The sequence below is a fragment of the Gopherus flavomarginatus genome, chromosome 1, assembly GCF_025201925.1.
Source record: "Gopherus flavomarginatus isolate rGopFla2 chromosome 1, rGopFla2.mat.asm, whole genome shotgun sequence".
NCBI classification, from domain to species: Eukaryota; Metazoa; Chordata; order Testudines; family Testudinidae; genus Gopherus; species Gopherus flavomarginatus.
The window spans coordinates 310777044-311065401 of NC_066617.1; the positions used below are offsets into that span (position 1 = coordinate 310777044).

Below are 288358 nucleotides of genomic sequence, written 5' to 3' on the forward strand. Positions count from 1 at the left end.
GATCTGTCCCAGAGAAACTTACATGAGCATTTAGGAAAAGTTTCTGCAAGTGGTTTAATATAGTTTTCCTCTCAAATCTTAAGCAATGAGTGATAATTATATAGTCTTGTTCAGAACAAATGCATCCTAAGTGGAAAGCTTTTTCCACTTTCAGTCTAAAACTGGAGTTTCATTTCTATGTGGGACTGGATGGCTCAGGATCCATGTCCTACTCATTTTTCTTTCTAGGCTGCAGGTTTGAACCTGGACTGGGATGGTAATAGTGTTACCATGTGATGAATGTGAAATATATTCAATGGCTCAAACAAAATGAGTTCTTTGTAGCAGTCCAGTTCCTAGCAGACAGGTGGTCAAATAACAAATTCTGCATTAGTTTGGCTGCAGGTGGCACACTTATTGGTGAGTCAGAAAAGAGGTCACTGAATGGGAGAGATTTAACTACCTTCCAGAGCCGAGTTAAGACTCAGTAGCATGCGGGAACATATGATTTCACTTCCTTTGCTTTTGTACCCAGAGGTGTTTCTTTACCCAGGTTGTCAATCTAAGATCTTTCACAAGAATTGACGTGTGTTTTATAGTAATTTTTTTAAGAGTCCCAATATGGATCAGGTCATAGGTAGACCCACCCTGGAGTAATGATTAGTCCATTGGTATTGCTCTGTTCATAGAGCTGCCCATTGGTATTGCATTGCTTTCAGAAATGCAGTGCGGTGACCTTTGTGTTGATGTCTGACTTACTGAATGCTATTTCTGAGAACTTTCTGTTCCTATTTTTTCACCTAGTCTTAAAGCAGGATTTCAACTCTCCGCAAAAACAAATGGTAGTTATGGTAAATCCACCACAGCCCATTGCAGCTAGATGTGTTCTTCTGATGCCTCATTCCTTATGCACTCAAATCTCTCCCTCCCACCAAAGTCAGCTGAGAGTTTTTGGTGAATGAGGGTTGTCCCTGTAGTTATGTATTGCAAAAGCTAACAATCATGTAGAGCATAGCATTAGACTGCTGCAAACTCTCAGGCCTTCAGCTAGCATGCAACTCCCAGCTCCATTACATGTCTTTGGTGTCCTGTGAACTTTCATGTTTATTTATTCTCTTACATGGCCTCTAACTAACAATAAAGATGATGATGCTTTTTGGACACATCAGTTGTGATGTCAATGTCTCAAGAAATAATAGTTCCCTCCATGACAAGATATCAAGTGGTTTCAAACATGCTCTGGCAGCAAGAAAGAAGGAACAGGGTCAAAGCGCAGGGGAAGGCACCAAAGGATCCCAATCAGGGCTCCAATGTACTGGGCAGTGATGGCCAAACAGCCCACATGCAGCCCCTGCCCCAGACCTCACAACAACAAGAACTCTAAGAAAAGTTACAAAAGAGTGATTTTTTAAAAAATGGAATCGAAAATAAGTCAATAAAACAAAATCAGAATGTTAGTTTTATTTTCTAAAAATAAGTATGTTAAACAGCTGAACATGGGAGATGCAGAGAAGATAAATAAATATGCTGGTGATAAATGACAGAGAGTACATCCAGTTGATTGCTAAGTAAGAACATTTTGTGATCTGGAATCTAACCTTGCATTCTTTACTCATGCTAACCAATCACTGACTGAAATGGCAGTTTTGCCTGAGTGAGAACCACTGAACTGGTTTCATTATCTGAAGAGACATCGTAATAATGTGGCGTAGATGTGTATCTTTGTCATTTTTAGAGCTTGGTCAGACTTTAGTCTTCAGTAATGTACTTGCTATAGCTATGTTTGTTCTTTCAGTAGTGAATCCATTAGACAAATGCCTCTTTTTTCCACAAACATTTTCAGGGCTGTTCTTCTGGGCTTTTACAATTGCACACAGCTTTTGCTGTAACCCTTTTAATTATTATTTGCTTTGTTGGCCCCATCCCCAGGGTGCCAGGCACTGTACAACCATGTAACAACCAACATGGTACCTGCCCTCATTGCACATCTCTTTGCACTGTGCAAACCAAAGGCCAGATTGGGCCACTGGATAAAGTACATGCATGGCTACCATTCCATTTGCAATGTGGACCTCAGTTTTGAGAGGGTGCCATTTTGGAAAAGGTTTTTTAGGGTTATTGCTGTATGAGGAAGGGAATTCCTAGTTCCTGCAAATGTCTTATCCACTATCCAGTCACCTCCATTGGTAGCCTCCACCCAATAGCTGTTACTGTTGAGAACTTTTTCTTAATGTCTAACCTGAACTTTTTTCCTTCCTTAGCTTCAGGCCATTGCTCCTTATCTACCATCTTCTGAGAATGGAATAATTCCCTTTCTTCATTTCTGTTATTACCTTGAAGGTATTTATAAACTGTGATCATGTTTTCTCCCAGCCCTCCCTTAGTCTTCTCTTTTCTAGACCATGCCCATTTAGTTCCCCCTCTCTCTCCCCATAGGTTATAAACCCGATCCTTGTGTCCTTTGTGTTGTGTTTGTATATACTTATGAAATGTTGAGGACTGGAAAGAAACACAATATTTCAGGTCTGCTACATGGTCTGGCCCTATTATCTCTCTAGTTTATACACGTGAAGCCTATTTATGTATCTGAGAGCAGCAATGGTTTCTGTTCCATTTGCTTGTTTTGCAGGGGTGTTACACTTGAACCTAATATTTTGCTTGCTCTCTTACTATCGCCCCTTGCTCTTGGGCAGACATCCTGTTTCCCAGATAGCTGTCGTCCAGTCTGTATCAGTGCTGCTTACTTCCTGTTCCTGGGTGTATGGCTTTCGTATTTGATTTCATCTCATTGCATGCAGCCCACTCTACAAAATGACTCTTATCCTTCTGTGTAACTGGCTCATCCTGCAAAGTTGAGATTGTCAACAGTTTGAGCACGGTTTAATTTACATCTTCCTTTAGATTACTAGTTAATGTATTAAATAATCTGGGTCCTAGTATGTGCCTGTGACACCACATATAGAGAACTCGCCATTTACAATATCTTTGCTCCTCAGATCATCAGTCAATTTCTAATCCTCAATTTGATATTTGTATCTTCTTGGTATTAGTCACTATAGTAGAATTAAAATATATTGGTATAAGAAAAATCTTATTAAGATGAAGGTCCAAGACACCCAAAAGCTGAGGTACTATTTTCAGCTCTGCCATTGATTCACTGTCTGAACTTGGGCAACTCATTTAACCTTACTGTGCCTATGTTCACTCATCTGTATAAAGGACATAATGCTCACCACTCTGAGGCAATGTGAGGTAACATTAATTAAGCATTGCAAAGTGCTTTGAGACCCTAGAATGAAAGTAGCTACGTGAGCATGAAGTCTTATTGTTCTCTGGTTTCCAAGGCCAGCTGAGATTCTAATGTCGTGATACAGGATCTGTACATCACTGGGGGATGTAAGTGAATTTACCTGAACTGCAGTTGTTTGGTAAATCCATCCATTTATTAACTAAGTCAGTGAAGAGGGCACAGAAAGGTAATTGTGTGGAGTTATCTATTTTAACAAACCCATGCTGGTGTAGAGATGTCTTTCTCCCAAATGTTTACATTGACTCTTATTTTGAATGTTCAGAGAGTTTGCCTAGCTAATTGTCAAGCTAATTGATCAGTGCATATTCTTCTTGTTACTTCCTACTCCCTTTGCCCTTTTAACATGCACCTCTCCTGACCTACAGCATTTACTGAAGAGACTGAGAGCTTGCAATATTTCCTTTGCAACTTCTTTTAGGATCTTCAGGGGCATTCTGTCCATGGTTATAGATACGATTTGCTCCATCCGGCACTCTAGCACCAACTCTTTGTTACTCTCTGCTCCTGGCATCTCCAGCAATTGTCTAATAATTTCCCTGAATCCTAAAGGATGTTGTCCCATTTTCATTATAATGAGTTGAAAACTGAGCACCCGTAGTTAGTTATTCCAGTCAAGATAAATGAAGCTTTCCAGCTAGGTTAGAGAGCTGACTTGTTTTCACTGGTCCTCCCCTCTCTCCTTTTGACCCCTCACTTTTCTGATTGTATTTCTAGATTCTTTATTCCTTGCGACCAATTCTCTTCCTCCCTAGAGCTAACACAATTTCATTTTGCTGGTTTGTTCCTTTTATGCTCCTCTGTGGCTAGCTTGGACTTACTGATCTCGCCCTCCTTTTCATTTCCTAGACATACTTCCTTCAGTTTCACGTCTTCCTGTGTCCAGCTCTTCAGCCCAGAGGGGGTTTGTACGTTTGTCTTTCCTCTACCCTGCTGCCTGTTCCGACTGCAACTCATTTTATTCTGCCAACTTCCTTATTTCTGCAAAGTTTGCAGCATGAACATGTAGTGGAAGGTTTCGGCCTTTTAGAGTTGGGGATTGAATCCAGCAAGGTGCTGAGGATCCTCAAATCCCTTTGAAGTCCCCTGACTAGCCACACAATTGCAAATGCCACCGTTGGTCTCCCAACACAAAGCAGTCGCACTGTCACAATGTCAGAGCACCGAGGACCTCCGAACCATTTTATTGCCCCTACTTCATGCCTGCTAAGCCATCCTTGTGTTTTTAATACTTGAGATGCTGCTGTGCAACCGATAGAACTTACTCTGCTTATTAATAATCCTTTGGATCTGTTAGTTACTAACAGGCCTCCTTTCTGGGCACTAATGTCCATGTTGAATATTGTCTCCTTTTAGTGCCTTCCTTTCTGTCTCCCCCCATTTCTCTTACTCAGCCATACGCTCACTGGCAGTTATTCTCTCAGCTCTGCTCTCCTCCCATTAAGTTATTAACTTCTCAGAGTCTAGACTCCTCACTTCCTTTCTCTCTCCCTCTTTGAACTTCCTCAGCAACTGCACTGTCTTCCTGTTCCTCGCTGCACTTTGGAGTCAGATGTTATTAAACAGATTCACTCACTGGTTTACAGGCAGAGCTGGATGCTCCGTGGAGTTTGGTTTTTATAGACCCTATTGCAAAAATAGTAGCTTTCTACAGTACAATAGGTCAGGCAAACTGGGCTCAACAGGTGACAGAAGCAGGTGATTTTCACTAGTTTTGCTGCTCCATAGCCTAATCGACTTGTGATTCCATTTAGTGTAATATTGCAAGAGGCTTAACTGGCTGGACTGCAGGGCAAATCCTGTTCGATTGAGGAATCCTGTTTATTTAAACAAGAAAAATAAACCTCAGAGAAGTGAATTATAAAAGCACGTACAGAACAAAATACGAAACAAACAAAATCATGTATTAAAAACATCTACAAAATCAAAACCACAAACCCAAAGAACCGCCAGAGGCTCCATGAAATCCTCTGTGGACTTTGCTATTGCTATTGATTTTCCACTGAAGGTGCTCAGATAACACAGTGATAAGCGGCAGTCAAAAGCTCTATGATAGACAGATAAGAGAGTTCCAGGGCCAGATCCTCAGCTGTTAGAATTTGGCATCACTTCCTTGACTTACTTACATCAGCAGAACATCTGTCCCCTGAAGTTGGCCATTATTTTAAGTATTACTGTTTAAAAAAAAAAAAAAATGGGTTTGGCCTTATGTCCAAAATGAAGGCCCGACTCTGCAAATGCTTGTAGAGGGAGTCCTTAACCATGCAGTGCGTCTGTAAACTGGCTGGAAATGTGCTTCCCAGGGTGGATAGATAGACATCTGCTAGTGCAGCTCAAGCTAGCACACTAAAAATAGCAGTGTGGCTACGGTGGCAGCTTGGGCTACTTGCCCAGCCCCTTGGGTACTTACATGGGTGGCTGGCCGGGGCCGCCTCCTGTGCTGCTGTGGCCACACTGCTATTTATAGCGTACTAGCTCAAGCAGAGCGAACACGTGTCTGGCTAGCCCTGCTGGGAAGCACCGTCCCAGCTACTACGTAGCCGTGCCCTCGTTGACTTTAGTGGAACTTCTCAAGTGTCTGCAGGACGAGGACAGAGACTCTGGCATAGATTACTGCAGCTCAGCAATCAAAGTGACGCTTCCTGATCTTATGCCTTTTACCTTCTTAAGTTTTCCAAACACGCATCTCAAAGCTCTAAAAGGGCAACAGATGAGGGAGCTCTATGAAAATACATTTCCAGGGCACGTGTCTTTCACGGGACATGCTCAGCATCTGCGTCAGCACAGCCTGACTTCTGCACTTGTGCTCACTGGTTCCAGCAGACGGATGCCGTTCCAGAGCTGGGGGATTAGGAGGCAGTGATGGTACAGATGAAGAGAACTTATGTCATGTTTATATAATTAAGAACTAAGGCTCGATCCTGCAGCCTTTCAACATATTTAACGTCCCATGAAATCAGCGGGAGTTTTGCTTGCATGAGGTCTGCAGAATCAAGTCCTTAGTCATTCATGTATTAACTGTACTAAAGAACAGGAAATACAGTTACTCAATGCTTGGGTCCTTTTCTCTATGGAGGTATAGTACCAGTTTGTGTCGTCAGTTTTGATACCAATAGAGATTTCTGTTTCAACCATGATGGCACAATCGGCCTCATAAGGATGGCCATACTGGGTCAGACCAAAGGTCCATCTAGCCCAGTATCCTGTCTTCCGACAGCGGCCAATGCCAGGTGCCTCATTTGCATTTGGCCAGTTCTGATGAACTGTCCCATTTTGAAGACTCTATCTTCTGATTTGAGATTTGCATCCCTAACGGCTAGTAAACAGTAGTCAGCACTGCGCTTGTTTGTGGACTGCAAACACAGGCCCCAGTCCTGTGAGTTTTTGTGGGCAGACACATGTACAGTGGGGCTCTGCATGGGTCCACTGGAACTGATCTGTTTGCAGGCTTCAGATGACAGTGCCCCATCCGGGAAAACCTTACTCCCCAAAATCATCCCATCAGCTTCCATGCAGCTCCTCACATGAGTGCATTTTTGCAGGATCGAGCCCACGGTACAGAATAATATAGGAGTTTGGATGGCCCAACCCTACAAATCAGCTTTAGCAATAATTAAAGTAGGCCAGATTTGTGAGAGGTTGTATTCCTGTTACTGGTCCACCTACTTATAAGGAGTTGTTTCATAAACAGCCCTGTAACAAGAAGTGATTGTTCCCAAGAAAGAGACCCACCAACTTGTTAAGTGTACGCAGCTGTGCCTGGCAGCGCTGCTGCACACACTCTAGTCGAAGGGGTCTAATCCCTCATCAGCGCCGGAGGATTTACGCATGGTACTCCCATTAGCATTCCTAGACGGTACCTGCATAATCCTTTTTGCATCAGTGTGGGGAGTAGGCCCCTACTCAAAAAAAAAAAAAAAAAAAAAAAAGTCCACTGATAGAAGCACTTGCTAGATAACATCTAATCATGCATGGGAGAACAGGAGCCATTCAGCTGTTTAAAGCAACAGTATCAGAGAACAGGATTGAATTTCAGGAAAGTTAACCAGCATTTGAACAGCCTCTCTTTTTGCCTTGTTTCAGCTGTCTTTCAGATCATTCAGAGTATAAGGATGGGCATGTGAGGAGCTGCGTAGATTTGACATTGCCTTTATCATCCAACATGGTGGACCAGATACAATTTTAGCCTGACATAAATGTGAAGAGCTCTTGTCTGAGAGTACCTGTGTGTTTCCTCTTGAATGGGGCGGACCAAATTACCTGTTGACCTGTCATATCGGTTGCGTATGTGTTTTAACTGCCACAGCAGAAAAGGACATTTTGCTTTTCTATTGACTTAATGAGTTAACCACATTGGTTAGCTGTCAGTGCTGTTCAGTTGATTTCTTTCTTCTTTTACCTAATGTATTTATGTGTGATCATGTCAGTGCCTGTTTTATCTACTCTGTACATTATAATTGTTTTATGCTGGAATTTTGTTTTTATTACAAATAAATATTCATGTTCAACTTGACTACATTTGTTCCATTTTTTCCAAACGTATGGCAGTATAGACAGCCTTCCCCACTTACCACACACGCTAGTGGCCAAACCTTGAGGTCCTTACTCAGGCAAATCCCTCACTAGATTTGATTTCCACCTGTGTGAGGGCAAATCAGGAGTCGCTAGAGTTACATTATTTGGCGTTGCAACTGTTTTACGCTGGTGTGAGATGAGAAATCGGGCCTACTGGAAGGTCTGCCTGAGTAAGAACTAATTAAAAACTCAGTTAGGACATTGGGAATAGTTATGTTATAGCCATTTAGGAATTATGTTTTCACAGCAGGATGGTGTCAGGATTTTCCTTTGATTACCAATCCTCTGAAAGCTGTTTGCAAAGAATAGCCTTCCCTTCCCAAAGCAACAGGAGTGACGCAAGAGGAGATTTAGAGGAAAAGGTTGGTGTCCTGAGGTTCTTTCACATCCCTTTATTTTGGAAAGTCCTTTCTGAACTTCCAAACATGTTTAATAAAGTGATGATTATTCTGTAGATGCTAAATGTCCATCTTAAAGAAACTTCTTCCTAGTGTTACACACCAGGACAGGGAAAGATTTTCCCAACCTGGTGGGGGAGAGAGAGGATTTGCATATGCACAAGTGGCAGTTAGGTGACTAACCACAACTGACTTAGACTGTTAACTACCATTTGTGCCTTTGAAAATCCCCCCCCCAAAAAAAACGCTAAATTGGGATTTCAAAGAGGCCTAAAGTAGGTAGCATCCAACTCCCTTAAACATCTTTGCAAATCTGAACCTCTAATTATGGTCTCAAAATGTAGTTTTTAAGAGAGGATATAGGAGAGAAAAGCCAAGACCCTTCTCAACTTTGATCAAGGGCCTGAACCATCACTGTGCTCCTCTTTTTATTCGTTTCAAAAACTGTTGGAGACTGAAAGTAAATTATCTTTGCCTGGATGGGTGGGAATAATATTAGAAGCATATTTCCTTTTGCTATCTCTCCCAGCCCCTCTTTATAATCCTACCCACAAAGGAGCAGCTACAGTCACTACCTGTACTCTAGGCATGCAGTCTCCAAGATGGCAATGCTGGTCTGTAATTATCTACTCTCAATTGCTATGGGCAGAATACATTTCTTTTCCCTTCCCCCCAGCTGAATATCGCTCCCAACCCCAACTAACATGAAGTGCTGTGGGGTCTCACCTGTTGTGTCAGTGCATAGAGTTATCCAGTAAGGGATGGATTTGCAAAGGCACAAAGGGGAGTTAGGCATCCAACTCCCACAGGAAGTCAATGAGTGCCTTTGAAAAATCTGTCCTTAGGCTATCAAAAACAACAACAACCCCAGTTATTTTAAAAGGTTAGGAACAATTGTCAGCTCCTAACTCCATTTTTAGGCACTCAGTAGAAGTGGCCTGATTTCCAAGGCTGCTGAGCACACCATGTTGTAATTACTTGTATAAACAGAATAGCACCTAGAGATCAGTGCCCCTTTGTGCATTTGCTGTACAAACATATAGGAAGAGAGAGTACCTGCCAAGAAAAGGTTACAATCTAAATAGGCAAGACAGATAATTAGTGGATGAAGAAACAGATACAGAAAAGTGAAGATGACTTGCTCAGGGTCACACAGCTGATTATTCCTGGTTCTGCCATTAATAATAGAATATAGCACCTAGCTCTTACATAACGTGTGTCATCTGTAGATTCCAAAGCACTTTACAAAGGAGGTCACAGTATCACTACCCTCATTTTACAGCTGGGAAAACTGAGGCACAGAGAGGCAAAGTGACTACCCCAAGGTCTCCCAGCAGGGCAGTGGTAGTGTCCAGACCCTCTCCATTCCATTCAACCCACATCCCAGTCCAGACCCTCTCCATTCAACCATACTATAGCTCCCATTGACTTCCACAAGATGTGTGGGTACTTAGCTCTTCTGAATGTTAAGCCACTTGTAGCCAGCTGCCTAAAAATGGATGATAAAAATCAAAATTTAGCACCCAGGTTTGAAAGTTTTGTCCTAGTTTTCTGCCTCACAAAGTTTTTCTTCAAGGCATTTTCAAATCAGTGTTTCCTGTCCTGACCAAAGAGCAAAAGACCCTCCCTCCTATCCACTCTCCCTCTCCACTGGTCCCATTCCTAAATAAATTGATTCCTCTATGTTTTATAAGATTAATTGGTCAAGAGTTGAATGACCTGCATGTATGTTTTTGCCCTATTTGCCCGAATGCAAACTTAACACACACAGTAAAGCTTTCAGCTGCATGAGAACATAAACAGAGCAACTATCATAGGCAGAGAACAATGTGTGCCTAGCAGCTTGCCCAATTTGGGTTCAGCGATGCTGCACAAAAGGCGGTGGGTGCCTTCACTAACCATGTAGAGGCAGCTAGAGCTATCAATTACTGGCACCAGGATGTTTACAAGGCCCACCCATCTACTTCCTGTTCCAGAATGTTCTGCGTCTGCAAGCAGCGCACCGCAGCTCACAACTCTCCAAATTTTCATCCTCTTTCTGATTCTGAACTATCCCCTTTTTATCTGATTTCACCTTGCTGTCCTTTCCCGCACATGGCACAGTGCTTTGACTTTACCTGAGCACTGCATGCCAGGTGGCCATGCTCAGTATCATGGAGTAGAATAAACAGAAGGCCTGTTCTGCTCCTAAGGCAAGGCTCATCTTTCCTCCTGGACAGAAAGGAGGATTTACTATTCCTAGTCCCAAGGAAGAACAGCTAAATCAGGAAAGATGGATTATCTGTGATGGCCACAGCATGTGGGCAGGAGAATGTTTCCACTCCAGCCTGTTCAGGGCTCGTAGGTTTCCGGCTCAGTACAGATACTAAATGAAAGGTTTCAGAAAGTACCAGGAAACTTGGAGGCAACTAAAAGATTAACGTCTACTGCCTGGTGCCTGATTCTGGTCTTGCAAGTCACTTGCCAAGACTCCATTTAACTTGCTCTCACAGTAGTTGTGATCTAGGAAAAGGGGCATGGCAAGACTCTGAGTAACTGTCAGTTAGGGATCAATAATCCAAAGAGACAGTGGCTCACTGATTACATTGTAATTTGAGTTTGCAGAGATCTCAGGGTATAGGACTCACCTCATACTGACCAAAGTGACAACAAGAGAAAGAAAATGGTGGCATAGTCTTAGGGCTTGTCTGTGCTGAGGGTGTTTGCACCAATATAGCTACACATCAGCACAAATTCATACTGCAATGGTTTAGCTCAGGCTGATTTCAAACCACATTAGTGCAAGCCCATGGTGCCGCACTTCTAGGCTGGAGCATTTGGTCAGTTTTAGTACTCATTCTATAAGCAGGTTCCAAGTGTCATGCAAGATCTAGTTGAAAGAGTAGGAATCTTTCCAGAAGACCATCTTGCTATTTGTAGCCTATCACCCATGTTATCGAAAGAAGAAACCCCGCAGACAGCATAGCATGGTAGATAAAAACAAAAAGTACTTGATGATGCCTACAAAATAAAAACACTTTGTGCCTCTCCAAGAAACCAAGTGTGAACTCAATAAGATCTGTTATTTTGCAGGTGGTGAAGTTCTCAGTCTCAGCTACCAAGATTGGCAAAGCTGCCACCAGACTGTTTCCATGCTTTCACAAGGCATTTTAAACTGGACCCACCAGCATCCATGTGCAACAGCATCCTTATGCAAAAGGCATTCCGCAGTGAGGTAACCTCATAATTCCTGTCTTCCCCGTTCTCCCTCTTCTGACACTTCCCAGCCTAACTCTTCACTTAGCTGCTGACTGCTTCCCATCTGTTAAGAATGATTGGACCCAGATGCAAGAAAGAGGTCACTTACTCTTTTCTCTAAGACTTTGGGGCAACCGATCCTTTTGCCCGTACAGGAATGGCTTTCCAGTCTGTATGTCATTGTGGACCATTGTCTGCTTAAGAGAGGATTTAGTCTATGGTGAACTTGTGCTTTTTATATATAACATGGAACATTTAGGAATTTGAAGAGGCAGCCAAGTTTATTCCAGATAAGTCATTTCAGCCAACGTAATAAATATTTTAATATACGCTAAGTCATTACTGACTGAGGATGTCAAAATGTTCAGTGATTTAGACCAGGATTTTTTAACAGGCTCAAAAGTGCATTTGTTTTAGGGTTGGTCAAAAGTTTTGCAAATGGAAAATTGGGGTTTCAATAATTTTTTTGAAAAGTGAAATGAACAATGTCTGCTTTCTGCAGAAAATTTCAAATATTTATTTAAAAAAAAATTTCATTTTGGCTATGCTGCCATATGCCTCATGGGAGTTGTAGTTCAGGTGCCTCATTCCCCCAATATCATTTGTACCTGAGAGGTGTCGCCAAAACTGTCTCTCTCTCGATGCACCATGGCCCAGGACTCCTAGGATGCACTGCCTCCCCTCACCAAGGTGGGAGACTACGGTGCATCATTGGAGATGTAGTCCAACGAGGGAGTCTGACCTATAGAGAAGAATGGGAGTATGAGGCACCTCAGGAGTATTTCCAAATCAAAATATTTGTGGTTTTTGGCTGAAATATTTCACTTTTTTAAATTTTCTGAAAAGTCAGAGTTTTCTGTAGAAACCTCCCCTCCAATCATGCCTCCCCCCCCCCAATACCATTTTCTGACCAAGTCTAAATTATTAGCTCATAAGTTAAATGAGTTTACAGGTATTGGTCTAGTTCTAGTCAACAGCTGAAGGTAACTTTAAACCACAATAGGGTTGTCAGATTTTGGTGAGGAAAAGTCCTTGATTGGGATAATACAGGGAAGGATTAAGGTGTGGCAAATTCGTGAGGGAAAGACTGCACAGAACAGCACCTCTCTGAATTGTATTGTTATTTATAGAAGGATAAATAGAGTATACACATCAGAGCAAAGGGACTCAGGGCAGTACAGCATAGAATCATAGGACTGGAAGGGACCATGTATCATGCATGTATCATGCTGTGCAATATCACTGATGAATATGGTACAGTACATGAAGTAGGGCCTATGCTACAAGCTAGGGGTATGATTCCTGCTCATGTCCCATAATAGCGCTAGCTCGATGAGAGCCAGCATGAGTATAACTAGCAGTGCAGCTACAGTGGCACTGGTAGTGGCAGTGGAGGTACAGCTGAGCCGTGTCGCCTTAAATCAGTGCGTACATATTTAGCACAGCTCAGCTCTCTCCCCACTGCCACTACGCCGCTCTACCATGGCTACACTGCTATTTATACTTGCGCTACCATAAGTACATGTGCACAAGCAGGAGAATCACACCCCTTGCTTATGTGTGGACAAAAGCCTAAGACAGAAAGTTATCTGAATGTTGCAGATCCCTTCATCAGTTAGCTAGTTGGGATCTCTAACAGTCCATGTCAAATGCTTCAGTCTTTCCTATTTAGGCACAGTTTCGTGCTACTAATAAATACAGCATACTGCATTTTGTAGTTTTAGCGAGGGCGCACACTGGGCCCCTCTGGTTTTGGCCCCTGTTGCCCTCTTCAATCAGTCAGGAATGCCTCAGCTTGATGCAATACCAGTGTTCTTTATTTATAGTTGTTTTCCAACCACCAGTTTCCACCTATATACGGATTTTGCAGCCAACTTTGCCAAGTGCAGGCCTGGCCAGCAACAGACTTGAAGGGTCCCTCCTCCCTCTGTGCCTGGCCTCTCTCTTCCCCTGACTTTCTCCCAGCCTTTATAGCACTGGCTAATGAGGCTGATAGGTGCTGACTCTTACCAGGCAGGCACAGGGCTATCCAACCAGCCCCAATCCATTCCCCTTGGTTGGGGCTGGAGTGGCAGGGGCTGATTAGGTGCTTCTCAGCACCCTGTCACACACCTCCCCCTTTAAGCAACCACTAGGTTTGGCCTCGCCTGGCCTGTTCTCCCTCTACCAGGGGGTTACTCCAGGGGAGTCCCTCACATCCTACTGGGTGATCTCCAGGGTGTTCTTGTGGGGTTCGTTCATCCCCCACCCACAGAACATACACTAGGGAGGGAGGGAAATGGCCCCTCAAGTCTGTTGCCACTCATAGAACTTCACACCAGTCACAGCTCGGGTTTGTTCTCTCAGCTGCTCTCCCTTTTTCCCTGGCAGGGGATCAGGGTTAGTCCTGGGGGTTCTGTTTTGGGGTACTCCCTGGATCCCTCTACCTCTACTCCTCGGGTCTCCTTACGTGGGGGTTCTGTTCTGAGGCTCTCCTTTGGCCTCTCCCGCTCTGCTCCTTTTCCTTCCCTATTCAAGCTCTGTTGTCTAGGGTTTTTTTCATTGTTTTTCCTAGAGACCTTGATCCTCCCCCTCACTGGTATCCACTAATGTAGGGGGTTCTCCTCCCTTCTTTGGGGTCTCCTCCCACTGCCTACTTTCCCGTTTGGGAGGGACCCATGTCTGTCCCCTGTACCAGTCGGTACAGTAACCCCTCCACTACTCCAACCCGTTTCCAGGTAAATCTGCCCCTTGCTCCCAGGGACCATGGGGCAGTGCTCCCAATCCCCAGGGGGTACTCTAGATTTATCCTCACCTCGGGAATAAGCTAGTGTGGCTTTACAGCCCCCTCTGGAGGAATGAGCGGACTGAGACGGTGTCCACCAGGCCCCTCTGGGGCTTCCTTCCCAGCCGCACTGGAATGGTGGCTAGTCCTCGCCCGTTCCCCCGCCCTCCAACATTAGGCCAGCTGCAAAACTCAGCTAGGCCACATTCCATCTCCGGGCAGTCCCCCCTTTTATGTCCTGGCCGCCCGCACTGCCAGCACACGAGCTGTCCAGGGTGACCGGGGGCTCCCGGGGAGGAAGAGGAGAGGTGTTTCTCAGGGTATTTCCCCCACCACACTCTAGGTCCTGGCAGGTCTGACCCTCCTTTTGGGGGAAGTCCACCTCCGTGTACTCCTCCGTTAACTTAATGGCGGCCTCCACAATGCTCAGCTGGTGTCGCCTGACCCAGACTTGCACGCCCTCTGAGAGGCCCTGTAAAAACTGCTCGAGCACCATCCGGTCCATAATTTCCCTCACCATTTAGATATCTATCCACAATTAACATGTGGCCCAATGTGTCAGCTTCTGGGTGAAGGCTTGGGGCCGCAAACCTGCCATCCAGCGACTGACTGAAACTTCTGGTGGTATTTCTCTGCTAACAGCCCTACGCGGTGTAGGACGGCTGCCTTCACCACCTCATAGTCCCTGGCCTGGTTGTTGCTCAGCGTCATATAGGCGGCTTGATCCTCGCCGTCCAGATAGAGAGCCAGTCATAGGGCTCACGTTGCCCTATCCCATCCGGCGCCCATGGCTACCCACTAAAAGGTACAAAGGAAGGTGTCTGGGTCATCGGCAGGGCCCATCTTACATAGGCCTAATGCCGTCGCATGGGTGCCCTCACCTCCTGGGGGACTTACCAGTCTTTGTAGGAGCTGCTGCTGCACATTGGCCTGCTCCTTTATAAAGTTCTGGAGAGTTTTCAGTTGCTCCACCTGCCAGGCGAGTAAGGCCTGTCTCTCTAGCTCGTGGGATTGATGGAAGGCTTGCAGCGCCTTCTGCATCTCCTCCTGCTGCTTTGCTAGTCACTGCAGGGTTCCTTCCATCTCCGGGCTGCCAAACTCTTGTGCTGGCTTCAGATCCCGGACAAGCTCCCATGTGTAGCAAGGGGGCACGCTGGGTCCCTCTGGTTTCAGCCACTGTTGCCCTCTGCAATCAGTCAGGAACGCCTCAGCTTGATGCAACACCAGTGTTCTTTATTTACAGTTGTTTTCCCGCCACCATTTTCCGCCTATGTACAGGTTTCACAGCCAACTTTGCCAAGTGCAGGTCTAGCCAGCAACAGACCCGAAGGCCCCCCCTATGCCTGCCCTCCTCCCAGCCTTTATAGCCCTGGCTAATGAGGCTGGGAGGTGCTGCCCATTACCTGGCAGACACGGCTATCCAACCAGCCTCAATCCGTTCCCCTTGGTTGGGGCTGGAGTAGCAGGGGCTGATTAGGTGCTTCTCACTCATGACCCTGCCACAATAGTTATTGTGGTATCAGTATTTGATACAGTTGCCTCATTGATAAATACCTATCTTATAGAGGCAGCGGGTGGCAGTGTCTGTAAAGCCCTTTAAGCTCATTGAACAAAAAACATCATGTAAGTGCAAAGTATTATACATGACAAATGGAGCTCTTGGTATCTCTTTCTAAGATACATTTTCATAAGATACTCATTCCTTTCCCTCCTCTAAAGACTGTTTTTTTCAAAAAGGATGATGTGAGACTTCACAATTATATAGCAGTTTCCCTCTTCAAAGGGCCTTACTAACTAACTAATTATTGTCGAGTGTTCATCCATCACAGAAAAAGCTCTTTGTTTTAGCATTGCTTGTATACATCTGCCCCTGCACCAATGTATGTTCTGTATTTCTATTTTCATGGTTTATGGAAACAGGAGGCTTCCAGGACAATGCTCCAGCATTTCAATGTTATCTGTTTGGTAATTTTTCTGACGGTAAAATGTGCTAGTTTGTTGAATAATTCCCCATCAACTCGGAACATTTAAAATCAAGCTGAACACACTAGAAAACATACGGTAAGGAACAGCCTTGTATTGGCAGGGAGAGGGACTGGATGTCCTAATGAATCATATTCATTTCCAACTTCTGTGTTTTCTTTAAAGGCTAATCTTTGCTACTGATTTTCTACAGACTCGTTTAGTTCTGCAAGGACTTAAAGCACACTTTAAAGGCTGTTCAATGATACAGTCACTATTGTGGTTAGTGTTTGTTTTGTTTTTGTAAAGGTTGCTGCTATTTTCAAGTCTGCTTGATCTAACCAATGGTTTGAGAGAACAAAATATGCAATGCTTCTTGACCCTTTACTGCAACACACAACCTGGAATTTAGAAAGCTCGTTTCCAGAAATTTTTCACAAGCTGGCTCTGCCCTCAGCTGCCGATGAGACTGTGAGAAAGTAGCAATGATTGTAAGGATACTCTTTCTTTAGTCACAGTATAATACCTGGTCTTACAACTTATTACTTTCCTAGTAAAAGGGCTTTTACAGTAATAGCTATATAATACAGAGCAGTAGCTGCCACACAATGGCTAGGTTGTAGACAGTATAATAAAAGCACTGCAGTGAGTCTTTTGTGGTGAAAGAGTAAATGCCACTGCCTCTAAAATGAAAGCAAAGTCTAATCTCATTGAGGTTATATTCAGTTACAGTACTGTGGGACACCAATCAGGACAGCTACAGCCCTTTACCTGTTTGCAAAGCTAAAGGCAAGTGATCATTTTTCTTTTTGTTACTTCAAAAATCGCGGTGGTCTTTCTTGGCCCTTACTGAACAGACTGAATTATTGACACAGACAGTCCGTACAAAGTGGAAAATCAAAATGATTCTTTAATGCGATTGCTTTTTTAAACATGAAGCTGGCTGTTTTTGTTATGACTTAACCTGCCACAGCACAGGAAGAACTTCCACGTCCCCCTTATGAACTTGGGACTAGATCCTGTATTTCTTTTTCATCCAGACTCCTCTTTACTTCAGTGCAGGATCAGGGCATCAAGGCAACAAAGGCAGTGCATGCTGCAGCAGGAGGATTCGTGTACACAACACAATCACTACGTTGGAGGAGGTGGGGTAGAGAGGGAGGTGGGCCTGTTACAACATAGCTCCCATATCACCAACCCCAAGGCTCTGAGAAACTCATGAGTAACACCTCAAAAACACTAAGATTTTGAAAAATAAACACACTTGGGGGTCTTTTTTATTTGCCTTCTGGTTTCTGACTCTTTAGGTTACATTCAGTTCAGGTTTTCAAGCTTCTTTCCACAACCCTGAGGGCTAGAAACTTACTCTTTTTTTCAATGAGAGCTCAGATTCTCATAAGACAACAGGATGCCAAGAGCTCAGGCTTTGAGAAAACCACCAGCTATCATGAGAGTTGCGATAAAATTACAAGAGCTGGCAATACTGCAGTTACAGCTCTAAGCACGGTCTCATCTTATGGTGTAGATTGGACATAACTGTACTTTAGAAGTGTCCTTGTAACACAGATGATGCTTGTGTACAGATATGAAACAACTATCGAGTGTCCCAACCTATAACTGACAGCAGAATGACAGGTTTCAGGGTAGCAATGCCAATTCAGCAGTCTCTCGTTGGAGTCTGTTTTTGAAGGGTTTTTTTGTTGTAATATTGTGACTTTTAGGTCTGTAATTGAGTGACCAGGGAGATTGAAGTGTTCTCCGGCCAGTTTTTGAATGTTATAATTCTTGATGTCTGATTTGTATCCATTTGTGGACTGCTGAATTGGAATTTATTTGCAAAATGGACACCATTAAATTAGGCTTGAATAAAGACTGGGAGTGGATGGGTCATTACACAAAGTAAAACTATTTCCCCATGTTTATTCCCCCCCACCCCCACTGTTCCTCATAACTTCTTGTCAACTGCTGCAAATGGACCATTTTGATTACCACTACAAAAAGTTTTTTCCTCTCCTGCTGGTAATAGCTCACCTTAACTGATCACTCTTGTTAGAGTATGTATGGTAACACCCATTGGTTCATGTTTTCTGTGTATATATGTATCTTCCTACTGTATTTTCCACTACATGCATCCAATGAAGTCGGTTGTAGCCCACAAAAGCTTATGCTCAAATAAATTTGTTAGTCTCTAAGGTGCCACAAGTGCTCCTGTTCTTTTTGACAGCAGAATGTTTTCAAAAGGTTACACTGCCTGGTATTTTAGAGCAAAAATGTAAATATGGGTGTGGTTTTTAAAAAAATCTAATCTAGTTTTGTTTTAAATGTAAACATGGTTTGTTTGAACTGAAACATCCCCATGGTATCTGCAATCCAGCTGTTCTGCATTGTGTTACCATAGGAGAATCAGAAAGTGAAATTTAATCAAAACAGAAATGAAACTGTCAAGATGGTTTGCAATGTCTAAACCAGGGGTTGGCAACCTTTCAGAAGTGGTATGCCGAGTCTTCAATTATTCACTCTAATTTAAGGTTTTGTGTTCCAATATTACATTTTAACGTTTTTAGAAGGTCTCTTTCTATAAATCTATATTATATAACTAAACTATTGTTGTATGTAAAGTAAATAAGGTTTTCAAAATGTTTAAGAAGCTTCATTTAAAATTAAATTCAAATGCAGAGCCCAGGCGGTGGCCAGGACCTGAGCAGTGTGAGTGCCACTGAAAATCAGCTCACATGCCGCCTTTGGCACACCTGCCATAGGTTGCCTACCTCTGGTCTAAATTAAATTAGATGCAAACAAACAATACAAATGGTGATAAGAATTTAGATTTTTTCAAAATTCTTTGAGTTTAAATAAATTGTAGGTGCTGTTAGGAACACAAGCAAGGACACTATATATTAATCTGCCCGTGTTCCTTTAAAATAAATATACCAGTATAAAGGTGCTTATATTGATATAAATTATCATATACTGATATAATCACCTTTATACTGCTAAAAGTGCATTGACATGAACTATATCAGTTCTTCAATTGATTTACTGAAAATAGAAAAAAAAAGTGTGCAAACCAACCCTTCAGAATGGTTTGGTTTTTACCAGTATTAATGTCCTTGGTAACATTTACAAAGGGATACAGGTTCAGAAAACAATGCTCTGGCTGCACCAGTGTCATGATTTATTATTTTATGTCTGGCACTTTACTATGCATGATGTATTCAAGTGGTGACACTTTCTGCTCAAGAACACCCCATATCATGTAGCAGCTGGAATTCTATCTGGTTTACGTATACCGATGAGCTGTTATATTTGAAGACTTTTTTCCCTCTTACGATGCTGAATCTGGGCAAGATTTTAATAAGTAGAGCCATCAGAAATCCACGTGTGGAATTTGCATCCTCTCTAAGTCCCTCGGTTCTCCTGCAGATCTTTAACATTCCTCCTCCTTACTATGTAGTTTAAACTTTTATTTAAAAAGAAAGCGCCTAAACTTTCTGGTTGTGAGGAATGGAATGGAAACAGATGCCTTGATACCTGAAGGCTTTTCTACACTGAAATTTTTATGTCAAGTTAACTGACAACCTAAGGTTTTATCATCACTGAAAACAAAAACACAAGATGTGTTTTAACATCAAGCTTGTTATCGGGAAGTAAAACAGATAGTTTGATGTACGTGGTCAAGGTCAGCACTGTACTCCCCCACATGGGATTGAGCTAGACTAGCTACATGGAGGAAAACTGACAGTTCCTGATCTCCACTAGGATTTTCCAGCGAGTTAGCAGAAAACATTTTATTTTTGGTAGAGAAGCCAAAGATAAACCCAAAACATCAGCATCCTGACACAAAATTAAAGAATTTGGATTTTTTTTAAGGGGTGGGGGGGGGGAAGGGGAGTATCCAGACCAGCCTTTAGAAACCTGTTAACCACCTGGAGATCAATGGCTAATCAGCTAACTCAAAATAAGACACTCTAGTGTAATCAAGCCCTTAAACACTAGCACTGCAGTTGTGAACTGCTCCCATCCATCTCAATAGGGTGTCAACACAGAAGCCTAATTATGGCAATTTAAACATTAACCTCTGAAGTGTCTCACTGGTGCACAGAGAGGCTTTAGTCAAGTTTAAGCCAATTCTTTTTTTTTAAATCAGAGGCAGCCAGCTAACCTGCTCATCTAGCAAAGAGCTGTTGCCACTCATTGTAAAGGGTATTCAACAGGATTAAAGGACAGGAGACCCCCGCCCACCCTCCTCAGTCCACTTCAGCCCTAGATCTCATACATAACTAACTTCTCAAGGTTACAGACAGAGGTCAGCCATCCAGGCTGGAATGGTTACTCCTCCTGGTAGCATTCACATGCTGTTCCTCATGAGGTTCTGCTGCAACACAGGAATGAGCTGGAGTGGATGCTGGAGGGGTTTGCTTAGAGCAAGCTACCTGTGTGGATGACCCCTTTTGTAAAGGGACCACTCTGTTGAACTAAAACAAAATGCTCTACTCCCAGAAAAGCTGGCTGGGAACTTGGCGCTTTATTCAACTGCATGATCTGCACCACAGACTGGAGGGAAAACTCACACTTACAGAACAGGAACGAACTTGGGGTGGAACATGGCTCCATCCCATAATACTCTGGATAAACCACTTAACCGTATCATGGCCGCTTTACTACAACCCCTTCAAGTCCTTTTCCCATGCCCAACTCAGCCTGCTTTCATGCTGGCCTATATGCCTAGAATCCCCTTCCTGGTCCCGTGGACCATGCCACCTCTTCTTCCTCCATGTCTGTTTTCCAATCCTACATCTTCCAGGAGAATTATAAACTACAATCTTTCACACAGCAAAAAAAAAAGCAACAAATACAATATATTGTAAACATTCGCCACTGCTTTGATACTCTCTCAACATTGCATTTGCCTCTCCAGAGACCATGTTACTGTATTGTCCTCTGCTGCATCCTTTCCTCCTCTTCGGCTTCCCTGTGTGGTCAGCTCCTACCTCATTTTCATCTTAATGAAGACTGTCAGCCCCTCAGCAGCTCTACATACAGACATTGGAAATACCAAAATTATTCCATGCCTTGTAAAGGCCATGCGCATCTCTGGCACTACGTAAGTAAATAATAGATATACTGGTGCAACAAGCCACATGCTAGCTAACACATACTAGGAATTGAACTAGAGAACCTCCAGAATGGAAAATTTAAGTCTATACAAAATTTAAGGCTCTACAGGTCGAGACTGTAACAGTCGCATATCCTTTGTGGATCAGGCAAAGAGGGGTGCATAACACACATTGAGCTGTGGGTTACACTAGCAACACTCTTTTCTCTCACATAGATCTCACAGAGTAAGAAGGACAGCTGCTGCTCCTTACCAAGATCCCTCCCAGGGACTGACTCTCGGGACTTAATCCCACCATCTCTCTAATTCAGTGTACAGTAGATGTGAGACTACTGGGGGAGACAGATGTGCTGCACCCCCAATATGTAGCTAACACCCAACATTAGAACTGTTCCTCAAGGGTAGATATGCATAGCAGCTAGGAGAGTGCTGCCTTTCTTTAGCAATTCTGAACATGGCTGCCTGGGAGCAGGAGACATCTGACTATGCCACAAACTGAACTAACTTTAAATATAGTCTCTTGCTTTCTTTTGCTTTTGTTTATAGACTCTGGTTTGTTTGGTTTTTTAAACCTCCCTTCCAGTAGCTTTCATTTGTGGTTGGGTGAGCTTCTATAGCCAGCTCTAAAAGAATGGTTCAGACTGAACTTTAAGTAAAGAACTTTCAGTCAGTTAAGAACGTTACACACAAGTCTTTGGTATGTCTTGGGTCTGGATGGTGCAAGGGACTGGTAATGGGAAGTCTTTTACTGCTACGTCATGAGTTTCTATGTGGTTTAGGGCGGTAGTTATTGTCCATTACCGTCTGATGCTGATCTGAAAAGAGTTGGGTGGCTTAGTCCAGATCCTAGGGTTGCTGCCACGTCACAAGACTGCCACAGTTGAGAATGTAATCCTTGCTGGCAGCCTGAGCAAGCAGACTAACACTTGCCTGAGCAGAAAAACGGGACAATCCCTCTCGTTTCCAGAAGTTGTTCCTGCAAGTGATGGTGGAGGCACATTGGTGGGACAGTGTGAGGAGCGCTTGTACAGCCACCACTGTACAATTTGGATAAACAGGCAACTCCAGTCTCTAGTGCCATCAGTGCAGCCTCTTCTCCTACCACTTAGGAGATTGCAAAAAGTTAACACAAATCTTTGTTGCTGCACCACCATTATATCACTGTGTCAATTTCTACATTCATTATCAATACACAGAAAGGTCAAATTACCTACTGCCAGTAAGAGTCAGGACCTGCCTTTTCTTCTGAAGTATGAGGATTCTGGATATGATGGCCCAATAGCCTGAGGCAGTACAGCAAACCACGTTCCTAGATAGCACTTTTTGTAGCTCGTCCATTTCTGCACAAGACAAAAGCCTTGATTTTACATTGGGATGTGTCCTAATTTCAGTGACTAGCAGCCAGCCACTGCCGCAACTGCACAAAGGCAAACCCAGAGCAAGGAAAGCTGTGACTTGCACTGGAAGACCTCACCAATGTTTCAAGCAGGAATAAGCTGCACTGATCCACTTTCATTTTCTGTACTAGAAGACTACATGGGTGCAGCTATACTGGATGCTGACCACCAAAGACTGTAATTGGGGCAAACTCTTGACGCAGAGGACAGAATTCTTGCAGGGACTGACTGCTTCATAAAAGTCTCGCCAAAGTTAGAAAATACATTGAGATCTTAAAGTTTGATAACACATCTGATCAAATTGCATCTGTCCTTTCTGATGGATGTTGAGTGGTTGAGCTGCAATCAGAGCACCATCAGAAAGGCAAACTTGTTTTTCCTGAGTGATAAAACTAACGGGAGGGAGAATAAACCTTATTTACTATGGGATCCACAGTGAATGTACTGAAGGTTAAATTTAAGAACAGCAGTTTGTGAAGACATCAAGGGTATGTCTGCATTGTAAAGCCAGGTATTAATGGGTTCATCTACACTGAAAAATCCTGAACCAAACCAAAACCTGGCAGAGTGTCTCAACAGCCTCAGGCTTGTGGGGCTCATCCTATGGCTCTAAAAAAAAATAGCAGAGTAGGCATTCCCACTTAGGCTGAAGCTCAGGGCCTGAGACCCACCCACCGTGCCAGGTTTCAGAGCCTGAGCAAGACAACAGAGATTTATAATGAGATGCTCAACACACAATAAACAAGAGAATGCAAATTGGCCTGCTTACTTATGCATTACCAGTCTAGGCTCAAGAACAGTTTTAAACAACTATTTAAAAAAAAGCCTATTTTGACCTATCTTCAGTGGCCAGCCCAAGTGTAGCATTGTCAAGATCGGTTTGGAAAAGCTGCAGTGTAACTAGGGCCATCCAGGTCGTCTCTCTCCCTATTCCCCACACAACTCAGAGAGGGCAGTAGGCCTGCACCACATGCCTTTCAATGCAATGCAACAGTTGGGAAATTTCTGCTTCACTGCAGCCAAGCGACTCTGTGTTGACTTTTGCTTTCCAGTAATTTCCCTTTTTCTAGGTATTTACATTGTAAGGAAATGTGCTTATTGGCATTGTTGTTTTTATCATCGTTGATTTTAACCTCCCCTCTGACAGCAATTAGACCCTACTCCAGCAGACACTGACCAGCAAATGATCCAAACGCTCTAGGGTGGGATTTTCAGAAGCATCCAGTGCTGACCTCACTCTGCACTTTTTGAAGTCAAGGCTAAAATGTCCCATTGATTTCTATGGGAGGAGGGTCGGGCTAATGCCGAATGCTTTCAAACTCCCTCCTTTAGCACAAACAGCAACTTGTCCTAGGCAAACAAGGGCACAATCCCCCAATGCACATCATGACTTTCCTTGTTTATGTCAGGGGTTTGCATCAGTGCAGCTATGCTCATTACTGGCTGCCAGGGACTTGAGTTGGACTAATTTTCAATACAGAGAAGGCCTTAGATTTACAAGTTGCTAAAAGTCCACTCTACCAGAATGTATTCAGAAAGAATGTGATAAAATATAGAATCCAAAAAAATTCTTTTTTTTGTTACCATTATTATTTGGAAGTCAACTAGCTGCTGCTAAAATGTAACCAGATTTTTTTAAAAATATTTAAAAGTACCAACTAGAAATTTGGAAAATGTTAAAAGTCAAATAATTTATCCTCACCATCCTCAGCTAGCTTTGCACACTCCTGTTTTCCCTTTATAAAGGAGAAAGGGTATTTGATTCCCTTTGTATACATCTGAATTTGTTCACTATGGGCATACATGATTTCTAAAGTGAACTTTCCTAGTAGCCATTTACAACTTCACTAGCCATTTTTCCCCGCTGAGGCATACAGGGTTGCCTTTCAGGCTATAGAATTAAGGAGAGGCACTCGTATACAAGATATTGCAATGCCTCCCACTGCTGTTTAGAAGATATGTTCCGGTACAGATTGTGTAATCTTTAAATACCATGTTAGGTAAGTATTACTTCTACCTAGGTATTTATCATGCACCCAGAATGGTGGCACATATGAACTTGTCCTTGTTTTAAAAGCATGTAGACATTTACAGGAAAAAAGGGGGCGGGCGGGAGAAGGGGAATATGATATGAAGCTACTTGTCTATATGGCTAATAATTTTTCTATCCATACCACCACACCTCATCACTCTGCAGATTTGCTTCATTTTAAACAGCAATTAAACTCCAGTGAGAAGGTAAAATGACAAACTAACGGCTTATCTGCATGATGCCAAAGCCTGGACTACTGGGATATGAACTAGAGGTGGTGCCCTCCAACTGACCAATGAAGATCCTGCTGGTGTGAACTAAAAAGGTACCAAGTTAGCATTGTAGCCCTGTTTCAAACAGGATGCTGTTAACGCAACCTGGCTACCTTTTAGTTTGCACCAGCAGGGTCTATACAGGACAGCTAAAGCACTCCACAGTCCACACCCCTGTGGACCTGACTGCAGCACTGTGTAGACAAGGATTTCATAACTAAAAGCTATACAGAGGATAGAAATTCTATTTCATTAAGGATTTTGAGATCTCAAAATCTGGCTTAGCTCAGAGGAGGAGCAAAAACTGAAAATTTCAGTTATCCGCACAGGACAATTTAAAAACAAAAACAAAAAACAAAGACCCCACCTGTTTTGAGTGGTTTGAAAATATTTATCTTGATTTTGACTTCTATTTTGTAGTACAGTATCTAATATAAACAAATTCAAAACAGTTGTTTCAAAAGAAAAAATTGGAATGTTTCATTACAAAAAATGTCAAAACAGGCCCTTTCTACATTGTTGAAACTGTTTTCTATTTTTCTTCCTAAATGAAATTCTGGTGAATTTCTCAGCGATTTCCAGTAGCAGTTTGATTTCGATGGAATATGGTTCTATCAAAGTTTCTCCAGCCAGTTCTAATACCTAATACGAGGATTCAAAAAGACAGACTGCAGTGTTGAAAAACAGCTCTTCACAGACAAGCAAGTCCAAACCTTCATTTGTTCTAATGTTCAACTGTACATTATGCCAAATAAATTCTGGAGTCCTCTCCTTAAACAAAAATCTTCAGTCTTCTTTTAGGCACTATGCTACTGGGCACAGTCTAAAATCCTAAACAGAAAATATGGTTTGGTTGTTTACTAACATAGGTAAAAGGTATAAATCTAATATTCACACATGGTCTCTATATACCCAAGTTTGCACAGAAGTGGGATATCTTTAAACAAGTCAAATATACGGAAATCATGTATTACAATTAGACATGTGTATAATGAACAACCTGACCTGGCTGTTCTGGAGAGCACTAAAATTGGGAGAAAAACAACGGGACACTATCAGATAAGTTTTTAAAAATCACTAAAATCAGCATTTATTTTATTAGAACCCTGAAAAATCAACTGAAAGTAGTTATTTCTAATTCTGAATTTTCTTCAATTTAGTCTTAACAAAAAAAAGCATCTAGTATCTTTAATTTGGCTGTATTTTTAAAACACACATTGTTCAAATGAGCCCACCTCCCTATAGAGGGTTTTGGGGTTTAAGTATACAGTCAATCAAAAATTGAGATCCCGGAATCAAACTACAAATCAAGGCCCTGACCCTGCAAAAGATTTCTTGATGACTTAGTTTACCATACTGTGATCAATCTCATGGAAGCCAATGGGATAACTCAGTGGGTAAAGTTGAACGCATACTAGAGTTTTTGCAGGATCAGGCCCTCAATGTGTAAGAATTCAATTACAAATCAACATTCTAGGACAGAACTGTCCTTTCTGTAACCAGACCGTCGTGTTCTACTTTCCCCTGCTGCACCTGCTTGCTTACTAAAATCTAAAGCACTGTAAGAAATGCCACTCCTGGTTTTATGGATTTGTGTGTCTCCTTTGCAACTACTGATATGAAGACCATAAAGTGTGTGTGTGTGTGTATATATTATGGTGTTTGTATCAGTAGTTACAAAAGAAACAAAAACACGATTCTGAAAGGAGAAAAGATTTCCACCAGTCTTTTAAGAGGAGTTGTATATTAGTTATTGGATCCAAATTTTTAGCGCATCTAACTTAAAGTAATGACCTTATGACATGAATTTAAAGAAAGACTTGACCACTTTATCTTTAATTCTTGGCTGAAAACTGTAAATACGTAGGACTTCCTTCCTTAGTTCATTATAGTCCTAACTAGTAAATTGCATTCTGATTATGGAGTAGCAAATTCGTCAGCATCTCCCAATTCCAGGCATCTTCATCTAGTACATGCATTTTGTAACTGATTTCCAAGTTTACATCATTTTATTAATCAACAGTAGTGCTGAACAGTGAGCAAGTAGATTTTTTGCCTGGGCTGATAATTTTTCATGACAATTTTACAAGGCTGAATTGATGCTGTGTTCCAAGTTTGCATCATCCCATTTCACAAATAGAAACCCGTTTACTTCCCACTCTGGTTATGAGGATGAGAAAGAGTGAGGAATTCTTGGACACTTACTTTCCAGCACATTTTAAATCACTCAAAGCTCTAGCTAGTACACACAGTTAAGAGTGATGAATTCAGGAAGCTACAGTAGCTACTTGATTTACCACATGGACTTGGATGGTTCTGAGCTGCTGCCTAGCAGGGGAATGCCTAGTTCCACATGAGGACGTGCAGTTTGTTGCTAAGGAACCATTGTTGTCTGAGGTTTACAGGTTCATTATTGTCCAAGGGACAGATGTCCATACTATTGCACTAATTACTATAGAGGGAGAAGGCACTCAGCACTTCCTAAGAGCTGGTCAGCAACTCACAGGATTGGACCAAAAGAGGGAGCAGTTGTCTGATACTCAGGCCCCCTCCTTTACACACTTCATTTTAGGATTCCCCCCCAGTATTTTCCTCACCTCTTTAAAGTCGGTTTATATGGCTACTATATTTTTAATTTTCACTTTTAAAAACCGGTATTATAAAAGTTTTTTAAAACCACAAACAGAATTTAGTACAGAAATCTTTGTCCAAAAACAACTTAATCAGGTTACATTGGAAGGCTGCACTGAAGTTTGTCAAAATTATTATGGTTAACCTTACAATATAGAAGTCATGATTTATCAATATCTTATGCTTTATTGAAGGTTGACAAGTGCAACAGTTAAATACATTGACGTGTTACAACTATTTAGATAACATGCACAAAAACATATGCATACTACTATACAGATCATTTGCAAAAATCCATACTGGGGAACTCATTTTGTTTTATTCTTGCGCTAGCAGGAATTGATAATTTTTGAAGTGTTTTTTCTTGTCTTAAACCAAACTACAATGAACAAAGATTTACTTCAAATATTCAGCAGCCAGGGAAATTCAGAAATTACACAAACAGCATAAATCTGCCAAATTCTGACCAGCTGCATAGGTGTATTCATATTTATGTAGCATTTAAAAAAAAACAAAACAAAAACACAAATATCGAAACTTCATCAGATCAGCCAATGAAACAACTAAATTTCAATCTGTACAATCTAAATAGTAGTTACAGGTTTCTATTTTACAAAGTAATTACACTAAATACACAAATATACATTAGGCAAATAACCTTCATTGTAATTATCCTACATCCCAACTCTGTCACCTACCTTCTCTCTCTAATACAGCTTTATGCACCTGTCCACGGCTTCAGAAAATAGCGCAAACATATTTGCGCTTAAGGTTTCAAGTGACAGTTTAGTGTTGAACACTGAATTTACCTTTCCCCCTTAGATCCTATGATTCAGTCTTTACTTTGGATCCCAACTGGATGTGGGGTATTGATCCATCACTTTTACTCCAGTCTATTTCTTCATTTTTTTCATGCCTGCATTAGTAACAGCAGTGGGTGGATGGATGGAAGATTTAAAACAAAAATCAAGCATGCAACTCCATTTCTTAGCCATTTCCAGAAGCTGTTCAAGTCCCCAGTGCGTTTGTGCTAATTCTCTGGAAAATGGGTTTTTTTTGTGTGTTTTTTTTTTAAATTCACCAACCTAAAAATAAGAACTCCTTTAGCCAAAAAGAAAGGACAGATGAGTGCTTAATACTGAAAAAAAAAAATGTCTTGTGATGGTGTGTGCAGTGTACAGAGTCTTTGAGTCTGAACTGCAGCGTGCAATGAAATGGATGAGGGGGTAGCTGTGGCAGATTTCCACTTGTCCTCTTTTCTCTGGGTAGTCCAGAGCATACTGGCCACGAAGGCCAGGACATCGGAGACTATGCTGAAGCTCCTGAGCCCTGTGATGCCGGCTGGGCAGGCTGTTGTGTTGTCCCTTGTGTCTGGGAAGAAGGTGGAGAACCAGTCTGCAGCTGTGCTTGGAACTGGGCGAGCTGCTCTGGGCTGGCCAGTGTTTTCAGCAGAGTGTTTTCCTGCTCCAGCTGGGAGTTCTTCTCAATCAGCTCTTTGATTTGCTCTTTGAGGACCTCCACTTCCTCCCTCACAGCATACATCAAATGGCTCTTCACCAGATCCTGAAACACAAAAGAGTGCACAAATCAGGCAAGCGATCCAACCTTAGGACAGGGATACAACTCTGCTCAGCCAGAGAAACAATAATCCAACCCAACTAAGGGAAGCAGCAGATGTGGATTCAGCTCTGAGACAGCAAAGCACAGGTAGAAGGGTACGAGAAATCTCCCCTCCATTGACTAACGTTTGTATAGCATTTTGGAGATTAACATGCAGAGCCAGAGCCTGCATCCCCTGTGCACCCAGAATACACCCGAGAAATGATGGAGGCCAGTCTCATTACAAACCTGACCAACAGCCTGGCCACTACTCTGTCTATTGGCTCCCCCTCCCCTGGCCAGCTCACCTATTAATTGTTCTGAATAGAAAAATACCATCGAATTGATTCAGGCTGGAAGGGGGAGGGAGGTTGTTTCTCTAGGAAGCCAGCCCGAGCCGCTCAATTCCCCGCCGGGTGCTGTCGTCTTCCTCTTCCAGCACCCCACGCCCGCCAGCGGGCGCTTCTTCACGGACGAGGGCTGGGATCAGTGGGGTTTCGCTGCCGATCCAGGCACCAGCCCCGCTCTCTCGCGGCCCGGCCGGCGCCGTGTGTTTGTAAAAGCAGAAACCTCCTCCCCTGCAACAGCCGCTGCCCGCCCCGCCTCCGCGGAGCTGGCTGCAGCCAGTTCTTACACGCCAGCTTGCCGCATTTCCCTCCCTCCCTCCAGTGTTTCGTGACCGAGAGTGACGTCAGAGAGACCCGCGCCGACCACCCCCTCGCGCCTCAGCCAATGAGCGGCCGAGTTATTTATAGCCGGGAGTTAAAGGTTCGGAGTTTGCCTAGCAACAGTAGGCAGAGAATCCCGTGAGAACAGCTACAGGCACCGCTCCAATAACAAAGAGCAGCCAAGGCGGAAATCAAAAAACAGGAAAAATTAGGCGCAGACACAGGGTTTGTGGGTGGTTGTGTGTGTTTTTGGAGGAGGATTTTTTTTCAGGCTTGTCCCCCATCGCCCAGAGTCCACGATTTCCACTGCACTTCAGGGCAGCAGCCCTAGTGTACAAGATCCCAGCTCCAAGGCACGTTACCGTCCATTGCCAGCAAGCATGGGAATTAAAGCAGTTTAGGATGCCCCTATTGGATCCATCAGCACACTGTGGCTGGTCCTATTTTCCAGGGATAATCCAGCTGGGATGGTTGGGGGATTTTGAAAAAAAAATTGGAGTGGAAATATTTAATCTCTCTCCTCCCCCCGTCAGGATCGATCATTTTTAATAAGGCAGAACCCTGAATACAATGCCGTCATAGTCATTTAAATCATCTATAGGGAAACGTATGCATTATTCCTCGCATTTGGCAGCCTTTGACCATCAGTGTATTTAAAACAAACCCAGCAGCTCCACTAAAAAAAACACGCCCATGCAGCGGTTAAATGTTACCCAGAGAACCTTGATATTGTGAACACTTCTAGTCACAACTCGCGCTTTAAACATTAATTGCATTTTTATCAAACAATCGGTACATACCATCGCTTGCTCGATTTTGTTGTCAATAGCTACCACACTTGCACCCGAGGAGCTGAAAAGAGGGGAAAAGACACATCAGCAGCTGAATTATTTACAAGACAAGAGAGCTGAATACTGATAACTAGCTTGCTGAGAAATATATCCCGCACTGACTTAATACTGCTGTTTATGTCATCGGGATGCTTCAATGCAGAGAAACCAACCTGTAAAGCCACCTCAAACCGACCGCTACAGCAGGATCAAAGATCTGGACATTTTCCCTAATAACCCACGAAGATGGAGCTTAATTACATAATGCGGTAAAAGCGATCCGTGTCCCAGAGATTCAATCTTTCACAAGATAAATGTAAAACACACCGCCCGTGCCACTGCAGCTTCCCAGGGCTGCCCAGTCTGATGGACAAAGGAATCAGCCCCCCAGCATTCACCTGCATTACTGCAAATATTCCAGCAAAGAAAACAAGCACATTTTATACCAGAGTTATTTACCTACTGTCGAGTCTCAAAGAAGAATTGTCGGTGCCCAGCAAGGATGACAAGAAAGAAATTGAAAAATGTCTTAGTTGATAAACTCCTAGATCCATTGCCACTGTTCTACAACATTGGGCATTCATGCAATTCCAGCCAGAAACACCCCCCCAAAGAAAAAAAACAACAATGCAGAGATTCTCTGTTGCGCTACATTAATCTTAGTTAAATCTCCGCCACGGGGGAATGGTAAGAGGCTGGCTAGATTGGTGGTTTTTCCCAGAATTATATCTGTTTGTGGCGGTATGATCCTCGAAGATGCTGATCCCAGGGCTGCGCAAAGAAATCTCCGAGCTCAGCTCTTCTATACTTAGCAGAAAACCTGAGGTTCTAGTCCTATGGTATAATATATGCAAGAGAGTCAGTGCCTATTGGCTGGCCGGTCATTCGGAACCTCCCACCGTCAGAACGGCTCCTTTGCATCACTTCAGTAGCAGTGAACCATCACCAAAATCCAGTTACCCTTAATCTGGAGACCCTTGGCCAGGAGACCCCTTCGCCCCCGTTAAAATACTACGATTTGCAAGGAACCGCATGAGCTTTTAGCAGATCTGATCAGTGCAATCTGCAGAGAGTCGGAGAATTTGGGTGGCAACAGCAGCGCAGAAACAAAATGATCCAGTGCCCAATTTAAACCCTTCCAACATGTAGGATGATTCGCTTACAACATGCACAGGCTGATTTTTGCCTGCAGAAAAACTACACATGCGAAGTTTAGCCTCGGTAGAAACAATCGGATATAGCTGATGTTGGAATTCAGTAACAATGTCACTAGACTTACATTTAGCTACTACAATGCCGCCACCTATTGGCGCAACACTATACCTTTAGACTAGCAAAGAGAGAACGTGCACGATGGAAAGTCTCACGAAATTTGGTCTGAGTTAAACCATAGGACCCAAGTTCCCTTCCTCATCAGATGCCTTAGAATTTGCTTGGAGAAACCACTTCCAATAATAGGATGCTTCATTTTTGCATCATCCCTTTGCATTTGACCATCACCACACAACATGAGCGGGTTTTTTAATCTAAAGGACTATTATAGGTGGTTCTTGAAAGAGCAAAATCTGTTTTTCATATGAAAAGACAAAAGGATTTTTATCATTGTGAGAAAGGTTAGAAGCAAGATACTGACAGGATGGTGTAGTTTAGGCATAAAATTCACACTCATGGTTCCTGGGCTACTGGGGGAGTTTTCACCTTTAAAATTACAATCCTTACACAATTTTAATGTGCTCATGTCTGCCTCCACAGTACTTCAGCACACGTTGGCATAGGAAAATAAAACTGTTATTCAATATATATATATATATATATATATATATATATATATATATATATATATATATATATATATATATATATATATATATATATATATATTATTGAATACATTTGTGAAAATATTTGCAGCAGGAAGCAAATTATAAATGAGCCTATAGATCACTGTTCTGGCAAATTTCTAATACTTGTCTACTCTTTATTCAAATTAAATGGCCTCTGTGCCCTTTTTATAGCCTTTAAACCATTCATTTTAAGATATTCAGCCACCAGACAATTCAGAAAATACACACACAGCATGAATCTGTAAAATTCTAGCAGATGCTTTTTCACATTCTTATAGTGTAACACTGAACATGTCTATCCACTCTTTTCCAGATGAGGCAATATAACAGCTACTTTTTAAACTATATTATACAGAAAATAATTGAGATAAATAATTTAAGAAAACTCCTTAACAGCATATTTCAAAATTAAGGTGTTATAGTTCTAATATTTTATTATAGAACAAAGTCACACATTCAGATCAAAATGATTTTAAAATGGTGTGCTCTCTCCACTTAGCTATTTAATGGGGACAAATTATGACTTAGAACAATACATAGCAAATATGTATGACTTAACTTTAAATAAAACTAAAAACACCCTTTACTACACATAATCTATAAAGTATCAACATTCGTGTTATTTAAACATACAAAACAGAAAAGCCAAAACTCTTTTCTCTTCTGTAGCGCAAGAATTTTAAATATATATTACAGTTGTCACTCTCACAAAAGCAGGAAAGCTAGAAGGGCAAGGAATAATAGTCTTAAATTTAACTTTAGCATTAGCATGTCATCATCATCCTTCTTAAAGAGATTATTTTAGCTTTCTTGGTCTACTGTTCTTTCATTCAGTAATACCAGCAAAGTGGCGCAAGTAAGCTAAATCCTACTTATGGGGGAGGTTACATTTAAGAATACTGAACTTTGCATAAATGTTTTTCCAACATCAAAGCACATGCATTTCCTTTAAGGCAGAATTCCCACTTACTTCCATGTTGCTTCAAAAACAGTCACATTTCCCATGCCTTTGCAATGTTTCCTCTATTTTAAATTATCTGCACCTGTTGACCATGTAATCCATTCCAATTTACTTAATATTAACACAAATATTAGAGTATATGTTTTGAGCTCCTTCTGTACTCCTGGACAGGCAAATGACATCAGTAACCATAAATTCCTTTTATGCTCTTCGGCTGTCCAAGAGGTTACACCTCTCATCAGCCACAGACCAAGCCAAAGTGATCTGTGTGTTTGTCACGTCTAAACTCAACTACTGCAACATGCTAAACCTCAGGTTGAAAGTGAAAGCTCAAGAGGGTACACCAGGCAGCCCCTCTTCTTACATAATGACTACGAGAATTCACCACCCTAACCCAGGGCTCTGTACTGGCTCCCAGTCCAATACTTGATCCTAAAACCGTGATCTTCATAGCCCTTAGTGGCTGTACCCCAAAACTCTCAGATCACCTCTCACTATGTGAAGTAAGCTTCAAGGACACTGGAGGTGATTGTGCTTAGGCTGAAATTTGCAAGTGCAGGGGATCTGAGTTTCTTGGCAGATTTTTTTTTTTCTTTGGGTGGTTACAATCTCTTCAGATTAGGTTTTCCTACAATAAGCCACCTCAAAATGGCAAGCAATAAAAACAAAAACACACATTTGTCATGTTCTCTCGGTGTGAGAAAGCAAGAGGCAGACTTTCAGACTGATTGTGCTATTTGTAATATTGGTTGTGCTCTGATTCAAGGGTCATGGGCACATTCTAATCAATCAGTGTTTCTGCGGAAAGATTAGTAATGATTCCCTAAAATTGTTTTTAGAGGTCTACAAGTCTAACTGAGTTAGTGCATAGTTACGTGCATCTGGCTTCCAACGTTTTGTCAGTAGCGTGGATGGGATAACACAAACAGAAGCATGCTGTCCTGTCTACTTTACAGAAAAAAAGCAAGTGTTAAAACACAGATGCACCTACATGTCAGACAACTGTGCTCTGACATGATCAGACATATAACATCTGCTCCACAGATTATATAGAAACATAGCAAAGTGTCAGGAAAGATCTCAGTCCTTAGAATTCGTGAATTTTCTATCTTTGTCAATTTCTACTGTCCCTGTTTATCAGGGAATTTCAGGAGAGAGTTATAATTCTCTTTACAGTCAGAACATAAGAACAGCCATACTGGGTCAGACCAAAGGTCTGCCTATCCCAGTATCCTGTCTTCTGCACTGGCCAGTGTCAGACACTTCAGAGGGAATGAACAGAACAGAACAATTATCAAGTGATCCATTCCCAATTGTCCAGTCCCAGCTTTGGCAGTTGAAGGTTTAGGGACACTAAGAACATGGGGTTGCATTCCTGACCATCTTGGCTAATAGCTATTGATGGCCTAGGCCTCCATGAACATATTCAATTATTTTTTGAAGCCAGTTAGATTTTTGGCATACACAACATCCCCTGGCAATGAGTTCCACAGGTTGACTGTGCACTGCATTAAATTTATTTTAAATCTGCTGCCTATTAATTTCATTAGGTGGCCCCTTGTTCTTGTGTTACGTGAAGAGGTAAATAACAGTTCTTCACTGATGATTTTATAGACCATTATCATAGCCCCCTTAATCTTCTGTTCCAGGTTTAGCATCCCAGTCTTTTTCATCTCTCCTCATGTTCCATGAAGCTGTTCCATAATGCTAATCATTTTGGTTGCCCTTCTCTGTATTTCTTCCAATTCTAATGTATCTTTTTTGCAATGGGGTGACCAGAACTGTATACGCAGTATTCAAGTGTGGGTGCACCATGAATTTATATAGTGGTATAATATTTTCTGTCTTATCTGTACCTTTCCTAATGGTTCCTAATATACAGTTAGCTTTTTTTACTACTGCTACACACTGAGCGGATGTTTTTACAGAACGATCCATGACGACTCCAAGATCTTTCTTGTGCAGTGACAGCTCATTTAGATTTCATCATTTTGTATGTACAGTTGGGATTATGTTTTCCAATATGCACTACTTTGCATCTGTCAACATTGAATTTCATTTGCTATTTTGTTGCCTAATCACTTAGTTTTGTGTGATCTCTTCCTAACTCTTCACAATCAGATTTTGATTCAACTAACTTAAGTAATTTTGTATCATCTGCGAACTTTGCCACCTCATTGTTTATACTTCGTTTTCCAGGTTATTTATGAATATGTTGAACAGTACTGGTCCCATACAGATCCTCAAGGGATCCCGCAACTTACCTCTCTCCATTTTGAAAACTATTTACACCTAGCCTGTGTTTCCTATCTTTCAACCAGTTATTGATCCATGCGGACTTTCCCTCTTATCCCATGACTGCGTACACTGCTTAACAGCCTTTGATGAGAGACACTGTCAAACGCTTTCTGAAAGTCCAATATACTATATCTACTGCATCACCCTTGTCCACATGCTTCTTGACGCTACTAAAGAATTCTAATTGATTGATGAAGCAAGACAAGTCAAAGGAGAGCAACAAAAATCCTCTCCCAAACTCATTTCTTCCTTTCCCTTTGATTGGTGATCCTACTTCACTATCCCTTTCTCTTCTCTCCCCCAATAATGTATTTTTATTATTTATAGTTTGCATTATGGTAGTACATAGAGTCCTCAAACATGAGGTCTACCCCCATTGTACCAGGCATTGTACATTATTAGGCAATGTACATTAGACATGGCCCTTCCCCACAAAAATTACAATGTCAGGCCCCCGATTCTAGAAATGCTTGTATAACATTAAAAATTTTACACCCACGAGTTCAATGGCACTACTCACACGTCTCATGTTATTCTTGTGTATAAGAATCTGTAGCATCTAGGGCTAATTTCTGTCCTATTTAAACCCAAAACCTGCAAAAAGATTCACACATGCAAAGGGTCCACCCACATAGAGCTCACTGCAAGACTATCCTCCTTCGGAAGCTAACATTTGTAAAGTACCACAGACATGGTATAAATAAAGCACTGAATAAATAAAGTAATACATAATGCTGAGATGTATTTAGTGGGTAAAGGATGCATCCAAGTACAATGCTAATCAAGTAGCTGATACGCATGCTCTGGTCTTTACATACAGAGATCAATTAACTACCTTAACAACTGCAAATTGCCAAACAATCTTTTCAGCTACGGAACAAACTACTTCTTGTAGGGATTCCATTTTTTTTTTGTCTCATTAAAAATTACCTCGTCTCAATAATATTTAGCCTTTAAAAACTTTTCGTCTTCAGCACATAATTAGATAAATATTTTGTATAGACTCATTTAGACCCTGTAACCTGTTTGAGGTTCAGTTTGTTTCTATGTGTTTGTTAAAGAACCTCACCCCCCATTTTTTCTACTTCCGTTGGAGTTTGATTTAATCTTTCAAGTACCTTGAGAATGCTCTCCTCTCTTTAGAAACAGATTTTAAATACAGAACAAATCTCCCAAAATTGAGATAAATCTTGTCTTTTCTACACTACAAAACACTAGAAAAACTGATCATTTTAAGGCCTTTGTTATAACATGACAGTCCCCTGCTATGGGTAACACAATTTTAACTATATTTCTCAACTGTAAAACGCTGAAATACATCAAAATGTGGTTCAGTCACAAAAACATTAAGAACCAACTGCGTTATAACCACTTTGGTGGCGCAATGGAAGAAAGACTGCAGTAATTGAGTCCTGAAAAACATCTGCTTTCATTAGAAGGGATTATAATGCGGATTATACAGAACTGAACTAGTGACTTAAGTAAAGTTACCTTAAAAATTCCTAAATTCAAACCCATATATATCCATGGAGAGGTGGGCACACACAAGGGGGGGAACTAGTGTAATGATTCTGACAGAAATCCACAACACACTAATTACCTAGGCTAAAATCTTGGCCCCACTGAAGCCAATAGTAAAACTGCCACTGATTTAAATGAGGACAGGGTTTCCAGCCAGTTTTAACCAGGTTCAGTTTGGTCAGTTTAAAGGGATGGTCTTTTGAACAGTTTCTCCTGACTTAACTGTGAATTTCATAGACTTTAAGGACAGAGGAGACCATTATAATCACCTAATCTGCCACAGGTCATAGACTTTCAACCAGCAATTCCCATATCTAGCCCAACAGCTTGTGGTTGGGCTAAAATATCTCTTTTAGAAAGCCATTCGATCTTGAGTCAAAGACTCCAAGCCACTGAAAATTTACCACATCACTTGGCAATCCATTCCAAAACATTAAATTGCATTTTATTTTGAGTTTGAACTTTGCTGACTTCAACTTCCAGCCAATGGATCTTGTTATGTCTGTCAGTTAAATTAAAGAGCCATTGAGTACCAGATATTTCTATAGTATTAGCTTTCTTAATTTTTTTTTTTTGCTAAAATCTTAAAGCTATTTAAACCTGTGGTTTGATTGCATGTGAATTTCCTTTTTTTGGTTTTTTCATGATTTTTAAAAGAAGTGTTTAAGAAGATTAGACTTTAACACCTCAAATGAAATGAAAAAGAACCAATGTGTCACTTACCATGTTTAATTTTGTTTTTACCATCAGCAAGGTACAGAAAAAATTAATGAACTACAAAGTGGAAAGAACATTCATTCCACCCTACATACAGCCTACTTGGCCAGCAGTAGTATAACACCAGTATCTGTAATTATAGTACATATACGATGATACACTTTGCACTCTGCCTAGAAGACAGAAGAATGCATTTAAAAGCAAGTTGATATAAAATCAAAGGACAAACACAAGAAAGTCAAACTGACTTCTCTGGGGATAGGATACTGGTCACAGCTCTTTCGTTTCTATAGGAAAATAGATAGCTAATTAAACCTCATTTGTTTTCACGAGGATGTCATCATATCACATCACTGATTTTAATGGTGATGCAATAAATCTTGATTAAAAAAAAGTCTCTTTCTCCAGTTCAGGAGTTTCAGCAAGGAGAGAGCGAGAGAGAGGTTACAACCTTCAAGAAACATCCAGACATCTTTAGAAGACCTCTGGGGTGGTAAGAACTAAAATATTCTGAGGTTATTGAAGAATCCTTCCAGAAACAACTAACTATGTCTGGCAACACAATGTGAATTATAGGAATAGAATCTGTTGGGCTTAATCTCTTGTATTAAGAGACCTAACTTTCATGGTTACTCTATACCTTGCAATTAGCATCCAGGACACTACCTACCTGAATCTAGGGCTGAGTAGGTATGAAGTACCACCTAGTTTGGGAACCAAACACTTTGTCTGTAAATCTGAAATACCTAAACTCAATACAAATGAAAGCTCTCCTTGGAGTGCTATAATTGCTTCTGTCCAACACTCATGGGGAGGAAAGGACCCACCCACTAAAGAGTTGTGCTTTTAAAATTTTAAATGAGGTAATCCTTTGTCAGGGACCCAATCTGTCCCTCCCTCTTCATGGGCCACAGTTAGGTTTATTCCCACCCTAACCCTACAGTAACTCTTATGCAACTGGCTCAAAAGGGAGGGGGGTATTAAAAGGACTGATCCAGGAGAGGGCATTTTGGTGTGTGGAAGGTTGAAAGAACATTACAAGAGCTCTTCTTCCTCTGACACTGGCCAGCTCTCTGGCACAGACCTCACTTTTATTCTTCCTTTTTGACCTCATACAAGAGATCATCCTTACCTTTGAATATGCTTGTCCACTCTGCAGTCAGTACATAGCCTTTCAGAGCTTCCAGGCTTTAGAAGACTGCATATATAATTTCATCTGATACATCCTTATGCGAATTTACTTGCCAGAAAACTAGAAAGTTACTCAAAGTTCACATTTGATTCCATGCTTTCATCTGTACTTCTAATGTGTACTGGTTTCCTTAAAGCCAAAAGGAAACACCTTAGAGGAGAAACCACTCATGCTGCATAATCCTGCTGTTCAGAAAATACATAATGTACATTTTGGAGAACTGCACTTCAACGTTAAATGAAAGGAAATTACCGGAGTATTTCTAGGTACACCTACCATGAAAAAAGAAACAAAACCAACGATCAGGTGGTCACTTGGCAGCAGTGAGATCACATGCATTTGAAAAGCACAAATTATCTTATATTAGAATGTAGCTCTCAACACTGGTCTGTTCTGACAGGCCATCTGGACCTTGTTGGTGATGTCACAGCCATTAGCCACACTACCTCCCGGCAGTGCATGGCTGGGACCTCATCACCCAGATAAAAACAAGAAATCCCTATGTATTTTGGCAAGAGAGGACAAGTTATCTGCTCCCCTCTCTCTTTCACCCCTCGTCCTCCATCCACCACCTATCCACTTTCTACTGGTCACCCCTTTCTTCTCTCCCTTTTCTTCCTGACTGTTTTTTCTTTTTATTGCTCCCCTTGAAGTTGCAAGGCTCCTAACCTATTTTAAATTCATTTCAAAGCACCCCGGCCTTTTGTCTAGCAGAGCAGCTGAACTAGGTTTCTAGCTGGACAGCAGTTTTCCTTTGATGGTCACTTCCCTCTTCAGCCTCACACTTTTAAAATTAAGCCTATACTTAAGAAATTACATTAGAAGCCAAGTCAAGGCTCCTAGGCATTAATTCAAAGCCTATTAAAGTCAATGGGAATCCTTCCACTGACTTACATAAACTTTGGAGATCAGGCCACTATTATAATTTCTTAGGGAACAGTAAAATTCTTTGAGATCCTGAGAAAGGGGAAGCAAAAATATGGAGGAACAAAGTAGGGTAAAGGGAAATTGCTATGACCCCTTGTCCTTAAGCCAACCACCTGCACACTAACATTTTGTTTTAAAATCACATTCAGCTAGGAAAAAATAATGGCTGTTCAAAATCACCCATTTTGTCAGAAATTAATGCTAAATATTAAATAGGCATTGGTCCATTACTACAAAAAATGGTAGAATTATCAATAACTACACTTGGCAGAATTAGATTTTGATGAATATTGATGTTTATTTTAAGAGATTTTCATCTATTTAAATTTTTACAACTTGCACAAAATTATGGGTATAAAGATTTTAATTTTTCATTGATTTACCTTTTTGGCTGCAGGAAATTATGGGGAGAGTCAGACAATTTTTTAATGACAGTAGATTTCAGATTAAAAAAGTTAAAGCTCTATAACCATTTAAACACCAATTGTCAACTTCACATATCAAAATTTACAAAGTAAATAACCTTATATCAAAATTCCCAAGCAGCATTTTCCTTACTTTGCCTATTTAAACTTCAATCAACACAGATTTTTAAAATATTTTTGTATGCGTGGTAAAATCTAAGTCTACCCACATTTACTGATTAAAATCTATTCCTTCCAAGCCTAAAAATAATGCAGAATGAACACTTCTGCCCTATAAATATTTGTTCTGTATTTGGGGAAAAAGCAGATATGCAGTCTCATCATATGGTAACACTTTCTCCATTAGTATCTCAAGAGAATGTTAAACAGCAGAGTCTAATATTAAGACATTTAAAAATCAACAGATCCAGATAATTTGCATCCATGCGTTTTAAAAGAGATGACTCAGGAATTGCTGCACTGTTAAAGTTATTTTAGAAAGTCTTGGAACAGTTCCAGAAGACTGGAAGAAAGCTAATGTGACAGTAGTTAAGATGGGTAAATGGGATGACCTGTGTAATTACAGGCCTAGCAGTCTGATACCAACCACTGGCAAGATAATGGAACATCTTACATGGGACTCATAGAATTAAAAGAGGGAAATATAACTAATACAAATCAACATGGGTTTATTTTTGTGATGAGATTATAAATTCGGTTGATCGAGGTAATAGCATTGATGTAACATACTTAGACTTCTGTAAAGTGTGACTTGATGCCACACAACATTTTGATCAAAAAATGAATAAAGAATATAAAAATTAACATGGCACACATTAAATAGATTAAAAGCTGGCTAAATGATAGGTGTCAAAATACAATTATAAACAGGGAACAGTCATTGAGCAGATGTGTTTCTATGGGATCCTCTGATAATAGTCCTTACCCTATGCTATTTAACATTTGTATCAATAATCTAGAAGAAAACAGAAAAGTCACCAATGAAAGATTTCATATCACACAAAAATAGGAGGAGTGGTAAATAATGAAGAGGATAGGTCACTGATTCAGAGTGACCTTAATTGCTTGGTAACTTGAGCGTAAGCAAACAGTGTGTGTTTTAATACAGATAAATGTAAATGTACACATCTAGGAACAAAGAATGTCAGCCATACTTGGAGGATGGGGGAAATCTATGCTAGAATGCAGGGACTGAAAAAGATATAGGAGTTGTGGTGGATAATCAGCTGAACATGAGCTCCCCCAGTGGCCAAAGGGGCTAACGCAATCCTTGGATGCATATATAGGGGAATTTTGAGTAGGAGTAGAGAGGCTATTTTGCCTCTGTATTTGGCATTAGTGCAACCACTGTTGGAATACTGTGTCCAGATCTAGTATCCACAATTTAAAAAATGTTAACTTTTTTTAGAGGGTTCAGAGAAGATCCATGAGAAGGATTAAAAGATTAGAAAATCTGTGAGCGTATCAAGGAGCTCTGTTTAGCTTAACAATGAGAAGGTTAAGAGGTGAATTCATTACAGTCTGTAAGTGCCTACACGGGGCACAAATATTTAATAATGGGCTCTTCACTCTAGCAGAGAAAGCTATAACATGCTCTAATGACTGGAAGCTGAAGCTAGACAAATTCAGACTGGAAATGAGGCGTACATTTTTAATGGTGAGAATAATTAATCACTAAAAAATTTACCAAGGGTCATGGCAGATTCTCTGTCACTCCATTTTTAAAATCAAGGCTGGATGTTTTTCTAAAAGATGTGCTCTGGGGATTATTTTGGGAAAGTTCTCTGGCCTATGTTACACAGGAGGTCAGACCAGATGATCACAATGGTCCCTTCTGCCCTTAGGCTACGTCCAGACTACCCGCCGTATCGGCGGGTTAAAATCGATTGCTCGGGGATTGATATATCGCGTCTAATCTAGACGCGATATATCGATCCCCGAGCGCGCTTATATCGATTCCGGAACTCCATCAACCCCAACGGAGTTCCGGAATCGACAGGGAGAGCCGCGAACATCAATCCCACGCGGTGTGGACGGGTGAGTAATCCGATCTTAGATATTTGACTTCAGCTACGTTATTCACGTAGCTGAAGTTGCGTATCTAAGATCGATTTCCCCCCCGTAGTGTGGACCAGCCCTTAGAATCTATAAGTATATGAATGCTCTTCAGCAATTTCAAACTATAAAATAGGAAGAAATAAAGAACAAAACATGTATTATAAATATCTGATTTGTTATTTTGTACATCATGATTATCTACCTTTAATTCAGCACAGGAATGAAGGAGTGGGGACAAAGTTGCATTTAAGCCTTTTGATACTCTGGGGGTGGGGAATGTCTGCCTACCTTCAATGTAAACTGTAAAAGCCTCAGGATACTCTAATTTATTCTTGGGTTCCCCATGCCTCTCTCTCTAGTCACAGCACAGCGGAGCTCCAGTTCAGCATCCTCCTTTGCATGTAACCTGGACACACCTCCTACAGGGAAAATTGTAAGGGACTGATGTAGTCATTTCACCAGCAGGGGAACACTGCAGGTATTGCCTGGGGGAAGTTTGTTGCCTTTAGGACCCTCCTTCACACCATCCAGTGGCATAAAGAGGCCTCTGGGCAAAACAGGCTTGGGCTCTCATTCTCCAAGGCTTTGAAACTCTGCTGGCTTTCAAACAGAACACAAATTCCGTAAGCTGGAACTAAGACACCATTTGAACACCACTGTCCTGGACAGAAGCCACCGACACCCAGCCATCCCTGACCTTCCGAGAACTACAGAAGATCTATCGTCTAATCTTTTAATACATGATTTGCCAAGTAAAGATTAAGACTTAGAATTTCATACTTATGCAACACCTGGTTAATCTCTTTAAAGTACTTGGCATTGGCTAAATTTGTGTTAACGTTGTCCATATTAATTATGGAGCAGTCCTCATCATTCCCTAGTATTATATTAGGTCTACTGCCTGAAGAATGGTGCACTAAATGTTTTGCATACCCTTACAAAAATCCTTAGTTCAAACTAGGACTTGAGTTGGGCTAGTCCATGCTGGGTCATTGACCCAGCACTTTTTTGGGGTGGTGTCATCCTATTCTCCAAAGTCAGTTTTTTTTTTTAAAAAAAAGCCTTCAGCCTTCCTGGTTATCAAACCCTCTTTCCCTTCCACTCCCCAGAAAAAAGTCTACACTAGCGAGCTTACCGTGGCAGTGCTGTATGGATGCAGTAGCCGCTCTATGTCAACAGGAAACAGCTCTCCCATCGACATAATTAAACCAGTCCCAATGAGCGGAGGTAGCTATATCAGTACCATTGTCTGCAATGGTGCTTCGGTTGGTGTAACTTATGTCACTCAGTGGGGCATTTTTTCACACCTGAGTGACATACATTTACTAACAAAAGTGCTAGTGCAGCCATAGCCTTAGTGATGCCCAGAAGCCTGAAAGTGCTCAAAGATGTGAGCTCTCTTATTCATCTTAAATAGGGAGTTAACTCAATGACAATTTTAAAATGCCAACACCATTAATCATTACAATGCTCTGAAAGCATGGAGGAGAGAGTGAACCACACAAGAAAGGTCTGTACACATCTACTCTGAATGGCACCTCAGTAGCAGGTGGCATAAGGGCACGTCTACGTGAATATTTAGCTTGCAGCAAGCTGGGGTGTGAATCTACTTCTCACCAGCCTGCTGTGCACTATGTGGACCCTGCTGATGCACAATAACCGTTCATTAGATTGCTTTGATCTAGGTCTCATTGAAACAGGCTAGAGTACCATCCCCTCCCCACTGATTTGACCAGTGGAGACAAATGGTCAGAGAAACATAGCCCAGAGGACATCTGAGCCCCACCCATGCAGAACTAATTTCACAGAGCCCACAGAGGCATCCAAGCCTCCCCCCAAAACCACTCAAGGCAACCGCTAGAGCTGGGAAGGCCTGCCTGGTCTGCTCTGGTCCTAGGTATAGAACACGTTAATTCTTCCTTGGCTCTACTGGCTACTGCTATTCCCTCTACTAGAGGCTCTCTGCAAATTCAGGGATACACTACTGCATCAGTCACATCATTCAAGTTTCCTGAGTAACCACAATGGCTAGAAGCAAGCCAGTTTTTAAATGAAAGCCAAACTTTTGATTTCATCACATGACTCTGGGAGCTGAGGTACAAGTCTATGCCTGAATCTGGCCTGTTCAAGGGTGTATCTCAATGGTCTGCAACCTCTGGCACGCGGCTCACCATGGTAAGCACCCTGGCAGGCTGGGCCAGTTTGTTTACCTGTGACATCGGTAGATTCAGGCGATCGCTGCTTCCACTGGCCGCGGTTCGCTGTCCCAGGCCAATAGGGGTGGTGGGAAGCCGTGGTCAGCACATCCCTCGCCCGCGTCACTTCCAGCCGCCTCCATTGGCCTGGGATGGCAAACCGTGGCCAGTGGGAGCCACGGTTGGCCAAACCTGCCGACGCGGCAAGTAAACAAATTGGCCCAGCCCGCCAGGGTGCTTACCGACCCCTGTCCTAGTATGACATGTCAATATATGCTGGAATGCTATTTACAATTCTGATGTCCACATTTTAAAAAGGTGTCATGCATCTGACGAAGTGGGTATTCACCCATGAAAGCTCATGCTCCAAAACGTCTATAAGGTGGCACAGGATTCTTTGCTGATTTTAAAAAGGATGTTGAAAAAAACTGGAGATGGTGCAGAAGAGCACAAAAATGATTTGACGACTGAAAAAAACCCTCAATTTGTTTATTTGTATCAAAAAGACTGAGAAGTGACTTGATTACAGTGTATAAGTACCTCCACAGGGAGAAAATACTTGATACTAAAGAGTTCTTTAACCTAGCAGAGAAAGGCATAACATGAACCAGTGGCTGGAAACTGAAGCCAGACAGATGAAAAGAAATAAGGTACAATTAAACAGAAACGAAAAAAAGAAATATGAAACTGATTAACCATTAGAATCAACTGCATAAGGAAGTATTAAATTCTCCATCTCTCGAGGCCTTTAAATCAAGACTGGATGCTTTTCTGGAAGATATGCTTTAATCAAACACAAAATTACTGGGCTCAGTACAGGAGGAACTGAGGGAAATTTAATGGCCTGTGTTATACAGTAACTCCTCACTTAACTTTGTAGTTATCTTCCTGAAAAATGCAACTTTAAGCAAAACTATGTTAAGCGAATCCAATTTCACCACAAGAATTAATGTAAACAGGGGTTAGGTTCTAGGGAAATTTTTTCACCAGACAAGAAACTATCTACACACACAGAGTACGTTTTAAAACCAACAATTTAATATCATTCACAGCTATGATGATTGTGAAGTTTGGTTGAGGTGGTGAAATTAGAGGGTGGAAGAGAGTGGGATAGTCTCAGGGAATGCCTTGCTGCTAAATCAGTGGTTCTCAAACTTTTGTACTGGTGACCCCTTTCACAAAGCAAGGCTCTGAGTGCGACCCCCTCCCATATAAACTAAAAATACTTTATATATTTAACACCATTATAAATGCTGGAGGCAAAGCAGGTTTTGGGGTGGAGGCTGACAGCTCGCAACCCCCCCATGTAACAACCTCGTGGCCCCTGAGGGGTTCCGACCACCAGTTTGAGAACCCTTGTGCTAAATGATGAACTAGCACTCGGCTCAGCCCTCAAGGGTTAACACGTTGTTAATGTAGCCTCTCACTCTACAAGGCAGCAGGAATGGAGGGGAGGGGAGATAGCATAGCAGACACAGACACACCTTGTGTGTGGGGGGGGGAGAAGAGGGATGCACACTGCCCCTTTAAGCAAGCTGACCCACTCTTAAGTACATTGTCTTTTTAAGTGGATCAGGAAGTTAAGACAGCAGCTGCTGCCCCAGGGTTTCTCTCTCTCTCTCCCCCTCCCTCCATGTCCCCACCCTGCTCTATATGGAGAAGGGGTAAGTGGGGTCTAGGAGCAGGGTGGACAGGGACACCCTGACATTAGACACCTCCCCCTCCCCACACAGCAAGCAAGAGGCTTGGGGAGCAGCTCCAAGGCAGAGGGCAGGAGCAGCACATGGCAGTGGGGGGAGGGATAGCTGCAATTGATAGCCTGCTGGGCAGCTGCTGCATAGGAAACTTAGGGGAGTGGGGAGCTGATAGGAGGCTGCTGGTCCATCCTGGTTCCAAGCCCCCACCAGCTAGCTGCAACATGCTGCTCTTCCTGCAAGCAGTGGACAAAGCAGGCAGCTGCCAAACGAGTTTAGAAGGGAGCATGTTCCCTAATTGATCAGCAACGTAACAATAACCAGGACTTTAAGTGAGGAGTTACTGTACAGGAGATCATCTTAGATTATCAAATGGTTCCTTCTGGCCTCAAACTATGAATGGAACAAAGGAGAAAGCCTGGAGGGAGGCTGCTATCACTACAAGCAGGATTAAATTTAATTTATTGTTGCAGACAGAAGTCTATAGGTATTTATTATTGAACAGCGGTAGAATTGTACACCTAACCTTAACTTGTGATTTCCACTGTTAATTTATTTCCCCCTTTTCTGAAATCAACACATGTAATTCAACTGTTTGGAGCAGCACTTCTCAACCTCAGCAGTTTGCTAACAAAGACACTTGGCTCAGATTTTATTGTGCATTTATCCAACTCCTTTTGTCAGCCCAAAGCATGTCCACCCAGGCATTGCAGCAGCCTCTGGGGACAGAGGGCAGCAGCCAAATGATGTACACAAGTTGCTGTATGACCATGAGTGAAGGGGAAAATTTATACGACAACATCGGAGCAAACCCCAGCTCATACAAAATGTGTCATGGGCATTTTAACATACACACACAGCCAACAGAGATCCTATTAAGGTTGGCTCTTAAAATTCTATGTAGTAAACTGCATAGAACTCAGCCTCTCTCAAAGAGAATGGTTTGAGCCAAATCTGCCTCAATTTCAACTAGTGGCTCCAAGAGACTAAATATTTCAAACCTGCTCCAGAAGCAAGAAACCCTTTTTGCCAGACCTTGGGATACTTTTAAGAATCTCAGGATTGGCTGGGCTGGAGGAATTTGGGGGATTAAGCAATTCACTGTGAAAATTAAATTTGCTGTGCATACACACACAGTGCATCATTCCCTCATGGCACATTTAATGAGCTTAGCAAAAAGCCTTCTACTCTTCATGCTCAACAGGCAATTTTTAAAACACTCATTCAATCAAATCAACACCAGGTTGTTTTTTTAGACTAAGGTAATGCGCTGTTCCTCAACAAATATTTCCAAGCTAAATTGCAACATTAAATCAGCCATGTCAGTAACAGGGCTGTTCAAAAACCATCACAAGAGACCAAATATGGAAAATTTTAGCCCAAAGAATGATTGTTGCACAAAGTTATAAGCATTTGAAAATGGGCATTATAATGGAAAGTGTTTTACAACCTCACCCTTTAATTACAGTGGTCACTGCCAGGAGTTCACAGTAATAAAAATACAGATCTCTTATAGTAAAAAGACCTAGCACATAGAAAAACAGGCTCTAAAATAAATTTTACACATGCAGATTAGCAATTACATACTACTTATATCTATACTGTGTGTGTTCAACAGTGTTGCAACAGTCATGTCTTCAGTGAAGAAACAACTGAGTAACAATGAGCCCTTCTAAGCTATACACGGTATTTCAGTAGTGTCTATCTCTTCCAGGTGGGAAATGACACGGTGGCAACAGCCAATAAAAACTAAGGAAGACAAAGGGTTCTGCTTATTTTGAAACTGGTGAGTAGCATGTCTATTATCCAATCCTAGTTTCCAGAAAAGCATCTAGAGTATAATTATCCAACACGCTTCTATGGGAAATGAAGTAATATGCATATTGTGGACTGCCCTGCCGTTTATTGCCTCAGATAGGAGCACGAGGAGAGCCAGGGTGCATGTGTGGACCAAGGCACACTGCTTTCAAATTTGCTGATTCCGGACACATGGTGTTTATGCATAACCCTCAGTGGAATACAATAGGGGACATCACTCAAAGCAGCAGCAAAATAATTAGTAAATAAAAAGAGGTAACCTGTTGAAACAAGGAACACAGTAAAGTACACACAAATCCTGTTTATACAACAGCTGCTGATGGGTGTTTTCATGAGCTGAGGTACTGTGTCTAACACAGCATTATGTAAGACTGAATATCGCTTATAACAAAGCTTCAAGTTGCAGGGCAGAAAGGTCAGAAAATCTTTTTTCTCCATGATTAACATGCTTGCTGCTCTTTTTCTGGGCTATGATTGATCCAAACATTGAGAAATATATTCCTAGTTTGGAAATATGCAGTAACCCAGGTTGCTGCAATACTCACATATATTGTTTATGAGCAGGGAAGCATCTGTAAACTGTTGTCACGAGCTACCTTTGAAATGAGTTATCAATAATGATTGCTAGCCTTGTTAAGTGCTAAGATACCAACCAGTTCAGTGTAATAGTGTATTTACCTTCAACATTTGAGAATACTTACAAGTCAAACATTTAAAAACAGTTGCTTGCTGAATGAATCTCAATATTAGATAACTAATTTTATAGCAGCTTCCCAATGTATAAATTAAGAGGGTTGTGTTTTTGTTTGTTTGAATACTCCACTCACACTATGGAGAAAAAGTTTTTCTCTAAAGACATTAAAGGCAGTGACATGAAAACACCTTCAAATGGAATGTGTTAAGTTACTATTTTAGTGTTCCTGAATACAATAAAAACAACGAAGTATATTATGTCAGATTTTCTGGGCAAGGCAAAACCAAGACAGCAAGTCAAACCTTTGAAATTTTCATAAGCAAAGAAGCTTTTATTATTTATCCTCTATTTACACTATAATCACACAGCAACTAATACCAAGACTAGGATTCTGAACAAAGGGTATGAAAGTTGCTTTCATATGTTTGGGGGGAAGGGAGGGCACCAGGGTAGGGTGAGAATCTACCCTCCAACTTCCTCCATCCAGAAAAACCTACATGTCATCACTGGGTCTGTTAAAAAAAACAACACCCATTATTGGTGTTGGGAAATATAAAATGTTATGTTATTACATTTTCCCCATAAAGGTAAAGGTATTTATTTGCACAAGGCAAATAGCAATTATGTAACATGAAGGAACCAAGGCTTTTCTACTTTCATAAACAATATTACATGTACCTTAATTCAAGCTCTGTAAAAAAATCCCTCTCATTCTTCAAGTTAATACTTGAAATTTTCTTTTTAAAATCAGGAATCTGATAAAAATCAAAACTTGTAAAGCAAATTAATCCCAAATATGTCATGCAGCTCTGCTCAGGTGGCCAAAGGAGAATAAACATTAAGCGATTTGCTGAATATGAAACCACAATTCAAGATCATTTCAATTTGTAACACAGAACAATATAAATAATATATTCAACTTTTCTTTGTAGGTGTTTGAAGAGAGTAGAAAACAGGCAGTATGTAACTCTGCAAAACTTCTGTTGAAAAAGTCATTTAAAAGGGTACAAAAACATTCTGTAATTAACTCTAAAATTTTAATCTTGTTAAACAGGATTATTCGGTTTTTAAAAAAGTTATGCATTTCAGCAGGGAGTCACCACATTATATACCTGCAATGAATTTATAAAGCACACAACTTTTTAAAAGAAAATAGTTTCTAAATACACGGTTTGCCAACAGTTTTTGATTAAATCAATTTTAAATTTCAAGATAGGTCTAGCTCTTTTCAAAGAGTGGAGATGTTGGTGAAAAAGTAAAATCACTCAGCATAGCAAAGCACTTATCTCTGAATCAGTATCAGGCTTCTCTTTTGAGAAACAGCTTTAATAAACAGACAAGCACCTTAAATTAAGAGTAGCAATATCATTTTTAAACAAACACTCACTCGAACAGTAAGTTTAAGAACTGCTTAAACAACCAAGAATCTTAAAGGAAAATAAAAGCTTTACAAATACCTCTTAAGATGCTGTTCCAACTCCAAGAACAATACTTTCATGGCTATTCCGTCACAGTTTTGTCCTTGGAGAAGTGTCACTTTCATTGACATGACTATTTAGATTATTTAGTATGACTACTGATTATTTCTCACAGAATGAAGCACTGAAGAAACACTTACATTCTTAGCATGAGTAAAATTAGTATTAGCATTCCACTGTTAAATTGTGAGCCCTGAACTCACTTTCAAGAATTAAAAAGCCTTGCTGTTAACGATTATTCCTTTGCTTCTATTCAAAGTTTACTGTGTTTAACAGTGGTTGGGTCATGATCAACAGAAACAAGACAGACAAATGATGACATCACAGAGCTTGAGATCACATGATGTGCTGTTACATAAAATCAAGCAAGATTAACATCTTGAGAAGTGAAATCCCAATAAACATAAACAGCCACAGGTGGTATATCTTCTTTTAACAGTGCACACTTCTCCAATTCTGAAAGTAAGTCACCCTGTGCTCTCCATTTTTTGGAGTACTGTATGCTAATTGTTACACGTTCTCATTATTCTGCTTAAAGAAAATCCACTATCTCATGTTGCTCTCTCACACTAAATTCTGGTAGTTAAATGACAGCAGTAATTAAGCACACAGACAAGTGCCAGCACTGGATTAGCTAGAAAACTTCAGTATGCAGAAAGTGCGTGGGGAAAACAGGGTCTATGTCATGGTGATGACTAGTGACTATAACCTGAAAGTAGGCTCTCTATGGTGTTCCTACTCTTATTAGAATAAAGTAAATCTCCATGATGACAGTGACACTCCCCCTACCAAACTGTTCATGTATATCAGCTCAACATGTTTTACTGATATACAGCAGAACCCTGTTTATCCAAGTTTCCATTATCCGGCTCTCCGTATCAACCGAACCACCAGCTGTCCACGGCTGACAGCGGTTGGGGCTTGGGCCATCAGGTGGAGTCTTTCCCCTCCCCCCATTTTAAAATAAAGGATAGAAAGCTCTTTGCCAATTCTCCTGATTATCTCAATGTTTGATTATTCAATCTGGCCCTGGTCCCAATTAGATTGACTAAACAGGGTTCTGCTGTAAATTTAAAGCACATTCAAAAAAATCAGCAAGAAGGGGAGGTTGTGTACATTGAGTAAATGACACTGATACTTTCAGTAAACTTTAGTTAATAGTCAATGTTATTTTTTCCCCTCACAAAACGTAAAAACTAAAGATTCTCTGTACAAATGCAAATTCTGCTTTTTTCTGTGGCAAACAGATTTCTAGGATCCCTGACCATCATCCTGCAATGGTTTGACACATCAGATACATTTTGTGATACTTTACATGGTCATGCATAATACCTCTAGAAAAAAGTTTACAGTACTACAGCTTGTTACAGAAAACAGAATGAATGTCACATGCAACTCATATTTATACTCTATGCATGAGCTAGAGAACCAGAAATTAGCTTGTTTGTCTGGGAAGTCCAGGACAAGAAACTAAACGTGGTGCAGGATAGCATACTCAGAGGGAAACGTAATAATCATTTGCAATTCCAGAATAGGTTCCACTGAAGGATTCAAAGCACTTAATGAATGATAAGGAATTAACCTTAACAATGCTTTCAAGTAATTATTATTCCTTTTTACAAATGAAATTGAGCCCAAATTCACACAGCAGATCAGTGACAAGCTTGAGAACAAAACGTAATTTTTGTGAATCAGAATATTGTGCTTTAACTACTAGACAATATAAGTTATGTATTTCCTTCACATGTTTTCCCTATATGGATATATTTGATTACGCCCACAAACAGGTAACTGCAAACAGGGCACAGCATATTTATTTGTATTACCGTTGGGTCTTCCAAGGCTGGCTGTATGGTTGCTCAGCGGAAAACAGAAGTCTGGCCCAGTTTGAAGGATCCACACCAGTTTAGAGAAACTGTTTGACAGCAAAACTAGCATAACAAAATTAATTGGGTTTGTTTGTTTTTTTGCAGGGGGCAGGTAATGGAATGGACATGAGCAACACAACTCGAACAGATGGACTCTGAGTTCACAGTCTAGCAGCATGCAGTACTGCTCTACCAAAGCTGCATCATCCCAGGCTTGCTGGATAAGCACATAATGGGATGTGATTGTGTGGACAGACAACCAGGTGGCCGTCCTACAGATATCCTGGATTGGCACTTTGCCTAGGAAAGCTGCCGAAGAGGCTTGCATCCTGGTTGAATTGGTGGCTACAATTGCCGGAGGTGGTATCTTTGCCTGATCATAGCAGCAGTGAATGCAGACAGTGATCCAAGAAGAAATTCTTTGAGCAGACACTGTCTGCCACCACAAACCACACCGTTGACTTGCGGAATGGCTTGATCCTTTCAATGTAGAAGACTAATGCCCTTCTGATGTCTAGGAAATGCAGCTGACCTTTCTTCTCCAACTTATGCAGCTTTGGAAAAAAGTTACATAAGTAAACGTCTTGGCCCATATAAAATGGTGAGACCACCTTGGGCAGGAAGGCTGGGTGTGGCCGCAGCTAGACCTTGTCCTTGTAAAAGACTGTATGGGGGATTCTGAGGTAAGCTGATATAGAGGGTAGTTCCGTAACTGCTTGCCCTTGGATGCCAGGGCCTTAGCCAGCTCTGTCACCTGGCTTGCATCCGTAGTGTCGGCCGTCCTACTTGACCTTTGGCTGCTCTGGCCACTTTGGGCACTGAAGGCCCTAAGAGGAGTCAGGGCCAGTTTTCCGGTGTCCCCGGAGTGAAAAATTCCGCTCCAGTGGCCCCGAAAAAACTCTCGTGGGGGCCCCTGGAGGGCCCGGGACCTAGGGCAAACTGGCCCACTTGCCCCCTCCTCTGGGCAGCCCTATACATGCATGTCTGTGTTTATTGTGTGTATCTTCTAGACCAGTGGTGGGCAACCTGCAGCCAACACGCAGCCTCATCAAGGCAGTCCACTGGCAGGCTGCGAGACACTTTGTTTACATTGACCACGCGCAGGCACAGCTGCCCGCAGCTCCCAGTGGCTGCGGTTCACCATTCCCAGCCAACTGGAATTGCATGAAGCGGCGCAGGCCGCAGGGACATGCTAGCTGTTGCTTCCCGCAGCTCCCATTGGCCGGGAAGCCACTGGGAGCTGCGGGTGGCCGTGCCTGTGGAAGGTCAATGGAAAGAAACTGTCTCACAGCCTGCCAGCAAATTACCCTGACAGGTCGCGTGCCACAGGTTGCCCACCACTGTTCTAGACTAATACATAGCCCTACTTCAATGGGCAACTTTGCATATACATAGACTAATGTATTATCGTAATACATATATCTCATACAATGTAGTGTATTTTTATAAGACAAGTTATTTTTATGTATTTTAATGATACAAAAAATCTGAAAAACTGAATACTACTTTTTGTAAAATGCGGGAATTTTTCAATAAAAATCGATTTAAACTGAAAACAAAGGGGCTTAATTTATCACTTAAATCAGCTTCTGTACTAGATAACTGGAGCATGTCTAATATAAGGTCGGTTTTTAAAATAGACTCCAGAGGCGATCCTAGCAATTACAAGCCAGTAAGCCTAACTTCAGTACTGGGCAAATTCGGTGTAACTACAGTAAAGAACACAATGATCAGACATGTAGATGAACACGATCTGTTGGGGAGAGTCAGCATAGCTTTTGTAAAGAGAAATCACATCTCACCAATCTGGAAAATGGGGCAAACAGTGAGGTGGCAAAGTTTGCAGACAATACAAAATTAGTCAAAATAGCTGAGTCCATAGCAGACTGAGAAAAGTTACAAAGGGATCTCACAAAATTGGGTGAGCAAGAAAATGGTAGATGAAATTCAGTGTTGATAAATGCAAAGTAAGGCATATTGGAAAACAATCCCAAGTATACATACAAAATGATGGGCGTCTAAATTAACTGTTACCACTCAAGAAATCTCTTGGGAGTCACTATGGGTAATTCCTTGAAAACATCCAGTCAGTGTGCAGTGGCAGTTAAAGCTAAGAGAACGTTAGGAAAGTGATTGATAAGACAGTAAATATCATGCCACTATATAAATCCATGGTACGTTTACAGTTTGAATACTGCATGCAGTTCTGGTTGCTCTGTGTCAAAAAATCTATTAGAACCGCAAAAGGTACAGAAAAGGGCAACAAAAATGATTAAGGGCATGGAACAGTTTCTGAATGAAGAGAAATTAAAAAGACTGGGACTGTTCAGCATGGAAAAGAGATAAGGGGAGGCCTATGATAGAGGTCTATAAAATCTTGACTGATGTGGAGAAAGAATACGGAGGTTTTATTTACCCCTTCACATAACACAAGAACCTGGGAGCACTCAATGAAATTAATAGGCAGCAAGTTTAAAACAAACAGAAGTACTTCTTCATACAACACACAGTCACCATGTGTAACTCATTGCCAGGAGATGTTGCAAAGTGAAACTGGGTTCAAAAACATTAGATAAGCTCCTGGAGGCTAGGTCCATCAATGACTATTGACTATTGACTATTAGTCAAGATGGTCAGGGATGCAACGCCATGCTCTGCATATCCCTAAGCCTTTGACTGCCAACTGTTGGCGCTGAGTGATAGGGGATGGATTACTTGATGGTATCTATCCCTTTGATCGGGCTGTGGCCATAGTCCATAAAATGTTGTCAAGTGAGCTTTTCTTACCTCTATCCCACCTTTACATTAGAGAGAGGAAATGTCTCTGCTACTTAATTTTGATTTTACATATTCCAGGCTGCAACAAGGATCCAAAGAGTGGGAGCAGGGACTAGGATTGTCTTTGCTACTCTACCCCTCTCCTCAGTGTTCTATCTGTTGTAATGGGAGTGAGGTGGAGGGGGCACTAGCTACTGGGCCAACCTATAGCTTTTCCAGAAGGTTGATAAGAAAATTCTTTGGGCAACACTTCACAAGCGTCCTACTTGCCTGGGTGAATGCATTTTACAAGCCTTGGATAAAACGTGCTTATTTAACATCTATGAAGTTGGCAGCCTTTTTACTGTGTCCCTTTAAAAGGTTTCCATCCCTTTGGATAAAGCACATAGCTTATAATTTAAACAGACTTATCAAGGTAGTGACGTAGGCATTGCTGGCACTGGTATCTTTGGCCTCCAGAGTTAACACTCCATGGAGATAAATGGGGTGGTCACACTCAGATCTACTGTCTCATTTTGTCTGACAGGCAGTATTTCACCGGCCCAAAAACAGCTCTCTTCACAGTCAGGAGGGCTAGAACTGGTATATAAATGAAAACTTAAATTTTGCAGGAGACACTAAAGGCTTTAGAGGGGTCCTAAATCTGTGCTAAAAACAAGCAACTTCTGATCTTGCTATTTCAATCCTTATAATTCTCGCTGCTGATGTTAACTAGATCCATGACAGTCAGCTTGGCAATGAACACTTAACAGACATGTTATAGGGAGATTTATTGCACGTATTCCACGGAATGCCCATTACACTACCTCCATACTGAACAGCACTGGGTACTCTGTTCAGGCTCAACGAATAGCCATACCTCTCCCATGAGGGCACGCGCGTGCACACACACACACACTATTACCTATCTCCCATCCCTACTTCCAATCACCTCTTACACATTTCACCAGCTAATGCTAAACTGGTCTTGAGCAATGCATTTTCTACATGATGTCAATGTGCGTTAATAATTCTGATTCATGACTTTCTAATTTCTGGAATTGTTCTGTGCTCCAGTGGAGGCTATTTTATTTACCCTATACGTCAACTTCATAAAAGTAAAGAGATTAGAAACTGAGAAGGGTTCATTAGTTACCATGTTGAGACTGACTTCAATTTAAATACCCTTAACTGATTAAGGGAGGGCTGCTCTGAGAATAGGACATGGGATTTTTCTTCTGAACATTCTCATAAGTTTCCCAATTCCAGTTGCAATGTGTGTTCAAGTAATTAGAATCATTGCTCAGTGCTGGGGTTCTCTACACTCAGTTATGTGAAGGTCAACAACTTACAAGTAATAGAAACCGAGAAGAAATCTTAAATCAGCCGGGTTGGTTAAGTGATGGAACATTTTTTACTGCTTTGAAAAACAGCCTCTAGCTACAACTGAAAATGCCTCAAGTATAAGGATCTTCTTTCTTCCCTTGTCAGATTAAAGAATTCATCACCAAGCTATGTTTTTCCCCTTTTGTCCCGAACCATTCTGGCTGTTATATAAAGTGACAGATTGCACACAGATGAATTACCACTGTGGGTACACTAGGATGTCAGATATAGGCAAGTTAGCCTTGAACAATACAAAAACAAGATTTAGTGCATGGTAGCGTCAGGGTACCTAATGTTTTTACATTTATTTTCCTCAGTGGATGTCACATCTTAAGACTAGATATGGTGATTCAAGATGTAACATCCACTGTACACAAACAAGAGTTTTGCTTTTTGCAAAAATTGGCATTTGACTAGGGAAGTTTACTGTTTGCATCAATCTCAGTAAAATTAACAGTTCAAGCATGAATTCCTGAGTGTGTTACACATCACTGAGTTAGCTGCAGTACCCATGTGCAGTAAACACTTTTAGATAGCAATCACTAGCAGGTTTCACTTCATGTACTACAGACCAATATGTCTGTTTGCGACATTCGGACATTACCATATTGAAAAGCATAAAGTGGAAGGCAAGCTAATTTTCATTCTAAAGAAATAAGATTAAAGCCTTTTAATAAAACATCAGTTTTCATGTAAAGCAACAAATTAATGATGAATGTAAAATTCTGTTGCAAATATCAGCACTTTCAGAAACAGAAAACTTTAAAACAAACCACGTGAGCCCTTTTGGTGGTTCTTAACTGTATAAAAACGATCCTTAATATTTAGCTTTAAACATCTTATTAACAAAACATATGATTTGGGACTGATATCCACCAATAAACCATAATCATTTAGAATCCCAAAAGCATGTTTTGCAATTATGCACTGACACAGGTGTCCAAACACTATTTCTTTAAAAAGTCTAGCAAGCTTAAATTATTGCTTATTCTCTCAGGAAATGCAATGCATTGAACATTTAATCCATGGTATGTCTCAACATTCTAGTATTCCTTGATATTTTAGTTTTAATTTTATTACGAAGTGAAATCTGAAAGATGGACTTTAACAGATTTTTTCAGAATTCTGATATTCAGATGCAGCTTCGTAAGACATTCATTTCAACTAAGCCGTGAAATGATCCATGCTCTGAGGATTGAACCAAGTAAATGAAGGGAGAAAGGAAGGAGGAAACAAAGACAGATAGAAAAACCAAGATGAATCCTGTCCATAACTGCTTTATAGATCATAACCAGGATACTGTAATTGAAACCAGCATAGAGATGCCAAAGCAGAGAGCATGTCTGAAATACCTGTTTCATTCTCAGTGCTAACACTTTTCTTTAAACCAACACATCAAAAAACAAAACAAAAAAACCCAACTCCACTTGAACTTTTGCTACCCCCCCCCCCATTTTCAATCAATATTCGAGTCTTCAGTTACAGAACAGATCTGTGTTTCAATCCAGCATTAGAACCAACAAAACAAAAAAGAGATATTACTTAGTCTCCCTTGTATCCCTTAGGCATACAACTCTGCTCCTTCTCTTCATTTCTCTACTCCTCATTTCCAAAAATGTGGATAGCCAAATCTAAAAGGTAAGAAAACTTTCAGCTAAATAAGCATTAAAAATTTACATACATCCTGTTTAATTTTAAATTTCTTTCTTGGCTGCTGCTGATTACAGGTGTTTGCAAAATGTGAAATGTGTCTTACTTACAAATCTTGTTGAAGCTTAAAAGTCAGTAATGCCAAACCATCCTGAACTTGGTCAGAAGTCTGGATGGCTCATTTAGAATGAACTGGATACTGTCCATTAACGTTGTGGCTAAACCACCAAATAATGAATTATAATAAACCTCGCCATTAAAAATACATGAATCAGTTTCTAGGTCAGATCCGAAACAGTCTCTACGACCTTACAATTTTGCAAAAAACACTTGTAACCAACTGTAATCAAGATAAAATTACCACATAAAGTAAATCCCACTGAGGTACCAAAGTTGAAGTTTTGTGGATGCTTTACATTCCATCAGTATAACTAGCAGAACCTGTACCACAACATTCATGAATGCAAGACAAGACAGACAGGAATCACTGAAATTACAAATAAAATCTATTCATCTGTTTGAGGTACAATAGCATGAAAAAAATTCACCCCCCTCCGATACTCTGCCTTCTCAAACCCTCCTGCCCCCCCCCCAAAAAATAAGGAAAATTTATAAACAGAAATTAAGATAAATTCTGAACCCTATCACCCATTAAAACATTCCTAAATTTAAAAAAACAAAACAAACAAACAACACTGTGGGACTATGTTTAAGATTCTAACAAACCAACCTTAACTCTGCTCACTTTCCACCTATAGGTAAGACCTTTATCCTAGCTGCCCTATCCTAAAAGAAAATTCTCTTCCTTAGTCATAGCACCTGTGAAATCTAGAGCAACGGAACTAATTAACCTGGATTAGCACAGCACAACAACAGAGTTAGGCATTTCCTCCTACAAGGAATTGTCAATTTATGTTTCATGAGGACAGCTGGATTTGAGCCAATTTGTGCATACATAGTTAGATCAGAAAGGAACAAAGATTATTTGTGTTTTTAATTTTTCCTCATCATATTCACAGCGAGATCTGAGTTGTGTTTAGGAGGTTATGACCAGTTGCCCCCAGTTTAGGGGGTTAGGACCAGAGTACGAGACGGACCCCTGTTACATGCTGACTAAAGTCAGCAGAGAGACACTAGGCTCCATTATGACAAGATTTAGAGTGGTCTCCCTTTCAGAGGGGCTAGCCACACCACACTTATACAAGCAGTAGTTACACTTCTTACTCAGGAAACTTCCTTTGACATTAGCCCTCAGCCCAAGCCTTGCAAGCATGAGTCAGCTGGCATGGGAGAGCCGCGGGTGTCTAAATGTAGTGTAGATATACTCAGAGTACAGGCATATTTAATTTCCCTCAATGGAGATGTTTATTTTTTTAAATATTCATGAAAATATGAATATATCCTTAAAATAAGATTTTAATTAAAATGATAATTTTTTAAAATTAAAAACAAAAACTTTGTTTCTTGTTTGACTTCCTCCTTTGCTCAGCAGCAAAATCAGGAGTGAGACCCATGAATGGAAGTAGGATTGTACTGATATCAAGGTGATCACCTAGCAAGGGTTAAAGATAAGTCAGTGGAGTTAAGCTGAACCTGCAAGGGATGTGGTCCAGGTTGTCCATGCTGATAGAACTAACACTCAGGAGCCATTCACCACAAGATATCTGCCCACTAGCAGGATCATGTGGGCTGGATGAAGCAGCTCTTTCAGTGAGTTTATTCCTTCCTCTAAGAGAAGTTCCAAAGAATAACATGATAGGAAACTGCTCATATTTCCCAAAGCTCCTCATAATTATAGGACCTTGCAGAACCATATATATCTATGACACTGCACAGGGTGGACAAAAATCAATGATTAAAAAAAAAAATCAGATATTTATTTAAATTTATTTTTTTGATAAAATGATTTTTGAGGAAAAACCTGAAGAGAGTTTTAAATCAAGATACATTATAGTTCGAAGAGATCATCACGGAATAGGGATTATAAATTCTATTTCTATAGTATGAGAATATATTCATGTAATGTTTAAGAAAAGTTTTGTAAATGAGTTCCAATAGTTAATTGATTAGGGACCCAATCTTATGGGATTCCATAGGCTTCTGTGTAGATTATTTAGGTCAATCTTTCTATCTACCCAATGGGACTCAGGGCTCAGTTCAGAAGATACCATCAGAAATACTTAGTTTTGCAGTTCTCAAACTGTGAATGTGTGTTTCCAGAGGCAACATGCTTGTTAACAGCAAAAATGTTTTTAAATAAATAAAATAAAGGTGAGAAATAATAAGCCTCAACTCTATTGCCCCTCTGCAAGTTTGTGTACACAGAGTCAATCCCTTACCTCTCACTAAAAGTGCAAAGTTTCAAAAAGTTCAATGAATAGAAAATTATTGGGGATGGAATAGATCTGGACAAGGAGAAAAAGCCTGGAGTTAAATGCGAAAAGTGAGGGACATTTATAATATTATAACAAAAACAAGCATATGTTTTCTGTTGAAGAAAAAAATCCAGACTACTTAATGTTGTTTAGTTAAATAAAACAATTTAAATGTGTGTGTCTGGTGATGTTCTCCTCCTAATGCAGCATGGCAAGAAAATCCTCCAAATATTAATGATTAACCTGTTGAATTCAAGATAGCTCACCTCCCAATGACTTCATAAATATCTGCTTCAATTACCTTTGGTAAATGAAATAACCGAACAATCATTCATTTTCTGATATAGCTGTAAAACTCATCTGAAAAATTTTCAAAATAAACCACTGTTTAAAAATGTATAGCGTGTACCTTCTAAAAATGAAGCCTCCACCTACCTTTGAGATGTGAAGAATATGTATTAAGGTTATAACAATCAAGAATGCACTTTTATGGAGAAAACCATGATTAAATTGGGTCTTCCTGACTAATGATTTAAATCAAATCTACCCTGCTGCTAAATCAGCTATTCCCTGTGCTATCAAAAAAGTTAACAGTGTTACCCTTCCTGTTCATGCTAAATGAAACCACTTTGGAAGATTTGTGAGGTTTAAGACTACAATGTCATCAGTATAGGAGGATATTCAGCTCTATGCCTCCTTTTTCCTTCAGATTTTACAGTTTCAATGTTCTTACCAGTATTTCACAGAGATAACCATCTGGAGGAAGATACACTGCCTGCAACTTCTGCTCACATTGTTACTCAGACCCAGAAGATCCAAAATTTGAATGCTATCTGTAACTGCAGTACCACAAATTCAGACAAGCAACCCTCCTTTTTCATCTCTTTAAAAAACAAGCTAACTAAATACAAATATATTCATTAATGCAACATTACCTTTGAATTTTTACATGCACAAAAACTCCTACAGCAATTGCAACGCTGTACTGGGTGTGTAATATAGCCCCATTTAATCAACGTTTGTCTATACTCCTCTAAGATTTCAATGCCATGCAAGTCAGTTTTTCAGGCCAAGCAGTATTTAGTTTATTTACCACACCCAGGAATTATAAAAGCAGCAAAGAATCCTGTGGCACCTTATAGACTAACAGACGTTTTGGAGCATGAGCTTTCGTGGGTGAATACCCACTTCCTCAGATGCATGTGGAGGAACATGCATCTGAGGAAGTGGGTATTCACCCACGAAAGCTCATGCTCCAAAACGTCTGTTAGTCTATAAGGTGCCACAGGATTCTTTGCTGCTTTTACAGATCCAGACTAACACGGCTACCCTCTGATACTTGACACCCAGGAATTAATTTTTCATAGCTGGGCTGTGTGTGGCGTGTTACATAAAGGCAAAAATGCCAACACTCCTCTCCCCTTAAAAAATTGTGGAATTTACAAGTTTTTGCCAATCATTACTCTGATCACTCTGCTTGTATGTTATATTTCTCCCACTCCCCTCGATCTTGTCCACTTAGTTTGTAAGTTCTGTAGGGACAGAACCATCTCATCTATATATTTGCATGACGTCTAGCACAATGGAGCCCCAGTCTGGCATTTTAGAGCTGATGCATAAACAAACAGATTTCAGGGCTCTGAGGACACTATTAATCAAATATACGGATTTGTTTAGACTCTTTTAGAACATGCAGCAAGGTTATACGTAATGGCTAGATAAGGAAATAGAAATAATGGGACATAGTCATGTCAATACTGATAAAATAAAGAATATGGATATCATAAAAGGATTTTAAGCATTCACAAATAGAGTCTGAGCCTTCTTCTACAATATGAATGTTCCACCACGAATGCTTCAGCCACATCAGCTGATGTGCCCTGATCATATAGATATATTACCCTTTCAAAGCTCTTTGCTGCGTTAAGTACAGATTCCGTTTGCTTACTTCAAGAACATTTAGCTGATCCAACACATTCTACATTTATAAAGGATTTTTCTATTTGTATTATACCCAGACATGAATTCCTAGGTCCTAATGAATACAGATTTTATTTTTATATCTCTCTACATCCATCTACATTGCATGTGGTTACACAAAATTTATTTCAGAAAGGGAGACATTCACAATCTTCAATTTTTCTGTTCGCTTGTGTAACAAAAGGGGAAGTATTATCTCCTGTACAGTCAAAGTATTCTCTGTGAAGGCCCTTGACTCTGATATTCACTTTCACTCTATCCAAAGGAGGAAAGCCACCTCTTTTTAACCAGGAATTCAGGCCTCAATCTCACAACCCTTCTTCATGAGGCCCGTTCTGTTGAAGTCAATGGAACTATGCGTGTAATTAAGGGCTACAGGATCAGGACTGGGTTGAGGGATTGCAGGCTGTTATTGTATTTTCTAGAAGTGATGTTGTTTATCTTGTGAGCAGCTGGTTATTAAGGGTGCTGAGCAGTTTTGTTGTATTTACTGGAAATCTTAGTATTACGTCAGAGCATGCACAGCAAATGCACCTGGCTACACTTTTACAAACTGAAAGAAGAGAGTGGAGATGGAGGAGAAAGAGGAAAGAAGGAAAAGAAATGTAAAAAGGGAAGAAAAGGCAGGAGACTAAAGTGGTGAGGGAGAGAAATGAGAGGGAAACAGAGGTGAGAGGGAAGCGGAAACAATGGGGAGAATGGTGGGAAGAAGGAGAGAGAGGCAAAGAACTGAGGGAGAAAAAAATGCACAAGGATAGGTGAAAACAGAGAAGGGTGGTAGGGAGAAAAATGAAAAGTGGAAAGCAAACTCCGCCAAAACATAAAAAAGGGGTGGGAAACAATAGAGAGGAGAGGGAGGAAGGGAGCTGGATATAAACCAGAGTAAGATACAGCTGCAATGCCTTCCGAAGTTAAAGTATCGCTCCCCTGCCTCTGCTGAAAACAGTGGGGAACTCCTCTCTTTTCCCCTGACTTAGGGGAGCACTGCTCCCCACTCTTCCTCAGCTGGTGCAGCAAGTGCTCCCCTTCCTGCTTTGATGTCCTTTACTCACTGACTGCCAGGATGTAGCATGACATGACATGGGAAAGAAAAGAGGGTTCATTACAAATACACCACAAATGGGAACTCCTTCCCATAAAGGCTGGAGACTACTTGCACAGGGACTGATCAGAGTGACATTAAGCAGCTCCAGAGGGAGCTTCATGCCTTCAGCTGTCCTGAGGCTGCAGTAGCAATGAAGATTTGCTTACGGAAAGGTCAGATGTTGCTGCTTGAAGGATGTCCCTTGTCAGGCAGAAACTACTGCTGCTTGGGAAGGAGAAAGGAGAAGGAAGAGAAACTATGTTCTCAGTATGAATGACCGGCAAAGCCCACAATCCCCCTTGGCCAGACATTTTAATTCAGTCAGGTGCAGTGACAGCACACTGGGATGAAGGGTTGTGTGCGTATAAGAACAAATCTGCACCCAAAGTCCCTTTTCTGAAAAGCAAACAGAATCAGTATTGAATGCTGAATATCAAATATATCCCAGTAGGTAAATTAATAACTCAGACCCTTTTATAGCACTAAAGAAACAGTTGTCTCAGAAACGAAACCAACAAGACCTTACCTACATTTAGACCTATTTTCTCGGAACTCTTTGCCACTAGTGCAGCTCCACCACTGTAGCAACAATGAGAGCACCAGAATTAATAGTCATGAGTGGCTGCTGTTGTTTTAGCCACCAGGTGACCTACCTGTTTGGAGCAGCACTGAACAACAAGGTGGTCACAAAGCTGCCTACACTGCCCCTTCCATTATTGCAACTGAATCAGTGGTAGCAATGGCGGGAAGTTTTAAGGAAATGGGTCTAATACAGAGAGCCTAAAAATACAGCAGTATTTTTAGTCCTCCTTAAAATACATATTGCTCGTTTTAGACTAAGCTAGTTTTGTTCACACGTCGGCTCTAGTCAATAGTGGAAACATTTAATAAGATGACTGCAGAACAACTCGCTGCAAAATGCATCACAATATATGAGGATTTCAGGTTCCAAATGCCTTTAGAAGTGTCTATACATTTTAAGGTTCAATGGTTTATGAATATCAATTTATCAAGTTATAAAGGTGTAAATTCTCTCTCAAGGTGCCTGAATATCAAGAGTATTACTTTCTCCTTCAGTGAACAGTTCAATATCCCACTGCACATCTGCCATGATCACTACTGGACAGGATCATCATGTATATATATATGCCAAAGATAAAAGCTGTTCAGCCCCTCAATATTTCAGTAGATTTGGTACTGATAGAAGCGGAACTTTCCATGATTTATTATGAAGACATAAACCCCAAGCTATAGTACAAATTAAATTATGATTATTTTTTTAGGAAGCAGTTGGCAGAGGTGTATCTTTTTTATGCTCATATCTATATCTTTCCGGTTTATTAAATATATGTGTAGTCTGTTGTACATTTGGCAATTTATCTAAATTAGAAGCATGTGAGAAACTGTCAATCTGTCCAGTCAGCACCATTAAATATTTTAATGTGGGTTTGTGGTAACATAGCTCATTGCTAATATGTCAAATTCAAAGTTTTATTTAAAGCAGGTACTGTAAAACGGTCTACTTTCATAATCTAATAGCATACCAGCAAAAAAATCAGAGTACTACTTTGGCCCTGTTTACTGTATTATATGAGCACCACTGAATTAGGGAAGTGCTACTATCCCATTTTACAGTGAATTGAGGCAAGGAGAGAGTAAGTGACCTGCCCAAGGTATCACAGGACATTTGTGGCAAAAGCCAGGACAGGTGACCAAAACATTGTCTAGTTTTCCTTTTACTGCCACCAATTAAGAAACACTAAGGTCAGGTCTACACTAAAAAGTCAAGTCAACTCAGCTATGTCATCCAGCCATGTCACTCCACACCCCAAAGTGACATAATTAAATCAACGTAATTGCCGGTGTATACAGCGGTAGGTCAACAGAAGAATTCTTGGGGAGGTGGATTAACTACAGTGACAGGGAACCCTCCTGTCACTGTAGTGAGGGTCTACGCTGAAGCACTGTAGCTGTGCTGCTGTAGCAGTTTAAGTGTAGACATAGCTTACGTTTTCATCGCTGATTCATTTTTATGAAGTGCCAAAACGCACACCATGAAAACTTAATTTTAAAAACACAAACAGCTCAGAATCAGTTGTTGTTCTCCACATTAAGACCTGAGCCTGAAGTTAGGCATTTCTCCTGTAAAAGATGTCACAAACATCTTAAGCAGTATAAAGCATTCAGGTTTTGTTTTTTGTTTTTTTTAAAAGGTGTTTGTGATACATAACTGTTACAGGTTCCTGCTGAAGATCAACCGACTTTTAAAAAGGTGATTTGAAAATTGGCTTGGCAAAAATCCATTAACTTTGGATTTATATACTGAATGCCCCCAAAGGCAAGTCCAAATAGCGACACTGAGTATACAGCTGATTTTAAAGGATTTTTCTCCTTTTATATATATTGCCATTAATATTGCTTTCTGTAATTATGAGTGTATCACATTTAATTCCAATATAATTAATGGGCAATACGGAGTCAATTTAACTTAATCCACAGCTCAGAGATTTAAAGGTAGTTTACAAATGTGCATGCTCCCCTCTCTCTCTCACCTCAAAAATTCCTTTCAGAATTATGTTCTGAATGCCCCATTCTGAGAGAAGCAATCTACGGGTTTGTAATTTTAAAACATCCTTTGGATACAGAAAAACAAAGGCCACATTGCCACGGATCAGTAGCTTTAAACTCCCTCTCCTGATACATTCTGCTGATGATCTAACATCTGCCACTGAACACCATGGATAACGTATCTTGCCATTAAGGGTTTAATTTTCAGGTCCTTCAGACTATTTACTTACCACTCTGTTGGAAAAATCTGTACAGATTTTAAATGTTTTCAAAAAAAGCATTTTTTCTAAACTTTTACAAAAAACAGTACACTTTTCTAAAAATGGCTGTTACTTCTAGATACAGAATCCACTTTTCAGAGTAGTTTCCAATATAAAGCCACCAGCAGAATGTATATTGCGACATTCCTCCAAAAGGAACTGGGCAACCTAGACTTCACAAACCTGAAAAAGCTAAAAACAAAGCCACATACATTCTAGATAATAAATCTGCTTGGCTCTCTTATTACGGTTATTTGGGGCATTCAATACAGAATTCCAAGCTGGGGAGTTCTTTTAATATGCATTTGCAGAGGGGAAGAGAGACAATTAAAGGGTCTGAAACTGCAAAAACTTAGGCTATGTCTACACTAGAGAGTTTACAGCTGCACTGATGCAGCTGCACTGCTGTAAGATCTCTTGTGTAGCCGCTCTACGCCAACCGCGGAGAGGTCTGCCGTCAATGTAATTAAATCACCCCCAACAAGCAGAGCCTGCCGACATAGCGCTGTGCGTCCTACCACTCATTCCAGAATAACTTGCCACTCAGGGGCATGTTTTTTTCCACACCCTTAGATACAGAAGTTTTGCCAACATAAATGGTAGTGTAGACATGGTCTCTCTGGTTATATTACTTACTACTGGATATAGTAGCATTGAAGCTAATGGGGCTATTCACAATAGTAAACACTATACTGGTAGTGTCTGTAGATGAGGCTCTAGTTTTACCAGTTTGTTTCACCTTACTAATACTAAAAGGTAATAGGAATTCCCTGCAGCTCCTCATACAAATTTATCCCTAAAATACATTTTCCATCAATTTTAAAGGTAATCTGCAAAGGATTTTGAGAGAGTTAGGCTTGTGCCTTTTCTTGGTTTATTTTATATGAAGAAGGCCTGATAGCTTTCCTCCACCAAAAGAAGTGTCCATCAACTTATCTTTTAATTTAAAAACAAAGGATTTAAGACTTGTCATTTTTTTTTCAATGTTGCTGAAGGATCTTTTGAAGATCTCAGAACATGGACATTATGAGTTCTCAACTTAGCTGAAGGGGCAAGACATAAAGTTGCTAACAAAACGTTCTTTGTCCAAAATGTTAATTCAGCATTCCAGTTTAATAGGTGCTAAACTCCAAAGTGTTGTTAAAAAGGTATCCTCTCTCAATTGGCCAGATCTACACTTCCAAATGTACAGTGTAAAATAGGTTGCAATTATGTTGGTTTGGGGGGTGTGAATTTTTTGTTGACAGTTACACTGGGGTAAAGGTGCCTTATGTTGGTGCAGTTTATTTCAGTTCTTGAACTGGAATAAACCATACTAGTATAAGATTTTTAGTATCTGTATAATTGCAGCCACACTTGGGGTTGGAGGGAAGGAAGTTGCTGACACTAACTCTACTGGTAGATACCAAAGCCCTAAGTCTTTGGGCTCCTTATTTGTGAAGACATAATTCACCATTTATTTAGGTACCATAAAGTCTTCCCGGGAATACAAGACCTAAATTTCTAATGTTTGGGAGGGGGAAGGGAGAGATAGAAACAGCCTCTGTCATTTTTCCGAGGTGAGGGTAGAGGAATTGGTAAGGAAGGGAACTTTTAGCCCATTTTTCTTTGCAGGTCACCTTTAATAGCCAATTGTGATAATGACATCAGCATCACATTATGACTGAATGTATCCAGTGTATTATCCATGACTGAACTATATTGTCTAATTAAAGCCTGTTTGTACACTCTCCAAGCAGAGATTACATTCAATAAATATTGGTAATTAAAGAAGTCTTTACCTGTGTCAAAAGTACATCATGATTGTTGAAGAACCACATTCCAAAAAGGATAAGCAGACACATGGATGAGAAAAAGGGAGAAAGGAGAAGAGAGGGGAAAAGTAAAAATAAATTATAAACTACAATATCAAAGATGCACAACAGCATATACAAATCTAACATTCAGTCCAATGACAAACTTAATTACACATTAATAGAAAATGGGTTGCACATTTTATATCTAGGTATAAAGAGATACAGTGACACTGATATACTAATACACAACTAACTGCTTTTTATGAACAAAATAAATCATGCATTTTTCATTAATTAAAATTTCAACATAAATACTCTATGATTAGCTAAGGATAACCCTCTAGGATATGCAAATACATTAATCAATTTAGAAAACATCTGCTGAGAATCTTATTTGAAAAAACATGTATGTTGAATACTAAATCAAAGCAAATGCTCCAACAAAATCCACTCATTCCAAACTAAACCAGTGCTACATCTGACTTGAGTATGGTGTTCCTGAGTTTTATTCATAATGGGGGCCACTTCTTAACAGAGAAAGTCTTAGGAAAACTACCTCTTGTCTGATCAGGTAATAGCCTTGTGATACATATTGATTAGATGGGAAAGTTTTTAGAAAGGAGAAAAGAACCAAACACTGCATATGATTTCCAGCCACTTGCCTTCTCCCTGTATATGATGTCCAGATATCCAGTCCTCTTGTTTTCCTGCTTCTCTGAACATTGCTGCTCTGTTCATGGCTGGCAGCACCAGTCTCACTAACAACACTATTTCCTCTACTCCTCTTATGTTGCAGTAGCCTCTAAGTAGAGGTTCTCCTAGTTTCCAGCTCCTTTCGGAGTATCCTAAGCTCTTCTTCACAATAAAGAACGTGAGCACTTGTCACAGTATTTGGATACAAGGAGGAGAGCCAGCCCTATGGAGTCAACCAGGTCTTCATGCACTACCAGTGAGCGTTATAGGGGCTATCAGTGGACCACATACCATACTGCTGGTTAATAGAGAATGCCGAGATAAAAACTGCATATTGATACTCAAGACAAACTGATCCTTGGAATTTCAAGCATATTTTAATTCACAAAATCATCTATACAAATTCCAGGCTCTCACACAAACCAAACTTAAAAACAAAAACTAATTGACCAAATTCAAAAGTTCTAATCCCCTGGCACCAATCCACCCCCTCACTCTGCCACAAAAAAAAAAAAACAGCCCAAAACTCTGAAACCTAAATCAACTTCCTATTCTTAACTCATCCACTTCCATTCAGATCCGTCCTTTGTAAAAAAGCTACAATTGGAATATATTGTCAAGTGGCTCTGAAACCTGTTCTAAAAGAAAAAGCTACATGAAGTAGGGAATTTTAACTGCTCTAGACAGAAGCCAAAAACATATTTATGTTTAACTTTTGGAGACGCATCTTGCATCTGGGTCCAGGAAATTGTGAACAAAGAAAAGATATTAAGAGGTTGAAGTTTCTTCATAAAGCTTGGTAGAACATCTCAGGGTTAAGATTAACTTTTTTATGGCATGCTGAAATTCAGTTAAACCTGGTCAAACATTCTCCTTCAAAGTGAGTGTGATAAGAAACATCTTTTAAAAAAATCAGAAGGATCAAAAAAGTACAAGAGTTTTGTTGAAAAATAATGGTTTTTCAATTAAACCTTGAAAAATGAGAAAAATTTCAGTGAAATAAACCATTTATTGAATTTTTTTAATGGGGGGAATGGGAGGGGAATCATTTCCTCACCAGCTCTAATTATTGTCTTCACTGTAGTCAGCAACCTTGCACATATAGATGCAAAGCAGCTATCAACATTCAGGATTGAGAAGTCAAGCCCACAAGAGTCACAAAATTCCAAAAGTTAAAATCTCTCCCACATTAAAACTGTTTCACGTTGCATAGCCTGTATATTTGTATCTTGCATACTATACAGACTACTATGACTTGCATTAGACAAAGCAGGAGAAGGTATACAAGTGCACCATACCTAGCCTCTGCTCAAATCTATTTGCCTCAGAGGACTATTACAGGACTTCTACAATTGTGTAATCTTCTCATTTTCTGATTTTTTTCCAGGAAAGTGTTCATAGAGAGAATTAAGGGAGAGCGTATAGAAACCCTCTCATGCCTGCACCCTCCAAAAAAGTGGAGAAGTGTATTTTGTCATAACTCTAGTCTTCCTTTTCTCAGCATATAAATACTTGTTCAGAGACAGAGAAAACGGTTATATGGCCCAAGCATTTCCCAACTCGTGAAAGATTTGGCTCACCACTTACTGATCCTAACACCATTTGCCAGTGTTTACTACTCCTTGACTCAGCCTTTCTGTTAAGAAGCCATACAAATGCCTTGTTATCTTCTGTGTTGTCTTGGGCTCTTAATAGGGGAAGGAAGGCCTTTTGCCTAAGCTGTGTCTAGAAAGAATCCTATGTAGGCCAACTACTTCCAAATGAAGAAGCTGGATTTGGGTACACCAATAAATTAAAGTGCTTCCAGAACCTTGGGAGCAACACACAAGTCTGCTAATAAGTTAAGTGTTAGGTGAAAGGCCCTTCAAATCCACTTTTTCACCCTGGAGGTAGACGCCTTCTTAGATTTAAGCAGGAAATCTACTGGTTCCCGAGAGTGAATACAGCATTGAGCATTTATCATTTTAGGTTCTACGCCAACAATTTCAGCCTTTAGAGACTGGATAAATTAGAGGGCCCGGCAGAGGAGACTGTGTCCAAGTTATGAAGGTCCTAACTTATAAGCAAACAGGTATGATCAAAATGGTGACATTTTCATCCTGGATTCTTCTGTTTATCATCAGTAAGTGTGGAAAAGGGAGATATTTATACTCTTTCTACTCCACTCATACTGCCTCTAGCCAACCATCTCCCTCTCACTTTGTTCAAAACCTTTTCCTTCTAACTGTATCACCTCCTCACTCTCTACCCAGCATCTGGTCAACTTCTTTAAATGCAAAATTGATGGGATCCACCCTTTACACTATCCTCCTGTTCCTTTTTCACAATGTCAAATCAGCTAGCTAATGACTAGCCTGTGTGACAGTTAGACTGATTTTAAAAATGTTTACCGTGATTCAGAACCATTACATTGCACATGCAACTTAGCTAGGTAACAGAGTGAGGTTATTACTGCTCCTCATTTCCAACCCACTTGTCTCTTATAGTTACTTACATTTTATTTCAAATTAGACTAGCTTCTTTGGGGAAGGGACTGTCTTTCCATATATTCATACAGACTAAGAACAACATGACCCTGATCATGATTGCGGCAGTTGGACACCACTGCAGAATAAAATAACTGTCCTCTTTTAAACCCCGTATTCTATTCTTAAGACTCTATCTGTCTGTCTACCTTAAAATCTCTATTTCTGAACTTGGCCTTCATCCCCTCACCCTCCAATCTACTTTCTCCCTCCCTCTTCTTCCCTTCCTGTCTCTTATCAATATCCCCTTGGGCTCCTTCCCCCCCCTGTATAAATGTGTTACTAGCATTACTTAACACTCCTCACCTGCTTCCCATACCATTAAAATCACACCTTTGTTGAAGCTGGATACAAGCTAAAACAAGTGGGTGGGCACAGAGACAGAAATAGGATTCAACAAAGGGCTGCTTACTGGAAGACAAGGTTGAAATGGGAAAAGTTACATTGCTGGTTCCTGTAATGTACACGTTCTGCAGACACAAGACCCTGGCAATTCAGAAGGTTAATCTGGCACCTTCCAGATTTTTTTTTTTTAAAAGGAGGACAAGTTAACAAAATTGTATGTGTTAGCCTAAGACATAGGCAATTATTAAAATATATTTTTAGCACTGAATTTTCACACATACTCAAGCACCCAGTTAGGCAACTAGATAAAATGCTCACCAGCTTACACTGATCTCAACAGGAGTTGCGGGATGCTCAGACCTTTAGACAATTTAACAAGTGGTTCGGTTTTCAAACAAGTGGGAATGGTTTTGAAAATCTGGTCCTCAACATACCCCTAGAGCCCTGACCAGTGTTATTCTATCTACTACCCAAGTTCCACAAACCCGGAAACCCTGGACGCCCCATCATCTTGGGCATTGGCACTCTCACTGAAGGACTGTCTGGATATATGGACTCTCTACTCAGACCCTATGCCACCAGCACTCCCAGCTATCTCCGTGACACCACTGATTTCCTGAGGAAACTACAATGCATTGGTCACCTCCCAGAAAACACCATCCTAGCCTCCATGGATGTAGAGGCACTCTACACAAACATCCCACACACAGATGGAATACAAGCTGTCAGGAACACTATCCCTGACGATGCCACAGCACAACTGGCTGCTGAGCTCTGTGCCTTTATACTTACACACAACTATTTCAAATTTGATGACAATATAAATCTCCAGATCAGTGGCACTGCTATGGGCACCCGCATGGTCCCACAATATGCCAATATATTTATGGCCGACCTGGAACAAGGCTTCCTCAGCTCTCGTCCACTCACGCCCCTTCTCTACCTATGCTACATTGATGACATCTTCATCATCTGGACCCATGGGAAGGAGACTCTGGAAAAATTCCACCACGATTTCAACAGCTTCCACCCCACCATCAACCTCAGCCTGGACCAATCTACACGGGAGGTCCACTTTCTTGACACCACGGTGCAAATAAGTGATGGTCACATTAACACCACCCTATATCGAAAACCTACCGACCGCTATGCCTACCTTCATGCCTCCAGCTTCCAACCCGGACACATCACACGATCCATTGTCTACAGCCAAGCACTGAGGTACAACCGCATCTGCTCTAACCCCTCAGACAGAGACCAACACCTACAAAATCTCCACCAAGCATTCTCAAAACTACAATACCCGCACGAGGAAATAAGGAAACAGATCAACAGAGCCAGACGTGGACCCAGAAGCCTCCTACTGCAAGACAAACCCAAGAAGAAACCAACAGGACTTCACTGGCCATCACATACAGCCCCCAGCTAAAAACCCTCCAACGCATCATCAAGGATCTACAACCCATCCTGGACAATGATCTCACACTTTCACAGGCCTTGGGTGGCAGGCCAGTCCTTGCCCACAGACAACCTGCCAACCTGAAACATTCTCACCAGTAACTGCACACCGCACCATAATAACTCTAGCTCAGGAACCAATCCATGCAACAAACCTCAATGCCAACTCTGCCCACATATCTACACCAGCGACACCATCACAGGACCTAACCAGATCAGCCACACCATCACTGGTTCATTCACCTGCACATCCACCAATGTAATATACGCCATCATATGCCAGCAATGCCCCTCTGCTATGTACATCAGCCAAACTGGACAGTCTCTATGGAAAAGGATAAATGGACACAAATCAGACATTAGGAATGGCAATATACAAAAACCTGTAGGAGAGCACTTCAACCTCCCTGGCCACACTATTGCAGACCTTAAGGTGGCCATCCTGCAGCAAAAAAACTTCAGAGCCAAACTTCAAAGAGAAACTGCTGAGCTTCAGTTCATCTGCAAATTTGACACCATCAGCTCAGGATTGAACAAAGACTGTGAATGGCTTGCCAACTACAGAACCAGTTTCTCCTCTCTTGGTTTTCACACCTCAACTGCTAGAACAGGGCCTCATCCTCCCTGATTGAACTGACCTCGTTATCTCTAGCTTGCTTGCTAGCATATATATACCTGCCTCTGGAAATTTCCACCACATGCATCTGAAGAAGTGGGTATTCACCCACGAAAGCTCATGCTCCAAAACGTCTGTTAGTCTATAAGGTGCCACAGGATTCTTTGCTGCTTTTACTGGTCCTAAAAGTAATTTATGTTTCACCATTTTTTGACTTTTAATATTCCATTCATCTTGGGCAAACTGGTTAGTGTCTAGACAGTTTCACTTTGGTTCTCACACAAAACTGTTGTGTTCACAGTGCAGCAGGGGAGTGTGTTTTAAAAAGCTTTTTATTGGAATTAAAAAGGTATTCCATAAAAACCACTCTTACTCTATTGTGTGTGTTTTCCAAGCAATTAGCTAATGAGTTGTAACATGTGTTTGTACCCAAACTGCCTTCACGCACCAGTTACATTCCTTTTTATAATACTTTTTATACTGTGTAACAGTTCAGTTGCCAAAAAAAATTCACATCTGTTTATAACACAAAACATTTATGCATGCAAATTATCCATATGTTGAAGAAATGAACACTTCTCTAAGGATCCAAAAATGAAAATTTTTGCAATTTTTATTCCTCCATTCCTGCATTAATTTGACTTTATAATAAGGTAAAACTGTCACTGATATCAGGGAAGCACACGCAGTAATAGGGAAGATAAACAGCAATGCAGTATTTTAAGACCAATTACTGTTAGGCTGTGTGGATATGCTTGAAAAAGTGAAGAGACTGAGGGGCAACACATTTTAAAAAGCTACCTTTAGAGCATAATGGAAAAAAGAAGTGACTCGGAAGCTGCCACAGGGTTGCATGTGAGGATTATGTAACACCCAGATAATCAGCCAATCAGATTCCCAGGCAGGCTGAACCCCTCTAAAGACCTACAATTCTGTTTCTAAAAAATGCTTTTTACTCTGGAATTGACTTTTAAGATTACACTGAGGGAGAAGCCTCTTTATTTAGATTAACTGAAGCCATGGCTCTCGTTGTGTATATTTCAGTGCACTATTGTTAATGGCATCACAAGGTTACCTCTGTTTGTATTATGGTGTGTCTCATTCACAGTTAAGTTCAGAATAGCATTACTCAGCTTTACTTCATAGTATTATTGCCTAAAGCAGACCTGCTCACAATACACACTGGTATGGACAGAATCATTCACCCACTCTTCCTCCAGACAGCATATTATTTTAGACGGTAGCTTCAATATGTTAATATTCCATTGCAACATCAATTAAGGCAACACTATACTCATTAGAAGTACAACTAGCCTCTCAGGAGCAGAAATGTATTAACTGTTTAGTTCTAATATACGTTAGTGGTACACTGGGATCAGCCACAGAGATACAAGCACTGATCGTCATGTCAACAGCTCCTTCCTTTCCTCTGCAGCTGACCGCTTCATTTCCATCCCAACCCATGCAGCTTCCTCCTGTTGGAAGCCAGGGGCTTCGAAGAGCTGTTACTGCTCATGTCTCTGAATTGTCTGCGTCAGATAGAGCCAAACTCATGGTGGCTCCCTGATCAGGTACTCTCCCCTCCCCCCGCCCGGCCCCCTTTCCCCATGGCTGCTCCTTGTGCTCCAGAATACAAGTTTCAGGCCCTCCCCAGCTCCCTATGGAAGTCTAGCACTAACAATTATGAAGAAAATCTTCCAACTGAGCTGAACGTAAACAGTGACATCTGCCTGAGTCTGCAGACATAGATCTTCAGTGAATGTTAAACACTCAGTCCTAGATCTGACAATTTAAATGTCACCACTGTTAGCTATTTCACCGCTGAGCAAAGGACACAAGCATATGGATCATCATGTTATGAAGAGCTGCACAATCTACTGTGAACGGTGCATCTCATAGTGTCACAAATGAGTGGCGCTTGGCAGAGTACCACCATTTATCCCTTTCCTCACACCCCCAATAGCTGATTACCATTATTCAGGGACCAATCTGAATATATGTCTACCCTTTAATCATGGTGTGGCTAAGAGATTAGTTATTCCAGTTATTCACAATAAGAAAGTTACAACTGTAGTCAGGGTTCCAAAGCAGTTCTAAGATTTTTCCTAATTAATGGACACAATCTTAGGGCTGAGATCCTGCTCCCGCTAAATGCCAGTGACTTGCAGAATCAGGCCCTTAAAGAATTTCTGACATCTCATGGTAAAATTATATATACACACATTTTTCTTATTTCTCATATTCTGTGAATTTCTCTTGCCTTGCATTTTTATTACTAAGGTCATTAGCATAGAAACTGTTTCTTTGGGAATCAGTGGCTACAGTTCATTTCCTCACCAGCAAGCATACATCTCTGTCACTGCATTTGCATGCTGCAGAGACCATGAGATCAAAATAATCAGAAACTGTAAGAGAGAAACCAGTTGCATCTGATAAATTGGCAAGATGTTCTTTTCACACATACATCATTCATACTCAAGGGTGAAAAAAGACAAATAAAAACTAATATGCATTAGTTGTTCGACAAGGCTTCTGCTTAGAGAAAACAAATACTCCAGAAGACATCAGTAACTCTAAGGACGCATTAAAAATAAATTTGGTTTATTAGATATTTAGAGATACACCAATTCCAAGGACAGAATAGACAATTGTGATTATCAAGTCTTACCTACTGTGTAACACGGGCCATAGAACTTCCCCAAAATAATTCCTAGAGTAGATCTTTAGTAAAACATCCTATCTTCATTTAAAAATTAATCAGTGATGGAGAATCATCCAAACACCCCATGGTAAAAATTGTTCCAATGGTTAATTACACTCACTGTTAAAATGTTATGCCTTATTTCCAATCTGCAATGGTAATACTTGCCTATAAATAAGACAAAGATTTAGTACCCCAAACATATCAGTGCCTGCAAAGGATTCAGTATTCAGTTATATCCATGCCATAATACAATCCTGCCCCCTTGTGGTGCACTGGCAAAAAATATCATGCTGTGATAGCTTCCTGTCTAAATATACTTATAGGAATTTCTCTTCTGTATATTTAGGACCGCATTCCTCATTCATATACTGGCCATTTTATTTCCATATCCAATAGTCCAAGATTGGACTCTCCAATATGTACAGTAGCTATAGACGCTACTGTTTAGAAAAAATCATCTTCCACTTCCAACCTTATTTACAATTTCATCTAGTTCAGTCAACTGTGAGAAGAACATTGTATTTACAATCTAGTATGCCCCTCGCCTGTGAGAACCCCCCAGACAATACCTTACATGTGTTACACTAAACTGTTCTTACCTTTATTGGGTTAAACCCAATTGCAAACATTACACTGGCCACTAGGTAGCACTACTTGATAAGTTTAAACAGAGACATACCATGGAAAACAACTGCATTATTACAATTCAGTTTAGGTTTGAGTCTTTAAAAACACTTAACCCTCAAAATCATCATTGTATTCTAACAATGTACAACTGGAACATCTCTCTAATCCCAAACTTCACACAGTCCCCTCTGCTCCTTCAAATACTTCTCTTTTTTCCCCTATTCTGTCTCACCATCACCTACTGTCTCAATTAATTTCTTCTACATTAAAAATAAAGAACCATATAAAAAAGTACCATCATATGCAAGCAAACAACATATAATTAAGGCAATCTCTTTCGCCTGCCTGATGTCATCTCTTCAACATACTGTTGTGTCTGATTATGAACTCCTTGAAAAATGTGTTGTACCTTCACTTTCAGGGGCCAATTCTGCCTGGCCCTTATGCAGGTACGCAGAAAAGGGAAGATCACAAAATAAACCTTCTCCCCTTCGCAAGTCCCACATAAGGACCATGCAGATTTGCGAAAATCATTTGGCCAGCCACTTGCACACTTGCAAATGCAGTTAGTAAAAAAATACATTCTTGCAATAAAACGTGTTGCCAGGTCCCCTTGAAACACAATTGATGGCACTCTGAAGGAAAAACTGCAACTCACTGGTCCTTTTGACATGTCTTACCAGCAAGGCAGTCTTGAGTGTCTACAAGGCCTCCAGCATTAAACCATGCATTTCCTTCCCCCTACTCTTCCCTCACCATATTTATTCCAAATTGCAGAGTAAACCAAACAAAAAACTCCCCAAAGTAGTATCTCCCCAACCAAAAACTCTAAGAACAAGGAGGATAAAAGTGGGTTGTACAGAGAAAGCACAAACCATCAGTAGTATCTCTTCAATAATCAGTTTGAGACAGGTGATGACTCCCAGTCAGGATGCAATAATGTTCCCATAAAATGGAGATGGAGATTATCTTTGGAGAATAGTTACCAATATATCCATGTATTAGCTCTGAAAAAAGCCTGGTTTTAAGCCTGAAGTGTCTTGTTCTCTCTCCCTGAATAAACAAAATATGAAACCTGTGTACGCACAGTACACATCTGATTAAATTCCCACCCTTGGGATAAGCAGAAGCAGCAATTACTGCTGTACTTGCCCAAAGTCTGCTTTGAAAATCTGCTTTTGTTTTTGAATGGAGGCAGATAGAGACAGTGATGTGTAACAGACTCAGAACACATGACTTTGTTCTGAATAGAACTCATCTCTCAAAGTCGTCATCAGATAAGACAAAGCATCAATTAACAGGATAAGTCAAACTCTAAACAACTAAATCAAGTTAAAAAAAAAAAAGCAAGGTACCAAAAGGCAATTGGAGTAATTTATTGGAATAAAAGGAAAGTGTCAACAATCAATGAGAAAAGAACCCACATGCAAGTTAGAAAGGTATCTCAGCACAATAAAAGTTTGCATTTTCCCTTCAAAATCATTCTCCTCTCCATCCGAAAGCCAATCTCACTTTTCTTACGTCCATGTACTGAGCAGGCTCTCACATTAATTGAATTACCAGTTTCCTACCAGTACATTTGAGATAAATAACCTACAATGGCTGATCAAGTTTACCTTTTCCAAGATTCAATCCCCAGGAGGCTATTAGCTCATTCTAAAGCAAACATGATCATACATATCCACGGATTTTGCAGTTTCCTCTAAGGGCTGGTCCACACTTCGAGGGGGAAATCGATCTTAGATACGCAACTTCAGCTACGTGAATAACGTAGCTGAAGTCGAATATCTAAGATCGGATTACTCACCCGTCCACACCACGCGGGATCGATGTTCGCGGCTCTCCCTGTCGATTCCGGAACTCCGTTGGAGTTGATGGAGTTCCGGAATCGATGTAAGCGCGCTCGGGGATCGATATATCGCGTCTAGATTAGACGCGATATATCGATCCCCGAGCAATCAATTTTAACCCGCCGATACGGCGGGTAGTCTGGACGTAGCCTAAGTGTTTACTGGTTGACTAGATCTTCCTATCTTTTTCTGTCAGGTCTCATAAGGCATCACAAATAGAAGTATGAACCTTTGACCTGTTAGTCTATTTAAAACAACAGGATCTCTCTCCCACTGAATTATCCCAATGAGTAATTAATAACTTATTTAAAGATAAATTGTAAGGGAGTCAGATGCTTTGGATTTGAATCCCAAAACAATGGCTGCTTGCATTACTAGGAATGCTTCAAAATAGAGAGACAGAATGATTCACTGGAGAGTATGGGTACAAAACTGATTGACAGTGCAGTGTGTCTAAAGAGCCAAATTTTGTTAAATGGAAGTTTAATACATTTATCAGTTTATAATTATAACTATCTCTATACAAGTCACTCACTTAGTATTTAAAAACCAGTTTTCATTATTTTTTTTGTTTTTAAAATTTCCAATATTTGTGAATAAATCACATTAGAAGTATGAAAATATAATTGCTTTCACTAATGTTTTAAAAAAAGTTTTAAATTTTCCTGTTGGTCAGTTTTTCTTCCCCTTCTCACATGGCAAACACTGACTGTTTCCCTTGCCCCACTCAGCGGGTCCCCGTCCTCCCCACTAAGCACCAGTCAACTTGGCAAAGAATTATTCCTTGCTTGCAAAAAGCACCAGTAATATAAAAGTGGTGCCAGCATACTTTTGTTAGTAAATGTGTGCTCCTTCTGAAAAGGCAGAACATATTGACAGGTCAAGCATCAATGGAAACTACTATTTCGCTCAGCCTAGCAGTATGAAAGCTTACAAGACAAGAACCAGTTATATCTCTACCCTGATACAACGCGACTCGATATAACACAAATTCAGATACAATACGGTAAAGCAGCACTCTGGAGGGGCAGGGCTGCACACTCTGGTGGATCAAAGCAAGTTTGATATAATGCAGTTTCACCTATAAAGCGGTAAGATTTTTTAGCTCCTGAGGACAGCGTTATATCAGAGTAGAGGTGTACACCACGAATAAGTGGTAAAAAGGAAGGCTACTCACCTCTAACTTAATTTCTCCAACTACATTGCCTCCGCAGGCTCCATATCCCTGGAAGACCACAACTCACAAATCCCCAAGGAGTGGGGACATAGCAGAAGCAATCTCAGAAGGAGAATTAGCACTTCAGAGATGCCAGCTGGAAAAACTATGAACTTAGTCCTGGAACGTGACATCTTGATGAAAACTGATATCATCTGTGACATTAGGGACTCAATGGGCAAGACAGTAAAACATTCTACAAATCTTATTTAATAATGGTTTAATCATCATAAAATGTAAAACTAGTGTTTGAATCTTTTGTCATTCCCATCTATAGATTTTTTTCTATTAGCATATTTAATACAGCACACATGCTAAGAGTTTCCTGATATGTATGGTTTTACAAATCAAAAGAAAGCTGTATTTGATTACTTCAGCAAGTGACCTTAACTTCCCTGGTTACTTTCACAAGAGTAGTCAAGTGCTTGTTTATTTCTAGTCATTTAAAAAATCCAAGGGAACTGGTCTGATAATGAACCTCGATTAGAGGATATGGAATTGTAAGCGCTCCTGAAGGGGAAGCAATATTAAAGCACAGATGTTTTTCTATCATTTTCAGGTCAATAAGGAAATAAAACAAGTCAATCAAGGTTTGAAAAACTGCCTGACTAGATTAGAAGCCTTTGAAATAATGTACAACCTGGCTAGCAAGCAGACCAATGCACAATCATCCACATCTCCAATGGAATGGTTTCATGGAGAGAGGAGGTAGATGAAGAGATTTATGTTCACAAAAAGCTAGATGTGATAAAGAACATATGACACAGATCAGCAGAAAGTCTACATGCCACAATTTTAAACCAGCTGGATAGGAATACACAGATAAATGATGTAATGTTTATTTGAAATCTGCAGTCCAGATTTATAAAGAAGGGGAAAAAAAAACTTTGTTTAGTGACTCATTGCAAACTATGGAACAGCTAGCATATCCTTATGCGTTAATATACTAATATGACTGTTTGGAATATAACCACGGTCGTTTGTTAGATCATCCTGGAATAAAAAACCATATTCATCTTCCACACATACATTATATAAACACTTCTATCAACATCAGGCATTAGCAATTGCATGGTACAGCCTTAAACTGCAATCTCTGTGTGACCAGTTTTGAAAAGTTTGTAGAGTCCCTTCCAACTTAAAATGATCCCAATAAAATAGCACTTGGATCTACTGATGGTTCATCAAAGTAAAACTTACACAGACAAAGCCAGAGCTATTTTATCATCAAATAGAATGTATTATAATTATCATTCAAAAGAACATACTCTAAACTACAACTATTACTACTATAGACAGGGATATCAGTTCATGGCAGTAACATCCAAACATTGTATTTCTCCAAATAAGAACTTTTTGAATTCGTTCAAAGTTTATAAAGCTTTCAGAAAGAAAATCAAACAAGAAACCTGTGAAGGAAAAAATATATCATTTATAATAAATTTCTCATCAATAGCCTGTCTGCAGTACAAAACTGACCACATAGATGGGGCTGTGTTTCATGGTTGTTCCAGCCAGTTACAACACAGTTCCATCTTGCAGTATAAATTGAACTAAATCTCATCCCCAAATCACTCTAAAGACAGCCTTCTCTGAATAATGTTCAAGGCTGTAGCATGATTTGAGGATACAACTACAACATAATTCGATCCCGTCTATACTATATGTTTAAACAATGGTTGGAGACAGCTGCATTTTCACTGGACCTGCTGTAACTGGATTTTAGAGTGTTGACAAGATATGAAAACATTTGCTCAAACTGGAAGAATCTCATCTACTTTACAGGGGAACTAAGTGATTCAGAATATTCTTTAAACATTCCTAGAACACTGCAAATACATTTTCAGTATTGTTCTCCTGATCCTTGAAGGCCAAACCTAGTCACCCTATAAACTATTTAAAAAAAATTAATGTTCTGTACTAAGTTTGTGTAACAGATGGCTTTAGATACGAACAAAAATATTGCTCAAATTCAAATTAGGACCAAAATGTTCCAAGCAAACATCTGCTTGTGTTTTTTCCTATAAAGAGAAAAACGTATATCTAGAGGTTCTCCATCTTGGTGTTCTGGAGTGGTCAACTGACCATTACATTTTTTATATAGTTTAGTGTCTCAAACTCAAGACTGTTTCTTTGAAATTACTAGATGACAATATTTCATTCAAAATGCTCAGTTTATGGCTACTTAAAAACAGTAACAAAATTAATTAGAGAGGGAAATATTTAAAGGAAAAATTAAGTTTAAAGAATGAATGAGTAAACAAATCAAACAGAAGAATTAACATCTAGAAAATATCCAGGGGGGGGAAAAGACGTGAACATCAGTGGAGGAAACATAATAGAATATTACACAATGTTTAAAAGAAGGGCATAAATTATTCAGTCTCAGATGGTCTGCAAATCAGCAATAATGTCCTGAAATTAAGGAAGGAAATGTTTACTGCAGGTTGCTAGGAAGTACTGATAATAGCAGGACCAACTGGGCAGAGAACACGAATATTAAGCTCAGCAGAGGAACCCCACTATTGAAATGCCAGAACAAGTTACTGGGAATGATTTAGACTGGATGACCCAAAGGGACTTTTCTAGCCTTATGATTTATGGGCCACACTAGCAGTTATTTATCACGAACCTGCTACAAAGTTTGTTAACTGCAATATACAGACCAAGAAAAGTTATTCTCCATAATCTTTTGTTAATATTGTTTTCCAGATTTTGAACCATCAAAATTTTGATTAGGTAGAGATTACATTTGAATGCAAAAAGTACCATATTTTTGCAGCCCTTACTCATAGATATTGTCAAAAAAGATCAAACCAAGGTCCATTTAGTCCACTGGTACCACGCCTCTGACAGTGGCCAAAGCAGATGTTTTGTAGGAAGATGCATGAACCCCGCACTGAGCAGAGGTGGGACAGTAAGTTAGTGACTGGGTTAAGCCCTGAAGAATGAAGTTTAATATCCCTGTCAACATTTTTGTGGTCATTAAGAGCAACTCTGGATATTTTTGATAGCAAAACAAATATCCAATCTCTTTTTGAATCTTATAAATTCTTGGCCTCAACAACTTCCTTTGGCAACAAGTTCCATAATGTAATAATCCCACACTGTGTGAAAATGTTTCCTCTTATCAGCTTTGAATTTGCCATTTTTTAAATTGTATTGAATAGTTCCTTGTTCTTATGCCACGAGACAGAAAGAACAGAAGTTCCTGACCTGCCTTTTAAGTTATGGAAACAAAAAAAAATAGCATTTTAATCTTTTTCCAATGCTGAAGAATTGTACTCAATACTGAACTCTGATACTTAGGGCCCGGTGCAATATATAAATTTTATATTCACATCTGATCTGTTATCTGCAAACATGGTCCATGGGTATAAAGTAGATATCCACAGATTTGCAGATATCTACTGGATAGCAGGATTGGGGCACATTAGAATGTTCATGATAAACAGATGCTTGCTAAAACTATGAACAACCCAAACATAAGCAGAGTCATCTGAAAATGGTAGCTATAAACTCAGACTCTAAACCAACACACACATTCTGCTCGCGGTCAAACAAAATTGTTCTCAACGTTTTTTTGTATCTGGGCCCCAAAAGCAAATATAGGCATCCCAAACAATTCTCACAGTCCTGGCTGCCACAGAGTCCTGGGAGATGGGGTTACATCCAAGAACCTTGGTTGTTCTGACACAAAAGAAACCAAGTGAAAGGAGCTAGTTGAGGGGTGCGGGCAAGGTGTCTGGACTTAAGGCTTCTGCACCACCAATAAAAATAAGACAACTCTTACTATTGTTGAAACTAGAAGAGACGACTCAGTCTTGGTGTGGCAAAGGAAGTTTCATATATTTATTCCTTTGAATCTTATAACATTTAAGAGAAGCTTTACTTGAATCCATTCTTCTCAGGTAATAGCTATTCAGAATCAGCTTTTCCCCCCCAAAGACTGATGAACTGTGTGTTGTGTGACCATGGCATGTCACGTCTCTGTACCTCTGTTTCCCTTCCTACTCTGTGTCTGTCTTGTCTATTTAGGATGTAAACTTCTGGACAGAGATTGACTTGATAAGCGTATGTACGATGGCCGCCACTTCCCGCAGCTCCCATTGGCCAGGAATAGTGAACCGTGGCCACTGGGAGCTGCAAGCAGTTGTGCAAATGTAAACAAACTGTCTGGCGGCCTGCTAGTGGATTACCCTGGCGGGTCGCATGTGGTTGTCCACCACTGCTCTAGGTGCTACCATGAAAAAAATACTAATGATGAGAATTCATGTCTTATCTATAAGAAGATCACTCTACAACCAAAACACAGGAAACAAACAGAATTGATTACTTAAGAAGGAACCACTTAAGCTTAATTTATCCATTTTGTTATTTGTTATTTGGGAACCTAATGCTAAAAAAGGTGCATGCTCACTTAGTCCACTTACAGAAGGTAAAGCCCAAATGTAATTTAAAAGTGTAAGCCTTCTCTATAGGACAAAAGTTCAGATTAATTAAATTTAAAACTTGATTTAGTTAAACTACTGCAAACGCCTAATACAGACATACTTAGATTGATTAAATCATTGCTTATATCAATTTAGCTAGCACTGAAAAGTTACAGATTTAACCTAAACTGAGATAAGATGATCAAGGTCTCAACTGGTTTAATTGTGTCCACATTAGTAATCTGCACTGGTTTAACAAGACCCATTTTCAAACTGATTTTGTCACACTGGTACATTTTCTAGTAGATAAGAACATAAAAAAGACTGGCCACACTGGGTCAGATCAATGGTCCATCTAGCCCAGTAGCCTATTTTCCAACAGGGTCCAATGCCCAGGTGCTTCAGAGGGAATGAACAGAATAGGCAATCCTCAAGTGATCCATCCCCTATCGCCCATTCTCAGTTTCTGGCAAACAGAGGCTAGGGATACCCAGGACCTATCCTCCATGAATTTATTTAGTTATTTTTTTGAATCTGATTATAGTCTTGGCCTTCACAACACCTCTGGCAACAGGTTCCACAGATTGATTGTGTGTTGTGTTAAGAAATACTTCCTTTGTTTGTTTTAAACCTGCTGCCTATTAATTTCATTGGGTGACCCCTAGTTCTTGTGTTATGAGGAGTAAGTTACACTTCCTTATTCATTTTCTCCACACCAGTCATGCTTTCACAGACCGTAATCATATCCCACTCTTGGTCATCTCTTTTTCCAAGCTGAAATGTCCCAGTTCTTTTAATCTCTCCTCATACGGATGCTGTTCCATACCCCATATCATTTCTGCTGCCCTTCTTGGTATCTTTTCCAATTCTAATATATCTTCTTTAAGATGGGGTGACCAGAACTGTATGCAGTATTCAAGGTGTGGGAGTACCGTGGATTTATACAGTGGGATTATATTTTCAGGCTTCTCATCAGGGATCCTGATTTTCCATGATAACCCTGCCTCCCAATAAAAATTTTTCCATAATGAAAATGAAATGCTGAATTTTAGTTTCCCTAGCCACCAAAAACATAGGTATCAGTTGAACACAATGTTTTATTGATGTACAGGAAAACTCTGTTTATTTGAGCCTCCACTGTCTGGCTCTCCACGTGAACCGAACCACTAGCTGCTGGAGCCCCGGCTGCCCACTGCTAACTGATGCCTGTGCCCCACCATTGTCATAGCCAGATAACGGAGGCTCGGATAAAACGCAGTTCCCACTGTACATAGATTTAAAGCACATTCAAAAAAATCAACCACAAGAGGGAGAGGTTGCGCATACTGAATAAGAGACACTGGTACTTTTAGTAAAATTTAGTTGTTAGTTAATATACATTTTTATTTTTTCACAAAATATAAACTAAAGAGTCACTGTAAAAACAAATTCTATGTTTTCCTGTGAAAAACATATTTCCAGGTTCCCTGCTTATTATCTGTCCCTTTCCTAATGGGTCCTAACATTGTTAGCTTTTTTGATTGCCAATGCACATTGAGTGGATGTTTTCAGAGAATTATCCGTGACTCCATGATCAGCTAATTTAGACCTCATCATTTTATACATATAGTTGGGATTACGTTGGCCACATGCATTACTTTGCATTTATCAACACTGAATTTCATCTGCCATTTTGTTGCCCAGTCACCCAGTTTTGTGAGATCCCTTTGTAACTCTGTCTTGGACTTAACTATCTGGAGTAATTTTGTATTGTCTGCAAATTTTACTGTTTACCTTTTTCCTGATTATTTATGAATATGCTGAACAGCTCTGGTCCCAGGGCTGTAGCACTCACAGAGAAAAACAGTGGTTGCTAGGCGCCCACTGGCAGATGTGCCGATCTGCTCCTTCCCCACCCCCAGTGCCTCCCACCCACTAGCGGACCCCACTGATCAGCTCCTTCTCCCCCACCTCCCACCCACTATGATCAGTCGTTCAATGACATGCAGGAGGTGCTAGGTGGGAATGGCAGGAATACTGGCAAGAAAAGGTGGGGAAGGGAGCAGAACGGGGGAAAGAAGAGGCAGGGTGAGGGTGGAGCAGGAGTGGGAAGAGGTGGGGGCTTGGGGCCTGGAGTGGAGGAATGGTCCAGCACCCCCAGGGAAATCACAAAATTGGTGCCTAAAAACTGACCATTTATTCCTAACCTTTGTTTTCTATCTTTTAATCAGTTATTGATCCATGACTCCCTACTTTGCTTAACAGCCTTTGGTGAAGCACCTGTATCCCCTGGATCACCCTTGTCGACATGCCCTCAAAGAATTCTAATAAATTAGCGAGGCATGATTTCCTTTTACAAAAGCCATGTTGACTCTTTCCCAACAAATCACGTTCATACATTTGTCTGATAATTCTGTTCTTTACTATAGTTTCAGTCAGTTTGACTGGTACTAAAGTCAGGCTTATAGGCCTGTAGCTGACCAAGACTGACTCTGGAGCGTTTTCTAAAAAGTGGTGTCATATTAGCTATCCTCAGTCATCTGGTGCAGAAGCTGATTTAAGTGAGGATACATACCACAGTTAGTAGCTCTCCAATTTTATATTTGAGTTCCTTCAGAACTCTTGGGTGAATCCCATTTAGCCCCAGTGACTTATTACTGTTGAATTTATCAGTCTGTTCCTAATCCTCCTCTATTTAGACCTCACCTGAGACAATTCCTCAGATTTGTCACCTAAAAAGAATGGCTCAGGTTTGGGAACCTCCTTCTCATCCTCCGCAGTGAAGATGGATGCAAAGAATTCATTTAGCTTCTGTGCCAATGGCCTTGTCCTCCTTGAGTGCTCCTTTAGCACTTTGACCATTCAATGGCCCCACTCATTGTTTGGCAGGCTTCCTGTTTCTGATGTACTTAAAAAAAATATTTGCTGTTAGTTCTTGAATCTTTTAATTGCTCTTCAAATTGTTTTCTGGCCTGCCTAATTTTACTTTTACACTTGATTTGCCAGAGTTTATGCTCCTTTCTATTTTCCTCAGTAGGATTTATCTGACAATTTTTAAAGGATGCCTTTTTATCTCTAATCACTTCTTTTACTTTGTTGTTTAGCCATGGTGGCACTATTTTGGTCCTCTTACTACGTTTTTTTAATTTGGGGTATACATTTAATTTGAGACTATTATGGTGGGGTTTTTTTGAAAGTTTCCATACAGTTTGTAGGCATTTCACTTTTGGGACTGTACCTTTTAATTTCTGTTTAACTAGCTCCCCCATTTTTGTGCAGTTCCCTTTTCTGACATTAAATGCTATTGTGGTGAGCTTCTTGGGTATCTCCCAACTCTCACACAAGGATGTTCAATTTAATTATCATCATCACTATTACTGAGTGGCTCAGCTTCTATTCACCTCTGGGACCAGATCCTGTGCTCCACTTAGGAGTAAATCAATAACTGCTTCTTCCTTTGTGGGTTCCAGGACTGGCTGCTCCAAGAAGCAGTTATTAATCGTGTCTAGAAAGTATGGTACAGATAAGTTGTCTTACAAACTCATGTGCATGAATTTTTAGGTTCTAAACTGCTCAAATACATTTGAAATATCTTTTTTACTCAGTGGCAGTGTAATTTATTTTCCAAGACTCTCACTAAGGAAGTGCATAAGTTCTCCTTGTTTCAAGCTCATCTGGAAACAACAAATTTCACAGCTCATTTTATAGTTCAACAATGACACTAGAGGGGCTGTATTTACAATGAAGTATTATTGTTTGACATTAAGATGGAAAGTATGAGGCTCTTACATCACCTCATCACAAAAATCACAGTCTGAAATCAAATGATTTCCTACAGCTTTACAGAGAAAATTTGCAGAGAGACATTAACAAGGAAAAATATTTCCATTTGAACACAAAATGAAAGCCATTATTTTCATACTATCTACTGTGAAAGAGTTAAACATTTAAAGTTTTTGAAGTCATGTTTGCTTCAATAAAGGGTCTGCTTTAAAAAACATGTCTGCACATAAAAGTTGAAGGAGTTGACCATTGATTCTTTCACTCATTTTTATCAAATTGAATCCCTAACTAGGAATTATTTATCACAGTTTATTGTTAGGGGTGTTCTGAACTAAAAGAGAGATCAGTATCTCTATTCACTGACTTGAAATATTGAAAGTATACTGTTTTAAAATCAGGTTTAAAAATTCTGTTCTTATTGAGATTCTGCCTCATACACAATTATTCAATTAACTAGTCTCAGATATACATTTTGTAATATTTATCAGTATTTTACCGTATAATGGAAAATGGATAAAAACATAATAATTAGGATTTTCTTTTAACAATTTTTAATTTTCTTATGAAGTTGAAAAGGCAAAACCACAAAACATACAGACAAGTAATGCTGCAATATAAAAATCACACAAAAATTAAGCTATCTATACCTGAAATTTAGAGGACAGCTCATTTTTTAAGATAATATCCCATATTTAAGGTATATCTCAGTTCATGTGACATAGGCTGCATTTCTGACTAGCCAATATAAATCAGAGATTATCATGAACACCTCTCACTGAAGACAATGGAAGGGCTCCATGGGGAGGTAGATCTGGCCCCATCCGAACAGGAAACATTTTTGCTTTAAGTCCTTAAGAACAAGGATTCAAGAAATACAGGTTAGGCTACCTATAATTAATTTTTGCAGTGTGTTAAAACAAAATTTGGTGAATACCAAATTCATCATTTGAAAATATTAACATCTTTGTCTCAAAATCAGTACAAAATAGGTGTTTGGATCTACTAATTTAGTTAAAATATTTCTAGGCAACAGAGAAAGGGAAAATTGTTGCTTTCGAAGATGTATATGTTAATAAGTAAAGGGGCAATTATTTTTGTGCAACTGTGAATACAACAGCAGCAAAGAGTCCTGTGGCACCTTACAGACTAACAGATGTATCCGACTAAGTGGGTATTCACCCACGAAAGCTCATGCTCCAATGTCTGTCAGTCTATAAGGTGCCACAGGGCTCATTGCTGCTTTTACAGATCCAGACTAACATAGCTACCCTTCTGATACTGTGAATACCAAGTATTTCAGAAGAATATTCTAATACCTGATGTTTTGTACTGAAAGTAAGTGATCAGTTAAGCATGTAAGAAACTCATTTCTAATTTTAAGAAGTTATATTTTCTCCATTTGTGCATTCCCTTGCATTATATAGCATGATTAAAATGCTGCCGTACTTTGCCTTTGAAAAATCATATCCTATACCTTCAAATCAACTAAGCCTTAAACCTACCATGGAGCCACTGTGTTCAGTATCAGAGGGGGGAGCTATGTTAGTCTGGATCTGTAAAAAGCAACAATGAGTCCTGTGGCACCTTGAAGACTAACAGATGTATTGAAGCATGAGCTTTCATGGGTGAATACCCACTTCATCAGAAGTGGGTATTCACCCACAAAGCTTTTACTCATTGTTGCCATTGTGTTCAGTTACTAGGAATAAGCATGTTACTTCATAAATCACTTGCCTGACAAGTCGGGGGGGGGGGGAGGAGGGGAAAGAGACGGGGGAGAAGAAAAGCACAATAATGTGAGACGGTACCACACATCCAAAAGCCAGTGAAGGCATGGAATAAATAGTCAGTATTTATACACGACCCTGTCAAGAGCACTAGCAACAAAAAAACAAAAAAGATCAAGATGTTAAAATTAATCGACCAGCTTGCTACTTCTTATATCAGACCTCCCTGGAACCCTCAAAGATCCAAATCATTTTCATAAAGACACAGGTTTACACTTCCTTTGATTGCACAGCTGTCTCATTTACAGTAGATGGTGTCCCACCAAGTTCAAGGCAAACATCCTGCAACTATCTTAAGAACTGGAAGAAAGAAAATTCTCAAACAGAAGTTTCACATCCCTCTCTTCATCATGTCTGAAATACAAGAAATGCAACTTAAGCAAGAACTCTTTTGCATCCTGTGTCTTAAGAGGCCTGTAACTCACTTGCTGTCTCTTCAGAAATATGATTTCCAACATATTCCTCTGTTGAAACTATTTTATGATCTGCTCTCTTGTTGTTAGCAAAACGAATGAGGAGTGCTTGTGGCACCTTAGAGACTAACGATTATTTGAGCATAAGCTTTCTTGGGCTAAAACCTACTTCATCAGATGCATCCAGTGGAAAACACAGTAGGAAAATCTATATACACGCAGAGGACATGAAAAAAATGGGTGTTGCCATACTAACGATAACTATTCTATAGCCCACCTTAACTGATTACTCTCATTATCAAGTTTTCACACGACATTCTTCTAGTCCAGGCAGCCTTCATTTTAGACTGTCTTGTAGCCCGTATGGTTTCATTACAGAGCTTAGCAGCACAGCTGCACCAATGCAGCTGCACTGTTTTAGCACTGCTAGTGAAAACACTCTAAGGGCTTGTCTACATTACCCTCAGGATCGATGCGCAGTGATCGATACAGCAGGGGTCAATTTACTGTGTCTAGTGAAGACGGGATAAATCCCCGCCAAGCTCTCTCTCGTCGACTCCGATACTCCACTAGAGTGAGAGGCGCAGGCTGAGTCGATGGAGGAGCGTCAGTCGACTCACTGCAGTGAGTAGATCTAAGTATGTCAACTTCAGATACACAACTTCAGCTATGTGAATAATGTAACTCAGAACACACACACACACACACACACACACATACACACACAGAGTGTAGACCAGACCTAAGACAATGAGAGAACTCTCTCCCATTGACTTAATTATACCAATGTAAGCTGTAATGTACTCACAGCCTAAAACAACCTTGCAACAACTTAGGCTCCAGAAACAGCCATATAGAAAGCAGCAATATAACTCCCTTACTTCTGGCAATTAGGTTCCCACCTTTTCTTGTCTGGGGCGGGGGTTTAGGGAATTCCCCTATTCAGCTTCCTTGAGAACACTCCTTTATGCCATCTGACCCACATGAAGTACCTCTATGGAGCAGTTTAAACATATAGAAACTGTTATGGAGAACTGTATTATTTTTTGTGAAATTCCATTGAAACTTTTAAGCTGGCAAATATTGTACGTTAACCGTGCTTTACAACTTCTACTTGCTAAAGCAGAGTAGCCGATAGGTCCCAATGATTGAAGACATTAAAAATCTGATTGTTTCTACCGGTCATTCAAGGTGAAAGAATCTCACGGGAGTAAGACTGGTGAAACTAGAACCTGAAAAGATATGCTAGATGTACTCTGAAACATTGCACTTTTGCACAATACTAAATGAATGCCACAATACACTGTCAAAAACATGCCACAGTGGGTGCCTGCCACATGAAACTTCTGATGCTAGTGAGCATGATAAACTGATTCTTTTGAATTTTACTGACCTTGTATTGAGGAAGTCACAAGTTCTGTTCAAAATAAAAGCTGAAAACTGTGGCAGTAAACGACTTCAGGATCTATACATGACACAACATCATTTCTTGAATTTAATTATTTTTGGATTATGCCACTATTGTAGAATACTTAAAGAAATCCACTTATCTGTATGTTAATCTTTTCTCCTGACGTTTAATTGGCATAATACAATTAAGAACCCAGGCCAGTATTTTCAAAAGTTACTAGTGATTTAGGACTTCTCAAATTTTTGGGTGCTCAGAGACACCTTAAAGGGGTCTGATTTTTTAAAGTGCTGGGGATCCACCCACCCACCCACCCACAGAAACTCATGCTCCTTTAATGTGTCAGGCTGAGTATCCAAAAACGGAGGCACACAACTTCACTAGTCAAAACTTGGTCCATTGGTAACTTGCCCATGGTTCTCCATCCTGGACTCTTCTTATAGTTCGTTACAGTGGAGAACCCCTACATATACAGGAGTCAACTGTAAGGAGCCTTTTTTTCTTTTGAAAGGTTAAGAGTATAAAGCAGCACTTGGAGTTACATTTACTTATGCAAAAGCTAGTTTATAAATTATCACTATTGTTAAATCCGACACTTGGCCTCGTCTAATTCCACTATGGGTTTTGGAACAGTTAACTGGAAACATGAGTAACAAAAAATGACCACTCACTTTGTTGACTCGCTCACATTACATTTGCTTCATAAAGCACTCATGACTTTTAATGAAATTGCTAAACTATTTATGGTGCAGTATCTGCACAGTACAGTATATCTAAGTCAGCAAAATACTTTTAGTTACATTCAATAAGCGAATTTACCACAGATACCAGAGAATGCTTTAGTACTAAAATTGGCTTCATATTCTTTAAAAGAACCCTTAATATATATCGGCAGAAAATTTAGCTCATTCACCAGTAGTGTTTTGAGTGAATGCAAAGTATGGGACCTCACCCACCCACCCACCCAGAGTTTCGATCACATAACTTTGAGGAATAAGAGGAAGGACCTCACTGTCCCCCTATATGTGCTCCACTGTAGGCATACCTGTGCCCGTGCCTCTAACTGAAGATTTTAGGTAGCAGTGTCCATTCAGTCTGGACATGCGCTCTCCTTCCCGGCTATCTAGCACTGCACTGGCAAATGCCCCTCAGTTCCTTCTCTACTGCTGAGTCCCTTATGGAGAACTCTGAAGTAGAGGGCAGGTTGTGGAGCACCCTTAAGGACACACATCATCTCAAAAACCCATCATTACTGCACAAGGTGAATAACTTCTTTGAACAGTGTCCCTGCGAGTGCTTCACTGCAGGTGACTTTACAGCAGTATCCCGCATAGAAGACTAGGGCTTCGGAGTGGAGTCTGCTACTATAGAGTACTGTGGAGCCAAAGATGCCATGGGAGTCCGAATCTCCAGTGATTGCATAATATTCTGCGAAAGCGTGGACAGATGCCCCAGCCACTGCTCTGAGATTTCCAAGATAGAGACATCTTTAAGGAAGGCAGAAATTGACCTCATGGAGAGGGTATGAATTCCTGAAAGAGACCAGGTTTCACCTTTGATATCAGTGACCCATTTGGATAGTCTTTGAAAGGCTATTGGGGAGCCTTTAATCTTTCTGCAAACTAAAGTAAGAGTTTAGAAGACTTCTTGAATGCCTTAATCCTGCCTAAGCAGAAGGTTAGTACTCCAACATCTAGCATATGCATAATCTCCTCCCTGTTGTCACAATGTGGTTTGGGAAAAAACAGGTAGATGGATCTGTTAATTCATATGGGAAGTGGAGGCAACTTTATGTAGAAAGTTGGTATGTGGCCTCAGAGTTACTTTGTCTTTAGAAAAGATTGTGTGTGGTAGGTGGCCAGTTAGAGCTGCTATTTCTCCTGTGCACCTAGCTAAAGTGATTGCAATTAGAAATGCTATCTTCATGGACAAATGTAAGAGAGCAAGTTGCCCTGGGCTAAAAGGAAGGTCAAGTCGGAGCTCTGAGAACTAGGTTATGATCCCAGGTTGGAGCAAGTGGTCTCACATGCGGGAAGAGATTCCCAATGCCCTTAAGGAATCCACACATCAGTGGATGAGTGAACACCAAGTATCCTTCTACATGATGGTGGAAAGCCATTATGGTTGCAAGATTAAGGGAACTGAGCGAGAGTTTTGACCTCTTGAGGTCTAAAATCGGAGGGAGAAGAGAAGGTTGGGTCTGGTTGCTTAGAATTACACCAAACTTGGAATTGTTTCCATTTTTGTAGTTAAGTACATTGAGTGATCAACTGTTGGCTGTGCAGCAACATGTCTGTCGCCTCACTGTTCGAGATCAAAGAGCTAGATAGCTTTGAAGCAGACCACGAGGGAGGGAGCATGCATGTGCAGGCTGAACGGATGCTGCTACCTAAAATTTCCATTTAGAGGCAAAGGGGCAGATACACCTACAGTGGAGTACCACAGGGACACTACTTGAAGTCGGCAAAGCTAAAAAAGCCAGTAGGGTGTCCCACAGCAGCGCTTTCACACCTAGAAAGTGGGAATAAACTCTCTTTTGCTGACTAGTGGCTGCAAGAGCCCCCAAGGTACAGAGCTGTGCATGCACTGAAAATGGAGTCACCCATGAAGCGGAAGAGGAATACGAACACACAATAGGGACTGAGGCAGTGTTCCCGATATGCTTGGAACCAAAAAGTTGATCTTTCCTCCATGTCCCCTCTGCATACCAGCTCCCCCAACTCTTGCCAGCAGTCTGGATAACTAGGGGGTGGCTTGCTTGTTTATCAATTTGAACCTGCAAAAGCAGAGTTGGCAAGTGGATTTGATAAAAGGAAGAACTTTAAAACAAAGCCCATTGATGTTTTCAAATTATATTAGTTCTTGTCCCAGCATCAGAGCCTTATCTGATAACTAATACCTCCACAATTATGCTCTTAACCCATAATCCCCCAGTTTTGTTTGCATTAAATGGTCTCATTCCCTTATGATGGAACAATTCACATTCTGGAGAGAAGTAAACTGGCCAGGCTTGCTGGATAAGGGAGCACAACTGGTCTGCCCCACTGAAAGTGAGACAACTGGTTGTGACAGGGAGCAAAACCTTAGCAGCTGAGCTATCAATGGTTTTGAACAGCAGCATCTGACAAAATGTACAAGTTGCATTCTCGTCATGCCAGTGATTAACTAAAACCCTGTCACTCACAGCCATGGAGAGGTCAAATGAGCAGGAAGAAAATTGCATAGCTTTTTATATGCAACACGTCTCTGGGCAACAGCATGATCACAGATGAATGATGTGAGCAGATATATGCTTGCTGAACAGCAGCAGGAGGAGAAGCTCACAGATCATTGTTAAGTATGTCAGGTCAAAACAGGAGTGGATAATTTTAGCATCTCCTAGCGATTGGTATGTTTAAACATATCATAGATGTATTGCATGTATGATCTGAATGTACAGTGGTATGTGGGCCAACACTTGGTACTCAGAATTTCTGTATGAGCTGAATGTTTACTCACTAGGAATTAACCCAAAAATTAGTTATGCAAGTCCTTCCAAAGGGTGTGGCAATAAAAACTATGGAAGCCCAAATCACACTATATTGATTTACACCAGGGATCGGCAACCTTTGGCCCATCAGGGAAATCCACTGGTGGGCCGGGACGGTTTGTTTACCTGCAGTGTCCGCAGATTCAGCTGATTGCAGCTCCCACTGGCCAGGGTTTGCCATTACAGGCCAATGGTGGATGCAGGAAGTGGCAGCCAGCATATCCTTCGGCCCATGCTGCTTCCCGCAGCCCCCATTGGCCTGAAATAGTGAACCACGGTCAATGGGAACTGCAATCAGCCGAACCTGCGGACACTGCAGGTAAAAAAACCATCCCGGCCCATCAGTGCACATCCCTGATGGGCCACGTGCCAAAGGTTGCCGATCCCTGGTTTATAAGATACATATCCAAAGTATGGATTTATTTCCTTATTTTCTTTGATATTTCCCCTTTAAGTTTCTGTCAACATTTTCCTTTTGATCTATACTTATTATGCAAGCTGACATCACTAGGATGGCCCAGAGCTTGACAAAGCCCACAAGGACACAAGTGCATCACAAAAATCAAGTGATGTTCTGAATGAAAACCACACAAAAAAGATGGAAACAATTTAAGTATGTCACATTGGAACATCAATTGGTTAGTGCTGCCCCTGTATATTTGCTCAAATTGGGAAACAGTGTTTCTGTACTGAAGAAAACAGAAGTTTCACCTAGTTTGCAAAGTTAATATTACGAATAATTCGGGGGGAGGGGGGAGTAAACCAGTAGGTACCCTAAGCGGGAAGGGGGTATCCAAAGACGGTATAAAGTGGTCATGGTTTTAAGAGATGAGGGTTAAACATTTAGGTTTGTATATCTTGTATTTAACAAGTATGTAATTAGTTTTATTTTGAATGGAAAGATGTGAGCATTATCTGGCCTGAGTACTTGCTTTAGTAAAGGGAAGAGGCCAGGGATGAAGCAGCAGCGTGTGTCCTGGTTTTCAAGTCTTAAAAAATAATGGTCACCTAACACTGAAATTAAGTGGAATAAAAAGTTCATGCTTAAAAACTGAAAGAACATTCAAACTATTACGCTTTCAGTGTCTTTTTAACTAAGAACCTGTAAAATCCCTAGAAATCCCAATCTTGATTGAAGCCTTATTAGACTAGGTACTGCACAGACACATGAAGATACAGCTCCTACTATTAAGTGCTTATGAGTAATGTTTGGTTTCTTCCTGGCGAAAATCAATAAAAATAAATAAATAAAAATTTACTTAGTACATTGCCCACTCATGCAGACTAGACTGCTGGATTTTAATATAAAAGACAACATAAGAAAAAAAGCAAGAGAATGCCAACACAGACACAAGAAAAGAAGACGGGACGCATAGCATTTATCTTTATCAGTCCAGGGGTACATGGACTGATCTGCTAGGATGCTTCTAGTGTTGACATGTAATGACATCAGAAGACTATCATGTCAAATTCATCTTTGGTTTAACGCCATTACAAAAAAAATTATGAATTTGGTTCAATTTCTCAAACCGTGTAACGTGCCATTATCTTAGATTCTGAGCTTTCAGGGTAGACAAGTCCTTGACAGAGAAAGCCAGCGAACTGCATGTAAAAGTTACCACTAGGAGAAGGGAGAAGAGACTAGTTTTTATTTCTTAAAATGTAAAACGGTTGTACAACTGTTTATGATGTATAGCTGAACATATACTGGCAGAATTCAAAGTTGGCCCTAAACTTACAAGTAAGTAACTCTTCAGGTAAAGATCACAACAGAAAAATAGGAGGAGGCCTGGAAATAGCAGAACTACATTAAGCTACACCTACGAAAATGGCAGTTCCTCTTGAAGATTTACTGGTAAAAAGCAACTGAACCTCTCACATTACACAGTCACATACATAAATTACAAGACAGGACCTTTAATACACTTACTAGTATACTATAGAACATAAGAATGGCCCTATTGGGTCAGAACAAAGGTCCATCTAGCCCAGTATCCTGTCTTCCGACAGTAAGAAGTGCTAGGCGTCCCAGAGGGAATGAACAGGTAATCATCAAATGATCCATGCCCTGTCGTTCATTCCCAGCTTCTGGGAAATTAATTAGTAATAAATTAGTATAAACTAAAAATTAGTAATAAAATTAAAATTTAATTAAGTATGCTTTGGGATGCATTAGTGTTGCTTTATATTGTCCGTTTCACTCACTCATTAATTGACAATATTAAATAATGGGTCTTGGGGAGCAGGGATAGCTCAGTGGTTTGAGCATTGGCCTGCTTAACTCAGGGTTGTGAGTTCAATCCTTAAGGGAGCCACTTACAGATCTGGGGCAAAATCAGTACTTGGTCCTGCTCGTGAAGGCATGGGGCTGGACTTAATGACCTTTCAGGGTCCCTTCCAGTTCTATGAGATAGGTATATCTCCATCAGCAGACATTAGCAAGGCCCTCCAAAATAGCACACCTAATTTCCATTGCAGTACAGCAAAATAAAATGCATTTCAATTTAGAAGACACCAACAGTTTGCTACCTTAAAAAAAAAAAAAAGCTTACATTAAAGCTGTACAGGGAGGATGTTAACATCATCAAGCATGAAACTCAAGTGTTTGGTACTAGTCAGAAGCTCTGTATAATTTCTGCATGAAAAACCAAAATATGTCTGACCCATGTCATGCTCACAATAGATAAATGATTCCTGGTACATGTATTTTTAATAAAGGTAAGTAGGGGAGGTATCTTTGAAAAAACTGTCCAAATTAAAAACTAAGTCACATGGCTTCTGCCCAGCTGCCCTGGCAACTTTTAACATTTTATTCTGAGAATTTCAAAGGAAGCATTAGAGTGTCATTAACATCAATTTTATTGATTTTTCTTAAAAGGAAGACAAAATTAATTACATAAAACCTTTATGGTATCGCTCATGAAATCACAAAGGACACAGCTAACAAATAAATCAGATATTTAAAGTTATCATCAAGTCATGTTAATATTCTCTCTTAACTAACCTGTGTGCAGGATTTTTGTCCAGGAAAATTAGAACTAGGGGTAAAAATGAAATAGCACTATGCAAAAGTGAAAATGATATAAGAGTGCTTAAGTGCAGGAAGAGAGAATTTCATCCCCACACTGACCTTCTCTTATCTTCCAATTTTAAGATGTAGTAGTATTGGCACCATTTACTGTAAGTTAGCTTATAAAGCAGTTTTCTCCCAGTCTATAGCAATCCAACAAGCTCAACAGCAAGGAACAATTAACCCCCAACTTGCAGAAATATAGAGCGGAATTTAACTTTGTATCAGTGCCACTAAAAATTAATATTATCTGGGTGAGATATTCCCAGATTAGTGGATACACACACTAGACACACAGCACAAGTTCATTTGCATGTAATAAACTTCTTTCTGGGTCTTCAATCTATAAATCTGGAATGATGGAAACTGAATAGCATCCCTCTACACCGAAGGGGAGCTGGGGGTGGGGGATGGGAAATGAAAGTTGAGAAGGCACTGGAACACACTAAAAAGTCATCAGTAAGGAAAAAACAGCTATTTAGGTTACTCTGGTTGGTAAACAAATGCGGTAGAGTCATAACAGCTTTCTACAAAATTTGTCTGAATAAATATACCCACATTCAGCCTTCCAAATTAATGGCTTAAGTGAAATAAAATAACTCTGACGTTCAGAGGCCCCTTGTTATCTGCAAGGCTGAAATACAAAGGCAGATCAAATTGGCAATAGTTTTAACCGGGGTTTTTGATAAACTCCTGGGAGCTGATGCATGCCTTAAAGGTAAGGCAGAATACTGAAGAAGAAGGTTCTCTAGAAGAGTCATCATTTGAGAGTGACAAGGAACAGTGTGTGGGACTAAGCATTCTGGCAATCCTGGAATCTTAAGTAACATTCTGGGCTGAGTGCTACAATTGCCATTATTATTGTTTCTGTCACTTTTTCTTCACATCAAAACTGCTGAGTCATTTCAAGTGCAGAAATGCTCTCACTCCTCAGTTCATTCACAGCTATTAAACAGACTCTTGTTTCATCACATGCATTTTAGTGTATGTAAAACCTGGTCATGTCATACTACTCCAACCTCCCTTCCTCTCCTATGTATCACCCATCTGTTGCAGCTTGCCACGGAGGCAATTTATTATTGATTGTCTATAAGGGCATATTAACTTCATTTGGACTACTCACAAAGTTAAACACACACAAAAGCTTTTGCATTATTGGGGCCTAAGACTGTAAGCTCTTTGGGACAGGAAACATTATATGAGTGCACAATGGGAACCCAGCTTGCCAGGGGTTTCTATCACTACCATAATACCAATATATAATAAATAGTCTCTATGATCAACAAGAGAGTTACCAAACTCTTTCATTTCAATTCATCAATTCACCGGGACAGCATAGCTAGTACTTATTAGTCCATCATAACCGTAGCCTTTTGTCCACAAAAACTCAAGTGCCAGAGAGATAACCAGAAGCAATCTTAGAAGGCTCTTCTGTAAGGACATACCCTCCTCTTACTGCCACACAAGACCAAGAGGTTTGATATATTCCTGTGCATGGGAAGACATGGACCCACAAAAGCAATGACAAGTTCCTTAAACTTCTGAATTTTTTCAGTAGATAATGGAGGGACCCCTTCATGGAAATCCTTCAGCACAGTCTCAGGAATCACCAAATAGAGGCACATCCACCCACAACTAGACAGGATCATTAAACTGATGCTTTATAAATAATTAGCTGACTTGGTATAGAATCAAAGAAGTCCTTCTGGCAACTGTGATCTCATGTTCGTAAACAGGAGATTTCAAGAAATCCTGTGCAGCATCTTAAATAAAAAGAACAACTTTTGGGGGGCTTCTACAAACCAAGCACATTACTGGCCCTTAAATAATCAGGTTGAAACAGACTGGAGATAAAGAACAGGGGTTTTTTTCATTTGCAGACCCCTAAAAAATTTGAAATGGAGGTGCAGTCCCCTTTGAATATCTTGAGAGTTTGCAGACCCCTGGGTTCTGGCAGAATTCAAAGGTAGAAAACCAATGACACAGAAAAAACTATCAGCAACGGAACAATTATATTGTGGGTTATAGTAGCAAGATCTCCTTTGCAGTTTCTTAGAGGACTGCTTCTGCTACCTTTAAATCATGATGAGCTATACTTCACTTCAAGTATCAGTAGGCCCAGACACTGACTAAGGATTACACAGCACGAGGGGGCAACTCGGCTCCTTTGTAAAGAAAACCATGCTTCTAAGGCATACGCTTTTTCTTTGATTATGTAGCACACACAAATACTAAGATTTCTACAAGTGAAAGCCCCTTGTAATTGCAAACAATTTTCTAAACCACACTTGCAAAATTATATTTGCTTGCTCATCCAGGGCGTATATTTTACTAATTACGTTTTTTAAAAATTAAGTTTTTCAGCAGTATCATGGTAACCATGGGCAACGAAAGCTGATTTGTTTATGTAGTCCAAATGTCTTTGCATATCATCTTAAATATACACTATAAGAATGCCATCATAACTTTCTCATTCTACAAATCAACCACCACCAAATGGGTGTCCAAGTGTATTAAAAATGAAAAAATTGTTACTTGATGCCCAGTTGGTGAGCCTGTGCACTGTAGTTAAACTTCACTGCCCTTTCAGAGCTAGGGCATCCAGGTGGAGTGCAATAAAACTAAAACAGGAAGAAGCTTTTTGCCATCTTTTCCCTCTAACAGCACTATCTAGGGGGAAAGGAAGCATACAGCAGTTCTAATAGGTAATGGCTCCTTGCAGTGGCAAGATCAAAAAAATTAAACATTAGTGCTGGAACATTAAAGACTGGTTAAGTGTTACAAAATATTTTGAAAGGTTGGGAACAGTGATTTTAAAGCACTAATACTGTTTAATAATCAGACACTGGTTTTGATGGAAACGAAGCCAGCAGCAAGGTCATTAGAACACGGATATTTGAGCTCTGGATAGTGGCTAAGCCTTGTAAATGACATCTTTCAAATAACATCTATTAAAAAAAATGGAGGCTCCAACATGGTCCTGCAGGGTACAGTAGTTTAAATTTAAGAAGTTACTGAAAGACAACTTTATAGCAAAACAATTTAAACCACACATTCTGAAAACCCACAGACGGAACAAAATTTGCAGTTGTAGAAAACAAAATATCCCCTTGCATTAATGTCCTTTCACTTAATGTTGTGGTTTTTTTTTTTTTTTGGTGTTTTTTTTTTAAAAGCCCATCCTCATACCCTGACCCTGCAAACACTTCAAAAGCGTAACCCCGTTCACAGACTTTGAGACTAGGCACATGAGGAAAGTTACATATGCACATAAAAGTGTTTTCAGGATCAGTGGCTGTTTTCAGCAATACAATTCAAGTGATGTGGATATCACTGATACCTAAGAATATCTGAGGTGATCCAAGACAACTGTGGTACGAAAATATCTGCTACAACTATATGCCTGTGTTAGAGTTGCATATGCAACTATATGCCTGCAGGTTTTATAGGGAAAAGTTTGGCCAGAGATGGGCAGGATACAAAGGTTATTATGGACCAGTACTTAATAGTCTACAAAACTCAGACCATAATGTATTTTATTTTAAATATAAAAAAGCATCTAGTACTTAAAAAACTAGACTCCTGGAAAGTGCCTATCATAGCTTAAATGTATTACTTCTCTCTCTCTCTCTCTCACACACACACACACACACACACACACACACACACACACACACACACACTCCTCCTCAACAAACACACATTTCACACACCAAGGACAAGAACAGCATTATGATGCAAAAACTAAAATAGTACGGCCAATATTTAAGTTCTATTGAAGTATACACAATACCACTATATCCACATTTGCATGCTCTCACTTGTTAAAATGCTGTCTTGGGCGGGCCTCTCTTTAAAGTATAAAGTCAAGCTACAATGTAATGCTAAAAATTCCAGCATTAGCTCCTCCTCCTGGGAATATTTTTCATTCACTGATAGTCTAGTACACATATACAATATTAATGACAGCTTCAACTTTGAAGTGTATGGTAAAACAGATACTTAGTAGACATTGGACAGTTATCTAAAAATCTTGCTGTTGCATTCATAAACCCACAAGCAGAAAACCAAGAACAAGAAACAAGGGTACCATGCAAAGACAAGAGATGAACAGAAACTATGCTACAAGAGAGAGCCTATTAGAAGTGAAAAATATCTTCACCTGTAGAAAAAGAAACAAAAATACTAACTTAAGTGTTGCTTTTATTATAACTTTTCCCAAAATTTGTTGTGATAGCCCTAGGTTTCTGATAAGTGGGAGCCTGGGGCTTATTTTTCAATGTAAACTATATATTTGTTTCCCTATCTGGTTGGTAGTACTTAAATCTGTTTACCTCCCTGGAGGTTTTTTTCCCCATATAGGCAAAGAAGCAGAGTTATAGGTTTTTTGGTTTTGTTTTTAAATATAAATTCCTTGTGTGACTGACCCTATGTCAGGTACTGGCATCAAGATTTGGTGGAACATATTCCATCTCTGATTGAGAACTAGGAATGACAAGTCAATGGGGGAGGAGGGCAATGAAAATACTTTGCCTTGTTATACTTTATAAACCTGGTTATTGTTATTTATAAATTTGTAATGCAGTAGCAGCTATGGCCCAAATCAGATATTAAGGTCCCCATTATGCCAGGCATCATAAAAAACCCACACACACAAAAGGGTTGTCAATCCTAAACTTGAAGATTGGCTCAGAATGGTTTTGTGCTCTGCATGTGTAGACCCATTCATAGCAAAAATAATGAACTGCATCTTGATGAGGAAGGTAATTGCTCTTCTAGCATTTTATTGTAAACAGCCTGGGATCATGAATTCTTGAAGGCCAGGGAAAAGTATACTAATTAGGTCATGGATTGTATTGGAACAGGTGAATTTTCCTGAGTCATTTAAGTTGAGAGACTTCAAGGGGACTTTGTAAGGGAAAGAGACATGCTTACCATCCAGGAATTTGAGAGGAGGCAAAGGAGCTTTGTAGACCTTTTAGTTCTCTTATATTTGGACATATCTAGAGCACAGGAGGGTCCTTAACAAATCAGCAAGAAAGCTGTACTGGCAGAAGGCTTGCGTTGAGGTGGTCTAGTCCAGACCATCCTATATCACATTTTTCAAGAGACAGGTTTCAAAGATCACGGGATCACTGCATGCCCACAAAAACAATTAGACTATTCACCGAGTAAGGTTCTACCCAGCATAAGCAGGAGCATCATAATCTGACCTGTAGATATTTGTGGCTTGGATTTCAAGTTTTTCCTTCATTTATATATTTTCTCTTTGTATAGCTACATACCCAAGCATGGGTATAGATGCATATGTGCATATAAAAAATATTGATAGTTTGCAAAGCAGCAGCATTCTTGGGTAATACTTTGGTATTTGTGTAATGAAGACAAAGAAAAAAGATCATTTATAAAGTGCAGTGGTTCACCCAGCGAAGCAGATACTGACAAACAATAGGAACATCGAGAGAGATACAAACAGGTGAGCAGTTCAGGATAACACAAGGTAGCATAACCACAATACCAGCCAGACACTGTTTTGTTTAAAGGTAAATGGAGATTCAAAAATCTGGCTCAGTTCAAAACTACCTGAATACACAATGGGAGACAGGAGGCATCTTAAAATGCAGCAAACTATAAGATCATGAGGAATGGGAAACTAGCTGACTCTCGCATCCTATCATCATCACTCTGCAATCAGAATCCACAATTTAAAAACAAAATATCAGAGATTGCCAGAGGTTGCTTTCCTGGTTATGGTCAGTAAGACATTTACTCTGATCTACATGGTAGCCTGCAGGTGGTGCTCTGCACTGCCATATAGGAAACTCTGGTTTCATTCCTGGCCTTAGTGACACCATTTCAGACATCTTAAGGCTCCCAAGTAATTTAGTTCTGGGCAGCAATTTGGGATTTGATACCAGGAAAACTTAATTCCTGATTTTCCCAGTTTTTCACTCCCTGAATAAATACAGTATTACTGTGTAGTTAGTTCCTTTAGCACTAGGGTAAAGGTTGCAGAAGTGCTTCTTAAATTACCCCTCAGCTAATTAGAGAGATGTTTTGGTTGGCACTAAAGTGACATGACTAGTGTATCACTATAAGAATGATAGGAGTGAACAGAGCAGACTGATTTCAATCAGTGACTTAAATCACCAATTTTAATCACAATTTAAATCAGCAAGCAGGGAGCGTTGATTTAAATCATGTTTTGTATTTGTACTTTACTTTTCTTTAGGAAAAGAATTAGGAGTCTCATGGGATGGTAACAATTAAAACATGTTGATTTCCAACTAAGCCTTTACATTAAGTTTGGCGCTTCTTTTTGCTAGCCAGGATGATCTACTATCACTCTATACTTTTTTTTAAGCATTTAGAGAGCTTAACTTATACTTATTCAGATTTTTAATTTTTAACTTTTTGTTGTTAGAATGAAGGGAATGATGCACCTATTTACTAGATTTTTTTTTTTTAACTTGCAATTTGCATCAAGCTTTATTTGGACGGAAATTTATACAATTAAAGCACAAAAAAAGCATTTTCAATTTTTTTCCAAATATTAACGCTACCTTAAATGTTCTCGATACATAAGAAAAAAAAGTGTTTAATAAAAATGTTAAAAATACTTCTCATTTAAAACTGATTATACAAATGAAGTATTATCTGTAGTCAGTCAATATTGATTGTTCCTGGTCACCATGTCCTTTTAGATTTTAGAAAAAGTAGATCTCATTCTGTTTTTGTTCATGGGAGAGTAAAAAGCAGGAAAGCTTGTTTTCCATCTCCCATTTTTTCTTCTTAATTTTGAATGAACTAGTCATTGAACTGAAATAGCTGAGTACCTGCTAAAGAGGCTACCTCTGTCAAAAGCTGGGCTAGCACTTCAACAAACTTGTTCCAAACGCTTAGTCAGTGACTTCCACTAGTTCAATGGTGTCATTTTATTTAAAACTTTGCAAACATGTACAGCTAAATAGTTTTTTTTATTTACCTTAAATTATTTTAATAGATTAGCCTTTAGGTCTTAATATAGGTTATCAATTGTAAATAGGTTTTTTTAAAAAAGAAATCTGTATTTAAAAAAATGCAATTTAAATATAGATATCTGATCTAATAAAATCTGATTTTAAACCATCCTGCTAGTGAACAGTCTCCAGAGTGAGAGAGAGCAAGGATGAACTCATTCTGCACAAAATTTAACAGAAATAATTAAAAATAAAAATCTTGGGATTTATGCAGGTGGAAATGAGGTATATCCTGGCAAAAGATCTCATTACTGCCAGTGCATAACTAAAAGGATGACAACACATGGAATTCTGCTCAACATATTATGTGGAGAAGGAAAATATTGCATTGACCTATACAATATAGCAGTGGACAAACCACAGTCACGGGTGTTTTGCAGCTACTTGATTAAGATTAACCTTACACAAAATTATACACATTGCTGTATTTGCCAAAATCTACAATGCAGTAGTCCATACTACCCTGAAAACAAACAGCTTTTTGGAATCCTAGGTACCTACTTTTGGGGAGGGATGGTTCACGAAAAACAAAGTTAACAATACACAATAAAAACAGCAATGTCTTCCCAATACTGTAGTAGGCCTTAACTTCATGAGATAATGTAGCCTCACAACAGCATGTAAATAAGTAATTTTTATTAACAAAATTCAAAAAACAACTTGACACATGGAATTGTTTATCTGTCCTTTGTTTATATATACACAAAGGAATCTTGTACCATTATTCCTTTCTGCTACAAAACCATATTTTCACAACTACCTAATTTTGAAAGACAACTTATTTTACAATCACAGAAATTAAATGTATGAATTTGAGTTGTACAAATCTGTAACATTCAATTACTGGTGTATCACCACAATGAACTATCTAATAAATGCAGTTTTTTTCTGCTTTAATTCAACTTTTTAATATCAAAACATTCAAGTCACAGGAATTTTGTTTTAATACCTGATTTACATTTTTTAAAACTTTGTAGTATTAACACACCATTCTGTAACCATTTTAACAATAGTAACTCACAAAAAGTTGAGTTACTGGATTTAAAATCTTTGTTAGTGGCTTATTTTTATAAACACTAACATGCCACACATAACATGAAGTCATTTTTCTCTCAAGACTAAAATTAGATTAACTGTGGGTTTCTGTATTATCTGATTGTGTCTTGTTTTCAGTTCTTGTACTTCTCCGGACCTCAAGCAAGTCCCTCTTTACCATCTTGAGGTTACTGAACATTCCATTTGTACACATCTCTGATCTTGGCTCCACTCAGTTTACTCCTTTGCATTTCAATCTAGATTTTGTCTCTTCATCATTGTGACCCTGGGACCTCTTGATGCCAACTGGCAGAGGGCACAGAGGAGGTGCATCGAGGTTTACATATGGTGCAAAGGGATCCCCCGGGTCCAATGCTACATAATAATGTGCCAAAGTGTAACATGTGAGGTCTCTACCAACAGCCATAAAACACTGGTCATCTTAACCATTGTGAGATGTCTGTACAGTTAATATTTAAGGAGTCATGTATCTACGCTGAAAATTAGGCCTACAAGTCAAAGCATGAGGGGGCATCTGAATATTTAGCATATCTGGCATGTAAATTCCTTGCAACACCACCTACAACAGTGCCATGCGAACACCTGTTCTCACTTTCAGGTGATGTAAATAAGTGGGCAGCATTCTCTCACATAAAATATAAATCAAGTGGTTTGTCTTAGCAATTCACTGAACAAGTAGGACTGGTGGACTTGTAGACTCTGAAGTTTTACATTGTTTTGTTTGAGTGCAGTTATGTAAAAAAATACTTCTCTGTTTGTAAGTTGCACTTTCACAATAATAAGATTGCACTACAGTACTTGTATGAGGTGAACTGAGAAATACTCTCGTCTTTTTTACAGTGCAAATATTTGCAATCAAAAATATAAAGTGTACGTTTTGCATTCTGTGTTGTAGTTGAAATCAATATATTTGAAAATGTAGAAAAACATCCAAAAATATTTATAATAAATTTGAAGTGGTATTCTATTATTGTTTAACAGTGTGATTAAGATGCCAATTAATCATTTTTTAAATCTAGTTTGTTTTCCATTAATCGCATGTATTACCTGCAATTAATTGATGGCCCTTCTATAAACAAATTTAAGTGGAGCAGTGATCTTGAAATGAAACTGGTAAGCTGTGTACTATTGCTTTGGGAGTAGCAGATCTCTGAACTCTGTGAGTGTCCAGCAGAACATGGGTTGGACACTCCAGAGAGATGTTTGGAGGGCTTGGTGGATGGAGTGCACCTGTTCCTTGCCTGCAGAGGGACAGCAAAGCCTGTATAGGCTGAGAGGGGAGCGCTTGTGTTACTCATGGCTGGTGGAGTCAAGAAGCTGACCTCTGGCAGGCACAGACAAAAAAGTTTCCTCCAGTAAAGGTAGGTGGCAGCGAGATGCCTCATAACCCTTACCACCTCCAGGAACGGTCACAATCATCCTTTGTAACCCAGTCAACACAGATACCCAAAATCCAGTATGTCTCCAGATTGTGTCCTGTTACTGTTCTCTAGTAGGTAGCACAGCCACTTCTTAAGATCATCCCTGTTCAGGAAAGTTCCTAAGCATGTCCTAGAACATGATTAAGTATTTAAACTCCACTGAAGTGCTTTCCTGAACAGGTATGCTTTCCTGAATTGACAGCCACGAGAACTCCAAAAAACAACTACATGTCTATTTTCTGAGGTTCATAATGTTTACATTACTTACCATTTATTTCCATATTATCGTCTTCATTAGTGTATGTTGTACATATCCATTAGAATATTACTGTAAATGTAGGAATGGTATAAGCCCTTAGTACAAAGAGCTAAGATTACCAGACACTACGCCTTGCATCCTATTTCTCACCCTCCCATTTCTGGCACAATTCTAGCAAATGTGTTTATTAATAATAAGTATTGTAAAGAACCACCCTAGAGTGGGTGGTGAATGAACCAATTTTTTCCAGATCCTTTTATGATTCCATGAGGAAAGTACCGGACTTTTCAAAATAAGCCATTTAAAACTATGCTCTTGAATTATGCTCCCCGCCACTATGCAGCAAATATTCAGAGCTTTTCCACACCAAGAATTGGCTATTTAATACATACACATTATATATTTCAGTTTATCAAGATTATCAAGATAAGGTATTACTGAAAATCAAGTAAGCAAAAGAGCCCTTCAAATAAATTTAAATGTCTCTTTGATGAAACATTAACAGTCAAAATCTTGGTAACTGACAGCATGACATTTATTTTGACAAACTATCTTGTAATTTTCAACTCTTAAAAACAAACGCTGATCAAAGCAGATACCACAGTTAACAAGGAACATTTGCTTACATTTTCTTATACCCAATTCCAACAATACAGAAGAATAAGTTACCTAAACTCAGTCTCTGGAAAGAATTCTCTGGATACTACTTTTTATTAGCTGATAATCACTTTGAATGAACATGGTAATCTTGTTTAGAATTTCAGGGTCTACACAGATTGGGTTCTCTTTTAAAACCTACACTGCCTTGTGGACTGAAGTGCATCAAGTTGCATTTTTTTACCTTTCAAATCATGTTCTGGGTTCTAAAATCAGAGATGACCAGATCATCAGCACATCTGTTTAACCATACGTTTTAACTCCATTTGTTCAAATATTATTCACATCAGTTCCACACATAGGTACGAGGTTTCTTCCTCGCCCTGGGCTGAGGGGGAGAGTGATCAGTTGTAGACAAAGTTACGGTTACAAAAATAAAGAATTCACACTGAAATGTAACCTACCTTAGCCATTTGCATGGTCTGGTGGGGCATGTCCTCTGGATTCTAAATATCCATTAATTTTCCCCCCAAGAAAGCTATCATTTATGAGATGCTATAAGAGCTTGCCTTATTGCTCTGCAACAAGCACCTTACTCACACTATTCCCAGAACTGTTCGCATGGCCTTGACATCCGTTTGCTTGGTGCACAGACGAACAAGAGATAGCAATATTGACTTCTACTACAGTAGAAAGAAGGAGAGTGATAGAAAGAAAGTGCAATATGAAACAGACAATTTAGAAGTATTTCCCCCCCAGATTCTAAAAAGAGGGGTAAATAACCATGAAGAGTTAAAGGGTCACTGCCTCTACCTTCAAGTCCAAAGTTTTAAAACATATTTAAAAATGTTTTCTTTTTGGTTAAATTTTTTAAAAATCCACTCTCCTAGCCAAAAAACTGAAGATTTCAGAACCATTCCACATATGCAAACATATCACACCTTTGAAGGGAACACTAGCGCAGCTTCCCTTCAAAGTGTGGTTGACCACACAACCACTCCCAGTTCTTCATAGTCCATTTGCAAGAAAAGCCATTGTGTGGCTTCATGTTTGTGTGTATCACTAATTTCATACCAAATTTACTCAGCTCACAATAAATGCAATTTTTCCCAAAACGACAGCCCTTCAATCTCACACTGGGCTCAAAGTCAAGCTGGGCTCTCTCACATCTCAGTGATAAAAGTTCTGCAGGTCAAATTATATTCTGAGTGCCACCTGTGGAAAGCTACTTTCCTAAGAATTATGCCTTCTATGAGTTACATGTGGGCATCCCTTTTGTTGTCAATAGAATTGCAGATATGTAATAGATGGTATTATTTGACCTTCAGCATATTACTTGCTATTAAGCATGAAAATGGAAGATCCCAACTTGATTTTCAGAAGTCAGAGTAAATTTGTATGGAAGACAGATATGCAACATCTATTTCACTGTAAACCGAGCAAACTTGAGATGGCATATGTGATAAGAAAGAATATGGAGCCCCAGAAGTGTTTTCCCCCCTAAGCAGTTACTTCTCATTGTAAGGAAGGGAGAGATCTCCAGCAGACACTTTCAAGAGATCTGGAGTAAACATCGATAATGTGTTTTCTCAATGCCAATGAAGAGGATGGATAGAAGGTATGGAGGAATAGATTAGGACTTCATGGTGTACTGGGACAGCTTTAGGGATCAGGTTATGACTTGCAGAAGAAGGGAGAGGGAGATGCCAACAGTCAGGATTTTCTTGATGGATTGAGAGACGGAAGTCTGAACAGGACAAGAGTCAGGATCACAAATTGCTAGAAGCAGGCATCTATAAGGAAGGTAGAGATCACAAAGGAGAAATAATTGGGATTGGGTGGTTCTAAGACTTAAGGAAGTTGAGCCAAAAAAAAAAAAAAAAAAAAAATCAAATCAGGGAAACAGAGGTGAGTCAAGTCCCAAGACATTCTGCTAGGGCTTGGGCTATAAGACACTAGCATCATAAGGTAGGATTTCTTGTTACAGTCCTGAAATTTTGGAGTTGGACAGAGTGATCACCCGCTCTGAACATGTGTGAAAATCTGAAATATAATATAAACATAAGGAAACAGATTGTTTTAATACTTTTATTAATATTTGATAATACATAATCAATAGACACCTTTCTAAAACACACCAGGAGACAAGCTGCAGGTTTCAGAGTACATTACACAATGCTGGTGCATACAGCAGAAGTATCAAAATACCAACAAAAAACTGTATTATTTTTTAAAAGTGTTAACAAAAAAATTTACTTTCATGAATGGAAATAAATTTTAAATATGGATAGTTTTAAGTTTCCAAGGGGTTGTAATAGAGCTAAGTAATTTTTAAAGCTTTTTTAAAACTTGACATTATGTCTTTAGAGACTACTATTAAAACAATTCTCAGTAGATGTGCAGAGTAATTTAGATTATCCTTCACCAAATAACTTTATTTAATACCTCAATTCAGAGAAGGATGCCTACTCAGGAAGGGCACTTAAGCATGTGCTTAACTTTAGATCAATGAGAAACAGTCACATACTTAGGTCCTCATTCAGCACTTACAACACCAGTGTTTAAGATCACATATGCTGCCCTTTTCTTGGATTTAAAGATGTTTAGTCCTGAAGTTCTAAAGTAACTTCTACAATTGGATTTTAAATCTCTGCATGCAAAAATGTCAAAATAAATGTACCTATAGTAAATAAGCTATTCAATATGCATAACAAAGCTGTCTTACTTTGAAAAGTTAAACATCTTCACTTTTGATTTACCACACTGAGTTTTATATGGCATCACCACACAATTGCGTTAGTGGATTAAAGAAATCAGTTTAAATAAATTTATTTTCAATCAGTTACTGCTGTCCCATATTTTAACAAACATTTTATCAATTTTCTAAAAAACACTAAATTATAAATTTGTGTATTTTACAGACTGACTACAGCAGAAATCAAGATGTAGGCAATAAGCAGTTTGATAGCTATTCTTGGCAAAGGAAAAGCCACATGAATGATTTTTTAATCTGAAAGGACCCAATTTAAGTAAATCCTCTGAATGTCTCACTACAAAAGTATGTATTAAAGCAGCACTATCTAAACAATTATTTTTAGACAATATACTTCAACTGAAATGCATTCCAACATAATAAAGAAATCACAACTGCCATGAAGCTGTAGCCTGGGGACTGTGTTAAGACTGTTAGGTAATTTAGGTATGCTGGTTAATTTAATGAAAGATCTAGGTATTAGTTAAACATGTTTCATGGTGAACTGATTTAAGAAACTAAGTGGAAGGTGGCACAAGCATCTGATTAGTTGATTCCAATTGCCAGAAGCAGATCATTAGGGAGGTGGGGCGGAGGAGATGCTGTTCCACTACTGGTAAAGGCTAATATTAATCCCCTATAGGAATTTCCAAAACTAGTTTTGGGGTCTGAAACTCAAAAAATAAACCTTGTTCTTCAGAATCGTTTGCCTATGACATTCAGTAATACGCTTTAAGTAATGCCAGACACTTACTTATTTCTCAGCTGATCTGGCACCACAATAAATTGAATTTGGTTATAGAAATTCTCTTATAAAGAGCTGCTACATACTGATTTTAATTATGTACAGAACAGGCTTTCCCCAAAAAAACTTAAGGGTGACAAGTTACACTGAATATATCTCCCGCCGCCTTTCTCTGAGCCCTCCAAAACACTTGAATTTAAGTTAACAATTTGCTTCAATTTGTAGAAATTTCAAACATGCAATACTGTATATCTTGGCATTTTGACAGTTTGGGCTCAACTCTTTTCTAAAAACCCAGAGAAGGAGTAACTGATTAAATAAATCCATTATTTTTCATAAATTTTCTTTACAGATATACTTTATAGTTACAGAAATTGAACCAGAAGTGCAAGGGGAGGTTGTGGTGGGGGCGTGGGAGTTGGTCATATAAAAGCAGCAGTGTTTGGAACACAAGAGAAGCAGGTTTCACAGATTCCTCTGAGGTCTCCTATGCAGAGGATGATGAGGCCCAACTTCACTTAATCTGAAATTTGAAGATCTGCTCACGGTAGTACAGCTGGAGACTTGCAAGCTTTATCGATGTATTTACGTGAACCCTGGAGCAGCAAGGTAAGAGGGGCCAGATCAAATAAACATTCCACATAACACTTCAATGAAGAACTACAGGGGACCAGAATGTCTCCTGAATGACCATTTATTTCCAAACAGCTATAGTCTGTCTGGGCTTCCACCCCAAAGACAGCTAATATTCTGTCTCAAAGGATTCAGAATGATCTGGAAGAAAAAAAAACCAAACGCCTCCTCTTCCATAACCCAATTTGTGTCAGGGAGTCTTACTTGTGAAAGCTCAAGATTCAAGAATAGAGTCTCATTGTCTGGAATCTTAGAAGGCCCTCCTCAAGGTCTTCCACTGAGGGCTCATGGCACTGAAAGGGCTGAAAGTTCATGCAGCAATTTTTGGGGAGTGAGGAGGGAGAGAAGAGCCACTGGATCCACCTGGGTAGTATTGAGTCCAACATAGTTCTATCTGAATTTTCTTGGTATGAAAGAAGGACTGGGGAAAAGGGGCCTGGACCTTTGAGGCTGCAAAAGCCTTCTTAGAATTCCATTGCTCGTTGGAGGTTTGATTTCTGTGGTTACAGCCAGGAGACACCCACAACAGCCTGTCTGCCTCAGTTACGACACAGATGGAGATGGGAGGTCTGGTAGTGGGCAGTCTGAGGGAGAAGCTGCTGCTGCAGCATGTGGCGTGAAGTGAGAAGGGAGAGCCTACAGTTAAGCTCCTACTAAAAAAACCTCACATTAAAATCATTCTCTGGGCCATTGGCATAGCTACAGTGAGGGGTCAGCAACATCTCCTTTGATCAGTGAACGTTCTTGCCCTGGCACCCTGCTTCATTGTACTCACACAGGCAAATCAAAGTATCAGGGGAATTGCAAAATCCAGTGATGCGCAAACTAGTAAATCAGATTTCCCTAGCTAAGAGAAAAGAGTGTCTGGGTCCGCCTACATGGTTTCCACAGTCATAGTATCTCAGCTCTTTTGTACAGAGAGGGGAGAGAGGAAGAGCAGTATGAGAGCCTACAGCACAAAGCAGTACTGATTTGGAGTTGGAGACAATGAGGTGCACATACAAACCCCTCAAGAGGAAACTTTCCACACTACAGCAAAGTGGGTGGGGAGAGAAATGCCTTCCTTATTTCTCACAAAAATCTGTTGAGCCAGAAGCTCTTCCTATCTCAGTCTAGAAAGGTGGGCAACAAAGAAGAAAGGGCAAAGGACCAGCCAAGTCAGTCCTCCACACTTGAGAAGGCAATACAAGCGGCTATCCCCAAGTGGGCTCTACCTACCTGCAACACTGATGGGGGGGGGGGTTCAAGAATTCAGTGTCTACCCAGGGAACAAGGGAGAAGCAAATCCTGGAAGCAGATCCTTCCCCAAAGGAAATCTCATTTTGACTCTGCAACTTGGGAGCTTCTGCCTGAAACTGACTCTCACTGATATTTCTTGGATTCTGTCTTCTTCCTTTCTTCAATCATCTTTCCTGTTGGTTTCTTCCCTTTTGCTTTGGGGGGGTCAGCTGGAAAAAGAATGAAGCAGAAGGCTAAGGCATGACTCCATAATTCCAGAACGAAGAGGTAAGACTGAAGGGGAAGGAGAAGTGTATTTGTTACCTTCTGAACAACAGCTGCTTTACAGGTTTTTCAATGCTCTGATTTGTCAAAAAATGTCTACAATCTTTTTAAATTGCCAGTAGGCTAAGACCAAGCACAGGAGGTTTTTGTCCAGAAAGTTTTTTTTTTTCCCCCATGCTTTTACAAATAGAGCTGGTCAGAAAAATGTTGACCTTGTCCAAATTTTGTAGAAAAACTGAACTTCCACAATTCTTCCTTCCATTTTCTGACAAGTTCTAATTATAATCACAGTATCTACTATTGCAATACAATGAACAGCTCTCCACAAGATTAGGCAAAAAGAAGCTGTGAGATGAAAAGGTGTTTATACTTACCTGGAAGTTTCCTTTAAATTGTCCCCCTTTTCTTAGCAGTACTAGTCCACAGCTCTAATAGTAAGGTCTTCCTCTCTACTTGCAGAATCAGACCTGTCAATCACTGGCAGCAGTGTAAAACTCACTTCCTCTCCTGAAAGCCCACCAGTTGGGAAGCTTCAACAGTTAATATGGTACTGTGTACTTGTAACTACACATCATGCCTACCGTAAAAACACAAGAACCTCTGCAATCCCTGTGTTATTGTTTTGCATTCCTAGACCAATTTTTCTTCCCTGGGGAGCTGGATCTGTGAAGCTTTACTACCTGAAGAAAGCAAGTGTTCAGGTAATTAATCTGCCTATTCTTTAGCACAGGAAGTTCCATAGATCATTAAGATTTTACCAGCACTGTGTAGCTGGAGTGATGGGGCATGGCAGCTGAAGAGGATGCAAATATATGCCTCATTATTTACTTGAGTCTGCTTTTGTTTACTGAGGTACACAAGTACCTGAAGTACATGAATGAGTAAGGTGGCTCTAAAGAAGTTGCTTTACTTGTAGATGAAGAAAGATCCTACACCTCTTTCATCAATTCACCTTCAACACTGAATACGACGAAGACTTTGTTTAACGTGAGAGCTTTTTCCCCCCGATAGCAAGGTAATCTTGTAGACAATTGAGGATGCACTGTTTTAGTCGAATTTCATGATCTCTGCCTGAATATTTGAATTTTACCACCACCATGTTGGTTCACTTCTTTCCAGAGATTAAAATGGTGGACATGAATTGGGCTGAGCATTCTCTCTTTTAAATTATGGTTTGCCTCTCAAAAGCCAGATGCAGCCTACTCAAGTCTGCTTGACCCCTTATGCATGACTAGTCCTTGTGGAAAAAAGGGTCTGTCCTGCTTTGGAGGAAAAGTAGCTGACCTAGCAAGATACTGATCAGGTCCAGGCAGCGGGGTCTTCTTAGCTAATATCTCATCATCTTTGCTTTCTCTAACAGTCTACATCATTCTGGATAGGAGCGGAAAAGGAGAAGAAAAATGGTAGTATATGCAGTGCTCTTTGGGATAGAACTTCTGTTGCTATTGTATTTGACAGCTGAATACTCAAATAAAAATAATACAAATCAAAGTAATAATTCATGTATTGCACGGTGAATAAAAGAGTCTCACTGGTCGTATCTGATGACTGAAAATACTTTGCTCCTCAAAGAGTTTTCATGTTGCTAGAAGATGTTGCTTGCACTTCCACCTTCCACAACAGTAGCGACATGTAATGTCTTGAGAATCACATGTAATGTCTTGAGAGTCCCTGGTGCTGGCTGACAGGTATTGGGAGTCCAAAGAGGCATCCAAAACACAAACAATAAAACTTCCACAGTATTGAACCCAGCCAAATTCTCTCAGTGCTAAGCAGGAGTGCACCCAAACATTAAATCAATCCACCCATTCAAGAATTTGCTACATAAAGCAAGCAGACATACGCGAAGGCCTGGCCCATCCCCTTGTAGTTTTCTCTGAGGCAGGAACCTACCTTCAGATCCCTGGAGTCTCTCAGGAAGGAGTGGTTAGCCTTTCAGTGCACATAAGAACTCCCTTGGAAAGGATAAAAAGCGCGCAAGTTTGCATAGGTTTCTCTTGAGGACTCAGGAACAGAAAGATGGGTTCCTGGTTTGTATGTTCTGGCTACCATACACTCTGATAGGACTTTTGAACACCTACTGTCACACTGGTTGGAGTCTGCTATATAGATGTGTTGCCAGGCTGGGGACAGCTAGATTCTTCAGCTTCTTTTTGGAAGCTTGTGGGATGGTGCTTTTTACTTAGCCTTTCCTTTTTCCTGCTTCCCCTTTTTCAGATTTGGAGGGACAGAGGGAAAAGATCTAGCTCTGATGCACCTGAATTCCTCTTAGGCGTGACACAGACATGGTTCCTTCTACCTTTGGGGTATGTGCTTATCCAGGGAAGTTTATGTTCTTGCCCCTATTTGAGTTATTTTCATGAGGGCCAGTGTAAGATGCAAGATACTGGAATGTGCTTAGGCCAGCAGGGTAGATCTTTACTATGAAAAGAATTTGCCGATTCCTTTGATGTGGAGGACTGTGTTGGGCTCTTCCTCGCTGGAGAGAGAACACCCTGGTTACAACCCCATCAGGGAAACACAGGCTGACTTGGTCTCTGGTAGATGGACATGACAGATTTAAAAAGTAGACTGATCGTCTATGGTGCCCTTTTCTGCCTTCTGTCTGGTCCACCGGCTGTACCGCCTGCCGGTCTTCTTCCTTACACATCCTTTTGTGGAGAGGCAAGAGGCAAAGCTGTTGCTCCACATGATTAACTACTTTTATTGTTGATGAGGGCTCTGGGAGTGCAGCAGCTCCCTCTGAGGCCTTGTTTGAGCTGGCCTCACTCTATTGCCCCCAACAGGAGAGGATCAACTGTCACTCAGTGCTTCTTGGGGTTAGGGAGACAGTGGCAACTGTTTATCTTTCATAGCTCTGCTCAGAACCCCACAAAGAAGGCCTACACAAGACTGTGCACAACCACTATGGAAGCCCTGTCTGGAAAACAGACAGAAATCCCCAGAGATGAATTTGGTAAGTAGAGAGGAGCATAAGCAGAAAAGCTTCCCGTTTCCTTTCTTTCTTTGTTTGCCATGATGACAGCAGCATTTGTCAGACTGCACACTGCTGCAGTACCTCAGCAAAGGTCTAATTCCAGAAACCCAGCTGCTAAACCAGATGTATTTTAGCTCTCTAGATCCACTGAATTCTTTTGCTTTGTTTAAAAATGTAACTGATCATCTGCAGCAGTGAAATATGAGCCACCTATCTGCAGCTACAGATGCTAAAGTAAAAGGGCAGGTTCCATAGGAGAAGAGATTTTTATCCTACTTCCAGTTATTGACAGGTCTGGTTCTACTTCCAAGACTGCAAGTAGGCTGAAAACCCACTACAGGATTTGTTGACCTGCCTATGCTAAAAAAAGCTGTTTTCAAAATCATGTACACAAATACCAAACCAACAGATTAAATCCTGGCAAACCAAATGTCTTCTTTTGGCACCAACATCAAACATACGTGAATTGTTAAAACAACAACAATGGGCATATCATAATGATTGCTTGGCACTGAGTTCTGTTGGCTATTGACCCTAATTATGGAAAAAACTGATTTTTTTTTTAAAAGTTGAGTGGCAAAATGGCTTTTGAACAATACAGTAGCTACATTAAGGGTCTGTTAGCATTTCCTTTACAAACCTACTTTGAGAGGTTTTATAATGCAGCTGAACAAAACATGCATAAGGCTGAAACTTGGCACAAAATGTCTCACAGAAGCAATTTTAATATATTTTAAAAGCAAATTATTTTTGTACATGTCTCAAATAGTTAAACCTAATGTGTGATCCTGACTCTCCCTCGGGATGGTCACAAGAATCAGTGAGGTTATCTTATTTTACATCTTCAGTAATGATCTTGGAGTTAAGGTAAACCAAATGTTAATGAAATAGAGAGAGATTAAATGGGGAGGTATTGCAAATAGCAGGAGAAAAGAAAAAGGATAAAGAGATCTAGAGAGGTAGAAAATATGAGCAGGAAATAAAATTAGATTCAAATCAGAAAATGTACAATCTAACGGTTTATCTACACTGGAATAATGGACACATGGAAAAAATACAGAAACTAAATAAGTGCACCTTAGCTAAGCAACAACTAAAAGGAACAACTAACATCTGAAGGGTGTAAACATCAAGCAAGGAGAGGAATTTAAGGTGATTGAAGGGGATATAATTAGGAGCAATAGAATGAAATTTAGTTTATTGAGGAAAATGTCCTGACAAGGAAATCTTCTAGATTATAGAATAGTCATCCACAGGAAGAGGTGAATGGCACATTTTCTTCAGACATTTAAATTACACTGAATGAAGTTCTAGAAATGTACTGTGAGAACAAGCACACATTGGCAACAGGCGAGACTAGATGAGACCCCAAGAAATGATTTCCCCCCCCTTTCTGATCACTGGACTAATCAGTAGTGTAAGTGTCCTGGCCTTAATAGATTTTGATGGCATAAAACATTGGTTTCTAGAATCAGTAATTCTTGAGATAACAGTCATTACAATGGAGGAAGAAAGAAGCAAAATGATAACCTGAACAGCTGATTTTAAGGTCAACTATCACACAGACTACCATGAAAAGAAACTAATGCTATATACCATCAGAATGCTCAGAATTGCAACTTTCCAGTTTGTAAAAAGCTTTGGTTTCTAACCATTTTGTTCTAGCAGGGTATTTGTGTCACCAGTTTGGGAGCTCTGCCACAAATGATGTGGACCATATCAGATTAGAATATACTTATTTGATTAAATTAGCACTGAATATAGCACATCCTGGGCCAGTGCAGTTTTCAATCCTTGGATGACCATCCTAATTTAAGAGTTTCACAGAGTTTCCATCATACCAATCAATTTTTGGGTCACATTTGCACAAATCTGAAGTATATTTCTCTTGCCTATTTTAAAGTCAAGAGAACATGCATGGGAGCAGTAAATGCATGCGAGTAATGAGGCTGAATCATGTATTATTGATTATAACAAATAATTAATGAAAGAATTATTATGCATAAATGTAGTCATTTGATAAAACTTATAATTTTGGCTTTTTTTAAAAAAAATACCACATCATTGATATAGTGGTCCAAAAATCTCGCTTTTAAAGTTCATTTTAATTTACAGGTAGCATATTTTAAAATCCTTAGTAGAAGGGGCTATCAAAGTTGGGTTTTTTTAATTGTTTCTTTTGTTTTGTTTCCTTTCCTTTCAAAGTTTATATGCCAAGTGTAGCTGACAGAAAACTTCAGCAGCCTAGTTAACAAAGCATTTTAAACCAGACTTTAATAGTCTGATCTCATTGGCACTAATAAGACCACTGTAAAATAAATAAATACATACATAAATTACCCTCTTTCGTTTTCAGGAAATTCTAAGCCTCAAGTGGTTCTGGGAAAATATTTGAATTGGTAAAAAAAATTTGTTTTTCAAACGAAGATATAGTGGCTTTTTTGTTTTGTTTTTAAAGGAGGTATACACATATATATCCTTAACATACTCCAATTATTGCGCAAAACTTGCAATTTCTTTATGTTAATAGGGGCTTTCATTTTACTTCTCAGAATTCAGTGCTTGATTCAGTTATACCTGCAATTAGCTTATGTGTTTTTTAAAAAAACATTCAAATATTTTGTACCTTGCTGATTTTCCACTCAATACTCTGAATCCTCACATTTCTCCTACCCTTCTCTAGTCTTTCAACCAATTTTCTGTTTATGTCAAGTTCCAAGTTTTTGTGCTATGAATGAGCAGTGTGAAGGGTAATCACTCCAATAAGGCAACCAGCATTTTTCAAATTGAATTTTGTAGATGACATTTTGCTACTCTATTTTCCTTTGGTATTTACGCCTGCTCTTCTCTATGATTCTCCTCTAATGTTGGTAATTTCTGGAGAACTCATATATAGCAAAAAGCGAAGAAAGTTTGTCTCCCTTAGATATAATCATCCTACTCTCAGTAAATATAGATCACTGCCATTAATGCTAGTGGAGAATTACACACTATGCACGAAAAAGAAAGAATCCTAAATAGACTACTTTTGTAGCATTCACCCAAAAATGTAAGTGCTATCCTATTTTGAAAAGAAACTCACTGACGGCATTGTGTGGCTCCATGTTTATTGTGTTCCATGTCAAATGTTCTCAACTTTCAGGGGAAAAGATTGTTTCCTATCAGCCTCACAATCTCAGCCTGGAATATGAGACTTAAGCTAGATTCTTTCCTTGTCTTTACCAGTAATAAAGGATGAAGCTGATTTGGGCGCTCAGTTATGCCAGTTGCCTAACTGGAACTTAATCTTATTGCTGAGGCACAAGCAGATTCTTGATGTTCTCATAGTTGTGTTGGTTCTGCAAACAGGAGTACAAAGTGGTAAAAGCTTATTTTAGTCTAATGTGTGCAGATATGATTGAATACATATGGGGAACAATTTAAAGCCCTGAGCTTGCAAATGAGCAGTGTGCCCATGCACTATGTACTACAGAATCAGGGCCCAAGATCTAGTAAGAAGGTTCAATTTTTAGTCATTTTTCAGAATAGAGCCACACTTTAAAAGTTGTTGATTTCACCCAGCTTATTACACATGTAAGATATTAACAGTACATAAAGTAAAGCTGATGACCTTCCCACAGAACTCAGTCGAAGCTATATTCAGTTGTACTGAATATTCTTGAAGTGGTTCTGCAATAATTTAGCCATTTAACATTCTCAGAATGTTCTTTGATTTAATTAAGCTTCCTTACTGGACTAAATCCCCAAATTTATGTATATTTTAATTATTTGTAGTATTAGAAATTAATATCCAAATATATTTTCCCCAAAATATGACTTAAAACAAGACGAAATATTTTGAGTGCCTCTTGTTTTAGTCTTTCCTTGTAAGGAAATTCTCACCAACTCAATTCAGGCAGAGTTTTCTATTTCTTTTAAATAAAACTACTTCTTACACTCACTTGCCCTCCATCTCTTCTCCATGCAAGCATCTTTCACCTACCTGCTTTGCTCAGTCAGACCTCCCAGCATTTGCACTAGACATAATTAACTTTGGTAATGCCTCTTCACAGGCATACCAGTGTGCAATGTTAGACTCAGTCATTCTGTATCTGTTGAAATATTAGCACTTGTTTTAGGTTACTTACAGAGAACAAAGTTAAGCCATATAAAATCAAACAAAACAGATACAAACACGCACATACAGTTATTTCTACCTTAGGCTCATTACTTTTGTAGAACTATAAAACATAGAAAAAACAACATTTGCACCAAAAACCAAACTTACCCCTCTTAATGATGTGGGTTTCAAAGTCTGATTAACCATATTTTAGATGGTTTTATGCATCTCACAGGACCCTCTCCTTCATTTAAGTCTTGATTGACAAAAATGAACATGGTCTAGGGCAGATAAAAAGAACTTCCCTCTTGAGAAAACAATGCTTCCCTCTAGCACCCAACCAAACATGCAACAGACTACTAGCCCTTTTGATCACAAAGACTATTCTATTTATCTGAACATTTTTCTGCATGATTACTGCATGCACAGATTCCTTTGAACTGAATTCTTGACAACTATGTTTGCCAAATACTTTCTTTGGAGCTTCATATTAATTTTCTGACCTATTTTATTTCAATTATTTTTCCTTAAGAATATAACTAAGTTACAGGCTGATCTTGCTTCAAAATATGAATTTACATTAATTTATTTAAAATCTTCTATCTGAAGATTCTGAAGGTAATCCCAGCTCCCCATATCAGATGTGAAGGGCTACTATTCAGTGAGACATTTAAAAGCTACTAAGACTAGAAAGGGTTCTTTGACTCCATGTTTTTCTTGCAGGGTAAAATTTTAAAATGAAAATTACAACCTGCACTGGGAGAGCTCTGCATTAAAAGTAAATGTTTTGAGACAAACTCTAGAAGATACACTTAAGATTTAGAAACTCCTTATTTAGGTGTATGTTACATGTAAATTATAGATCTACTTTATATTTTCTCCTCATAGTTTTAATAGTAATAGCTTCCTACCTACCACCAAATAAAGTGAAAGAAACTAGAACGAAGTGCAGAAAAATCCCAGCCTAAGATATTTGAGCTGTTCCCCTCTGTCTCATTTCTGTAGGTAGACTATTTTAATCAGTGAATGTATATTGAATTGTCCCTTCCAAAGTAAAAAAAAGAACCCATAATATAGGCTTTGGGCATGAAAGTGCTGTTAAAACAAAAAAAAGCAAGCAAATGCAGGTACATGTGACAACTCAGGTTCAGCTCGTTAAGCTAACTTATGGGAAATAGGTTTTGCTTCATTAAGTATCTGCAATGCAATCACCAGCACATGCCCAAGGTTATGTTTTGAGGCTGTAAAGTTAGGACAAGTTTTATGTGGTGAAAGATTTAAATTAGAATTATTATAATTTTTAACTTGAGCTACTCTAACAAGCTGTTTGCCCAGATAAAGTTTTTAATAATTCTTAATGATAATTAAACGGGATATCCCTTAAGCATTTAGCCAATTAAACTATATAGTTTGTCACTACTTTTTTGCTATACAAGAATTATATTAGCAATAACCATCTCATGTCAATTCCTGCAACCCAAGGGTATATATTTTCATGTACCTCTGAGCTTCCTTTAACGCTTTAAATCAGATGGTCAACATCGTAGTTCCCATAGTTCCAAAAAGTGACTTACTGTAAGACCAGCTGTTAGGATCAAGACTCCCTCAATGTTTTTTTCAAGTGGTCAGTTCAGCAGGGAAATACTTGGGGAAAAAAAAGCAATGACCTCTTATTTGTGCATTTCACATAAAATAATGCAGTACACACAATCCCCATGAGACAAGCATACAACTTGTTTATGTATGTGGTACCAAATAAAGCTATGGTCCTCCAATGGGATCTTGTTGGGCAAACTTACATTCCTTCGGAATTCAATTGAAATCAGTGAGACTCTGCACAGCTGCAAGCATCTGCCTGTGTTAATACAGCTGCAGAATCAGGGACTACTTTATTTAAAAAACCCACTACAATAGTTATGAGATGGTTGAAAAACAGAAACAAAGGGTGGATGATAAGCATTTGGAAAGTTCCATCCCATCTGACCTTTCTGGAAAAATCATCATAGCAATTAATTTTAGGGGCCAACTTCAATCAGTTCAAATACATTACAGAGAAGGTACAATGTAAACTCAGTAGCTTTCAGAAGTCTCAAGTATTCAGCTAACTGTAATCAGAAGTTTGCTCTTTTTAGTAATATGCCTTAATATCACGACACAGCATTATGATCTTTTAACAACTGCCATTAGACATTAAAATCTCTTAAATTTCTCCACTCTGTTCTGAAAGTGGTGTTAACTCTGTTTAATTTGCTGCTGCTTTGTTGTTTGTTTCCCCATAATTATATTTTAAAGAATAAACACTAATTGCTTGCCTTTCATTACCAACAGCAAGTATGTGTTTGCTCTCAAACCTTTGAACAGTCTGTTCCACAGTCTCGTAGGGTGAGGGGTGTGTTCCACATTGAATTAAAAGCAACTGCCATGAAGGATGCTTTCAGTCTCTAGGGAAAAGGGTGCCAGAAATTTCCTTGAAAAATGTTCGCTGCTGCCTCTGAAGAAGTCATTTCTCCATTCATCCAAGTCACATGTTAAGAGAGTTTAGCAAATTAGGAGAAAATGAGAAAGACGCAGTAGAAACATACTTATTAAATAATTTTATGTTTTAAAATATTTTCTGTTGTAAAAGTCTCTCAAACCCAAGGAAGTATAAAAATACAAAATGATCATATTGCTTACATACACACTTACATGTAAAAATATCTAGCAAATCAGTTATCAAGGGAGGTAAATGTTTAACCTCAACCACGTTTACAGTGGAAAGTTTTATTAAAGTGAAGTATTAAAAAAATAAATGTGTACATTTAAATTATCTGATTACTTTTGTTTTTTTTAAACATTGAGGCAAATTATCTTGCTCTCACGTTAAAAGTTTACGGAACACGTAGTGAACCTTGATACTAACTTCAATTGGGGAAAAAAAAAGGTTATAACTACCAGAGAGCATAATTCTTTAAAGAAAACAGATATTTTCTGTGTCTTACGTTTTTGGTATTTCAATTAGCATATACTTTATATAAGCATTCTCAAACTTTCCCCACAGTGGACAGAGTTGGTTTCATAGACCATCTTCTCCCTGTCATTCACAACCACACAGACCCCTATCCCTTCCCATTTGTAATCTCTTAAAACCCATGTAGCCACTGTAGCTGTTGCTTACTTTAAATCATCCTATAAGGAAAGCATTAACATATTTTAGCAGCTAGAAATGACAACAGCCAACTCTCCATAGGCCGTAGACCACAGTTTGAGAAACACTGCTCTACTATGCGTTAACCTGGAACTTGACTGGGGTTACATTCAAGTATTCAGGTATAGTAAATAAACATGACATGTTATGCTGCAACAAACATGTCAGTGCATGCATCCATTTTCTACAAGTCACAGTGCAAGAGGTTCCTTAGATAGAATCACACAGCAACTGCTAAGACAGCATGTTACGCCGATCCAGGCTTATAACAGTTCACACAACCTCAAACAGGCAGCTAACATTAAATACAAAAACACAAGTGAAAATATTTTGCAGCAGTATGAAGTTAACACCTTTATACATTTATGAACTCCTTGGAGTTTTTAGATTCTCTAACTAACAATTTAGTTAGTTTCATTTATTAAATGATAAAAAGTCCCATAGCCGAAACTGTATTTTTTTTTTTAAGGAAAGTTTTCCATAATTTCTAAGTTGTTAATCATTAAACTTTAATTATTAAACATTAGAAATAATGTTGTTCTTTAAGACTCTGTGGCACTGCCTCGAACTGGGTCCAAAGGTTTGCATTAATATGCTCCATCCTGGCAGAGCCCAATAACTAGGCAGAGCACCACTGACTGATGAGGTTCTGTGCAGGCTTAAGGTTCTGTCTATATGGAGCTTCTTGTATGATTAGGGCTCTACTTAGTTTTGAGGATTAGTCAAAATATTGGCATCAGTGTTGTGGCATTTGTGATTTAACTCAGGCCTCCCATGCACACATGATGGAAGGCGACACTCTTCCTTGCTGTTCAATGCAGTTAGTTCAAATACCCTCCTATTTGCCAACTATTTAAAAACTACTCTAGCCTCACACTGCAGTGCCTATGTCTGCAAACATTAATTTTAAGCAAAGACTTCTATGCTTGACAATTACTTCTGCCAATTTCTCATTTTTAATTATATGCAAAGAAGTCAAAAGAAAAAAAATTTTTTTACACAATATTTCATATTTTCTTCTTACTTTAGACCAAGGGTCAGCAACCTCTGGCACGCGGCTCGCCAGGGTAAGCACCCTGGCGGGCTGAGCCAGTTTATTTACCTGCCACGTCGGCAAGTTCGGCCGATCATGGCTCCCACTGGCCATGGTTTGCCGTCCCAGACCAGCCGCGTGCCAGAGGTTGCCAACCCCTGCTTTAGACTTCTGTTACATGAGTTTAGGAATGTAATCAGGGCTTTGGAGCGGAACCCAGAACTGGAGCACAGAGCAGCATGTTTTTGCCTGGAACTGGAGCAGAGCCAGAGCACAGCTCCAAAGTCCTGAATGTAATGACACAGTAGATCTAGGAACTTACCATTAGAATACAAATAGTAGGGATCCTACAATGAGTAATAGGGCCCTAAATCTGAAAATCAAGTTTCTCTCAGTGATAGAGGATCATACACTGCTACTAACTACCATTCTAAAGGATCACATACATACCCTATTGTAGGAGTTTAAAATGTATGTACACTTAAAGGGACTAGTCTAGTAAGATGTAACTAGTCAGAGCAGAGTCATCTTTGAAGGTTTTTTAAATTTTTAAAGCTATAACGAAAGCATTATATTCTGAACACGAGTAATAATTTGACTTGTGACACAGTTCAAAGAGTTTAATCAACTTACTAAAACTATAGCTTTTAAATCAATGCTTTTTTTAACGTCTTCAGTGATTCGCAAATGTAAAATATTTTAATCACCATTTCACAAACAGATAGGAATAAAGTGCTCAGAGGGAATTAAATCCTTCCGTGGGCGTTTTAGTTCAAATCTAATTATGAATTTTTCCTCACTCTTTCTCCTTCCTTGCTTTTTATTCCAAGTTGTAGCCTATAATTTCTTTGAGGCAAGAGAGGAATAGCACCCTAGAGTTCTCAAATGTCAATATTTTAGAATTTCTTTCCCCTTTAACCAGCAAAATTTTGCCTCTAAGTAGCTATGGTTGAGTATTTCAAAAGCAGCATCTGATTCTGAGTGTCTCTAATTTTGAGTGCCCACTGAGAGACATATTGAGCTTCATTTTCAGAGGCATCCTCTCACTTAAGTCACCCCAAATTAGGGAAAACTTTTCCAAGTCTGGACTAGATAAACTGGTGCCAGAACAAATATCATCCAAGGAAAGTCAAAAAAAAAAGATAGATAGAATTACTTTTAAAAATTATAACCAAACTGGAAGTTAAGAAAATGAAACACTACAGGCAAGGGCCATCACAAATTAGCAAGAGTCTGACTGGCTTCCTAAAAGGAATCTGTGCAAGAAAAGGTGTTGGTTCACAGCACTCTAAGTGAAAGGAGAAGAGACACTATAAAATACTGGAAGGGGGACGCAATCCTCTCTTGTATCGACGTACCTAGCACCAATCTAAGTTCAAAGGGTTCTTTGAAGTCAAAAGACATGTCAGCAAAATGTACATCTGCATCCAGTATTTAATGAAAGCCAGAGAGAAACTAACCTTAAAAAAAAAAAAAAGTCTTCTCCAAAGGGAGTTGAAATGGATTGTTTACATTGGCTGTCATATAAACAGGGATCCTTCTCCAAGAAGCCAGCAAAATTTTAACACTAATACTTCTAATACTAATTTTGCACTTTAAGCCCTCCCCAGTTCTTACACCAAATTGAAATAGCGACAACTGAAGGAGAGACCTTCTTGCCATTTTAAACAATGTTTTGTTGACACATTACTGCAGAGATCAAGTATGTTGGGCTGATCAATTAAATAGAGAGACTGAAATCCTCAGCTTCTGACGTAGGCTTCTGGTGTAATTGTCGTCCATGGTGGTACTGTCCATAGAATTTCTTTCATTAAAAGGATGATATGTCTTTACTAAATGAAAGAAGTGCGGACTAATGTGGTTTCTACTGATTCAGTCTCAGGGTGCCACTGTGATAGTGACAATGTAAGATGGCCCAAAGTACCAAGTCAACCAAAGAGAATATAGAATTACAGATAGCGGGGACCTTTTACTTTATTATTATTACTATTATTAAATAATAAACGTGAAAATTAGAGAAAGATACTGTCTGAAGCAACTTGCAGAGAAAAGTTCCACACTATTTATAAATTTAAGAGTTTAGGTCCAAAGTAGGATTTTAGAAGGGGGATACGTACTGCCAAATTTTATTGAGTTTTGCCTCTGTTACCTGCCAGAAGCTTTCAGATAAGCATTAACAGATAGGAGAAAAAAGGATTTGTAGTTGAGTGAAGATGGTGGAACATACCAACATTTTCTTGGCTGCAATCCACTCACTTTGGTCTGCTCCTCAGCTGAACAAAGCAAACAAAAAGTAACATGCTCTGAATTATTATGTATGTAAATGTTACCACCTCTGTAGTATTAACATATGTCCGAGTTATTCGCTTCACTACATCAACTCCTCCTGCTGCACTCTTCTGCTTCCTTACAAGGTGCAGTAATGGAGTTGAATGCTGTGTAGGCACACAACTAAACTAAGTTAACAGGTTCTTTATGCTATTCTACCTTTTTGAAGTTTTTATTTTCAGGCTACTGCTCTACTCAGACTCCTCCCTTCTACTCTAAAAAGAGAAAGCTGAAGAAAAAATTAAATGAAGTTGGATACAAAAATTAGATTTTATTCAATGATAAACCCACAGACATTAAACTAAAGGGAGCTGTAGCAATGACTGAGTGGGCCCTGAAGTAAGAGGAACCAGGAAGGAGAGGGTCTGTGGGCATATAGCGAGGATAACAGACTTCAGTTTTAATCATAAAAACACAAGACAAATATTCTAGTTGTGTTTTAGTTTTTACAAATAATCTTATTTGGGTAACTGAAATAGCTAAATCTAAAGCTATAAATGAGAAAAATTTAAATATATTACACAATTAAATACTGAACAATGGCATGAATGCATGTGATGCAGAAGCTTACATAAGTACCATATTTTGCCATATATAAAAACTATAAAAGAAGTCAAACACAGAATGGCAAAAGAGCAATGCTCAGACTGTGGACACAGGAAATAAGGCCATTCTTCCCCGCCATTCTTCCCCATCTCCCACCCTATTTAGACTCGGGCTTTCAGAGGAACAAGTGACTGTAAAAAGGGACTGAAAGAGAAGATATGTACAGTGACACAAAGAAGGGGAAAGTCAAGTATTACATGAGGAAGAGTAATGAGTTTTTAAAATGGAGGAGCTATTGCAAGTGAGGGTAACCTGTAATCAAATTCCTTGCACCTGATCTGGTGATATTCTTTGATGGCTCGATACTAGGGTGGCTGAGTAGACAAGAAAGTTCAAAGATGGACTTCAACTTTAGAAAGGAGAGAAATAAAAGTGAAATTCTGTAGCCTGGAGGTCAGTGATTTAGGATACTTAATATTTCCAACTGTTGTACTGAAATGGAGATGGCATATTTACCACTGTTTTACCAAAGCACCAGTTTATGAGGGCCTGTTTCGGTCTGAGATGTCCAATTTTGAGAGATGGCTTAATTTTAATTTTAAATATTTCTTTCATCTTTTAGTTATTAAGGGAAGCACAGGTTCTCTGCCATATAAATTTAATACCTTGTGTTAAAAATATATTAAGAATGGATAATTTTTTTAAAAAGTGTCCTGCATCTAACTTCCGTTTTCCTAAACTTAAAACAATCTGCAGCAACTTGGTCTTCCTAACAGTTACATTGAGGAAAAGCTAATGGACTGGTCCCAGTTCCTTTCAAACACCCCAGGTCTGAGTGGGCCCATGCTAACTTTACGGTTTGAAAATGTTACCTTCTCAGTAACTTTAATGAACTGTAAAATCTAAGCTTTTCATGGTTTACATTGAAGCAATATTGTTTTGAAGTGACAGAGATTTTATGCCACTAAGGTTTTTATAAAATTACAGTTTTAGCATCAGTTGCTGTTAAAACTGTAATTTTATAAAAACCTTAGTGGCATAAGTCTTCGTTGCTTCAAAACAATATTGCAAACACTTATGCACACAGGTAATCCACTGAAGCTAATGGGATTATTCTTGAGTCCAATTATGTACTAAAGTGTTTGCAGGATCAGGATCAATAATTTGTAAAATTAAAAACGTAGACCCTACTAGTAATAGCATTTAAAAAAGGGGTTTACAAATTTATTACTCTTTAAGCGCTATTCAAAGCAAAACCATGCAAATAAGAAGTCTTTATAAATTAAGAGAACTATGAGGAAAGTCCCAAAAACAAACCCTTCCATAATTAACATTGCTTTTCCATGTCTGCCAATAAAAAAAAAGTGGATTCAAAAAAGCAGACATACAGCTATTGAAAGAAGCAAGGAGTTGTTAAATGTTTTGATACACACAATTAGTGTGCAATTCTATTTGGAACACGAATTTCAAATTACAAAATCATAAAGTCATCACCTAGAAAAATTTATATTTTTCTAGATTTATACAGAATAACTATATACACAAAAACAGCAAAGAGTTCTGTGGCACCTTATAAACTAATAGACGTATTAGAGCACGAGCTTTCGTGGGTGAATACCCACTTCATCGGATACATGTGTGAGGGTGGTTTCTGAGGCTGTGGATGGCATTGCGTTCTGCACAACTTAGGTTATGAGGCAAGCGATGTTGTTTTTCCACATGCATCCGATGAAGTGGGTATTCACCCAGGAAAGCTCACGCTCCAATACGTCTGTTAGTCTATAAGGTGCCACAGAACTCTTTGCTGCTTTTACAGATACAGACTAACACGGCTACCCCTCTGATACTATATACACAAATGCTTAACACATGCTCAATAACATACAACCTAAAAGGCATTGTTCAAAACCTTTTTGCTATTGTGCCTCAGCTGTTTTTTATTATTACTTGTATTTAAGTAAGCTTTGTGCTGAAAAACCAATTATTTAAATTGATTTCATTAACCTTTATAGGACAAAGAAATGACTAATGCAAATACAGAAGAAATCTACTGCTTGTTTTGATCACTGAAATGTAATGTTTTACTGTGCAATAATTGAAAGGTTTGATAATATGAAAAAAAGAGCACACACAGGAAAAAGCAGTGTTATATAAGTGCCTTGAATTAGGTTCCAGAACCTTAGAATTTTAGTTAGGCAACAGTAATTACTGTAATAGATCAAGAGGGGCTTTTTTGGCCTTTGTTTTGAGAGTGTTTCCATTTCTCTCCACCTCTGCACTGCTGCGGCCCCCCACCCCCACCTGCTCCCCTCCAATTCAGGAAGTCCAAGTACTCTGCTTTACTGACTACACAACTCATTTAAAAAAAATAAATAAATGAAAGCAGCAGCAGCATCTGTTCACTTACCTGACTTCCCATAAATGAAGGCAAAACACCATCTTTCCCAAACCTTATTTCAGTATGCCCAGAGGATATGTTTACTGTGCATTAAGTTTATGTAAACACACTTAGTATTATAATTGTTGAGTACAACTTTAGGAAATGGCACGTCTGCAGTTATATGCACTTCCATCCAATAGTCTAGCAATATCCAATAGTTTTAGAAACTATGCATTTTGGAAGAAGTCCACTAACCCCAACCCCGCTCTATTGCTTATCTCAGGGACTCTACATGATTTAAGGGTAATGTAACTTGTTAGAATTATATACAGAACTCTTTTGATTACTTTCTCCTGTTGCCGTCGCACCGCCCTCACTTCTCTTACATGTTGCACACCTACCACCGTTCCCATCATGTACCCAACACAATATTGGAAGAGGAAAAAAAAAAAAAGTTATCAAAACCCATCTACCTAAAGCATACAAACTAACCAAACCAAAGACTATTTTAAATGCAGAAACTTGCAAGCCTTTTTATGACTGTCATTAATCCCAAGCCTTCAGTTATGCATACATGATCACTCCCAAAATGGAAACACCAGTGTCAGTTCTTTCACCTCAATTCAAAAGGCAACACTGAATTAACACTCGCCAACTTCCTCTGTTGACTTAAATTAGCAAATCTACTTGAAATCACTCACTTTAATTCTTCACATAGCAACACTAAAATTTTGTTTCCATAGGCTACTAACCAACACACCATGTTTCAAGCAAATATTTCTGATGAATTTTTATAAGCTGAGTTTTGGCAAAGGGCACCTGCAAAGGACATTGGATAATTTAACTCTATATTAAATTATTAGAGCACATCCAATTACTAGTCAATATACTATACAGGACTATTTGGTTTAACAAAGAAGACAGCTTCCATCTTTGTGCATAAGCCATTTTGAGACATGTATACCATTGTAATACTGAACTGCAGATCAAATGCACATCTTTTGCATGCAGAAAGATATTTTAAATATATTTCTTACACAAATTCATTAATACTGTACTACATTTATACAGTGCCATCTGAGTCTATTGTACATTACAAATGATAAAAAGACAAGGTTCCTCAGGAGCTTAGAATCTAACTTAGACAAACACAGTAAAGGAAGACAACAACAGAAAAGCAAGACAGTATGACTAGAAAGGAGGTCAGCAATAAAAGGTTAATTGGGACTGAAGAGTTTTGAGAACGCATTTGAAAAAAAAAAAGGAGACAGGTGAAATGGCACACAGAGTTGAGGAACATACAACTGAAAATACTTAGCTGTGTATATTAGCTTACAGGGAAAACGAAAGTTTTCAAGAGCTCAGAACAGTCTATTAAAAATAAGAGTAACATTCTAAACATTATCAGATGCCAACATTCTGAATAAAGATGTTTTATTTGCTATTTCCCACAGTCAAAGAAACACGATCATACTTCAACAAATTGTACAATAACTTTGTATACGGTTAGTAATTTCCCCCAGTTTCAAGCAGAAACCCACTCCTGACTAGTTTGCAATCCTGCTCATCTCTTGACACTCATCCTCTAATACTCTTACTTCCATTTTAGTGATCAAATGATCTTTCTAAAAAGTTCATAGTTCCATACAACACAAACACAGTGAACTTTAAGGCTAACAAGAATCACTGGTACATGCATTAGGAAGAAAACCTTGCTTGCTTATCAGACATATCTGACAATATCACTAGACATTAGCTAGCCTTTTCTTAAGTAGAATTTACTAAAATGATCTCCCTTCCCTGGTGGCTTGTTGCAGGTCTACATCATCTTGGAAAATGATGCGCCTATTCTTCACAATGTTCATTCTAAACCTCTCTCTAACCAGCTTCAGATGGTGATCTCATGTAAGCTGATTAGATTCTTATTTAAGTATTTATTTGGAGACATTGATATTTCCATATTAATTAGGCCTCTTATGGTATTCTTTTGAAGGCTAAAAAAATGAAGCTCTTGAAGTCTTTCAGCATAAATCTTCTAATCTTCTAGCAAGCCTTGGGGCCCTTCTCTGCACCTATTTAGGAATTTGAGAAAAGTATCCTGGTCCCTCTAAGAATTAGGACTTGCTACATTTCCACGTCATTAGCTATCCTATGATCCAACTATGGACATGCACAGTTATCAATAGTTAAAATACTGCTGTGCTCGCACACATAACACACATAAAATTTATTGCTTATTAAGGGCTTGTCTACAAATAAAGCACTACAGCAGTTTCAGTGTAGACACCACCTCTGCCAACAGGAGGGGTTCTCCCATCAACATAGGTAATCCACCTCCCAGAGAGGCAGTAGCTAAGTTGACAGAATTCTTCTGTGATTCTAGCATTGTCTACAAAGGGATTTAGGTTTGCTTAACAATACCATCAGAGGTTTGGATTGTTCACACCCCTGATCAACATAGTTAAACCAACCTAATTTTCTAGTGTAGCACAGCCTAAGGTTGTCCAACAGATCCCACTATAATACCCTGTTTTCAGTTGCTTAGGACTTTGCAAAACTAACCACTTAACAGCTGAAATTTTCTACAGTGTCTATCTCAGGCTGCACTTATTTTTAAAAAAACAGCCAAAGTGGTTCAGCTGTTTCAGAGAACGAAGCTAGGGGAAAATAGATTGGGTCTGAGTTGGGAGCGGGAATGGATTGGGACTAGCTGGGGATGAAGATTAGCACTGAGAACCAGGGGGGTGGAAGGAAGGAGGTAGCTGGAGAGGGAAGACAGATCTGTCAAGCAATTGGGGGAGAACTGACACTGGCTGGGCAAGAAGACTGGATTGAGAACCCTAAGGAGCGGAGACTCGAACTAACTAGGTGAAGACAATGAGACTGTGCCCAAGAGCCTGGAGTGGGAAGGAGACAGTACAAGGATAAGGACAGGTTGAAGGGGCCAGGACAGAAAGGCCACACTTTGGCAGGGGGTGAGAGAATAGACAGAACAGTCTGTGCCAACTCAACACACACACTTCCTCCAGAGCCTGGACTAGAACCATTCTTCAGCTGTTAGCTAGTGTCTGAAACCCACAGGCAAAGTGTCCCATTCCCCTCTATTGCTACTCCACATGGAGGAGGACAATCTACTACTATTATCAGTTACTCTATTAGCTCAAATGACAGATGACTGTGTGGTGGATCTAAAGGCTACAACCATTCTGATAACCCACGTGGGTGTCAATATAATGCCAAGTCATCACATCTATTTTTTCAGTTTGCTTTTTTAAAAAGGAAAATACACACAAAAAAGCTATATTAAAGGATTATTAAGGTTGTGAACATAATTAAAAAACTATATAAGAATGCATATGCACAAAAGGGCCAAATTAAGGTCACACTGGCAAACTTAATTCTGGCATTTTCCAATTCTGAAGTACTTGATTTTGAAACCCTAATAGTGTTTTTAATGTAGGGTTGTTTTGTTGTTGTTTTTTTAAGTGTCTCATTTATAAAGAACAGATTTTGCATTGCAGTGCCAACCCAAGGTCTAAATCAAGATTTGAGTCCACTATGCTAGGCACTGCACAAACAGATAGGATTTATGGTCTCTGCCTCAAAGAATTTAAAAATTAATTTGAAACAAAATGCAGGGAGTATCAAACAGTAGGGAGAGAGGAAAGGAAGGATGGTGGAGAGTAAAGGTAATAAGGTTACATATAAAAAGTTATCAACTGAAGAACAGGCACTGTACATAAGATCTCAGAAATAACCCCTCCCTCATTGTGTTTGAACTGGAATATTTTCACATACCCATAAAACTGGGTGGGGTAGAAAGACACCCCCCCCCCCCAAGGTTGTGTCCACAGACTCTCTCTGTCATGTTTCTAACAGCGGACTTTTCACTCTATCCGCATTGCTACATTTCTCATTCAAGATCTCCATCATCTCCAGTCTTTACAACCTCCTCCTCATGCGTCATTCTGAATTTGCTTCATTCCATTCACTGGCTCTTCATTTTCCATCACATCAGATTAAGGACTCTTGTCCTCATTTTTAACTACCTTCACAGCTGTTCCTCTCTTTAGTTACTTATTTTACGCATTGCCCACCACCCTGCCAATATATTTTTGCACCCTCTTCCTCACTGCTCCTCAAGTATCGAGCATCTTCCATGAACTAATCAATAAAGCCTGTAACCTCTCCTTCACAGAAAAGGGGGTGGAGGTATTTGATGCCTTGAAGATGTCAGCCCACTTATAATGAACAAGTTTGGGGCAGTCTCATATTTTAAAAAAGCCCACAGCAACTAAACATATACTGTACACTGGGGTTCTCAACCTCTCTCTTTGAGGCCCCTAAACATACTATAAAAACTCTATGTGTGCCACAATAACTGGTTTTCTACATATAAAAGCCAGGGACGGCATTAGGGGGTAGCAAGCAGGGCAACTACCTGGTAAAGCTACAATGCTCAGGCTTCAGGGTCCGGGGCTTCAGCCCCATGTGGTGGGGCTTTGGCTTTCTGCCCTGGGCCCCAGCGAGTCTAACGCAGGCCCTGCTTGGTTAGGGCCTCTCCTGGTTGAGAACCACTGCTGTACATGTTCTGATTGTATCCTTCTCCCCAATCCTTTGTACACTACTTGTCTTCTTAAACAGTCCACAGCAAGGATCTTTCTGTCAGTATGAAAAGCACCTGGCACACTGTAAACATGTCAAAATAAGAATTGTAAAAAAGTGACTATTTTATTTAATTTCCAATCCTGTTGTCCCAATTCCTCAGGTGCTAAAGATGTTCAAGGAACTTACAGTTTTCCTTGATCTCAGGGCTATCCACAAAAGCAGAAGGGCCACTTAGTTAACTCTACTAGTGTTGCCAATTTTAAATACAAATTAATTATTCAAGTATCAGGGATAAATTCAACAGCCAAATAAGAACTATTTTCTGCGCAGTAATAATAAAAATAACTAAATACGATTCTTTATGTTTTTAATGTAGTATTTTATATCATGATACTTATAACTCCTTCCATTCAAGTATTTCAAAATGCTTCACTAACATTAAGGGAAAGTTTTATACTCAACACATCTGTTAGATAAGGTTGTACTATCCCCATTTTTCAAACAAGCACAGATCACTTCCTGTATGAAATTCGAAGTGTCACCTAAAACTGTGGCAAAAACAGGAATAGATCCAAAATTTCTTGACAAGCAGTCCTGTGCATCAACTATACACCATCCAATTGGTTTTTGAGCAATTAGGAAGCTTTACGTCTTTCTTTTTTTTTCAAGTTTCTTTTACACCCAATTCTGTCATTTACTACAACGGTAGCATTGCATAACAATTTCCATGTTTGACATCTGTTGGAAAATGCATGTTGCTAAATAATCTGTTAAACATAGTAATATGAGTGCTTAGTCAGCTGTTTAGGATTATTTTAAAATTGATATTTTGCTAATCCATTTATACTTTAAGAATGACATCTACAGGACTTTCTGAACCTCAGATTAATGACCATTCTACCATTAATTTGTAATCACATTCAAAGTAATTTGGATTATACCAAAAATCAGACCAGTTAACTTCCTCCTCCAGTAGCCAAGCACAACCACTGAAATGAGCGTGGAATCTTTCAGCTTCTAAACCATGATTCCTAGAACAGCTGCTGAAAATCAAATACAATACCTGTATTTACAAAATAGCTCAAGGATAAAATTTTCAAAAGCGCCTAAAAAACTAAGGCACGCAAGTACAATTAAGCGATTTATCAGAGGGGTAGCCGTGTTAGTCTGGATCTGTAAAAGCAGCAAAGAATCCTGTGGCACCTTATAAACTAACAGACGTTTTGGAGCATGACCTTTCGTGGGTGAATACCCACTTCGTCAGATGCACGTAGTGGAAATTTCCAGGGGCAGGTATATATATGCAGGCAAGCTAGAGATAATGAGGTAGTTCAATCAGGGAGGATGAGGCCCTGTTCTAGCAGTTGAGGTGTGAAAACCAAGGGAGGAGAAACTGGTTTTGTAATTGGCAAGCCATTCACAGTCTTTGTTTAATCCTGAGCTGATGGTGTCAAATTTGCAGATGAACTGAAGCTCAGCAGTTTCTCTTTGAAGTCTGATCCTGAAGTTTTTTTGCTGCAGGATGGCCACCTTAAGGTCTGCTATAGTGTGGCCAGGGAAGTTGAAGTGTTCTCCTACAGATTTTTGCATATTGCCATTCCTAATATCTGATTTGTGTCAGTTTATCCTTTTCCGTAGCGACTGTCCAGTTTGGCCAATGTACATAGCAGAGGGGCATTGCTGGCATATGATGGCGTATGTTACATTGGTGGACGTGCAGGTCAATGAACTGGTGATGGTATGGCTGATCTGGTTAGGTCCTGTGATGGTGTCGCTGGTGTAGATATGTGGGCAGAGTTGGCATCAAGATTTGTTGCATGGATTGGTTCCTGAGCTAGAGTTCCTATGGTGCGGTGTGCAATTACTGCACACCGCACAATCCATCCCGGGCACATCACACGATCCATTGTCTACAGCCAAGCACTGAGGTACAACCGCATCTGCTCTAACCCCTCAGACAGAGGCCAACACCTACAAAATCTCCACCAAGCATTCTCAAAACTACAATACCTGCACGAGGAAATAAGGAAACAGATCAACAGAGCCAGACGTGTACCCAGAAGCCTCCTACTGCAGGACAAACCCAAGAAAGAAACCAATAGGACTCCACTGGCCATCACATACAGTCCCCAGCTAAAACCCCTCCAACGCATCATCAGGGATCTACAACCCATCCTGGACAATGATCCCACACTTTCACAGGCCTTGGGTGGCAGGCCAGTCCTCGCCCACAGGCAACCTGCCAACCTGAAACATATTCTCACCAGTAACTGCACACCGCACCATAGGAACTCTAGCTCAGGAACCAATCCATGCAACAAACCTCGATGCCAACTCTGCCCACATATCTACACCAGCGACACCATCACAGGACCTAACCAGATCAGCCATACCATCACTGGTTCATTCACCTGCACGTCCACCAATGTAATATACGCCATAATATGCCAGCAATGCCCCTCTGCTATGTACATTGGCCAAACTGGACAGTCGCTACGGAAAAGGATAAACGGACACAAATCAGATATTAGGAATGGCAATATGCAAAAATCTGTAGGAGAACACTTCAACCTCCCTGGCCACACTATAGCAGACCTTAAGGTGGCCATCCTGCAGCAAAAAAAACTTCAGGATCAGACTTCAAAGAGAAACTCTGAGCTTCAGTTCATCTGCAAATTTGACACCATCAGCTCAGGATTAAACAAAGACTGTGAATGGCTTGCCAATTACAAAACCAGTTTCTCCTCCCTTGGTTTTCACACCTCAACTGCTAGAACAGGGCCTCATCCTCCCTGATTGAACTACCTCATTATCTCTAGCTTGCTGGCATATCTGCCCCTGGAAATTTCCACTACATGCATCTGAGGAAGTGGGTATTCACCCACGAAAGCTCATGCTCCAAAATGTCTGTCAGTCTATAAGGTGCCACAGGATTCTTTGCTGATTAAGCGATGTAGGCACTTCATACTTGCCTTGACTGGAGACTTAACCTCAAGTTATAACTTATGTTGCTACTAACTTGAGTTCCACCTACACACAAAAACCCTTTACTCAAGTGTGGTGGTGCTTTTAATTCAACTTGGCTCCTGCATCAGGAGGTATAGGCTAAGCTCAAGTTGGCACTACTGATAGTTGGTAGCACAACCACTCTTCGCAGCTCAACTGTTACAAGCTTTTGTCTCATCTTTACTATTTAACTTTGGGATCCATTTCTTAGGATTTCTTACATCGGTCTCAGCAATTAAAGTAGTTACTGACCTCAAAAGTACTATGGGATACTTCCCTACTGTAAGGATAAGGCATTTTCCTGTAGCCATATTGTAAGGTCTAAGTAGGGTGACCAGATAGCAAGTGTGAAAAATCGGGATGGGGTGGGGGGTAATAAGAGCCTATATAGGAAAATGCCCCCAAAATCAGGACTGTCCCTATAAAGTCGGGACATCTGGTCACCGTAGGCCTAAGGCCTTTGTCTGCAGCCATAATAGGAGAGCAGCAGTCATTACCCAAGAAGCAGAAAGTCACATCCTCACATTCCAGCTAAATTACATTAAAACAAAGAATGTAATATCAGGCTGTTAAGGGGATCCTGTCCTAATAGCATCCACTGTCACTACATAAAGAACCAGATCTTAAGATGGTTAAAGAAAACTTAGTTTGATAGCATTCTGTGTGGCAAGAAATCACTTATCAGTAGTTGTGGTTGTGAAAGCCTCACTTTATTGTTTTAACTTTACAGTCCCCACTTCTCTATTGTTTGTCTGCATGATCTGTCTGGTTCTTTGATGGTTTCTGTCTGTTACATAATTAATTTTGCTAGGTGTAATTAAGGTGGTGAGATATGGTTGGTTAGAGAATTTTGTTATGTCAGGATTAGTTAGTAAAACTTTAATAAAATGATTAGGGTATAGGTAAGCAAGACTCCAATTTATATAGCGAAACTTGAGTCCAAAAGGAAGTTCTCTGGAAACCAACTCCAAGATTAGAGCTGCCAGACCTCAACACCTTGCCAATGGCACCGTGCGGACACTGGAATCCCCCAGATGACCTGATCCTGACTGGCTATCAAGCCAGGCGCAGGCGAGGGATGTGCTGGCCACGGCTTCCCACCACCTCCATTGGCCTGGGACGGTGAACCGCAGCCAGTGGGAGCCGCAATCGGCCGAACTTGCCGACACAGCAGGTAAACAAAACTGTCCCGGCCTGAGAGGGTGCTTACCCTGGCGAACCACATGCCAGAGGTTGCCGACCCCTGGTGTATCGTGTACATGGTGTTTTGGTGATTATTAATAAAGAGAGGTTAAGTAGGATATTACTGTGTAAGGCTCTTTCACTGGTGAAAGAAAGACTCCACAAAACCGCAGAGTTTAAGGAACTGAAAGGGTGGGTACCTAAATTAAGAGCGCTATACCTTGAGCCCCAGGAAAAGGGCAAAGGTGGGTGTTCCTAGAGTGTGAGTAACAGAATTTTTGCGGGTAACACTCCCCGAAAGACAAAACTGAGCGGTTATAATGCAAGACTAGAGGACTTGCAAAACTGAAACTTACATTGAGCACACAACTCCCTTCTCAGTTTAGACTAAGAGGGTTTCAATTACTAATTAAGGTAAACCAGTAGGTTTGAAATAGATTTGATAACAACATGGGGCCTACAGCAGTCAATCCTGGGGCCTACGTACAACTTTAATGAAGTCATTGTACTCATTTTTTTAAAATGATATTCAATATATCCAGTACCATTTCTGTTTCCTGCACTGAGTGAATTTTTATTTTTGTCTATGAGCAAGTTAACCATACTGTGATATACGACTGCATGTATAGACAGCACAATAAAAAAAGACTTTGAATGCCAAATTTAAAATTCAGAAAATAACAGCAAGACAGAAGATGCTACAGTACCACTCAGTGGATGCTTGTTTTTGAAACCACTTTTCTAACAAATTTGGTACTACATTTTTTCAAAAACTATGTGCCTTGTTGTTTTTATAGCAAATTTAGAAATCCTATATGTTTCTCTAAATGCTCAACTCTTACAGTATGGAGGTACACTGGGAAATATTACAAAAGGTGTATTTGCTTTTCCCCTTTTTTCCAGGTGCCTTCAATAATTTTTGTACCCCTATTTCAACGATAAAATAGAGTATTTAGTCTACTACACTAGTTTGCTTTCTCTTACTCCCAATTATTCACTTATTTTACTGTACTTTAATTGAATTCACAAAAACTTAATATTTATGGATAAAGTAGTATTTTAAACTGTTCACATTTTAAATCTGTTAGGGAGAATTTCCTTTCCAATATTTTATTTCAGCAAGAATCCTTGAGAATGTTTCACAGACAGAAGAGATTTTCTTTGTACCGAAGTATACAAAGCAATGCATACAAGCATTCCAGTGAAGAATATCTACTTAGCAGTATGCAAGAACTACCACTTATTTGGAAACAAAATTAAGATCTCTATCAAGGTACAAAATGATGATTAAGCAGAACATTCATTTGCAAGTGACAACCAGACAAAACATACACAGTATGTTTTATGCTGTAAACATGCTGCTGCCAAACACACCACAGGTGAAAGGACGGAGATACATACACCACGCTGACTAACTTTTGATGGTAAAAATCTTACCAAGACAAAGTCGTTTAAAAATTAACCAAGTTACTTAACTCTGAAGTACACTTTTTCAGGAATTCTTAAACATCTTTCTGGAGTTGCTAGGGTGATGCATACAACAGATGAGATGTTAAAGGCCATTAAAAACAAGAGACATGGATGTTCAGAGTCAAGTTCTTGACTTTCCCTGTTGTGACTAGCTATTGTAACACACACAAGCAAAAAAGACAGAGTGAATACACACACAAATCAGATTCAAAAGAGACCCAGTGACAAGGGAAACACTTTGAATGGCTAGGAGAGCAGTAAAAACAAAACAAGACTAGTTAGTTTCACTGTTTTTATTTAGAACCTTGAAAACAGCAAGGAAATGAAAGAACTATCGTAATTTAATAATGCTGCTGCTTAGGAAAATAGGAGCAGAGACAGGCAGTGGAGTTATTCACAGAGGCTACTGGAGAGGGTATAGTAAACAACACCTCATTCCTTCCTCTTGCAGCAGATACATCTCTAGAAGGGTGCAGTAGCAGAGATTCCTCCCCTCCCCACCCCTGCCAGCTAGAAGGAAGACAAACAATAGGAAGTGCCTTCTGCTTCCAGTGTAGATCTTCAAGTTTTAGACCACTACTAGAAAGACATTTAAATCGAAGATGAACACCTGAGTCCTGTTGTGGACCCTGCCAGGACACATATAAGCAACTAAAAAGACATGAGGTAAGGAAAAAGTAGAGAAGCCCAGACCCTTAAGGTGTTGGCCTTGCACTCTACTGATGGAACTTCCTCCCTTGTCTTTTGTATCTACTTATGGCTAATTGCCCTGAATAAATTTATGAAAACAGGAAACTAAATTAAATATTTGCATTTATAATGTAATTAACCCATATTTTTAGCCAAAGCATTGCAACTTCCTTCTTAAAAGCATTCTATGGTTTATGAATAACACAATTTAAAATTTTTTTCATAAAGTTGTTTTTCAGAAATCAGTTTAAAATATTTCTAAAAAAGGAAAAAAGCTTAGATTATACAGTTTACAGTATGCGTCTTTTACAGGCCACTTGGATGTTTTCCAGTGGCACTTCAATGTCAGAGCTTTAGTGTCTGAAGTGCTATTTTAAGCAATTGATGTGCTGACAACTACATTTTTCACGTACGAGAATGGCTTTCTGAGCAACAAAGGCTAAATGAATGAGAATGTTTCAGTTCAGCCATGCTGTTTATAGTAATAGCACTCCTAATTTTGACATTTTTGTAGTGATGCTTTACTATAATATTGTTTTGGCTACAACTTTTCTGTACCTTAAAAAATGCAACACAATCTTAACTTTATTATTACATAAAGTCAGTGACTTGGTCACCGAGTTACGGTTGGTATTTAATGGCCACATGACCAGTTTTGATCATTTGAGATTCTATAAACAACTGAATAGGAAAGAAAATTTTTGACTATTGATTTGCCTTTTCATCCCATAACATTAGTTTCCCTTCCTTTCCACCTACCTTGAGCCTGTGTACTCAACTAGGCAAAACTGAGATTTGATTTATGACTCCACTGTTTTTTTTATTTCTAGTTTGAAACATAAGAGTTATCATACCAGATCAGTGCACCATCCGGCCTCCAACTATAAATACCAGAAGCTTTAGAAAAAAGTGCAAAAAAATTGCTGAAAGTAGGTATGAGTAACCTGGCCCAGGGAAAGTTTCCTCTTAACCCTGAATAGTTAGAAGCTGGCTTATGCACTGAAGCATGAGATTTTCATCTCACCAAATCTCATCTAATTTTTATTTTATTTATCTATTTAGAGATCCCCACTAAAACAGCTCAGCCTTGTCCAAGAACAAGATTAGGAAAAAACAAACAGTCTTCCCCTAGGTTAAAAAATTCTTACAGCTGTTTCATTGAGAAGCTGTAGAATCACCATGCTTTAGAGCAGAGATTTAAAATTTGGCAGGAGGAGGAGGAGGGAGACCTCCCTGATGTTAGAGATGTGTCTTTTGCCATTTCCTGGAAAATCCAACACAAATCTGGCTGAATTATAGGCCACTGGAAAAAAATCTGTTTTCAAATACTCAAGAGGCTTGTTAAAGTTTGGCAGCTGTATTCTCCAACAATTCTGACTGCACTGAGCATACTTCATCCCCACACAGCTTTTACCATTTTATCAAAGCGCATGCTCCATCATGAGGCTGAGCAAGATTTCTTTCCAATAGTGCTGAGCTCAGGACCGAGAGCAGGGATACTGTGTCTCCTGTGCCCTCAATATCCCCCTACTGATGCCCATACAGCATGGAGGAAACAGACTGACTTGAATGCAGAAGGGCAGTGAGCAGAGGAGGTGGAAAACATCAAGGAGACAGGAACACAAGTGATGGAAGGAGGAGAAGAACAGGTGCAAGAGCCAAAGGGACAGAGGCACAACAATTTGTAACTACTGACTAGAACTTATACCCCTCCACAATCTGGAACTGAGTCCAGGATTCCCAAGTCTCAACACTCCACTGCTATCTAGCAAACAACTGTAAAACTCACTGGCAAGGTGTACTTGTTCCCTCCATGGAGGCTGTTCCACACAGAGAACAGTCTACTTCAGCTGCTACCAGTTATTCCATTAATTCAAGTGGTAAAGCTATGTGCTCCAACAGGAGCATGTGGGAGTCTACGTGGTTGCACGATAGATTTTTTCCCCAATGTTTTTATATAAGCGATTACACAAAAATAACTATATTAAAAAGTTACAAAGGCAAGCACTCAAAAATTAAGAAATGCCAGAATTACAGTTACCTGTGACCCATTTTTAAGATATTGTGTTTGAGACTGATGCTTGCTGACTTGAGCCTACAATTAACCTGCATTTTTCACCGCTATTCAGTTACATGGAAATTCATGTGATAACACATGTACAGTATCTTCAGTTCGCTGCAAAGTCATTAGCAGACAATGGAGCACTGGTATAGTGAAAGCCCATATTTAAACAATATTCGGACAGGTTTAAATCCGTCTTAAATGAATACAAAAAGGACAGGTTAAAAAAACATTAGTTGCTCAAGGAACAGATCTTTAGTGAAAAATAAAATAAAATTCAGCCACCCCTTATAGCTTCTACTTTCAACTCTCAATTGTAGCAGAGAAGTCCAGCTACTTCCTCCCAATCATGTAAGAAAGAAGCTTCACCTTGCTTCATTCTCCATCCACACAGGAAGTAGGGATGTAATGTTAATCAGTAACTGATAATATTTTCCTGAGAAATACTAAACTATTTTCTATGGTCATTAGTCAAGTTGAACATATTAAGAAAAGGGGAAAGGCTACTTTAGGGTGTTTGCCATTATAATTCAGAAAAACAAGTTTATACAAGAGTATGTAAAACACAGGGAAATTAACCACTATAACATCAGAAGAATTATAATTCTACTATAGCTATGCCAGTCAATTTTCCCATATAAACAAAAGCAAAGTACACAGATTTATACCAAAGTTAGTAATATTTCAAAGTTCCGCCCAGCAAGAAAATACTTAAATTAAGCACTGCTTTAGTCTCTCACTTCAAGACTGCTAAAAGGCACTCAAATACTTTTGCCATTGACAAGGGCCAAAACATCAGAATTTCTATTAACATAATAAAGAAATATCTAGTAAAACAGCTGAAATATTGCATTACAAATGTTTCATGAGCTTCCCAATCTCTGCAATTTTTTTTTTAATGTTTCACACAGTCATAAATTCTTAGTTTGTGCTAGGGCTTCAGACAACAATTCTCACCTCATGTATATAGAAATACGTTCTTAAGAAGAGAGACAGTCTGAAGTTCTAGCAAATCCTTGAAAGTGAAGTTCTAGCAAATCCTTTAAAGTAAAGTTCTGCTTTTACATTTGGCTATGAAAAATAATCTACCTAACATTCACAAAAGTTCTATAGTTAATAAAATATTTGTCCATGATAATATACTTTACGTTTCAACTGCCATCAGTTTTGCCTGTATGAACTATGTAGGACTGAAATCTTTAATCCAGCAGCTATTTACTTTTTTCATTTGAGTCACAAGTAGCATGTCAAGTTCCTATTATCAAGTATTTCTGCTCTTAATCAACTAATAATAATGTATTAGTTTCTTTCCATCTTTCATCAGAATATAAATATACAAACCACCCAAGAAACTGAAGAATTTTGGTGACAATCCAAAAGAGCAAAATTTGACTGGTTCATTCACTGAGCAAGTCTATTAAGATAGAATTATGGCATAGTTTATTTAAGGAACACTCAATATAAAGTCATACTGTAGATAAATGTATCTGCTAATGTCATCACTGATCATTTGAAATGAAATAATTTTTAAAATCCAATTTACTTGTTATTGTTTATGTTCTTACTTTTCTGCATTTCTCTCATATGGGAAATAAACTGATTTCCTGTTCAAGTTCTCAGCATTACAATGGTTGTATTTCAGACATTTCAGAGGAAGTGTTTAAAATTTTCATTTTAATTAAATTTATAGAAATATTTATTGGCCTTCGTTTTTATAAAAAAGTCCTTTTTACACAATTTTAATGTTATGTCCTATTTAAGTTACCATTTTCCTTTTGGGAGAAATCTCACTAAGATATGCAGTTTTTAAATCATCTACTCTTCCAATCTATGTTTCTTGGAGTTGTCTTGACTGTACAATGTATCATCTTTCACCAAGTTTTCCTCCAGGATTGACACTAGCATTTAAGTCGGCATTTATTCTTGAAGGTAGGAAGTAAAATAGTGCATTTTTCTTACATCACTACGGTATTTATTTTTCTGAAATGACTTTCTTTAAATAGACATCAGTACTGAACAAAAGTAAAAATGGAACATCAGTTTTTAAATAGTCCTAATGTTGCTCAAGTGTCCTCTGCTTACAAGGTGGTGTAAAAGAATCCTTGGTGCGTCAAGTGGCACAGTGGTTAGTGTCCCCAGCACCGCCACCCGCTCCCCCCATGGGTAGGATTTACAGTCCAGTCCCTCAATTAATCAGATGGGCATTCAGGTGGGCAGAAAGTCTGTGTCCCTATCATATTAGGAGCAGTTGGTAGGGGAGCATGGGCTCACCCATTCCACTGGGCTCTAACCCAGGACCCTGGGAAGGTCCATGTCTTGCCCCCAAAGGTGTCTTCCAAGTTACCCTCCCTGGGTCACATCCTACTGTCTACCTCTTTCCTCTGGCCTCCAGTCTGACATAAAGCAAAAGGAAAAAGAAAAGGCAAGTAAAACAGTCAGCCCTAAAGGAGCTCAACAGGCAAAACTTCTTCCCTTGAGAAGGCTTCTCCAGTGTCCTTATCAGGAGCTTTCCAGGCAAGGCCTGTCCTCCTCCTCCTTCTCAGACCTTCCCTTCCTGAGATGGGTTGCTCCCTTTTCAACTGCTTCTCCAGCTGGAGCATGCTCTGCAGGTCTGGAGGGGCCAGGCTACCTGGGACCAGTACTGCCCTATAGCCCCTTCAGACCCCATGTGGGGTCTGTACTTCCCACCAGAGGAGGAGAACCTTAAACTCTTTACAAGTGTGCTTAAAAGTTTAAGAACTCATAACAGAATGCGTGTAAACTAAAACAAATAAATTAGACTTTTAAATGGCATATTTGAAGACAGTTCATTCTTTCATTTATTTACTCAAATTCAAACTCGGTATTCTTTTTTCCCCTCTAGAAAAGTTAGTGACAAACACCTAGCAATGCTTCAAAGTTTTCTTGCTTCACTTCTGTAAAGGCAGGAATGCTCTGATATGGGGCAATCTGAAATTTCATTGAAGAACATGGAAAAAGGTATATTCTGCATCTCAGTTATTTTTTGGAAAAGATCTTATTCGCTCAGAAAATTAAGCAGATGAGATAAAGGAAACATCTGTTGGGTTCAGAAGTTGCTTTTTTTTTTTTTTTTTTTTTTTTTTAAAGTCACCATTCTGGCCATAACCATACTTTAACTATGTCATCATCACTTGCAGGAAAAATATAGAACACTGAAATCTTTTCATGTTATCTAAATAAAGGCAGACCTAAATATCTGAATTCTAAAATGCTTTCATTTTTAACATTTATAGGTAGGTTTTGCTTTTGTGGAATCTCGCTTTTTTTTTTTGTTGTTGTTACTGATGCTGTTGCTTTTTGTTTTCAAGTTTACAAAAAGTTTTCAGTTCACCTTTCATCTCAGCTGTTCCATTCTAGGTTCAGTCTGCTGCTTCTGCTATTCTGGAAAATGAATCAAGTTGTAATGCTCTGGATACAAGGTATACAGAGGTAAATGAACCTCTAGTATACTTGGAATATTTCATGTTCAAATCCACAAAACTGTGCAACTCAGCTGTGAGTGCCATATTGCACAACTACTGCAACATAAAATTGGAGAGCACATACAATACAAAATATTACATATTCATAAAAGGATGGTGTAAAGGTTGTTGTGCAGCCCTGACCTGAATTTTCTGACTGGTGTGTTTGAAATCTCATCTCTAAAACTCCACTAACACTGTTTTGCTTGGCGTTTTTTGGACAGTGCTCTATATTTTGTTCACATGACTAACAGGGCCTGAATTTTAAAATTTTAGGTTACATGGGGGGGGGGGCGGGGTGAGGGGAAGAGAATCAGGAACTTGTGATACATCCCTCCTAGAAATCTTGCAAATTTTCTTTCCTGGCCATGCAAACCAATAAGGCAATATTAATGCAAACAGAATAAGTTAGCTAATCAATCATTTAATGACAACAGGACTACATATGTGGTTAAAGTGCTTTGCTGGATCTGGGCCTAATGTTCTACAGTATTAAGTACACAGTTGGGCCAAAGAATACAAGCTATACACTATCTCCAGTTGCAATCAGAAGTCCATACCTGAACCAAAACGTTTACATATTTTCAAAAGGCATTAGCATTCTGATTCTCTCAAGTTATGTACAAATGTATGGTAGGCTTCTACCCCCTGCTCCCTATGAAGAGTTATTGAAAAAAGGACGCTACTGGCTTCCATGTTTGTACTTGAATGATTACAAATTTTTTTTTTTTTGGTCAAATCAAAAGGTAATATTGCTAGCCAAGAAGTCAAACCATGTTGTCTCCTGACCTATTCACTCCAATTACCTTCAAAATTCTGCCTTCCACCTGTACAATACCCACTGTTGCCTTAAATGAGGGTGCGCAGGTGATACCAAGGGCAGACTTTGTCCCAGAAATTGAGTAACAGTTCTGTGCAAAACAATAAAATTCACTACTTTTCCATAGCTTTGCTGATTCTGCACTACTAGGAGAAATAAATGTAGGGCAAGAATTTTAAGCCTGATATCTAAAGTTAAGCACCTACATAAGTTGCCTGATTTTCAGAGTTACCCAATATCTGGAGATCCACTGACTTCAATAGGAGCTGTAGGTTCTCAACACCTCAGAAAGTTAGGCCACATATATATACAGATTTAAATGTTTATTTTTGTAAATCTTGGTAAAAAACAATAAGTGAACACCATTAGTAACCTAATTGAACCGCTGTATAATTAACAGCCAATAAATGTATATTAAAATTGTGGAGGAGGAAAGGGAGCCAGAAGTCACTTCTGATCACCTGAAGAGGAATAAATTTAATTTAAAACATCTATTTTAATGGAGTGCTCTGATGATTTGGGATATAAACATTATGACTTCAATGGGATGGCTAGCTCAAAGATAAATAGTTGACAGTCATTGTACAATGGAAATACATAATTCTGGTCATTCTAACTATAATCACTCATGATTTTACAGTGCAAAATTATAAACATTTATAATTTCACTAAAACATGATACTAAAAAACAAATATTTTACTCATACATATGAAATGTGGTAAATGCTGTCCCATAACCTCTACATGTCAAAATCATGAGAGCTCTTGTTCAATAGGCTTTAGCATGCCATCAATTCACCAACTATTAATGATAAAATACCCATTCACCCATGTGTACTAGCTTTCTTCAAATGCACGTACCAGAATTTACCCCAAGAGGCAAGACATCATGCTATTGTGTTCTATTCCAGTGGCTCTCAAACTTCTTTTTTTTTTTAAACTGGTGACCCCTTTCACATAGCAAGCCTCTGAGTGCAACCCCCCTTATAAATTAAAACTACTTTTTAATATATTTAACACCATTATAAATGCTGGAGGCAAAGCGGGGTTTGGAGTGGAGGATGACAGTTCATGACCCTCCATGTAATAACCTCGCTACCCCCTGAGGGGTCCCAACCCCTAGTTTGAGAACCTCTGTTCTATTCAGTCTCTGCCCCATAAAATAAACCAGGTCCGAAAACTAATACTATATAATAACTGTTTGGCGCTTTACATAAAATGAGTTGATGGGAGTTAAATGTTCACACCCCAGCAGTAAGTTTCACAATTAAATATGTGCGTCAGTTTGCACTGGTAGGCCAAGGACCAAAAGAGTAAAATTCAGACAGCAGGATCAGAAAAAACAAGATCGGTCACTCAGTCTGACGTCATATATTTTGCAGAGTTTCTCACCACATGATTGACATTAATGTCTTTAGCCTTTAAAAAAAAAAATCCATAACAATGGTGCTTCAATCACATATCCTGGGAGTCTATTCTGTTCTCCAATTGCTCTTGAGAACTTTTCCCTGTCTTCCTTCACTTCAGGCTATTGTTTCTTGTCCTATCGTGTTTTGAGACTGTCAACAGTACTCTTACTTCATTTATATTAGTTGTTTCTGTGAAATAATTTATCGATTGATCATCATCCCTCACCTGCAGCCCCTCTCCTAGTATATGGCAAAGCATGAAGTTTATACTTCTGCTTAATTTTATACTGTCTCCGGTATTCTCACGTTAATTTGCGATTTGCTCTACCTCCAATCTTAAAGGCACATCAGCAATCTGAAATTCACTGGGAAAAAAAGTGTAAAATAGTTTCAAGTGTTACACATGCCGTAAAGTCTCCATACCAGTTTTTATGGGTTTACAATCATTTTCCTACTTTTCAAACTGGTTTCTCACACCCTGTTACTATGTGAAAGACAAACAGGTGAAAACACAGACTGACTAGTGAGGAAGCAGTGGGAAAGTGACTTACACAAAGTGCTCTCAAGAGCATGAACAAAACAAGTGAAGAAAATGATTGTTATTTGTCTGATCTTTACCATAAAGCAACATTTATGAACGAGAGGCAAATTTGAAACAAAATGTGTGATTTAAGTTATCTTTGTACCTATAGAAATCAGTAGAAATATAAATACAAAATCCAGATCTGTTGTATGTAAACTAAATACTAGGAGCTGTGCTCTTTACTGCACACACGGATTCCCACTGTGAACTTATTTGCATATGATGTTAACGCACTGCCTAGGAAAGTGTTATCTTGACTCATTTTGCAATACAAAGTCTACATACATGAAAATGTAAAGCAATTTTTTTATTAAGATTTTTTTTTATCTATTTGAAAGATTCCATGGGCATTAAAAATAAAATGAAGAAAGATTTCCATAGTTAAAACATCTGAAGATCAAAGATTGTTTGAAATTGACTTGATTCAATAATCAGTCTGTGTAAACTGAGACAAGAGCCACCTATAAATGAGATAGCCTTATGAAAAATTAATATATACCATGACTCAAGAAAAAAGAAACTACCTAAACACTAAAAGGGAATTTGCCTATATTTTAGAAAATGGAGCTATTAGGACAGATGACAAGTCTAGAGTTTGACATGTCAAAATGTGAGGTGTATCTGACAAGCTAAGAGAACAGAAGCCAGAGGAAACAGTGTATTAATATGGCAGCTGTAACAGTATTGCTTTTACCCTCTCTCTTCAATAACTGAAGTTTATAGATTAATTTTCCACAGGATATCCTGTCAGGGAGTTCATCTTTATGCTTCTTTTTATGGCTTCTCTGCTACATTTAGAAATACAGCAGTCTGACTTATATTGGGGAAATACCAGCTATTATGTCAAAGAGAAAATTCTCTCTTCTTAAAAGGATGTAGATTAACACAGCAGAGTATTTAACAGCCTATGTACTAATAATGGGCACAGGAAAGAGTGCAGTTACTGCTCTGAAGAGGTAATAGGGTCAACAATTTGAAGGCAAAAGGACATCGACACATGAATGTACACACAATTACAAAATGGCTTCATTGAAAGCTGTGATATAATTTACACAAGGTATTACATGGGTCAGACATTTCTTCAGATGCATGCTCACAATGGAATTTTACAACTTCACCAGTCCAATTATGCTGTCATTCAGCATTATTCAATTATATTTTTTCTTAGGCATTTTCCCTTGTCAGATTTGGAACCACTTGTGATGTGTACATATTAATCTTAAATCAGAAAATGTAGTGCCCACCTAGAGTCTAGAATCCCCTGCCTGGATTTTACTTGTTGGACATATTTCAAGGTGCCTATTTCTTTAGTATATAGAGTCCAGGTATGTGTAACAATATTATTCCCTAAAACAGGAGACGTCTAATCTAATACATACACCCTACAGCAAAAAAGAATCAAAACCAAGAATACCAACTAAAGGAGACTGGTGGCTGAGGAGATGAGAGAAAAGCCAAACCAAAGAGATATCACTTTTAGGAAACGACGCAAGGTACAGTCTATCAGAGTCTGAGTCCTGTAAGTGGAAAGGCATTACAGAGCCAAGAATCTGGTACTGAAAAGGTATTTTCAGTAGCTCCAGGATTCCATCCCCAGATGGAAAGCAAAAGCATTCCCACTAATGGTATATTCTGAAAAGGGATACATGGGGAGAGGTGATCTCTGAGACAGCCAGGTGCTAGAACATCTGTAAATAATCTATCTTTGACTAAGCAGAGGACTGGCAACCAGGGCAGTGCACAGTAATAGTATAGTCTCATCTATCTACAGGTCTTTAAAAAGCAAGTAGTCATATTCTACTCCAAGCAAAGCATCTGAGTGATGTTCAGTGGTAGCTACATGAGAGCACATTTCAGTAGTCCACTAGGAGATGATGAAGACAAATAATGGAGGGCACAGTCTGCGTAGGTGGGGAAAAGATGCACTCTATGGCCAGCCAAGAGCTGAAGGCGGCAGCATTTCCAGCTACTGCTACTACCTGGGATTCAAGAACTACAAACAAATCTATCAACTGTGGAAAAACAGCTGACTTCTACCCTCAAAATAAGTGTGCAGTCACATACCCCAGGCAATTTCTCAAAACGCTTTCCAATATCAACAAGCATGCTGCCATCTTAACTGCTTTGAGTACACCAGCTAGCATCAGTTCTGATTACTTCTTCCAACACTGAAAAAGCAAAGAGCAATGTTCAGGTTCTCCAAGGGAAAAACAAAACAAAAAATCCCATAAAGATGAGCATCATCAGCATAATGGTGACACTGTAGGCCCATAACATCTCAATACCTCCTCTATCAGCTTCACATACTTGTTGAAAAGAAAGTGGGCCACTAACAGAATATTGCGAGATCTTGTATGCAAGAGCCCTCATGAAAAATGAGCAACCTCCCTTTCTAACCCTCTGATCTCTTCGAAAGAATGACTAAAGCCACCTTTAGCATGTCAACATCTCATGATCAACAGTATCAAAGACTGCTGATATAACATTAACATTGTAAAAGCAGCAAAGAATCCTGTGGCACCTTACAGACTAACAGATGTTTTGGAGCATGAGCTTTCCTGGGTGAATACCCACTTCGTCAGATGACATGCATCTGATGAAGTGGGTGTTCACCCATGAAAGCTCATGCTCCAAAACGTCTGTTAGTCTGTAAGGTGCCACAGGATTCTTTGCTGCTTTTACAGATCCAGACTAACATGGCTACCCCTCTAATATTAACATTAATATCTAACCTTTCAGCATCCTGAGATCTACCATAATGGGGACAAATTTGTCCTCTGCTAGTTCTCAGCTCTTAAACAGCTGTATGAACCAAAGAATTTAAAAAAAAAAAACCTTCACCACCCTCACCTCTCATTGTGACTACAAGTGAGAAGGAAAATATGAATCTCTTTTTTTTTTCCATGTCCTTTTCTTCCCCCATTCATTTTCACGGCTATTTAATTCTGTCCTAAGTTACTCTCCTCTCACATTAATGGAATTTCTTCTTCTCAGGGCTTGTCTATCCTTACCGGGGAAATCGACGAGGGGCAAACAATGCATTGGTAGTCGATTTAGCGGGTCTAAGACCGCTAAAATCGACCGCAGTTCACTCTCCTGTTGACTCCTGTACTCGACCAGAAGCTGTCAACATCGCATAGCGTGCACTCCATGGTAAGTAGATCTAAGCTATGTCAATTTGTTACGCTATTCACATAACTCAAATTGCGTAGCTTAGATAGAATTTCCCCTGTAGCATAGACAAGGCCTCAGACTGTAAATTCTTTGGGAGAAGTACCATGTTTTCATATGCATTTTTACAGAACCCATTGTAATAGGGACCTAATCCCAACTGGGTTTACCAGATACAGCTATGACATTAGCATTAAACAATAATGGTTGAAAATGGCTGTTGCCAAGGCTGCTAAATTCTGTACAGGAGGCAGAAATCTTTGAAACTGACACAGTTACACTGCACACATTGCCAAAGAAACCAGCACACACATACACAAACACACAAATTAAGACACCCAATTCTCATCTTAAAAAAAAAAAAAACACACACCTCATGTTTCAAGTATCTAACAATGGTTCCTCTGAGACTGTACTACAGGCACATCAATTTCAAAGGCCTGTGCTCCCTGTGCAGAATTGAGCAACTCCAGCAATGTAACAGGGCTTTAAAATGGAAACTCCAGGAACGAAACATGCAAGTGCCTCATGTTGGGCTCAAGGAGGGGGAAGGGAAGAGCAGCAGCAGAGAACATTGAGAGGAAACATCCAGGGTCAGAGCAATCTGAACAATGTTTTAAAATAATCTCCTCTGTCGCTCACCACCACCCCAGAGCAGCCCCACTCCATCCCCATATTGACTGAAGTGGCTGGCCCAAACCTTCCATCCACAGCAGACCAAACCATGATGTAGTCAAGATTCAAACAGGAAGTTTGAAATGGAAAGGCCTCTTAAGCTTGTAAAATATACCTAAAAATAAATCTCAAATAGTTAATTGTATTTAAGAATTGCTCCCCACAATTTTGATAATTATTGTAAGTATGCCATCACACTCCAAAGCGTACTTTTCCAGTCAACTATACATGTTGTGTGTACATATAATATAATGAAGGGGGACACAGCCTTCTAGGTACTACTACACATAGACAGTGTACTCATGCAACATAGTTTCAGAGTGCAGTCAATACAATTCACTCCCTCTCTTAGAAGAGGAGCAATATAAGAAATTTAACACAGTAGCTGTATATGTCCTGATCTGAGAAACTGTTTTTCTAACAAAGCAGGTATCACAACTATATTTGCAACGTTACACTTAGTCATCTTATGAAATCACTGCAATGGTAATTGCAAACTCAAGTACATAAAAGTGATATGGTTTCTTTGCAAAGTTAGTGGCATGATCTTACCTCTCGTCCTCACCATCAACAAGATGGGTTGTCAATGGCAGTACTTTCAGTGGAAAAAGGGAAGCAGAGGATGTTATGTTGCTGCCACTCCCATCTGAAACAGCTGATGCTCCAACACCACTTTCACCACTGGCAGCTTGCGGTAAACCAACTAAGGAAGGTTCTGTAGGGCGCCTGCCATCTTCAATTTGGCTTACAATTGACTGAGTTAGTGATTGTGCAGAGAACTGAGTAGAGTTTAGCGGTATCTGTTGTGGCACATTTTGTGCCACTGGCATACTTAAACTAGTTGATATCAAAGGAGGCTGACTAACACTTTGAACCAAATTCCCATTTTGCACAGCTGAAGCTTGTGCTACGTTCTGTGATGGACCCAAACCTACAGGAGCAGAAGATATATCAGGAGGTACATTTGAACTAGCTTGACTTGGAGCAGGAACAGTACTAGTAGAAGGTATAGGGCTAACTGCAGGCAATGGTTGGCTGGTCATTCCTTGAACTACAGTTTCTACTTGTGCCTGGGGTTGTACAGGTAACAAAGCATTTTGTGAAGCAATTACCATTTGCGGAGGAAGGCCTGAAGCACCAGCTTGTAGTCCCTGCTGAATTATCCCAGTCTGAACAGGCTGCACCACTTGTGAAGATGGAGGAGCAACACTTTGCTGCATAACTGAAGGTGTGATTTGGTTTGCAACAGGTGGCTGCTGCACCACAGCAGGTACATTTCCTTGTTGTCCAATGTTAATAATTTGACCACTAGTACCTACAGGTGGCATTGCTGTCTGAGCATGTGCAACAGGCTGAGCTGGTGCCACAGCAGGATGTACTTGTACAGAAGGTTGGATGCTTGGTGTCTGAACAACAGGAATCGGTGTTCCTGCTCCTACTCCTGTAGAGCTGGATTGCACAGCAGGCACTGGAGGCTGAAGTATCTGCTGATGTTGTATGTAGTCTGGTATGGTCCCTGTCACAGAACTCTGATTCACTGGTTTAACTCGTGCAGGGGCCATCTGCATGGAAAGTGTCTGTTGTCCATACTGTAACTGCTGTTGTGGTACAACAGGCAAAGTTTGCACAGGACGTGAGGGTTGAGAATATGAGAGCTGCTGCTGAGCCACACTTGGAATAGCAGGTTGTTGGTGACCTAAAGATGATACACCTACTACATTAACTGGAGTTGGCTGAACACCAGCAACAGTTGTTAGACTAGCCTGTGCTGAAGACTGGACTCCTTGCTTTTGCTGTGGATAATTTACTTCTTGAGAAGGCATCTGTACTTGTGCAAGCTGTGACTGAGAAATACTCTGCGGTATATTGGATGCTGGAATAGTCTGAGGTCCAGCACAACTAAAATCCATCTGCTGTGGACCCACACCTTGAAATGTCTGCTGTTGTATCACAGTAGGTGCTCCCATTTCCCCGCTTCCCACACTTTCTGTGTAGTGACTCAGTGTGCTTACATTGCTGCTAACAGAACTCCCACTGGTGCTCTCCCTTTCAGAAGTCACTTCAAGTGGATTTTGTTTTATAGTCTCTACCGCTTTGTTTACTGCTACTCCTTCTGTAACTGCTACAGCGTTTTCTTTATCATAGAATTCAGTGCATATCCATCTACCTTTTTTAAAAGGTTCAGAACTGGAGTCTAATTTTACAACTCTAAACCTTGATGTGCCAGCTGCAGGCTGCTGCTGACTTGATCCCACTGCCATTCCTGCAGTTGGATTAGTAACATTATTAATGACATTAGAGGAAGCACTCGTACCATTGCCAACACCACTCAAGATATTCACATTAACATTGCTGCTGGTTCCAGATAAAGCATGTACATTAGTAGTACTTGTGACGTTGCTTAAGTTTATATTAACATTACCAAGCATGCTGCTTGTCGTGATAGGACTACCACCAACCACATTACTTAACGTACTAGTTCCAGTAACAGGACTTACACCTATATTGCCAGGAGTACTTGTAGTGCGAATATTAGTCAGGGCAGATGCAGGAGTACCAGTGGATGATGCAGCAGAAACTGGTGCAGTTGTGATAACATTGTCAGAGCTTCCAGCTGTGGACAGCTTTCTAAATGATGGACTTGAGGGTAGTCCTCCAGAAGCTGGTGTACTGCCCACCCCAGGATGTGATGGATGATGATACCCATGATGGTGATGATGAAGGTGGTGGTGATGGTGACCATGATGGGGGTGAACATTTCCATTGATCACAACACTCTGCTGTGGGTGATGTGGCAAAGGGGGATGCTGCTGAGGAAGGTGAGGCTGGTTTGGAGAGACGGCCCCAGGGGTCTCAGCCTCTTGGAAGTTATTTAAAGTCTCTTCGGAGGAGCTTCGTTCAGGTTCACCCAAGTCAGTGGCCCTGGATAAAGAAACATCCAAAATTTCTGAAGAAGACAGGTCTTCAGTGTGAGACTCATCCAGGTCATCGTAGCTTTCTGTGTCCTCTGCTATGCTGTTGTTTGAGCTCATACTGGCAGAGATCTGAGCAGGGGTCACGCTGGTAATTTGGAAGCCACTTTTCTTTTTCATTTGGGCTCCAGCCTGTGCAAGAGGCTGTGGCTGGAGCTGAGACTGGGCGAGGAGATTCAGGCTTTGTGGAGGAGGGGGTGGCGGCTGTGGACCCGCCGATGAAGATGCTGCAAGAGACGGAGGAGGCGGCTGGATGAGCAGAGGCGGCTGATAATCCTCGGTGGAGAGGGCTCCGCTACCAGTGCCGGTACCTGATGCATTAAGCGCAGTAACGCAGCTGCCGCCGCTGCCCCTTCTAGGAAACATTGCCGGGTGCGCCATCTTCCTAGGACTAATGTCTGCGGCTGAGTCAGGCTGGTGCATTGTACCGGGTTTATTTTAAGAGTGCAGTTCCCCGGCCCGGAGAGAGACAGCCACACAGTTAGCTTTGCATGCAGCCCGAGGGAGAGGCACTACACACACACAACCCCCTCCCCTCCCCGCTGGCTCACACAGCACAGGCTGAGACGCCTCGGCACAGCCGGCACTGCCACTAAACCGCCCCTTTTCCTCCTCCTCTCCGGGGCTGGGGGGGGAGTGAGGCCGGGTCCCTCCGCCGCCTTCAGATCAGAGCCAGTGAATGTGACACTTTCAGTCCTTTGCCGTTCACTTTCCCCTCCGCTCTCCACTCCCCCTCCGGCCCTCTTCTCCGGGGGGCGGGGTGCTAGGGAAGAAATTACCCACGTTATCCGGCCAACTCAGAAAGCAACCGCCCGCCCCCCTCCCACCCGAGCTGTGTGTAGCTATAGGGGGGTGGCTGTCGGCAGAGCGGACCTCCCCGCCGCGGGGCCCCGGGGGAGCGGCCGCCGCCTCTGGCGGCTGGGTGCGGAGGGGCGGTGAGCGGGTGTCGGGGGCTCGGCGGCGCGGCCGGCTGGGGCGCCTAGGAGCAGCCAGGCGCAGGCAGATACGTACAGGGCTGGCACGCAGCAGGGCGGCGGCGGCAGCCTGAGCCGGGCAGGGACATTCCCGTCAGTGGCAGCCATGGAGCTGAATCATTTTGGGGGGTTAAAGAGACAGAAGGAGGCCGGAACAAGCAGCCACCCGCCCTCCTCCCCTAGGAGAGCCCAGCGCAGGGAGGGGAGCCGGCCCGGCCTTCCCCTCCGCCGCCCCGTCTCTCTGCAGCGAGGCCGCTTCAGCCGCCCTGCTCGGGCTCACAGCGAGCTCCTCTGCAGCACCCGGCTGGGCTGAGACCTCCTCCTCCTCCTGCCTCTGCTGGGTCTGTCTGCCCCCGGCTCCCCCGCTACCGCGACTCGTCCTCCCCCGCCCCCCGGGCCTCCTCACACGGCATTGGAGCGCGGCGCCGAAGCTGGGCGAGGGGAGGGATTGGCCGGAGGGGAGGGAGAAGACGAGAAGTAAGATGGCGGCGGCGCAGGCGTGCTGAGCCCTCAGACATAAAGCCCGTCTGGAGCCGGCGGACGGAAATTGCCGAGCGGTGACGGGCGGCTCGGCCCGGCCAGCGAATTCGGGTGGGCGGGGCGGGCGCCTACCATTGGCTGAGCGGGCCCCGAGTTATTAATAGGCTCCCGCAGAGCTGGGGGTCGCTGCAGGGGCTGTACCGCGGGGGAGGGAAGAGCTGCCACCGTCGCGCCCCAGGTAGAACGTCTCTGTCTCAGACCCACGCAGCTCGGGGTGCACGCATGGCTCTGCCCCGCATGATCGGCCCAGCCCCTCCCCATCCTGTTGCAGAGGTAGCCACAGGGTTACGTTCTGTCTCGTTTTCTTTCCATCGGGTCTAACTTCGATCCAGGATATTCTTCTCACCCCCCCCCCTCCTTTTGCTGAATGAGAAACCTGAGGCTTTATCACCAGGGCTGCCTTTTCCAGCATCACGTGCCTCTTTTGTGCAACAAACTGCAGTTGCCATGTGGTCCCCTTGTCTCTCCGTAGAGGACTGGGCTTGGTGGGGGAAGGGGAGAGGTTGGTGGGTGGGGTGCAAATAGTGCCCTTATTGGCTACTGCACAGTGGTCATTGCAGTCAGTGGAGCTGTTTCTGGAGTGACTCATCCTTTCATTGGATTGGGTGAGGTTCTGGAGGTGGGCTCATGTTTTTTAACTCCAGTTTAGCGTGCCCCCTCCCCAGGATTCCACTCACATGAAACCTATGAACTACAGCAGAGGAAGATGTGAATTATATATATAAAAACAATTATAATGTGTTTAGTTCAGTTGTTTCCTCATAAATGTCAGTGCTACAGATAATATAGTACCTTTTACTGGATTAACCAAAAATTTAGGAATATATAAATATTTAGGCGTAAAAGATCTTTTCCACAGTGATACAGGCAATATAGATGATATGATATTAAGGACAGTATATCGTGTGCCGTGTTAAACATTCACAGCTGCATATAAAAAAGATGCGACTAATGAATGCAGCTTTTTTTTAATTGTTTTCTAGATCTACATCAAATAGATAAATGTTTCTTATAAAACTGCTATAACTAAAGGAAACACTCGTGCAACATTTCACATCTCGCAATTAATATACGTGTTGGTGGTAGCTAAATTATAGTGAAGTCATTTTAAATCCACTACTTAGAATAGCACCCCTTTCAACAGCCTGCAGCCTTCATTTTGCAAAAGAAGAAAGCTCTCGCTTTCCCTCTATCAGGCCACGTCCAGACTAGGAATTAAAATCGATTTTAGATACGCAACTTCAGCTACGAGAATAACGTAGCTGAAGTCGAATTTCTAAAATCGAGGTACTCACCAGTCTGGACGGCGCGGCATCGATGTCCGCGGCTCTCCGCGTCGATTCCGGAACTCCGTTCGGATTGATGGAGTTCCGGAATCGATGTAAGCGCGCTCGGGGATCGATACACCGCGTCCAGACTAGACGCGATATATCGATCCCCGAGCAATCGATTTTAACCCGCCGATGCCGCGGGTTAGTCTGGACGAGGGCTCAGAAATATGAGGCTCAATGTACCCAACAGCTCTGTATGTATAAATTTCTTCTGTTTGTTCCATTCTATGCATCCGAAGGAGTGACCTGTAGTCCACGAAAGCTTATGCTGAAATAAATTTGTTAGTCTCTTAAGGTGCCACAAGTACTCCCGTTCTTTTTCCAACTACTAGGGTGACCAGATGTCCCAATTTTATAGGGACAGTCCTGATTTTATAGGGACAGTCCTGATTTTGGGGCCTTTTTCTTATATAGGCACCTATTACCCCCCACCTTCATCCTGATTTTTTACACTTGCTATCTGGTCACCCTACCAACTACCCACTTGCCTCCACGGTGGCTTTGTCTACATGTACACAATTCATTGTGTTAGAAACCATTAACACAACATTAAGCAAGATTTTGTCTTTAGCATGAACAAGAATTTTAAAATTGTTAGTAAATATGTTTTCTAGCACCATGTACTTCCCAGTACAGACCAGGCCAATGTAAGAAAAACGTCATCAAGAGCTAGTTCTTGATCCAGACAACAAGCTGACCTAGTGGATCTCTGCATGGAACCACATTAATTTCCACTAGGCTCCAGCCCACATGGAGCTCATTGTAGTATCAGGATAAGGTGACCAGATAGACTCAGACTCAGACTCCAGGACTGGAAGGGACCTCGAGAGGTCATCGAGTCCAGTCCCCTGCCCCCATGGCAGGACCAAATATTGTCTAGACCATCCCTAATAGACATTTATCTAACCTACTCTTAAATATCTCCAGAGATGGAGATTCCACAACTTCCCTAGGCAATCTATTCCAGTGTTTAACTACCCTGACAGTTAGGAACTTTTTCCTAATGTCCAACCTAAATCTCCCTTGCTGCAGTTTAAGCCCATTGCTTCTTGTTCTATCATTGGAGGCTAAGGTGAACAAGTTTTCTCCCTCCTCCTGATGACACCCTTTTAGATACCTGAAAGCTGCTATCATGTCCCCTCTCAGTCTTCTCTTTTCCAAACTAAACAAACCCAATTCCTTCAGCCTTCCTTCATAGGTCATGTTCTCAAGACCTTTAATCATTCTTGTTGCTCTTCTCTGGACCCTCTCCAATTTCTCCACATCTTTCTTGAAATGCGATGCCCAGAACTGGACACAATACTCCAGCTGAGGCCTGACCAGCGCAGAGTAAAGCGGAAGAATGACTTCTCGTGTCTTGTTTACAACACACCTGTTAATGCATCCCAGAATCATGTTTGCTTTTTTTGCAACAGTATCACACTGTTGACTCATATTAAGCTTGTGGTCTACTATGACCCCTAGATCTCTTTCTGCCATACTCCTTCCTAGACAGTCTCTTCCCATTCTGTATGTGTGAAACTGATTGTTCCTTCCTAAGTGGAGCACTTTGCATTTATCTTTATTGAACTTCATCCTGTTTACCTCAGACCATTTCTCCAATTTGTCCAGATCATTTTGAATTTTGACCCTGTCCTCCAAAGCAGTTGCAATCCCTCCCAGTTTGGTATCGTCCGCAAACTTAATAAGCGTACTTTCTATGCCAACATCTAAATCGTTGATGAAGATATTGAACAGAACTGGTCTCAAAACAGACCCCTGCGGAACCCCACTTGTTATACCTTTCCAGCAGGATTGGGAGCCATTAACAACTACTCTCTGAGTACGGTAATCCAGCCAGTTATGCACCCACCTTATAGTAGCCCCATCTAAATTGTACTTTCCTAGTTTATCTATAAGAATATCATGCGAGACTGTATCAAATGCCTTACTAAAGTCTAGGTATATCACATCCACCGCTTCTCCCTTATCCACAAAGCTCGTTATCCTGTCAAAGAATGCTATCAGATTAGTTTGACACGATTTGTTCTTTACAAATCCATGCTGGCTATTCCCTATCACCTTACCACCTTCCAAGTGTTTGCAGATTATTTCTTTAATTACCTGCTCCATTATCTTCCCTGGCACAGAAGTTAAACTAACTGGTCTGTAGTTTCCTGGGTTGTTTTTATTTCCCTTTTTATAGATGGGCACTATATTTGCCCCCTTCCAGTCTTCTGGAATCTCCCCCGTCTCCCATGATTTCCCAAAGATAATAGCTAGAGGCTCAGATACCTCTTCTATTAACTCCTTGAGTATTCTAGGATGCATTTCATCAGGCCCTGGTGACTTGCAGGCATCTAACTTTTCTAAGTGATTTTTTACTTGCTCTTTCCTTATTTTCTCTTCTAAACCTACCCTCTTCCCGTAAGCATTCACTATACTAGACATTCCCTCAGACTTCTCAGTGAAGACCGAAACAAAGAAGTCATTAAGCATCTCTGCCATTTCCAAGTCTCCCGTTACTGTTTCCCCCTCCTCGCTGAGCAGTGGGCCTATCCTGTCCTTGGTCTTCCTCTTGCTTCTAATGTATTGATAAAAAGTCTTCTTGTTTCCCTTTATTCCCGTAGCTAGTTTGAGTTCATTTTGTGCCTTTGCCTTTCTCATCTTGCCTCTGCATTCCTGTGTTATTTGCCTATATTCATCCTTTGTAATCTGACCTAGTTTCCATTTTTTATATGACGCCTTTTTATTTTGTAGGTCACGCAAGATCTCGTGGTTAAGCCAAGGTGGTCTTTTGCCACATTTTCTATCTTTCCTAACCATCGGAATAACTTGCTTTTGGGCCCTTAATAGTGTCCCTTTGAAAAACTGCCAACTTTCCTCAGTTGTTTTTCCCCTCAGTCTTGATTCCCATGGGACCTTACCTATCAGCTCTCTGAGCTTACCAAAATCCGCCTTCCTGAAATCCATTGTCAATGTCTCGATTTTATAGGGACAGTCCTGATTTTTGGGTCTTATATAGGGTTCCTACTACCCTCTCCCCTCGTCCCAATTTTTCACGCTTGCTGTCTTGTCACCCTACATCGGGACCTTATAAACATGTTTAATTTTAATGGGACAACTCATGCTCTGAAAGGTAAGCACGTGCATAAGTGTTTGCAAAATCAAGCCTAAAGTGGCAAGTCCCCTTGCATTATAAATTCCTGCAATTTTCTCAAAAATTCTTCTTAGGGCTGAAATTTTCCATTATCAGTGTCAGCCCAGAGGGGATTTTTTTTCTGAATATTTTAGCAAAATCCAATCAGTTTTAAAATATATGGTCAATGAAAACAGGTAGAACTCCCCACACACACACACACACACTTTAAATAGCATTACAACATTTAACTGCACATGAATAACTGAACTTTAAAGTTTGTATGTAACTACTTCCCAATGAGAAATAGACATCAAATAAGTTTGAAAAAAAATAGTAAAATTATAACTAGTTAAATATTTACTTTTGCACATGCACCCTGAAAGAGTTCTGTTCACTTGATATTTTGATAGTTGTATGCAGCTGTACTGGGCTGTAAGCTCCATTTAACAGCTAAGTCCTTATCCTAGAATTGAGTTCTCACAAATGAGGAACAGAAAGAAAAATAAAGTTCAAATAGGAAAGTTAACTCAGTCATATAATGCACATATTGTACATTAAATTAGATATTTAACAATCCAAACGGTGATCTAGGTTTGAGGATGAATATATAATATAGTCTGATAAGAGTCTTTTACCTAAATAATATTCTGTATGCATACCCTTTTCTTTAACATCTCTGTGAATCTGAATAAAGTGTCATCAGATTCATGTTTATCTGTGTTCTTGTGAATGGTTATTGATAGAGCTGGTTAAAACAGAGTGGAGGGAATTATCACACAACATGTGATTTCTTTTTCATCCCTCTCAATTTTAAATTTCTTTATTTGTCGAATTAAACATTTCAGTGAAAATTTAATTTAAAGGAGTCCTTTTCTTCAAAAAATTGTGACCCACTCAGACTCTTTGTTTCCAGGTTATAAATGAATACTGAAATTGTTGTATAGCTGATACTTCCAGGAAACTGTGGCCTAGCACCTTTTTTATGATCTGGAGGAAATCTGCAAAGTAGGAGTATTGCTACATCAATCAAATATAAAACTATGAGTGCGACTGCTTCATGTGCTGGATCCAGCCCCCTTGCCTTTGAGCACAACTAATGGTTAGGAAGTGGATGCTACTGCAATCCATTCATTACATCTGCTGGAGATGGAAGATTTCAGGAATGTTACAAAGGAAGAGGAGTCATTTTGGACTGGACCTTCCCATGTATAACCACAGATGGCCTCAGCCCTTATCCCAGCCCTTGGTGCTACATAGGAAGATTGTGTGTCAGAAGGAAGATGTCTAGTTCAGCCCAGCAAAATTACTGCAACAGGACAGACTAAATATTTGGATATTTATCTTTTATATATTAAAAATCTTATCAAAGGAGAAACAAGAAGAATCGGTCCCACGATATTCTCAAGCTACTGCTCCACAGATATCAGAAACACCATTATTTTAGAATTAGTAGCTTGTTCCCTATGTTACAGTAGTAATACATATTCATCTCTGTTCACACCATAGACTGTATGTGGATATAAGCTAATTACTAGACCATTCAATAAGCACAGTTTGTTGGCTTTAGTGAAGACTAGGACAGGAACATTGCAAGTCAATTTCCAGGTTTATTGGTAAACCTGTGTGGCAGTACTTTAAAAAAAAAGTCACTAACAATAATAAAAAATGAAGTGTTTTGCTTTGGAGCTGCAATAGTTGAGATAGTGGTTTAGCAGTCTATGGATTGGTTGTTGTTTTTTGATTTTTAACTGGTGACTATATTTCATCTATAAAGGTGACCTACAAAGGCTTGTGCAACCTTTTTTGTTCTTTAAATAAATCCTAAAAGGAATTCTCTCACCCTTCATCTCCCAAAAAGTTTGATTCTGCTTCCCTTTTTTCTTAGAAAAAACAGGAATGTCATGTCTTGAATTTTCTTTTTTTGATGATTCAAAAACACATAGTGGGAGATTTTTCAGCCTGCAACTGAAGGACAGGATTGTTGAATCTTTAGCAAATACAATTTCTTCCAAAGTTTAGTTAAGTGTTGACAGAAACTAAGAATTTTAGCTCTCTTCATAAAAATACCATACCCTCTCCATTGATCAAGTTTAACCCTCTTGTTTTGATACTAGTGAATTGTAATCATACTAGACCATCTGCAAAGTAATTTTTAAAAATGTCACTGCATGGTTTCTCAAGCCCTGCCATGTGGGTAGGTTGCACAGTTGTTAGCCCCTTTCATGAACATTACATTCAAATGCAGATTTGATTAAGGAGGTCCAAAATCTTTGTTTTATCGTTCAATTATGGCGTGTAAACACTGAACACAGAGTTCTAGTACAATGGTAAAGGTTAAAAGAAAATGTTCAGACCTTCTGTTGCTCATACATTATCAGCCAAAGCAACTGCCTGATCTTATTGCTGTTACCCATCATCCTCTCTTCTACTCCCCCCTCCATTTGCAATCATCACTCATCAAATTACATCCTAAATATGGGCTCGATTCTGGAAGGCCTTTGATAAATATTCCTTATTCATAGGTGTAAAGTCAATCATTTAAATTAGGGTTTTCAGGATAGAGCCTTTAGCTTTTAAACTCTTTGGGTCTTTTATTAGTTTGTTATGTACCACACCATATTTATGTTGCAGCTTAAATAAAATCAGCGATCAAATAATTTACAGAAAATAGTTTGCTTGCCAAATATAGCCTCCTTTTGTCCTTGCTGAATGTCCATGAGCTGTGATTTCCTCAGATTTCCTCAACTGGTTTTTGTGGTTCTCTTACTCTTTATGAATTAATTATGAATAGTTAGATTGGGGTATTTATTACTCAGTGCTGGAAAGCTGAGCTGTTTCAGTTTGTTGCGAGTGGGCACATAATACACATGGTATTGTTTCTTTTCACTGACTGGGACCAGGGCCGGTGCAACCATTTAGGCAACCTAGACGGTCACGTAGGGCGCTAGGATTTGAGGGGCGGCGTTTTCTTCAGCAGCGACCGTGGCGGCCGGATCTTCGGCCACTCCGGTTGCCGACAGCATTTAGGCGGAGGGAGCTGGGGCAGGGGAGCACAGGGAGAGCTGCCTGCAGCAAGTGAGGGCCGGGTGGCACGCAGGGGAACTCCCCTCCCCAGCTCATCCCTGCCCCGCCTCCTCCCCGAGCACACCGTGGCTGCTTCACTTCTCCCGCCTCCCAGGCTTGTGGCACTTAAGCTGATTGGCGCCGCAAGCCTGGGAGGTGGAAGAAGTGAAGCAGCCACGGCGTGCTCGGGGTGCTTGTGCGCAGAGCAGGGGTGTGGGGGGGTGCCTGAGGGTGGGGGATGGGAAGCTGCCGTGGGGGTGGGCACCTCAGGGCAGGGGGGGAGCTGCTGCGGGGGGTGCCCCTCAGGTCAGAGGGAGGGAGCTGCCCCGGGGGATGGAGGGGCGCCTCAGGACAGGGGCTCGGGGACGGGGGAGGGCGCAAGGTGGAAGTTTCGCCTAGGCCGTGAAACATCCTTGCACCGGCCCTGACTGGGATCCTGTTGAGGAAAGCACTTAAGCACATGCACAAATCCATCTGTATTCAGAAAAGCATTTAAGGTTGTGCTTAACTTAAGCATGTGGCACTTAAGCACATGCTTAAATTCTTCCTTAGGTAGGGATGCTTTTCTGATTCAGGGCCCAAAGGAGTGTAATACTTATAATAAGGGGCAGGTCTTAAGAGCCTCTGTTTAGGGACAAATAAACAAGAGTAGGAAATTTTGGAACATGCTTCATCTTTTTCTTTCTGGGCCACCTAGGACTTGTCTGAGGCACAATTCCTAGAAAATTAAACTAATCTGTAACAGTTAATCAATAAATACTACAATCATCTCTTTTTTCCATCGCATAAAGTAACTGGAGGTGCATATGCTGTCCAGTGAAGGGTGCAGGCAGATCCTTTTTGGACTCATTTCATTCTTCCTGCATCTTGTGCGGCACCCCTGCTGTGCCATGCAAAGTCTGATCCTATATAAAATATACCATTCCTGTTGCAAATACACCTCTACCTCGATATAACGCGACCCGATATAACATGAATTTGGACATAATACGGTAAAGCAGCGCTCCGGGGGGGCGGGTCTGCGCACTCCGGTGGATCAAAGCAAGTTCAATATAATGCCATTTCACCTATAGCGCGGTAAAAATTTTTGGCTCCTGAGGACAGCATTATATCATGGTAAAGGTATAGTTTCTTTTGGAAAATCTAAAATTTGTTATCTTAAACTTTGCTTACTGTATCAGTCCTAAAAAAACTGGATTGTTTGTGGAAGAATAACACAAAAGAGGCATAAGCCTGAAAGAAGCAAATTCATTTTAAGAGCATACACTCAGCTCTAAAAATAAAGGATATTTATATTGTCTTACTCCTCTAACAATGGAGACGTAAACTCATTCACACTAATAATAAAGCAGAATATTTTAATTCCTCCATCTACATGAGTTCATTCATTTGTTCTCCATAAACCAAAGAACGCATATAGAGGTTATCGAAAACATCCTCACTTTGAACTTCTTTAAATTTTAAAATGCTGTGTCTCTGCAGTGCATGACACTGTTGCTCCTGTATACATTTTTATGCAAATCCTGGGAAATGAAATGAAATGAAATGAAATGTCAGTGCAAACTAAGACAATTTAGTCAACAAAAGACAATGGTGAATAGGTGGAATGGAATTCCAAATTCGGGGGAGGCGGAGAGGGGGTAGAAAAATTGGATGATTTTGTCAATTTCAGTAAAGCAAAAACATATACATCCTGCAAACAATTATATGCATGGGCTTCATTTTAGCCATGTGATTAGTTCCACTGACTAGTTTAATTTTCAGTCACTAGGCTCAAATTAAGTAGGTGCTTATGCACATGCTTCAGTGGGACTACATAAGGGCTTAAATATGTGTAAGTCGTTGAAGGATCAGAGGATAAGAAGTTGTATTTGCTCTGGGCAGTTGGATGTTGCATTAGGATGATAATAGTATTATATCCTCACTGTAAGGTAAGTGATGTCATTCCACATACTCATAGGTATGGAACTAGAGGTGCTGGGGGTGCTGCAGCCCCCCTGGCTTGAAGTTTATATACAGAGTTTACAGTTTGGTTCAATGGCTCTCCTCAGCAGTCCCACTATAAAAATTGTCCTAGCACCCCTACACATACTGCCAAAACAAAGATCTTCAACAACTTTTAAAAATGTATTAGTACCTATATGTCCTTGTGATTTTAGCAATAACAACCTGCCCAGCAGTTTTTCAGTTTTAGGTACTGGGGTGCATGTGCAGCACACCCCTTCCCCCACCCCACCACATGGCTATTCTCAGGGATGATCTCTTTTAACCAAGCGCAAACAGCCCAGCATGAACAGGGTCCTTTTACTGTTCCCTTACAAAAATTCCCCTATTTCAACCGGGTGACCATGAATGATATCACTCTCCTGAGGCTGACACAGAAAGATAAAGACCAAATGTTGCTTGAATGCGACCAAAACCCAGGACCATTTGTCACAGAGTATGGGGGGAGACTAGGCCTGGCAACCCCGGCTTTCTGAAATTCACCATGACTCTCAGCCAGCCAGTAAAACAGAAGGTTTATTTAGACAACAGGAACACAGCCCAAAACAGGTCTTGTCGGTAAAGACAACAGGACCCCCTTTAGTTAGGTCCATCTGGGGCCCTCAGGGAGATCTCAGCCCCGTTGGGAAGCCCAAGCCCTGTCGGGGCACCCCTCTCGTTTTCCTAGCCAGCTCCAAACTGAACCCCCCCCCAGCCTGTCACTCAGCCTCCCCCCAGCTCCTCCCCCAGCCTTTGTGTCCTTTGTCCAGTGTCCCGAGCAGAGGGTTCTCAGGTTACATGCTCAGGTATGCTCCCTTCCCCAATGCAGGCCGTCCCAACTCCCCTGCAACCTTCCCAGGTCAATACTCCCTACTCAGCATTCCCATAACACATCAAGAACATTCCCACTTCGTCACACCATTCTCTGCCAGGCTTTGTGCTGCAATGATTCCAGACTACTTGCTACTGGCTTGGTGTGGTAATGTGTCTTACCATGGAGGACGAAAAAAGGCAGCCCTCCCCAGAAATCTTCTGCAAAGGCTTTCAGCGTACCTCCAGGAGAGCTTCATGGAGATGTCCCTGGAAGATTCCTGCTCCATCCCCAGACATGTTAACAGACTTTTCCAGTAGCCTTACTGGCCATGAATGCATCCCAATTCTTCAGGGCAAATCAAACATTAAACACAATTGCTTTTAAACCCTGTAGTTTAGTTACAAATATGCACTCACCAGAGGTGCCTTCTCTGGCTTCAGGGTCAGGGAACCCACTTTGGGAAGGTATTGGCTACAGGATGATGAAAAGGTCCTGGCTGCCAGGGAGAAAGGATTCTCCACTTGCCTGCTGTGCATTCTCCTCCTCCTCCTCCTCCTCATCTACAAAATCCTCCTCCCTGTTGTGAGAGACTTCCCCCTGGCAGGTGTCCATGGACAGTGGTGGGATAGTGGTAGGGTCCCCCTCTAAATGGCATGTAGCTCATCATAGAAGCGGCATATATGGGGCTCTGACCCGGAGTGACCGTTTGCCTCCTTTGTCTTTTGGTAGGCTTGCCTGAGCTCCTTAATTTTCACACGGCACTGCTGTGTGTCCCTGTTGTAGCCTCTCTCCACCATGCCCTGTGAGATTTTGGCATATATATCAGCATTTCTTCTTTTTGATCAGAGTTCAGCCTGCACAGATTCTTCTCCCCAAACAGCAATCAGATCCAGTGTCTCCCGTTCGGTCCATTCTGGAACTCATTTGCGATTCTGGAACTGCATGGTCACCTGTGTAGCTGAACTCGCCACACTGACCAAACAGGAAATTAAGTTCAAAATTTTCCAGGGGTTTTCCTGTGTACCTGGCTACTGCATCGGAGTTGCAAGTGCTGTCCAGAGCGGTCACATTGGAGCACCCTGGGATAGCTCCCGGAGGCCAATTCTGTCAAATTGCGATTGCACTACCCCAAATTCAACGGCTAAATTCGACCTAACCTCATAGTGTAGACCAGGGCAAAGAAAGGTGGAGAGAGTATCAAAACATTCCCTAAGCTCTGCTCACAAAATACCATAGTCCTTTCCTGGTCCAAAAAGGCTGCAAGGATAAAGGGAAATGTCCCTATATGGCTCAGGTTTGTCCTCCAAGACTGTATGCAGAGGATTGTTATGACTAATTGTTCCTCTTCCTCTTAAACCCTCCCCTGTCATGCAATCCTCTCTTTCGTGTTATTCAACATCAATATGAAGCCAGTGGGAGACCTAGTGAGACAACATGGGATGAAGTACCAGCAGTATGTTAGCTACAATCAGCTCAGTAATATCTCCCACTACCCCAAAAGCATTTGTCCTCAGATTGACACATGCCTGCTTCATCTTCTCATCAGCTACGCGGGATGAACCACAGGGAGAAGCTGCAGCCAAAGAAGGGAACAACTCCCCATGTGCCCATTTTCACTGAGCAAAAGGTGAAATATCAGCCACAGAAGGTAAGCATAAGTCATTCTGTATCTAGAAGAGAGAATAAACAGTACACAAACTAAATTTATATATATTAAAATGGGAGGGGTTGCGAAAACCAGTTAGGACAAATAAATAATACAAAGAGACCTACAAGTTAATAATAAAATGAGATTCAACATGGAAAAAGATGCAAACCAGAACAGTACAGTTAGTGAAAAAAATCTGAAACACACATACTCAGTGGGAGGGAGAAATCTGGCAAACAAGAATACTGAAAGGAAATTAGAAAGATAGTAAACAGCAAATTAGACATGAGTTTGCAATTTGATATAGCTGCAAGAAGAGTTTTGTAATCTTTGGAAAAATAACACAAGGAGTATGGGGAATAAACAGGAAGAACTGGATGTACTAGTACATACGCTAAATTATTGCACCTCTACCCCGATATAACGTGACTCGATATAACACGAATAAGTATATAACGCGGTAAAGCAGCGCTCCAGGGCGGTGGGGCTGTGCACTCTGGTGGATCAAAGCAAGTTCGATATAACGTGGTTTCACCTATAACGCAGTAAGATTTTTTGGCTCCCGAGGACAGCATTATATCGGGATAGAGGTGTACTTAATTGGCATCACAGAGACTTAGCGGGATAGATCTCATGACTGGAATATTGGTGTAGAGTGATATAGCTTGGTCAAGAAGGACAGGCCGGGGGGAATAGGAGAAGGTGTTGCATTATACATCAAGAACATATACAATTGTTCTGAGGTCCATAAGGCGGTGAGGGGCAGACTAGTTGAAAGTCTCTGGATAAAGATAAAAGATGGGGAAACTGGGGCTATATCATCATGATAGGGGTCTACTATAAACCACCAAACCAGGAAGAGGAGGTGGATGAGGCATTTCTAGAACAAACAACAGCAATAGCCAAAACACAAGATCTGGTAGTAATGAGAGACTTTAAGTGCCCAGGTATCTGTTGGAAAATTTCCAATATGTTCACGGAATGTATTGGGGACAACTTCTTCTTTAACACAGTGGAGAAGTAACCAAGGGGACAGAGATCTTAGGCTCAATTCTCCTCCCAACAGGGAGGAATTGGTTGCAAATCTGAAAGTGGAAGGCAACTTTGGTGAAAGTGATTATCAAATGACAGATCTCCTTATTGTAAGGAAAAGGAAAGTCAGAGCAACAGAATAAGGACAATGGACTTTAAAAAACAGACTTTAACAAACTCAGAGAACTGGTAGGTAAGGTCCCATGAGAAGAAAATCTAAGGGATAAAGGAGTTCAAGAGAGATGGCAATTTCTCAAGGAGACAGTATTAAAGGCACAACTGTAACTATCCTGATAAGAAGGAAAGGCAGGAAGAATAGTAAGAGGCCAATATGGCTCCATCAGGAGCTCTTTAGTGACCTGAAAGTCAAAAAGGCATCCTATAAAAAGTGGAAACATGGACAAATTGCTCAGGAGAAGTACAAAAGAATAGCACAAGCATGTAGGGACAAAATTCAGAAAGGCTAAGACACAATATGAGTTACACTTAACAAGGGGCACAAAAAGGCAATAAAGAGGTTCTTTAAATATATTAGGAGCAAGAGAAAGTTGAAAGAAAGTGTAGGTCCTCTGCTTAGCAGGAAAGGAGAGCTAATAACTAATGACATCAAGAAGGCTGAGGTGTTTATTACCAATTTTGCTTCAGTCTTCACTAAAAAGATTAATGGTAACCAGATACTCAACACAATTAGAGGAGAGAATGCAAGCCAAAAATAGGGAAAGAACAGGTTACAGGATATTTAGATAAGTTAGATGTTAAGTTGACAGGGCCTGATCCAATTCATTTTAGGATACTTAAGGAAGTATCTGAAGCAATCCCAGAACCATTAGCAATTATCTTTGAGAACTCATGAATTACTGGAGAAGGGCAGACATAGTACCTATATCTTTAAAATGGGGAACAAAGAGATCCTGGGTAATTATAGACCAGTCAGCTTAACTTCAGTACCTGGAAAGATAGTGGAATAAATTATTTAACAATCATTTTGTAAGTACCTACAGAACAATAGACATATAAGGACAGGGCCATCCCTATCTATGGTGGTGCTCTACGTAGCCCAAGCAACTGCACCTGCCCTGCCCGGGGAATGGCTCCTCTGCTGGGGAGCTGGCTCTTCCATGGAGAGTGTGGCGGCTGTGCTCAAAGGCTGCAGGGCTGCGGGGGCAGGAGCTGTGGGTGGCAGCAGCAGGCAGGAAGGCTCAGGGCAGCATGGGGGATTAGCAGGGGGCCTGGCGCCGGAAGCAGGAGTCAGGCCCACCCCCTCCCCTGCAATCACCTGTGGTGGCGGGAAGCAGAGCGACTCGGCCCCAGCCCACTCCACTCCCCCAACCCCCAGCCCTGTTGCTTGGGGAAGGGGGCTTGGAGGAAGGGGTAAGGCCTGCCCCCACACTCACCAGCGGCGGTGGCAGGAGGCGAAGCATCGCGGCTGGGAGCTGGCAGAGCAGAGCGGGCTGGGGCCAGGTCACTCTGCTTCCCACTGCTGCCGCTCGTGAGTGCAAGGGCAGGCCCAACCCCTTCTGCGAGCTCCAGTACCCCCGCTAATTCCATGGGCCGCGTCGCTTGGGGGAGGGGGTTTGCAGGGAAGGAGTGGAATGGGGGCAGGGTAGGGGCAGAGCAGGGATGGGAAGAGGTGGGGCGGGGTGGAGCAAGGATGGAGGCTTGGGGAAAGGGGTCAAATGGGGGAAGAGTGGGGGTGGAGCAGGGGGGCTGGCCAGGGGATGGGGTTGGCCACTGGAACCAGCGTTGCATACACAGCATGCAGCTGCCTAGGGCACTACGAAATTTGGTACCCCAAATTATGTGGTGCCCCTAGGCAGCTGTGTATTCTGCATATGCCAAAGGAAGGCCCTGTATAAGGATATCTAGCCTGGATTTCTCAAGGACAAGTCATGCCAAATCAACATAATGTCCTTTGACAGAGTTATTGGCCTAGTGGATATGGAGGAAGGAGTAGACATATCGTGATTTTAGTAAGGCTTTTGACACAGCCCCACATGACATTTTCATAAGGAAACTAGGAAAATGTGGTCTAGATTAAATTACTATAAAGTGGCTGCATAACTGGTTGAAAGATGATACTCAAAGAGTAGTTATCAATGATTTGCTGTCAAACTGTGAGGACATATCTAGTGAGTACCTATAGTCCAGTACTGTTCAATATTTTCATTAATGACTTGTATAATGAAGTGGAGAGTATGCTTATAAAATTTGCAGATAACACCACACTGGGAGGGATTGCAAGCATTTTGGAGGACAGGATTAGAATTTAAAATGACCTTGTCAATTTGGAGAATTCATCTGAAATCAACAAGATGGAATTCAATAAGGACAAGTGCAAAGTACTACTCTTAGGAAGGAAATATTAAATGCACCACTACAAATTGGCTGGTGGTAGTACAGCTGGAAAGAATCTGGGCATCATAGAGGATCATAAATTGAAAATGAGTCAGCAACGTGATGCAGTTGCTAAAAGGGATAATATTATTATCAGGTGTGTTAACAGGAGCGTCATACGTAAGACATGGGAGGTATTCTCTGGCAAGTCTCAGGTGGAATACTTTGTCCAATTCTGGTTACCACATGTTAGGAAAGATGTGGATAAATTGGAGAGGGTCCACAGGAGAGCAAGAAAACATACAAAAAGTTTAGCAAACTTAACCTATGAGAAGAGGTTAAAAAAAAATTAGGCATGTTTAATCTTGAGAAAAGAAGACTGGTGGAGGAGGGGACTCACGTGACAACAGTCTTCAAATATGTTAAAGGCTGTTACAGAGAGGACAGTGATCAATTGTTCTCTACTTCCACTGAAAGTAGGGCTAGAAGTAACGGGCTCAATCTGCAGCAAGGGAGACTTGGGTTAGATATTGGGTTAAAAAAAAACAATTATGCTCTGGAATAGGTTTCCAAGGGAGATCGTGGAATCCCCATCATTGAAATCTTTTTAAAGCAAGTTGGACAAACACCTGTCAGCTTTGGTCTAGGTTTCCTTGGTCCTGTCTCAGCTCAGAGGGCTGGAATTGATGACCTCTCAAGGTCCCTTCTAACTTTACATTTCTATGTTTATGTGATATGCAAAGGCATCACGTTCAAAGCTATGGTGTGGCTATGTGTGACCCAGAAACCTCTTGATGCCAGCTTGGAACCCCTGGTTCAATTATATGCATAATAATTCACTAAAGGGTGACATGTGAGGCCATTAAAATACTAGTCATCATAAGCATTGAGAAATGTATGTAAGGATAACTTTTAAGAGTTATGTACCTATCTTGTAAATTATGTCTATGAGTTAAAGCACACAGGTGGTGACAAATATGGTTTTTTCAGACATGTAGGAGACATTTACGTGCAAACTGAGTATTATGTACATCACAATGAATACCTATTAGCATACTAAGCTACCATCTAATCAAGATTAAGAAATTAACAAGAAATTGCAAAATCTACAGAAAGGAACACACAGCAGGAGGACGTCCGGTTTATTAATAAAAATCAAAGAATTGTTTTGTTATATCTGGGATTGCAAAGGGACATGCTGGTATCTTTCACCTAGGAAGTAAATTGACAACAGGGGTTGCTTCACAAATGGAAGATAATAGGCAAGCCCAGTGGTAATATTCTGGAAGGACTGTGGGTAAGCTTTTGCACTTATGACACAATAATATCCTATCAGTTAAGTGTAGGCTCTACTAAGCACATTGTGATTTTATTTTATATGTAACCCCTTGTTTCCAATATTTCTGTTTGCTGTTATTTGAATCTCTGTTCTTTGTTAAATAAAATGAGGTTTGTTTATAGGGAAAACAAGTATAAGTGCTGTGTGCTGAGCAGAACTGAGTTCTGCAGAGTAACTCGTAAGCAGTAGTGTACTATTCCTTTGGGAACAGAGGAATTCTGACAGTTTCTTCTCCTACAAGATGTTTCAGCCCATGTATGCCTATAAGCACTTGTCATAACATTTTTCCCAGATCTGGACCTTAGCGTCCAAAATATGGGTGTTAGCATGAAAACCTCCAAGCTTAGTTACCAGCTTGGACCTGGTAAAGCTGCCACCAGCCAGGGATCTATACAGTGCCTGGCGCACTGTGGTCTCCCCAAAACCTTCCCTGGGGGACCCCCAGACTCAGATTCCTTGAGTCTCACAACAAAGGGGAATAAACCATTTCCCTTCCCCCTCCTCCCCTCCAGGTGTTCCCTCCCTGGGTTCCTGGAGAGATACACAGAAGCAAGCTCCATGAATCTAAACAGAGGGACTCCACCCTCCCTGTTTCCAGTCCTGGAAAACACAAGTACTGAGATAGCTAATCTCCCTTCCCCCTTACCCAGAGGGTATGCAAAGTCAGGCTTAGTAAATCTAACACAAAGAGATTTCCCCCCTGACTTCTTCCTCCCACCAATTCCCTGGTGAGCTGCAGACTCAATTCCCTGGAGTCCCCACTAAAGAAAAACTCCAACAGGTCTTAAAAAGAAAGCTTTATAAAAGAAAGAAAAATACATAAAAATGGTCTCTCTGTATTAAGGTGACAAATACAGGGTCATTTGCTTAAAAGAAAAAAAATGAATAAACAGCCTTATCAAAAAAAGAATACAATTTAAACATTCCAGCAACTACACACATGTAAATACAAAAGAAAACAATATAAACCTATTGTCTTACTATTTTTGTACTTACAACTTGGAAACAGAGATTAGAAAGCCAGGAGACAGAAAGATCACTCTTAGAGCCGAGAGGGTCAGACACAAGACAAAGAAAAAAGAACTCACACACAAACTTCCCTCCACCCAGATTTGAAAAAGTCTTGTTTCCTGATTGGTCCTCTGGTCAGGTGTTTCAGGTTACTGGTGTTACCCCTTTACAGGTAAAAGAACATTAACCCTTAGCTATCTGTTTATGACAGCACTGACACTTGCTGATTCAGATATTGGTCTGAATAAAGCAAAACTAGTATCTCATGTCATTTGTTAGTCCCTCAGATGAACCTTGGGAATCATATCTTCAAGGATACATATCCCAGGTATGGAACCATTTGCCCTCCAGCCCTTCTTTCTGAAGTATACTGCCAATAGACTGTAGCTTTCAATAAGACAAATGCTCATAATAGGAAGTTTTGCATATGCAGGTCACTTGAGAACCAGTATCTAGTTAGGCAGGTACTCTTCACACCATCTTGGTAAACATAGCCATGACAAGCTGGCCCCGCTAACTGCTGGCTGGCCTCATTGACACCCATTTGGGTAGCATCCATCTCCTGACCCCATTGACTAGCATCTTTGCTCTTCTTTCTTTTCTTCCTGGCTCAAACTTGCTCTGATTTGAATGTCTACCAGTCAGTTGCTGATCTACTAGGTTGGAGTTAGGAGAATTCTCACAAACATTTTGAAAATGTCCTATTTGCCCACAGTTAAAACATAAGAGATTTATTTTCTTCAATTTTGATATTGCTTGTTTATTAAATTCTTTGGGTCTTTGAGGAGCAAAGAATGTATCCGAAGGGGACGTTCCAGACTAGTCCTACCAACTGCTGCTTAGGATGAGTTCACCTGAGTCTCAGAGTCTTTGATCACCAAATCTATAGTCTGCTGAGTCAAAAGTACTGCAACAGTATTTTCCTTCCTCTTTTTCACAGAAATCTCCAACTGGACTCCATGCAGATTCTTTCTCCTCCTCTGCTGAAATCAGTTAGCTTGTTAACTAATTAACTAGCCACTCAGATTAAGTATATAAATAAAAAAAACAACAACCCTCAATGGAGTCTAAATCTAGCTATTGGGAATCTATTGAGCATGTCCAAAACTATCAGACCCCATTCCAGAAACTTCTGGGTGTAAGGTACTAATTGTGCAACAATGACCCAGACACAACTCATTCCTCCCTGCCTCCCTCTTAAAGAAATATCTCCCTATTAAGCACATGGGTACATGTTCACAGGTAAGTGGTGGGAAGTAGGTAAATGTTGGAAGCTCAGTCATCAAGAACACTTAAATTTAGATTGGACAAAATACTAGAACATTGACTGTATAGAAGAACCCTGCCTTGGCCAGTAAATGGATGGAATAATCTTATATATCTTTCCACCTCTAGTTTATAGAATTTTACTATGTTGAAGGGGTATATGAGCTTGTTGAAAAAGGGGCTTAAGGCTCTGACCTGACCCCATGGTTTAAAATGACTGGTGATTACCCAGTGGAGAAAATGATGTGGCATTATTCCCTGAGGTATAAATAGCAATAATGTTTAAAACTAAAATTCTATGGATAATTCAATGTCTGCTCAGTGACAATTCTAGATCCTGCTGCTGTCATGTGCATAAGCCCAGAGCATTTTGAATCAGGATCAGTCTGGCTTGGCTGCTGAGAATGTCTTCCCATGCTTGTCATTGTCACTCACACAGAACAGCTCCCAACAGTCCAGATAAACCAGTCTTCCTACACAAAACTCTGGACAGGTAAATGAAAATAGATTTGGCACTTATCCCAGCTGATAAAGACGTTGGCAGCTGTTCTTTGCTGTTAGTGTCTGATATATTTTCAGGCAATGGTGGTTCAGACTGATTTAAAATCTCTCGTTAAAGACAACAATATCAGCATCATATAAACTATTTCCTTCTTTCTTATTTTGCCCCTTTTCAACCCAAGTGGCTTGTCAAAATTTGGGGCCCTGTGAGCGTTCCAGTTGGAAACAGAAATTGGCGACAATCAAGTATTTCTTTGATGCAGTTTTGTTTATTGACAAAGAATATACAAAGTGCTGTGTCTCTGAATGCAGAAAGAACCAATAGCAGGAAACAGCTTCTTTTGCTCACAGCACCAAGAGTACGCTTTTCAGCCTGCACCTCTGACCCACAAACCTCTTTCCATATTTTCTTCCAGAGTCAGCCACTTTTGTAACCCACATGCCTAATAAGAGATAACTCCTTCAGAGACCTAGGGAGAAATTGCTGGTGAGGGTGGGAGAGGGAGAGGGAGAAGTGACTGAGTTGTGTCTGAGTTATTATTGCTAGGTAGATGCACAATCATCATTCTACTCTGAAAAGTTTCTGGGGGCTGCAGGAAGTGGCACGGGCTGAGGGATGTGCTGGCCGCGGCTTCCTGCTGCCCCTATTGGCCTGGAGCGGCGAACTGCAACCAGTGGGATCCGCGATCAGGCAAACCTGCAGATGTGGCAGGCAAACAAACTGGCCCAGCCAGCCAGGGGGCTTACCCTGGCGAGCCGTTTGCCAGAAGTTGCCGACCCCTGCTCTATTGAGAGCAGAGCAATCAGGGCAGCTACTTTACTAAAGACTATGGCCTGGTCTACACTACAATGTTAGGTCGACATAAACCATGTTAAGTCGATCTAATAACGTATGTTCTACACTACCGAGTCCCTTCCGCCAACCTAAGTGGCCTGTAATGTCGACTTCTGTTTTCCACCTCTGCGAGACATCCATGGGTCAACATGGGGATAGTGTAGACACTGCGTTCTGTAATTCGAGTGAATTGGCTTCCAGGAGGTCCTGTGACCGCTGTGGACAGCACTTTCAACTCCACTACACATCAGCCAGGTACACAGGAAACAGTCACCCCCTCTGTTAAGGCCCCGGGAACTTTTGAATGTTCATTTTCTGTTTGATCGGTGTGGAGAGCTCATCAGCACAGCTGATCATGGAGACTCAAGGCCGCAAATGTGAGTCAGCGTGGAGTACACTGGAGGTGATGGATCTTATTGCTGTCTGGGGAGAAAAGTCAGTGCAGGCAGAACTCTGAACCAGCAGAAGAAATGCTGACATCTATGCCAAGATCTTGAAGGGCATGAGGAGAAGGGCCACACCAAGGACACACAGCAGTGCCGTGTGAAAATAAAGGAGCTTTGGCAAGTGTACTAGAAGACAAGGGAGGCGAACAGTTGTTCTGGTTCTGCCCCACAGACATGCCGCTTCTATGAGGAGCTGCATGTGATTCTCGGCGGTGACCCCCACCACTATCCAAAAACGCTCCATGAATACCTCCCAGGAGCCCCAGGTGACTTTGAGCAACAATGAGGAGGACATTGTTGGTTGGGAAGAGGAGGAGGAGGAGGAGGAGGAGGAGGAGAAGAATGCTCGGCAGGCAAGCGGAGGATCCATTCTCCCTGACAGCAAAGAACTGTTTTTAACCCTGGAGCCCATCCCCTCACAAGACCAGCTAGTGGCAGAGCATGATGTTGGGGAAGGCACATCTGGTGAGTACACATTTCCAGTCAAACTGTAGGGGTTACATGCTATTATTTTTAATGTTTAATCTGAATAAAAAAGTGGGTGTAGTGAGTATCAGCGGCCACTCCAACTACACAGAGGATGCTCTCTGAAAAAGACTTTATGTGCGCAGGGAGGTCTCGGGAATCCTCCGTGGAGATCTCTAGGAAGTTTTCATGGAGGTACTCTGCAATCCTTTACAGAAGGTTTCTGGGAAGGGCTGCCTGGTTTCGTCCACCATGGTAAGACACTTTCCCACGCCACTCCAGTATTAACTCTGCTGGCATTATTGAGGCACACAGCATTGCAGCATAAGGACCAGGTCTGTACTCAGACACTTGCAGCATCTGCTCCTTTGTTGCCTCTGTTACCCTCAGGAGAGTGATCTCACATAGGGTCAGATAGGGGAAACGGGGTAAGTTTTCAATGCTAGCCCTTAAACCGCAAACAATTCAACAAGTATTCTGCCCCTGTTTGGTGAAATCTGGGACACACAACCACGCTTTCTCAAACGTGCCATGGTTGTGGTTGGAAGGGATCACAGAGCACTGCAACCAACTTATTTTTTTAAACAAAGGTAGGGGGGTCAGCTTCTTGTTTGTCTCCCTTCTCCCCAACCCTGTGCAGCTTTTGTAAAAAACAAACTATTTGAGGGGATATACACTGGTTCCTGTCCTCAAGCACCATCCAGGTTGTTAAGGAAAAGAGAGCTTTTCTCAAGTTCCAACCTGTGATCCCAAGAATGTCTTCACAAAAGCTGCAGCACAAGACCTCTTGCCTATGCCTCATGGCCTTACTCACCATGGCTGGAGCAGCAAACCAATTCTTGCACTAGCCAGCAGTTGTGATTATATTGTGGCTTGTAGGGAAGTGCATTAAGGGGTGTTTCTTTTTATAAAAAAATTAACCTTGCACCAGAAACAATGTATGCACTGTCAATGCTACCCTTGTACTTTGTATTCTTTGCAGCTGAAACCTTGTCGATTGGTGCATCCGCCACACTGGGACAGAGACTTTCCCAGATTAGAAGGCAGAAAAATAAGTCTCAGGAGGACATGCTCAATGAGCTAACACATGCCACCAAGGGTGACAAGATGGAGCTCAGAGCATGGAGGACTACACTGTCCGAGATCATGGACAAGGACAAGGAGGACAGGAATGCATGCAGGGAACAAGAGCATGCCATGCAGGAAGAGATGCTGTGGATTATAAAGGAGCAATCAGACATGTTGAGGCATCTAGCTGAGGTTCAAGAAAGGCAGCTGGATGCTAGAGTCCCTCTGCAGCCTATGCTGAACCTGCTGCCCTCATTGCCCAGTTCTACATCTTCCTCCTGAAAATTTCCTATAAGGCTGGGTGGGGGGAAGGGAGGTGTTTGATATCCTTTGTACGCAACACCAGGGGAGAGTACAAGGACCATAAGGCACCCATTCCCACACCTTTGATTGTTATTGCAGAGCATCTGTAAGCAAGTGGTCCTTGTTTTCCCCCCCACAGTGTTATCTTACTTTTCTTTACTGTCTGTGTGTTTGTGTGCAAATAAAATTTAACAGATTGAGGAGAAAAGGCTTTTTATTCATTCAACAAACTGTAGTTAGTGTGGGTGGAGTTTCGAAGGGAAAAAATGCAATGGAGAGGACAGTTTGGTAAGGAAAAATACAGATAAGTGACACATTACTGTGGCTCATTACTGAAACTGGTTTTCAAAGCCTCATGGAGATGCAGAGCTCCTCGATGTGCTCTTCTGATTGCCCTGATGTCTGGCTGCTCAAAATTGGCTGCTGGGTGATCTGCCTTAATCTCCAATCCCGGCGGAAACTTTTCTCCCTTTGTTTCACAGATATTATGGAGCGCACAGCAGGCAGCAATAACAATGGGGTTATTGCTTTCACTGAGGTCTAACCTAATAAGCAAACTATGCCAGCGGCCTTTTAAACGTCCAGAGGCACATTCCACCACCATTCTGTACTTGCTTAGCCTGTGATTGAACCAGTCCTTACTGCTGTCCAGGCTGCCTGTGTATGGCTTCATGAGCCATAGGAGCAAGGGGTAGGCTGGGTCCCCCAGGATCATGATTAGCATTTCAACATCACCTTGTGATCCACCAGCGCTTGCAACAACATTGAGAAGTATCCTTTTCGGTTTATGTACTGTTTGGGACAGTGGTCTGGTATCAAGATAGAGATGTGTGCCATCTATTGCCCCACTGCAGCTAGAGAACCCCATCATGGCAAAACCATCCACTATGTCCTGCATGTTGCCCATAGTCACTCTCTTCTTAGCAGAAGTCTGTGGATTGCCCTGCAAACTTGGATAACAATAGACCCCACTCTGAATTGATTCCCCATTGATGGATAGCAGTCTGGTGTTACAAGCTTCCACAGAGCTACCTCTACTTGCTTCTCCACTGTCAGAGCAGCTCTCATTTTAGTATTGCTGTGCTTCAGGGCTGGGAAAAGCTCTTCACACCGTTCCTGGAAAGTGGCCTTAAGCATTCAAAAGTTCTGCAGCCACTGCTCATCATCCTGTAGCTGCATAAAAACGTGGTCCCAGCACTCAGTGCTTGTTTCCTGGGCCCAGAAGTGGCGCTCAGTCGTGTCAAGGTGATGTGTGACTGTTGCCAGCAACTGCTAATTGCTCCTCTCTATGAATTCCAGCAGGGCTGCTTGCATGGCATCATATTGCTCTGCGCGGCAGCTCCTGTATCAGCTTTGTAAATACTGCAGGATAAGGCGTGAGGTGTTTGTAACGCTCACAACAACAACAGTGTACAGCTGAGTGGGGTCCATGATTACCGTGCTATGGCATCTGCATGGGTAACCCATTCTTACAAAAAAAGGCATGAAAAAGGCTTGGTTTGCTTGCTGTTGATTTCAGGGTGGGAAGCAGCAAGGGAGGGAGGTAAGTGCTTCATGGAAGGCTAATGCCATGTTCCCATAACAACATGCACAAATGTTTTGGTTCCATAAGGCATTGCAAGCCCAACCCAAAATTCCACTTGGTTACATGCACTGTGGGATAGCTACCCACAGTGCAGTGCTCTGTGCACTCATGCAAGTCCTGGTACTGAGGAGGCACTCCCCCCAACACAATGAGCATAGTGGGGACATGCAAGATGGACTTGCTTAAATTGAAGGCTCGATGTCAACTTACATAAAATCGACTTAATTTTGTAGTGTAGACATGGCCTATGTGAGTGACCTGTTTGGGTTGGAGGAAGAAATCCAGCTATAGGAGCAAAAAGCAGGTTGTTTTCCCCTAACTCTGAAGTATTTTACAGCAGGTCAATGCTGTTGTTACCTTTCCAGCAGGGTAGTGTTGGTAACCCTAGTTACAGAAAGGGAAAATTGGGAGGGAATATTAATTTTTCACATTAATTGTGTACTTTGAATGTTGTTTGATTTTAGCCAAATTGTTTTCATCAAATTATTTTAACAAGTATGGTTCACCAACTCTTTTCTTATTTAAATATAAATGATTTTCCTTACCATCATATTTTGTTGTTTGCAGTTTTGTATTTTTCTTGTAACAGGGTGATTCATTTACACAATTAATACTGATTGGTTCATTAGTTTGTTGCGTAGCTAACTGAATGATTCCATAGCCCAACATAGGAGAAGAAAGAGTCTGTGTGGGCGCCAATTAGAGATCTCTGCAAGCAAAAGGAGAGAAGATATTATTGCAGGGTTTTTGACTCAGTGGAATGGACAGAGTTGATGAACAAAGACTTTTACTAAGACTCAGGTGAACTCATTCTAAGCTTTTGGAAGTCTGCGTTACTTCTCACTGTGTTTCTGTGGGAATGAACCTATTTAGATTTAATTTGTTTTTATATTATATATATATTTATCTATGATAACAAGATAATGTGGATTATGAAGTAGGCTTATTTTTAGCAGAAATTAAGCTATTATCTTTATCATCATTCAATTTCATGAAGTTGATACTTAAGAATTAAGTTCATTTTTCTTGTTCTTTTTGAATGTGTCTGTGGGAAGATTGAGCCTATGTGATCCTTGCTGAAAATCCTCAATGACTGAATTATATGAGTCTCCATGTGCTTTTTTATACATGTTGTGTTGAAATGTGAGGAGAGGGGTGGTAAAGTAAATTGTAGCTGACTCAAAGGTTACACTTTCAGCCGCTCCTTCAGGTTGCGTCACCTTCTGACTCTTCTAGTTTTCTGTGTGTTCTTTCTCAACTCCCTCCTGCCTGGTCACAGTATCTAATGAACCCTCTGCCCATCTGGTGCTAGTTTCTGGACAAACTTTATTAGGCTTTGTTAGGTGTGATCCCTTAACTGTCTCTTACTATAGTCTTAAATGCGGGGACTCATTCACACATTCATTTGAATGAGATTTTAGAAAAAGTTTTACCCAGCTCATAACACTCTTCTACTGCTAGCTATCTCTTACCATTAAACTGACTGATCCAGGGTATAAACTATTTTCCTTCTCCCTGAACTCACTTAAATTACTTCTATAGCTGTGCTAATTCTTTTTCCTTTTTAAGTAGTTATGGTATCATCTTTTTACTTGTCCTCCATCCTACCTAACATTTTATTTCTTAGTTGTTCCTTTCAGTTACTTTATTTACTCTTTCTCCCTTCTGATCCTCTGAATTGCCTCCTTTCCTTCCCAGATAAAACTTCTACTCACTTCAGACCAATCAGCCTATCTGTCATGAACTGCCCCCACTCAAAAATTTCCAGCTGGATCAGCCTCTTGCCAGTTAGGGTCACACAGGAGTCATAAGTTTCTCTGAGCTTCTCTTCTGATCCTCAGAGGCCAAGAAACAGGTTTTGCTAGCAGAACATGTGACTCTGCTGAGATATTAAACTAACATACAAAGTGATAAGTGGCAGCTAATTTCAGCATATTGTAGCCAATGGTGGGAGTACACACTATTTTGCTTCTATTTATTTGAGAAAGTTAAGTGATATCCTTTTTTGTGTTCCTTTCCTCTTCAAAATAGTTCTTCTCCCTCCTCTTCGAAAGAGTGTGCGCACATGTGCACACAGACAATTTATATATTCATTTTTCATGGTTTCTGTACAGTGCCTAGCACAATGTGGCTGCTATCAGCTACTGTAATATATTATGTATTAATATATCAGAAGAGTAATACTATTGCACTAGGAATGTTAGAGGAAGACATTCCGGTGAGTGTGTACCAGGAGAGGGGTTTTAGCACCATTTGCAGTCTTCAGACTTCTTCATGGCATTCAGGTTTTCAACTCAATAGTGCCTTAATCTCCTGCTCAGCATGGCCTCATTCTCCAGCTGTTCATATCTACGGTAGCTCAGTCTCCGAGCATCCTGCTCAGTGCGTGTTATGTCCCTCTCTGTGCCATAGAAAATATGCTACAGCTGTTGGCTAATGGCTTAGTATACTCTAATGGCTCGTGCTTTTGTTCAGCAATCCTGGGTTGAGTTTTCAGTGATGACCAAGATGACAGTCATTATAAATGACATAATGCATTTATTAATGTGATAAATAACCTGAACTACATCTTAAATTATGAGAATACACATTATCATTTGTATACATTCTGTAGCACCAATCTGGTGACAGCAAGTACAAACAGAACAAAACAAACAAACAGTTAATCAAATGCTAAACAAAAACTATTGAATCTAGCAGTCTGGGCTAAAAGTTGCTAGATTCAGGCTGAAATGGACTGCCAAATGGGAGTGAAATCTAAAGGAGGTGGCCATCAACTAAACATCCTTGTTTCCAGCCTTTGGTTGGGAAATGCTTGCTGTCAGAATCCATCTTAACTTCTTTGATCCATAGAATGGGAGTTAATTTCTCAGAGAATTTGGCCCTGATCGCTCAGAACTTTAAACAACATTTGCACCTTGAATTGCACCCAGAAGCAAACAGAGAGCCAGAGCAGACTAACCATGAGTGTTGTGTTCACATAAGACTGCATCGCGTAGCAGGTGGTTTCATACCACTAAGCAATGTGCTCTGCTGCTTACCAATCCTGCTCCTTAGAAATCTGAAGCTGCCTCTTGTCCCTTAAACCTTTAAAATGTGACCCAAGGTAAACTGATGCATTGTCTCTTCCTGAATCTTCAGACAATATGAAACAGCAGTTCTGAGTGGTATGACTGACCCTGTGCATTGCACAGAGTGAAAATCTGAAACCCGGGATGATAATGTACATGTCAACACTGTTAACTATTTCACTGCTGGAAACATACAGCTTCTGTCCACAATCCCAACTTGTTTCCCAAGTTGGTACTAAAAAGCCTCATTTCCCTCTTCAACTCACCATACAAGCTGGCCCTGGAAACTGTTGACACACCATCATTTGGATATGTGATTGATCACAGATGAGAGGGAAAAATGCATGGTGATTTTCTGATGTTTAAACTGCATTTTGTACCATTTTCAAATTGACTGCACTACAAAAAGAAAAGTTTCGATGAAGAATCTGCATGACATGGATGGGGATTATATATTTTTATTCTGTTTAACTCTCTCAGTAGGAAACAGAAGATCAGGGTGACATATTCCAACCAACAAGACAAGACAGTGAACTAAAACAAGTTTTAGTAATGTCCAAGATTAAAGGCAACAATTTCCATATACAGGCAGCCTAGAAGCAAGAGACAAGACATCAGAAATATCAAATACAGAACAGAAACATAGCTGTAAAAAGTACCTCCTTGACTGAATCCTTATACATTGTGAGAGTTTCAGGAGTATGCTTTGTGGATAGTAGCAAATGGAATCAGGTTTGATTTGGAAAGAGACAAGAAAATTATGACTCTCTTTGCTAGAATGAAAGCCAAAGTGATTTTGGATGCTTTCCCTTACTGAGGACTGACTCAGCCTCTTTACTGAGTTCAGAGTAGTGTCAATTGCAGAGATGCCAACAAAGCTATCCATCAAAACGCTGGCAGGAAAAAGCACAGGTGCTTTCCTGCTCCAGCTATTTATAGGAAAGGCATGTGACCACACGTGATACAAACTCAGTGGTTTGGTTGCTACATTCCAGAAGCCAAAAACCATTTCTTCTTTGGTTGAAAACACAGTTCAAGAATTACAATTGGAAACACAATTGTAGCTGTCTAGCAAATAGAACCTAAGCAGCCGTCCCCTTTTTGAGTCTCTTTCTGTACCAGGAGGAGCTTATTGTTATTTTTGTATATATTTCTTGTCCCAATATCTTTTTTATAAAGCCACATGATCAACTGAAAAACTTAAAATGGACTCGAACATGTTTGTGAATAATATAGGGCCATATTCTTCCCCCATGTATGTGAGGGATTCCATCATTTTAAACTCACTGAACTCTATGCATATTCTCTTAACAGGGAGGAGAAGAGGAAGGGCAAAGGGCACTAGGTCTAAATCCCACTTTTGCAGAAATACCACAGATCATGCAGTAGTTCTGCCCATCCCTTTCCTGGACACATGGCTCCTCTGGAAATCATGATCCTAGCAGTTTTCCTTTTCTTCATATGCAAAACCCCACCTTTGAGGGGTACAGAAATGGAGCATAAGCTAACGATGCAAGGAACATTGTTAATTTATGCATGGATAGCCACAAGTTTCAGAGGAAGCATGCAGCAGATAGCATCATGTCCTCTGCCCCCTGCTTCCAGAATGCCCATGAAATGTTGCAGGGCCCCTACTGCATGGACAGACAAATAGAAACCCCATTTTCCCTCTGCATGTTCCTTGTGCCCTTGTTTGTCACTATGGTGTCTGAACATTATCCTAAGATGTTAAGCATGCTGCATTAGCGCTGTGACCTCTTCCATAAATAGGGAGCCCTCTGTACCTTTATTCTCATTCCGTTGTTCAGCAATGTGGTGACAATAAAGACCCAATAATAGAACACTTCTATTTTGCTTTTATCTTTATCTTTGAAATTCCATACAACCATTAACTTAGCTAACATACAGCCATTACTAAGTTCCATTACCTGTTTACACTGGTTGTCTTCTATGGCCACGTCCAGACTAGGTATTAAAATCAATTTTAGATACGCAACTTCAGCTACGGGAATAACGTAGCTGAAGTCGAATTTCTAAAATCGAGGTACTCACCCGTCTGGACGGCACGGCATCGATGTCCGCGGCTCTCCGTGTCGATTCCGGAACTCCGTTCGGGTTGATGGAGTTCCGGAATCGATGTAAGCGCGCTCGGGGATCGATACATCGCGTCCAGACTAGACTCGATATATCGATCCCCGAGCAATCGATTTTAACCCGCCGATGCCGCAGGTTAGTCTGGACGTGCGCTATGAGTTATTTTTGTGTCTATCTATCCATCCTAATAAATGTTTATTTTTGAGAAAATAATATAAATATTGGTTCTCAAGTTGGTCTAATACCATCGTATAAGCTCCTCGGAGGAAATCTTGGTTCCAATAATGTCAATGAGAATTTTGCCATTGACTTCCACAGACAATTCCACAGAGATTTCACCCCTAGATAAATCATAACAGATATTAGGCAGAAACTTTAAAATTAATCTATGTCAAGGTACAAACTCTCTACAACACTCCCACACTAGCATCCACTTTCTGTACACCACAATCAGCTGCAAAAATGGAACTTTACAGCCAATTATATACAAGAAACCCACGGATTATCTTAACAGATCCAATAACCACTCCAAACACATCAAAAAAAGTCTGTTATCTACAGCCAGGCACTCAAATACCACAGAATATGCTCTGAGGAGAAAATTTTGGAATATACACCTTAACTCACTTAAAACTGCCTCTACCAAACAAGGACACTCCCCTAGAAAAGTAGATTGCATCATGGAATAGACCACCCAAATACCCCAAGAGAAGCTGCTTCAATACGGGGTGGGAGGAGAACCACTGACCACACCCCCCAATGGTCATCTCTCACCCCACGCTGGAACCCCTATGGGTTATCATTTAACAATTACAACCCATAATCAACAGGGAGCACATCCTGAAAGAAATATTTTTGGCCTTCAAACAACCCACCAATCTCTCAAAGCTCATCATCAGAAGCAAGCTCCCCACAAACCAGGACCCACCAACTCAGAAGTGGCACCAGACCCTGCCAGAACAACTGGTGCAAAATCTGCAAACATCTCCACTGCTGCAGTGATTGTTCCCTCCAACCCTCACAACACACCTTTCATGATCCATGGCTGTCACATGCCTATTACTACATGTGGTGTACCTCATCCAGTGCACTAAATGGGTGGGTGACATGAGACAATTACTATGTAGGCGCCGACTCTGTGGGTGCTTCTGGGCTGGAAAACCCACAGGGAAAAATTAGCTGGTGCTCCGCACCCACTGGCAGCCAATTTCCCCCCACCCCCTCACGAGCACTCCACGTCCCTACTCCTTCTTCTCCCTCTCAGCGCTTCCCGCCCTACCCCCCCCCCCCGTTCACCTAACAGCTGTTTGGCAGAGCTTAGGACTTTCCAAGAGGGAGGGAGAGGAGCGGGTACATGGCGTGCTTATGGGAGGAGGCAGAGAGAGGAGAGGTGAGGTAGGGGTGAGGACTTAGGGGAAGGGGTGGAATGGGGACAGGGCAAGGGTGGTGCAGGGGTGGGGCCAGGGGGGGTGTCGAGCTCCCACCAGGCAGAGGGGAATTCAACGCCTGTGAATCATTATGTTCTCAAATGAACTCACACAGAAAAATGATAAAAAAGACAAAAACACCATATCACCTAGGGGCAAGCACTTTTCACAAAATGATCATTACATATCTGATATCTCAGTCCTCATCCTGAAGGGAAGCCTTCAACAAACTACACCTTCAAAAAGACAAGCCTGGGAACTTAAATTCATAACTTGGCTAGATACTAGAAATGATGGACTCAAAGATGCTGGATTTATGGCTCATTACAACAATCTGCAATCCACCAACCCTCCTCTGACCCATGACTGCAAGGGACTAACAGCCCACTTCCTCTTGAATGGTCTCTTGCAACATGTGTGAACTCCTTTGCTTAACAATCTGTTCCAAGTGGTATTTAGCTGTGATTCTTTGCACCTTTCCCAGACCTGAAGAAAAGTTCAGTGTAAACTCAGAAGTTTTTCTCTTTCCCCACAGAGCAGTGGTCCCCAAACTGTGGGGCACACCCTTTAGGGGGGCACAAAGGAGCATCCAGGGTGTATGGCTGGGGTGGAAAAGAAGTTCCACATAGCCCTGCTCTGCCCCTAGCTCTGGTCCAGCCCTGTTCCCGGCCCCAGCTCCCAGCTGCAGCTGCGGCCCCAGCTCTGCTCCCAGCTGCTGGCCCCCACTCCCAGCCATCGGCTATGGGGGATGCAGACATTTCTGTACTGCGGGAGGGGAGGGGGGCGAGAGGAAAAGTTTGGGCACCACTGCCATAGAGATAGGTACAATAAAAGATATTACCTCACCCACCTTGTCTCTAATATCTGGGGACCAACATGGATACAGCAACGCTGCAAACAAAGGTATATGGTACTTGATTCTGGGTTGTGGGGAGGACTTGAAGGAGGGGTTGCCCATTAATTTTCCTTAAAATCCACAAATTAATTTCTTCTTAATCTAATGACTTCCTACTTGTACAACAAATAATGGACTTGGAATGGGGCCATATAGATTGACAGTCAGCCTGAGTTTGCACATAGGTTGGTTGATCTACATTTAACTCTTTTTTTTTTTTTGCCTAATGCTTGCCTGATTATTTCTGTGTTAGTGTATATTTAAGACCCATCAGCTACTCAGGATATGAAGAAAAGTAGCATGTAAGCAAAAAGCAATTTCAGATTCAGAATTTCTGAGATTATATCAGATGCTATCACTTTCTATAATCTCTCTATGAAGTTCATATTCTACTTACAGATATAAGCAGAGAAAAAAGGAAATTAAAGGAACATTTCAGTAAAAGACTGTCATGGTCTCCTGTTGGACACACAACCTTATGTCCCACTGACATTTTATACACTAGTAGTCAAATCCTGGCTTGACTGAAGTCAGAGAGACTTTAATTGGGACCAGAATTTGGCTTCAGTGTAAAGACTGACATTGGTTTTGACTGTGTATCTACTTTCTGCCAATGAAGTTTTAAAAATTCTAATATATTGATTGAAATTGGGTGCAGAATTGATATAATGTTGCAGGACAGATATTTTTGAAGATACAAACATACATACATACTTAAAGTTTAATGTTATTTGTTCCCCAAAGAAGGACATTTTCAAAAGAATAGTGCAGTTTTAGCTGTACAACTCCTATTGACTTTATTTGTCTGGTCCTGTTTCCACAGGAGTCGATGACAAAACTCCCATTGACTTCACTAGGAGTGGTACTGGGCCATGAAGCCAAACAGCTAAAGCACCATATACTGCTTTGAAAATTAAGGAAGCATTAAGGTCATAACAATAACTTGCATTAAGTCTGACAAAAATAATGCATTTTGTACTGTCCAACTGTTCATGCCATTGTACATACAGAGTAACAGAAACTTTGTAATTATGCTTAGTAATGCTGAACTGGCACTGGCTGAAAAGCTTCTTTACAAAACATACAGCCCAGGGCACAAGCCTGCATAAAATCAATGTTTTTAGAGGTTGTATTATTTACATAACAAATCTATTTTACTGAAACTTTTTCAAAGAGAAAAAAATAGGGCCATGCAGGATGGTTTAACCCAACAAATGTTGAGTGTCACTGGAGAAACTTGCAGAATTTGGCACAAACCTCAGGAAAAGATATTACTTCACTACAACACAAATTGTAGCAACATAAGACATAATAGAATACAAATGTATGCAATGAGATAGATTATTATAGAATGGGCTAAGTGATGATTGCATTACTGGCATGGTCTATTAAAATATATGGGAACATATCCTAAATAAGCACTTCAGGATTTGGCACATTGAAAGATAATAGATAGCACATATAACCTTAACTCAGCTTCCTTGTGTTTGTGTTATAGGACCAGAGCCTCGCTTCAATGGACTTACACCAGCTGAGGATCTGGCTCCTTTTTTAATGACATGATCATATGTGATTTCTCAAATAGTACATTCATTATTTTCTACAGTCTTAAACATATATAATACACAGTACTGTGCCATTCATACAAATGAGTCCGTGACAGTCATTTGTATAATTATGTAACATACTATATATTAAGCATACAACAGTACCAGTGAATTTGTGTAGCCTGCGTCTGTTCGCAGGTAACAAAGTTTGTGGTTAACTCCTTCAGTCGCTGAAGACTGTCTTGTCTGTTCTGGCTTATGCCCTGAATTGTACCTTAAGAAGGTGGTGCTACTGGTTGTAAAGAAAAATGTATAGTAAATGGATGACTATTATTATTATTATAATATTGTGTATGAGAGAAGAGGAGTTACCATACAAAAACCTAACTTCATAAGGATCACAGACTGTGAAATCTGGTCTCCCACCATGAAATCTGGTCTTTTGTGTGCTTTTACCGTATACTATACAGATTTCACAGGGGAGACCATTTCTCAAATTGGGGGTCCTGACCCAAAAGGGAGCTTCCAGGGGAGTCACAGTATTGCCACCCTTACTTCTGTGCTGCCTTCAGAGCTCGGTGGCTGGAGAGTGATGGCTGTTGGCCAGGCGCCCAGCTCTGAAGGCAACACACCACTAGTAGCAGCACAGAAGTGAGGGTGGCAATACCATACCATGCCATCCTTACTTCTGTGCTGCTGCTGGCAGCGGCTCTGCCTTGGGAGCTGGGCTCCTGGCCAGCAGCTATTGCTCTCCAGCCGCCCAGCTGTGATGGCAGCGCTGCTGTCAGCAGCAGCAGCAGCACAGAAGTAAGGGTAGCAGTACCACAACCCCCTGCGATAATCTTGTGATCCACCCAAAACTACTTTTTGGGTCAGGATCCCTACAATTACAACACCATGAAATTTCAGATTTAAATTGCTGAAATCATGAAATTTACAATTTTTAAAATCCTATGACCATGAAATTGACCAAAATGGACTGAATTTGGTAGGGCCCTTATCATACATCATTAGCTTGAGCATAATTAGCATTGATTACAAATTTTAGAAGCAAAGTGAAACAATCAAAATAAAGGCCAGTATTATTTCATTCACTATGAATAGGGCTGCACATTGGTCATGGCATTTTTCATTAAAGTCATGGAACAGTCATGGTAAGCTTAGTAAAACTCATGGGTTTTGTGATTTTTTATTTTTAAAAAAAGCCATGACAGAAGAGAAGGGGCCCTGTGGGAGAGGTAAGCTGAAAAGCATAATGAGGGAGGGGTGGATAGGCCAAACGTGAACGGTGCTGCTACCCTTTGCACCAGTTCGCAACACTGGGACCAGGCAGCCAGTCTCAGTCCCATGGGACCGGAGTCGCAGAAGTTGTTGCTGTGGAATGAGAGTATTGAAATCATGGACACAAAGACAAGTAATGGACAAACAGTAAAGTCACAGTATCTGTGCCATTTTCCCCAGCATGACAAACTTGCAACCCTAACTATGACTGACCCAGTTTTTTTACCCTTTCTAAAATCTTAAGCGGAAAAAAAACAAATCTAGAGACTGCTATTTAAAATAACAGCCCCCACCTCCATTACCATAGTATGTGAACACTTCACAACCTTTAGTGTATTTATCTCCACAACATCTCGGTGAGGTATTAAAATCCCCATTTGTAAAACTGGGACTGAGGCACAGAGAGACTAAGTGACTTTCCCAAGGCTACACAGGAAATCTATGATAGAACAGGGATTTGAACAGAAATCTCCCACCTCCTAACCTGCTGCCCTAATCACTGGATCATCTTTCAACCTACAACAGAAAAGTGCAAATCTATAGCTATACTCTAGTGCAGCGGCTCTCAAACTTTTGTACAGGTGATCCTTTTCACATATCAAGCCTCTAAGTGCAACCTCCCTTAGAAATTAAAAACACATTTTAATATATTTACCACTACTATAAATGCTGGAGGTGAAGCGGGGTTTGGGGTGGAGGCTGACAGCTCATGACCCCTCATGTAATAACCTTGTGACCCAAGGGGTCCTGACCCCCAGTTTGAGAACCCCTGCTCTAGTCAGTGTCTAACATTAAAGGCCCTTCTCCACTTATGTTGATGATTTGGTGATTTTAGCGCCATACCTCTCAGTTTTATCACTTTAAGATTTGATCAATATTGAATTAATATTAGGTGGGATCCACAAATCTACTCAGGCACTTAAGTCCTGTTTTTAGGCATCTAAATCCTGTTTTTAGGCAACTGAGTCCTGTGTTTAGGTGTCACTTCGATCCACAAAACTCCAACTCAGCTTCCACCTAACTCTGTAGGTGCCTTAACTCACTCAGCAGTTAAGTTTTTTGCAATAAAAACACTTAGTTCCCTAGGTGTCTATGTTCCTGTCCCTAGGCATACACGCTATTGCTAGGCTCTAGGTGTCCATGTACCTAACCACCACCTAAATCCCAGAGGGCTCCATGAACCAGGGGAAGACAGGTGCTCCTCTTTCTAAGTCATAGGTGGGGCTCGATCTGATAGGCATGCTCATAATGCCACGCAAAATAGCCAGGTGGAGGGGAGGAGGAGGAGGAAGATCTCTCTTATAACCTTTAGCTGACACCCTCCTGTCCCAGGCTGTTTTGTGTGGAATAAGGCAGGCTCTGAGTGTGCCTATCATATCAGATCCCCTCATGACTTAGGCAGATGAGCACCTATCTTCCCCTAGTTCAGGGGAGGGCAAACTATGGCCAACAGGCCGGATCCAGCCCATCAGGGCTTTTGATCTGGCCCACGGGATTGCCAGCCCTGTGGCGCAGCAGGGCTAAGGCAGGATCCCTGCCTGCCCTGACCCCGTGCCACTTCTGGAAGTGGCAGGCACCACCTCCCTGCAGACCCTGGGGGGGTGGGGGCGAGGGATCTGATCGCTGCCCTTGCCTGCAGACACTGCCGCCCGCAGCTCCCATTGGCCAGGAACGAGGAACCGCAGCCAATGGGAGCTTCGGAGGTAGTACCCACAGATGAGGGCAGCGCACGGCAGAGGCACCTGCCCCACCACACCCCCAGGAGCCACTGCCAGACATGCTGGCCACTTCTGGGAGTAGTGCGGGGCCACAGCCTGCCTTAGCCCTACTATGCGTCACTGCCACCCCAGAGCCATTCGAGGTAAGTGGCGCCAGGCTGGAGCCCGCACCCCTCCTGCACCCCAACCCCCTGCCCTGAGCCCCCTCCTGCATCCTGCACCCCAACCCCCTGCCCTGAGCCCCTTCCTGCACACTGTACCCCCTCCCACACCCCACACTCCCTCCTGCACCCCAACTCCCTGCCCCAGCCCTACATTCATGGCCCTGCATACAATTTCCCCACCCAGATGTGGCCCTTGGACCAAAAATTTTTCCCACCTCTGCCCTAGTTTGTAGATCGCTAACACAGAGAGGCACCTCTCTGCAGCTTACCCTTAGGCATGCAACTCTACAACTCTACTACCCTTTCCCATTGGCTAGTTTATGCAATTCTCCTTGTAGCATGCTGAATTTGTGGATTCCATTCTAAGGTACCTATCCCTACGTGCCAATCTCAGGTTTTCTGGATTGCTGTGTTGTTCCTGTGAATTTCTAGGTGCCAAAAAATTAGATGTTGCGATGCTGAGCATCTCAACACCTAAATCCTTTTTGTGGATCTGGGCCTTTCTCCTCAAGGTCATTAATGATTTATGGGACTAAATGCAACAGTGCTGTTAGGTGGATTGCATTTGCCCATGTGTGAAGTTGAAACAGTCTGTACTAAATAATGCTAAACCATACATTCCCATTTCATACAACAGCACTGATAACTTTGTTTCCTATCTGCAAGCCAGTTGTTTGGCCATTATACTGACCAGACACTAGCTCTGTTATATTGGTATGAATCCTTTTTAACTCCCTTTAAACCAATGAATATCAATAGAGATACTCCAGATTTACCCGGATGTAACCAATATCACACTTCAGCCCAGTATTTCAGATTTCTGAATGAGTCTTATTGAAACGCAGATCAGTGATGTCTAGAATATTTCCCTAATCCTCTCAGGGGAAAATCTACTGTCCCTGAAGTCAATGGGAAACTTTCCACTGACTTTGGATCAAGATCTTAGTCTGTTCTTTCAAAAAAAAAAAAAAAAAAAAAGCAGGTTAATCTAGTACAACCAGTGCTTCTCAGGCAACTTGTCAATTACTGGATAATATAACTGCAGTAACAGGGTGACTGGTAAACTACTGTAATACTGATCATTCTTTTTGCAGGGCACAGTTACAGGCAGATATGACACCTCAGCATTGTTTCATCTTATTTTGTGGGTGATTCTAATTTTGCTATAGATTTCTGTACTGTCATTTTCAGTGACCTCACACTAAGTCCTGATCATCATTTTAAATTGAGGGAAGCCCGCTCCAGTTATCGTGAATTATAAACATCTGCAAAATAAGGGGAAATAATACTGACAGGGAGGATAATTTCATTAATGTTTTTTATGTTCTTAGATATTGTGGTGACAAGTAACATAGAAAAGCCCACACCCTAAACAAACATTTCCCTGAGGCTTAGTATTGGCCCAAATTCAAAGGTGTATAAATTACATGTCCTTAAAGTGAATATGGGTAAATTGCTATAACATTCTGATAGACGGAGAGGGGAAGGATTGCTGCAAGAACATCAACACGAGGGTGTAAAAAATGTAAGTTAAAACAAATCATCTCAGTGTGTATGTAAATCACACCAATACACTCACATTCCTTACATCAGTTTACCAACATATGATTTATATCACCATTTACATCACCTCTGAATCTGGCTTTGTGACTTGAAAGCAATCCATGCTTGAGTTTTCCATTATTTTTTTAAAATCTTAAGTTTAAAGGGTGTTCACACAGGGCCATATCATGGTATCCATTTTTAATGTGTTAAATCTCGTAAACTGATTACGTGAAGTGGCCCATTGTGCATAAGACCTTCAGATCCTTGGCACAGCACTTTACATTTTTAAGCACAGAACTAAGACTAACATCAGGACAGGATAATGATTTAAACATACTTTTTGTTCTTCACAAGCTGTAACCTGGCCCTGATGGAAATAGTCATGGTTTGTGAGCTGACCGGGTCACAGTGGAAAAGGAGGCACGGCCTTGTCACTTTTATCTTCATATCTTGTTACCTAATTCTCCCTCTCAGGAAAAACTTGCATTTTGTTGAATAACATTTAACAGAGAAGGGACCTGATCCTACATGCACTATGGTGATGATAGCCAAGGGCCTCCCAGTTTAATAGCTTGGCAATAGCAAGGTCCTTAATAATGGACTTTATGGAATCTCTGGCTTTTCAAAGCTCTGCTCAACGTGTTATTGGGGAGGGGTTGAGGAAGGTCTTACTCTCCCCCCCCCCCACTTACTGAATATAAAGGTTTTGGTTTCACACCAGTTTCAGTAATATCTGCTTCTTAGTATTGGTCCCCAATACATTGTATTGCTTTTTTTTTTTTTTTTTTTTTTTTTTGACATCTCAAAACAAGCTGCTACCTAGAGGAGATTTAGTGAGGTTGTGGTTGGAGATCCTGAGCTGCTAAGGGGATTCTGGTCTGGTTCTGAATGTAGAACTTCTTCTTCAACTGCCCTTTCTTACAATTGTAAAACACTTTATGTACTGGAAAATTCCGAAGTATCCTGCATGCAGTTAAGTATCAGGAAGGACACTTATAACTGCTCTGCCTCTAGATCTCACCGACATGCTCGCAAAGGAGGGTGAACATGCCTATAACTGAGGAGAAGGTCTCCACTTCCAATCATTTCAGTGATTCAGGATTCCAGTGGAATCCCCCATCTGGAATGGATTGTGTGATTTCATCCTGTTCATCATTTTTCCCCCCGACGTACACTTTGGGCTTGTATAATTAATTAAAAACTTGGCCCCAATGTACAAAGTTATAGATATTAGAGATTGAAACGCAGATCAGTCATGTCTGTTATTGGGTCATGTCATCCATTTCCTCACAGACACTGACTTTTGTTTTTGCTGGTGGGTGATCCACTCCCATTCTGCCCCAGAGCCCTGCTCCCACTCTTCCCTCAAGGCCCTACCACATTCCTCCCATTCCCATCCTTGCTTTGCCCCCTTTCTCGACGTTCCTCTCCGTCCCCTCTCCTGAGAGTCCCCCTGCCCACCCTCTCCTCCCAAGCGCCGTCTGCCTGCTCCTCTGCACCCTGCTCCCCAAGCGCCTCCCTCCTGCCATTTTCTCCTTTCTGCCCCCTCCTGCCTTAAGGGCAAGTGATGGGGAGAAGGGGTGGAGAAGAGTGAGCAGCAGGGGCCTCGGAGGAAGAGGTAGAGTGGGAAAGGGGTCACAGTCCATAAGTGCTGAGCACACCGTATTTTTTTTCATGGGTGCTTGAGCCCCGAAGTGCCATGGAATTGGTGTCTATGCATTTCCTCCCCAATTCAGGTTGTTTTTCTACAGTTTATTTTCAAATACTCTGTCTAGTCTAGTTTCAAGTATCCTCCTGAACCTAATGGATTACACTATTCTCTATATACTTAAATTATAAGCAATTTGGAATGGGGGCATCTTTTGTGATGCACTTGTACAGTGGTTAGTACCATGAGGACTTTATTCCTGATGGGGGCCTCTACACATTACCACAATAAATAATAATACAAGACACAAAATAGCATTTCACTCTCTCCAGCAGGGGTTCCCACAGCAGGTTCTGTCCCCTTAAGAAAGTGCCAAAACTTTCTTTGAATCCAAAGGGGATTCTTTGTTTTACACCTGGTGCTAGTTTTCAGTAATTCACTCCCATCCAACTGTCCAAAGGGGCTTCAATTTAACAAAAGTATCTTGGAACTTTCTGCATTCCAGACATATAAGGAATAAAAGGGGATGGATTGCTCCAAGCCTGAGGACAAGGGTGATCCAGTCCATGTAGTGTACTTGGATTTTCAGAAAGCCTTTGACAAGGTCCCTCAAAGGCTCTTAAGCAAACTACACAGTAATGGGACAAGAGAGAAGGTCCTCTCATGGATCAGTAACTGGTTAAAAGACAGGAAACAAAGGGTAGAAATAAATGGTTAGTTTTCAGAATGGAGAGAAGTAAATAGTGGGGATCCCAAGGATCTGTACTGGGACTATGCTGTTCAGCATCTTCATAAATGATCTGGAAAAGGGGATAAACAGTGCAGTGGAAAATTTGCAGATGATACAAAATTACTGAAGATAGTTAAGTCCAAAGCTGACTGTGAAGAGTTACAAAGGGATCTCCAAAAATGGGGTGACTGAGCAACAAACTGGCAGATGCTATTCAATGTCAAGAAGTATAAAGTAATGCACATTGGAAAAAGTAATCCTAACTATACATACAAAATGATTGGATCTAAATGAGCTGTTACCACTCAAGAAAGATCTTGGAGTCATTGCAGATAGTTCTCTGAAAACAACTGTTCAATGTTCAGTGAAAGTTAAAAAGGCTAACAGAATATTAGGAAAAGGATACATAAAACAGAAAATATCATGCCATTGTATAAATCCACGGTATGCCTACACCATAAATACCGCATGCAGTTCAGGTTGCCTGAGCTCAAAAATGTTATATTAGAAATGGAAAAGATGCAGAGAAGGACAACACAAATGATTAGGCAGATGGAACAGCTTTCATGCAGGGAGATATTAAAAAGACTGGGACTGTTCATCTTAGAAAAGCGATGACTAAGGGGTGATATGAATGATATATAAAATCATGAATGATATCGAGAAAGTGAACAGGGAAGTGTTATTTAGCCTTCACATAACTCAAGAACTTGAGGTTATCTGATGAAATTAATGGGCAGTAGATTTAAAAACAAACAAAAGAAAGTACTTCTTCACACAATCCAGTTCTCATGGCAACAAGTTCCACAGATTATATTGTGAAGGCCAAAAGTATAAAAGGGTTCATTGGCGAATTAGATAAGTTCACAGAGCAGGGGTCAGCAACCTCTGGCACACGGCTCGCCAGGGTAAGCACCCCAGCAGACAGGGCCAGTTTGTTTACCTGTCACGTCGTTAGGTTCGGCTGATCGCAGCTCCCACTGGCCGCGGTTCGCCATCCCAGGCCAATGGAGGCAGTGGGAAGCGATGCAGGATGTGCTGGCCGTGGCTTACTACCACCCCCTTTGGCCTGGGAAGGCAAACCACGGCCAGTGGGAGCCGCAGTCCGCTGAACTTGCTGACTCGGCAGGTAAACAAACTGGCCCAGTCCGCCAGGGTGCTTACCCTGGCGAGCCATGTGCCAGAGGTTGCCGACCCCCGTCATAGAAGATAGGTCCATCAGTGGCTATTAGCCAAGATAGTCAGGGATGCATCCCCACAGGCAGGGATACAACCCCATGCTCCAGGTGTCTTTAAACCTCCAGCTGCTAGAAGCATCTGGCACTGTCCACTGTCAGAGACAGGATATTGGGATAGATGGACCATTGGTCCGACCCAGTATGGCTTTTCTTTTGTTGTGAATTGAGTCGGTCTCCGCCTCCAAAAAAACAAGCAAACTATCTGTAAATCAGTCTGTCCTACTGACCACAGTCTGCTCCTGGCTTAGCCACTTGCAAGGTTTTGCAGACTAAAACCTTTGAGCCCTTAACTCAGAAATAACTTTATTTTCTCCACTCTCATAAAACCTATGACATGGGAGCCAAGTAACTTCACAGTGAAGTTGTAATTGATCTTAGCTGATCTACTGCCATCCTCTTCCTGGACTTGGATTAACCCTTTTCTGCTCTCCAGTTGCATGGTAGCTAATACTTCCCACCACATGCAGAACATATAAGAATAAAGAAACAGTAAAATTTTGTTAAAATAGCAGAGTCATGTGAGAGCCCTTCGGAGAATTAATGTTGCAACCAAACTGTTTTGCTAGAGGGCTGAAAAAGGTACAACACTGTCAGGGAACAAATTATTTTCCAGATTATAAAATTCCTCCATTAGGGTTCAGTCATTAATCTTTGAATACCCAAAAGACACACAGTTTGCTTGTGGGTTTTACAGATATTTACTGACAGTAGAGAAAAGGTAGAACTCAGGAATCTTAGGGTTCCATTCCAGGTTCTAGAGGACAGTGTTCTCTAGGTGCCATAGTCATTTCTGCTCCAGTTCCTCTTCCAGTCCTCTCTTTCCTCAACAACTTCTTGTTTCAGTCCCAGTCTCTTTGCCTAGCCAGCCCATTCTCTGTCCCAAGGCTCTTTATCCCAGTTCCAGTCTCCCATCCCACCCTCCTTGTCTGATCTCTGATCCCTCTCCCAGCTCTCATTCCATCTTCTTCTGCAGCCATACCAAGTTTCTGCCCTGCCAGTAACTTCCAGACCCAGTCTCCCCTGCCTTCCCCCCCAGGCTTCTTGTTCTAATCTTCTTCCTCCACAGCCTCTCACACCCCTTTTGGCTCTTTTTCCTTCTGCATTCAAGCCTCCCCACTACCTGTGTGCCAGCAGGGGGAATTTTGAGGGCACAAGAAAGACAGACTCATTGCCCTCAATTCCAGTGTCTGGTTCTACCTTGGCCCTTAGCAATGGCAGGAAAAGTCCTGCTTAGCCCCTGCAGTCCTGGGGTGGAGCATGCACCGTCACTCTGTGGGGAAGGTGCATGAGCTGTCCGTTTAGCACACAAGAGCTGCAAAGCAATAGATCATGCCCCGCGTAGATGGAATCACTGGAGAATTTAGCTGCCAACCTGGATTTTAGCTGACGACCTCTAACAAGTTTCTACTGAGCATGTGGGAATGGGGATTTTTTCAAAGGCTCATAACTTGGCCACGTATGGGAAAATTTTCACAGGAACAGCAAAATGCACTTCCCTGACACAAATTTCAATCTCATGCTCCAAAGCAAGGGGGTGCTAGAACCTCCCAACAAAGTGATTAAGACTTCAGCATGGGCAGCATAACATATTTCCCCCACATTTCATTCTCAAAAACAACTAAACCATTTCTGCTAAATTTCAGAGGGGAAGGGAATTTAACCTGAGTCTCAAACCTATCATGGAAAATTAGTTTGGCAAAGTTATAATCAGCTGCAAACAGGGTCTTATAATGAGTATTGTCAGGCAACCTTAAATACAGGTGAAGCTACCAGATCTGATTATAATATAAATCTATAACATGCAATTACATACATATATTTAAAAAGAAACAGGTATGTATCATATGTGATACCCAGGGGCAGCTCTACGTTTTTTGCTGCCCCAAGCATGGCAGTCAGGCTGCCTTTGGCGGCATGCCTGTGGGCGGTCTGCTGGTTACACGGATTCAGTGGCGTTTCTGCGGTTGATCTGCTGGTCCCGTGCCTTCGGCATACCCACCGCCGAATGCTGCTGAAGCAGCGGGACCAGCGGACCTCCCACAGGCATGTCGCCGAAGGCTGCCTGACTGCTGCCCTCACAGCGACCGGGAGGCCACCCCCAGTAGCTTTCCACCCCAGGCATGTGCTTGCTGCGCTGGTGCCTGGAGCCACCCCTGGTGATACCATAAGTAAGGAGCCTACATCCTACTGTTGCTGCCCTGTGATGCTGCTGTAGCAAGTTTTACAGAACTTAAGAGGGAAGAGCATAGGTGCAGGAGGAAAGATGTCATAGAGTGGGTGCTCACCCCTGCCTCACACCTTCTGGGGGCCTGGTATGGAGTGGCAAATGTGTCCCTGCCTCTGTTTTCCCTTATGCATCTCTGCCTTCTCCTGGGCCATCATCTTTAGTCTTTCTAGTTCTTTAACGTGTTCCAGGAGCTGTTCATCCTCTTGAATTAGAAAAAACTATCTAGGAGAACCTAAAACTAACTGGCTTCTGAAGCTTATAAATCCCAGAAATCATTCCTCTAAAGTTCTAGCTGCACTACTTTCATCCTGCAGCACTTTCTAGAACATCCTATTAATAAGGGGTAGGGCTTGTTCAAGCCCTTTCTTTTTCAGCTCCTGGGTAGTTTGCCCATTGAATGGCACCTTTTCTACCTTAGCTGCCTCAGGGACTCAAAGTCCAGCTGCTCTTCCAACCATATTATCCCTGTCTTCAAGGCAGCAGTGGAAGACTTGTACTTGGATACCATTGGGCTCTCCATCTCCAGTAACTTAGCCTTCAAGTGCATATTTTTTTTTAAATAGATTATTAGGGTTGGAAGGGACCTCAGGAGATCATCTAGTCCAACCCCCTGCTCAAAGCAGGACCAATCCCCAAATGGCCCCCTCAAGGATTGAACTCACAACCCTGAGTTTAGCAGGTCAATGCTCAAACCACTGAGCTATCCCTCCCCCACCATCAATCATTTAATTGATTGACCTTTAGATTTTCTTCCTTGAGCTGATTGTTCACCATCTTGCTGCTCCTCTGTTCTTCTTCCAGCTGAACTATTTGGGTCTCCTGACAAAGACCTTCAACCCAGGACTCTCTTCTGGAGTCAGGCCTCCTGCCATCACTTGGGGAAGGGTTCCTTCTCTGTTCTCAGGGCCCTTGCAGAGGTCACACCATGGCAGTTCTCCTCTGGGTAGTGTGTAGTTCCCAATGACCCAGATATCATGCAGCTGTTTGGTAAGATCCTTTCAGTGAGACCAGATCTGCCACCCATAGCCCTTTTGGAACCTCTCCCTTCAGGAGAATCTTTCTTATGTCCCCTTTTCTGGTGTGCTCTCTAACCAGCTCCCCTGAGAACTCCCTCTCCTCTTGAGCTTCCCCTCTGTGTTCTATGCCCCTTGGCAGAGTCCTCATATGCCTTTATTAGGCTCAGGTGTTCATTAACTAATTAACTACTGCTCAGCCACCTTGGTAATTAACTACTCACAGGTGGATCTGTAGTGACTCATTCTCCTTAGTGGAGCCTGTCTCAGGTAAGCTGGTCCCTGATTCCCCTGAAAGGGCCAGCTTCCATGACAGGAGTTTTGAGAAGGCACCAGGAAGTCAGTCTGTGTGCATGTGGCTTGAAAGCTAGCTGCAGTTGCAGCATCTCTGTAAATAGTTTTCTTAATAAAGACACAGCTTAGTTTTAGAAACATAGAGTCCTCTCATGTTATACTCCAGCATATGGTACATGAAACAACTCCACGGAGTCTTCCTCTGGCTGTTTTTCTCCTGTTGATAAAGGAGAGGGAGGCAGTCCAAGGCTCCACCTTCCGCCAGCTGCTTCCTGTGTTGCCAGACAGTGATGGGGAGAAGGAGAAGATGATGTATGGTTCTCACAACTGCTCCTGCTGTCAAATGTCTGGAACAAATTGAGAATGGCCTTTAAGGCTCCTGCTTACCTGTATCCCTCCATTTCTCTCCTTTCATCTTTTGCTGTATCTCCCTCCCTCTTTTCTCTTTCTAACCATGTCTCCTTCTCTTTTATTTAACATTCCTCTCCTACCCTTACACATTCTCTCTCTCTCTGTGAGGGAAAGATAGTATGTTTATAATGGGGGAAGAATGGCATAAGAAAGAATGAGAATGAAAGTGAAGGGGAGAGACCATAATAAATACGGTATATGGAATGGAAGAGACAGGGCAGGACAGTCAGGTGAAGGAGAAAGAGCTGAGTTAATAATGAGAATGAGAAAAGGGAGTAAGAGGGGGAGGGAATGGGAGTGAAAGACCTGCGCTCATAGCACTGAATCTTCAACTTGGCTGAGTTCCCAGAATGGTAGGATAGCGAGGAAGGCAAGAGTCAGGGATCTTCTACAATAATTCCTCCTTTGAAAAGCCAGTAAAAACCACACCCATGAAGACTGCATAATATCTTTATGATTAAGATTAAAAAAAAAAAGAATTAGAGTGGCAGATAGTTCTGTATTATGACTGGGTAATAGAAACTACTCTGCGCTGATCAGACCATTTCTTGGCCTAATGTTCTTATTAGAATGATTTAGAGGGGGTCTCGCAAAAACTTTTATCTTGAAGTGCCAGCATGTTGGCACAGCCCAGGGACACCACCTTGTAGATCCTAACTCTCATACGACTGCTTTTCATCCCCTTTACACCTACAGCCATTAAACATGAATGTACGTAGTAGGTTCTTAGATTTTGATGCGCCATCGCAGAAATGAGGAAGGATTTAAATCCAAAGGAAGAAATACAGTTGAAGGAGCAGAGGGAGAATACGTTTTATTTCTTTCTAAACTAACTGGAATGTATTTCCTCATTATGTTTTTAAACAAAACAGAATAGGTTGGAAAAGTTTGTTCTAATCTTTCTTGTATAATTTGCTAGACTAAGGCAGAGCTGAAGCACATGTATGCGTATGGGAAAATCATAATTCTGAAACAGATGATCAAGTTTGCTAATTAGAGATTATTAACTAAGGAGTCGATGCCATGCTTCCAGTAAATTGCAAAATTTCTAAGGAGCAGCATTAATTTCCCCTTTTTTTGGTCTGAATGAAATGAGCTAAAATTTGTTTTTATGTTTTGCATTTTACAGTTAAAAACTAACCAAAATAGTTCCTTATGTACAGGGACTGCTCTAGCCATTTCGCCGCCCCAAGCACGGCAGCACGCCGCAGGGGCGCTCTGCCGGTCGCCGGTCCCGCGGCTCTGGTGGACCTCCCTGCAGAAAGGGATCTGGGGGTCAGAGTGGACCGCAAGCTAAGTATGAGTCAACAGTGTAACACAGTTACAAAAAAACAATCACCATAATTCTCGGATGTTTTAGCAGGAGTATTGCGAGCAAGACATGAGAAGTAAATCTTCTGCTCTACTCCATGCTGATAAGGCCTCAGGTGGAGTATTGTGTCCAGTTCTGGGTGTCATATTTGAGGAAAGATGTGGACAAATTGGAGAAACTCCAGAAAAGAGGAACAAAAATAATTAGAGGTCTAGAAAATAAGACCTATGAGGGAAGATTGAAAAAAATTGGGTTTGTTCAATCTGGAGAAGAGAAGACTGAGAGGAGACATGATAACCATTTTCAAGTACATAAAAGGTTGTTACAAGGAAGAGGAAGACAAATTGTTCTTAACCTCTGAGGATAGGACAAGAAGCAATCGGCTTAAATTGCAGCAAGGGCGATTTAGGGTAGACATTAGGAAACACTTCCTAATTGTCAGGGTGGTTAAACACTGGAATGAATTGCCTATACAGGTTGTGGAATCTCCATTGTTCAAGATTTTTAAGAGCAAGTTAGACAAACACCTGTCAGGGATGGTCTAGATAATACTTAGTCCTGCTGTGAGTGCAGGGGACTGGACTAGATGACCTCTCGAGGTTTCTTCCAGTCCTATGATTCTATAACTGCATAAAATAACATGCCTTTATTGGTATTCCGTTACTGGGGAAGTAGAGAGGGGGAGGAAAAGGAGAACGGAACTATAAGAAGTCAAGCTAGAGTGAAAGGTTAAAGTTCAGCTAACATGCAAAGGCAGATCATGAGGAAATAGGATATTAAAATATATGTAGTGAGAAACTACAGGCCAAGGCCCAAATGCTAAGTTCCCTGTGAGCTGCGAGGCCACTCGGCCACGCAGCATGTCACGCAGGCACTGAGGGAATCTGCCTGCGGACCTGCCGAAGCCGGGGGAGGGGCACCCGTAGCCCAGCAAAGCCAGGCCACCAACTTGCCACAGCCGGGACGGCCCCTCGGTGCCAACTATGCCTTGACCCAGACCTGCCACAGCGCCTCTACTCTGGCCTGGACCCAGCCGCAGCCGGGGTGGCACAGCCTGGCTGCAGCGTCCCAGCCTAGACCCAACTGCAGTGGCCCGGCCCTGAACCCAAGCAGCCTGGCCCAGACCCAGCCTCAGCCAGCCTAGACCCAGCCATGGCGGCCCAAACCCAGCTGTGGCCAGAGTGGCCTGGCCCGAACCCAGGCAGCCCAGCCTGGACCTGTTGCGGGGTGTCCCTCCCCTAACCCAGCCACAGTCTGGATCTGCAGGGGTCAGGGGAGGGGTGCCTATCCTGCGGCCCTGGCTCCACCTCAGAATCTGCACTCCCAGCCACAGCCTTCATAGCCCTGCACCCCAATCCTCTGCCCCAGCCCTGAGCCTCCTCTCACACTCTGAACCCCTCGGCCCCACCCCTACCACATGAATTTTATTATTTGCACCTATATGAAGGTGATGTGTCACACATCACCTCCATAGTGGTGCACATAACCAAATTCATCCCTCACATGGGTGGGAAAAAAATAAAGGGAATACTGACCATCTGAGCAACCTACCAGGAGCCATGGGTATGCATGTACAGTAATGTAGTTGAAAAGATGCAGTCATCCTTATTTTAAATGTGGAATTGCAGCCCATACTGCGGGTAGGAGTGAACTGCTTTGCCTTGATCCAAGCAGGGAGAGTGCTTGGATTGAGATGGACAGGAACACAGAGTAAAGAGGGATAAACGAGAAAGACATTGTGAGGGAAAGGTGAAAACTGGGGTGTGATGAGTGAGCGTGGCATCAGGATATGAGGGACAGAGATTGGAAGTCATACCATTGAGGATCTTTGCCGTAGTTACAACCCCACATCTCCCCTCACCCTAGTCCCTTTTATCCTTACTTTACATGAGTAAGTATAACAAGATCTCTGACTGAAATCTGTTTTACAAACAGTATATACACTCTCTTGTTCAGGGGGCCAATATAAACTTTGCCTGTTCTTCTGGTAGATACCCTCATCCTACCAAATTACCATGATCTGGTCTGGAATGAGACTCCACCATATAATCCTCCACTAGGTCCCAATCCTAGAGATGCTAACTCGTTTAATGCACTGCCCCAGCCTGGTCAGAAGAGATAGAGAGATATTATACATGTGCAGAGATAGATGAAAGGAATCTGGGAAAGAGAAATAGGAAGAGAAAATAAGAGGAAAGGTAATAGTAAAAAGGAAAGGAGAAAGAATAGACAGAAAGGAAAAGGAAAACTATGGCACATAATAGGGAAAGATGGAAGGAGAGAAAAGTGAATCAAGGAATTAGTTATATGAGAGAGGGAAAGAAAATATAATTCTAACTCATTTCAGGTTAGAATTTTGTTTAAATTTAATCAATATTTTATTTAATTTACCTGGCAGAAAGTGAATGAATGAATGAAATGATGGAGAATCCAATGTAAGCTCATTGGGGAGCAGCAGTTTCTTAGATGATCAAGATGATTTCTTATGGCTATGGGATATATATCGTCTAGTTGAGCACAGCCCAGGAAATGGGGCTCTACCACCAGGTTTATTCCTCATTTCTGGCAGCAGTAGTGGATTGTCCACTTATCTAGATAGTTGCATTGTGCAGGGGCATGGAGATTATTGTCATAAGTAATTAATTAATATTGCAGTAGCATCTAGGAGCCCCAATGGACCAGGATCTTATTGTGCTAGGTGCTGTACAAACACCAGAACAAAAGAATAGTACCTGCCTTAAGGAGCTGATCTGATGGATGTTGGTTCAGGGCTGGTTTTAAATGGACTGGGTTTCCTTTTACTTGACAGAAGAAACTCAGGACCTGTCCACATGAGGATAAAAGGCGAATTTTTAACCATTTTAAAACCCTAATGTGGACAGGACAAATTGTATTTTAACCTGTGTTAGATGCTTATGGTGAACCCCAGTTTCTCCACTCCGGTTCAGCTCAGCCAGCTCCATATATTATAATACCTCTAGGCCTGTCTACCCCAGGGTTTGAAGATGTGTTAGTTAAAACATGCTAGCTATCATGTTTTAAAAATGCCTCTTTTACCTTAGTCTAAACAAGCCCTTACTAGCCCCAAGAAAATCGTCCTCCTGGATTTTTTTATTTATAATTAAATCCTAGCTTTTCTTTTTAAAAAATGCATGTCTAATCCTTTCCTTTGCCAAGAGAGCTTCCTTCTGCATGTCTGCTGCAGAAATCAGTTGCTTCTCAGCCTACCATATGATCATACCAACGGCATAAAATCAAGTCTGCCCTGGACCATTCATCTTGAACCCAGCAAAGAAAGTGGGAGAGCTTAGGGAAGAGGAGAAAGGGATTTTGAAAAAGAGAGATAGCAGCAATGCTTTCGGCGTGGACTTTTACCTGGTCCTCTACTGTGAATGTGAGCTAAACAGGGAATGCGCGTGCACATTTGAAAAAGTGACTCTCTGTGTCCGAAGTACCTGTCTGGTTTCGACTGCAAGTTGCTGGGGGCAGGGACTATCTCGCTTGCTTTGCAAAGCACAAGTACCTTGGTGGTGCATATTATAATTATTAATTATAAATAATAACATCCATGCATAATGGATTCATTTCTAAACTCCATAAATTAAAAGCAAGAACAGTATCTGAATTACGAGTTGCAATTTTAGGGGAAAGTAAGGTTGTAAAAAAAAAAAAACCCTTCATCTCCCATGTTCTACACTGGCAATTTGATTAACAACTGTGATTAAAACTTTATTCCTAAAACTGATTCACAATATAATCACAAATAAAGTCAGAGTCTGCATTCACCTTTGAAAGACTTGACAGGGCATTTCTCTCCAGTCTCATTAATTCTGTGCAGGGTCAGATTCCTAAACACAAGTGGTTCCCTTTGATAGTTTTCACATTGCTTTATTGAGCTTCACAGATGAAAATGTTGCAAACACCAGTGATGATAGAGAGAGGCTAGAAATATGGATAGAAAAATATCAAAGTGAAACCCAGCTGGAAAATGAAGTCTAAAATATCTGGGGAAAATAATCTGAAACACATGTGTTTAATGGGAGGAAAAATCTGGCCAAACCACTGAAAAAGACCAAGGCATGAGCTTGTGACACAACCTGACAATAAAAAGGCCACTATAACCTTTGGCAAAGCATTATGTAACAGCATAGGGAGATACTTTAGTAGTTGCTCTCTACATAGCTGTGCTGCATCTGTACAAAGAATATTGTATTCAGTTCTGGACACCACATTACAAAAAAGATATATGCTAAGGGGATATCTATACAGAGCAATATGCTTTATACTGAAGCCACTCTGGATCAGTGCCGTAACAAGGGCGAGGTGAGTGAGGCACTTGCCTTGGGAGCGCAAAGCGGAGGGGCGCAGCTCTACTGCAATCGGTGGCACTTCGGTGGCAGCTCTACCGCCGCCCCTTCTTCAGCGGCAATTCGACAGCGGGTCCCTGAGTCCCTGTCGGAGGGAAGGACGTACCACCGAATTGCCACTGCCACTTCATTCATTCTTCAGCGTCAGGTCCTTCTCTCCGACAGGGACTCAGGGACCCGCAGCCGAATTGCCGCCGAAGAGCCTGGAGCCGGCCCTTGCCTCGGGCACAAAAATTCCTTGTTACTGCTCTGCCCTGGAATATACATATACATTCTAAGAGACTTAAAACAATAGATTTAGTTAAACAGTTCTTTCAGAAGCACATTATAATTACTGGTATGCTGGGATGTAGGCAGTCCCTTGTCATTTCCAGTCTGATAAGACGTCAGACCTAAATATCTAAGAGTTTACACTTCATTAACTGGGGCTGGCCTTTGGATAGGCCTCCTCTTGTGTTTCTTGGCAATGTGGGAAAGTAAATCCCTTGATTTTAGTGGGACTTAATCCCACGCGTAAAGTTAAGCATGTGCTTAGGAGCTTTGTGGGCCTAAACCCCCCTTTATGACCAATAGTACTGGGCTGACATAACTCGGACATATTTTTATTCCACTGAGTATAACCACACTTCACACTCCTTGAGCCAGAAACCGCTGTCCACTAAATTCATTTTGCACTAAGTGGACTTACACTGGCCTGGAATGGTCAGCAAAAAAGTCCCCCTTTCCAGGGCAGTTCCTACATCAGCTACCACTGCCATAAAGGGAGAAAGTGGAAGGGGGGTGAACTGGAGGTGGGGAGTTGCATGGTGGATTAAAGCTCTGCTATGCTGAATCCTACACTGGCATAGTGTCACTGAGGGACCTTACATCAGTGGCACAAGTTGCAGCTGTTTCTTAGCAACTCTAATTTACCCTGGGGCCAGGTGACACACGATCAAGGCACTCTTCTACACCTGAGCTCCAATTAGGCAGGCTAGAGAATCCAGACCCTCAGCTCTAATGGCTCTCCCTATGCTTACCGCAGCTCTCAATTTCAGACATCTTAAATAACAAAATTTATCTGGCACGTGAGTGAAAATAAAGCAAAAACTATAATAAAGGCAAGTCAAATGTAAACAAAGCTTATCTAAATTATGTAAAAACCCAGGTGGCTGGATTTACTCTGGAATCCAAAATATGGCTTAAGAGAAATGAGAATTTCTTACATTATAGGTAGACTCGCGACTTAGCTATATTTTCATTCAGTCTTCCAGCCTGTCATGGGAAGTCTGTCTGATTCTCTTTTCCAGAGTCAGAGCTCAGTTGTGTGTTTTTTCTTATCCAGCCTCTGACAATTTCCTTTTCTCACAACTAATGTTGTAATTGGAGCACCTCCATTTATTGTGTGCTGGGCTTGAGGCCCAGCTATGAAAGTCTTGGTTAGGATCTCAGGACATTGCAGTTGCAACTTGGTTACAATAATCTTTGGCTAAGTCTATTTTTCTTTGTTTATTGGCATGTTTTTTTAAATGATCCATCTACTTTCCATGCATGCATTTTTATTACTGTGTACCCACTCAAAGGGTTTGTGCTCATTCGAGATAATGCTTTGAACCAGTACGAAATTTAGTCTCTTTAAAAAAACGGAATACACCAACATTATACTTTAACATCACTGAAAGTATGTTTAGTAGTCACCTTGCCCTTTTTTTTTTTTAAGGGCTTTCCTACCTTCTTTGGTGAGGCTCAGTAAACATCCCTCATTGGGAAGTGCTTTGGCATATTGTTTATTTTGTCACCCACGTGGATCTGGGGTTAAGGGACAGATTGTGCCCTCTGAGATCTGAGCACTGATCAGTATTGACAGAAGTTCAAGATTTGGCCCAATGTGCATAAAAAAATAATTGCACCTTTCCTGTTTCAACCACTGGGATCTAGCTGAACTCACGGCTGAGTCAGGAGATCTAAAGGTCTTGTGACCTGCATTCTATTATTGACTGAAGCTATTTTGCAGTGTGACCTATCTTAGTTATCTACTTTAGGATTTTCTATTACATCCATAGCTGCAGTATCTAAGTGCTGGTCAAATCATTTGTCCTCTGTGATTCAGTTTTGACATCTGTAAAAAATGCTGTGAGAGCCTCACATGAAAAGCACTACATTGTGATTATTTCATTCACTATTATGAGCTAAACAGGAGTTAAAATGCTGAACGAAATAGGATGAAAATGATCCTGTGCACTCCTGCTGCTATATGAACTGTGCATGGAAAACAGCCTTGAGATTCCACCTGGCTGCAAGACTGTTCTATTGTTTGTCTTCTTAATATTTTCATGTCTTTTCAAAAGAGCCTATTACATACTCTACAACTCCCTGATGATGTTGGGTTGGCTGGCTTCCAAGCAACTGAAAGCTGGTCAAAAATCATTTAGGGCATTTCCAGTGTGTTTTCTACTACCTTGATGTTGGTCTAAAAATATCAAAACATTGAATATTCTTTCAATAGTCAGTCCTGTTTAGCTATACTGCTGAAAATATGGTGCTGATGAAGAGCTCGAGTGGATTCTCTGGTAATCTGAAATTAAATACTAATTGCCCAATTTTAAAAATAATTAATTCAGAAAGTCTGTTCCAATATCTTACTAAAAGCTGCATTGTCTTCTGTCTTAATCGACAGAGCTTTGAGCACCACTCAGTTACCAGGTATGTGTATAAAGGATAGTAACATGCTACAGCAGGTTTCCTATTAAAATGTTGACCCTTCCCTTTTCCTCCTGCCTCAAATAACCTTTTAATGTCCTCTTGTGCTTCACTCTACTTCATATAAGCAATGGGAGGACTGTGATATTGTATACAGTGCTTTTGTCCACCTAATTAATAACACTAATTCTCTCCATTGCGCAGACAAAATAGAAATGGAGCTTACCTAAAATCCCTTTCTATCAATATTCTCAAAGCCTGCATTTCATTGTGTTGTATAATGTATAGGCTTATTTCTTAGTCTCCATTCAAGACTAGAATCAATTATTTGCCAGCGGGAGGGGAGTCTAAGGAGATTTTGTGCTGTGAATTTTTAGCTGTTCAGTAGATTTTAAAACCAGATCTAAACACTTTTATCACTCACATCTGAGTCCTCATGTGCAGGTTATTATTATTTTCTCATTGTATGGGAAGAATTTCATAACCTGAGTACATAGCGATGAATGAAACAGAACATCTCACTGGACTCAATCACAGTATGTTAAAATGCTAATGTTTTAACTAGCTAGATTAATAATTTGGGTCAGCTATGATGTAATTAAGACCCTCTCATTTTCTTTCAAATCATCCCTCATGGAAACATGATGGTGATTTTGATGTCTTTTCTTGATGTGTGAAAACTGCTAAAGACAATAATTTAGATGTACTTGTTTCTTTTGCGTGCCTTTATTTAAGCCAGCCTATAACATTAGAGAAAATATTCACTTCTAATTCTATTTGCATAGCTAAAAACCAATTTGAAAGAGACACCATTGAGAGTGTCAAAACATTTCTGCTAAACGAGGAACTTTTTTTATGATGATCATTTAAAGTGTCTGCAAAAGTGGGAAAACAGGGAAATCTCAAGCTGAAATTCAGTTTTCTTCGACGATAACAATGACACTAGGACCAGTTAATCATCACTTCCATAAAAGACCAAATCAAGTTCTGTGACCTTTCAGTTTTTGTTGTCTTCCTCCTCCTTCCTCTTGCTGTCACCAACTTTGCTGTTTTCAAGTAGAAAACAGTTAGCACCACATTCTTAGAAGACTGAATTATAATAATGTATTAGAAAATAGACACCCAAGAGGAAACAGTACGGATAAAAAATTCACTATGAGAGGTAAAAGCCTACAATAAATTGAATTTCATTTCCTTTTGGAATGCAAGAAAAACAAACACAGGGACTTGTATTTATATGCATCTCACCGCGAAGAGATGGCATACAAAGCTATGGTGGCAAATGTCTCCTGAGATCAGTTGGATTATAGATGAAAGAAATGTAGCCATAAATTGACTAAGTGATCAGATTATTCCTGGTGTGTGGTCTTTTCTCCATAGTTTGTTTTTATAAAGATTTTTTTGTCTTTTTAGCTTTAAAGAAAAAAAATTATTATTTTTTTTTAAGAAGTGAACACTATGATATATTTGTGGTAACAAATAGCATGAGATTTATAAAACCTAAATGGGCTAAAATTGAAGTTAATGGACTTACACCAGAAATTAATTTGTTTGATATATACCTTCATTTTCAACCCTCAAAGAACAAAGCAGGCAATATAATCAGTGTTATTAATTATTTGCATTGTGGTAGCACCTCGGGGCTCCATGCATGGATCCAGACCCCACTGTGCTATGCACTGCAAAAACAAGTTATAAAAAAATGATAGTCACTGCCCCAACAACCTCATAATCTCTCACAAGAGACAGAATAGATGGACAAAACAGAACGGCAAGGGAAGGAGTTAACAGTGAAACAAGCATGTTTTTGCAGATTAAGCAGGCGTCTCAGCATTCCAAATGCCTGGTCATAATGCAGATTAAACTTTTCCTTAAACTGTGAGCTCTTAGGTGCAGGAACCATCTTTTTGTTCTGTGTTCGTACAGCACCTAGTACAATGGGGTCCTGGTCCATGACTAGGGCTCCTAGAAACTATGGTAATACAAATAATAATAATAATGATAGTAATAATAATAAGTGCTACTGCAGCAGTTCTCAAACTTCATTGCACCTCAACCCCCTTCTGACAACAAAAATTACTACATGACCCCAGGAGGGGGGACCAAAGTGTAAATCCGAGTCCTACTGGCCCAGGCAGAGGGACCTAAGATGAAACCCAAGGGCAGCGTTTCTCAAACTGGGGGTCCCAACCCAAAAGGGGGTCACAAGACCATTGAGGGGGCACAAGAGCAGCAGCTGGTGGCCGAGTGCCAAGCTCTAAAGGAATTGCTGCCACCAGCAGCAGCACAGAGGTAAGGGTAGCATAGTATGGAGGGGGGTCGTCACAGCCTGAAATATTTTCAAAAGGTGTCTCAGAAAAAAAGTTTGAGAACCCCTGCCTAAGAGCTGCAGCCCTTGTACCATCCTTGATATCAGGATGTTCTGGTACCACTTGATATCAGGATGTGTTTGCGTGAATACTTTGTGCTTAGCACTTCTTAGGAATGTGTATTTCTGTACTATCAGCCCTGTTCTTGCCAGATTCTGTGAGCAGGTCCTGCCTCATACCAGACCTCTGATACAAGGGCTTATGTCTCAGGCTCTCTTCCTACTACAGTCCCCCGCTTTTTGTCTTTTTATGGGGAGGATGTTTTACCCATCATCCCGGAAAAGGATAATGATAATACCCCTGCCTAAGAGCAACCAGCAACCAGAGTCCCGCTGCCTAGGGCTGAAGCCCTCATGCTTTGGCTTTGGCCCCAGGCAGTGAGGCTCAGGCTTTGTCTTTGGTCCTGGGCCCCAGCAAGTCTAATGCCAGCCCTGAAGACCCCATTATAGTGAGGTTGCAATGCACTTTGGGATCCCAACCCAGAGTTTGAAAATCTCTGTGCTAGTGCAAATGTCCCACTAAATCAAGATAAAGGCAACACTTTCAGGAAGAGAGTTAATTTGGTTCCCCTAAGAGTTATTGATACTATTATTTATTTGAATCACAGAAGCCAGCCAAGCTCAGTAGATAAGCACCGTATAGATGTGTAATAAGAGACAGCAACACTCCCTGCTCTAAAGAGCTAACAAACTAAATAGGCAAGATGTACAAAGGGTGAAAGAGGAAGCAGAAGCATAGAGAGGTGAAACAACTGACCAAGGCCAGCAGATCAGTAGCCAAAACAGGAAGAGAACACACGTCCCCTAGACTCCCACTCCAATGTCCGACCCACTGGATCATGCTGCCCAGTTCAGTTGCAGAGTTCTTTTGAGCAAAAGGTCAGTAGATTTTTGTCAAAACAAACTTGGTATTTTCAGTGTGGGCTGCCATGCTTCAACAACAGCTTGAGAAAAGTAGCACTGGGGGTTAGACAAAGGATCCAGTCCTGTATCTCTGATGTGGCAAACTCCCATTGCAAATTTTGTCTGCCCAAGAGCTGTAGAATAGGGCCCCATAACTCTAGTCCTAGAAGTCCCACCAGTTCGTTTTCACCTCGCAGCTCTATTCAGAAATATCACTCAGACATATCATTGCATTACAACAACATTTCTATATGTGGCTGGAGTAGGAAGAGAGTCTGAGACATAAGCCCTTGTATCAGAGGCCTAGTATGAGGCAGTCACTGGCAAATAAAACAAATACTAATATAAAAGAAAAACCAACAAAAGCAGGGGAATGTAGCTAAGGCCCAAAATAAGTCATTAGCACCTGGAGGGCGGCATCATTTTTTGAAAGAAATGTGCATACCACTGGACACGTAGGGCATGAATAGGTAAAGCAAAATGGCCACTGGGTCATTTTCAGTCCATGCATTATCCTTTTCCGGGATGATGGGTAAAACATCCTCCCCATAAAAAGACAAAAAGCGGGGGACTGTAGTAGGAAGAGAGCCTGAGACATAAGCCCTTGTATCAGAGGTCTGGTATGAGGCAGGACCTGCTCACAGAATCTGGCAAGAACAGGGCTGATAGTACAGAAATACACATTCCTAAGAAGTGCTAAGCACAAAGTATTCACGCAAACACATCCTGATATCAAGTGGTACCAGAACATCCTGATATCAAGGATGGTACAAAAAACATTCTGAAGGATAACAGAAACACACTGACTCCTCCTAAAAGATAAGGTCAGGATGACAGTATGTAACTTGTTTTTATCAGGGTATAAAGATGTACCTCAGAGAGAGTATCTTTGGCCAGCCTAAGGGGCAGTGGAAAGTCCCGCCACTGACTGAGCTGCATCCATTGTCACAGGCATATATGTCTTAGAATCCTCATAGAGTCTTCCAGGTGCTGTTACCATGCTTCATCGACAATAAACCTGGCTGGGCGCCTTCGTACCTTAACAGATCTTGTGGTCATTGGGCAGTTTGCTGAAGGTCTGATGTACAAACTATCTGCAAAGAGCTGGGGCAGCACACAGAAAAAACACACGCAGCCAAACATCTGACCACAGCGGCTAGCTAAGCACATTATTAATCACCCCAAATTAGACTTCCCTGTGTGTGTTATTCCAGACCACATATTTGTTTCATATTGGTTAATAAAATATGAAAGAATTGAAGGAATTCTTACATCACTTCTTTAAACTATACTCTGTCTAGAAAGCCCGCCTGGGATTTTCAAAGTTAGTGCCCTAAATCACACTGAAGCTCAGTAAGATTTGGGCACCAACTCACATAGGCTGCTCTGGAAATCCCTACCCATGCCAATACATAGCAGAAGTCATCATGTTGGCAGTTATGTAGTACTTGCTGACCATTCTCACAAAGACCACTCAAGAAAGTCAAACAAATAAATTACAGTACTCCAGTGAAATTACTGTTCATGAATCAGGGCATTCAACCCTTATCCCGCCTTCTCTGGACATGGTAAAAACATATAGGCCAGAATCCTGGCCCTATTGAAGTCAATGGGGATTTTGCAATCACTCTAATGGACCAGGATTTTACCTACAATTTTCTCCTATAAACATTGTTTTGATAGTTGACCGGTTGAGGTTCAACCCTCACCTAACTATACAGTTTATTACATGTCTCAGCTGCTCTGCCTTTCTCATTAAGAATGCAAGCAGGAACAATATCTTTCTCTCTGTGAAACACCAAGCACAATGATGAGACCCAAAAAATTCCCACAACAATAATAATGGCTGAGCAAACAAAATGAACTCTTGACCATGATCCGAAAGTCTCCTGCCATTAGCTTTTAAGCAGTTGCCACAGCATAGTGATCATTGTCTCTGCAGGATATCAGCAATTTAACAAGTGCATATTACATATGGTTTCCATTGCCGCTAAAGCAAAGCATGCAGTCTGTTTTTATGAATCCCATTGGACCAACTAGAACTCTTATTCAGATAAACAAAGATGTCTTGGTATACTAGGAGTATTTTCTTTTCTCAAGTCAAATAATATGCGAGGTAATACCAAGGTCTTGTTTTAGGGTGTTTGATCTGTAATCCATTACGAAGAATTTATATTTCCAGTGCCAGAAAGGATTGTTGTTCTACAGCCAGCCTAAAGATTTGCAAGATGTTTCTGATGACTTCTGATGTTTTTCATGGGATCAACAGCTTGAACCATTCTACTTGCCTAGACCGGGTATATCTACATCTACAATTTTGCAGCGCTGGTTGTTACAGCTGTATTAGTACAGCTGTATAGGGCCAGCGCTGCAGAGTGGCCACACTTACAGCAACCAGCGCTGCAAGTGGTGTTAGATGTGGCCACACTGCAGCGCTATTGGGCGGCTTCAAGGGGGGTTCGGGGAACGCGAGAGCAAACCGGGGAAGGAGACCAGCTTCGCCGCGGTTTGCTCTCGCGTTCCCGGAACCACCCAGCAAACCGCAGGGAAGGAGACCTGCTTGCTCGGGGGTTCGGGGAATGCGAGAGCAAACCGCGGCGAAGCTGGTCTCCTTTCCCGGTTTGCTCTCGCGTTCCCCGAACCCCCCTGCAAACCGCAGGGAAGGAGACCTGCTTGCATGGGGGTTCGGGGAACGCGAGAGCAAACCGGGGAAGGACACCAGCTTCGCCGCGGTTTGCTCTCGCGTTCCCCGAACCACCCTGCAAACTGCAGGGAAGGAGACCTGCTTGCTCGGGGTTCGGGGAACGCGAGAGCAAACCGGGGAAGGAGACCAGCTTGATTACCAGAGGCTTCCTCAGGTATGCTGGGATACCTGCTTATTCCACGGAGGTCAAGAAAAGCGCTGGTAAGTGTCTACACTTGATTACCAGCGCTGGATCACCAGTGCTGGATCCTCTACACCCGAGACAAAACGGGAGTACGGCCAGCGCTGCAAACAGGGAGTTGCAGCGCTGGTGATGCCCTGCAGATGTGTACACCTCCTAAGTTGCAGCGCTGTAACCCCCTCACCAGCGCTGCAACTTTGTGATGTAGACAAGCCCACCGTTGGTGGGGGGGAGTTTAACCTATTTCACTCTTTCAAACCGTGAGCATTGCATTAAAAACGAAGGTGGAACATTTGGAAATCCTGATGACAGTGCCCCTGTATGCAGAAGTTACTGCCCGCCCAGGGACTAGTGTGATTAACGATACCAGGGAAGAAGGTTCCAGCTCTAAGGCAAAGAGGAGATTTAGTGTTTTTTTTGAACCCTGAAAGTAACTTATGCAGATAATGAAATGTAGACTAAGCAGTTGTGGGTGGGCATTGCTATTAACCTGAAGAAGAGCTCTGTGTAGCTCGAAAGCTCATCTCTCTCACCAACAGAAGTTGGTCCAATAAAAAGATATTACCTCTATCTATTACCACCTTGATTCTTTAATATCTTGGGACCAGCTACACCACTGCATATTATCAGTACAGATGGCAGAGGCATAGGCGGGGATATACCACACATGCAAACAAGTTTTAATTTTCTGGGAGCAACATTTTTTAAAGTGTGCAGGTAAGGTTCCTTTTGTTTACCAGGTTCTTTATTAATCTACATCTCACTGCAATTGCTACCATAGGGCCAACCCTGCAAACAATCACATGATTAGCCCTTACTCACATGAGCAGGGTGGAGTATCAAGCCCTGGTCTTGTTCCCATTGAATTGCCATGGGGTTTGGCCTATATATAGATGGCAGGAGCAAGCCCGTTATGCATAGTGGTCAGTACGCTTTGGGAGACAGCGAGTCTGGGGTGAGATTTGCAAAAGTGGTCAGTGCTGGCTGAACTCTGCTCCCTTTGACGTTAGGGGGACGCTCTGGCATTATTAACAGTCTCGGCAACTTGCCTTAATCACGCCACCCCCCCTAGTTTTAAGTTTCTGGAGGAGCTATGGTAACCCTCCCTCCATGGAATAGAATACAATCATACATAAACCATTTATAAATGTAATATAATGTTCCTCAAAGATACTGCATGTGGTTGCAATATCTGTCTCACACACACCCTGTGCCTTCTCTGCCTTTCCTCAGAGGCTGAAGGACTTTGCTCTCTTTCAAGGCAGTCTGTGTGAAATTACCAGCCAACAGTCCATGAGTCATATAATCATGTTAAAAACAAAACTGACTAGAAAGAGAAACAGTGATAGTAAAACAAAAGAAATGGGTCATTTAACGCACCTCGGTGGAATACTCTGCAAAGCCCAGCAAGGAAGGCTCCTCTTAGCTTAGTCACAAAATGAAAGAAAACAAATCTTTACCTCCCTCAGTATCCCCAAACTGATGGCTCTTCGGGGTGCCTGCTGGAAGTTAGGGCCTTCTATGCAAAGGCCTGGTGCCTCTGCACTGCCTCACAGTCTTGCTGCTCCATCTATCCCCTTCGCAATGTGGCTTCTTCAGGAGCCACACTGCCAGAGGTGTGGCTTCACCAGAGGTGTTAGAACTAAGTGCTGGAGGTGTTGCAGCACCCTCTGTCTTGAAGTGGTTTCCGTTATATACAGGGCTTACAGTTTGGTTTGATGGCTCTCAGCACCCCTTTGTACAAATTGTTCCAGCACCCTTGGGCCCCATTGCTGGTCAACCTTATAACCTAAGGGAGAAGTCTTGTTCATGTGCCAAAATGTCATGTAAGATTTGGGGTGGGGATGTCCTTATAGCCTAATCCATTTCCTCCTGACTTCCGGAGCGAATCCAAACCTGTGGTGTACTCATGGATATGTTTTGTAAAGTAAATTCCTATCCTGGCAGTGCACAAGTCACAGGGGCATGTGGCCCATTTTATGTTGGTGCTATCATTGGATACACTGTTCAAGTCAACTTTCTCTCAAAATACTCCTTAAGCCATTTGGTTTCTCTGCAAGTTCTGTGACAGTGTCAGGCTTATAAATCATCTGGTAGGAGACTCACAAAGCAAAACAAACGCTCCTGGGACCTGATCCTGAAGTTCTTACTCAGGCTACAGATTCCTTTTGAATTAATTATGGCTGAGACTGGGGTTCTCTCTAAGGTTCTCAAACTTTTCATTCCTTTTTAGATCAGATCATGGAAGATGCTGAGAATAGTCAGTTGCCAATGCCTAGTAGGTGTTATGGGTGTTTAGCACCCACAGATGCAGGACTGGGCTCTTCAAAGACATGGGTCTCAAGCAAAGGACATATCTTCTTTCAGCTGATGTGAATTCATGCCTGCTACTCAAGTGTGAAGCAGTGAAAACACTCTATTCATATCTATAACTTACAGAATGTCACAAAAATATGTCACACTAATGATGTTCTTTATAACTAAACTCAACTGAGACTTTTGGTAGAGTGATTTCAGCCTGAATTTTCACTATTCTCTATGGTTAGTACATTTTCATAGGGATGAGTGTGGTCAGTGATTCTAAATCCTTTGATTTATTTGAATATCCCTACATTGGAGGTATTCAAACATAAAACTTGGATCTGCTGAGATACTGACAATATAATAGCAGCATCTCAAATGGGAAATCAGGGAAGTGGAAAGAATTCAAATCAACTTGGGTATGCTTGCATAACCCCTTTGTAGAAATTGCTGCACTAACGATTTGCAATTAAAGTGAAAGTGTGTAAAAATAGAATGACAGTATTTTGCAGGCTCCAGGGCTATTTTACAACTGACCTGCAAACATTGGTAAAGAAACTGTAAACATTGTATATACATAATAGCATTGTCATTAAGAAAGCACAGCTCCACAATGCCACGTTGCAGGAAGGTTTTATCAGCATTAGGTCATTCACAGCACTACTGAGTGCAAAGAAGATAACAGAATAAGATAAGAACCGGAAATTTTCTGAACTGAAACTATTGTCTGTCAGGTGATCCTGAGGGACTGTTCTGCTAATCTGGAGCCCAATCCTGCAAAAACTTAGTGGCCCTACCTCATGCAAATCGCTAGTCTTATGGTGTACAAGGGGATTATTCACAGGAATAAGAGTTTGCAGGATTGGAGCCCTCATTATGGAGAGATTTTTTTTTATGAATAACAGTTCCTTACAGCATTCCCCTGAGATTAACACTGTGGTTAAGGTTACAAAAGTACTTTCCATAAAAGTTCCTGTTCTCACATGCTCATAACTTGCCAAAAAAGTCACCTTTTCAGAAGAAATTTTTTATGGTTGACCACAATCCAAAGATGATATTTATTTAATGTCTGATCAAAATCTCTTCAGTCAGTTGTGAGCTAAGTATATGTATGTGTGTGTAAGGGGAAGTTTGCCTATGGATATGTTATTCCATAATTGCTCATTTTGGATTTCTTGCACCTTCTTCTGAAGTACCTGGACTTGGCCAATCTTGGAGACTGGATTCTGGAGCACAGGTCTGATCTGGTATAGCAATTTTTATGTTGCTGCAAACTTGGCATGTTAATACTCATCACTCCTCTACATCCAGGGCCAAGCTTGAATCAAAATTAGTTGGAAATGAAAGGCATGGACATTTGGAAAATGCTTTCTGGCAAAGCACACTACAAAACATCATAGTGTCTGAGAGTTTGTACTTTGGGAGATGCACTGCATGTGCAGGTATCTTTCAGACATGCACACTTTCCTATGAATGTCTATATGCACCCACCGGCCTTAAGGCCTTAAAGTAGCTTAAGTACTTATACCACTAGAAGACTTAGTAAGGATTTAAGGTGGCTTAAGTGCTTGCATTGTGCGACCTGAAGGATTTAAGGCAATTGAAGTGCTTATGTTCCTTAAGAAGTTATGCAGGTGAAGTGATTTTCACCCTAACACCCAAATAATCAGGATTTATTGGGTGAAATGCCTCAGTGTGATCTGAAGGGTCATGTCTCTTCTGAGGCTGCCAGCAAGGGTGACAATTAGTGGTAGTTTCTGTGGCAGCAGTGAGTTTGTGAGGTGGCCTCTGTTCTTTAGGGACAGGACTGAGATCACCAACTCACAGTTCTTCATTTTAAAGGATACATTTGACCAAACTCATCACTGGTATAATTTCACTAATTTGGGTGAAATTCCATCAAGAATGGATTTGGTCTATTGTTCTTAATCCCTTAATCCCAACCACTATTTTTAGCATATCCTGTGGGACCAAGCTAGTTCTTTGCAGACAAATGCATTTCCACCCTCACCCTGGTCTTTTTCCCTTCCCTTTTTCTCTCCCTTTCACAAAGACTTGGAGGCTACTTTTGCCACGTGGTTGGATTAAACTCCACAAAGAGGCTCCACTTCTACTCCATGGCCTCAGGGAAGGACTCCCTCCTTCCCTTTCTCGGCACAGACCTCATCCCCCCAATATAGGTCTGGTCCTGAGGTGAGGATTTGCCCCAGACTACATAGCCCCTTTCCACTGAAGGTAAGTACATGCTGAAGCTCATTTTTAGCACCTAAGCAAAGGTGGCAGACGTGAGAGGGAGGGTGACCACTTTTTGGATGGCCAAACCTAAGTGGTGATCCCCTGCACCAGGTCTCACCACCTTGCATGCCCTCAGATCTGGCCTGGCCAGCCCTCCATCATGACAGGGGTAGATGGCGGGCAAATGTGAGTGACACTGCAACCTGGCACACAGGGTCACAGCAACACTCAGGCAGGTATCAGGTCGCCATGCCAGTCATTCACATATAGAGGTATGGGTGTAGGGGTTTATTGGCCTTGGGAGGGGGTCAGGCTGCTGGGGGGCGAGCATCCAAGAAGGAAAGGAAAGGGCCAGGGATACAAATCTATGACCCCCCCTACACACTGTAAACAGGCTCCACAGCTCCTGATGCCTAGTTTTACTACATTAGTGGAGAGAAATGTCATAAAAATGTCATAAAAATCAGTTAATTATTGTGATTGGCCTGCAAAAAAGTAAACTATATCAGAGTACAGATCTGGAACTGATCCCTAATGATCACTGTTGTTTGTATGTAGTGACTTTGTAACTCAAAGTCACTTTGTTCTTACATGCTGCATAGTTGCCCATTGGTTACTATGACATTTTTTAGTTAACCCTCCCCCAACACACTAGTGTAAAGTTACTGAACCAAATTCACCCTGAGGTAAATGGATACTGCTCCACTGAAGTCAGTGGAGCTGCACCAACGTAGATTATGGCTGATTTTAGCTCACCAAGACTATTTATAAATGCTTCGTCTCCTTCTATGCTATATAAGAGGGAAAGGAACATGGGGAATTGATTGTATCCAACTAAGTCATAATAGCATGGTTAACCACCAAACTGCGATGGAGGGGAGTAAAGTGTTCAAAACTCTACTTGGAGTTAGATGTATGCTCTCTGTGCTGGATGTTCTCCCAACAGTGGGCCTGGTGAAGAAGCATTACATTTAAAAAGAGTTGGTGCTTCATTAAGGCACAGCAATCCATAAACTCAAGAAAGCAATAGGCCCTTCAACCAAGAAGACTGCCCCACTCAAATCTCTTAGTGAAGGCAACATCATTGACAGAAGCAAACAGATGCACTGGCCAATGGAACACTATCACAAATTCTATTCATGTGAAACCACTGTTTCAGAAAGTGTTAAATGTGCTCACCAGACTCCAGATCACTGAAGAGCTTGATATAGACCCATCGGTAAATGAGATCCAGGAACCAGACAGGACTGCAGGAAGAGATGGAATTCCAGATAAAGTATTGAAACAAATGGAGAGTTTATACTTAAACATCTGCACAATGTCTTGCTCATTTGCTGGAGGAAAGGCAGAGTACCGTAAGACATGAAGGATGCCAATATCATAACACTATGAAAACACAGGAAATCAGAGTGGCTGCAATACCTGCAAAGGAATGTATCTCCTGAGTGTTGCTGGCAAGGCATTCACATGGATCATTCTCAAGAGTGCAAGTTCTTGCTGAACTTGTAAATCCAGAAAATCAGTATGATTTCTGTCCCAGTAGATTTGTCAACATGGTCTTTGCATTAAGGCACCTGCAACAAAAAGCCATCAAGAACCTGGAAAACCTCTCTACATGGCCTTCGAAGATCTTACAAAAGTGTTTGACCTGGTCAGCAAAAAGGGCCTTTTTCAATTGCTAGAGAGAATTGGTTGCACCCCAATCCTACTGAGTGTGATTTGATCCTTCCATGAAGGTGATAATCCAGTATGGTGGTAATCAATCTGAGAGCTTTGAAATCTGCAGTGGTGTCAAAAAGGGATATGTTTTGGCACTAACAGTCTGGTATATTCTACTCTCTGCTGCTTCATCATGCTTTCTCATGTAGCACCAAGGGTGTATCTGCATACAAGTTCACATGGAAAACTCTTCAACGTTGCACATCTAAGATTAAAAGGCAAAAGCAAAAATCTCTAATAAGAGAACTTATTTTCCCTGAAAACACAAGGCTTGTCACACTCAGTGAAAGGGAACTTCAGCAACTTTTGCAATAGTTTTGTATTAGCTTGTGATGAATTTGAACTAACCATCAGCCTAAAGACAACAATGATTACAACACTAGGTGTGTTGACTGCACCAAAAGTTTCAATAGTTAACACCACACTAGAAGCAGAACTTTTACACAAGTATCTAGGATCCACTGGATCAGATTTATCTTTAGGTGACAAGCTTAATTCTTACATTGGAAGATCTGCTACCACATTTGGCCATTTGACCAAACTCATGTAGGGTAATAGGAAATTAACTTTGAAGATGTGAGTCTTAAGCATGCTTCTGTATGGTAGCAAGACATGGTCCCCTAAGGATAGACACCTTTCATATCTGCTGTCTTAGCCATATTTTAAATATCCAGTGGGAAGCTAAAGTTCCTGATATTGAAGTACTTAAGAAAGCAAAATTGCCAAATCTAATCACTATTCTCAAACTCACATGTTTCCATTGGCTTGATCATCTGCACCAGATGGATGATGGATGCATTCCAAAGGACCTCCTGTATGGAACACTTGTGGATGCTCCAGGGCCACCCTAGTTTCAGGTTCAAGAACATTTGCAAGAGGGACTTAAACTTTCAACCTCAACACCACAAGCTGGAAAGATGCAGCTAGCAACAGGCCACACTGTGCTAGGGAGTCAGAAACTGAAGATACGTGATGTAGGAAGAGGAAAATGAAGAGAGCTAAGAGGAAAGTGCAGAAGGCCTCAGATACTAGTAGTGCATTCACTTCATCCTCTGACTCTGCATCTAATGCCTATTTCTAGCAAGGATTGTCACTCAAGAATTGGACTTTTTTAGACACTTCTGATGCTGCAGCATGACATAGTACCTGAACTGCTTTGCTGCTTACACCATCATCTTTTGAAATGGACAATTGCCATATGGTTTTATAAATAAAAATTTGTAAATATTGTGTACCACTGATAATTAATCTATATCATATGTCTAACTAAATGCATGACCATTAATTGTGATATTAGTGCAGACCATTAAATATAATATAGTAATGAAGGTAGTTTTATCACTTCTATTTTACTTCACTTAAATCCTACATACCATTCTGGTATAGCTAATTTTTTCCTCTCTTTTCTTAGGCTATGGAAAAGGGAGAGGTTCTGAGAATTGGAGTGATTATATTCATGGGCTGTGAGTTTGTGTTTTAATTTATGATGTAGATATCTATAGTATTGGACAGGCACCTATAGATATTTTATAAATTCAATTAGAAATAAATGGTGAAGAGTTATATAGAAGCTTGAGCAGAGTTCAGTAAGCATGGTACAGGGACATGATGTTACTTGAGGGACAAGGCCAGAGAAGCTAGCTTTGTATTCCTTAGAAAACAGCAGATGAGCTGGAGCTTATTAAAGTTTACAAAATAAGACAGGAACCAAGTACCCTAAATAATTTTGCCTCATCTGCAAATTTGGTACTAGGCTATGTGAATACAATAGAACACCATTGTGTGCAGCATTCATGCTCATTATATCTCAATATGCTTCAAGGGGCTCAGTAATGCTGCTCCGGACAATCGTAGAGGAAGAGAGAAATTAATAGACAGAAGCAAGTATGCTTTCAGCTTAGATCTGAAGTGAGATGAGAGAGTCAATGAAGCAGACAGCTAATGTATTTACTAGAAGGGGTCAAGAATTCAAACTGAGTTTAGGCTGGGTGGGCCCAGAAGGAATGTTGGTGGAATTTTTTAAATCGCACATGTAGCTAATGTACCGAATAAACTGCCATGGGGAGAAATACAAGAAGCCAGTAAAACAATTTTTTTTGAAGGAGTTAAGATTGGATGGAGAGAAAGACACTGTGAGATAAAGCTGATAATTTAAAGAAGACAGATTTGGGAATAGACATCGATTTTTTTCGATTGTAAAATTTCCTGTTGCCACATTAAAATTACAGTATAATTATTTATTTCCTAAGCTAATTAAAAGGCCAGTCCAGCCAAGGATCTGTGCCCAAAACTTCCACTGACACCCATGGGAGTTCCAGGGATGCAGTGCTTGCAGATCAGGCCTGGTGAATGATTACAGCTAAACAGGAAGAGCTTTACCAGACTTTCAGCACTATGCCAAGAGTTACAAGCATTCAACTGGATAAATACATTACAAATGTTTGCATGACATTGCTGGACAATTGATTTACAAAGCGGCCAGTTGGGAATATCTGGGATTGTTGGAATACCCATAAATCAGTTGTTTTTGCACTGGATTGAAAGAATATGGAGTCATTTTGGAGGGTTCTCTGCCCAAATCTATGTTTTTCACATTTGTTTTATCCCCTGGGTTAACAAAGGAATCTTGGATTGTTGAGAGAGTAGCAATACGGCATGCAGTAGTATGTTTGGTTTTGAAGTTCATTTAATTGTTTTAGGGAGGATGTATGGGGCTATATTCTCCCCTGAATTTTCACACATAACTGCTACTAGTGCAGCACTCAAAGGAATGTCAGCATTAGATTTACTTGTGCCCTGTCCCGCTAAGGATTGAAGGTCTGCTGAGGGAGTCAAAGGGGACAGCTCTGTTTGTAGCAGCAGAGTTTTGTGAGCTCTGAAAGGCCTAAACAGCAATGGGGCTTGTGCAAGCTTTGCTTGTTTATTCAGTTTGTGCCCCTGTGACACATATTGAAGAATTTTACAAATAGTTGGATCTTCCTTCTGAGATGCCAGCATGTCTTCTCATGGAGCAAACTTTATGGTGGATTTAATGCCCATGAAGAAATCTTCTACTACCAAAGGATTGGTAATATAACTGCTAATCAAGATACTTTGTCCTGTCTTTGCTATTCTAAAACAGCATTAACAGCATCTTCACTTGTCATATATTTTTCCATGTCAAGGGATATTCTGGGTAAAGCGTTGCCTCACGTTAGATTTTCCTGGGCAATATCTAACATTAACTTCAAAGTCAGCTAAATCGGCAAACCACCTGTCTGCTGTGATGTTTAGCCAGTCAGAGGTGAAAACACAGGTTAGTGAGTTATCACTGTAAACCATCAAGCAGGGCGCATAGTAGAAGTAGTCACAAAATTTGTGAGTTACAGCCCATTTCAAGGCAAGAAACTCCAGCTTTCCTGCGTGAAGGTGATAATTCTTCTCAGCTGCAGTTTGCATTCTTGATCACTAACTCATGACTCTTGGTTTACCTTTCTGATGTTGGTATAAGACAATCTAATCCCTTATTGGGTTTGAGGAATAAAGAGTAAGGAAAAATTGGGATAGGCTATTCGTGGTGGCAGTACCAGGCACTTAATTTTCTGGTTTAAAACTTTTTGATGTTGCTTAGCCCAGGTAACTGGCTGTTTGGGTAGCATTTGTCCAGATCCCTTTCCTTGCCTTTTGGCTTCTGTAAGTCCTTGCACAGGAGCAATGACTATAGCCCATGATAATTATTAGAAGGGGTCAAAAAATGGCAATAGAAATATTCTGCTGTAAAATGCTGATTTGATTAAATCAAAATGTTTCACAGGAACTTATCAAATTTGTCAAAATTTTCACAGGAAATCTTTCTCTAGGCTACTTTTGATGGTGTTATGCTGACTATTTTATTGGAATCTGACACAAGTCATACAATGGCTTTGCTATTTGAGGAAAGTCTTGAATGTACATTGGAGAGATGAGGAAGCCTAGCAGCTTTCAAATATCCCTTGTGAAGTTTGTTGGTTTCTCTTAGAAAGCATGAACAACCAAGGTGTCAGTTGGATCCATCTTGTTACCTTCAGCAGATACCATCATTCCAGCTTTCAGCTTAATTCCATGCTTCTGTAACTGTTGTAACATTCTTTTTATATTCTCCACATGTTCTTCTGAAATGCCACTGTACACAAGGTTATCGTCCAAGCAGGGAATACACATTTCATCTCTATACTCCACAAGACACTCAAACACAACTGGAAGGCAGCAGCTGCATTTGCTAAATCAAATGAATTCTAACCCATTCATATAGACCCCAAAGAGTAGTGAAACCTGTGATGTGACAGTTTTGTTCAGCCATGAAACTTTGAGCATAGGCTTTCATTTAATCTAAAACAGAGAACCAAGATTTACCTCCTAATCCAATCAGAACATCTTAAATTCTAAAGATGGGTTCTCTACCAGTATGGGTTTTTTTCCCTTTCAGTTCCCAATAGTCTGTGCAGAGTCTTAGACTATCGCCTCTTTTCTGGACACATATCACTGGTAATGAATAGGATTTATTTGATTTTGAGACACATCCCCTATTTAGGAGATCCTGGAGATACATCTCAATGCCTCATCCATTATATAAAGAGTTAAAGGAGTAAGTCTTCTGTACCTGTTGTTGGTCATATAACTTAATATGCATCCACAGACAAGGGGTTTGTCCCATGTCTCTATCATCTCTAGAGAAAACTTTGGACTCCGCTTTCAGCATCTACTGGGTTATTTTCCTTTACACGTCTGGCAAATAGCTCAGGTTCATTGCTGATGCAAACAGATCTCAATCATAGAATGATAGAATTGTAGTACACCTCTACCTCGATATAACTCTGTCCTTGGGAGCCAAAAAACATCTTACCATGTTATAGGTGAAACCGCGTTGTATTGAACTTGCTTTGATCCACCGGGGTGCGCAGCCCCTCCCCCCCCCCCCCGGAGCACTGCTTTACCACGTTATATCCAAATTCATGTTATATCGGGTGCATTATATCAAGGTAGGGGTGTACTGGAAAGGATCTCAAGAGCTAATCTAGTCTAATCCCTGCACTCATGGCAGGATTATTATATAGACCATCCCTGACAGGTGTTTGTCTAACCCACTCTTAAAAATCTCCAAGGATGGAGATTCCACAACCACCCTATGCAATTTATTCCAGTGCTTAACCAACCTTACAGTTAGAAGTTTTTCCTAATGTCCAATCTAGACTGCCCTTGCTGCAATTTAAATCCATTGCTTCTTGTGCTATCCCCAGAGGTTAAGAAGAACAATTTTTCTACCTCCTCATTGTAACAATCTTTTATGTACTTGAAAAATGCTATCATGTATCCTCTCAGTCTTCTCTTTTCCAGATTAAACAAACTTAGTTTTTTCAATCTTCCCTCATAGGTCATGTTTTCTAGATCTTTAATCATTTTTGTTGCTCTTCTCTGGCCTTTCTCCAATTTGTCCATATCTTTCCTGAAATGTGGCACTCAGAACTGGACACAATACTCCAGTTGAGGCCTAATCAGCATATCGTAGAGCAGAAGAATTACTTCTTGTGCCTTGCTTACAACACTCTTGTTAATACATCACCAAATTATGTTTTCTTTTTCTGCAACAGTGTTACACAGTTGACTCATATTTAGCTTATGATCCACTATGACCCCCAGATCCCTTTCCGCAGTTCTCCTTCCTAAGCAGTCATTTCCCATTTTGTATGTGTGCAACTGATTGTTCCTTCGTAAGTGGAATACTTAGAATTGTCCTTATTGAATTTCATCCTATTTACTTCAGACCTTCCCCTCACCCCACCTCTTTCCTTCACAAGGTAGCCATAGATGTTTGATGCAATTAGGATGACCTCTATACGTATGTACCATTCCTATTTTTATCTTTGTTCAGGGTTTTCTCTTGACTTGTAGCAATGTCTGTCTCTGTATGTACAGATAAATGCAAATGAATTGATAAGAGAATGTATATAACTGGCCACGGTGGCACCATATTTTTTAAGCTGTTTATCAGTCTTCCTGGTACTGTGAATAAACTCCCTTCAGTATTGCCTGTGCTTGCCTGATTCTTGGAGAAAAGAATCTTTTTGCCTAACAAGGTCATGCAAGACAGTATCAAAGCATTACTAAAGTCAAGATATACCATGCCTACCACTTCCTCACTACCCACAAGCTTGTTACCCTGTCAAAGAAAGCTATTACGTTGATTTGATGATTTGTTCTTGACAAATCCATGCTGGCTGTTACTTATCACCTTAGTTTGCAAACACCTAGAAGATAATGGTTGCTTAATTATTTGCTCCATTATCTTTTCGGGGACTGAATTTAAACCTACTGGTCTATAATTCCCTGGATTGTCTTTATGTCCTTTGGAGATACATCTCTACCCCGATATAACGTGACCCGATATCCAGTTCTGTTCAATATCTTCATCAATGATTTTGATAATGGCATAGACAGTACATTTATAAAGTTTGTGGATGATACCAAGGTGGGACGAGTTGCAAGCACTTTGGAGGATAGGATTGAAATTCAAAATGATCTGGACAAACTGGAGAAATGGTCTGAAGTAAATAGGATGAAATTCAGTAAGGATAAATGCAAAGTACTCCATTTAGGAAGGAACAATCAGCTGCACAAATACAAAATGGGAAATGATTGCCTAGGAAGGAGTACTGCAGAAAGGGATCTGGAGGTCATAGGGGATCACAAGCTAAATATGAGTCAAGACTGTAATGCTGTTGCAAAAATAGTGAACATCATTCTGGGGTGTATTAGCAGGAGTGTTGTAAGCAAGACACGAGAAGTAATTCTTCCGCTCTGATAAGGCCTCAGCTGGAGTATTGTGTGCAGTTTCTGGGTGCTACATTTCAGGAAGAATGTGGACAAATTGGAGAAACTCCAGAGAAGAGGAACAAAAATGATTAAAGGTCTAGAAAACATGACCTATGAGGGAAGATTGAAAAAACTGAGTTTGTTTAATCTGGAAAAGAGAAGACTGAGAGGGGACATGATAACAGTTTTCAAATATGTAAAAGGTTGTTACAAGGAGGAGTAAGAAAAATTGTTTTTCTTAATCTCTGAGGATAGGACAAGAAGCAATGGGCTTAAAATGCAGCAGGGCAGGTTTAGGTTGGACATCAGGAAAAACTTCCTGTCAGGATGGTTAAGCATGGAAATAAATTGCATAGAGTGGTTATGGAATCTCCATCACTGGAGATTTTTACGTGCAAGCTAGACAAACACCTGGGATAATTAGTCCTGCCATGAGTGCAGGGGACTGGACTAGATGACCTCTCGAGGTCCCTTCCAGTTTTATGATTCTATGATTTCCCAACAGGGAAGGCTTGCAAGCTCCCTTGCTTATACATATAGAACTATATTGAAACTCTCGAGAGTAGGGAACAATCTTACATATGTAGGAAGATGCAGAAGATAATTTAAGTATTTACCATCTCTAACTTCTGTCATCTTCTAATTCTAGAGCAATGGAAGAGTCATTTAGCATTTTGGCACCAAATCATGTAAAAAAGAATGTAAAATGCCATTGAATATAAAAATAATAGTTTAGACATGCAACTGTCCATTTGTGTGCGCAACCAACATGATTGGCCTTGCATTTGTGGTGATTGCACATGCACACACTTCTGAAAATTTAGCCCTATACGTACAGCCCTAACCTTGTATTTATAGCCTGATTACATGATACATTTATGACAACATAAACAATTGTATATGCATATAAGGGATATCTCTAAAGGATTGTTTTCTATTCTATGTGTGAAATCACAATATGGTCAATCTTTTTGGTGTGAACAATAAATTCAAACTACACTTTTCATAGAATTCAAATGCTTTGCCTTGTAGCTGCATTTCAGTAAATAAATAACTTGCCATAACTACTATGAGTGTGTGAACAGTGTATGACCAAGTTATTAAATATTTAAATGAGAAACAAAGTCATATTCAATAAAGAGAGTGCTAAATCAAGGGCCTGTTCCCATTCGGCACTAGCTCTGCACTGTGTTTGATATTCTGTGACAAGTGATTGTGTGGGGATTTCACTGGATGCAAACGCTGAAAAATCTTGTTTACTCTGCCATTCTTGCTTACTCATCCCAGTGGTGATTTTTCCATTCTCTCCCTTTGTGGACCTTAAAGAACATACGTAATCAGTTTAGCTCTCAGGCTTTAAGGGCTCTCCCTAGTTAAACACATACCTCTGGCTGAGTAAATAAAAAGTTGCCTTTTGTTATGTCCATTTAATTAAACTTGGTTTCATTTGGATTTTAGTGCCATCATTCTCACATCTTTTTCAAGGTTGGGTATTTTTCTTTACATTTTTTAATATATCTGTACATGTTTGTAGTGTTAGGGCATTTCAGTGCTGTTTATATAAACACATTCCACAAAATATATACTAGTAAGATTACACTGCTGAACTTCCTGATTAGGGAAAAATACAGGGCGAGATCCTGACTCACTTCTACAACTCCAGTGTACATAAAAGTTACCATAACTAGACAGCAGAGAATTGCTCACAGAGGAATCACTGACTGATGTGAAGGAGCCAGAGGCAAGTCTGTAGCGCACCTCTACCCAATATATTGAGTCCATTGAGCGGACTATGTTGAAGACCAAAGAGACAACTAAGTCTAATCAAATAGTAATAATGGGTGACTTCAACTATCCACATCTAAATGTGTCACGTTGGGACACGTTTTAGGGCCATAATTTTTTACACCTTATATGATTGCATCTAAGAACAAACAGGTCTGGAGCACACAAGACAAACAGGGAAAGGAGAGGCTGTTTTTGACTTTGTGAAGCCGGTAGAAAGGAACATAGACTGCAGCATGTAAAATGTAAAATGAATATTAGTAAGGGATTTGAGTGGCAAATAGTGATAGGGGTACTTAACATTTTTCTTGCTCTATCAGAAACAGGAAGCTTACAAGAAAACTTATGAACCATCTAGGAATTAAGGGTGCAGTTGAGGAAGATAAGTTCATTGCATGGAAGTCAACTGAGTTCTTTGAACTGAATCTCATTGTTTGGGAGATACCTACCCTAGCCCTACTCTTTTTAGGCAAGAACACCAAGATACTGAGTGGCAAAAGAGGATATGCAGGAACTAGTTGATAAATTAAACAGTAACTGTGTGCCAGGGCCAGATGGCATACTTCAGTGATTGGCAACCTTTGGCCTGTGGCCCACCAGGGTAAGCATCCTGGTTGTCTGGGCCAGTTTGTTTAACTGCTGCGTCTGCAAGTTCGGCCGATCGCGATTCCCACTGGCCGTGGTTCGCTGCTCCAGGCCAATGGGAGCGGCAGGAAGCAGCGCGGGCCGAAGGATGTGATGCCTGCCATTTCCCACAGCCCCCATTGGCCTGGGGCAGCAAATCGCGGCCAGTGGGAACCAAGATTGGCCGAACCTGCAGACGTGACAGGTAAACAAACTGGCCTGGCCTGCCAGGGTGCATACCCTGGCAAGCCACATGCCAAAGGTTGCTGATCCCTGGTATTGTTCCAAGTGTTCTGAAGGAATTTAAGAATGAAGTGGCTGAGCTATTACTCAAAATATTCAATCTTATTAAATTTAGCTAGAAGACTGGAGGGTAGCAAACACCACACCTACCTGTTTAAAACAGCGAGTTTTATTTAAGCACTAAGAAAATTGGTTCAACCAATAGAATGATTAAATGCCTTCTAGTATACACATGATATGAGAGGGACAAACAGTCATGGCTTCTGTAAAGGAAAATCATGGTTCTCTAATCTACTATACAGGGGTGGCAGGTTTGTATAATCTTTGGTGGTGCCCATAACCGGCCCAAGTCCCGCTCCTTCACTCCCCCCCACACACACCCCTGCCTTGTAAGCCAATATATATTTTTTAAAATAATGTAAAAAATGGACTGGAAACAGTAAGCGTTTAACAGTTTCCCTATATTGTACAATGTGGGGAGTTGTGGGGGGATGAGGGCTCTGGCTGGGATGATGGCTCTGGGATGGGGCCAGGGATGAGGGGTTCATGGTGCAGGAGAGGGATCAGGGCGGGGCAGAGGGTTGGGGTGCAGGGGGATGAGGGCTCTGGCTGGGGGTGCAGGCTCTGGGGTGGGGCGGGGCTGGGGATGAAGAGTTTTGGGTGCTGGCAGGCTGCCCTGGGGCTGGGACCAGAGAGGAGCACTCCACAGTCCCCCCAGCCCTCTCCCCTCTGGCACCACACTCACCCAGCACCATCACTGCACATGTTACTAGAGGCTGGCCCCTCTCAGGTCCAGGAAGCCCCCTCACCTCCTCTGTGGTGGGTGCCAAGGGGGGAAGGGATGCCATCGTGTGTGTGCCTCCTCCCCTCGGCAGGCTGCGGCTGTGCCACCACCTCAGCCTGCTGCTGGCATTGCTCTCTTTTGTAGCTGGCAGTGGCCGGCTAGGGAGCACAGCTCGGACCGGCAGGACAGCCACCTGCTGCCCAGGGTGCAGGCACGGACGCTCTGGGGGAAGTGCACTATTCTGTGTTAAGACTACAGTTCTGTGTTAAGACCACCGTTTAATACATTTATTAATGACTTTAAAAGAGTTGAACAGTGAGGTGGCAATATTTGCAAATTACACACATATCCTCCCAAGATTAATTAAGACCAGAGAAGACTGTGAGGCACTTCATAAGTACCTATCAACACTGGTTCAATAGGCAACAATATAATAGATGAAAACCAGGATAGACAAATACAATGTAATACACAATGGAGGGAATAATAGGAGCTACTCATACACAAAGCTTGGTTCTGATGTAATAGTAATCAGTAAACTCAAGAGCAAGAGGCCAGAAAAACAATACATTCAAAAGTGAGAGAAGGATTTTTTGTTTTTAATACAACACATATTTAGCCTGTGGAACCCTCTGCCACAAGATATCATTGAGGTTGATAGCTTTGTAGGATTCATATAAGGATTAGATATTGATATGGATAATGAGAACATCCAGTTAATTAAAACAAAGGTTTGTTTTTTTTAAAAAAAGGACTATAAATCCTGATGCTTCAGGGCACACAACTAGTCACTGATAAGTTTGAAAGAAGCTTCACCTAAGGGCAAATTATTTCAGCACTGTCCACTATGAGGTTTCTTTCACCTTTCTTTGAAACATCTGGCACTAGCCAATGTTAGGATATTAGACAAGATGGCCAAATGGTCTGTACAGCGGTTCCCATCTTAAACCTTTCTGGCTGCAATCCCTCATTCAGTAGTTATCCAAAATAGTTTATGGTTCCACTAAATTCCAAATTATTTCAGATATTGTCCTGACTTTTGAATCTAATATCTAACAATGTTGTTGTAGGATTCTGTATTTCAGTGCAGAAATATATTTGGAATGATTGAGTAGACTGATAATAGCGTGAAATTTGCTCTCAAATCAACATTTTAATTTCCTTCTCCATGTAACATTCAAAAGAAAAAACTAAAAAACAAAAACCCCCAAAACAACCCCCCCCAGCCATCCCACCCCCAAAAACACCAAAAAAACCAACCAACCAAACCTATCATCTGGGATGTAAAATTAACTGGCCAAATGACAAAAGTAATCTATTGTACATCATGAACCCAGAATGAAAATAACATGTGACCCAAAACAGTCTAAGCAGCCCATGCCAGCTGGTTCTATGGGCAAAAGTGAGAATGTTAATAAACATCCAAATGAAAGGAAATTGTTGGATTGTAATTAACATATGCCATTAGTATCTGCCTCTTTGGCCAGACACAGCAGACAGGCTGAACTCATACATACAAATGAGTGTCTGCCTGAACTCTACAGAGAAGAAAGAGAGATGATTTCATTGTTAGCGTCTGGTGCTGTCAGCAGCTTTAAATCACAGTGGGACTTAGTAACAAAAACAGCAAAGGCCATTGTGTTCTAGAACAATAATATGGCTTTTTAAAACCTCGTTTGATTTAATAAACTTTTCTGCATGTTTGTTCGCCCTCCTCTTGCCATCAAAAATAGTCTCTGTCTTTTAAATACGTGTCTAAATGACCAGTAAGAAATATTTTTATTATGATGGCTTTTTCCAGGACCCTGCATCTGCCGCTCTTTTGCAACAGTTTCCAAACCCTTTGCCAAATAGAAAGGTGATGACAGCAGTCTCCTGGGTATCATTATCAATGTGCTTCCTAAGAATGCGATTAACCGCTTCTTGAAAACCTAAAATGGGCCCTGAGACTGTATACGCCACCCACTAGCAGAGGCCCTTTTCTGCTTTATAATGGGCCCTATGAACCCCTCTATTCTGCAGCATGGAGGGGAGCAAAAGCGTGTTAATCACGCAGCAATAGCTATGGGGAGACCACACAGACTGATAAGACAGCTATGCACTATTATTCCCTACCACAACTACCACACTAACACTGTGCATACCAAGGGGCATGACAAAGGGGCCCTGGCCTGCCAGAGAGGGGAGGGGTTGCAAACTATCTTACTTGGTTGATTGGTGTGCAAGTTAATGTTTCTGCAAGAAGAGTTAGCTTTACTGTCATACTCTGCGTCCTACAACATAGGAGTCTCATAAGCATTGCAAGAAGGAGAAGCCAGAGACAGCAACGCAGTTGTGTCAGATATGCTCCCAGTGCAGAGGAAAGGAAGGCTACAAATGGCATGGAGGCACAACAGTTCCTGCCCGTACTGCCCATCGGGTTTGCCTAGTCCACTGATCTCAAGTCTACACATGGTTGTCCTGTCTACATCCCTTATCCTTTACTGGCAATCCACAGGTTCTGAGGATGCAATGCACTGGGATGGTGACTGCTACAAAGTTGTAGGCATTTTAAGGCAAGTCCTCATAGTCCATTTTTACCTGTAGAACTATGTGTTATTTGCTTTATTAAACTAATGCTGTTTTGGCCGAAGAGTTACTGATACCATAGTGGAGGAGGTGAGTGCCAATTTATCTCCTTTTTCCTGAAGGAAAGGGTTCAACGTTTTGTATAGGAAGGTAAATCCCAGTTTTATGAAGATTCTTGGCGAACAACCAAAAACCTTCAATGAGCTATGAATCAGAACTTACTGAAGTCAGTGGGAATCTTTCCATTGCTTTCAATGGGATTTGGATGAAACCTAAAGTTAGTGTCCTATGAAAACAAAAGTTGGTTTTGATAAAAATTTTAGATGTGGGACAAGGTACAAATATCAGAAAACATGGAGTCAGAGACTGAGGGTTCATGAAATCAGGGTTCCCCTGGGTTCTTACCTTACTGGGCAATATTGTGAATTTTACTGCGTGCAGAAAGATGAGCTATAATTTTCTGACTTCAATTTCAGTGGTCTACACAACAACCAGCCATAAATTCAATAAACGAGAGTGCGTGATCTTGTTACTGCTGCCCTATCCAACCCCTCTATTCAGCACAAGTCCTTGTAGTTTGCTGGAGCTGAACCAGTAATGCTTCTGCTCTATTTTTGTTAACAATAATTGTCTTTATAGTGCTTTATATTCCTCACCTAAAGCTTTCCTCTCTCTGTCCTAGGGGTTGAAAAATTGATACATGCAGACAAGCACATCATCCTATTGGCAGAGTTTGAGAACTCCCAGTTAATTGCTAGGGTTCTGTTCTGAGTCTAAAGAGCAATGCCAAGAATTGAAGGCTTAGCAATTTTATTATCTCTCACAAAAAAATCTCCATAAATTAGAAAACTAATGATTTTTAAAGCCAAGAAAATATTTCCTGAGTCTAAATTTATATATTTCCCTAGCCTAATTTTAAAGGATTTTTCCCTAGTCTTCCTACAACTTTTAAAAATGTTTATTACACAAACGATTGACTCAAGTAACATCATCACCAAAAAACCCCAAACAAACCCATATGCATAGGATATTAATATTGTTGTACTGATTCTCTAAACTGCAGTGAAAAACAACCAAGTCAGAAAAGTCTGAGCCATACAAGAAACTGAATTTATAGATAAGATGCTGCATTTTGGTGCATTTGGATAATACATTGTCAGATTTTATGAATTAAAATATGAGGTATCGGCAGCATTTTCTGTCTGAGGGCTATGAGAGGGCAGATTGTATGTAAGAAATTCTATGGCATGGGGATTTTTTTAACTCGTGTTTTGCAGTCTGCCAGGCAACACAGTGGTCAACAGCCCAACTGAATTCTGGTTGAGGTTTGTCATCTAGGGTGACCAGACAACAAGTGTGAAAAATCAGAACACTTTTTTTTGGGGGGGGAAGGGAAGTAAGATAGTTGCCTTTATATGACAAAGCCCCTAATATTAGGATGGTCCCAATAATATCAGGATGTTTGGTCACTCCATTAACATCTAATCTTCTACTTCTAATATTTTCTAATTCTCCTGCTTGTTGACAATTTAAAAAACTGTTTTTATGAACTCTGAGACAAATTCTAAAGTCCTTACTTCAGACTTACTTTGACTAAACTTCTGTTGTTGTTAGTGGACATTTTGTCTGAATAAATGTTGTGTAACAGTGCAGTATTTCCATCACTGATCCTGATTTTCCTCCCATTATATTCGTCAGTTTTGTACGGCTATAACTCCATTGACTTCTCTGGGTTTACTCCCAATTTACACTAAAGTAAGAATCAGGCCAATGTGTCCAAACTACACATTGATATGCTACAATTGTCTTTCTGACCCTCCCCCAATGTGTACATCTACCACTGCCCTCTGCTGGATAAAATACGACACCTGCTCAAGTGGTTCCATTCTGGAGACAGAGAGTTCACAACACTAACTATTCAATAAATAAAGCTTTGGGAGTTCGTTTAATGTTCTAGCTGAGACATTGTATCAGTGTGTAACACATCAGCACCTCAACGGGCAACACCTGCTTTAGCTGGATTGTAAGAACATACTTGCCAGAACTACATAACTGGTACAACCCAAAGGGCACACTGCAAGATGATGCTACAAACACTTTCATAAAGAGCAGAAATTTATGAAGATTAAAAATGCTGTCAGATTGTCAGGGGAAATAATATCCTGGTAAGACTGTTTTTTGATTAATTTGCACCATTTCTTTCAGACAGATTGCAACAGCATGATTTTTTTCATGACAGATTAGTGAGTCAAGTAGGAAACTACTTTTGGAAGTAGATCAGGCACTTTCAGAGAGAACAGTAACAAAACCTCTTCAACACTATTTAACACCTACCCAATGGCCTGGTTCTGCTCTCAGTTGCACCAGCATAAGACTCTGCCCTTACAAATGGATCCTTACCCCTGCACAGACTCCCATTGACTGAAATAAGATTCCATGGGCAGAAAAGTCCACTATTTCAGAACAGGTTGCAGGATCAGGATCTAATCTCCAGGCAACTCCACCAAAATCAATTAAGTTCAACTGGTGTAAAACTGGTTTACATGAGATCAGAACAGGCCCAGTGGCTCTTCTGGCAAAAAATCAAACAAACAAAAAAACCCAACACTGTCTCTGTATCATGCTCTTTCCTTGAGCTTTCTACAGTCTTTTTTCTTGTTTGTTTTGACGCATGAACACCATTTTCACAACAGTACAATTCTTTAGAAGTGCATCAGCCAAAAGCATGAGAAAGAAGAAATCAGGTGAAAAGTTGCCTCAGGCAGTAGATTTAACCTTGAAATGCACATATTGATTATTATTTAACACTAATCATACAGTAGTGTCCATATGGCCCATTGTACTGCGTGAAAGTACAAACATACCAGAAGGCAGGATTTCAACCCCGTACAGTTCACAGTCTAAGGCTTTAATCCTGCAAACACAATGTGTTTAACTTTAAACTCATGAGTAATCCCACTGGCTTCAATAGAACTATTCACATGCTTAGAGTTAAACAAACATGTTTGTAAGTGTTTGAAATTACAAATCACCTCAGGCCCTTCTCCTGCAATCTCATGGCTTTAATGCACTGTGATTTTATATGGCTATTAATTTTTTAAGTGCACATTTACCCTGGTAAGCACTGTGCCAGGTAATGTGCAATATAGTTAGACTCCAAAGGGTTTAATTTTTATTTTCCATTTACTTTGACAGATATCTAAGCATATATCAATGCTTAGTCAAAGTATTTTAAAAATTTCAGCTATTTTAATTTTTTTGCAGTACTTGAAAATATACTTTTAAATTCCAATGCTAGTGATATTATTATTATTATTGTTGTTTTATTTATAAATAAAACAACAACAACAACAATAATAATATTTCCAAGTATGGTATTTACTAACTGCTGGATATAACTGATGGCAAAAAGTACAACAGTTTTCCACAAATGCAACATACCAAATTTCTAACTCACCCTCTCTGTGTACTTTGATTAATAACCTAGCATTTTCTATCACCTTTTGGGTCAAGGGAAAAACAGACAATTCATTATTAACATTTGGGACCAGACTTTCAGAAATGCTCAGCTCCCATTTAGGCAAGTTAATAACAGACAGATTTTCAAAAAGTGTTCAGCACTTTGGAAAATCTGGCCATTTATTTTGGTGCCCAAGTAGGAGCTGAGCTCTCTGGAAAATCTGCCCCTTACTGGTAAACTTCTAATCTTTCCAAGTCTATATACACTGTATACTTGCCATGAATTCGCACTTGTGTCTTTTAAAACAAACATCGTGGTGACTAATTTACTGTGTTACATTCATGAACATGAACACTGAGAATTAATTCCTGACCCACTGACTTCAGCAGGACCAGGATTTCCCCCGTCAAGGAAAAGCCAAGTCACCTGACATGGGAGTTTATAAGCCTCATAGATAGAAGGCTTGCTTTAGAAGGATAAAGCAGGGATCTCTCTCTTTGCTGGAAAAGAGTAAAAGCCAGTTACGGTCAGTCTCATTTACCCTGGCAAGGACAGGGCTAATGAGGGTCTGTGGACCCAATTGGCCAGACCCCACTGCAGCTTTCTCAAATATCAAGAGCGGAGAGGAGAGTGAAAAGAGGAGACATAGCTCAGTTTGGGGCTGACCAGGCAGGAGGGCAGAGCTGTGCTTCTCCCTTGGTGAGGGATGCCTGGTTTCAGCCAAGAGTCTGAGACAGTTTGCTGCCTAGATGAGCCTCCCATTGCGTGAGATGACAAGCCCTGAAGAGAAGGGTCATGTCTTGCCAAAGACTCCTCGGATGACGGGGTTTTGAATTCACAGTATTCCTTTATTTTTCAACTTTAATACCCCCCAAAGAGGTGGGACTCAAGCATGCCTTAGTCTGATGGCTAAAGCACCAGACCCACGACAGCAGATAACCGCTCATCGGAGACCCCACGACAGAGTGAGTAGTGCCCTGTTGGGTCCCAGGAGGGTAGCACATAGGCAGGCCCTCTCCCAGTTTGGTGGAGAATGTAGGCACCAATCTAGCACCTGCAGAAGAAAGCAGGTCAAGACTCAATATTATTGATAGATAGACAGATCACCTTAAAAGAGCAATTAAGCTTTCTCCCCAAAAATATGTACTTGGATTTAAGGTTTAGTTTTGCAGGGTGCAGGGGAGGCATTGCCCCCACAAACAAGGTGAGGTGTAAAGGGTGTCACCCAGGGTCATGTGCCAGGTCCCTCCATTTCTGTGAATGCTGAACTGCCCTGCAGTGCTTGTACTGCTGGGGCTGCCCAGGAGTGGGGCTCTGTCCTTCCTACAGTGCACCTCCTTCCCCAACATGTTTTGGCTCATGGGGAGTGGAAGGAGCAGGCCGGAGAAGCTGTTCTCTTGTGCACCAGTTCGCTCTCTTGGCAGCTGGACTGGACACCATCTTTTGGGTCCTAGAGCCTGCTCATTTCCTGTATAATGGTGAGTACCCACAGGGGGGCAGGGCAAAAGGGACAGGGTAGGGCTGGGAGAAGCGGGTTAGGAGGAAGAGACAGTGGGATTGAGCAGAGGGAAGAGAAGGGGATGGACTGGGGCAATGGACAGTGGGGGGAGAAGGGGAGGATGGGGAAGAGAAGAGGATATGGGAATGAGTGGGGTGGAAGGAGGAATCCAGCATGTTGTGTTCCCTCAGCAGCAGCAACAGTCCCAACAGGGAGGTGACTGCAGTAGCACCAGAGCAGCGACATCACTGCAGCACCCCGTGTGTGTGTGTGGCTACCAGCAGCAGCTGGGGCTCTCCCATAAAGCAGGCCTGTGCCCCCCAGCAGCCCAGGTACCACTCCAGGCAGGGTGAGAAAACCAGTGAGCCAAGGGAACTGGCTTCAGCATGCACTTGTGTGTGCATACATGTGCACATGCGCCCTCTGCCCCTTCCCCCAAATATAGCAGTCACACTACGCCTATGCTGGGGAGTATGTTAAAATGGATTGGGGAGCACGCCACACGACTCCTTCAGCAGTAGCAGTTCTTACAACAACTAGTCACCCAGAAGAAGCAGCTCATTCAGGAACTGTCGGTCCGGTAAGCAGCTCGTATACCAAGTGTACATGCCGTTAAAATCTCCCACAATAACTAGGTCTTCCTCTGTGGGTCTCATGGATGCAGCTATGCTGCCTTCAGCTGGACCAGTCTTACTGACAGGGCCGGCGCAAGTATGCAGGCAAACTAGATGGCCGCCTAGGGCGTCTAGTGGTTGAGGGCACCTAAAAGCCCACTCAGGCGAGGTGGTGGAGTGGAGGTGAGCTGGGGCGTGGGGGCAGGCGGGCCGCCTGCAGTAACTGGAGAGGGTGCACAGAGGAACCGCTCCCCGCCCCAAATCACCTCCACTCTGCCTCCTCTGCTGAGCACACAGCGCCCGCTCTAAGTCTCCTCCAATCAGCACCACAAGCCTGGGAGGGGAGGAGAATTAGAGCAGCACCGGTGTAACTGCATGCTCAGCGGAGGAGAGCTGGGGCAGGCTCCCCAGGCGGTGTTAGCTGCCGTGGAGGGGGATGGGGTTAGCTTCCATGGGGGGGGCTCCCCGGGCCAGGTTAGCTGCCAGGGGGGGCTTTCAATGGGGGGTAGTTGCTGCGAGGAGGGGCTCCCCGGGTTGGGGGGGTGGGTTAGCTGCCGTACCGGGTGGGGTTAGCTGCTGCGAAGGCGGGTTGCTTCTCGGGTGGGAGGGGTGAGTGGGCATGGTTAGCTGCCACTGGGGGGCAGTGGGCAGGGTTAGCTGTGGGGGATGGCGCAAGGTGGAAGTTTTGCCTAGGGCGCAAAACTTCCTTGCACTGACCCTGCTGACTCACACAGATGGGGCCCACAAACAATGAAGAGGCCTTTCTTGAGACATTTCAGTGGGTGGCAATGGTGGCAGTGCAGTGGCCAGTGGAACAGTGGGCATCCTGGCGGCCTCATATTTGATTAGGCAGATCAAGTTGCCTATCATTGCCTGGATCTCAAGCTGCCATGCTGGGCCATTTAGAGACCTCCAAGGAGACCCTCCCCCAACACTTCCAGGAAGAGAAGAATTTCTTAGGAACTCAGTCCTAATGGGTGTCAAGGAAACTGCAGGGTCTCAGTTGGTGACTTAAATGGCACCAAAAGGTTGCAGGTCAGAGAATGTCCAAGAATCCATGAGCAATCCCTGCCCCTCAAGTGAAAACCTCTTTGCAGTCCAGAAGGTTACCCCAAGTTAGGAACAAGTCTTGACTCCGGTCACCAGGGGCAATGCCCTTGCTTTCTGTGAAGATGCCCAGGGCCAGGGTATTGGGGCTGCCCCCTTAGAGAGTGCATTATTGTACAAGTCTGGACTGCCGAAGACAGGTCACATCGACCATCCCTCTTAGTGCAAATGAAACAGAGGTGGTGGGGTTGGTACACTTGGGATGTAATCAAACCCTGGTGAGGTAGTACTTGGTAACATCTTCCAGGCCTCCTGAGAAAAACAAAGTCATACCCCAGCACATGGATACAGCTCAACATAAGGGACCATACCCAGTCTCAAGTGGTTGGTCTGACCCTATCACTTGCCTGCCCAGTTATTGAGATCTGAGGCTCAGACCATTTGGGGGAACTCTGAAAGAGGTTTTCGAGACCTCCACACAGTGCTGGAAACTCAACCCCTATTTCCTCAGGAGCACGGCCTAATAGATCTAGTCTAGATAGGAGAGACAGATAGACCAGGCAAAGGGACTTCTGGCTAACCAGACACTTCCCTAGACATCCATTCTCACACAGAGACAGTGGTCAGCCAGATATCAGAAACTGATGTACTTACGAGGTTCTCCAACTTCATACAGGAGCAATGGGATGACAAAACCTTGAGCCAGGCCTATATACAGTCATGAATGAGGAAGTAGTAAACCCCCAGGAAGTTCAGATTTTTCCATGGTTTGAAATCTAGAATGAATGGCTGTATTATCCAGAGAGAGACCATCAAATGAGGAAAGTCCAGTCCCAATTCCTGGTGCCCTAGCCATACCACCAGGAAATTGTGTCCTTGGCCCATGTCATGCCCTTTGATGGACATCAGGCAAAGAAGCAACCTTGGTTCGAATCTTGACAACTGGTAGCTACATGCTCCACAGTCTTTTTGGCCCCAGTGGGGTGTACACACTAGGATTCTCATCATAAACAGACAGAACTGGGACAACAGATCAGGAAAACACCTCTACTTTTTCTCAGGAAGATGAGGGAGATGAGGAGTCACATAGTGACTTGAGAAGCCCAGTTTTCTGCCCAAACAGAATGGCACAACCCCCTTCTGTATAGACTTCAGAAAAATCAACCCTATCTCAAAATTTGACACACAGCCTATGCCCCTAGTAAGCAAATTACTGGATTGTTTGGTCAAGGCCCTATGTATTACCACCTTGGACTTTATGAAAAGGTATTAGTAAAGCCCTCCCACTCCAGAATCTTGGGGGAAAAACAGCCTTTGCAACACTTCATGGGTTAGATCAGTTCCAAACCATGCCATTTGGCTTCCATGAGGCCCTAGCAGCATTTCAGTGGCTGATGGGCAGGGTCCTTCAATCCCATGTGGTTTATGCTGCATCTTACCTGGACTATGTTATTAGTTATAGCCAGAATTAGGATGATCACCTGAAGCAGATACAGCTGTCCTCCAGTCCCTAGAGAAAGCTGTATTAATGGCAAGCCCTGCAAAATACCATATAGACAAGGATGAAACAACATACTGGGGGTATACATAAGGTAAGGCCAAGTGCAACCCTTTGTAGATAAGGTCCAGGCCTTGCAAGCCTGTCCTACTCCAATCTCAAAGCATCAGGGACAATGATTCCTGGGGCTGGCAGGATATTACTGCCAATTTGTACCTGAGGTCTCATCCATGGTGGCCTTTCTCAGATCCTAAAGGCAGCAGCCCTAGAAAGGTCTGCTGGACAGAGGCCTGCAGAAAAGCCTTCCTGACCCTTAAAGTTCACCTCTGTAGGAAACCTGTTTTAAACAGGCCAGACTTTACCAAGGAGTTCATCCTCCAAATGGATGCCTCGAAGTAAGGTTGGGAGCTGTCTTGTCCCAGGTGGTCAATGTGGAAGAACATCCAGTCCTCTACCTGAGCAGGAAACTCTTTCCTCAAGAGACAGCCTACTCTGTTATTGAGAAGGAAGACTTTGCAGTAAAAGGGGCCATGGAAGTGCTCTGCTACTAGTTTCTCAGGACAGCATTCACCTTGGTTACTGACCATACCCCTCTGCGGTGGCTCGGTGCCATAAAGGATGCCATCCCCTGACTCATGAGAGGTACCCTTCTTGTTCAGCATAGGGCAGGGAGCACGCATTGCAATGGTGATTTATTTTTCAAGATGGAGGAGAGTTGGCAGAGGACACCAGTATCTTAAACCTGCTCCTGAGGGGGAGAATGTGTGATGAGGCAGATATTAACCCCTTCCTGGCTGGTGTGGGGCCTGAGGGCCTGTGGACCCAATTGGCTCGTCTCCCCTACACCTAGAGCACATGTCAAGAGGGGAGTTAAAGAAGGAGACCAAACTCAGTTTGGGGCTGGCCAGGCAGGAGAGCAAAGCTGTGCTTTTTGCTTGTTGAGAGAAGCCTGGTTTCAGCCAAGAATCTGAGACAGCTTGCTGCCTAGATGAACCTCCTGATAGATGCAATGACCAGGTCCAGGAAGATTGACTGGGGGACTGACTGCATGAAGATAGGCTCCGAGTAGAAGGACAGGGTCCTATCAAAGATTTCCCAGATGACCCTAGTTTTAAGTTCATAATATTCTTTTATTTTTGGACTTTAATACTCTGGAAGAAATGGGACTCAAGAGTGCCTTGGCCAGAGGGCTAAAGTATCACTGCACCAGACCTGTGAGAAGCATCATCAGAGGGACCCCATCTCAGAATGAGTAGTGCCCTGTTGGGCCACAAGGGGGCACCACAGAGGTGGGTACTGTCACCCTGACCCATAGTACCACATACTGTGTAATTGCTTTAGCTGGAAATTGTCTGTGTGCTGATTGTATATACGATAGTAGAAAAATTGTACAGGAATTTTGTGAGACACGGCCTGGAACAAGCAGGTCAACCTGAGTTTACAGGTTGTGGACTCTGGTTTCGCACGAGGACTGAAGATCAACAGTGGAGTTTAAAGGACTCCATCCAAGGGTCCTGTTTGCTTTATCCTAAAGGGTAAAGAGTCTGTCCAAAATTTCTGTTTTGCTTTGGCTTCCCTACCTCATGATTCTGAACCTTGTGTGGTGTGATTCTGTGAGCCTGGAGCCACAGCGGTTGCACAAATGCTGACTTAGCAGCAAGGAGCTGTCATCATAGAACTGGACCAGGTAGCTTCACATTCTGAAGCTGGTACCAACTTCTCTGGATTGGAGCAGGCAGGCACCCATTGACACCCTACTACAGGGTCTAATTGGACCTGTGAATAAGGTTTGAGGGGATGGGGATTGTTGTTGTTACTAAGAATTCTGCATCGCAGTAAACAAGACAAGTAATACTAGGAACTGTAATACTGACCACTGGGTTTTGCTCATTTGGTAGTACCTAAATGTATACCGTTATCATATTTCTTTTGTTTGTATTTCCTTTTTCCAACCAATAGAAATATAGTTGTGGTTCCACGTTCTCAAGGATTCACATTGAGTTGGAAAGAATCACCTGCAAAGGTGGCCAAGGAGGGTTGTGTTTTAACTTTCCAGAGCCAGAAGTAGGAGCACAGCTCTGGGTTGGGGCTCGAAACATCATCAAATTTATTTTAGAGAAGTAAGAGACAGACTGAACCTGTCCCTTAATGCTGCCATTGGCACTTGGCAGAAGGGTTACAAGAGAGAGGTATAAAAGGAGACTGCCTGGGATGGATGGGGCTGTCCATGTGACCAAATGACAGGATCATGCATTGCCAGGTGAGGAACTTCCGGTTTTGTCCGGTGCTGAGTCCAAATACGGGGGCATAAAGCCTGTGGTGGGCATAAAGGATTTGCAGAAGTAGCAGCAAGCAGCCTTCTGCCTGTGAGCCTACAGACGTGGTGCTGACTGTGGAGGTGGCTTGGGTCAGGATGCTGTTGTACATCACATCTGATCAGTATCCTCCACCTGGAGGATTCCAACCACAACTTAAAGCTGCCCTGGCCCTGAGAACCCTAAAGGATGTCAGGTGGTGGCAATGCTTTCTGACCTCCCTCAGGGCAATTCCTCCATCTGGATGCAGAGGGCCAGTCTGGACAGGAATTGTACTGCAAAAACTTTACACCTCCCTGAGCTGTCTTGAGTGAAACAAGGGTGAAATCAGAAAAATAAACATTAAAAATCAAAACTGTACCGAAAAATCTCCTCAGCACTGCACATACCATTCTCTCCTGGGGATGAGTGAAAGAACGAACCGTTTGTGTCAGACATTAGTCACATAGCTTAATGCACTACGAAAAGGTACCCACATCTTTCAGTGATGAGGGCAGTATAAGAACCTGAGTAGAATAAAAGCTAGTCCCTCTTCTCTTTCTCCCTGGGTTAAGTGTGAAGATTAGGGTTTGAAGAACCCTGTAGGGTTTGGGGGAGTGAAGGAGAGAGCGTGCCACAATTTGACACTGAAAGGCTTCCAGATTGCATCTACTTTTCTAAAAACAAAATTCCAGAGAGGAGCCTTGAACCTATAGCTAGTTTGAAGATTTAAAAACCTCTGGTAAATGCAGCCACTCACCTAAGCATTCTTAAGTTTGGGGAGAAGGAAAAACCTGGTATCCCTGCTGGCAGCAGAAAGGGAAATACTGCCTGGCATCAGAGAAGGTGGTGATCTGGCAGGAGAGGAAAAGGCCCTGCAAAGCAAAGCTAGCTACCAAACTGCATGTGTGCTAGAGATCTCTGAGGTTCTCTAGCATGCAGTTCAAAGTGGAAATCTTGCTGATGGGTGTACAACTAGAAATTTCTAATGCACACATGAAAGTGCTGAACATGACATGTGAAAAGATACCAAACTATCTGTTATGATATACAGACCTAGCAATGCATATATATGAATTGCTGTGTGAGCCTACTGGAACTGGTATGCACACCAGCCTTAGCAAAAGGAGATAATTCTGTTGAGAAAAGAGACCTACCTTTGGAGCAATCAGAATAATAGCATAACCCTCTTGAGAACTGAAATCTACTACACTTTTGAGATTTGATTATTCAAATGAGTCAACTGAACAAAACTATCCTTGAGGCCAGAAGATGACCAGATCTGTCTGAATAGCGAAGCTGGAGATTCTTCTGGATCTATAATTTCTAATTAACTTTTAATTTTTATAAAGATTATTTATGTAGAAGAAATAGCAGGTAGAAAATAATGTGTTCTGTTTCTTTAACTCTGTCACTGGAAGCCGGACAGGTGTGGGCTGGGGAAGATTCTAGGCGGAAGCTCTACAGTGAAGCAGAGAGATAATAGCATTAATGGCAGTATTGTTTCTTTTATAATTATTCTTCTACAAAAGTTCCTTGTTCAGCATTAAAAGAAATTGGCTCTTTCTGTGAGTCTTTCCCATTGTCACATGACACTAGGATATTCTGATTATGATTGTTGCCACATCATGTGATTTTTAATGCAATTCTCGCATTTGATGTTTCTCATAAAACCCCACCTGCTGGAGCCTGGTGATTATATGAGAATCTCAGATTTTACTTTCTATTTTTTTAAGTAAGTTTCTAATCATCGTAGTTGCAGAGGAAAGATTGAAAACATGAGCCCTAAGTGCCCAGAAACACAGAACGCAAATAAAAAGGCCCAACTTTTATTATTATTTTAAAGTCACATGACTGTTAAGCCAATCTCATGATTTTTGGGAGGCATGACTTTTGATTTTTGAATGCTTGGAGTTGACAGTACTGGCTAATGTAGCATTATCCCATGGAGGTACCCACCATTAAGCCCTGGTTTATGGAAGAAAAAATCTTAAGAGACTTTTCAACTGTATTGTGTAGCCTTCCTGTGCTGTACCACTCCCACTTTGTCATGTGCCCCAAACATCCCACCACCAAGATACATTGGAATGTGTATACATTTTTAAATTATGTCGATTTATTGTTTCAAGGATGTATTTTTCAACATCTACCCTTAAATATAATTTGCTTATAATTAATACACTTTTGAATATAAGCTATAGAAATGACATTGTATTCTTTTATCACTGCTACTTAGCTGTTGATTCATAGAATGTATTAGGAGTAAAAGCTTCCAGCAAGGAAGGTGAGTTATGAACCTTAGCTGAGATTTTTAGAAGTGATTTTTTGGGTGCCAACTTGAGACATATCATAGAGGCCTGGTTTTTCAAAGGGTGGCTGCTTAACACTTTCTAAAGATCACATCCCTTTAAGGTGTGTTAAACTGGGCACCAAAAATCACTAGTGACTTCTGAAAATCTTGCCTCCTGATCCTGATTTCATTGGGGGAAATGAGCAAGGAGAACAAGCTGGGTGCTGTTGGAGGCTGCATGTGGAACGGGGGAATATTGGAGGCATATACAGAGATGTAATAATTTTACTATGTCTGGAATTATCCAGAAAGTCTTCCTCAGAAAACAAAGTAGTCAGCATCGGAATGTCTATTGTAAAAAAAAAAAACAAGCAGAAAAAAAAAAAAAAAGACTTTCCGGCCCTTTTTTTCCATTTTTAACCTTATTAAGAAACTAAAAAGGGCACAAACTTTTTTGATTTCCTTTACCTTTCTCCTTTCACAAAACTTTGTTTCCTACTACTCAGTCTTCCCAATCTTCTTAACTTTTTGTGAGATTGTGCTCCCCTCCCTTTTGTACTGGTGATAAATTCTGACAACCACAAGACTATAATTCTGATACACTCTGTTTCAAGTTAACTGTAAACTCTCTTGGGCCAGGGTTGAATCAGCATCTAACTCAGTGGAGCCCAGTGTTACCATACAAAAACAACAAACATCACTTTTTAAATACTTGTGTTCTAGATCATCTTTTTCTTTTAAAAAAAAATAGATTAGGGACAAATCTGCTCAACACATTTTTCCAGTTATCTAGCAGGAATAATTATGTTTTGCAAACTGGATGTGTGGGTGTGGGTGGGACGGCAGTATTCCTGTGGTTATTTGATCTCCAGCCCATAGTGCCTGCATTTTAAAATGTTAATGATACCATGTCTGAACTTAAAATATTTTCTATGTAACCTTTTGACATTATGTTGTCAAATGCCATTCTTACAAATACCAACATTTAATTGAAATGGAAAAGGATGCAATTCTCACCAAGGAAAACTAATGTAAATGTGATCAATTGGACAAAATCATATTCAAAGCACACTCTCCTTTCTCTCCCCCCTCCTTCACCTTTTAAATATAATTCAGAAGTTGCTATGACCTTTCTGATTGATTTTTACATTCATATACAAACTTGGCAATAGCTTCTTTCTTATACTTCCAAATATTTTGTTATAAGAGAGAGAAGGTGGGTAAAGTTTGAATGAATGAATTCAGATGAATTCAAACTGGAACAGGTTCAGAGATGGGCTACTAGGATGATCCGAGGAATGGAAAACCTGCCTTATGAAAGGAGACTCAAAGAGCTTGGCTTGTTTAGCCTGGCCAAAAGAAGGCTGAGGGGGGATATGCTTACTCTTTATAAATATATCAGAGGGATTAATATTAGGGAGGGAGAGGAATTATTTAAGCTTAGTACCAATGTAGACACAAGAACAAATGGGTATAAACTGGACACTAGGAAGTTTAGACTTGAAATTAGACGAAGGTTTCTAACCATTAGAGGAGTGAAGTTCTGGAACAGCCTTCCAAGGGGAGTAGTGGGGGCAGAAGACATATCTGGCTTTAAGACTAAGCTTGATAAGTTTATGGAAGGGATGGTATGATGGGATAGCTTAATTTTGGCAATTGATCTTTGATTATCAGCAGATAAGTATGCCCAGTGGTCTGTGATGGGATGTTGGATGGGATGGGATCTGAGTTACTGCAAAGAATTCTTTCCTGAGTGCTGGCTGGTGAGTCTTGCCCGCATGCTCAGGGTTTAGCTGATCGCCATATTTGGGGTCGGGAAGGAATTTTCCTCTGGGGCAGATTGGCAGAAACCCTGGAGGTTTTTCGCTTTCCTCTGCAGCGTGGGGCATGGGTCACTTGCTGGTGGATTCTCTGCATCTTGAGGTCTTCAAACCACAATTTGAAGACTTCAATAACTCGGACAGAGGTTAGGGGTTTGTTATAGAAGTGGATGGGTAGGGTTCTGTGGCCTGCTTTGTGCAGGAGGTCAGACTAGATGATCATATGGGTCCCTTCTGACCCTAAAGTCTATGAGTCTATAAGTTGGTACAATAAAAGATCTTACCTCACCCACATTGTCTCTCTAATATCCTGGGACTGACATGGCTACAACAACCCTGCAATAAAGTATTATTCCTATCCAAGATCAAGCGGACCAGAATGTATTCTCTAATAATAATTATGCAGCACAGAGTAATAAACCTATTGTCTAGTCAAATAAATGAGGCTGGTAATTTCTCTTAGTATTCCTACTAATGTGTTGTTTAATTTTTTTTCAAAGGCAGCAATCTTTTCAACAATACAAACAGAGCTGGGGCCTTCATGTCTGCAGTTGCTCACTAATGCATCAGAAAATGGTCCGTCAAAATAATTTACATGTACTGAATTAAAGTTTTCCTGACAAGAATTTTCATAAGATGCAAATAGATGTAGATTGCACCTCCCAGATTGCCTAGCACAAGAACAGATTCAAAGAGATAAATTCATGAAGAAATGTTGTGAAACAGAATGCTGACCTGAGGGATGGGAAGGTTAAAGTTCTAAGTCACAACAGCTAGGAAAATGTAACCTCAATCAAATGGGTTAGCCGGAACTTTGCAAGTCTTTTCTTTAAACAATGCACTCTTGATTGGTTCCCAATAACCATGATGACATCCTTCTCTGAACTGGCCAGTGATCTTGTGTCTTTTTCTTTGGGATCTCATCTCCAATGCCTTTGCAATATCCAAAATCAATTCCACACCCAGGAAACTATCCAGCACATCCTATGGCTGACGCATCAGCCATGCTGGGGTGGTTGTGTGGGTGTGTCCTGGGATGCTGAATGCTTTGAAAATGTTCCACTTTTTCCAAGTACTTATCTGAGAGTGCAGACTCTATTAGCCCATGGTAATGAGTGATTTCCATATGCTAATGAACACTGGTAGGTGAAGACTCAGAGGGCTGTATGCCCAGATCATTTAATATATCCTCTTTCAACCATTCATGCACTACATAAGTGCTTTGACCTGCATTAGCCCCATCATAGCCTTTCTACCCTGACAGTCACCAATGTGGCTTTCTCTTATGGCATGGCAATAGGCTATTATGATAGTTCTCCTTCTGTGGCCAGAGGATGCAGTGCCCATTATGCCAGCTGCTTGCTTACTTTCTTTGCCCTTAGAGAGTGCCCACCAGTGAGCAAACAGCAGTTGGTGTTCACCTTGGCTGTCCATGAATGTTTATAGTCTTCATGCTCTGTGTGAAATCTGCATTGCTTCATCTTGTGACCGTTTCCCAGAGTAGGCTGCAGACATCAGTGACCTTGCACTGGGCCCAGGCAGCCTGTGCAGATAAATGGTAACTTATATTTTCAGGCACAGACTCTGCCCATGACGAGTTCTTAAAAATCCCACAGAAAACCAGTCCAGGTAATTTCCCAACCATGTGTCCATCTCTCTACCTGTGAAAATCCAGGTCTAAGATCATAGGAAACTACTATATGTAACTGAGAGAAAATTACCCGCTAGAGGGGATACATGTGAAAGTAATGTAAAAGTAACATCTCAAAAAAGTTTGGCAAAGTATCTCAGGTCAGGGCTGCCCAGAGGATTCAGCGGGTCTGGGACAAAGCAATTTCAGGGGCCCCTTCCATAAAAAAAGTTGCAATACTATAAAATTCTATATTCTCGAGGGGGCCCCTGTGGGGCCCAGGGCCCGAGGCAAATTGCCCCACTTCCCCGCCCACCCCCGGCAGCCCTTTCTCAGGTGTCAGTCACCAGCACATAATTCTGAGTCAATCTGGCTGTCCTCCATTAACCGGACGAGGTCTCGGCTTCATTTCAATAGCACTTTTCTTTAACTTACATTAAACACACATATATACTGTTGTCTCTACATTTCAGTTCAAAAACCACTTGAGATGGAAAAGGTGCATTGATTTAATATCTGTCCCCCAAAAGACAGCAACACTAGTGCTACTTACACATTTTGTAGGTGTGACCCAAAAATCTTAATGCCAACTTGCAAGGGGCTTACAAGAATGTCCTGATTCTGGTTTACACATTCTGGTTCACTAAACAATGTCATGTGAGGTCATAAATGAAATCCCGGGTCACGCTGGTCATTAATATTGCTATGAAATATATGTACACATAGAAGCAGCAAAGAGTCCTGTGGCACCTTATAGACTAACAGAAGTTTTGAACCACGAGCAGATGAACTTCAGGACCAGACTTCAAAGAGAAACTGCTGAGCTTCAGTTCATCTGCAAATTTGACACCATCAGCTCAGGATTAAACAAAGACTGTGAATGGCTTGCCAACTACAAAACCAGTTTCTCCTCTCTTGGTTTTCACACCTCAACTGCTAGAAGAGGGCCTCATCCTCCCTGATTGAACTAACCTTGTTATCTCCAGCATGCTTCTTGCTTGCATATATATACCTGCCCCTGGAAATTTCCACTACATGTATCCGAAAAAGTGGGTATTCACTCATGAAAGCTCATGCTCCAAAACTTCTGTTAGTCTATAAGGTGTTACAGGACTCTTTGCTGCTTTTACAGATCCAGACTAACATGGCTACCTCTCTGATACATGTACACATACTATCTAAGGAGCTCCCTATATAGACTGAAAATATATTTGAAAGTCTGTTTCAAGGCAGAGCTGACAGTTTTCTGTCAGACAAGGGATTTTTATTCTCCTGTCTCTGTTGAAATATACATTAAGAATTGTTTCATTCAAAATGGTTCTCCCATCATCTGTCTAACCTCAATGCAGGTGAAGGATTGTAAGAATTTTAAAAAGGAATTCACAGGAGAGGAAGAGTACCATATCTTAAGATATAGCCCAGCAACCTTTTGGAGGGCATTTGGGGAACCAAGAAGACACCTCCTCATCCTGCACCGAGGAAGTAAATGGGCAGTGAGTGCATTTACATTTCTGAAAATAGAACCACAACCAGCCTTGGCTGGAAATGCTGCAGAAGACTTTGGGCGAGATAAGACTTCTTTAGACAGGAGTTTAGCCTGTTATGTTTAGTATCTAGAAAATGTATTTTCATTTCCATTGTTTCCATTCTCCTTACTCACTAGCTGTGAAATCTTTGAAAATAAATGTATCCTTGTTTTCACTATAAATATACCTCAGTGCTGCGGTGTTAAGCAAAGTGCTGGTTCTGAGCTGACTCTTACAAGATGGGGTGTGCTCTCTTCCCTCGGGGACAGCTGACCTGGTATTTCTATGAGTGTTCAGTAGATGAAGGGCTGGACACTACAGGGGAACGCTTCAAAGGGCTCAGGGACTGAAGTCCACCTATGGTAAACCTGCAAGGCAAAGTAGGGGCTGGCATTGCCCAGAGGAGAGTGTTTGGATGGCTAATAGACTGTTGGGGTGCTCCCTCTCACTGGAGGCAGGGAGTTAACAAGGTAACTCTCAGTCCTGGGCGCCCTGAGAACCACCACACTAGGACAAACTGTTACTGAATGGAATTCACCCTGCAGGATAGGGAACCTCCTGCAATTCTGCAGTTTCAAGTTCACCTGTTTTGCTCTCCTAGTGCTATAGTTGTCAAGCTCTGGAAAAGAATGATTCTGTGCATTCTTTGATTCTCTTCCTTCTGTCATCTCAGAGGCCCATTCCCAGAAAACATTGTTAAGGCAGACATTCCTATGTAGCACTGTCACACATAGACTTCCATGTTCTTTCTCTTAGCATGCAAACACGTTTTGACTCTTGGGAAGACATGTTGTGGTGTTACTAGTTTTGGTTATGAAAGGCTGTGTGTAGAGGCAGCATCAGGAGAGATGAAGCCGTGCAAATAGTCAGAGAGTTTGTTCTCTGCCTTGGTCTCTGATTAGAGTCAGTTCCACACCCAGGCAGAGTTGCTCCATGGGAACTGGGCATTGGTATTAAACTGGGATGCCTGAAAGAAGGGATTGCTCTACATGTGGTTGGGTCATCTCCTATCAGGACTAGTGTATGTGTTTAAATAAAGAAAATTACCTTTACTGTTAGACTATACCCAGATTCTGCATCACTGATTTCTCTTCCCCCAGGAAAACACCATCACCTGCTACTGCTCAGCAGAGGGGAAACACTGGTGCCAAGAAAAGGAGCAACAGTATTTTACCCTTAAAAACCCATCCTAATGTCAAGATCACATCTACATCTAGACAGACATAAACACCATTATTTATGACAATACAGTGTAGTATATTGACAGCCAGACTTTAAGATGTAAACAATTTGACTTTGGGGACATTTAAAAAGCTAAAAATAAAAACAATCTTTCCAGTGGTGGACTTGCTCACATACCACAGACTTCTGGATGGGGATCAGCAACAGGATTGCAAAGAACACAGGTCTCATGCTCTTATTAACAGGGATCATTTTCCTTCTGGGTATGGTATGTTCTTGCAGATTCCACTGATGGAACTACTATAACGATTAGCGGAGTCATCTAATTTTCGCTGCATAAAAACATCATTGCGTTAGGCTGGAAACACAGCTCCCCTCCAAGTAAATCTTTTTAGGCCAGAGTCTGAAAAATGCTATGGGAGCAGAAAATAAGACCTATGGGGAAAATAAACAGTATTCCATGCTCTGTATAAGCAATCACTCATGCTGCTCTACATTTTGTATGGTGTTCTCTATACCCGATACAGACCACAGACTTACTGTTAGTTAGGAAAAAATATTTTTAAAGGAACTAGGATCCCAATCCTGCAATTGACTGCAAGCATATGGACCCCTGTGCCCAAGTAGAGCCAGGTGAAATCAGTGAGGTACCATATAAGTGATCTGGCCATATGCAGTCAGTTGTTGGAGTGGGGCATTTTTTTGCAGTTTGTGAACCCTCAGCCTCCTGAGGGTCACTCATCCCTTCTAGTGACTCGCTACAGCTTGAAAAGCTGGCCAGGAAACTGAGTGTGCAGGAATTTGCATCAAGTCACCAGCAATGTTCCCTCTAACTTTTTAGATTATGCTGAATGAATTTTGTTATGAGCACCAATATGGATGTGACATGTGGTGGGGGTGGGGCCAAGGGGTTCAGAGTGTGGGAGGGGGCTCAGAGCTGGGGCAGAAGGTTGGGATGCAGGGGCGGTGAGGGCTCTGACTGGGGGTGCAAGCTGTAGGGTGGGGCGAGGGCTGAGGGGTTCTGAGTGTGGGACGGGGTTCAGGGCTGGGGCAGAGGGTTGGGGTGCAGGGGGGGTGAGGCCTCCAGCTAAGGGTGCAGGCTCTGGGGTGGGGCCAGGGATGAGGGCAGGGATTTCCTTACACCCCCCTTGAATTTTCTCAACACCACCCCCAGCCAGTTTTGTGAACTAGTTACACAATTTAGTTGCCAATTTAGTGATTGTTTGAAAATCTGAATTGAAATTGAAACATTAATAAACACTTTAAAAGCATATACAGTGTATGATGAAATATATGTATCTGAAAAGTATCATAGATTTGAAAAGTATGAACATAGGCTAGCTTCCTTATACAGCTGTTGTTTTTTATGACAATGTCAGTGCATTCATTTCCCTGAGGATGGCCAACCTAATAATTTCAGATGATGATTTGTAAGCAAAGTCTCAATGAGTTCTCCCTGACAACTAACAATGAGCTGGGGGCTGGGGGGAAAGGCTTCAGGACCAGACTGTATTTATATTCATACCTAACCTACCTAGGTATCCAGCAAACAGAGCTGTGTTGCCCAAGTGATAGATTTTGGCTGGGGTTGGGTTACAAATCACTTGAATGAGGGAGGTAATGAAATGTTGTTATTCTCATTGTATGAGTAAAGGGCAGTAGAACTGTACTTAGCCTGTGCTGATTGAGGGCATCAAGAGAGAAGGTGGGGATAGGTGTTTTGGCTGATAGTCTGCCTGAATCACAAGTACTATTTCACCAGACCCTATTTGAACTGATCTTTAAAGACAGAGCTGATTAGGCTCCATAGATAGTCTTCTGTTTTATTAAGTGACCACTACAGCTGAAATCACTGATAATCAGGTCTAACTGATTAGACCTGCTGTGGGACAGTGTTTCTGTGGAAGAGACGGCCCAGTCTGTACTAACAGCAAGGTTCCCCCACTGAGAACTCAGCTGAAATCACTGAGAGCTGGGTGGAACCTCAAGAGACCAACTTGCAAAGGTCACAGTGACTGGTGCAGCAGAAGGTGATGGCGCAGGGCCATTGGCAACAGAACGATGGGGTGAACGGTGGCACAGCAAACAATAGTGGCCAGAGTGAACAGTGAGGAGCTGGAGGAACAAGCAAGGTGCCTTCTTGCCCCCCACATGGGAGGTGAACTCATGAGAAAGCACATCTGAACTCTGAGTCTTCACTGACCAAGGACAAGACCGGTGAGTATTAATGAGGCTGTTAAGAATGCTGGAGACACAACATAGTTCGTGCAAACAAACATGGCTGTGGCATCATACTTTCTATTTAAGCAAGAGATACCACACACTACAAACTGGAGTCCAATGTTAAGTGAATGTCACTGAAGTTGAACACTGGTTCCAAACAAGACCAGCAAATGTTCATTATCTTTCTGCAAGAAACTCAACTGACTGGCTAGAAGCATGTGGTGCAACAGTGAAAGACTCAACAGTTGAGAAAGTGAAGAACTCTCTCACCACATTCAAAAAATGTGCATACATGGCTGATGAATGCGCCGATGCAAATGGGCATCTAGTAATAAGTCATTGTGTATGTTATCTTGATGTCAGTGGTAAGCCAGTAGATGCATTTCTAGAGGTTCAAGTTATAGAGGACACATTGGCTGCATCTGTGACAACCCACATCTTAGAGTTAAATGCTTGTCAGTTGGACCCCAAACAGATGGCTGCTTGAGCATTTGGAGCTGCAAACTTCTTTGGAAGACATGGTGGAGTACAAGTTTTACTCAAGGAAAAGTGTAACCCTAATCTCTCCTATACACACTGCAGAGGCCATCTACTCCAACTAGTGCTAGTACAAGCTGCAGACTCTTCAAAAGACATTAAGAAAGCTATAAATTTAATGTCTTCATTATATTCTTTTCCCAGCAAGAGTCCAAAAAGACTGAATATCTTGGAAAATATAGAAGATACACTGGGACTGAAGTTCAAATTAGTCCAACCTGGGAAAACCCTCTGGCTTTCTCATGAGCGATCCTTGGCTGTTGTCTAAAATTACTCCAGCCATTATTACTGGCTTTGGAAAGTATCTAGCAAGATGGGATGGATCTAAGTAGTGAGGCTGGTGGATTACTTTTGCTACTATGTTCAGAGAAGATTATTGCCATTCTCTCTTGTAAGTCTACTCTTGAAACTACTTGAGTCATTAAACAATGCCATCCAGGCATCTGCTACAACAGTAGTAGATCTTTGTCCAGCAACAGAAGCTACATTTGGATCAATCAGAGAGCTATCCATTGAAAAAGTACTGGAAGAAGCAAAGACTTCAGTCCAGAAGTTGACTAATGAAGTCATTTATATTGAATCCTTAAGTGAAGAGGACATGAAGTGTTTGTTAAGACAACTGAAAAAGTACACAGACTTGATTCTTAAAAATCTACAACAGTGACTTCTAGATTCTACTGAATCTTTCACCCTTCCTTTCACAAATGTTATGGAGGGTACAGACACGGATATAACCGCGAGGATGTTGTCATCAGCCAGGTCCAGCTTTCCATACAGAGAGCGCCAGCGGCCCTTTAAATGGCCAAAAGCACACTCCACAGTCATTCTGCACTGGCTCAGCCTGTAGTTGAACCACTCCTTGTTGCTGTCAAGGCTCCCTGTGTAGAGTTTCATGAGCCACGGCATTAAAGGGTAAGCGGGGCCTCCAAGGATCACAATGGGCATTTTGACTGCCCCTACAGTGATCTTCTGGTCTGGAAAAAAAGTCTTGGCTTGCAGTTTCCTGAACAGGCCAGTTTTCCAGAAGATGCGTGTGTCATGCACCTTTCCGGGCCAGCCTGTATTAATGTCAATGAAATGCCCATGGTGATCCACAAGTGCATGGAGAACCATAGAGACATACCCCTTCTGATTAACGTACTCGGAGACTGGTGCAAGAATTGGAATATGCGTCCCATCTATCACCCCTCCACAATTAGGGAAACCCATTTGTGCAAAGCCAGCCACAATGTGATGCACGTTACCCAGAGTCACGGATCTTCTGAGCAGGATGCAATTAATGGCTCTGCAAACTTGCATCAACATGATTCCAACGGTCAACTTTCCCACTCTAAACTGGTTAGTGACCAATCGGTAGCTGTCTGGAGTTGCCAGCTTCCAGATTGCAATAGCCACCCACTTCTTCATTGGCAGGGAAACTCTCAATCTCATGTCCTTGTGCTGCAGGATGGGGGCAAGCTCCTCACACAGTCCCATGAAAGTAGCTTTCCTCATCCGAAAGTTCTGCAGCCACTGCTCGTCATCCCAGACTTGCAGGACGATGTGATCCCACCACTCAGTGCTTGTTTCCTGAGCCCAGAAGCAGCGTTCCACGGTGGTGAGCATGTCCGTGAATGCCACAAGCAATCTCATGTTGTATGCGCTACTTGAGTCAATATTATTGTCAGAGTCCTCACTGTCAGTTTGGATATTAAGGAATAACTCGACAGCCAAACATGACATGCTGAAAAGACTCATCAGCATATTCCTCAGTAGTTCAGGCTTCATTCCTGCAAACCAAAAGGGAAGACAGAGCGTGGAGCACAAAAAATGTTGGAAGATGGTGTCAAATGTGGACGGAAGCACAGGGATTGCTGAGATGCGAACTGATGCATCACAGGGTGTTGGGACAGGACCCAGAATGCCCCGCACCTCCTACCCCCTTCCCACAAGCCACAGCGCCAGAATGGGAAGAGGTGCTCTGTGGGATAGGTGCCCATAATACACTACTCCCAATGCCGCTGCAAGTTCCACAAATCTGGCCATGCCAGTGCGATTGCAGCTGTCAGTGGACAGACTGCAGTGCTTTCCCTACTGCGTTCTCCAAAGGCTGGTTTAACTCAAAGCGCTCTACATCTGCAAGTGTTGCCATGCCCTGAGTCAAGAATCAGGTCCTGTATTTACAAGCTCAAGTAGAAGACAGCTTGAGTAGAAGGTTTGGTTAATGGGAAACATCAGTTCCACTAACCAAACCTTATTAAACATAACACAACAGCTTTCACCTAAATGTCTCCAGAACTTATTGTGTTCCTGCCATTTGGCTAAACCACAATACAGATGTAGTCTGAAAACCTCAACACAGGTGATAGAATCAACATTGTTACAGCTCATGTGAACAAAGCAAACTGCTGGAATTTTATCAGCAAAGTGGTGCTGGACTAGCTCCTGTTGGATGGGTGCAGGTAGGTGTAACTGCTGTCAAACAGCACAACTGATGAACAGGGGAAAGAAGCCTCTGAGAGAAAATAAAACAAAGCCAAAAACAAACGGAAATGAAAGAAATGCTGTTAAGAGAGACACCATGACTATACAGTCAGACAGCACCACCACAGAAAGAACAAAGTAACCCAGTCAGCAAAAAACACACCCACACGAGAATTAATGTTCTTATACTTAGTGAGCAAAAGTAGATTTGCATACTCAGTTTCTGTAGCTCCTGAAATTAATGGGAGCCATCTTTGTGGTGAGCAAAATAAGCAGACCGTCGTAGCAGTAAGAGCTGATGGTAGCAGTTAGACTGGAACACTAAACAAAGCTGGCAGCAGTAAAGCTGCATGGAACTGGACAGAAAAATCAGCCAAATATTAAACAAAACAAGCTAATTAAACACCTGAAGAGAATCAGCAGCAAGGTTTGCCTTTGCTTCCAGAAATCAGTATGCGTGAGGATAACTTTGCTCAGTGACAGCAAATATGGATAAACAGTGCAGTCCAGTGGCTAGGATAACAGAGCAAGTTCTGTTCGAAGAGCTGGATTCTACTTCCATTGCTGCCAGCAAGGCACTGTGCTACCCTCTCTGTGCTACAAGTATCAGAGGGGTAGCCGTGTTAGTCTGGATCTGTAAAAGCAGCAAAGAATCCTGTGGCACCTTATAGACTAACAGACGTTTTGGAGCATGAGCTTTTGTGGGTGAATACCCACTTTGTCAGATGCATGTAGTGGAAATTTCCAGGGGCAGGTATATATATGCAGGCAAGCTAGAGATAATGAGGTAGTTCAATCAGGGAGGATGAGTCCCTGTTCTAGCAGTTGAGGTCTGAAAACCAAGGGAGGAGAAACTGGTTTTGTAATTGGCAAGCCATTCACAGTCTTTATTTAATCCTGAGCTGATGGTGTCAAATTTGCAGATGAACTGAAGATCAGCAGTTTCTCTTTGAAGTCTGGTCCTGAAGTGTTTTTGCTGCGGCATAGCCACCTTAAGGTCTGCTATAGTGTGCCCAGGGAGGTTGAAGTGTTCTCCTACAGGTTTTTGTATATTGCCATTCCTAATATCTGATTTGTGTCCGTTTATCCTTTTCCGTAGCGACTGTCCAGTTTGGCCGATGTACATAGCAGAGAGGCATTGCTGGCATATGATGGCGTATATTACATTGGTGGACATGCAGGTGAATGAACCAATGATGGTGTGGCTGATCTGGTTAGGTTCTGTGATGGTGTCACTGGTGTAGATATGTGGGCAGAGTTGGCATCGAGGTTTGTTGCATGGATTGGTTCCTGAGCTAGAGTTCCTATGGTGCAGTGTGCAGTTACTGGTGAGAATATGTTTCAAGTTGGCAGGTTGCCTGTGAGCGAGGACTGGTCTGCCACCCAAGGCCTGTGAAAGTGTGGGATCATTGTCCAGGATGGGTTGTAGATCCCTGATGATGCGTTGGAGAGATTTTAGCTGGGGACAGTATGTGATGGCCAGTGGAGTCCTGTTGGTTTCTTTCTTGGGTTTGTCTTGCAGTAGGAGGCTTCTGGGTACACGTCTGGCTCTGTTGATCTGTTTCCTCATTTCCTCGTGCAGGTATTGTAGTTTTGAGAATGCTTGGTGGAGATTTTGTAGGTGTTGGTCTCTGTCTGAGGGGTTAGAGCAGATGCGGTTGTACCTCAGTGCTTGGCTGAGGTACAGACAACTATTTCAAATTTGATGACAATATGTATCTCCAGATCAGTGGCATCCTGGACAATGATCCCACACTTTCACAGGCCTCGGGTGGCAGACCAGTCCTCGCTCACAGGCAACCTGCCAACCTGAAACATATTCTCACCAGTAACTGCACACCGCACCATAGGAACTCTAGCTCAGGAACCAATCCATGCAACAAACCTCGATGCCAACTCTGCCCACATATCTACACCAGCGACACCATCACAGGACCTAACCAGATCAGCCACACTATCATTGGTTCATTCACCTGCATGTCCACCAATGTAATATACGCCATCATATGCCAGCAATGCCCCTCTGCTATGTACATCGGCCAAACTAGACAGTCGCTACGGAAAAGGATAAACGGACACAAATCAGATATTAGGAATGGCAATATACAAAAACCTGATCTTCAGTTCATCTGCAAATTTGACACCATCAGCTCAGGATTAAATAAAGACTGTGAATGGCTTGCCAATTACAAAACCAGTTTCTCCTCTCTTGGTTTTCAGACCGCAACTGCTAGAACAGGGCCTCATCCTCCCTGATTGAACTACCTCATTATCTCTAGCTTGCCTGCATATATATACCTGCCCCTGGAAATTTCCACTACATGCATCTGACAAAGTGGGTATTCACCCACGAAAGCTCATGCTCCAAAACGTCTGTTAGTCTATAAGATGTCACAGGATTCTTTGCTGCTTTCTCTGTGCTACAGTTACCCCCTCCGTAATTGCATCTGTCCGCCTGGGAAATGCTTTGAGATCGGTGCATGAAAGTCCTAAGTAAGTACTTTAAGTTATTAAGTCTAGTCATTAAGTATCTTCTGAAATCTGTTTTGACTTGAAATGCCAACATGGCAAGTGGCACTTCCCTGACATCACATTGACCAGAAGGGGAAAGTATAATTATTTACTGTTTCTATGTAGTTGTGCGAAAAGGGTGTGGTGAGAAGCAGGGTCCTCTTCTGCTAGGAGCCAAACAAATGCAGACACCAAGGGGACTCCGTGTATGGGTCAGGGCCTAAGAAGTCAAGCAATGTATAAAAGATCAGAAAGAAGGACCCAATCCAAGATGTACAATACATTTAAACCTTTGCTATTTTGGTCTGTGTTTTTAGTTTTGTCATTACATAAATATCTACTTTTCTGTAAATGCTTTTGGCAGCCAGTGCTGCAATCCTGAGTCTACACAGAGCAGCTGTAGAATTCTTGACTCCAGAAACAGTCAAGTCTCCTCTGCAGTGTAAGCATTCAGCTGTTTCCCAGAAGCAGAGACTAACGAGCAGATGTGTGATATAGGATGTGCTGGGCATTAAGCATTTCTGCTGCATGGGAAGCTCAGGCCAGGGACACAGAGCATTTGGAGAGTCTGATACAGAACAGTATCTGAAAAAGGTGAAACGCTGCACTGGAAGCTGGTGTTAGGAGGGCAGGCTGAACTGGTGCATTTGTAACATTTGCAGCTTTCTGTCTTCAGTGGGGAGAAACAAGTGCTGGATGTGTCATTTTCAGTCAGACCCAAGCTAAGGGCTTAGCCCTAAGTGTATTACCGAAGTCTGTAAAATACCTAGCATGGCTGTTGTGCATGAATGCAAGTATTGCAGAGATGTTGTTCCAGCCAATAGTTTGTTGCAAGACTTTCATCTAGTGTAGAAAGGGCACTGGTGGGATTAGAACTCAAATTGGCTAATAGTTCTGCCCTCAGGCTTCTAGAGGATCATGTTTCTCTCTTGACTCCTGTTTGTGATGATTAGATTTACTGTTCAGACTCCAGTCCCATACAGTGTCCCAAGGGAGCTGAGTCCGAGTTAGCCTAGGTAGTAGAGTCTATTTCCAAACTTCAGATAAATGTGAAATCTCACATTACAAAATAAGGGGAAAGGGATTCCCTGGGAAAGGTCTCATCAGACACGTTTATTGTGTATGGCAAGGCAACACATACAAAAAAAAATAAAAGAGGGGGAGCTGACATACGGTACTGCCAGAACAAGCCAGCACCACATGTTAAACACATCCAGCATGGCGACTTCAAAATCAACATGTAAGCAAATGCTGTTCTGAATTTTAATGAGTCTCAAAGCAGTATTCAGTAGCATTTCATTGTCAGCATGAAACAAAAAAGGGTGTGTGTCTGTGTGCTGGTTGTGGCAATCAGAAGTAGTTTATGTTACTGAAAGTCAAAGAATGAGCAGTCCTCTGTGAAAGGGGAATAAACCAAGGAGTTCTGTGAAAGTTTATAGAAAGTGACAACATCAGTGGAATAATTGATGACTAGTCTTTGGAGGAGCCTACACACGCAAGATGCTAGATGGGACTAGAATTACAAGGCAAACAATTAATTTTGAGCAGCACCTTGCAGACAAAAGCTGCCCAAAGAGTTCACAGGCCAAATAAAAGATAAGGACAGGAAAAGCATAATCCAGTTAAAAGTAAAAACATATTTAAGTAAAGATAATGGTATGGATTGGGCTAAACCTGATTGAAACTGGGGGGCGTAACTGCCACCTTTCATTTAAGACAGCTGTAAGAACCATTGAAGTTCCTTTATGAAACAATAGCAGCCCCCAGACACAGGCATGTATCACCACTGCCTCTGCCCCGCCCCTACAAAAGGCACAAGTAAGGCTGCTCAGGATTTTAAACTATGTGGGTAGAGGGGCTTGGCTAGAGCTGACTGCTGGCTGAAAAAGGCTTGGAGCTGTGAGCAAAGAAACTATCTTCTTTTTTTTTATTCCTCCTGTGTTCAGGAACACAGGGTTTTGCACATTCTTTGTAAATAAACAGGACTGCATCAAAGATACCCTAACTCGATCTTCAATTTCTCCTCTTAACAGAAGCAACCCACATGCCGCTGAACTTTGCCTGTCTGCTCTGCTCCAAAAGAGTAACAGGAATAGCAAGTAAACGTCTTCAATAGGATTTGAAATCAGGCAAACAGCAACAGTGGTCAGCTAATGACCAAAAGGCATAATGAGCCATGGGTTCCATTAGTGAATGGAATTCACATTATGTTGTATCTGAGAAAAACAAGGGTGGGTGGGTGTGTGTATCTTCGAATAAATTCAAGATCTACTTATTGTTAAGTCACAAGGCTGGGACTCAGGAGACAGGAGTTCTGCTCTGCCACTGTCTTCCTCTGTGGACTTGAGCAAGTCACATAATCTTCTGTGCCTCCGTTTCCACATGTAAAATAAATCTAGAAATTTACTTCCCAGGGCTCTTTTTGAGGCTATATTCATTGTTGTTTGGAAATGAGTTTCTAGAAATGGAAATTACCATATCTGAAGTGGAAGTAAAACTTAGAGAGCTTAATGCACTGAAATCAGGCGTACTGGTAGTACTGTATGACTGGAGAATTGCTAACATTGTATAATAGAATAGAAAACTATGTATAAGAAAGGGGAAAAAAGTGGTCCAGGCAATTACAGACCTGTTAGTCTGACCTCAGTAGTATGCAAGGCTTTAGAACAAATTGTGAAGGAAAGAATAATTAAATTCATGATGGTAAATAATAAAGATGATGTAATACAACTTGGTTTTACCAAAGGGAGATCATACCAGATTAACCTGATTTCCTTCTTTGAGAAAATAACTGATTTTTTAGATAAGGTAAGTACAGTAGATCTAATATGGTTGTGTGCTGGGTTCCTCCCGGGGTGCCTCCTGGAACTGGGGTACCACTGAGCACTCTGACCCACCAGGCTGGTCTCCCTCCCACATTGTATTGCCATGACAAGCTGCAAAGCATGATAGCATGGTAGCAGTTTTCAGATATCTAAAAGGGTGTCATCAGGAGGAGGGAGAAAACTTGTTCACCTTAACCTCTAATGATAGAACAAGAAGCAATGGGCTTAAACTGCAGCAAAGGAGATTTAGGTTGGACATTAGGAAAAAGTTCCTAACTGTCAGGGTGGTTAAACACTGGAATAAATTGCCTAGGGAGGTTGTGGAATCTCCATCTCTGGAGGTATTTAAGAGTAGGTTAGATAAATGTCTATCAGGGATGGTCTAGACAGTATTTGGTCCTGCCATGAGGGCAGGGGACTGGACTCGATGACCTCTCGAGGTCCCTTCCAGTCCTAGAGTCCATGAATCTATGAAAGCCCTCCAGCCAGCACTTTCACCAGCCTTCATGCAGGAAGGGCCACACCCAGCTGCAGTTACATGCAGGCTCTCTGTCCAGCCCCTGTAGTGAACCAACAATGGAAAGGCTACAGCTAAGGCAACTCCCAACTCCCCAGGCACACACCCCCTCTGGAGTGTAAACCCAAAATTATACCGTCTTGCACCGCAAAGGGGACTGTACAGCATAAGCTCAGAAAGTTTGCCCCCTCCGTCAATGTGAAGAAGAATATGTAACAGCCTTTGCTCCTTGAGCTAAGATTCCCATGCACTTCACTCTAACTCAGTGGTTTAGATAAAGCAAAAACAAGTGTATTAACTACATAAGATAGATTTTAAGTGATTATAAGGGATAGCAAACAGATCAAAGCAGATTACCTAGCAAATAAACAAAATGCACAAACTAAGCTTAATATACTAAATAGATTGGATATGAATAGCAGATTCTCACCCTAAGAGGTGATACAAGCAGACTGCAGATTCTTAAGGGGCAAGCTGCACTTGCTTTACAGCTTGGAATCCCCAGCTGTTTCATTCACAGGCTAGAAATCCCTTTAGTCTGGGTCCAGCACTTCCCTCAGTTCAGTCTTTGTTCCTCAGGTGTTGGGAGTCTTCATGTGTGGGGAGTGAAGAACCACAGATGATGTCACTCCCTGCCTTATGTAGCTTTTGCATACCGTGAGAACCCTTTGTTTCAAAGCTTGGTTCTCAGACCAGTCTGTGGAAAAATACTGACATCTCAAGATGGAGTCCAGCATCATGTGGTCTGATCACATGTTCTTGTAGAGTCATAGCAGCCATCACTCACAGATTGTTTGGGATGTTCTCAGGAAGGCTCCCCAGGTGGGAGATAAGCTTCTCCTAAGGCCTGTTGTTTTTTCCTAATGTCCTACTCCCAGGAAGAGGCCCTTCCCCATCCACTATCTCAATTGAAATCATCTTGTCTAGTGGGCTGTAATAGTTTGATCTAATTTCAGTCATTGGTTTAGTGTGCAGGTGCTGAGTGCTGTTGCGGGCCTGTGATATACAAGAGGTCAGAAGTGGGTTCTGTTGGCTCACTGAGACAGCAGCTACAGGGGAGATAGCAGTAGCTCTCTGGAAGGAGAGAGGACCTATGTGAGGGCAAGTAAGCCCTGAAGCAAAGACTGTAGAAGCATCCAAACCTGGGGAGAAGGCTTGAGATAAAGTTTACGTTAATGTATTTGTTATTTTGACCTTCCACTGCAAGTGGACTTTGCTTTAGAGTAGGTTGGGAAAGACACCTGCTTGCAGCATGACAATTATTTTATAAAGAATCTGAACTCTGGCTTTGTTGGTCAATCAAAAGATCTTTGCATTTATAAATATACATATTTTTACTCTCTAGCTAGCCAGTGTAAACATAGTGTGATCAAAGGAAAATGTACTGAACTTCTTTCTCTACAAGACTACCACACTGGCGGAATTTTGTATACCTTGAAGGTAAGTGCTCAGGCAGTTTGGGAAGCCAGACAGAAGGGAATTACAATAATCTACTCGAAAGGAGATAAGAGGCTGGATGAGTTTTTCAGTATCTGATATGGATAAAGACCAAACAAAAGTTCTTAGGACGCTGAGAGGCCTTAACATAGCAGAGAAAATGATCATTGGAGAGACGAGGTCAGTGTTTAAACTGGCTATAGTATGCATCTGTCATAATCTGAGCTCATTCTATCCATATCTATACACCCAACAGATCCTTTTGGCAGCGCACGAGTAGCATGATTTTGATTAGCTGACTTAGCTAACTGTCATTAGTGCAGAACTAAAATTAGAGCTGAATGAGTAATTCCCACTTAATAATTTATTCCACAAACATAGCACCTCTGTCTGCTCATGAAATGACCATGAGCACTTTGTGATGGCCTTAGACTTCTGTTCTTTGAATTTACTTGGCACATTTTTATGAATTGTTTGCCAGTTCACTGTTTACAGTATTTGATATTTGAGCATATCCCTCACTGGTTGAGCATATCTGCAGAGTCTGGTCCAGAACCTTTGTGATTGACTTCACAGGGCCTTGGATCAGGACCCTAGTCAGGAAGTGGACTTGATGAAACCACTGGGAGAGGCCAGATGGATTAAGGAACATAGACATCATTTACCATTTTCCTTTCTGGACCACGTAGGTCTTTCACAGCTAACATTCCTAAGAAAAAAGAAAAGCTACTGTAAGATTTATTGGACCTATAACACCAGTGAAAAGTGACTGTTAAATGGTATCATGCTAATTTTGTGGTTTTACACTCACTTTGTGCTAGTGCAAATGACTAGACAAGCTGCAGGGTGACAGAGACTCAGGCGCAACACTGGCTGAAGTGTTTAAATTTAATTTTTCTTCATCGCATTCCCATCGAATAACTGAAAGTCTACAAGCAGTCTCAGTTGGGAGCAATGCAGCCAGATCTTTGTGGCTTATCTAACAGCCTGCATGCCAGAGCTTTGGCAAGAGGCTTTGTGAACTTGCTTGCTTGCTAGCATATATATACCTGCCCCTGGATATTTCCACCACACGCATCTGAAGAAGTGGGTATTCACCCACGAAAGCTCATGCTCCAAAACGTCTGTTAGTCTATAAGGTGCCACAGGATTCTTTGCTGCTTTTACAGATCCAGACTAACACGGCTACCCCTCTGATATTTGTGAACCTTGTTCCTTTGTGTTGTCACGCAGTCTCCTGTCCTATGTCAGGTATGTAACCTCCAGTGGGAGTATGTGCAAGGTTCACACTCCAGCCCAGATCTTCTGGTATGCCAGACATGTTTGATATTATTGAGGTGACTACGGGGGATAGTCATGCAAAATAGAAAGAGTTAAATTACATGACCCTAGGTGATTGTTTTAATCCCTATTATTTATGATGTTCACACTCAACAGGTATATCAGGAGCTGTCTGAGGACTAATGTTGAGAACCTTCTCTCCCCTTCCTCTTGAGCACCTCAAAGCTCTCTGATCATTTAACGTTAAGAGTATTTGCTTGTAAAATATGAATTGTCTTCTCTTTTAAGTCTGATTGAAAATAGCCTCATTTAGGGAGCATATAAATAAGTAATCATTGGGAACACAATGCTAGAATCCTTTTTTTTAATTGAATGGTTTCCTGGTGCATTTTAACAGCTTTATTCTCAGTCTTTGGGTTTCTCTTTACTTTTCCTGTTGTGAGCATATCCATGTTAACTTCGCCATGAATTTTAAAGCCTACAAGTTAGCACAATAATAGCTGAGTTGGGCTGAGGAATGGCTTGTTCTCTCCACTGATTTCCAAGCTAACAGAAAAATCATCTTAGACATGTCATTAAAGCAGCAGCAAGAATGGTGTTACACCAGAAATGTATCACCAGAGTGCTTGACTCAAAGCACTGAACATGCAAGAAAAAGAAAAACAGGGAAATTATTTTAAAAGACCAATTAAATTGTTTCCTCTTAGTCCAGGCAGATCTTACTAAATGCAGTCAGGAACGTAAACCTATCCCATCCAGACTAACTCCCATATTTGTATGGGTTGTAATAGAGAGAATGGAAGAGGAACATGTGCAGTTTGTGAAGAATCAAAGTGCATTCTTTCTGTAATCCATGGATTGAATAACCGCTTTCATAGAATCATAGAAATAAGAGATGGAAAAGACCTATGGTTTGAGGCTATTTAGTAAATCTTCTGCCAGCATGGGATTATTGGCTATACTATATTCACCAGTGCTTTGGCCGGTCCAATTTTATATTGCTCAAGTTTAAGTTGCTCAGATTTCAACTTTCATCACCTCCCTTGGGAGGCTATTTGAGAGTCTAATGAATTTCACTTTTAGGAAATGTTTTCTGATTTCTGTGCCTGCATTTTCCTTTTCCTAATTCTATCCAGCAACTTATTCCTAGTGGTAACCACTTGGATCATACTAAATCAGAGGTGGGCAAACTACAGCCTGTGGGCCACATCCGTCCCATGGGACCATCCTGCCTGGCCCCCAAGCTCCTGGCCCGGGAGGCTAGGCCCCGGCCCCTCCCCTGCTGCTCCCCCTCCCCCGCAGCCTCAGCTCACCCCACTGCCAGTGCAATGTGGGGCTGTGAGCTCCTGGGGCAGCGCAGCTGCAGACCCGGGTCTAGCCCCAGTCTCCGTGTTGCGTGGTGGTGACGGCGGCGGTGGTGTGGCCTGGCTCCAGCCGGGCAGCACGGCTGTAGCACCACCAGCCACTGGTTCTCCAGGGAGCACAGTAAGGGGGCACAGAGCAGGTGGGGTTGATAGAGGGCAGGGAAGTTTGGGGGGTGGTCAGGGGATGGGGGTGTGGATAGGGATCCAGGTGGTCGGGGGGAACAGGGAGTTGAATGGGGGCAGGGATTCTGGGGGGGCAGTCAGGAAGAGGGGAGGTTGCATTGGTTGGCAGGGGGCAGTCAGGGGAAGGGGTTCTGGAGGCAGTCAGGGGACAGGGAGATGGGGTGGTTGGATGGGGAGGCGAGGGTCCAGGGGTGGTCAGGGGACAGGGTATGTGTGTGTGGATGGGGTAGGGGTCCCAGGGGTCCATCAGGGAACAGGGGGGTTTGGATGGAGCAGGAGTCTGGGGGGGGCAGATAGGAGATGGGGCTGGGCCACGACCACCTCCCCTAACCGGCCCTCCATACAATTTACGAAACCTGATGCAGCCCTCAGGCCAAAAAGTTTGCCCACCCCTGTACTAAATACTCTCCATGATATTTTTGTAGACTATCATCCCTTTGCTGTCATTTGCCCAAGTTGTACATATTTACTACTTCTAAGTTTTCTCCGAGTGAGTTGAGATGTGAAAAAGGAAAGGACAGCCCGGATTTGAGCGATGAAATTAATGTCGCTGTTTTGGGCTGGTTTGTTTACACACTTGCTTTTTGGGAGGGAAAAGAGGACAGCAGAGGAACTTTTTTCTCTAAATTTGGCCATTGGTTACGTGACCCTTTCAGTTTATTGACCCAGTCACCACTGACAGAAACAAACCATCTCACACTAGTTCTAATACAATAATTGGAGAAAACTGATCAGGGACAATTCTGCATGCACCTAATCTTACACTGAAAAAAGTAGGGTCCTGTATGAAAACAAATGACTGACTAGTCTGTACATACCATGGTCATCTGGGCTCCCTGAGAGCTTTCTATAATGCAAAATAATTTGGTGCCTCCATCCTCACACACATCAGGCATTTCCTTGTTCTCTTCCATGCTGTGTCCATCGACTGGTGGACACACGTTACTGTGACAGTGGGGTACCCAAGACTGTGAGTCACCTTGTTACCCCTTGCTTTCAGCGGAGTGTGGTAGGGTCTGGCTTGGGCTTAGCTGAATGTCAGCTCCTTGACACCATCAGTCTGTTGGTCAACCACGTACCTCTCATAAGTCCAACCCCATCTCCATGTGGTGGGATGATGGAAACAGGGCAAATGGGGGATTGCCTTGTAGAAGAAGTATGGTGGCAAGCTCTGCTCTTCAGGCCACTCAAGGTCAAGAATACCTACAGGGATTCACTGAGAAACACCCTCCGTAATGGGGCTCTGGCCAAGTGAACCAGGCTCATTAACCTGGGCAATCGTGCAACTGGTCTAAGTGGGTACTCACCCACGAAAGCTCATGCTCCAAAAAGTCTGTTAGTCTATAAGGTGCCACAAGATTCTTCGCTGCTTTTACTGGTCTAAGAGAAGATCACTCCAAAAACAAACCTGTAGCCAGCAAGTCCTTCAGTTGTCTCAGTTTACCTTGCCACTGGATATGGTCTTCCTGGCTGAGAGTGTGACAGGATCCTCAGGGTGTAACCTGGAACTGGGGTACTGCTTTCCCCCCTTAACTCTCCAGCCTGGGCTGTCTCTCACAATGCTTTGCTATTGACAAGCAGCAAAACCCCTCCAGGTGCTGTTATCACTCAGCGCAGCACCATGTGGAGCCCCACACCCAGCTAGATTTCATGAATGCTCCCAGAGCCACTCATAAATTACACAGAGAAAGGCACCAGCAATTCCCCCCAGCTCTCCAGCCTTACACCCCAGATCTGTACTGTCTTACCTTGGTCAGAAGTTTGACTAGTGTAAGTTTGTTACCCAGTTCTCCCCCTCAATGTGGAGAGAACATGCCTTTGCAACCTGTGCTGAGATTTCCCAAGCACTTAAAGTAAAATACACAGTTTTAGGTAAAATATAAAACAGGTTTATTAACTACAGAAAGATAGATTTTAAATAGGGCTTTCAAGCAGTTAAAAAAATTAATTGTGATTGTGTAATTAAAATTTTTATCACATTTAATTGCACTGTTAAACAATAATAGAATACCCTTTATTTAAATGTTTTTGGATCTTTTCTACATTTTCAAATATATTGATTTCAGTTATAACACAGAATGCAAAGTGTACAGTACTCACTTTATGTTTATTTTTGATTACAAGTATTTGCACTGTAAAAAAACCAAAAGAAATAGTATTTTCAGTTCACCTAATACAAGTACTGTAGTGCAATCTCTTTATCTGGTAAAGATGAACAACAGCCACCATCTTGGGGACGTGGACTGGGGAGGGCAAGCGGAGAGCATGGGCAGTGGGAGGGAGAGAGGCAGGGGCTGGAGACACAGGAAGGCTCCTAGATCACATCCATGTAAAGTGGCTACAGCCATGGGGCACCCAGAAAAGAGGCCAGCATAGTTAGTACAATAATATAATAATAATAAATAGTAAAGATGGGTACTTTACATGCCAAAATTCCCTCCAGAGGATCTTCCTCTTTGGTCCTGGCCTCTGTTGTGAGCTGGGACTTGGGCTCAGCCAATGAAGGGCAGGAATCAGGTTGGCTTTCAACATGGTCTGCATCAGAGTCCTGAGTCCCAAACAGATCCTGGCCGTAGGAGGACAGCTTTTCTCTGGCCTTGTCCCACTCATTCTCATATGAGTGGTGCCACTCATCCTCATGGGATTGGATGGGAAAGGGAGCTGGCAGTAGGATCCACTAATTGTCTGTATTGGGTGGCTATATAATTTGTGTAAAATCCTATCCAGATTTTCATAAAACAGACAGATAACATGTCCCCTGCCTGATATTTTCCTTGCATCTTTCATTTTAATGTAGACCCTCCTGAGCTGTTGGCTTTTTTTATGGCACCCGGTTGGCATCCCAGTCATGACCCTTTGTGGGCATCCTCTTTGCAATGTCCACAAAAAGGTCTTTATTCCAGTGGCTGGCCACAAGTGCTTTTTTCCCCAGATAGTAATGAGATCCAGAGTCTCAGCACAACTCCAAACAGCAGCATGAGGCATATTGTGGGGTTTGTGGAATAGAATCGCAATATTATCACAAGAATACTCCTACACTGGAATCCAGGAGCAAGTAGCCAAAATTTTATCCCGTTCTAGCTTTTAAACCGGAGAAGGGTCATCCAGAGAACTTGTCACAGAATGGGGAGGCCATACAGGTCAAACAAACGGGTCAGTTCATGGTAAGTGCAGAGTTAATGTGATGTAGTGCATTGCATCATGTGCATGCTAAAATTTTACAAGAAGATTAACTCAACTTGAACTGGTTCAAAACCCCCGTGTAGATAAGCTCTTAGTCTGATTTTGTAGTGATGTGACTTTTCTGAGGTCAGAGAAGTTATACTAATTAAAAACTAGTGTGTGTCAGATCAGAATATGGATTGACAGACAGATACTATAAATATGGCCAGATGAGCTTGCAGATTAAAGAAAGATAGTAATTATAGGCAGGGCTGGTAGCACCAGCTATTATTTAGGTTTCCTAACACTTCTCATTATAAGACCCTGTTTTCAGCTATTCATAACTTTGCTAAACTTAAAGTGTTTGGGCTTATATTTTCCATGCTGAGTGTCTGCCTCAGGCTGAATTATCCTGAAAATATTCAACCAAAACAGTTTAGGCATTTCTCAGAGGGAGGTGAGAAGAAAAAAGAATGTTGTTTTGCCCACATTAAAAAAATCTGGTGACTTTTACTTGAACAGTTGCAGTGCCCCCACACTTTAGAGTAATGGCTTGAAATTTGGCAGGAGGGTGGCCTTTGTAACAGGAATGCCTTTTGCCATTGCCAAAAAAATCCACCCAAATTTGGCCACATAATGAGAGCTGTGGTGGCTCAGCACTTCTGAAAAGCAGATGTGACAAAGTTCCTCCTCTACCTTGGTGGGTCCTGCGCTTATTGGCAGATTTTCTCACCTCAGTGATCTTCCTCACAGTCTGGATCAACTCCTCCTGTGTCTGATCAGGAGTTGGGAGGTTTGGGGAGAACCCGGGCCCACACTCTACTCCCGATTCCAGCCCAGGGCCTTGTGGATTGCAGCTATCTATAGTGCCTCTTGTAACAGCTGCATGACAGCTACAACTCCCTGGGCTACTTCCCCATGGCCTCCTCCAAACCCCTTCTTTATCCTCACCACAGGACCTTCCTCCTGGTGTCTGATAACGCTTGTACTCCTTAGTCCTCCAGCAGCACACCCTCTCACTCTCAGCTCCTTGTGCCTCTTGCTCCCAGCTCCTCACATGCACTTCCTCTCCTCTGGCTTCTCCCCGCCTGACTGGAGTGAGCTCCTTTTTAAACCCAGGTGCGCTGATTAGCCTACCTTGATTGGTTGCAGGTGATCTAATCAACCTGTCTGCCTTAATTGGTTCTAGCAGGTTCCTGATTACTCTACTGCAGCCCCTGCTCTGGTCTCTCAGGGAACAGAAAACTACTCAGCCAGTGACCAGTATATTTGCCCTCTACCAGACTCCTGTATCCCACTGGTCTGAGTCTGTCACACAGGCCACTTATTTACTCTCTGTGCCTAACATTAGATATTCTCAACTGAATTTTTTGGTTTCTAATATTTGTTGCAAAGCTTTAATCAGGCCAAGCCAGGCCAGCAGGACACAGTACCCTGCCTCGACAACAACAATCACCAGTGAGAATGAGGGCTACAGCTTCAAAATGACTAGTAATTTTGGGTGTCTCCATTTTTGGGCGCCTAACTTAAGACAACTTAAAGTAGTCTGTCAAGTGTTCAGTATTATCTGAAAATCATGCTTTTTAAAGGCCCCTGAAGTTGGACACCCAACAATGGAAGCATCCAAAAATCACTAGTCGTTTTGAAAATGGAGTCTCTGATAAAGGAATATTCTAGTTCCACTTCTTATGGAATTTCAGTGTCTCAACACATCCCCAAGCCATCAGAAATCCCAGCAGCCGTGGGTCTATTGCTATAAAGGGACAGTGATGTGGAACTGCTCTGTAGTAATTTATTAATACTGTTTGGCGACCTGGTTATTGGGATGTTTACTGTAGCAAATACACCACTACCTTGATATAACGCCACCCAATATAACACAAATTTTGATATAATGTAGTAAAGCAGTGCTCTGAGGGGGCTGGGCTGCACACTCCGGTGGATCAAAGCAAGTTCAATATAACACGGTTTCACCTATAACACGGTAAGATTTTTTGGCTCCCAAGGACAGCGTTATATCGAGGTAGAGGTGTATTGGTTTCGTTTAATAGCAGGCTGTAAGGAAAACAAGCAGGAGCAAAACAGAAGGACCCAACATAAGCTACCTCTCAGCAAACTTGAGGGTTGTTAAGAGACAATGGCAGGATAGAAAAAGGCCTGGGAAGCAGCGATCAAAAGGACTAACAAGGGTGTGTCCCTCTCTCAGGAGAGCAGTTGTTGGTGAGATGTTCAAGGAAACTAGATGGAGATAGGCACCCACTGAGTTGTCTGGAGAAGCTAGGTCTGCCTAGACTGCTATCACAGGATGGTAGGACTTTAGGTAAGAGAGACCTATGTAGACTGTTGGCCATTTTAAAATCCTTTTCCTCTAAATGCTTTGTTCGTACTGTTAAATAAGCAGTGCTTTGGTTTCAGAAGACTGTCTATATATACCACTGGTCAGACCCCTGAAGGGGAGAACCACGGTGACTGATCTCAGTTGGACCTGCTGAGGAAGCATGGTTGGTACACAGGGCGCTGTAGCAGGGGCCTAGACTAAGACTGGTTCCATCCCAGAAGAGGTGAGAGCACAAGGCCTAGCACCTGAGAGATGCACTCAGAGAGCCCGGAAGGGGTACAGTTAGCCCTGTAACTGTGACAGGAGTAGAAATGTCATATGGACTCCACTTCAACAATCAGGGCTTCCTTCTTTATCCTGCACAAATACCACACATGGAACCCTGGGACTTACCTAACTGTTATGCATATGTTTAGGCTGCTGTGTGATGAGGCTGCTAAAGCGATGCATCACCAGTCCCAAGACTGCTGGATTGTTGCTACTTCTAGCTGTGAATTAATTCAAATTAGCACAGGAAATGGCCCTCTCAGACTTCTAGTTCCCTGAAATTGTGCTTCTCAGATGCGGCATGTTAATAAGCAGCTCACTGTGATGGCCTTGCCCCCTTGCGCCTAGAGGTGCGCAGCGGGTATATAAATACTACAGCCTCTGACAGCTATTAGAGATTTGCCTTCAGCTCAAGCAGCAGAGTTATTAATATTGGTTCCCAGGGTCTCTGGCTCATGTTCCTAGATTCCTCACAGACTGAAGCGCATCACTTACTTATGAGACTAAAGAGATGGATTTGATGCTGTGAGTTTTGGGGTGTGGGGGGAAAATGTTTTTGTTTCCACAAAAAAATTGTGAAAACTTAATAGATGTGTTGTGTGTCAGAGTCCACTCTTCCCTTATCACAATCTCTAGTGAGGTCTCAAAACCACCTTTCAAAAAAGAAAGAACCAGGCAAGCTGATGTTTTGTTACCTCATCCTTTACATCCCAGATCCCCTCTTCCTCCCTTTCCTGAAGGTTAACTGTGCAATTCTGTCCTGAATAATTCACTGTTATAATGGTATTGTGCAGTCCCACGGTTATGGTCTTCTCAATCTTTTCAAAATCGAATGTGTTCTCATTGCCAGCCATTCCCCTGCCATCAGCCCTGCAAATTTCATCTGGAATCTGAAAGTGAAGCTGAATTCTTTCAGGTTCCTGTACAACTATGAATAATAAATATTCTTCAAGCCAGATTCTTCCTGCAATTAGTTCAGTGCACTTCTGTTGGCTTCAAACTAAATCAAAACATGGGGGCTGCGCACTTGTACCTGTAGACAGAATTTATCTTTGTAGCTAGGGCCAGCTCTAGGCACTAGCTTATCAAGCAGGTGCTTGGGGCGGCAACTCCGGAGTGCGGCAGCACTTTCAGGTATTCGGCGGCAATTAGGCGGAGGGTCCCTCACTCCTGCTCGGAGCGAAGGACCTCCCGCTAAATTGCCACAGATCGCAATCGTGGCTTTTTTTTTTTTTTTTTGGCTGCTTGGAGCAGCAAAACCCCTGGAGCCGGCCCTGTTTGTAGCTTATACCTAGTGACTCTGTAGATGATGCATGATTGAAAAGAGAAGCCAATTCACTCTTTTAGTTGTGTTGGCTCTGCAGGACCAACAGGAATAACAGGCAATAAAAATTCATTTTTGTCACTAAAATAAATGTGGTACTAGGAGAAAAAAACCACATGCCGAGCAGATCTGATGGTTGCGAAGGTGCAGTTTGAACATAGTCACTTCAGAGTAGACCCACACTTTAAAGCCACTTTTTAGCTGCTTCTTGGGATAGCTACATGTGCTGGCAAGGGGACTGACAAAATTCTTTACTGAAAGACTATGTAACCCATGCCTGCTTGTTGTGGCACCCTGTTCCCCCTCTAGTGGAACCTAGACCAGCTAGAGATTGATGAGCCTTCTACAGCCATGTCCTTTAGCTCCTGCAGGAGAGGCTTATGCATTAAACTCCAGAGGTTTGATCCTGGCCAAGGATGACCAGGGTCTGTCCACATTACAAGTCTAAGGAACTTCCAAGGGGCTCTGAAATTGCTGTGAGCATTTCTGTACTGGAATTCTAGGGTATTTCTGGATGTGTAGAATCAATTGCATTTGTATTAACACAATTGACAATAATGCCTACTCAGCAATTCTAAAGTTCTTCTTGTAGAGACTGGTTGGGTTACCTATGGATCATTTTTTTTTCAGTCTGGTACTCCCTTGGCACTATAGGAAGGGTATTAACACAACAATGCAGCTGCACTTCCAAGAGTACTCTTTGAAACTAAAGCCCCTGTTGAGTAAAACTAGAACTAGGCCCAGATCAGAACTCCAGATCAGACCAGCCACAAACTTGCACAAAGTGCACATCCACATCTGGATATCAAGTTTATGCCTATGACACTTATTTCCATGCTATAATGAACAAACCCCCCAGAGCTGGATGACTGAATTGTGCTGTTTGACCTGCATCTCTCAGTAAATCATGCATCCTCAGCTTGGAACGTATGTTTCCAGAGAGTCAAGCAAAAGAAACATTTTATGCATGCATGCCTGCTTACACCTGCATACATGGACACATGCACGAACAGACAAACAGATATAAAATCAATGAGCAGATATTCTACAAGTGGATTAGAGACCTGATAGCGTCGTGTTGGGCACTTTGGAAATGCCATCTATGGATTATTATTACATCACTATGGTACCCAAAATGTAGTTGGCTCTCAATCACAAAGAAATAGGCAATCCCTGTCCTAAGGGGCAAACAGTCTAGAGTAGGTTAGATTATAAAACATTTGCCCTTTCAAACAACTTATATATGTACACTTTTCTGGCATTTTCTGGCTGAAATGCCAGAAAGGGACAAAAATCCTCACAGTGGCACATCAGTATCATTTGGCTGATTTATTTTGTCCTGTGTGATCTGTCTTAACCCAAACATGTATTGAATAGGAGATCTATTGAAACTGCAACAAGTCCTGCCATTCTCCTTTCTAAAATGATAAGAAAAAATACATAGTGTATTCTCCCCATTTCCTAAGAACTAGTGGCAGTGACAGTGGTGAGAAAATCTACTAAATATAGTGCCTTTCTGATACATCTACACTGCAGCTAGGAGCAAGCCTCCCAATCCTAAACAGACCCACGCTAGCTCAAGTCGAAATAGTACATCAAAAACTGTAGTGTGGTCATTGCAGCATGGGTGGCAGTTCCAACCCCCTGGGTCAGAGCTCAGCTGGGTAGCCTGAGTCTCCACCGGAGCCACTACATCCACACTGCTGTTTTTAGCACACTAGCACAAACCCTACTAGTGTGAACCTGTCTACCCAGGCTGGGAGGCTCTCTCCTAGCTGCCATATAGACATAGTCCTCATGGCATTCTGAAAGCAAAAGAAATAAGTCCCTTCAAAGGGACAATAATGCACAGCATCCAGCATACACTAAGAAACCAAACCTAACAAAATAATAAATCAAATAAAAATCTTACCCAAATATTATGAAAACCAAATGTTTGTCCTTAGTAACATAATTCAAAGCTGGTGTAACACTGGAAAAACAACCACAAAAACACACATCAAAAGGAACCCTTGGAGCAATTTACACCCATCAATTAACAACACCAGGGAAGCTACATTCAAAAAGTTACCATTCATCACAGTAAAAGGAAAGAGGAGGTTCATGAAAAGGAGAAACCACACCAGGGCCATTACTGCAGAGTAAAAGCAGCAATTGAAGGGCAACATGAGGATATAAAAGACAAACAGAATAATTTATTTCAGAACAATCAAAACCAAGGAGAAAGTCTGACTGTAAGTACATGTTCATGTGTGTGAGAGACATATGTGATGGGGGTTCTATTCAGCTTCAATTGCCACAATTTTGAGGTTATTGCGTTACAAGTTTTCCCACGCTAATGGCAATAAAAAATTTTATAGCACCCCATGCTGTTATACAATCCACTGATAGCATGTGGATCAAATGACCTTTTAGCATAAATCAGTACAGTCAATGAGGCCTCTGCATTTCATTTGTTTAGCTTAGTTCTTTATTTTCCCCTCTGATTTTCTTCCAAGTTGATCAAAAGTACATGGATATAACAGGGTCATTTGTACTGGTGAAGCCTACAGTGTGTCCTTCAAAAGCAATGCAATATCAAGTTGATTTATCTACCGGCTTGAAATTTACACCACAGCTTGCAGAATATAGAAATCTGTCTGATGATTTAAGACAGAGCACTATCATTGATATCTGCACAGGGTCCATGCTACCACTGGGATCCACACAAGTAGCACTGTTATCAGTACCTGTATTTTACTAAGTATCAAACTTTACAGACTGCATTTGGGAAGCTCTTGTTCTCAGTCTTTTATAACTAGTTAAAACACACAGTAAGTGATACTGAGCTGCATGAAATTTTGCATCATAAATCCATATTGGTCTAGATTAGAGAAGGTACTTTGAAATCCAAAGTCCTTTTTGCTCTCTTCTTCCCCCCCTCCCCCCGTTGTACTTCTTAAAATATGTTCTACTCCTTTAAATTCCCCTGGATTGTGGAGAAAAGATCATGAGGCCTAGTGGAATGGAATTAGGTCCTGATTCAGCAAGGTACTTAAGCAGTGTGACATTACACTCCATATGCTTTATGAAATTATGCTTATGATATGGATGACATAACTGAGATGTACTTTATGCAAGATGGTTCATGTAAGATATCATTGGAAAGGTTACGAGTTACTGAATGCAATTATCCAATTTGTATGCATGTATCATTTCTGTATCTAAGCTTAGAAATATGGACTATGTAACCATTACAACTGGGTGTGCATTGGGAGGACATCCACCAGATGACAGGCCATCAGATTTGATGAGCCATTAGGAAGGAACAACAAGACTGTGAAGATACTAATTTCTCTTCCTCTTGGGAGGCATCCTGGGACGTAACTGTGAACTGCTAAGTTAGGTGGCCTTGTCACCTGATACTAAACATTATCTTGGACTTCTTGTAACTTTCCAATAAAAGGAAAGGGGGGTCAGGTTTGGGAAACAAAGGATTCCCACCTTATGTAAATCTTATTTAAAAGTAGGGAGGAAGGATTCCCTCCTTGTGCAAGTCTTATTTAAGGGTGGGGAGGAAGGCAAACAGGAATCTCTCCTTCATGGCTACCCAAGAGGAAAGACTGCTAAAAGTACCCGAAGGGACAAAGAAATTAACCTGAAAGAAAAGGGAGGGGTGAGTCCAGACTGAGACAGGAGTCCAGTCTGTAAGAAAAGGAACTGGAACTCTGAGCTACAGAAACTCCGCATCCTGCCGAAATTCAACATTTAGGGTGAGAAATTACATTTTGTAACCTGTTTCTTTAGTGAATCAAGCTTAGTTTGTATGTTTTGTTTTATTTGCTTAGTAATCTGCTTTATTCTGTTTGCTATCTCTTTAAACACCTAAAATTCACCTTTTGTAGTTAATAAACTTATTTCTTGTTTATAATATAACCCTGTTTTACAATTCATAATGGGGCAGGGGATAAGAGGCTGTGCATACCTTCCTCCACACTGAGGGAGGAGGCGAATTTCATAATATACCTTTGAGCCTGCACTCCAAAGGAGGTGGACACCTGAGTGCTGGGGCAAGTCCCTTAAGCTAAGTCTTTCCAGAGCTGATCTCAGGTTCTGTGTCATTCTGCGTTGGGTATAGCCCTGCCTGTGTGTGTGCTGGAGGAGGCTTAGGCTTGGCTCAGCAAGACAGGTAAAAAGGGTGCCCAGGCTGGCAGAACAGGTGGGCTCAGTGGTATCTCAGCACATATGGTGGCATCTTAAAGGGGGGCAACCTGTCACAGCATTCATCTAACTTTAAGACCATGTGTATTCCCACTGATCTCAATGGGACCATTCATATACTCAAGAGTGGTCCCATGCAGATCAAAGGGAATACTTATGGACTTAAAACTTAGATCCATACCTAGGTATCTTGCAGAATAAGGATCAAAATGTCTTCTTTCTAAGCAGGGTAATATGTTCAGATTCTCTGGCAGTTGTATTTTCAGAAGAATTTTGTCATTCAATATCTTTTATCCTCAAAGAGACCAATTTTCAAGTGTGGATGCTTTAATAAAACATCATTTTTGATAGTCAAATCAGCACTTAGGCATGTTGGTGACCCCCAAAACTTAGCTAGATTCAAAAAGGAATTGGATATTTATGTGGATTTTCAGAATATCTAGAGTTATAATTCTTAATGCTAACATAAAATTTGGAAGGGATATTAAACCTCATTGTAACCGTGTGGACTCACCCCCGCGGCACCTCCTTCTGGTTGCTTCAGGGATTAGCTCAGTCCAGCGGCCGGAGCACCCTCTGCAGGCCGGTGATCCGCCTTTGGGCTACTGGCCCCATGTCCCTCCCTGGATCCTGGTGCCCTTTTTACGTGGGGTTCTGCCCCCTGGCAGTAACCCCTTTCTCTTTGGGGTTTCCCCTTCCTGGGAACCGCCCCCCTCTATCCCCACTTTGCCTCAGTGTCTTGGCAACTGTCCAGTCATTAGCTAGCCCCACACCCTGGGGCAGACTGCAGTATTAGCCTCTCATCATCGGCAAAGGGGGTTTGGACTGGCTGCCTTTTCCTATCCTCCGGTTGCCCCTCTGCAAGCCCAATATCTGGGAGGCCTAGAACTAGGCCCTGCAGCCTGGGGAGTTGCTAGCCTAGGGCTTCCCAGCTCCTAAGGCCTTTCCCCAGCTCTGCCTTTGTGATAACATATTCCCAGATTTGGACCTTAGCGTCCAAAATATGGGTGTTAGCATGAAAACCTCCAAGCTTAGTTACCAGCTTGGACCTGGTAAAGCTGCCATCACCCAAAAAATTAGAGTGTTTTGGGGCACTCTGGTCCCCCCAAAAACCTTCCCTGGGGACCCCAAAGACCCAAATCCCTTGAGTCTTACAACAAAGGGGAATAAACCATTTCCCCCCCCCCTTCTCCCTTCCAGGTGTTCCCTCCCTGGGTTCCTGGAGAGATACACAGAAGCAAGCTCCGTGAATCTAAACAGAGGGACTCCACCCTCCCTGTTTCCAGACCTGGAAACACAAGTACTTCCCTCTTCACCCGGAGGGTATGCAAAGTCAGGCTTAGTAAATCTAACACAAAGATTTCCCCCTGACTTCTTCCTCCCACCAATTCCCTGGTGAGCTACAGACTCAATTCCCTGGAGTTCCCCACTAAAGAAAAACTCCAACAGGTCTTAAAAAGAAAGCAAAATACATAAAAATGGTCTCTCTGTATTAAAGTGACAAATACAGGGTCAATTGCTTAAAAGAAATATGAATAAACAGCCTTATCCACAAAGAATACAATTTAACACATTCCAGCAACTACACACATGTAAATACAAAAAAAAACAAACCTATGGTTTTCCTATCTTTGTACTTACAACTTGGAAACAGAAGATTAGAAAAGCAGGAGGCAGAAAAATCCTCTCATAGCTGAGAGAGTACAGGCAGAAGACAAGAACAAAGAACTCACACCCAAAACTTCCCTCCACCCAGATTTGAAAAAGTCTTGTTTCCTGATTGGTCCTCTGGTCAGGTGTTTTAGGTTACTCCTTTCCAGGTGAAAGAGACATTAACCCTCAGCTATCTGTTTATGACAGCCTTCCTCTACCTCCCCTAGGTGAGTTCCCCAGCAGTCAGGCCTGTCTCCTCCTCAAGTCAGAGAGAGAGACTCTCTACCACTTCTGGCTTCTCTGCCTTCTTATGAGGACCCATTGCTCAGTTTGGGGTGTGGCCCCAGCTGCAGCCACTTCCCCCCAATCAGCCCAGCCTAAAGGCTGCTTTCTCCAGCCACAGCCCCTTCCCAGGGCTGTTTTTAACCCCTACAGGGTAGGAGCAGGGGTCCACCCTACTACACTCATGCTCCGGGTCTTAACCAATCTCTACTAGGGAATACGATGAGATAATTTGTGGGAGCGAGGCGAGTGGACCATCCCATATGCATCTACTGCGCAGTGCTCACACCTTCCTCTGATGGACTAGTGGTAGTGGACTAGATGGACCTCAGACCTGAACCAGTATGACAATTCCTGTGTTATGTAAATATCTATGAAGGTGTCCACTTCTGCAGATAAGTGAGATAACTTTGTCAAGAACATAAATTCAATTCGGAACATTTTTTTTCTTTTTCAGTGACTTATTGCTAGTCTTGTTCTTTTATAATTTTAGTAATTTTGAAACTTGTCCACAAGGCAAGAACTATACAAACATAACAAATAAAAATGTATTTGACATATTGTTACTTTTGTATTTACCATCATCCGATAGGAAGATGTAATAAATTAACATGTTACATTGCATAATGCAGTAATGAAATGCTGGTTATTTGATTTTTAAGAAAAGAAAAAAGAAAAGAGGAATACAAGTCCTGTTCATCCACTCAAGTATAAAATGTTACACGTGCAAAAATTGTGTAGTGTAATTTTGAGTGGAGGGGGGACATTCAGTACTATAAAGAAATAAAAACTACAGAGAAAAGCAGCCCCATTATGAAAGGTTAGTCACTTAAATAGTCACAAGTTTAACAATTCCACAAGAAAGGAAAAAAAATGTCTTCTTTAAAAGGGGAATTAGGATTATAGAAGCTTGGAATAAAAAGTGTTTGCATTTGTTTCTAAATCAGTCTACAATTTTTTTTGATGTAAAATTATTCATAACTCAAAATGAACTGACTAGATGAAGTAAATTAGGAATTTACATTTCTGATCATTAACTGAAAGTTTACTCTGTGCTAGTGAGCAACTAAACTGCACAGTCAAGTCAAAATATTTTTTCCATAGCTCCTGGGGAGAGTCAAAACAAATGCAAATCCCACATCCTACTGCTCTGCAAGCCATTTGGCCATCCTAACACTAATAATGAGTCCTGCCAGAAAAGCCCATCAGGTCTTTCAGGTTCCCACTGGCAGGAAAAGCTACACATGCCATTTCATGAACATTTTGAGAACAGAAAATGTGCTGAGCCTCCATGTCCTTGGAGTCTCTATAAATCACTTATAGAAAAGACCAGAGATTAACTGGGCAGCACATTGTACACCCAAAGTGGAGCTGGAGGACCACCTCCAACATCATGGAAGAGTGAGTGTTAGGATATTGATATTCAGGCGTGTCTGCAAAGGCCTATACTTTAAGAATTTAGCAAAAAGAACAGGAGTACTTGTGGCACCTTAGAGACTAACAAATGTATTTCAGCATACGTGGGCTACAGCTCACTTCTTTGGATGCATAGAATGGAACACACAGAAGATATTTATACATACGGAGAACATGAAAAGGTGGAAGTACCCACACCCACTGTAAGAGGACAATCAATTCAGATGAGCTATCAGCAGCAGAAGGCCTGGTTCTTAGGGTAAGGCCTTCAGCTAAGCAGCAGAGGCCAGCCATAAACTGGGAAATGTTTGGTCACATTCTCACTTACCAAACTAGTCACATTGAAATAAGGTGTTATTGGGCTTTCAGGAATACAATCCTGTTCTGATATTCCTAACACCTCCAGAGAAAGGGAAGAGCCTAGAAGATGTAAAAGGAAACTTAGTTTGATACCATCCTGTCTGGCAAGAACTCACCTATCAATAGCTGGGATGTGAAATCCTCATTTCTATATTGTTCTATCCCTGTAGTCTCCACTTCCCTATTGTTTGTCTGTATAATCTCTGTCTGGTTCTGTAATTGTTTCTGTCTGCTGTGTTAAGATAAGTTCCTGTCTGCATCCTAAAAGACTTGCCCATACCGGTATTGTCCTGGCCTCTTCCTTTGTCAGTCAGTGTTAAAGGCATTCTGAACTATATGCATTTCCTCATCTTTTGGGGGCGAAGCCAGACTTTCAGGCACCTGCTCCCCTACTTGGTGTAAACTTTGCTTGTACCAATCAGAAACGAACACACACAGTTTTTGGGCCCCGTCCCCTATGACACTTCTATGATGTCATAGTGGGTATTTTAGGCTGGTCTGCCATGTGCAGGCAGAAGAGGAGAAAGAAAAACGAATCCTGTGTACCTTGTACACACCCGTAACCGAGCCTGATCACCTCGAAGCCTCTCTGAGCTCGCGTGTTTTAAGCAGAGTTTCTACGTTTGCCGGTCGTTACGAGTTGGTTTGTATTCGTAAGTATTGGTTATTACTAAATGCTGCATCCGTGTTTATAAATATTGTTTACTGCATCTTTGTTTATAAATATTGTTTAATAGTAAATACTTTAGCCATTGTATGTTTTAAGTTCCATTAACCCTATTAGCTAATCATACGCTGATTAGCTAATCATACCTTTGTAACTATCCCCAATAAAACTTTAAATTAATTAATTTTAGTTGTGTGCGTGCCTGCAGTTTGCATCGTGACCCAGACCCTCCTTGCATCCCTTACCTATACAGTCTATTGCCACGTGCAGCCTGGTAAATAACAGCTCTGCATTTTTCTTTCGCCCCTAAAAGTACGTGGCAATCTACATGCTGTATAATTAATTTTGTTGGGTGTAAATCAATTAAGGTGGTGTGATATAATTGGTTAAATAACCACATTACAGTATGTTAGGATTGGTTAGTTAAATTTCAGTAAAATTATTGGTTAAGGTATAGCTAAGCAAAACTCAAATTTTACTATGTAGTCTGCAGTCAATCAGGAAGTAAGGGG

At 41.3% G+C, this 288358-nt stretch overlaps 2 protein-coding genes across 19 annotated transcripts in view; one reads left to right on the forward strand and one right to left on the reverse strand.

Annotated features, from left to right (window-relative positions):
* The window catches only part of SERP2 (stress associated endoplasmic reticulum protein family member 2), a 17878-nt gene extending 6415 nt beyond the window's left edge, over nt 1-11463 (forward strand). The window contains exons 3-4 of one of the 3 annotated variants that reach the window (XM_050951847.1): nt 2241-2319; nt 7370-7751. In XM_050951847.1, the coding sequence (XP_050807804.1) occupies nt 2241-2275 (35 nt within the window). In that variant the 3' untranslated portion in view covers nt 2276-2319; nt 7370-7751. Of the gene's footprint in view, nt 1-2240; nt 2320-7369; nt 7752-11331 lie in introns of those variants that run through there. The other 2 variants (XM_050951857.1, XM_050951839.1) reach the window with 2 other exon arrangements.
* A 16373-nt stretch (nt 11464-27836) lies between these two features.
* On the reverse strand, nt 27837-158782 carry TSC22D1 (TSC22 domain family member 1). Of its 16 annotated transcripts, none has more exons than XR_007773562.1 (6): nt 154995-158781; nt 124162-124316; nt 123385-123454; nt 121979-122091; nt 121694-121802; nt 111182-114679 (listed from the first exon to the last, which is right to left on the reverse strand). XR_007773562.1 is itself a non-coding variant. In XM_050947659.1 (4 exons), the coding sequence occupies exons 2-4, from the start codon at nt 157835-157837 to the stop codon at nt 28979-28981; spliced, it is 3150 nt and encodes a 1049-aa protein (XP_050803616.1). In that variant the 5' UTR covers nt 157838-158177; nt 158426-158772; the 3' UTR covers nt 27837-28978. The 16 variants fall into 16 exon arrangements, 12 of the variants coding, with proteins under 12 accessions (XP_050803616.1, XP_050803607.1, XP_050803710.1 ...); XR_007773563.1 differs by lacking the exon at nt 111182-114679 and adding an exon at nt 120433-121049; XR_007773564.1 differs by lacking the exon at nt 121979-122091.
* Nucleotides 158783-288358: the final 129576 nt, after the last annotated feature.

Bases quoted from the DNA above. Each gene is read 5' to 3' on its own strand.
- TSC22D1 (XM_050947659.1), bottom strand. From the start codon at position 157,837: ATGCACCAGCCTGACTCAGCCGCAGACATTAGTCCTAGGAAGATGGCG. The intron at 30,790-154,994 runs GTAAGATCATGC...CCCTCTTTTCAG, and splicing joins GTTGATGGTGAGGACGAGAG to CTCCTCGGGTGCAAGTGTGG. The intron at 29,234-30,737 runs GTATGTACCGAT...TTTGTGTTTCAG, and splicing joins ACAAAATCGAGCAAGCGATG to GATCTGGTGAAGAGCCATTT.